The 288,358-nt window shown below is 40.4% G+C and overlaps 4 protein-coding genes across 13 annotated transcripts; 3 read left to right on the forward strand and 1 right to left on the reverse strand.

Annotated features, from left to right (window-relative positions):
• The first annotated feature begins 1,369 nt into the window (after positions 1-1,369).
• Positions 1,370-24,625, forward strand: PDCD4 (programmed cell death 4). 4 transcript variants are annotated; one of them, XM_036898420.2, is made up of 12 exons: positions 1,371-1,498; positions 5,163-5,268; positions 9,822-10,124; positions 11,676-11,770; positions 13,729-13,842; positions 16,310-16,531; positions 18,194-18,291; positions 19,202-19,316; positions 21,661-21,768; positions 22,021-22,131; positions 22,750-22,889; positions 23,934-24,625. In XM_036898420.2, exons 2-12 carry the CDS (start codon positions 5,226-5,228, stop codon positions 23,992-23,994), a joined length of 1,410 nt encoding a protein of 469 aa, XP_036754315.1. In that variant the 5' UTR covers positions 1,371-1,498; positions 5,163-5,225; the 3' UTR covers positions 23,995-24,625. The 4 variants fall into 4 exon arrangements, with proteins under 4 accessions (XP_036754320.1, XP_036754315.1, XP_036754316.1 ...); XM_036898421.2 differs by lacking the exon at positions 1,371-1,498 and adding an exon at positions 1,530-1,875; XM_036898423.2 differs by lacking the exon at positions 1,371-1,498 and adding an exon at positions 1,979-2,000.
• A 1-nt stretch (position 24,626) lies between these two features.
• Positions 24,627-41,063, reverse strand: BBIP1 (BBSome interacting protein 1). 7 transcript variants are annotated; one of them, XM_057506316.1, is made up of 5 exons: positions 40,778-40,884; positions 40,448-40,584; positions 39,804-39,885; positions 26,705-26,774; positions 24,627-26,080 (listed from the first exon to the last, which is right to left on the reverse strand). In XM_057506316.1, exons 4-5 carry the CDS (start codon positions 26,748-26,750, stop codon positions 25,914-25,916), a joined length of 213 nt encoding a protein of 70 aa, XP_057362299.1. In that variant the 5' UTR covers positions 26,751-26,774; positions 39,804-39,885; positions 40,448-40,584; positions 40,778-40,884; the 3' UTR covers positions 24,627-25,913. The 7 variants fall into 7 exon arrangements, with proteins under 7 accessions (XP_057362299.1, XP_057362297.1, XP_057362298.1 ...); XM_057506314.1 differs by having other exon boundaries at positions 39,804-39,900; XM_057506315.1 differs by lacking the exon at positions 40,448-40,584 and having other exon boundaries at positions 39,804-39,900; positions 40,832-40,924.
• A 237-nt stretch (positions 41,064-41,300) lies between these two features.
• On the forward strand, positions 41,301-151,213 carry SHOC2 (SHOC2 leucine rich repeat scaffold protein). Its single transcript, XM_036898757.2, has 9 exons — positions 41,301-41,390; positions 90,314-91,256; positions 121,649-121,786; positions 138,110-138,240; positions 142,428-142,616; positions 145,032-145,154; positions 146,848-146,985; positions 147,307-147,424; positions 149,118-151,213. Exons 2-9 carry the CDS (start codon positions 90,554-90,556, stop codon positions 149,324-149,326), a joined length of 1,749 nt encoding a protein of 582 aa, XP_036754652.1. The 5' UTR covers positions 41,301-41,390; positions 90,314-90,553; the 3' UTR covers positions 149,327-151,213.
• A 26,756-nt stretch (positions 151,214-177,969) lies between these two features.
• ADRA2A (adrenoceptor alpha 2A) lies at positions 177,970-181,661 on the forward strand. Its single transcript, XM_036898930.2, has one exon. The coding sequence runs from the start codon at positions 178,935-178,937 to the stop codon at positions 180,330-180,332; it is 1,398 nt and encodes a 465-aa protein (XP_036754825.1). The 5' UTR covers positions 177,970-178,934; the 3' UTR covers positions 180,333-181,661.
• Positions 181,662-288,358: the final 106,697 nt, after the last annotated feature.

Raw genomic sequence — 288,358 nt, forward strand, 5'->3', positions numbered from 1 at the left:
AAGAAGGCCTATGTGGAGAAGCATGAGTCATGAACAGGATTGCACCAGGCAGAGATGGAAGATAACAGGAAAGGCATTTAAAAATGATATGATAAAGAACCATCAGGATGTGGGGAAGCATAGGGAAGAGTGAGGGGTCCAAGTGGTTATGTGGACTGAGAGTGGTGTGGGGAGACATGGCCACAGAGTCTTGAAGTGACGCTGCGGCACCTTGAATGCCTAGCTGACATAATGATGCTCTAGACTGACAATGGGAAGCTAGTAAAGGTTTTGTGAGTGCGTGTGTGTGCGCGCACGTGCGTGTGTGTGTGTGTGTGTGTGTGTGTGTGTGAGTGCAGAGAAATAACAGCATTAGAGGTGATTGTGTGTGTGTGTGTGTGTGTGAGTGCAGAGAAATAATAGCATTAGAGGTGATTCTCACGCAGAATGACTGGGCAGGCAGAAAGGGGTAAATCAGGGGAAGGAGCTTGCGGGTGGGTGAGTAGAAAGTTTGGTTCCAGACAGACTGACCAACCACTCAGGTGTTGCAGATCAGAGAGTCAGAAAATCCAGCTAGAAATGGTGGCTGGGTCCTGTCCTGAGAGCAGAGATAGCAGACGGTTCTGGTCATTACCTCAGCAGATAGGGAAGTAGGAAGAATGAGAGGAAAGGACCAGGCAAAGAGAACGCAGCCTGGGGGAAAAATTCAGAGAAGAGTGACAGTTTCGGTAAAGAAATTACAGCCACGGTTGAGAACCCCAGTCTCGGAGCTGGAAATGTGTGAGTTGAACCCGTGGCCAGACTGGTCTTGACTAGCAAGGCGACTTCAGAGTTTTTGAGTCTGTCTCCTCATCTGTGAAATGGGAGTGATTTCCATCTCAAAGGGTTGAGAGCATTCGCTGAAATAAAGTTCTTTGAATGGGCTTTGCACACAGTAAGAGCCAAGGAGCGGGCAGGGGCCAGATGGAGAAGCTGGAGAAATGAAATGTCACTCGCCCCTGCCCCACGCGCGCCAGGAGTGTCTGGAAATGGCGGAACGGACCCTCAGGAAGCTCAAAGCTTTTGCTTTAGTTGTGCTTACTCAGCCCTGCGAGAAGAACGGGTGAGCAGGTCAAGGGAGCCTCAGCCTAGCTCGCACCGGAAGGCGCTGCCTTTTCGTCCGCACTTCCAACCCACCGTGCCTCTCCACCTCCCCACCCCCGCACCCTCCAGTCGCGCTCCTACTCTTGCAAGTCGCGGTACCCGAAGCGCACGCGCCCTCCTGAGCGCCTGCCCAGCTTTCCACGTTTCACTTCCCTCCCATTTCCTCCTCAGCGCTAGCTCCACCGCCACGATTGGCCAGCCGACCTCCCCGCCTCAGCCAATAAACGCCGCCCTCTCGCCCCCGTGTTACTGGGTAGAACAAAACAAAAACAGAGCGAGAGCGGCCAGAGGCGCTCCGAGGCATCGGCACGGGCTGAGGAGCGGGTTTGGGTCGGCGTACCAGTGACCTGGGGTAGCAGCAGCGGCGGCCCGAGGGGTCAGTACCGGCGGGGCGGCTCGCACGCTTGGGAAGACTGCGACCTCTCCCTCAGCTCCGGTCTCTTCTCCGAGGCAGCCGCACGTTGGGCGGGGGAGGAGGCGCGGAGGCCGCGGCCCGGTCAGGTCCGGGCTCGGGGGCGGCGGTGAAGCCGCCTCCTCAGAGCCCCGCAGGCCCGGCCGCGCCTCTTCCAACGCCCAGGGCTGCGGGGAGCCGGTCGGCGTTGCCTCCTCCTGGGCCCGGGCACGGAGCACGGCGGCGCGGGCCCGCCCCCCAGGGCCCTTCCCAGCTTAGTGGGGGCACGCGGGGCGCTCGCCGGTCAGGGGCTTTTCCTCATCCCCGCGAAGGCTGCGTCCTTACGTTGACTTGGTTGAAAGGTGTGTTTCTGGCCTGACGGAAGTCCTCTGAGGAAGGCTTGCGTCCTCCCCGCCTCCTTGGCTTCCCGGGGGCCCTACGGAAGATGCGGCCCCAGCCCCGGCCGCTCCGGTCCAGCAGCCCCGGGGCCGGCCAGCCGGGGCCCCGGGGATGCTGCGGGAGGGGCCGCCCGGTGGCGGACACGTGCGGGTGCCCGGCGCCCCGGCCCCGCGCGAAGTTTGCGTCTTCGCGGGCAAAGGGTTGGTGGCTTTTATAGTTTAAATGAAATCTCCCAGAGACAACAAAGACAGGAAGGGAGGCCCCTCTCTGTGAAATGCACGCTGTGCCTGCTGTATTTGTCAGTTCGGTGCTGCGAGGGTGTTGTGTTTTTTTTTTTTTTTTTTGTGGGTTTTTTTGTTCGTTTTTTTGCTGGAGCTTCAAAACTGTAGACACCAGGAGCGCCTGTCTCCCCAGGTCCTTGTGAGAACTAGCTACGTAGCCAGGAACTGTAGTATGTACCATTGACTGAAACGATTAAAAATGCAGCTTCGTGTGGAAAGAACGGTCACCGCCTGTTTTGTATTCTTACTAAGTTTAAGGATTTTGGCATTCTTGCTAATTAAGGTTTTTTTTTTTAGGAAATCACCGCACACTTAAAAAAAAAGGGATCGCCACAGATGCCTTCTAAATTTAACTATTAGTGTTTATGCCCTTTACCTTCCTTCATTATAGGTTTATTAAATTCCTTATTATCTCAGCAGGCATCTTTGAATTGTATTTTGATTGGGTTTTCTGTTGTAACGAGAAGGAAGAATAGTTGCTGTGAGTGCAAAAATAATGACAGGTATTTTCCGTAGTGTTTACTTTTGCATCATTGTGGTTGTATGCTTTTAGCTGGTTTTAAGTTGCTAATTAGCTGTGATTGTAGCTCTGAAATGAATACAAGTAATTTTCTAGTTAACATATGGCCTAAACCTGATTCCAAAAAATGTCAGAGTGATTTGTTTATACGGTGTACTTCAGGAAAGAGATTTTTGTGAAGGTGAGGCTTTACCTTTTAGGGAATGTTTTGGCAGTTGAGTACTTCTGATTGTATATTTCTGTGGAACACATTGGAAAAGTGAAAACAATGTTTCAGCCTTGATTTTGTCCAACTTACATGTTTAGTTTTGCCATCTTATTGAAAATTAATTGTATAGTTCGATATGAAAGATGTGGGGTTTAACCTTTTTGCTTTATATTTTCTTAAGTGTGGGGCAAAAATCTTAACGATTGTTAAGTGAACTGAAAAAAAACTACTATGAAAAGAGTAAAAACAGTATATAACTTTTATCCTTCACTAAGCTCTTGAAACGTCTGTTATCAAGTATGACTTGAGTTCTTGATTGCCTTATCATTGCCTAAAGACTTTTTTTGTTAATGATTACTTCAGAAAAACAAACTTGCTAAGTTATAAATGATAGTTGTTACCTGATAATTTTTTTGCCCAACTTAATGTCTTCTGTATATTATTTTTAAATAAATACAGTTTTTTGTGTTTGGAAAATTAAAATTTTGATAACAACAATAGGAGTCTGTTTTAATAAACATCTATTAACTCTAAAAAAGAATCTACCTGTGTGATATAGTCTTGTATTGAACTTGTGTAAAGCCTGCTGGATTTTGAAGGCCTGTGTTCTAATCCAGGTTCTTCCAGTGAGCAGCTGTCTCTTTTTGGACAGATCACCTACGTTCTCTGAATAGTTTTAGTTGTGTGCAAAGTAGAATTAATTACCTACCTCAATATTATATTGAGAAATACATGAAATTACCTGAGAGGTGCATGTGAAATTCTTTTTGAGTCATAAAAAACTTTATGTACATCAGTTATAATCATTTCATTTCCTTTATTAGCTAGTTTTTTCAGAAAGTATTCCCTCAAAAGATTATACTTGCATCGGGTAGGAAAAAGACTTTTTAATGTGACTCTAGTTTAATTACTCATACACATCATATGTCATTTTCATTTCCCTATAATATGTAATTCATATACTAAAATGAAACAGATAATGCATTTTCAGCTCTTGAGGGCAATAATGTTTAGTTTACAAACTAGTTTTCCTCATATATCTATATGTAAAAACACACACATATTTTTAAGGTTCATTTTCCCCCCAAATCTGGAGCTGGTAAGAATTATATTGAGAAGTGTTTATACAGAATTACATATGATATGACTTTATTTTGAATGGAATTGCAGTGATCTCATCATTTTCTTCTGAAACAATGATAGCATCATCTTAGTAGCCTAAGGATTATGCTGTATTAAGAAGTTTGCAATTTTAGTGTAACATATGTTTATTTTTGTTGTTGAAAATATATTCAGAATCACCTGGTTTTGGTGTTTGTTTTTGAGAACATAAAGCCCTAAGTATTTCTAAGCTACCAAAGTGAAATAGGAAAAATACTTAAGTATTTTGAACCACTAAAAACATTTCCCGCGAGATTCTGAAATCATATTTGGTTACATCTTCTGGGAATAGTTTCCATGAAACATATTTCAATGGCCTTTCTTTCAAATAAGATTGGACTTATCATTAAGTTCTCTAAATAAAAGGCAACTGATTTCATGAAAACTTTCCAGTGTTAATTTTTAAGCCATTTGAAACTGAGGTCTAAAATACTGAGATGCTAGTGTCATTCATTGTATGTATTCCTTTCTAAAATAGGTTAGGATTTAAAAAAAAAGAATGGGTTTTTCAGATTATAAAAATAATATTCTCATTATAGAAAATGCTATTAAAAATTGCTCCCAATCTCATAATCTTCTAACAGTAATTATAAACACCTAGGTGATGAAATGGCAGATATATCTGACTTCAGATATGTTGTGTGAAAAATAACACTATCATGATATTCTTGATAATCAAAACTGTGGTGTTTGCATTTTGTGGTAGTTCTCAAAATTCACTGGTAGCAAACCACTCAATTTTTATGTATATCAGATTAATTATAAGGGCTGGTAGTCCTAAAAAATTTGTAGTGTGTGTTTATACTCTAACTTGAAGTAAATGTGTAACAAATACGTCTTTTAATTCCAAGTAAAAGAGGTGCTTTGACACATCCAGAAATACTGGCTTTTTTTGTGTGTGACACAGATTAAACTTACTGAGAAGATTGAAACCAAATATTAATTAGGGTAAGCTATCTTTGAATGTAAGTTAATTCTTTAAAAAAAATAATCGTGAATTTTTTTTCTTACAGTGTGATTAATTTAAATTACCTTAAGATATCAGTTTGGAAGATGTTGAAATTTTTTTTCCTTTTAAAGAAATAGATCCCAAAGGAAGACTTCCATTTGGTACTTAATCAGTGCAAGTGAAATTAAGGAACAATGGATGTAGAAAATGGGCAGATACTGAATGTAAACCCCATAGGTAAGTAATCATATCTTGAACTTTGAATGCATTATGAGCAAGTTTTAGGCCATACCAAATTTTATGAAAACAAGATAGTAAAACAGCCTTTACTTTAAAAACCATCTTATTTATGCTACAAGAAAAAATAGACATTATTTTTATTATTATTTTTATGGAAATTCTTCACATCCTATTTTTCTACTCATTTTTTTCACATTCCATAATTTTTATTCTCTGCTACTTACAATAAACCATATAGTACAGTATGGAAAAGAATAGTAAACCTGCTCATTAATATTTTCACATGAGCTAGTTAGTGATTTCTATAATATAAACTATTGGTATCTTTGAAGTCTTTCTTAATAATTTATATACTATAAATTTACCAATGGGTATCTTCCCTGATTTTCCATGATACTTCAATACTGCCTTATTATCATAAAAGTGGTTTTGTGGAATAGGTGTCCAAATGCTGAGTAACTTCAGACTTAAGATATATTTATAGCTTTTAGAATAATCTTTGTAGAGAGTTAATTAGGATTTTGAAATATTCTGAATAGTGAGAGCTTTTCATATTGATAGAGTTAATTCTTTGCTTTATAATTTTATTAATATTGGAAAGAGCTCTGTTTCATTTATTTCTAAATTCCTAAATTTATATATATAGTATTGCATTTTTTAATACTACCGCTTCATTTTTTTCAGTGACTTTAATTCACTATTGTATAAAAGTTAGTTTTCTTTCATGTGAACACTTTGAAGTTGAAACTTCTCTGCAATTTTGTATTTACAAACCTAATTTAAAGTGTGCTAGAAAATTATGGTTGAAAAAATTACTATGATAACTGTTTTAGTGCTGCTAAATGTAATAGCTATATGACTACTTGTTTTTTTATGGTTATAAGTGGGTGTCATGCCCCTTCATTGAGGTGAGGGTGGTAATAATATGATTTAAGAATATATTTCACATGTAGGTAATTGCTGCTTTTCTGCACTGTACATTACAATAGCCACTAGCCACATTTGGCTGTTGAGCACTTGATATGTGACTTTCAAAAATTGAGATATATTGTAGGTGCACAGTACATAGCAGATTTCAAGAGATTTACTATGAAAGAAAGATGGTGAAATATCTCAATAACTTTTTTGTATTAATTACATGTTGATATAATGGATTTATTAGGTTAAGTAAAATATATTAAAATTAACTTCTCCTGTTTCTTTTTACTTTTTAATGTGGATAACTAGGAAATTTAAAATTACATATTTTGCCTGCTTTACATTTTTATCTTACAGCAGAGATGTTTCATACTTTTTGTATTCTGACTGTAACTGGTCCTTGTTCTAACCCTGCTCTTGTTGCCTCTGCCCAGTACTACCTTAAAATAAGGGATTTATAGTTTTTGAATACTTGGATGGGCCTAAGGTAGACCTTTGCAATAAATTCTAACTATAGCAAATAGTCCATGTCAGAAACACTGGTGTATTAATTCCAACTTCTACTTTTGTTAGCTCTGTAACTTTGAAGAAGCAGGTTATTTGCTCTGACCTTCAGTTTCCTCATGTATAAAACTGGGGTATAGATATCCGCTCTATAAGTTTATTTTAGGATTAAGGGAGATACAGTATATGTGTATCATGCCCATAGCACATATTAGGCATATGTAACAAATGAAAATGTGCTAATATTGCTAATTCTAATTATGCCACTTAGTAGACCAGTTATTGAAAGTGCAATTGTCTTGTACTATGGTAAGTTAAGCACGATTGGTTACTATTGAGATGTCAGAGAATTCAGAAAGGAATTAGTACACAGTAGAAAATTTTGAAATCCCCACATTCTCTATTCAGGGTTTTTATCTTTTTCATTTCGGTTTTCTTCAAATCAGATGAATAGTAGTTATGAAACCCTCAAACTTAGGTAAGTGTGAATAGCGAAATACAAAAAGAACAATTGATATAAACATGGCTTAAAAATTATAAAGTCTAAGGTATAAAATATATCTAGATATGTACTGCTGCAGACATACAACGTGTATTTGAAGGGATATTAAAATAGTTGAAGAAAAGAAAGTCAATGTGGAAAGTATACTTTATGAATATTTTCATACTCCAAGGACAGTTTAAATAAAGCATTATACTTAGAAGTTCTTTATCTTCTGGATAGGTTTGGTAGTTCATCTTAATAGTAGAATAATGAAAGTAATATGTTACAGGTAGATGTTTAATGTTTTCTTCAACTACTCACTCTTACTTGAAAACTCCTTATAATTTGTCTGATCTCTGGCTTTTCCTTCTTCCTCTTAATCAGCTTTTTTTTCTTTACATTCACTCTTTTGTTCATCATGTCTTTTTAGCTGTCACTTCTGCTGTACTTTAGCTTTGTATTTTCTGTAGTTATGTAGTCACTTGAGATTCAAATGTGGCTTTTAATTCTGGCTACAATCCTTTTTAGATATGTAACTGTTCTGTGAAACATCTTCCATTTGTAAAATGAGGATCAATATCTTCATTATAGAGCTTTGTGAGGATTAGAGATCATGAATATAGAATGCCTAGCATAGAACCTAGTGTCTATAGGTAACAATAGTCATGGTAATGACAAAAGTAATAGTATTCCTACTATGATTACTAATACTACTACTGGTAGTAATCACAGTAGTTTGTTATAGTGATGGTCATGATCATGTCCAAGACTCACCTTTCTGAACCTGGCTTTCTCTTCTAGTTAAGATACTGTTTCACCCTTCAATGTGTTCTGCTTAAAAGCCCTTTATTTTTTCTTTAAAAGTGTCACTTTCTTATTCACGCCCAAGTTATGATTCTTGCCCTTTCTACTTAGTTTGTGACTGAATTACTGCAACGTTTTCTTAGCTGGTCTCCCACTTTTACTTTCTCTTCTAAAATATTCTGTATTCTTCTCTGCCAAACTAGTACCCCAATCACTTACTTACCTATGATATCAAATCTAAGGTCCCACCATTTGTGGGAGCAGTCAGCAATTATTCTGGTGGCATAAGCAGGGCAAGATCATGAAGGACCTTAAGGTACAATGTAATGAGTTTACACTTTATTTTGACCCAATGGGATACCTTCAAAAGGTTTTCAGTGGGGGCATGTTTTGGAAAATCAGTTTCCTTGCAGTTTGGAGAAGGGTTTGAAGACTGAAGGCACTGAGACTACTTAGGACACTAATGGGTAATTTGATTCATTGTTTCTGATTACACAATGTCTTTTCCTAACTTTCATACTTTTTGTTAAGAATTGTAAAGATTTTAACACATCTATGCTTTTTATTGGCTCATTTAAAAAATTCTAGTTCTCAACAAATTAAAACATATTGAAGTTATGCACATAGATTTAACATGTCCTGTTTACATTTAGGAATATTAAAAACCATTTGAGGGATTCAGCTCTGACTTGAGTTAGCCATAATGAACAAAATTTTGGCCTTAGGGGAACTAACTCAGTAGCTTTCTGACTTGTAAATTTTTCAGAGCAAAGCTAAGTGTCTTCAAGTCATTTGATCTCCACAGACACTTAAATTGATAGTGTGAAGGATAGTCTGCCAGGTGCTGAGGATACAAACAAATACAGTATAGTCATGGTTCCTCTTTTGAGGCTAATGACTTATTTAGAAAAGCAAGACTACTATATAAAAAGAAATAACAGTGATTTCTGTGATGTAAATGAGTGGTGTATGAGCACTAGTGTTATTGTGGCTGGAATTAGGAAAATTTTCATATATGAAGTAAGACTTGAGCTATATCCTAAAGGAGTTCGATAAGTGAAAAGAGCAGTGAGGATGACGTTCTGAACAGGGGACTGTTGGGAACTCCATATATGTTGCTGTCATTCGGGGGATAATGTGCATATACAAGTTGGAAGATTTTCAGATGGTAAGTAATATGAGTCAAGTTTGGAGAGATAAATTAGGGCTTTGAAAGCATGTGTTATCTTTGAAAGCAGTAAAGCATCAACAGTTCAGCTCAATAAATATGTGATCACTTATTTGTCAAATGACTTTCAGGGTCTTTGGATTGGTAATATTTCCTAAGTATCTGTAATTAATCATGAGATGTTTATTTAAACAGCCTTAGTTTCCTTAGCTGTATAAATGATGTAATAAATAGCTCTCAAACTTATGGGTAAATGACAAAAGTACTCAGGGGCAGTGCCTGATAAATAATAGTAGACACTCTGTAAATATTAGTTTTTCTCCTTTTTCTCAAGATCCTTAGTTGTTTATTTCTTACTTCCAGTTGCTTAACTCTCTTAGCTCACAAAAGGGTAAAGATTTTATGTTTGGTATTTATGTTAATATAAATCTTATGATCTAAACACATGAAATAACAGGCTTTTAGTAAACTTTGTTCATTAAAGTCCAGTGCCTTAGTTGGGAAAGTAATACTATTTAGTTGTCAGTCATTAGGTTGAACCATATGAAATTGTCAATATGTGACTGTTACCCACAAAAATGTTAATTTCATATGATTAAACCTAATATAACTTGTGACTATAACTAGTATTTAAAATATTTAGAATTTTCTTTCTTCATTTTTCTCTTAAAGATCCTGATAATTTAAGTGACTCTCTCTTTTCTGGTGATGAAGAAAATGCTGGGGCTGAGGAAATAAAAAATGAGATTAATGGAAATTGGATTTCAGCATCCTCCATTAACGAGGCTAGAATTAATGCCAAGGCAAAAAGGCGACTGAGGAAAAACTCATCCCGGGACTCTGGCAGAGGCGATTCAGTCAGTGATAATGGAAGTGAAGCCCTTAGAAGTGGAGTGACTGTACCAACCAGTCCAAAGGGAAGGTTGCTAGATAGACGATCCCGATCTGGGAAAGGAAGGGGATTGCCAAAGAAAGGTTGGTATATACCGTGTCTAAAGAAGCAAACATAAAAACATATTGTCTGGGTTTTATACTACAGTTACCTTGTTCTAGGAATGAAAGCTATTTAAATAGTGATAATGTAAGCTTTTATGGTTTTGTGTATTATTTTTGCATAGTAAAAATCTCAGGACCGTCTCACTTTTTCTTTAAGTTGAGCTTTTTTTCTTGAGGTTGTTTTCTTGAGCAGAACTTTATCTCATTTTCAGCAAAATACACACTGATGTTCACAATTATGAATTGTGCTTATACACTAACTTTGTTTGAAAGGAGTAGGGTCAGAAATTCATCATATCTGATATCTAATGAATCCATGTCCACTGTTAAGAATACATGATAAAACACAAATTTAATTGGTAATATCTGGATCAGAGTTGTAATGATTTCATGGATCTTGTTCTGAGCTCTTTAGCTCTGTTTTGGGCGGTTGAATGGTATGGGCCCTTTCACTGCTACATCTCCATCTCCAGTGCCTGAAGTAGTGACTAGCAATGTAAATACTTAAATATTTATCAAATGAGGGGACTTTCAGTTTCTGTCTGTAGTAGGATTTTGGTGCATTTTGGAGATTTCACCATCTTCCAAGTGCTGGGAGCCTCAATTTGTAGTCTAGGATTCTTGCAAAATGTTTTTATGATTTGTCAAAAATGGTTATTTTTGTTGAATGGCTCTATAACCATTGGATCAAAATGAAACCTAGTTAACAAATTCTGTTTTGCTCTGGTGGCAAGGATTATACTCTAGGTATAAAGTGAAAACCTCCAAAAAGAATATTAGTGATACTGTGAAGTTCTTTAAAAATAGTGTAATATATTAAGTCTTAAAAAAATGCTTCAGTAAGTTTAGAAAAGCAATTTTGAAGGTGGCATTGTTAAACTTCTATAGGTTGGTTTGTATATAGAAGTAGAGAGAAATAATAAGCAGTCTGCTAATGCTTAAGTAGCAGTTGTTTATAACATTGATAGTTGCAATTATAGTTAATGTGTACTTCTATATCTAAAAATTTGGCTTTAAAGTATTGATGTTTTAAACATTTAAATATTTGAAACTGTGCTTCTTTGTTAAGTAATTTCTCCATTGTTGGGTTTTCTATGGCACATCTTACTGGCTCAACATACTTCTTAATGTTTTGGTTCTAAGAAATGTCAAGTAAAAATTAGAGCTCAACTTCAACATCACCTCCCTTTGAGGTTCCTGATATAGCTATTTTTCTGATCTTTTTCATTTGTTTGTTTTTGTTTTTAAAGTATCTGCCTTTTTAGTTTTACCTTTATAAGCTATTTCAACTTGATATTTAGGAAACAGGTTATAAAATATATAATATTGAATCATTACTGAAAACGAAGTGACCTGAATAAAAAGAGTTTAAAATTTGACTCTCAACTGGAAAAAAATTAGCTTAGAAATTAAAATATGGTTTTTCAGCCATTATTTAAATAACATCTGAACTTCCAGAATTATTTCAGATTTCAGTTAAAGTTTATGAACTTTGAAGTCTGCTCTTTTCTCAATTCTAAACATCCTCAGGTGGTGCAGGAGGCAAAGGTGTCTGGGGTACACCTGGACAGGTGTATGATTTGGAGGAGGTAGATGTGAAAGATCCTAACTATGATGATGACCAGGTATGAGTGTTCTACTTTTTTTCTAATATATACTTAAAATGCTTATAAGCTTTTTTGACCTCATGTTTGTTGTTTGCTCATACATTTGTCTAATCGTATTTCCATAGATATCTATATTCTGTATTTGTCAAATGATTATATTGAATATGCCGAGAGTAATGTGTATAACGTATGCATACATTTTTGTGCACACACATTAGTATATATATCTAAGTCATATATATACACACTTAGTTCTTTCATACTGGTAGGTTAATTTTGGACTAGGAAACCAAGTTAACTGATAATAACTTACGCATAGTTTTCACTTGGTTTCTGAAGTGAGTCAGAAGTAGGTCTTTGCAAATTAGGATTATCAAATTGACTATTTTTCAGTAAATTCTATTGAATTATTATTTATTTTTCAGTAAATTCTATTGAAGTAATATTTCTATAGTTTGTTTCTATAGTAATGATAATTGGGATATACTTTGAACATCAGAAAAGTTACAGATAATAAATACCTTTTAAATATTACTGTTCAGGATGGTAACTATATGGTAAATTTTATTTTTGGAACATGAGGATCTTTTCTCTAGGGACAATGTTGAGATGTAAATTTTTAGTAGATTTTATAATGAATTTATATCAATTTTTTAATGGAAAAATATTAACTTACACAAGTAGACTAGTATAATGAACACATTTGTACTCATCTCCCAGCTTTACTAACTTCAGTAATGAATAATTTGTGGCCAGTCTTGTTTGAATCTGTACCTCCAATTTACTCTTCTTCTTGTGTCTCTCCTCTCCCTCAATTCTCGGATTTTTTTTAAATACATTACTAAATGCTCATCACAATAAATGTACTTGCTGTCTGTCAACATACAAAAATATTACAATATTATTGATTATATTTTCTATGCTGTTCTATTACCCCCATTACTAATTTATTTTATAATTTGATGTTGGTACCTCTTTATTGCCTTCACCTATTTCACATATCCTCCCACCCACTTCCCCCTATGGCTGCCATCAGTCTATTCTCTCTTCATGAGTTTATTTCTGTTTTCTTTGTTTTGTTTTTTAGATTTCACATGTAAGTACTCTGGATTATTTTGAAATAAATTACAGACATTTTGACTTATTTTTTTAAAGTACTATCTTTGAGTAAGATAAAGCATAGTGATGAAAATAGGAAATTATCAGTGCATATGTTAATTTTTTATTGTGTATTCACATGTACTTACCTATTTTAGCTAACAGTTGGACATGGAAATATTCCTAAGAGAACATGAAAAATACATTTTAAAGCCAGTAGGATTAGAATTGAAATAGGATATTTGCTAAGTATTCTAATTTTAATATGTAGTCTTTCAAGTATATGTTGTTAGGATGAAACCGGTCACAAGTTGCATACAAACATTTCAGAGCTTTTTTGCAGAGAAGAGGGGATAGAAGATTAATGGCCATTAATCTTAATTCTTTTTGAAATTTCAGTTGAATAGTCCTTTTCCTTAGATTTTTTAATCACCACAATGTTGATTTTTGTTATAGGGATTTTTATAATGATAATACTAATTATGAAGGCTCTCGTTCCAGCTTCATTTTTTTTTTAAAGGTGACGTTTTAATGGAAATAATGTTTGACAGGGAGCCTTCTTAAAGCTTTTTGGTCACTGAAGGATTGTTTTTCTGAGTGATATAAAAAATACTGACAGAAGATGTTGGAGATTGGGAGCAAGCCATGTATCCACTGTGGTTAGTGGTTCTGATCTGTAGTTTTTTTGTATTCAGATTTTGTAAAAGAACAGTGATATAGATTCTGTTTTTATATAATATAAGTGATCAAAGCATGTAGCATGTCTTTTGTTTGCCCTGAGTAGGGATTACTAACTGATTGGAAGATGGAATTATAAAGGAATTTCAGTTTATCTGAATATTTTGTTCTTTAATTTGTAACTCTTCTTCACCTCCCAGGAAAACTGTGTTTATGAAACTGTAGTTTTGCCTTTGGATGAAACGGCATTTGAGAAGACTTTAACACCAATCATACAGGAATATTTTGAGCATGGAGATACTAATGAAGTTGCGGTAGGTTTAAAATTCCAAGTATAACATTTATATTGGGAGAAAACACTATTAAAAGCAAAATATATCCAGAATGATTTTGGCTCACTGAAGAAGTTTAAGTGTTTTCTGTTACACAAATGAATTGCTAACTAAGAAATGGAATAAAATTACATTAATTTAAGCCAGTTTTTACCTGTTTGGTTTCTGATGAGGACTATGTGCCATTTCCTTCCCTGAAAAATGACACAGCATAATATTGTAATAATTTTTATAGTTACGGATTTTTATAATTGATAGTTTAAAAAAACACAATTTTAACAATTTCAAAGCATTTATGGACCTGAAACCTCTTCAGGGATCTCAGTTAAAATGCTTGACTTAGTTCAATTTTTTTGACATTCATTTCAGTGCTCAGGGTTAGAATAAAATTTATTTTTGTACTCTGCCCAAAAAGAAAAGAGAATGTATATTTGTAACAACATGGCTGGGCCAAGAGGGTATTATGCTAAGTGAAAGTAAATCAGATAAAGACAAATGGCACATGATTTCACTTGTATGTGGAATCTAAAAAACAAAACAAATTAACAAACAAAACTGAAGTAATTGCATAAACACAGAGAATAAACTGGTGGTTACCATAGGGGAGAGGGTTGGCAGGGGATGGATGAAAAAGGTGAAGGGAAGAAAAATTAGCAAGAATGTTTGCTATCTTGATAAGGCAGTGATTACATGAGTGTATATTCATGTCTGAATTCATCAAGCTGTACATTAAGGTTTGTATATTTTGTATGTAGTTCAATATAAAAATTAAAAATAATGAAATTTACCATCATTCCATGAGAAGAAGCCAGAGGATTGGAACTATGAAAAAGGCTTATTTCAGCCTCTGAATTTGGAACAAATCTAGGCGTAAAGGGGGAGTGGGAGGCTTAAAGAACACAGATGTAAAGATTTGAAAAACAATATATACAGAAACCAAGAGAACAGATGTGTTTTTGAAGCATAATTTGCATGGGAACATTTACCATGTTATGAATTGTTCATAAAGTATAAAAGTGTGAAATAAAATTATTGCTCTAGGTAGGATTACTGACTTAAAGTAATACAATGGTAATTCTTTAGAAGACTTTTATAATTTACATTCTTTTAACTCAAATGGGACTTTCTTGATTTGTCTGATACCATGAGTTTTGATATCTTTGGGTTTGAATATAAAACAAATATTTTTTCAGTACATATACCATATGGAGGAATTTTTAAGAGATGATTTTTTTGAAGCTGCCCTTTTGAAGCTCAGTCAAGTGAGGGAAATTCTATATAAACAAATTATTAAAATGTAATATGAAACATTCTATTATAGAGGAAGAGTTTAAGTCCTTTGAGGACAAGGACTGATGAAATCTTTTTATCTAACAAGCAGGGGATCATTAGTACACTGTGTATTTATTAACTGAGTAGTACTGTGAACAGAGTGTTAAGGAAGCATAAAATGGAGAGCAGTGGAGGAGATGATTAGGATTTTGCCAGGATAAGATGGTTGAAGGTTTTTTAGGAAGGAGGAATATCATGTTTAAAGGCAAGCACAGTCCAGGAAGATGAAGTGGAATAGGAAGAGACTACTAACAAGGACAGCAGTTAGGAGGCTATGAACATAGTCCTGGCCCCCTTTCAGTAGTATACTATGACTTAAATATTCTGAGAAAACTTTAAGTAAAAAGGAAGGCACTCTAAGTAACTGAGTTAGAATATAGCCTCTACAGTCACAGTGCCTGCATTCCACTTTCTAACTTGGCTTCTCTGACTGTGTGCCCTCAGCAAATACTTAATTTTTCTGTGCTTTGGGTATGATGAGTATGATGATAATATTTCCCTGAATGGGTAGTTTTGAGTATTAAATAAGATAACATAAAATGAAGTGACTGTTACACTGCCTGATAGATAGTAAGTAATTAATAAATATTTGCTGCTATTATATTTTAAATAGAAAATTTTAACTTTATCCTAGCATTTAAAATAATACTCCCATTTCAGAAGAATGGTTTAAGAACTCATTTTAAACTTTATATGAAAGTACATACAAATTTTTCTGTGAAGAGAAAGCTTTGAAAAAAATATATATAATAATATAAAATGAATCTCTCCACAAATGCTCATAAAGCAATATTCCTAGAAATAATATTAATAGATTATAAGATAGTTAACTCCTAACATCAAACTTAACAATATTATGTAGTTTAATGAACTGTTTTAGGTATAATTCATATTCTTGTGTTTAGGGATGTTCTGATAGTTAAAGCTTGGCAAAGTGTATCCATATCTAATTTATATGCAGAGAAAGATGTATTTATCCTATCTCACAAAATATAATTGCTTCTCTGATTATTTCCAAAAGAGTCCATAAGGGTATATGGATACAATCTTCAGTTTTTTCAAAAATAAAGTTATATTGAACTACAGGTAGTGACATACCTTTTTTTTTTTGGAATAGGAAATGCTAAGAGATTTGAATCTTGGTGAAATGAAAAGTGGAGTACCAGTATTGGCAGTGTCCTTGGCATTGGAGGGAAAGGCCAGTCATAGAGAAATGACATCTAAACTTCTTTCTGACCTTTGTGGGACAGTAATGAGCACAAATGATGTAGAAAAATCATTTGATAAATTGTTGAAAGATCTACCTGAGCTGGCATTGGATACTCCTAGAGCACCACAGGTTTGTTCTCTTCCCCAACTACATTTCCATTTATAGAAAGAATACACGCTCCAGAAAATTTTAATAGATGGAAGAGGAAGAAATGGTCCTTATTTCTTACTACACAAAAATAGCCCTCTAACATTGTAGTGTATTTTTCCCGAGCTGCCTTTTTTTTTTTCAAATGTAGTTTTCATCATACTGTAATTTATTTATTTATTTATTTATTAAGGTATCATTGATACACACTCCTATGAAGGCTCCACACGAAAAAACAATGTGGCCACCACATTCACCCATGTCTTTGTGTCTCCCACACACCCTATTGCTGCCACTGCCCAACAGCACAGCAAGATGCCACAGAGCCACCACTTGCCCTCTCTGTGCCACACTTCATCATACTATGATTTTATATCTCCCTTTCCTCCAATGCTCCATATAGTTTTTAGGTTATTTTTTTATGCTGTCTATTTTCAGTTACCTGTGATGAAGCTGTTTTATGAGCTAGGATTTAAAAAAATGTAGGTTGCTATAATTGAGGATTGAATTTTGCTTGGCTAATGTTTATTATAAAAATAATCATAAGACTATATCCCCTTTTGTAGCTTTGTGGGAAAATAACTAGAAAATTCATGACTTAAGCTTCTGCTCTTACTAGATTTAATACATCTGACAATCTGATTTTCTGGTTTGAAATCGAAAACGTGAAATTGTTCTTATTTACTTAAAGTTTTAAATCAAAATAGAAGCCCTTAAAAATTAATTTAGAAGTATAGGTTAATTCTTAAATGTGTTTTCTCTTATATTTTCCTATGATACACAGAAGTCTGTGTAATGTATTGAGCTGTGATTCAAACCTGGACTTTTTCCTTTTTACACTGATACTCATACTTTAAAAAATTATTACATAAGTTCATATTCATTACAGAATTTTTGAAAAATAAAAGCCAAGAGGAAGAAAGGCTAGCAAAAATAACCACTGTTAACTGTTAACATTTTGGTGTTAGATTTTCCATTCTACTTTCTGTGGGCTTCTATCATTGTATGTTTTTTATATACCCTTACATTTTTTGTTTTAATAAAAAATGGAATCACCCTATATGTGCTGTTTTGTAAACTTGATTTTTCTTATGCCATAAAATGGTGAACATATTTCCGTATGGCCACGTAGTGTACCATTTCATATGTATATCATTTAACCACACCTTTATTCTTGGAAATCAAAAGTTGCCAATTTTTATAAGAAATAGTACTGTGAATATACTTTCAGATAAATATTTCTACACAACTTTTTTCTCTGTGAATTCCTTTAATCAGTTTTCTGAAAAAGCCTAGTCCCACTTTTTGTTTTGTTTTCAGAAGAGAGGTTTCTCTCTTGACATTTAAGTCATTGACATAAGAATTTTGATCATATACTATGTTTCAGGCAGTGTGCATAATATTGGGGATCAGTAGTATGCAAAAGAGATGTGGCCCCCTGCTCTGATGGCACTTAACTTGAAGATTAAGCTGTGGGAGCATATGCCAAGCCTAACAGGAGCTAAACAGATACTTTTTGTATATTCCATCATGTCTTAGTGTATGACTGTAGTTCAACCAGTCTTCATTTGTATGTTTAGAAATCATGTTCTATAAAGGTTTATTTTTAATTTTTTTATATAGCTCTTTTTTTTTTCCTTATAGTTGGTGGGCCAATTTATTGCTAGAGCTGTTGGAGATGGAATTTTATGTAATACCTATATTGATAGTTACAGAGGAACTGTAGATTGTGTACAGGCTAGGTAAGTAATTTTCCTACTTAGAATTTCAAAACGGAAAAATTCTACAGTAGTCTATTGAAGTTAACACTTGAATTAATCAGGCATTATAGGCATCTATTTGTCATTTATGTATAGTTTCCACTGTTAAAATAGAGAAAGATTGTTGGCATGATAGAACAGGAAGAGGACAATACTGTGATGCAGAAGTTCTGTGTTTTAGCTGAGAAAAACATTAGCTACCTTTATGTCAAGCCACTCTTCTCTGAGCCTCAATTTATTTATTTATAAAATAAAGGATTGAACTTAAAATGTTCTTTAAGGTCCTTTCAGGTTTTAACATTTTGCCATTATTTAATCTAGTCAGATGGACAATATCAACAAAGGAGCCCCATTTTCACTTTTATATTTGTCTGCTATAGAAATCTTAGGAAATGATATTTGTTGTCACTATTATTTTTTGGTATAACTAATTATAAGCTAAATGTGATATTTAGGAGTTATGCTCTATGATTTTTCATAACTTCCTGGAAACTTAGATTTCAGCTTAGCCATGTCTTAGGTTTACTCAGATGTAGATGTTAGCTTAGTTTTCTAGGAACTACTTCAGGTCATAGTGGAATGGTTGCGCTGGTGGGAAGGCTTGGATCTATGTAAAAAATCACTTCTTGGTATAGATCAGTTATTTTGTAATAACATTAGAATTTGACTGAGAAATGGGAATAATGGAGTATGAGAATTAACAAGAAAAGCAACTCTTTTTGCTCCCAACTTTGTATTTTGAGAAATAGGTTTTTAAAAGACTTGAATTTTAGATTGCTTTTATGTTATGTGAAAGCTTTTAGTGCATATGCAATTTTTTTCAACTTTATCCATAATTTGATCAACATCAAGCACATCCAAGTGTCAGAATCAATTTTTTTTGTTTTGGTAGAGCTGCTCTGGACAAGGCTACTGTGCTCCTGAGTATGTCTAAAGGTGGAAAGCGCAAAGACAGTGTTTGGGGTTCTGGAGGTGGGCAACAGTCTGTTAATCACCTTGTTAAAGAGGTAACTATTGAGTTACTGTATTTAATTTATATGTATTCCTCTAGGAAATAAATTATGCCCTCTAGCTGGTACTTTTGAGGACAGAAATGAAGTTCAGTCTTACCAGCTGCAAATGGAAAATGAACAGTCCTTGTATATTTGGCTTTATATATCCTTTTGCTATAAATTATGTAATAATTATACAATTGTTACTGAATTTTTATGGTTTCTCTAACTTAAAAATGAGACTCATAAGTTACAAGGGTTTCCATGAATAATTATAAGAAGGCTGTGTGTGAACCTCAGAGGAATTCCTGAAGTCTTTTTCTTATATTGCTATTTAAAATTTTACATATACTATTGAAATAAGACTTTCTACTTTGTAGTTGTTCAACAAATATCCATTTTTATATGAGCAATTTGAAACTGGATAGTCTCGGGTTTTATGACTTATGAACACTGCTGGCAGATTTCTATAAGGAAATTCACTACCTGTATGAACGCTTTAAAAGACAAAGTAATTGACTCACTATATTAAAATGCTAGATTTATTCTCAAGGATTTTTTCTTGTAGTAAATTGATAGTCTGTAACAAGAAACAAAAAGAAGTACTTCATCTCCTTATTTTCCGATCTTTAAGAAAATAAGATTTACATGTGCTTCTGATTTTTGAGTATATCTTCATGTGACTATAGTTTTGATATTTAATAAATTTTATAATGCTATGGATCTCTAGTTTGATGTTAAGGAGCTCAAAATATAATTAGAGCTTTGACTATTTTTACTTTTATATATATTAAGGTAGATGAATTGTTTGTAATGTCATAATTATAATCTCTGGTTTTAAAAAAATTATTAGAAAAATTGAGTATAAAAAAAGTCAAGATACCAGGGCATTCTGGCAAGAAAATGAAATAAAAGCCATCTGAATTGGAAAGGAAGAAGTAAAACTACCTTTATTCCCAGATGATGTGATTTGTATACAGAACATCCAAATTAATGCACAAAAAGACAAAACAAAACCCAAACTACTAACTAGTAAATGAATTCAGCAAGGTTGCAAAAGTGGAAGTTTTATACACTGAAAACTGCAAAGCATTGTTGAAAAAATTAAAGACAAGTAGAGAAGATATCCCATGTTTATAGATTGGAAGTCTTAACAGCGTTTAGATGGTAAAACTCCCATGTAAACCATTAATTTAAAAATTAATATTTTGAGAAAGTCCAAAATTATGGTCTGTGAATTATCTTAACAAAAATATGATAAAGATAAAAATAGAAATAAAACTACCAATATGTAAGTTTGAGGTTGACATTAGTTGCATATACATTTACTTTCACATGGAGTGATAAGATGGACAAAGAGGGCTTTTAGAAATGTATACATGTATTTGTAATTTAATCTAAAAAAAGCATGGAACCTGATAGGAAACATTTAAATGTTTTACAAACAAAGTTAAAAAACTAAGTGACATTATTAAATAGAATTAATTTATAAAGTGAAAAGACATTCCAATGCCATGCTTTAAATAATTACAAAAGCATGGTAATAGGAATTATCAGGATGTAGGCTATTGATCAAATTTTATTTCACCTTTTATGAAAATGTTGTAGAAGTTAGAAGATACTTAAATGAGATTATTTATCCAATCAGCCAACATTCATGGAGTATCTAAAGGTGCAGAGGTCACTTTAACAGGCACTGTATAGGGAAGAATATACCTAGTTGAAGTTCTTGTGCTGAAAAACTTTTCCGCCTTTTCTCTGGTGTCATAGATGTTCCTGTACAAAATTTGGTGAGGAAAGTCAAGACCTGCCTTTTTAACTATAATTGGAAGCTGAATTACTGATGAGCATTTCAGATAATGGGTTTTGAATCTTCAGTTGTACAGAAAAGATAAATTATATGGGAATCTTTGCCTTGTTTAGTAAAGCTGTATTATCATCACTCCTTTTTTGGGTCCCAGTGCACAATTAAGGACGTCCTGGTGGAAGTAAATGTGCCACTTTGAAACTTCATTTTGAGACTTTCAGTTAGTGCCCTCTGGTGGTATTTAGATCCCTTGTTCTACATGAAGCACTGGAGCAAGCATTATGGCCACAACTCTGGCCTTGTTCATCTTAAAGTCTATTCGTAGATCTTCATTGATTAACATACAGCGAAGAACTACATTTTCTTCACAATTATGAATTATTAAAAAATTGAGGATTTACTTATGAAAAAATTGTTAGAATGGTGTCATGTCTATATATTCTTAGTTTTGGTGACTTGTTATTTCATCATACAATATGAAATCATTTAGGCATAGCACAGTTTTTTAAAAAACCTGAAATTATAACACATTTTGATTTTTAAATCTAACAGATTGATATGCTGCTTAAAGAGTATTTACTCTCTGGAGACATATCTGAAGCTGAACATTGCCTTAAGGAACTGGAAGTACCTCATTTTCACCATGAGCTTGTATATGAAGTAAGGTTACTTTGACATTCCAAAGAGAATTATTAAGTGTTCCTTTTTGCACCATAGTGACTTAATGGTACTTTGATAACATACATCTTTTTTTCCTTTTTAAAAAATTTTATTGTTAAGGGAGAAAGTTTTAATTTTTGTAATGATTATAGTTACATATAAGAGGAAAGGGTTCTGATGTATTTTAGGAGCAGTTTCTTATATGAATTAATGACCAAAAATTCATTCATGGATTCACTCTTCAATTTTTAGGCCATTGTAATGGTTTTAGAGTCAACTGGAGAAAGTACATTTAGGATGATTTTGGATTTATTAAAATCCCTTTGGAAATCATCTACCATTACTCTAGACCAAATGAAAAGAGTAAGTATAACATTATTTTGAGCAATTTTTAGAGTTAGGCCTTAAATATATGATTGAATAAAGATTAGAAATTGTCAATCAAATTATTTTTTTAGGTATGTTCAGTAGTAGTATACCTTTTTTTTTTTTATGGTAATGTTTGACCCTCTTGCAGCCCTTCTGGAAGTAACACTTTAGTTTTTTTTTTTTAACCTGTATTTTACAAAATGTGATTGTGTTTTTTTCTTCCTCGAGCTCTGTTTTTAAGATATAATTTCTATTTTACATGTGGAAACATAATAAATTATAAAGTAGTTAATATATTCCTATTTAAAACTGTATGCATTAAAATGGTGAGGTTCTCCTTTTAAAAAATGTACTGAATATATATAGATAAGTAGATGGGGAAGAAATGTGTCCAATGTCTGATACATGCCCGAAGCTCTTTTGAGAGAACAGTTTTAAGGAAAACATTCTGTAACAGATGTACCTACTACCTGTACTTTTCAAGGTTCAGATCTGACTTCAGTCTAATTATATGAAAACTTGGCCTTAAATATAGCTTGATAACAGTGGAGTTGTATGGCATTACATATTTTATGTCAGCTAACAGTTCTGTGTATAATTCCATTGTTTTAGGGTTATGAAAGAATTTACAATGAAATTCCGGACATTAATCTGGATGTCCCACGTTCATACTCTGTGCTTGAGCGATTTGTAGAAGAATGTTTTCAGGCTGGAATAATTTCCAAACAACTCAGAGATCTTTGTCCTTCAAGGTACTTTATTTATTACTTCCTCAACATAAAACACTGGTTGAGATGCTTGGGGAGGCTAAGCTAATTTTTTTTCATTCCAGCTTTCTCAGTTAAATAATAGTGACTTCCCTGAAGTCACCCAAGAGTGAAATCACCTATGGAAAAACAAGGGCAAAGCTTATTTTGTCCCCTTGTAAATCTGTACAAGACTACCTCATGAAGCCCCAATTCACTGAAATAAAACTAGTATGTATAGCAGTTCTGTGTACCAGGCTCTAAGTAGTTTAAATATTATTTCAGAGTAGATATTATTACCAATCAGATGAGAAAATTGAGGCTTAGTGAGGTGTAATGTACCTTTTTTAAAGTCACACATGGTAGAGGCCAAAGATGTATCCACATTTTTTGGCTTCAAAGATTTAGGCTAATTCTTGTACTTTACATAGCTTTCTTTTTGCTGCATAGAATGGGTAATTGGGGCTAGTTGGATTTTACCTCACTAGAAAGTGTGTTGTGTGTGTGATTTTTTTTGGAGGAATCCCAAAATAGGATATAGACTGGAATTAACTGGATTCTGATCTGTTTTTCTACATTTGGGTTACGGCTTTTCTAACATCTGAAAAAAAATTTAAACAGGTATTTTGAAAGCTTCTATAGTGCTAATTTGCCTAATTCCAAATCATGTTGGTATTTCTTATTTGGCTCAGTGTTTAGCTTTCAAATAATATTAATGACATAGAAATAAATGTAAAAATTCTAAATAGTGTAATGTTTGTCTTATATTTTAACTTTTTTATATGATTCCATTTGGACAATGAACTTATTTCAGTAATTGAGCTTTTATTTAACTAAAGACTGTTGAGATTAGCAGTTCATTTAATATGTTAGATCCTAGGACATATTGCATGAAAAGAAATTCTTTTTCAAAAGAGAGGCAGGCTGACTTTTTAAAATGACAATAAAATCCTTAAAAACTTAATAACCAAAAAAGTACCAGGTTTTAAATACTAAATTGACTATAGTCAGAATTTCTGTGTTTTCACATTTGTGTTCTTTTCATTACAGAGGAAGAAAACGTTTTGTAAGTGAAGGAGATGGAGGTCGTCTTAAACTGGAGAGCTACTGACTATAAGAACTCTTGCAGTCTAGATGTTATAAAAAAAAATACATGTATCTGAATTGTAAGAGTTGTTAGCACAGGTTTTTTTTTCCTTAAGGCACTTGTTTTGGGTACAAGGCATTTCTGAAATTTTATAATCTTAGTAAGTAAGGGGAATTTTTAAAGGAAGTGTTTTCTTTTTTCTTTTTCTTTTATTGAGGTTTTATAAAGGAGGGACGGAAAAGTAACCACTTAAGTGGAATATTTTGTAAATGCCATGTTTATGACCTAATCATTCCAAGTTTTGCATTGATGTCTGACTGCCACTCCTTTCTTTCAAGGACAGTGTTTTTGTAGTAAAATCACTGGTTTATACAAAGCTTTATTTAGGGGGTTAAAGTTAAGCTGCTAAAACCCCACGTTGGCTGCTGTTGTTGAAATACTGTGCTTTGGGAATAAACAGAAAGCTATTTCTTAAAGAATTTTAAGAAAACGAGTTAGTCATGAGACTCACTAACCTTTCCAGGGAACATACTGATTGGTCTTAAAGACTAGACAGTTAAGTAAATGGTGGCTGGAACATCTATTTTTCTACAAAACTGGAAAAATGAACCTGGTTCTAGATGAACATATGACAAAATAAAACATGTGAAGCAGTGTTGATTATTTGGAATTCATTTATTTTAGGTCTTTTAAAAACTTATGTCACACGGCAGGTTTTAAGTCATAAAAGGGAACGTATGTGAACCTAGTGAATTTAAACTTTGTTTCTCGCAAACTTTTAAATGAAAAATAGAATAGTAAATAAATTCTTTAAATATTGGGAAATTGCATGCACACTTTTATCTGGAGTTTGAAGAAATTTAAAAGATATATATACCTTTCATCATTCTTAAGTCAATTACAAAGTAACGTTTGTTATAAAAAACCATTTTTCAAAGAGTAACATTTACCCAGTGTTTGAGAAAATAGTTAACTACAACAAGTAAGTTATCTAAAGAATGATCACATTTCTAACCTTTTTTTCAGAGCCTGATTACTCAGTAAAGAGGCCTCAAGGTCTATGCTAATTTAAATTTTCTCTTACTGATTACAGCAAACCAACCAAAAATTATATTCAGAATTTACAAACGTGTTCTTAGGAATATACCTATTTCAGGCTTAGGTACAGTCTTTTAGAACTAAAACTCCAAGTTTAATGTTCATATTATCTCATGGACTCTTTCAAATCCATGTTACTTCCCATTTTTAGATTTTACCTTGATTCCTGCAAGGTAAAAGTAGCCAGATTATTCTTGAGTCCTTAAAATCAGTATTGTTAGAAGCTCAAGGAACTACTCAGGGTTTCTTAAAAATCAAATTTAAGAAATGCAGTTTGTCATTACTGGTAGGATCAGTTAGTCTTAAAATATGACATAAAATTCATAAAAATGAATGTTTTAAAATTAGATAATGTAAAAGCTGAACATGTATACAATATTAGAATGTATCAAATTAAGTCTTAAATATGTAAAGATTCTTTGAATATAAAAGTTGCATTTGGTTTTTTGTGCCTAAGAATATTATCTATAAAACTGATAGGAACTGTGAAAAGTAATTTCTAATTCTAAAAACTTGGGTTAAAAAAAAAATTGGGGTTCAGTTTAATTAAGTTCAACACAAACCAGACTCACATATTTCAGTTGGGTATTTTTATATTAACTGATAGGAATGGTGAAAAATAATTTCCAATTCTAAAAACTTGGGGAAAAAAAAATTTTGGGTTCAAAGTTTAATTACTTATGTTCAACACAAACCAGACTGTTTAAATTCACAATACATATTTCAGTCAGGTATTTTTATATTATGAACATTTATCAGTTCTATTAACATATACTATCAGCATACAGATGCAAATTTTCTTGCTATTGTTAATAGGGTGTTTCATAGAAATGGTAAATTATCATTCACTGAGTTATTTGCTGTTGTTTCTTCTCTGCCATTTCTTGTTGGTGAATTGTATCCTGGGCTGCTTGCTGCATCTTCTCCAGTTTTTCCAGAGTCAGAGATTTTAAGGGTAAAAGTTTGGGTTTACATAGCACCATTGTGGTTATATCTTCCACAGACACCTGCCCTAAATTTAAAAAGAAATAAGTTTGAGTAAGATAACCCAGTTTTTTGGTGGTTTGGATTTGCAGCTAGAATGAAAGTCTAAAAACTTAATCCATTGTCAGTGAAAATTTCTTGTTCTATTTACCCCTGCAACATTTCTTCAATATAAAAAAACAAAAGCAATATTTAATACTTCATGAAGACAAGTTTTGAACTTTCTACCTAAGGGTCCAAGTTAATGAGGTACCACAACTTTGTGTGTCAAATGCTTAATTTGAAAAAAATTTGGGAGAAATACAGTCCATAAAAATAAGATGTGAATTTAATGTGATATTCAAGTTACTGAGAGTTTAGACCTTCAGCTTTTCATTGAAAATTTCATACTGTAATCTGCAGTCTTGAGTATAATAGGATTTCTAGGCTTAAGAAACTGGTTCATTTGTCACCCTTTTACTGGAAAAAAAAAATGGATTACTCCTTCACAACCTACTCCTGAAAAAAGTATACTAAAAGTGGACAGTAAATGTGGCACATAGGACATAAAATAGTTTCAGATATTCAGCTATTGAGCCTGCTATGTGACACTGCCTGTAACTTTTTAGATCCCTGTAATATTGTGTGACCTAAGTATCTGTGATTTAGATACCTTGTTTAGGAAGAACTTCCCGGAACATTGACTTGATTTCCGCCATATCTGAATCGTTGGATAGTTTTTCCTTCAATGAGAAATCAATAATCATTTAAGAACAAATTCCCAAAGCATATTGCTTGAGATATTTCCATTGTACTTTAAGAAGTAAAGTTACAATTCTTACAGAAAATGAACTACTTTATACTTGCATAATTTTCCCAGTAATTTTTCCTGTGGGTCTTTTCATTGACACAAGGTTGCGGTAGTTCATATAAACATCTAGGTCTTGTCAACTTTAATCAGTGGAGGTGTTAATTGGAAGGCTGTATGTCTAAGGTTTTTCCCCTTCTAATGAAAATTTGGTAGGGCTTCAGTTTCTAGGCAAAGATAACACCTATCAGCTAAGGAAAAACAAAGGCATTTATGTGCAGCCATCTTGGTTTACCGATAGAATCTCCCCAGAATGGTGGGCGTGATATAATGAGTTACAAGAATTACATAGTTGGTCATTCATATGACCAAATATACATTTCCCAAGTTCATCTGGTCTTCATCCACAGTTCCTGAAAATACTGCAGTCTTAAAAGGTAAAACAGATGTTGTGTCATGTTGAGAGACCTGGACCCCCACCCAAGGACAGTGACAAAAGAATTGAACAATGATAAAAGCCCTTATATTTGGATTTTTACTGACTCGTGGGCTGTAGTCAATGGCCTGGCTGTGTGATCAGGTAAATGGGCAATGGAAACTGGACTTAAATGCCTGTGTGGGGTGCAGCCCTATGGAAATCACTATGGGAATTTTAAGGGATGCGTTAAAGTAGGACATGTCAATGCCCATCAGTAGAACCCCCTTCCAGGATCAGAAGGTGATTGGAACCACCAAGTGGACCTGTTGGTGCATTCCCTCAAGGTGGCCACCTAGGTCCATGAAATGAGTGGACATGGGGGAGCTGCAGCAATGCAGAGATGGGCTGAATCTAGATATATTCCTTTTGCACAGAATGCCAAGAACTTCTGTCAACAAGAGAGAGAAAGACTGCAGCTGCCTATGGGGAAAATTTCCCTGGGTGGAAAGGCCCTGCACATAGCTGGCATGTGGACTACATGGATCAACATTAGTACCCCTGGGGGCTATATAAATAGGTCCTAACTGGAATAGACACTTATTCTGGACTGGGCTTTGCATACCCGGTGGTAGATGCGAATGCTCAAAATACAGTTGAAGGATTGGAACAGAAGATACTGTACCAATTTGGACCACCAAATTACATCTCTTCAGACCAAGGGACACACTTCACAGCCCATGGTGTCCAACAGTGGGCCAAGAGACATCATATCAGATGGACATACCATGTTGCATATCATCCTCAGAGCAATGGTTTAATAGAAAATTAGAATGAGCAGCTGAAAACATTTGCTGTTTAAAACGGGAGATAAAGGCATGAGGGACTGGTTTACATGCCTTCAGGAGTGTGTGCTCACACTTAACATGAGGGGGATTAAGGGAGGGTCCCCACTGGATAGATTTCTCTGTTTTTCTGGGGGTTCTGGGGAAGAGGGTGTGGGGTAGGATGCTGGTGTGACTATACAGTTCTTGCCCACATCACCGCAACTTTCTTTGTTTCTACTGGATGCAGTTGTCCTAGGACCAGGTCTCTAATTGTGGATGCCAGAAACAGGGAAGATTACCAAGTAAGAAACTGTAACCTTACCCTCAAACCTTTATGCCAGAATTCCTAAGGGTCTTCACCCCACCTAGCCAAGTTGGGGCTGACAGTGAGCTCAGCTGTGCTGCCTAGTGGCTAGGACAGCTAGCTAGCTTTGCACCTGTGTAACCTACCTTACATGAGTGGGAGTGGACTGAGGGGGAGACACTTGCTAGACTAGTATTGCTGCCAGCAATATGGACCAGCACAGTAGCTGAACCTAACGTCCCTTCCACAGGGGGAAAGTCTGGGTAAAGATAAATGACAAATGGAAGGAGAAATCATAGTTGAGGGTAAAGGGATGAATAAGTGGGTGATGCAATGAGAGAAATCCAACATTTTGTTAATGCCTCAAGAGAGGCTCAGAGCAAGAGAATAGTCTCTCTTAGCAAGAGCATACAAGATGCCCAGAAGGGTGAAGCTACACCCTTCTGTCTGCAGTGACCACCTCTGGTTTTGGAACCTGACAAGGTTGAAAGACAACCTGCAAGCCAGTTACATTGCTCTGGGAGAGACTCTGGTCATAAGCTTTATAGGACAAATGACTTGTCTCTTTAAATCTGTCTCCTTCCAGCACTGGCTTCTCCATGTTAGGCCTATTTGCATTGGTAAATGCCATACCAGATGTAAGTTCTGTGATGGGTATGATTGTTTTGCTGTAATTAATCTGTGTTTGAAGACCAGGGGATGGACTACAGTGAGTTTTAAAAAAAATACATATTTGGTCATTCATATGATCAAATATGTATTTCCCAGATACATTTGGTCTTCATCCACAGTTCCTGAAAACATTGCAGAATCTTAAAGGTGAAACAGGTGTTTTGTCATGTTAATGGAGACTTTTGGAGCCCTACACAAGGGGGGGCTGGAGGCTGAATCAGCCAATAGCCAATTTAGTTAATCATGACTATGCAATGAAACCCTCACAAAACCCGTGAGAAGAGCTCACTTTTGCTCTGCTCTGCTCGGTTGAAGAGAGCTTATATGCTTGGGGAACCAGAATGCCTCCCTGTGTCACCAAGCCAGGCCCCAAGCTCCACAAGGATAGAAACTCCTTTATTTGGGACCTGGCCCTATGCCTCTTCATCTGGTTGTTGATTTGTATCCTTTATTAAACTGGTAAATATAAGTGTTCTCCTGAGTTCTGTGAGCTGCTCTAGCAAATTAATCGAACCCAAGGGGGAGGTCACGGGAAACTCCAATCTGTAGCTGGTAGGTCTGCGTGGGGTTTGTGACCGGCAGATGGAGTCAGGGGTTGGAGGGCAGTCTTATAGGATGGAGCCTTTAACTTGGAGAATCTGATGCTGTCTCTGGGCAGATAGCATCAGAATTTAGTCAAGTTCTCCAACACCCTGCTGGTGTATGAGAGTTAACTTGGTGTAAATATGTGTGGGAAGACCCCCTCCCACATATTTACCCACATTGCAATCAGGTCCGAGTACCCAAATGAAGTTATACTACTATTACTGCTGTGTATAATATTGCTACTGTTATACATGTACTTAGGGAAAAAATACCATCTCATTTACAGTGGGTGATGCAAAAAACATGACCATTTGGGAGATGGGGTAAAGTAAATAGACAGAGGAGGGGGTAGCAGGTAAGCACTTCCTAATTTTACCACTTCTCTCAATAGCTAACAGATGCTTTTTACTTTAATTCCTTTGTTATAATAACAAAAAGCATCCTAAGGATCAGTTACAGGCTGCAATTTGTAAGGAAGCAGCACAGACAGGTGAAACTGGCTCTTGAAGAACAGAAGCAAGGTATGCTTTCAGGTTACTATTTTCCTCTAATACAGAGATACTGTATGCCAAAGTGCCAGTGAATACCCCCAAAGGAGTATTTTGTTATGAACACCCAGCATATATGCCATCTCTGGCTGATGACATTTATTTCCAGTGTTAAATCCCAGATTACTGCTATGGTTTACATGCCAGGTGCTCTGGATTGTAGTTTGTAGCATGATCCCTTTCCAAACACAGATGCTTCTCCAGACAGTCCCACCCATTTTGTGATATTTCGCCACACTGATGCAACCTTACCATGCATCTTTCACAATTTCACTACCACAGAAGAAAGATTTATTATTTCTAAAGTGGTGATGCTGGCTTGGTGCCTGTTTTTACCACACACTGCAAAATTAGTTATTATTAAGTGAAGCTGCTTCTGGTCTTAGTTATTCCCACTCAGTACTACTACTCTGATATTCTTAGTAAAAGCCTCCTACTCTTCATCCACCATGGCTCTTTTCCCCTGTCTTGTTCAAATTCCTGTTCTGTAACATCTAAGGTTCCCAAAGACCTCTACCTGTGTCTGGAACTTTGTCACCAAAATTTACCTCCACTGCTCTACCCAAAAATGAAGTAGGCGATGGACAAGGAATAAAGCAACACATCACTAACAGGAATCTGAGGGGAAGTGATACGCAATTTCCTTGGAGTGCACAGCTCCTCCTTCCTTCCTGTTATGTAGGTCTGCCAGTGGTACCTAGTGATTTTTCTTTTTTTTTTCCAGGTAATGTTGAAGGCTAATAACATTGCAGACCTCTCATTAGCCTGAATATAGCTGTAGTAAACAACAGTTAGCCTCTCCATTAAAGATCCTTTGGTGCAAATCTGACATCAGAAGCTACTAAAGGCAGATAGCCATTATAATGTTGATAAATGTGAAGAAAATACATAGCAGCCGCGAGTTTTTATACCAACAAATTGCTGAATGGTGGGTGAACAAATACTTAAATCACAACTGTTTTATATACACTCAGAATTTAATCACTATCCTTTGTTTTCTCTTTCACACAAAATTTGGCCCAAGGAAAACAATGAAACTTGGTGCTCTACCAATCTTAGTTCTATTTTACTAAGCTGCCATTGTTACTGAAAGGGTGTGGGGCCAAAGGCCTGGCAGAAATTGGGTTGGGTCTGGTGTGGGGAAGATCAGTGCCGTCACTTGCCTGGGTGGAGTTTCTGCTTTACATGGGTTGGTTCTTGTTCTTAGCCCCCCCTAGGTACTGGCAGGAAAGAAACAGGAAGGGAAGGGCTAAAATAAGCAAGGTGGTGGATAGATGGTCTGTGCAAGAGCAAAGCTACATAGTCTTGATAATCAACTGCCCAGGGAGTCCAGAGTAGGAAGGAGCATTTATTTCCTTCTCCAGAAGGCCTGCTAATAGCCAAAGATGGGTGTTTTGTCTGGTGTAATGTGCCCTAAGGAGTTGTGGCCCTCCTAAGGACATTTTCTTACTGGTAAGGTATGTGAAACACCAGGGACAAAATGGGCCAAAGGAGAAACATACAAGCTATGGTTAAAATCGTGTATCATACAAGTGCAGTGTCATTCAACTCAATAAATATGTCTACAGTGTGCCAGGCACTGTTCACTAATGAACAAAACAGACAAAACCTAAACCATGACCTTTTGGAATTTACTGTCTAGAGTAAGGGAGAGAAACAAATAATAAGATGCTAGAAAGGTAGTATAGGGATTTAGAAGACCCCATTAAGTTGATGGGATGGGCCTTGCAATTTAAGTGGGAAAATCATTATGGCCTCATTAAGAAGGTGGAAATCGAGGTCTCATTTTGATGTGTGTTATATCTTTTGAAATTACAAAAAAGCAAAAAGTATGATAGTATCCACAGTAGAGAAAATATAAGGCAATGGGCATTCTCTGTTTGTGGGTGGGTTTTTTGGTACAGCTTTTTTAGAGGAATATTTTGCTAGTATCTATTAATATTTTGTAGTATCTACTAAAACTAAATATGCACATTTTCTTTGATCCAAACATTCTGCTCCTAGTAAATGAGTCCTAAAGAAAAAAAGCACGAGTCTATAAAGATGTAAGATTAAGAATGTTCATTAAAGCATTGACTGAATAGCAAAATGTTCAGCAATAGGTGAATCCAAATGTTTAGCAATATGTCAAAGGTTGAAGAAATTTTGTAACATCCATGGAATACTATGCTAGATTTTAAAATGATACATATTGTCAAGGCATATTTTAAAAGAAAACAGATTAAGTTGCAGTAGTACAATTCTTATACTAAGAGAACACAAACTTTTAGTGCTTGTGTCAATCAATGTTTGAAGCCTTGGTCTCAATAACTGGAAAATAATCAGCTGCTTCGTTTCTCCCCCATAGTTTCTTTACTTTGTAATTTCCCCAAGAGATAATGGTTTTGATGAATAGTGCATTTCAAAGCCATGACAAAGTAAGCAAATCTGTCAAAGCCATTTGAGCTGAACTTGGAGGGAAACCAAATCTTTGTCATGAAATATTTTACTAAGCTGTAGGAGTAAGAATTCAGACACTTAAGTCTAGGGAGGATTACTACTTTAAATCAATCATACATGTTGATAACATAGTTAATCATAAAATCTCTGGGGTGATTTAGCTTGATAACCAAACTAAATTATGGACTTGGGGCTGGACAAGAGCACTAAAGCGTCATTCTGAAACTTCAGAATATGTATTAGTGATCCTCAAATTTTATGCTTGTACAACCCCAAAGAGATTCTGAAAAGCTAGGTACAATAACCAGGTATCCCTTTACAGGTTTCTAAATTGACATATAAATTTGTTATAATAAGTTTAAATAGTTATAAAAGATGTAATTTCCAGCTTATTGAAAAATTGCCCAGAAATTTTACATCTTTTTTTCTCCCTAGACTATTATCATTACACTTTATTCTAATGTATTTTCATGCATGAACATATTTTAATAATTATTCTACCATACTTTTCTCCCACAAAAATGTTTAGATGAAACTTTTAAATATTCTGGATTGATTTATTACAATTATTAGTGAAAAACTGACCAAAATAAATTGTTACTGATAGAATAATTACTGAACATAAAAATAAAGTTACTGGCAATGGATCTGTTAAATAAGGACAGAACTTTAGAAGGAAACAATGGGTGGTAAAGACTGGAGTAGAAAAGGATGCTCTTTTTGGTGACAAGGAAATTATTCTTTCAGAGTAGAAAATGAATGTAACATAAGAATAATTTGGGATCATATGTGCCTATCCAAACAGATTTTTTTTTCTTTCAACAAACATATTAAATGTCTGTAATTGTGCCAGCTCCAGCTAAATGAGGGAGATAGAATGGATAAGAATCAGTTCCTCTCCTTGAGGATTTTGGGGAAGGTAAAATGGGGAGAAAGACACATACACATAAATAATTATAACTGAGTACAACATACTTTAATAAAAACATGTATTTATTATGCCTTAGGAAACCAAAACCATGAATAGCCTGGCTCAGGATAGGTAACAGTGGCTGGTCTCTGAAAAATTACTAAATGTGACATTGGAAATTAGTCTCAGAAGGATGGATGGTGGTTTACTATGCAGTGAAATGGGTGTATAGCAAGGGGAGGGTGTTCTAGGCAAAGTAAACAATATGCTCAAAGAACAAAGTATTAAAAAAAAAAAGGCCTGGGGGGATGGCTATAGAGTACAGTGTACATACAGTGCACATACTGTGGTGGGATCTCCTAGGTGGAAGCCAGTGTGTGTTCAGCCTTGAATGCCATGCCTTGGAGTTTGGACTTTACATCTTATAGACAGCAGGGAGCTAAGTAAATGGCTCTGAGTGGATATGATACATGATTTTTTTTTCTGGAAACACATATTCTAAGAAGAAAAGGAGAAACAGGAGAGACACTGGAGGCAAGGAGATTAGTAAGGAAGCTATAATTGTTTAGGTAAAATGATGGGGGTATGAACAAAAGCAATGATAAAGTATTAAGAGGAGAAGATACAAGAGATTATATTCAAGGATATAAGACGTTGAGATTCAAGACTCGTGCACCACTTTCCCCTGTCCCCCCAACTCTTGAAGTGATAAGGAAATGATCAAGGATGACTGAGATTTCAAGCTAACATGTTTGAATGGATGTTGCAGGCTGGGAACACAGAGGAAGGACAGGTTAGGAGGGAAGGGTAAAGACCACGAATTAGGTTCAGACCCACTGAAGTAGGAAGGTAAAAAGGACTGGAGACCTAGAGAGTCAATGACACAGTAGTTTAAGCTATAGAAGTACATAAAATCACCCAAGAAGGATATGGAAAGATGGTAGATGGTGGTAGGGTTGGTGGTAAAAAGAGACAAGAGTACAGGGTAGAGGTTGAGAGAGGGATCTTAGATTAGCCATTTAAATAACTTAATTTTCTAAGCCTCAGTTTCATCTGTAAAATAAAGCTTATAATGGTACCAACTTTAGACAGTATATTAAATGACATGACTCACATAAAGCATTTAGACCAGTCCCTAGCACATGGTAAGAGGTCAATGAATGTCAGCGATTCCTACTCTGTTGAACAATTATAACGTTGTCATAAAATTAGATTCTTAGAAAAAACAAGTCTATTGATATGTGTTAGAGTTATAGAGGCTTATTATTAAAACATAATGAAGAGAAACCTACAGGCAAGCAGGGAGGGACACTTTAAAATTTTCCACCCACCCCCTTTACACCCATATTGTCTTAAAAGTTATCTTAAAAGAAAACTAGTTTTCATGCCCAGAAATACTTCAGCTTTCCTTTAGTCTAGCACAGTGGCTCTTAAATTTTTGTTTGCTTAATGATAACAGTAACAGCACAGTGTTTCAGTACAAAACATTTAACTATGTAGACATTTTAAGGGATTTTCTACAGTAATAAAGAACTTCTACGCTAAGAGGTGACTTCATAATTGAATTACCCAATCACCCACTTCCTGTTGCATCCCCTAATACATACATGCATATATTATTAAATCTAACAGACTAGAAACAGCTCTAGGAAGTTATCTTTTCCAAATTACACAGCTGATAAGAGGAGAAACAGTATTTAAAATCACATCTGCCCGACTCCAAAGCCTGACCTCTTCAGTTTTCTCTATGCTGCATCTTTAGGAATGGTCTGCAGACCCCAAATGTATTTAGTATGGAGTTATATATCATATACTGCAGGAATTTAAGAACATTTAAGAAGATGTCAGAGAGACAACAGGACAGTAGACTATGGTGTGTAGAAGCCAAGAAAGTTAAAGATGCTGTTCAGTTTCTACTGAAATGGGAGAAGGAAGATAAAACGTAAGTCAAACAGTAAATCTCAGGATAAAAGTATATTGCAGCACACTGACTAAAGCACTCCCTTTTTTTCCCTCTGTAATGTGGCTCTAACCAATATAGTTTTTTTTTTTTTTCACTCTGACCTTAATTTGAGGATTGAGCATTCAGGCTATCATGCTTGACACCACCTGAAAGAAATTTCTTAGGAAAAAAACTGCTTGTTGTTTATGGATTTTGTTTATAGCATTAGTATTATTTTTAAAATGTGCCACTGAAACTTTCAAATCTCAAGGTTAGTTAGAAATGTGCAACACCATAGAAGCTTACAAGTTTTCTATTTTTTTTTTCACAGATTAGCTTATATGAAACATATTGATGAGACCAAGATCGTGAGTTAAATGAATGGCACTATTAGCTAGCTTTAGATTGTTACCCTACTTTCACCTAGCCTCTGGAAAATGTACATTGTAGTCATATATGGGGAAGACAAGAGAATGGGGATAGATTACTGAAACGCAAAATCCATTCCTAGTAACCAAGCATATATACATATGGATCAGAAATATCAAAACGAAAACACTATGGATGCCAAAGACATATCCTTGTTTCTAAAAATGCTCAAGACAGCATTTGGATATTTTTACAACTGTCCTCCTAGGTCATATACTAAAGTCTCTGCAGTCTAATACTTGATTCTGCTAGGAACCCCAAGGAGCCTTTCTGTGGGTCAATGTGGTAATCCTCCATGTGTGCCTACCACTAGCTTTTTCTCCCCATCAATTTATCTGAACTTACCAGTTTATACTAATCATATAAAACCCCATTTTTAAGGTTTGAAATTGAATGCTTCCAAGTATTTTAGGGTTCCAAGTATTTCAAACAAGCTGTGACAATCGAATCCAATGTATGATTTAACTTACACTGGAGTGTTTTTGTGTTTTCATTTTTTCCTAATCAATATATTTCATGGTTATACTTTAAATCAGTACAGGGCTCTATTGTCGCTCTACTGTTAACTAGCCATATGACATCGAATACATTTCTTAACCAATTGTTAAATTGATATTCTCATAAAAAACATGTTTGGTATCCATCCTGCATTGCAACGTTTAAATGAAAAGTGGATGTAAAGTGCTTAGAAATACTGTGTGACATTATTCCAAGTCTAATTTTCATATCACTATAATAAAAGACTTATTCTAGATTTCCTGTTAAGTATATTCTGACTCCAAAAATCTTCTGAATTCAACACTATGATTCCTGTGAGATGTATATGGTACCTATAAGGTACAGTGATCTATTTAGAGGTGTTTTTCTATTAAATACTGTTTTATTTAATTAATTAATTAATTTATTTAAAAAATTAAAAAAAAATTTTGTTATCATTAATCTACAATTACATGAAGAACATTATGTTTACTAGGCTCTCCCCTACCCCAAATTACTGTTTTATTTTTAAAGAGCATATGAAACCAAATTGTGTTCTTAAATATATTTGAAATAGCAATTTTTTTCTGAAAAAAAAAAAGAAAAAAAACTGTTTCATAACAATTCAAGGTTTAGAAAATGTAGACAGTTTTTAAGTGGGATCAAAGAGTAAAAAACTTTTAAATTGTAATCAAAGCAACAGAGTTTTGGTGTACATAAGAATCTACCTTGAATTTCTGAGGGAGCTGACAAGTGACTTGTTCCCTAACCTAGAGTAGTAAATGCCCCTGAAATATGGAAGAAAGAAAACATTTCTGAAATATTTTGAGATTCTCAACCAAAGTACCAATCACATTTTCACATAAGAAATACAGAGGTCATAAATTGGTGGTTGTTGGTCCTATCCAGTTAAATGTTTTGCTAGTTTGCTAAATGTTTAATAAGTATTTGCAACAATGTTTAAAAATCAGGAGATTTCACATCAAGTCCAAATTTCAGCTCCCCTTGACAAATTTGGCAGTATCAGACTATTCCCAGACCGCAGTTTAGCTAGGGCTGAGAACTGATGTCCTATTCAGATGAGCAGTCCCTACTACTGCCTACTTCTTTCCCTTACCTGCCCAGGCACTATAGGCATTTAACTTCACAACTTCAGTAAAATAGCCACTGCAACATATTATATGTTAAGCTGTCCTATTTTGTCATTAATGGGCATCAAGAAGCAAAAATACAATCGCTGAGAACTGAGGAAGGCAACAGAAGCAGTCCTGTTTATATGCAAAGGACAGTAAAGAATATTTTTCTTTTGTGAATATTGTTCTTTTTAAGTATGTTCAACCTGCCTCATGCAGGTTGTGGACACGTGTGGTAGGAAAGGTAGGAAAAATAACGAAATATTTTATCTGTCTTATCCAAGACTGTGGTAAACTGACAGATGAATTTTCAAATGCATAGATTTCTGAAGGAAACTAAAACAAGAAAAAGTAAAAGACAGAGCCCAAAAAAAAAAGTGTTTTTCAGCAGACACAAAATAGTAATGCTCACTCTCACTCAAGTGGCCACCCACATACAATCAGAATGCTTAATTTGGACTGATAACATTCATCTGGAGATGCCAAATAACATATGTCATATAGTTCCAAAATATAGTAGATTCTATTCTGTTTTGCTATCTGGCATCTGCTGGTAGAAAAATGTTGCAACATGTTCAATCTGGCTAATTAATCCAGACTCATGTGAATAAAATGGGTGGTGTCTAGCTCCTGAAATGTGCCTAGGTCTAAGAACAGGAGCTGTTCTTGGGCGAACTTGGATGATGCCGATGGTTCTGGAATACTCTGCTAGCAGACCCTACTATTAAGTTAGTAGAAAATAAAACATTCTACTCATGCGAAATGCCAGATGGCTAGGAGCTGCCTTGGTATCTGCTTTGATAACATCAAGACTCATCTTGAATTGCAGGGCCCACACAGCTTTCATCAACAGTCCTCAGGGTGCCAGAAGTTGAAACTCATGAAACTATGCTGACATCAGTACACTTTGTTGTAGATTATATTGCATCAGCTCCAAGTGTAGGCAAAATAGCAGTAACACTTTATTAAAGGAAGGCGCTCTTTGTCACCTGTCCAGGGCACTAACATACCTGCACAGACAGGAAGATTAAATGGTAAATTTTTGTAGGACTCCATAGAAGGGAGAGTGTGCTGAAAAGTAGGATGGATTTAACTAGCCACTCATGGCATGGGTAGATGTAGTTGGTTCTGAGAAGGCTTAATCATGATTGGAAAAGTATGAATACTGTGAAATATTTTTGTAAAAAATGTTAAATTCAATTTAATCGTGCCTCTAGACCAACTTCTGATTTACAAGAAATAGAAAAAATGAAACATTCAAAAAGGATTCCTGGTTTGAACTCTTCAAAATGCCAGTGTCACAAGGAATAAAAAAGATGGAAAAGTTCTAGATTAAGGCTAATGAGTGACAACAATCAAATATGATACATGAATGTTGACTGGATCCTGATTTTTTTAGGGGGAGTATGGGGAGATGGTATAAAGGATATTCTTTGGTCAAATGTGAAAATGTACATACATACTAGATTTTAAATACTATAGAATTTTATTTCCTTAGTTGTGATAATAATATTGTGTTTTTGCAGAACTTTTTAATTCTTAGGAAATACATGTTGGAAATTTTAGAGTTATAGATGTCTGCAACCTATTTCCAAATGGTTTGATAAAGTGTATAAGAAGGGATGAAATAAGCATGGCAAAATGTTAACTGTTGGATCTAGGCAAAGAGTATATGAATGTTTATTGTATTTTTCAGCTTTTTTATGTATAAATATTTTTAAAATAAAATATTGGGGGAAGAAAACATGTTGGAAAGTCTTCAGAAGGGAAGTCTTAAGAAAAGACTGAGGAGTAGGGACTGTGCTGAATTTCTGACAAACTGAAGTTCCATAAAACTTTTCTGGCAGTGTCTTTGGCAGGAAACACCCAATTTATTCAATCTTGGAGTATTTACCAAAATAATTATCATATGCAGGATAAAATGATAGGATAGGCAGATGAATCTGATACAAACCATTCTATTTAGGTGTAAACAAAATGGTGAGGCTAAGAACATAAGCAGCTGTTACATAAAATAGCGGTTGTTATCAAGGAGGTACAAATAGCTAAGCTCAGAGGAAATTACTCCTTGCTGAGGAGAATCTGCAAACACATCTCCAAGGAAAACTAGGACATGGATACAGAATCAGAAAAGGCTGGTGCTTCAGTGATTAACCTTGGAAGAAACAAATGGTAGTTGTTTTGGCTGGAGCATGAGTACTAAGGAAGCAGAAAAAAAATTAAGGCTTTAAGGTACGCTTGCACCCTTGTTGACTGGCTGGGTATAAACAGTTTTCAATTTACCTGAAAGTTCTGGACTTTTTTCCTGAAGCTTTAGGCATCCAACCCGGTATTACCAAGATGACTGACAGCTCTTGACCGAAGCCTACAGAAGGAAATGCTGGAGATAATGTGTGACAACGCTTGTAAAGAGCCATAAAGAAGTAATACGGTATTTTTATGAATATTCACAAGCATTAAATTGTTTAATAAACCGTAGACATGCAGGATTAGAACAGTATACCTTCATGCAGAATTGTAGTCAATGCTTACAAATTCCGGAGAGAAGAAACAAAAACAAACAACAAAAGGGAGAAAACTGAGAATGTGAAGATAGGAGGCGGGTAAATAAGACTTAAAGGTGGGGTCGCGGTCATCTTTTTCTTTTATAGGTGGGAGTGGAAAATTATTTCCTCAAGCCCCAAGATTCTCCGTCCTACAACACTAGGGGTGAAACTACTTAATAGGAACTTAGGGGGCGGGGCGAGGAGCTCCACCTTTTAGGAGTTAGGGGCTCCGCCCTGCGACAGGCGCCGGCGCCCCTCCGGTACAGGTTGGTTGCAGCCAACGCGAGAGGGGCCGGTCAAGCGGCCTCGCCCCACTGGGAGCCTCAAAGGGGCTGAGGAAGGGCGGGCCGTCGCCTGCCCAGCCCGGAAAGAAAACCTTACCCGAGCGGAAGAGGCTCCAAGACCCGCTCGCCCCCTTGGCGCTCGGTCTCCGAGGGACCTCCGGACAGGCTGGCCCCACGCGTTGAGGCCGAGGGACACTCACCGCACTTCGCGACTCCACGCGGAATGGGCATTCTCTGGGACATGGGGGGCGCAGGTTATTCCCACCCTTTGGCCATGACCCCCATTAGAAGTGCCAAATGCAACTTCCGGGAAGGAGGACAGGGATTTTCAGAACCCTCAAATGGTCCACCTATGTTAAGTGACCAGACGTCCCAGAAACTTTTTTCTACCCCCCAACCCGGGCAGGTGGTCCGGAGTATGAATTACCTCGTCTAACATGGAATGTCTGGGCACATTTGGTCCCTTTTTGGGCCTACTTACAGATACATCTCCCAGAGAGCTCGGCTGTTGCCCAGGGCAACCGTGAAATTGCGCGAAGGGAAATGCGTCACACCGGAGACCAGAGGCCAGGAAACTCTCGTTGCCATTATCGGTTATGGCTGCCTTAGCTTCAATAGTAACTTCCGATTGAGAGTTGTCGCTCTACCCGGCAGGAGGCTTACTCTGTGGCCTGGCTAGCCATGGGCACCCAGTGGGAGGCTGAGAAGGCGTTGAAGAGCCGAGCAAAAGAAAAGGGCGGAGAAAGGGAAGCTGGCGCCAATGCCTCACTCTGGTTGGGCAGCGTTGAGGGCGCCAGTGCTTCACTCTGATTGGACGGCATAGATTGCCTGGGCTCCACCTGCTTTTCTCCCCACGCGAGTGACGGGCCTGCGCCCGAGGGGTGGGGCGGGGCGGTAGGAGTGAGAGTGTGTGGAGGGGCGGGAGGGGCGGGGCGAGTGGGGGAGGGGCGGGCGGGGGGCGGTGGTTGGGCAGCGTCGTTTCTGAGGAGGAGGAGGAAGGAGGGCGAGCGAGGAGGATGGCGGAGTTGGGGCTCTTGACGGTAACCGGGGGCCGCTGAGGCGGGAGGGTATTTGCTGGTCGTTTCTTCCTGCCTTCCTTCCTGCCCGTCCGGCGGTCGGGCTGGCAGTCAGTAGGGGGAGGCCCCGTGCGCCCTGACAGGCTCGAGCCGGCGGGGCCGGGCGAGGCCCCGGGAGACGGGGCCCTGGGAGGCGCCGCCGCCGCCGCCGCTTTCCTGGGTGCTGTCGCGGGAAGGGCTGGGCCCTCGGAGCCGGCCCTGGTGCGGGGCCCGCTGCGGGCCGCCGAGAGCCAGCCAGCCGGCTCTGACAGCGGCCGGGGCCGGGCCTGCGGTGGCGGCGGCGGAGCGGGTCAGCGCCGCGGCTAGGGCGAGCCGGCGCGAGGGCGCGGGCCGGGGGCGCCTGACGGACAGTCCTCCCCTCGGCGCCCGGGGGCACCAGGCCCGGGCTGCGGGGTTCCCCGTGGGCGTCCGAGGAGGCGTGTAGAGATCGTTGGCGGGGGCCCTGGCGCAGAGGTAGTGATACGGGGTGGGGTCTTTCCTCGCCACCTTCCCAAAGCCCCCACGGTTTCCCAGTCTTCTCTACCTTAGGTGAAGAGTGCTAAGTCGGCTTCGGGTGTGTACCCTTGTGAAGTGAGTTGTGGGTATCCAAGACTGCCCTGTTGGACATGCCTGGTGGCAGTCTCTTTCCGCGGTAGCTTTTCGGGATAGAGGAAAATGGGAAAAGTACTCTAAAGCCCCTCGACTTAGCGGCCGCCCTCTCTCCCCACGCCCTTAGCACACTAGAAGCTTCAGAACAAAACGATTTTCCGCAGCCCCTCATCCATTGTTTTGTACCATCCCCCTCCTCCGCCTCAAGTCTAAGTAGAAGAATAATGACCCCAAACCATTAATTGGCTCCCCCCCAAACACTTTAAATCATTAGAAGGTTTGTGTTACTGTGTTAGTGTGGATTTACGAACAGGTGAAATGAATACTGATTCGGGAGTTGGAGAGAAGACGCGCGCGCGCGTGCGTGCGGGCGTGTGTGTGTGTGTGTGTGTGTGTGTGTGTGTGTGTATGTGTGTGTGCGCGCGCGCGCGCGCGCGTGTGTGTGTGTGTGTGTGTATTTAGGCTTTCAGCCCTTACAGTTGGTGATTTGATTTTCTTGTCTGTTGCTTTGTATCCTAATGGGGGCGATGAGAATAAAAGAGGAAGCAGTGTTTTTCAAGCTACCCAAAGAAATGTTTTCTAAGTCTCTTGGGATGCTGAAGCAAAACTGGGTTGCAGACGTGGACTGTATAGTATTTGCATCCATCATGATAACTACCAACAGTCTGTATCTAAGTTTACACCTGTGCACTTTTTACACTTATTCATAAATGTCAGAAGCCTCTAGTATCTACTCAGAGGAATACTGTATCGAAAACATTTGTTTTGTTATATTTTTCAGAATTCTGGGGTCCGCTGTGTAACGGGGTATTTTTGTATCTACTTGTGTAGCATCAATACTGAAAAATTCTTAAAGACCTCAGTTGACTAGTGTGCAGATCTCTACCTTCACCATTCCACACCATGGCCCTTATATCTCTTTGTTGCTGTGTATTTGAAAAGACTTAGCTGTTGGGTACAATTTGTAGCATTTAGTAAGCTTACATTTATAGTTTGAATTTATGAAGTGTTGATGTTTTTTATGTGACAGTGACAGAAATTTTTAGAAATAAAGTATATAAATGACCATTCCCTGCATATGGAACTTAGACATTATGGTAATTCTTTTAAATACTTGGTTATAAGGTATACTGTAAAACAATTATTTAATTATGAATTTACAATTGAAAAATGGACCACAAATAAAGGCTTTGTCTAAGGTTAGTAACTTTCATATGGCTTAAATGTAATAAAGCTAACATATAAAACCATATTCTTGAAGTGCCAGTTTCAAGGTATGGACCTGGCCTGTCTCTGTAAGTTTACTACTTTTTCCCAAGGTGTTTGTTCAGTTTTTGAAGAAACAGCTAAATTGATTTCAGTCATTTTTTTCTGATCTCTCATTGTTAATGCAATTTTCAAGTGTTTAAAATTTTCTCTTGTTATAAATTGTTGTGGGCAAAAGAGTGATATTAAGAGAAACATTTAGCTTGCGTCTGGATTACTTTTTAGTTTTTAAGCTTCCATGTTCAGAAGGTTGATGAGAGCTGTTTTGGTATTTGCAGCAAGTGAAACTCATATAACTTTTGAACTACAAACCAGTCAGAAATAGGAAACATTTCACTTTTAAAAATGAACATCAAAACTATAAATTCTTTTGTTATATTTGCTGGAATTATGTGTTTAAAATATTATGATTTCTTCAATGACTCGGGACAGGGATTGTCCCATGTTCAGAGAGATATGGACTGAAATTCTATTTGGAATACTAACAATGATGGCTTCTGAATGGCTGCTGGTATATATTTTACCTTGGTTTACCCATTGGATTGTGGGGGAAAGGGTGAATAAAATTGGAATTCTTTGTTATTCAGGCTTTTAAATTGCAGTCATACTTGTTTTGAAAATATGCTGGATTTTCACTATCTATTGTGTAATTTAGTATTTCTGTAAGACTTTTGAACTTTAAACAGTTTAAGTTAATTTTGTATTTTTTCTAGTAAGATATTTAAATATAAAAGTAATATGTTGTGTTTTCTTGACTAAAAAATATACTGTAACCTGTATATGCTGATACAAGAATGAATCTTTTTTGGAGGTTGAAGATAAAATGAAAGAATTTATCTTTAGAATTCAGTTTACTGATTATTCATGTATTATTCATGTAAAGCATAAAACCTAAGCTTATAACAAAAAAAAAAACCCAAAAAAGACCAAAAAAGCCCCCAAAACAATAAAAAAGCAACAACCAAACAAGGTGACCCACAAATCCTTCAGTGAATTCTGCGTTTTATAGCTTTGCCTTAGTAGAAGTGTTCTTGAACTGGTTTGTAAAATATAAATTAGGAGAGAAAATTTAAATATAAAATAACCACTTTGACATTTCCTAATAAGATTAGTAGGGAATTGGTAAATATTTTGTTATAGATGAATCAGATAGAAATTGGCTGTAATTTAGGAGCATAGTGATACATTAAGTACTTTAATGTGGTACTTAAATGAGTACTGGAAATATTAAGTTGGTCACTTTTTGCTTATTGTTAGACTTAACATTTTATACATTAGGCATATGACAACTTAAGGCTAAATCTTTTATAGACTAAAATATATACATGTAGATATGTAAAATTTGCTGTTCCTGTCTTCTGCATTTTATTTTGTTTACTTGTTACACTGTGTCAAAATTATGCCCTATAAATCTTCTGGAAATGTTTTCTTTGTGAATCTGGTAGGTAAAATTTTGTATTTTCCCACCTCTATTTACATTCACTTTTAAAGTCTGGAAAATTTCTGAGTTATCAGGTGATCTATTGTGAGCTTGAATTTGATATGGAGTGTTCTGAAATGAGATTGTCAATCAATGTAGGTTGAAAGGAACATGAACAGATCTGAGAAAACTGATTTATGTTCTAAAATATATAATTGCATTATTTTAAGGTAAGCTAATACTCATTCTGACTTTGGTATTTTCCCCTAGTCCCCAGCTTTTTGCACAGAATCTTTAGTTCAGAAAACCAAATTTCTAACACATGAAAAGAATAGTCTAATTACAGAGGGCTCTTCAGTTTTTGAGGCGTTGTGCTTTTGGAGAAAGTATAAAGTTCCCCATTATCAGATTTAAAAGAACTAATTAGATTTCACACTTTATATCTCATTCCAATTTCTCTAAATATCAGAACTGATTGCAATTAAGTAGTGCATGCTGTAAAAGGTAAGGGTTCCTTTATGGGAAAAAATGTACACATTGCTTGAAGCTAAAACATTACATTACAGACCTTAAAAGGGTATAATTGGTCCCTGTGTGAAATGAAAGTCATTTATGAAGTATTTTGTCATGTCTATCTTCTAATGTATACAGCACTGTGAACACTCAAATTTAAGCACTTTATTTGACCTCAAATACTATTTACAAATCCTACAGTATTAATTTCTCAGTTGACAAAGATAAATCTTTTCTTTGAGTTTTTCTAATATCTTGGAGGTGAAGTGGAAATGACTTGTTTTGATACTGATCATGTCTACAATTTGGAGTTAATCAGTTAATTGTAGGCTTTCTCAGCTTCCAGTTTGAGTTGTACAACATCCCTTCTGCTTTCAAGATGTTCACAGCTTTGCAAATGTTCTTTAAGTTAACTTAAATTTTGTTCTATAAATATTTCTTACTGACTACAGTTACATATTCACTAATGTCATAGACCTACTGAGTGCCATGTATGTCCCACTCTGAGGATACAGAGATAAATACATTTTGTTACCTGCTTTCACCAAGTTCACAATTTGTTGCGTGAACTGGACAAATCAATAGTTAATTGTTTTATAATGTGACAAATGCTTTCATCGCAGTGTACACTGAAGAACTCAGATGAGTTAAGACTCAGACTGCATGTATAACCAGTGATGCTTCTTGGAGGTTAGGACCTACACTAACTCTTGAGGAATAAATAGAGTTGATAGAGGGTAGAAAAAGCACAGAAGTTAAAGATGTTAAGGTCCATTTGGAGAACTGCGGGTGAATAACAATTTGGATTACATGTATGACCTTATATTTTAGGTAATAGAGTAGGCTTCCATTAAAACTTGGTTTTTAGAGGTTGTTATTTCTTATGTGCCTAACTTAATTTGGTCTCGAACTGTGGATCTGCATTACTGTTAGAGAGCTGCTCCAAATTATTATTTGAAACTTTTAACTATTTTTCATTAATATTAATGTAATAAAATATTAATAATATTTTTCATTATTATTAAAGGAGAACATATCAGCCTAATGTGGAATAATTCCCAGGCTTAGAACTTGAGTAATGATAATATGATTCAAAATCACATTCAAATATCTTTTTCTCAGCATTTATATGGCATGTTAAGAGTAACATTCATGAACTTCAGTAGAACTCATGGTTAAGTTTTATTATATAAACATTTAAAATTTACTCTTCTGAGAACATAGAAACAACTTCTTTCCATACTTATTACAAAGTACCACTCTCTTTTAGCTAAGTCAGACTGTATTATCAACAGTTGTATCCTGGTAGAAGTCTTATTTGATTTAAAAGTACTCTGAACTTGAATATTAGATAATTTTTCATACTGTATGATGTAATATTTCTTTGAGGACACAGTGAATGAGGTCTTTTTGCCATCCCAAATCCATTCCCCACAGAGTGCCATAGGTCCATACATAGTTCCCCATTTTTAAAAACATTCTCATACTACTTTTTTTTTTGTAATCATTAATCTACAATTACATGAAGAACATTATGTTTACTAGGGTCCCCCCTTCACCTAGTCCCCCCAACAAACCCCATTACAGTCACTGTCCATCAGCATAGTAAGATGTTGTAGAATCACTACTTGTCTTCTCTGTGTTGCACAGCCCTCCCCATGCCCCCCCTCCACATTATACATGCTAATCGTATTACCCCCTTTCTTTTTCCCTGCCCATATCCCTCCCTTCCCTCCCATTCTCCCCAGTCCCTTTCCCTTTGGTAACTGTTAGTCCATTCTTGTGTTCTGTGATTCTGCTGCTGTTTTGTTTCTTCAGTTTTTCTTTGTTCTTATACTCCACATATGAGTGAAATCATTTGGTATTTGTCTTTCTCCTCCTGGCTTGTTTCACTGAGCATAATACCGTCTAGCTTCATCCATGTTGTTGCAAATGGTAGGATTTGTTTTCTCTCATGCTACTTTTTAAAAATTTTGCTTGATCCTGCTAGGTATTTTTCTCATTGTAGAAATTTGAGACATTTCCTTTAAAATTTTCACATTTTAGCAATTACTTTACAAATGTTATAGCAACTGATTTATTGAAGTTATTTACAAGGGAAAAACTTTCTGGTATCACCATCTCCTTGGACACACCGCGTGCACTGTTCACCCGGCTAACCAAATTGCCCTTCAGACCTTAATACCACATCCTTTGGGAGGCTGTCTGATTCCTTGTTAGAGTGTCCTGTTTTAAGATCCCTTAACACCATAATTTCTCTTTTATAAAACCCATCCTTTTTGTAATGATATGTTTAACATTTGTCTGTTTTGCTAAACTCTGAGCTTCAAGATCAACATCATGTATGTTTGTCATCTTTACTATTGTTTCTCCACTATACAGTGTCTAGACTTCTAATAGAAAATTAGTTTAAGTTAATAGTCTGGAACCCCAAAACAAACAAGCCACTAAAAAGGACAGAGATATCATAGTGCTTTTGCTATTAATACATTTTCTGCTCCTAGAACTCCTCAGGCTTTAATTGAGAGCCTTTTTACTTTCAGAATGTGCAAGTTAATGTCTGGGAACTAAATGTAAAAAGGACTAGAAAGTTGAAAAGAGCAGAGGGGAAGCACTTAAAAAACAGAAGACATCTTTTAAAAATAGCAGTTTAAGGCAACTCATGTTATAATAAACATATTTAGAATCTTTTACGATATTTGTTTTGTATGTAGAACAGTATATGGTGATGCAAGATCATGAAGAAGAGATTAATTGCTGTTTAGTAAATTGTGTTAAAGGTGACATAGAGCCATGGCTTTTTGAAAGGTTTCATCTAAAATGATACAAGTAATTTTTTAAATGTGTTAAGCTTTTGATACTGGAAAGATTTGCTTAATGAGGTGAAACATAGTAGGCATGATAATATTTATTGAGTAAAATTAAGTTGAGGTAAATAATTATCTGAAAGTACTGAATCAGTGAACTATATTATTACTTTATAATTTGTAGATTTTATACCTGTGTTTTTCTTTACTTAGCTATGAAATACATAAAATTGAGTAACATGTTCAACAGTTTTGAATGAAAACGTATCTGTAGCAAATGACAAAATGACATAAGTATTTTTGCCTCTTTTATTCTGTTAAAGAGAGTAAGCTTTATTCTTTTAGCATTCATGGTAACCTAGACTGGAAAAATTAGGTTGGAGGTTATAATTCTTTGCTGGAAGTATGTAGACTCTAACATAATGGGTGACCAGTAATAGATTATATTTAATTCAATTTTGTTTTATATATCTTCTGAGGTAATTCAAAATTTCACTGAAAGGCTTTAGTTCTGGGTCAATTAAATTGCATTTTATCTTAATATTGTAATCTATTGAATTCTATGACTATATAAGGATAGGTAGAAGAGCTGATTATTTCTTGTTACTGAAGCAAATACTGGTTTATCTACCTTTGTGTTAATTACAGTTTTAAATTCATAGAAATGAGATGCTTATATACTACGCAGCTTAAAATAGTAAGGCTTTATGATTTAATCTTGAAGACATTTATTTCTGTACATTGTAAGTAGTGATTTGAAATTCTTAATACTAGAAATATGGCTTAGTTTCAGAACACCCACTAAGCAACTGTGGGAACTCAGCATGCTAAATGGCTTATAGTGCTGCAGTATTTTTTAATTTTCCACACCTCCTGTTATATTATAACTCATAGTAGTACATATAGAACATGAATATTTGGGACAAGAACAAAGTGTATTGAAGTCCAAAAAATATGTGAGACTGTGTCAGTCTTTGTGTTGGGCACTAAGGACATAAAGATGTTCAAATAAAATGATAACTAGTGAGCAATATAAATCAAGTGGTAATGTTTTAGGTTACAAATAAGGCATGAAAAGCAAGAATTGTGTTTGGGGCTTGAGAAAAATGATTTTTTTAAAAGTGAAGTCACTTTTTTTGAAACAAAGAATTTTAAATTCTATTAAAATTGATTACAATTTTTATTTAAAAAGTTTGATAACTCTGATAAAAACATTTCCATCATGCTTGTATACAGGACTAAAAATTTTAATGGAAATACTTTCATTAAACTTTTCCCTCAGAATGTTTTGCAACCCAAACTTTGCACCATTGTGTCAGCCTGTGAGAACCAGATACTGAAACTGACTAGAAGCTATTAATAATAAAATCTGCTAGTTTATATTTATTGTTCAGGAAAGTATGGTTGTAAAGGCATTTGATAAAACACATTTTGCCACCCTATTTTGTTAATTAAAAAGGAAGTGAATTGATCTTCACTGTCATAGACAATGGTGTTAGAATTAGATGTTTGAATATGAGATGTTTGAATATTTTTATGACATGAAAAAGGAAGGACTTAATAAATTTGCTGTAAAAGTAAGCTATATAGTTCATATAGAGTTAATTATGTGAGTAATGCCTTAATGCATGACTACTTATCTCCATTCAAAAATAAAAAAAAACTTACCTGGCCTTTTCTCAACTGGAACTCTATTATATCTACATTTTCATGCATGTATATAAATATATACACACACAGCATGATCATTGATTTAACAATAGTGATGCTGTGGCAAATTTGTGAAGATTTTTGTTTCACCACAGAAAGTTGAAATTAAGTTTAATATATTGAAATTTTGCTATGTTTCATTATATTCAAATTTTTTTTGGAAATTTATCTACAGATGGTAAATTCATGTTCTAAAAATGAAAATTTTTTAAATCATCTTTCCTGACTATATCATTATGCAGTTTTATAACTAATAATGTGATATTTGAGTTACTTCTTAATTAAAATTAAGGAATTAAGCTAAATGTTTTTTTTTTTCTTTGTGGCATGATTTAAATATCACTTGCTACCTGCAAATTACTAAATGATATACATCTTTGTGGTATAAGAATTTTTTACATCAAAGTTTCTGTAAACCATGGGAATCATATTTTGGGATTACAGTCACAAGATAGTAAATGGTACATACCAGTAGGGAATTGATTGGGGTTAATGTATGAAATTAAAAAAGTAATAAAATGTTTTTCTATGTATATTCAATAGTATAAGCTTTTCAAAATTTTGAGTAGCTCTTAATGGGAGAAATTCATTATTTACTTTTAAGTTAAATTGGGCCTGGCTGCTTACTATATTTTGATGTTATAAAAAGATTTTTTGCTTTGGGCTATTTTAAAAAATATAATACACAGATAATGTGATTATATTTTTAAAGCCCAAAATGCATTATGTAAATCTATTTTAACAACTTCCAGGGTAAGTAGATAAAAAAAATAATTAGTTGGGCATATGGTCTTTGTCTAAATAAGTCTCAAAAGGTATAAACACAAGAAAAGCTAGTTGTTTTATAATAGGCAAGATTAACTAAATACAGATTCTTAAATGTTAAGAGACCTTACCTTGAGACCACACACTCTAATCTTGCCATGTATAGTACTTTTATTTTTGTTTATATTTTTTCTGACAGTTTCTGATAGTTTATAGAGTGAGTAATGGAAAGGATTTATAATCAGATAAGATCTAGTGAAGGAATGTCTGGGTTTATATATGCAAAAATGAAGCAGTTAAATGTAATTAACTTAGTTTTTAGCTTAAAAGTACTGAAAATCACTTGTTTTTTGAGTTGAAAATACTTTTATTGAATACTGTAGTCAATTTAGTGCATATAACCTAAGATAGCAATTACATTTTTTTGCTTTACACGGATAATTAGGTAACCAACTTTTTAATTTATTCCACATTTGCTCATGCTAAATGAAGAATATACTTGGGTTGTGTGTGACATGTTTTAAGTTCTTGGAAAAAAAGGCAGTGTGAGCAAGTATTCACAAGTAAATCTTATTTTGGGAATGTTTGTGTGGCATAAGAGCTTTTAAGATAATATTTGGTCTGGATATTCGATGTTTACTATTATGTCTTAGTTATGTTGAGACACTTAAATCTGCCCTACCTCCCCTTGCCTTTTAATATGAGACTGCTGGAGAATCTTGGAATTTATATATATTTAAGGAATCTTGCAGTATATGTGTGTGTGTTGTATAAGAGAGTTATAATCCCAGTTATGGCTTATGTTGTGGGTTAGGTAAACAGGATGTTTCAGTTCTTTGCTCAAAACTTTTGTTTACCTGAAATCAAAATTACATTAAGTCTTAGGCTTTCCCATAAGGAACGCAGATTTCTTGAAAAACTCTCATGTATTTGTACTATATAAAATAAATTAGTCCTCTCTCCATGTCAGTCCAAACTGTTCATCTTGCATTCTTGCCAAAGGGAAAGTTGAATTAATGAATTTGAAGGTGCTATGAGTTGTACACTCTTGACATAATTCTGTTTAACTTGGACTAGTGTAGAGCATTTTATTTTTTGTTCACAAACAGCTAATTCTTTAGCTTCCATGAAAACTACTCTTAAAGTTCACTCATGATGCTTAGGATGTGTTTTTCTTTCTCTTTGGACAATAACATTCCCTTGAGTACGTTAATTTTGAGCACTTTCTTGAACTTTGCCTTCCAATTTGAGGATTCTTTAACTGCTCAACTACAAAAAATATATAGATTTATGTGATTTGGAGGGGAGAGCAGTTTACTTTTGTCCTTTAAACTACTGAAAAGAACAAGGAACACTTCAGATTTTATAAGGAAAGGGAAGTACAGTTGAAACCTTGCTATTTTTAGGTGTTCTTATCAGAATCTGAGTGATTTAGAGTTAATTTTAGGTAGAATATAAGGAAACTACTATATATGCTAGGTATTATTTCTAAGTACCAGCATATAATTGAAAAAGACAGAAGGGTTCCTATTTTCCCATTACTTTAAGTGAGGGAGTCAAATGACTAACCTGACAAATATAATACGGTGTGATAAATGTTCTGATAGGAGAAGTTGTAAGTGGGAACACGCAGGAGTGGGTTTTGAGTAATAAGGTTTCCCAGACCTCTAAGCTGAGATATGAAGAATACAAGGGAGTTAGCTCAGTGAAGAATGTAAAGCCTATATTTCTGGCAGAAGGAAAATAGTTCATTCAAAGTCCTGGGGATAAGATATAGCAGTACCTACTATCGATCTGAAAGAAGTTCCTGTGACCAGAGTGCAAGGCTGGAAATACTAAAGTTGTGGGAGAAGTAAGGAGGGGCCAGATCTTGGAAGGCTTGGTATTACTGCTAAGAATTTTGGATTTTATCCTAAGGGCTATGTTTGTGGGGCCACTCATTCTCCCCCCAAGTGTTTTAAATTGGACAGTAACCTGATTAGATGAGTATTTGAAAGATTACTCTAATCAAAATGCAGTGATTAGGTTGGGAACAGAATGTGGGAGTGGATGTGGTAAGACCAGTTACAAAGCTATTAGAGGAGAGATTTCAGTATATCCTGGAGCACAGTAGTGGCAGTGATAATGAAGAGAGGTTGAATAGTCAGGAGAAATTTTGGGAAAAGAATGGATAGGATTTGGTGATTGTTGGGATTTGAGAGTTGGAGAGATTGGAGTCAGGAAGACTCCAGGATTCCTGACCCTCCCACTCATTTTAGTTGATTTCTTTAAGGGTTATCTCTTTTAAGAAGTCTTTTCTGATTCCCCCATCTCCTCTTTGTGCTTCAGCAGCTCTTACCACACTGTGTTCTTGCCTTTTCCAGTTGTTTGTAACCTTATAGGCAAGGACTGTATTATTGGCTCCTTAGCACCTTGCACAGTGCATGACACTTAGGGTATATCAAATAAAATGTTAACTGAGTGAAAGTATAGTTTTTATATTTATAAAAATTTAAGTACTTTTAGTTGGAGGGCAGAACTGTTTTTCTGAACTGCCAATATCCAAAAACTTGATTTTAACTTCAATATGAATAAGATCACTCCACACACTTTCAAATATCTCTTGTAAAAATAATGTACATTATAATCACAATCTGAAGTCCTGGATATATTTAGTTCTTCTTGGATTATTATGAATTAATTCAAATGGGCTTTAATTATGTTGACCTCCTCTTGTATATTCAGATATTCTTCATAAATAAATTTTTAATTATCTTTATCCTTTGTCAGTTTAAAAGTCAGCATAACCACACTATCATTGTTATGGTTTTTTTGTTGTTTCAGAATGAAAACTTTTTCTCCCTCCCCAGTTATAAAAGGAGCGAATGCTTATTATGTGTATACATTAAAAAAATATTATAGAGAAAAGTGAAAGCCCTCCTAATTCCCAAGGATAAACATTGCTATCATTTGATGGGTGTTCTTCTAGACTTAAGATTTTACATATATTTATGAATGATATGATAAGTTAGAAAAGCCATCAACAGAGGAGATGTTTATGACATGTATAAGAAAAGGTAGTAATAGTCTTCATATGAAGAATCATGATACCTAATATATAACCAAATAACTCTAAAGAAAGGGTGTCCTAAACTTGAATTCCTACAGGAGATAAATGAGTGAACACTGTAGGGAGAATGTTTTAAGGTGGTTGACTTGGAAGCATGTGGAAGGCACAGCTTCTTTTTAGTGCCAGTTGATCTGTCATTAAGGAATGTTGACCTAGTAGTGCCCAAATTTAGATGTTCTTCTCTGGCTTTTTATGTGAAGCCACCAATTATTAAATAGTGGCAAATTAAGAAAGATTAAAACCACAATATGTGTTAAACATAAGGTTGCTATGGTCTGTATTTTGTCTGAATACCACAAACAGTGGAAGAATGGAAAGATTTGTTTACCCTCACTAATCAAGGGAATATTGATTAAAATAGCATTTTTCATACATCAGATTTATGAAAAGAAAAAGATCAATAATTGGAAAGATTAAAAGTGTAAATAGATGCAGTCTCTTTGGAAGATGACAATTTGGAGCTACCAATAAATATTTAAAATGCATATTAGTTTTGACCAAACAGTCCTGCTTTTAAGGATCTGTCCTCCAGAAATACCAGTTACTGTATGTGAAGATTTATGCTCAAGGAAACATTTGTACTGCCCCCCACCTCCAGTTTTTCTTAAGTTAGAAGGAAAAGAAAAAAGGCAAATAGAAACCTAAATATCAGTTGATGTGAGTGACTAGGTAAGTCATAATGTAATCATTTCAGAAGTCATAGTTAGCAATGCAAAAGAATGCAGTATATCTGTATTTTGTACAGAAAGAGTCCATAATTTACTGTTTATTATATGCAAAAATTATAACTATACATACATTTGTACTGTATGCATATGCCATCATTTTAAGTGTCTGTGATACCCCATTGTATGGCACCATAATTTATTGAGATGATTAATGTACATGGGGGTTATTGCCAGTGTTTTGCTATTTAATGCACATTGCTATAAATAAAAACACATTTTTACATATGATTGTGTAGTGTTGTCTCCAAAGATAAATTCCTACTGTATTTTTTAATTTTATCAAATGTACATCACAGTGGTTCAACATTCTTCCTCCCACCCTGCTGCTGTCCACTGCCCTTCCCCTTTGTGACCACTAGTCACTTCTCAGTGTCTCTGAGTCTAATGCTGATTTGTTCCTTCTGTTTTGCTTTGTTTTTATATTCCATGAATAAGTGAAATCATATAGTATTTGACTTTATCTGCCTGGTTTATTTCACTGAGCATAATACCCTCTAGATCCATCCGTGCTGTTGCAAATGGCAGCATTTCTTTTCTTTTTATGGCTGAGTAATATTCCATTGTGTGTATGCAGCACATCTTTTTTATCCAGACATCTGTTGCTGGACACTTAAGTTGCTTCCGTATCTTGGCTATTGCAAACAGTGTGGTGATAAACATAGTGGTGCATATATCTCTTTAAATCAGGGATTTCGTTTTCTTTGGGTAAATTCCTAGGAGTGAAATTACTGGGTCAAATGGTATTTCTATTTTTTAGTTTTTTTGAGCAACCACTATCCTGTTTTCTACAGTGGTTGCACCGGTTTCCAGTCCCACCAGCAGTGTAGGAAGGTTCCCATTTCTCCACACCCTTGCCAGCATTTATTTCTTGTTTTTTGGGTAGTGGCCGTTCTAACTGGTATGAGGTGATATCTCATTGTGGTTTTAATTTGCATTTTCCTGATGATTAGTGATGTGGAGCATCTTTTCATGTGCCTATTGGCCATTTGTATTTCTTCTTTGGAGAAGTGTCTGTTCAGATCCTCTGCCCATTTTTTGATGAGGTTATTTGTTGTTTGGGTGTTGAGGCATATGAGCTCTTTATATATTTTGCATGTTAACCCCGTGTCGAATATGTCATTTACAAATATATTCTTACATACCGTAGGACGCCTTTTTGTTCTATTGATGGTGTCCTTTGCTGTTCAGAAGCTTTTTAGTTTGATGTAGTCTCATTTGTTCATTTTTGCTTTTGTTTCCCTTGCCTGAGGAGATGTGTTCAGGAAAAAGTTGCTCATGTTTATTTTCAGAAGATTTTTGCCTATGTTTTCTTCTATGAGCTTTATGGTTTTGATGACTTACATTCAGGTCTTCGATGCATTTCGAGTTTACTTTTGTATATGAAGTTAAACCATAATCCAGTTTCATTCTCTTACATGTAGCTGTCCAGTTTTGCCAATACCAGTTGTCAAAGAGGCTGTCATTTCCCATTTAATATACATGGCTCCCTTATCATATATTAATTGGCCATATATGTGTGAGTTTATATCTGGGCTTTCTATTCTGTTCCATTGATCTATGGGTCTGTTCTTGTGCCAGTACCAAATTGTTTTGATTACTGTGGCTTTGTAGTAGAGCTTGAAGTTAGGGAGCATAATCCTCCCAGCTTTGTTCTTCCTTCTCAGGATTGCTTTGGCTTTCTTGGGTCTTTTGTGGTTCCATATGAGTTTTAGAACTATTTGTTTTAGTTCGTTAAAGAATGTTGTTGGTATTTTGATAGGAATTGCTTTGAATCTGTAGATTGCTTTAGGCAGGATGTCATTTTGACAATATTAATTCTTCCTATCCATGAACATGGGATGTATTTTCATTTATTGTTGTCTTCTTTAATTTCTCTCATGAGTGTCTTGTAGTTTTCAGGGTATAGGTCTCTCACCTCCTTGGTTAGGTTTATTTCTAGGTATTTTATTCTTTTGGATGCAATTGTAATTGGAGTTTTCCTGATTTCTCATTCTGCTAGTTCATTGTTAGTATATAGGAATGCAACAGATTTCTGTGTATTAATTTTGCATCCTGCAACGTTGCTGGATTTGATTATTCTAATAGGCTTTTGGTGGAATCTTGAGGGTTTTCTATGTACAATATCATGTCATCTGCCAACAGTGGCAGTTTAACTTCTTCCTTACTAGTCTGGATGCTTTTTATGTCTTTGTGTTTTCTGATTGCTATGGCTAGGACCTCCCATACTGTGTTGAATAAAAGTGGTGAAAATGGGCATCCTTATCTTGTTCCTGATCCAAGAGGAAAAATTTTCAGATTTTCACTGTTAAGTATGTTGGCTGTGGGTTTGTCATATATGGCCTTTATTATGTTGAGGTACTTGCCCTCTGTACCCATTTTGTTGAGAGTTTTTATCATGAATGGTTGTTGAATTTTGTTGAATGCTTTTTCAGCATCTATTGAGATCATGTGATTTTTGTCTTTTTTGTTGATTAGGTGTATGATGTTGATGCATTTTTGTATACTGTACCATCCTTGCATCCCTGGAATAAATCCTACTTGATCATGATGGATGTTCTTTGTGATGTATTTTTGGATTTGGTTTGCTAATACTTTGTTGAGTATTTTTGCATCTATGTTCATCAGGGATATTTGTAATTTTCTTCTTTTGTGGTGTCTTTGCCTGGTTTTGGTATTAGAGTGATGCTGGCCTCATAGAATGAGTTAGGAAGTATTCCCTCCTCTCCTACTTTTCAGAATGCTTTAAGAAGGATAGGTACTAGCTCTTCTTTAAAAGCTAGGTAGAATTCAGCTAGGAAGTCCTCTGGACCTGAAACTCTATTTTTTGAGAGTTTTTTGTTTACCAATTCGATTTCATCACTGGTAATTGGTCTGCTTAGATTTTCTGTTTCTCCCTGGGTCAGTCTTAGAAGGTTGTATTTTTCTAGGACGTTGAACATTTCTTCTAAATCGTCCAGTTTATTGGCACTATTTTATATGGTAACACATTAAATATCTGAACTCTCCTAGATACTTTGGGTAAATACATTTATCTCTGAGAGTTTGTTATTCATGACCTTTGTTATGAGTAAAATGTACCTTAGGCATAGTGGAGAACTAACCAGAAAAGTGGCACTGTGTTCAGTCATTCTAGATTCCTTAGGATTTTTAAAGGTCGTTTAAGTAATGATTTTTATCTAGTCAATACACACTTAATGGTGCAAAATCCAAAAGATATAGAAGTATAAAGCACATCTCTCTCCCACTCTGAAATGTCTTTGGCCTAGTTTTTGTATGTAATTTCATAGATATTTTTATACGTATGTAGAAAATAATTTACACGTTTTTTTTCACAAATGATGGCATACTATGCTCTTCTACAGCTGGGTTTTTCTCAGTTAACTATAATAAATCTAATACATAATACTTAATATGTTCTAGGCCCTGTTCTAAGAAGCACTTTTATATTCATTATTAATCTTCCATCACATTCTTGAAAGGTAGGTATATGATTTATACCCTTGTTAGAGAGAAAGAAACTGAAGCACAGAAACTTTAAGTAACATGTTAGTAAGGTGGAGATGAAGATGAACTCCAGCAATCTAGCTACATAGTCTTTATTATTATCCAGTATGCTTTACTAGCTCAGCTTTTTCACACCAGTACACAGTCATTATCCCATTCTTTTAATTCTGCAGTACTTGATTGAATAAACAATAATTTACTTAACTAGGCCCTTGTTACCATTAATTTAGGTCATTTCAATATATTTCTGTTACAAATAGTGTTATAGTAAATATCCTTGTGCCTGTATAATGCCTGTGTCATTTTGAACATATAAGTCTGCCTGTATTTCATGTCATCCTTTCAGATTTGGAGAGGAGGGTGGATCTTGTATTTATACAGTTAAATTTTGTGATCTTTTAGTTTTTTTAATGAATTATTTAGTTCATCTATATTGTGACATTATGCTTATTTCTTCATCTTGTATAATTAAGGGATTAAGAGAAATTGAGCTATGACAATTGAAGTATGCTTAAAGGTATAAGTATACCTCAGTCCATTTCCTCCCAATATTTGTTGCTTATATAACAGCATTGTTGGGGATTGTAACAATTACATTATATTCTGAAGCCATAAACATATGTTTCTTTTTCTTAAGTCTTAGGCAAATAATTAAAAGGATTCTGTCTCAAAACTTCTTTTGCCATAGTTTTTCATTTTACCTTTTGGATGTTTGAACTTTATCAACTAGTATTTTGTTCAAGAGCAGTTCATAAGAACAATATTTCTTGAGTTCTTTCACACTCAATGATATTTAACTGTTGCTTTTATACTTTTAGACTGGGTATAAAGTCTTGAGTCATACTTTTTTCCTTGAAGAATTTATAGTATTGCTTTACTGTTGTTAGCATTAATTCCCATCTCCCCTTCATTTTTATGTAGCAATGATTTTTGCCTACCTTCTCAAAGAATTCTCTTTAAATCCTTTAAGTATGATTATTTTTTCTTAGGCAAAGTTGTGCCTTTTTTTCCTATGATTTCTTGCTCATTTCTGACTCTCCTGTGTCTCAGTGATACCAAATAAAGTCTGTGAAAGCTTCAGATGTTCCAGACAAGGGATTGTTGGGCTTGCCCTTTTGGCGATGCCAAGTACGTGAGAGAACTAAACTATGATAGTTTTGAGATTTAAAGCTGCAAACCTCCCTCACTGAGATCTTCCAGCATCCCTCTTTACCTTCTCTGCAACAATTTTCATGTATGTGGTCTCCTAGTGTCGTTAGGGATGGAGATTTAGTTTCTGTTTCTGTTTCTTTTTTCCTAGTTGTTTTGAGATTTTTAAAGAGGAGAGTGGGCCTCTTCACCTTTACCCAGCCATTTTCAACCCATATAATCATAAGGGCTGTAGGTCCAGTTTTGTCAGAAGTAAGATCATTTAAAAAGTATAAGGAATAAAAATATATGTAGTGAAGGGGCGGAGCCAAGATGGCGGCATGAGTAGAGTAGTGGAAATCTCCTCCCAAAAACATGTATTTTTGAAAATACAACAAATACAACTATTCCTAAAAGAGAGACCAGAAGACACAGGATAACAGCCAGATCACATCTACACCTGCGAGAACCCAGCGCCTCATGAAGGGGGTAAGATACAAGCCCCGGCCCCGCGGGACCCGAGCGCCCCTCCCCCCAGCTCCCGGTGGAAGGAGAGGAGTCGGAGCAGGGAGGGAGAGGGAGCCCAGGACTACTAAACACCCAGCCCCAGCCATCCGCACTGGAGCAGGGATACACAGTGCGTGGTGTGCTGGATGCTAGGGAAAGGGGACGGTAAAACTTGCGAGTAGGTTCCCGCAGCCAGCGCCCCTGGGACAAAGAAAAGCGAGTGCCCCTTGAAAGTCTTAAAGGGACAGGGACCCCACAGCTGGACAGAGGCATCCTGGCAATCAGCTCAGCGGCTGGGAACCCATGGAACTCTGGGCGCCCTAACCCCATGGGCGGCAGAGCAGCTCCAAGGCCCCTCACGGTGATAAACAGCCTCCTGCCGGTTCCCCCTCTGGGGCGGCTCCGCCATAGCGGCAGAGGCTATGCCCACAGCAACCGCGCGCGAGCTTCCTTCACAGCGGCTGGGCAAGAATCAGACCTCATCTGCGTGCAGCTGCCCAGCACAAGCCGCTAGAGGTCGCCGTTCTCCCAGGAGAGGAAGGCCACAAACTAGCAAGAAGGGATGTTCTCCCAGCTGACAGGTGCCAACTACCCAATGACTATCTCTATCGCCATGAAAACGCAGAAGAATTTGATACAGGCCAGATTAACCCAGACAGTCTCCCCTGAAAAAGAATCTCGGGAGACAGACCTAACCAATCTTCCTGAAAAATAATTTTAAAGTAAGGTCATAACCATGCTGATGGACTTGCAGAGAAATATGCAAGAGCTAAGGAGGGAGAATACAGAAATAAAACAATCTCTGGAAGAATTTAAAAGCAGAATGGATGAGGTGCAAGAGGCCATTGATGAACTAGAAACCAGAGAACAGGAACGCATATAAGCTGACGCAGAGAGAGATAAAAGGATCTCCAGGATTGAAACTACATTAAGAGAACTGTGTGACCACTCCAAAAGGAGCAATATCCGCATTATAGGGGTACCAGAAGAAGAAGAGAGAGAAAAAGGTATAGAAAGTGTGTTTGAACAAATAATTGCTGAAAACTTCCCCAAACTGGGGGAGGAAATAGTCGCTCAGACCACAGAAATACACAGAACCCTCAAGAGAAGGTGTTGGGGAACCAACCCAAAGAAGACAACACCAAGACACATAATAATTAAAATGGCAAAGATCAAGGACAAGGACAGAAATTTAAAGGCAGCTAGAGAGAAGAAAAGGTCACCTACAAAGGAAAACCCATCAGGCTATCATCAGACTTCTCAACAGAAACCTTACAGGCCAGAAGAGAATGGCATGACATATTTAATGCAATGAAACAAAAGGGCCTTGAACCAAGGATACTGTATCCAGCACGATTACCATTTAAATATGAAGGAGGGATTAAACAATTCCCAGACAAGCAAAAGTTGAGGGAATTTGCCTCCCACAAACCACCTCTACAGGGTATGTTAGAGGGACTGCTCTAGATGGGAGCACTCCTATGGCTAAATAGATGTCACCAGAGAAGATGAAATCAGAGCAAAGAAAGCAGACCAACCAAATACTAACTAAAGGCAAAAAATAAAATCAACTACCCACAAAAGCAGTCAAAGAAAACACAAAAGAGCACAGAATAAAACACCCAACATATAAAGAATGGAGGAGGAGGAATAAGAAGGGAGAGAAAGAATCATCAGACAGTGTTTATAATAGCTCAATAAGCAAGTTAAGTTAGACAGGAATATATTAAAGAAGCTTACCTTGAACCTTTGGTAACCACAAATCTAAAGCCTGCAATGGCAACAAGTACATATCTTTCAATAATCACCCTAAATGTAAATGGACTGAATGCACCAATTGAAAGACACAGAGTAATAGAATGGATAAAAAAGCAAGACCCATCCATATGCTGCTTACAAGAGACTCACCTCAAACCCAAAGACATGCACAGACTAAAAGTCAAGGGATGGAAAAAGATATTTCATGCAAACAACAGGGAGAAAAAAGCAGGTGTTGCAATACTAGTATCAGACAAAATAGACTTCAAAACAAAGAAAGTCACAAGAGATAAAGAAGGACATTATATAATGATAAGGGGGTCAATCCAACAAGAGGATATAACTTATAAAAATATATACACCCAATACAGAAGCACCAACATGTGAAACAAATACTAACAGAATTAAAGGGGGAAATAGCATGTAATGCATTCATTTTAAGAGACTTCAACACACCACTCACTCCAAAGGACAGATCCACCAGACAGAAAATAAGTAAGGACACAGAGGCACTGAACAACACACTAGAACAGATGGACCTAATAGACATCTGTAGAACTCTACACCCAAAAGCAACAGGATACATGTTCAAGTGCACATGGAACATTCTCCAAAATAGACCACATACTAGGCCACAAAAAGAGCCTCAGTAAACTCAAAAAGGTTGAAATTCTACCAACCAGCTTCTCAGACCACAAAGGTATAAAACTAGAAATAAATTGTACAAAGAAAGCAAAAAGGCTCACAAACACATGCAGGCTTAACAACATGCTCCTAAATATTCAATGGATCAATGACCAAATTAAAATAGAGATCAAGCAATAAATGGAAACAAATGACAACATCAATGCAAAACTCCAACTTCTGTGGGACACAGCAAAAGCAGTCTTAAGAGGGAAGTATATAGCAATCCAAGCATATTTAAAGAAGGAAGAACAATTCCAAATGAATAGTCTAAAGTCACAATTATTGAAATTGGAAAAAGAAGAACACAGGCCTAAAGTCTGCAGAAGGAGGGACATAATAAAGATCAGAAAATAAATAAATAAAATTGAGAAGAATAAAACAATAGAAAAAAATTAATGAAACCAAGACCTGGTTCTTTGAGGAAATAAATAAAATATATAAGCCTCTAGTCAGGCTTATTAAGAGAAAAAGAGAATCTGCACACATTAACAGAATCAGAAACGAGTAAGGAAAAACCATGACGGGCCCCACAGAAATACAAATAATTATTAGAGAATACTATGAAAATCTATATGCTAACAAGCTGGAAAACCTAAAAGAAATGGACAACTTCCTAGAAAAATACAACCTTTCAAGACTGACCAAGGAAGAAACAGAAAATCTAAACAGACCAATTACTGGCAAATAAATTGAATCGGTAATCAAAAAACTACCCAAGAACAAAACCCCCAGACGAGATGAATTTACCTTGGAATTTTATCAGACATACAGAGAAGATATAATACCCATTCTTCTTAAAGTTTTCCAAAAAATAGAAGAGGAGGGAATACTCCCAAATTCTTTCTATGAAGCCAACATCACCCTAGTACCAAAATCAGGTGAAGACCCCACCAAAAAAGAAAATTACAAATCGATATCCCTGATGCATGTAGATGCAAAAATGCTCAACAAAATATTAGCAAACCGAATTCAAAAATACATCAAAAGGATCATACACCATGACCAAGTGGGATTCATCCCAGTTTGCAAGGATGGTACAACATTAGAAAATCCATCAACATCATCCATCACATAAATAAAAAAGGACAAAACCACCTGTTCATCTCCATAGATGCTGAAAAAGCATTTGACAAAATTCAACATTCATTCATGATAAAAACTCTCAACAAAATGGGCATAGAGAACAAGCACCTCAACATAATAAAGGCCATATATAATAAACCTACAGCTAACATCATACTGAATAGAGAGAAGCTGAAAGCTTTTCCTCTGAGATCGGGGACAAGACAGGGATGCCCACTCTCCCCACTGTTATTCAACATAGTACTACTGGAGGTCCTAGCCACGGCAATTAGACAAAACAAAGAAATACAAGGAATCCAGATTGGTAAAGAAGAAGTCAAACTGTCACTATTTGCAGATGACATGATATTGTACATAAAAAACCCTAAAGACTCCACGCCAAAACTACTAGAACTAATATCGGAATTCAGCGAAGTTGCAGGATACAAAATTAACACACAGAAATCTGTGGCTTTCCTATACACCAACAATGAACTAATTGAAAGAGAAATCAGGATAGCAATTCCATTCATAATTGCATAAAAAAAATAATACCTAGGAATAAAGCTAACCAAGGAAGTGAAAGACCTATACCTTGAAAACTATAAGACACTCAAGAGAAATTAAAGAGGACACTAACAAATGGAAACTCATCCCATGCTCCTGGCTAGGAAGAATTAAAATCGTCAAAATGGCCATCCTGCTCAAAGCAATATACAGAGTCAATGCAATCTCTATCAAATTACCAACAGCATTCTTCAACGAACTGGAACAAATAGTTCTAAAATTCATATGGTACTGTCAAAGACCCTGAATAGCCAAAGCAGTCCTGAGAAGGAAGAATAAAGCAGGGGGATCTTGCTTCCCAATTTCAAGCTCTACTACAAAGCCACAGTAATCAAGACAATTTGGTACTGGCACAAGAACAGAGCCACAGACCAGTGGAACAGAATAGAGACTCCAGACATTAACCAAAACGTATATGGTCAATTAATATTTGATAAAGGAGCCATGGAACATACAATGGGGAAATGACAGTCTCTTCAACAGATGGTGCTGGCAAAACTGGACAGCTACATGTAAGAGAATGAAACTGGATCACTGTCTAACCCCATACAGAAGAGTAAATTCGAAATGGATCAAAGACCTGAATGTAAGTCATGAAACCATAAAACTCTTAGGAAAAAACATAGGCAAAAATCTCTTAGACATAAACATGACCAACTTCTTCATAAACATATCTCCCCGGGCAAGGGAAACAAAAGCAAAAATGAATAAATGGGACTATGTCAAGCTGAAAAGGTTCCGTACAGCAAAGGACACCATCAACAGAACAAAAAGGTATCCTACAGTATGGGAGAAGATATTCATAAATGACAGATCTGACAAAGGGTTGACATCCAAGGTATATAAAGAGCTCACGCACCTCAACAAACAAAAAGCAAATAATCCAATTAAAAAATGGGCAGAGTAGCTGAATAGACAGTTCTCCGAAGAAGAAATTCAGATGGCCAACAGACACGTGAAAAGATGCTCCACATCGCTAATCATCAGAGAAATGCAAATTAAAACCACAATGAGATATTACCCCACACCAGTAAGTATGGCCAACATCCAAAAGACAAACAACAACAAATGTTGGTGAGGTTGTGGAGAAAGGGGAACCCTCCTACACTGCTGGTGGGAATGTAAATTAGTTCAACCATTGTAGAAAGCAGTATGGAGATTCCTCAAAATGCTCAAAATAGAAATACCATTTGACCCAGGAATTCCACTTCTAGGAATTTACCCTAAGAATGCAGCAGCCCAGTTTGAAAAAGACAGATGCACCCCTATGTTTATCGCAGCACTATTTATAATAGCCAAGAAATAGAAGCAACCTAAATGTTCATCAGTAGATGAATGGATAAAGAAGATGTGGTACATATACACAATGGAATATTACTCAGCCATAAGAAAAAAACAGATCCTACCACTTGCAACAACATGGATGGAGCTAGAGGGTATTATGCTCAGTGAAATAAGCCAGGTGGAGAGAGACAAGTACCAAATGATTTCACTCATATGTGGAGTATAAGAACAAAGAAAAACTGAAGGAACAAAACAGCAGCACAATCACAGAACCCAAGAATGGACTAACAGTTACCAAAGGGAAAGAGACTGAGAAGATGGGTGGGAAGGGATGGATAAGGGTGGGAAAAAAGAAAGGGAGCATTATGATTAGCATGTGTAAGAGGCAGGGATCATGGAGAGGACTATGCAACACAGAGAAGACAAGTAGTGATTCTACAACATCTTACTACGCTGATGAACAGTGACTGTAATGGGGTTTGTGGGGGGACTTGTTGAAGGGGGGAGCCTAGTACACATGTTCTTCATGTAAGTGTAGATTAATGATAGCAAAAAAAAATATATATGTAGTTTTTTAAAAGCCAAAAATGATACATTTACAGGGGTTCCTTTAAATCAATTTTTTTACATCAGGAAAAGCACAATTTAACATTTGAGTTTGATTATATCACTTAATTTGTGTTTATGAAGCCTTGTATACTACAAAGCTTTAAAATAAGACTAGAGACTAATGCACAATTTAACATTTGAGTTTGATTATATCACTTAATTTGTGTTTATGAAGCCTTGTATACTACAAAGCTTTAAAATAAGACTAGAGACTAATGCATCTAGTTAGGAATTCGTTTTAGAGTGCTCATTAGTTCATTGGTTTCTTTTAGGTGTTGATTCCTTTTTCAATTGAGTTGAAAAGTGAACTTTCATGTTTTAGATGTTAACACTAGAATTTTTTAATTTTAAGTCTTTTGGCATAATGTTAGTTCTGGAATAATATGGTATTGTGAAGGCATCTTGTTTTTCAAGGAAAGTGTCAATTTATTTTTCTAGCTTAATGGCTGTGTTAAAAGAAAGAAGTTTGAAAAATCTTGATAGCTGGTGGGCAAGCATTCTTCTGTTTTCTGATTTGAACATACTGTATTCATTTGACCTAGTTCTGTTTTACCTATTCTTTGTCCATTAGGAAGAGCTGAATTACATCTCAGAGAAAGTAGGTATTTTTTCCACCCCATTCCTTTTATGCAATTGAATATATTACTTTCTTAGCCCCAACTACAAAAGCACATTCTAACAGTCCCAAGAAAATTTTATTGCCTGGTAAATTATTGGAGATTTCAGTTTTAAGTCTTTGTTTCTCCAATTTCTGATCACTGGTGTTTTTAAATCTCAAATTTTTAATTATTTTGTATAATTCTATCAGTGTTCTTATTTGTCTATTGGCAATCTTATGTTTACTCTTAAATATTTGAAACTCTGAGATATTATAGATATTCCTCAGTAAAGGTTCTTCAGTCCAAATAGAGAAATCTTGTATATAAATATCCTTCATCACAGAGTACATTATTATATTAAAAGCACTGATAATTTCTGCTGTAAAGAACATTTTAATTATGTTTGAAATACATGTAGTAAGTACTCAAGAAATACTATCTGCTACTGTTAGTGATGTTTTTGTCAGATTCATATTATGCTATTGAGCAAATATTTTAACTTGCATAAATCTTGGTTATCTTATCTGTTGAATGGAATAACACTACTTGGTGTGCCTACTGAAGAGGGTTATTTTGGAAATGAAATGTTATTATGTGATAGTAGTTTATAAACTCTCAATGTATCTGCACTGAGGTAACAAGTCTTATCCCATTAGAACTGGTCAGGTAAAGGGGAGGAAGTGGAGATCTGCTTTTTGGGAAAGTGTTTAGCTGAGGGCTTAAAGGTGGGTCTGTTCTTCAGTACTGGCAGAAGGAGGTACGTGCAGACACCTAACTTCCTTTCCAGGTCAGTCAGTCCTGATACTGCTTTGGAATGACAGTGATAAGTAATTTTTTAAAGTTTAATTGCAGTGTAGAATCTAAACCTATATCAGTGAAATTTTTCACCTAATTTTTAAATTTAGAAATAATGATAGTCTTATAGGAAGTTGTAAAAAACCCCACTTAGCTTCCTCCAATGTTGGCATCTTAGGTAATTTGTAAACATTATCAAAACCAGGAGTTTGACATTGATACAATACCAGTAAATAGGCTATAGACCTTATTCAGTTTTTATTGCCATTTTTTAGATATTCATTTGGCTTGTCTGCAATTCCATGTATTTTTATCCCATGTTTAGATGCATATAACCACAGTCAAGATACAGATTTCACTACCACAAAGGAATACGCCCCTTCTGCCTTGTACCTGTATCCTGACACTCACTACTCTGTCCTCCATCTATAGAGTTTCATCATTTCAAAAATGTTGTGTAAATGAAATTACAAAGTATATAATCTTTTGAGATTGACTTTTTCACTAAGCATAATACCCTGGAGGTCTGCCCAGGTCGTTGCATGTATCAATAGTTCATTCCTTTGTTACAGAGGAGTATTATATGTGTGAATGTATCAGAGTTTATTTAACCATTCACTCACTAATGTCATGAAGGACATTTGGGTTAATGCCATTTTTTTGCCATTATGAATAAATGTTACAGCCACTAGTGTACAGGTTTTTGTTTGAACATGTTTTCAGTTTTCTGGGGTAAATGCTGAAGAATGATATTGCTGGATCATGCGATGTGTATATGGTTAATTTTTAAGTAACTAAACTAATTTTTCAGAGTGGCTGCCCCAACCTCTGTTTTACCTTCCCATCAGAAATATATGAGCTACCTGTTTTCTCTGTATCCTTGTCTGCATTTAGTATTACCATTTTTATTTAAGGTGCTCCAATAGGTGTGTAATGAAATTCCACTGTGGTTTTAATTTGTATTTCCTAATGGTTAATCATGTTGAACATTTACTAGTGCCATTTGCCATCTATATCTCCTCTTGATGAAATATTTGTGTGTATCTTTTTCCCATTTTCTGTTTGGGAGGTTTTTTTAATGTTGAGTTTTGAGAGTTCTTTATGTGTTTAGATGTCAGACACCCTAGTTGAATATGTGGTTTGCAACTATCTTCTCCCATTGCTCGTCTTTCTACCCACTTAACAGGGTCTTTCATAGGGCAAAATTTAAAAATGTTCACAAAGTACAATTTATCAAAACTTTTTTTCTTGTATAAGTTGTGCTCATGGTGTCATGCCTGTGAAGTCTTCACCTGGCTCTGTCCCAAAGATTTGCTCATTTGTTTACTTCTCAGAGTTTTGTAGATTTACATTTTATATTTAAAGCCATGATTTTGAATTAACTTTTATTGAATTGATTGACTTTTTTATACAGCATGATATTAGGTTGAGGTTCTTTATTCCTTTTTCACTTTTATTTTTTTCTGCCTTTTTTTTAAAACCCCTATGGATGTACAGTTTTTCCAGTACTATCCAGTGAACTTTCATTCTCTGTTAAAATAAAATTCATTGATCTGTCCTATATTCTGAATGGATTTTAGCCATGTGTTATTTTTAATCATCATATATTGGTCAACTGGAAAATACTGCCTTACTGAGTTATGCAGATTTTCGAAATGTTGAGACATTTGTTCTATTGATGCCGGCACCATCTGTCGAAGAGACTGTCATTTACCCATTGTATGTCCATGGCAACTTTATTTATCATATATTAATTGACCATATATGTTTGGGTTAATGTCTGGAGTCTCTATTCTGTTCCACTGGTCTGTGGCTCTGTTCTTGTGCCAGTACCAAATTGTCTTGATTACTGTGGCTTTGTAGTAGAGCTTGAAATTGGGGAGCGAGATCCCCCCCCACTTTATTCTTCCTTCTCAGGACTGCTTTGGCTATTCGGGGTCTTTGACAGTACCATATGAATTTTAGAACTATTTGTTCCAGTTCGTTGAAGAATGCTGTTGGTAATTTGATAGAGATTGCATTGACTCTGTATATTGCTTTGAGCAGGATGGCCATTTTGACGATTTTAATTCTTCCTAGCCAGGAGCATGGGATGAGTTTCCATTTGTTAGTGTCCTCTTTAATTTCTCTTGAGTGTCTTATAGTTTTCAAGGTATAGGTCTTTCACTTCCTTGGTTAGCTTTATTCCTAGGTATTATTTTTTTTATGCAATTATGAATGGAATTGCTATCCTGATTTCTCTTTCAATTAGTTCATTTTTGGTGTATAGGAAAGCCACAGATTTCTGTGTGTTAATTTTGTATCCTGCAACTTCGCTGAATTCCGATATTAGTTCTAGTAGTTTTGGCGTGGAGTCTTTAGGGTTTTTTATGTACAATATCATGTCATCTGCAAATAGTGACAGTTTGACTTCTTCTTTACCAATCTGGATTCCTTGTATTTCTTTGTTTTGTCTAATTGCCGTGGCTAGGACCTCCAGTAGTACTATGTTGAATAACAGTGGGGAGAGTGGGCATCCCTGTCTTGTCCCCGATCTCAGAGGAAAAGCTTTCAGCCTCTCACTGTTCAGTATGGTGTTAGCTATGGGTTTATCATTTATGGCCTTTATTATGTTGAGGTACTTGCCCTCTATGCCCATTTTGTTGAGAGTTTTTATCATGAATGAATGTTGAATTTTGTCGAATGCTTTTTCAGCATCTATGGAGATGATCATGTGGTTTTTGTCCTTCTTTTTGTTGATGTGATGGATGATGTTGATGGATTTTCGAATGTTGTACCATCCTTGCATCCCTGGGATGAATCCCACTTGGTCATGGTGTATGATCCTTTTGATGTATTTTTGTATTTGGTATGCTAATATTTTGTTGAGTATTTTTGCATCTACGTTCATCAGGGATATTGGTCTGTAGTTTTCTTTTTTGGTGGGGTCTTCGCCTGGTTTTGGTATTAGGGTGATGTTGGCTTCATAGAATGAATTTGGGAGTATTCCCTCCTCTTCTATTTTTTGGAAAACTTTAAGGGGAATGGGTATTATGTCTTCTCTGTATGTCTGATAAAATTCCGAGGTGAATCCATCTGGCCTGGGGGTTTTGTTCTTGGGTAGTTTTTTGATTACTGCTTCAATTTTGTTGCTGTTAGTTGGTCTGTTTAGATTCTCTGTTTCTTTCTGGGTCAGTCTTGGAAGGTTGTATTTTTCTAGGAAGTTGTCCATTTCTCCTAGGTTTTCCAGTTTGTTAACATATAGGTTTTCATAGTATTCTCTAATGATTCTTTGTATTTCTGTGGGGTTCATAGTGATTTTTCCTCTCTCGTTTCTGATTCTGTTGATGTGTGTTGACTCTCTTTTTCTCTTAATAAGTCTGGCTAGAGGCTTATCTATTTTGTTTATTTTCTCGAAGAACCAGCTCTTGGTTTCATTGATTTTTTTCTATTGTTTTATTCTTCTCAATTTTATTTATTTCTTCTCGGGTCTTTATTATGTCCCTCCATCTGCTGACCTTAGGCCTCATGTGTTCTTCTTTTTCCAATTTCGATAATTGTGACATTAGACTATTCATTTGGGATTTTTCTTCCTTCTTTAAATATTCCTGGATTGCTGTATACTTTCCTCTTAAGAGTGCTTTTGCTGTGTCCCACAGAAGTTGGGGCTTTGTGTTGTTGTTGTCATTTGTTTCCATATATTGCTGGATCTCCATTTTAATTTGGTCATTGATCCATTGATCATTTAGAAGCATGTTGTTAAGCCTGCATGTGTTTGTGAGCCTTTTTGCTTTCTTTGTACAATTTATTTCTAGTTTTATACCTTTGTGGTCTGAAAAGTTGGTTGGTTGGATTTCAATCTGTTTGAGTTTACTGAGGCTCTTTTTGTGGCCTAGTATGTGGTCCATTCTGGAGAATGTTCCATGTGCACTTGAGAAGAATGTGTATCCTGTTGCTTTTGGATGTAGAGTTCTGTAGATGTCTATTAGGTCCATCTGTTCTAGTGTGTTGTTCAGTGCCTCTGTGTCCTTACTTATTTTCTGTCTGGTGGATCTGTCCTTTGGAGTGAGTGGTGTGTTAAAGTCTCCCAAAATGAATGCATTGCATTCTATTTTGTCCTTTAATTCTGTTAGTATTTGTTTCACATATGCTGGTGCTCCTGTATTGGGTGCATATATATTTATAATGGTTATATCCTCTTGTTGGACTGAGCCCTTTATCATTATGTAGTGTCCTTTTCTATCTCTTGTGACTTTCTTTGCTCTGAAGTCTATTTTGTCTGATACTAGTATTGCAACACCTGCTTTTTTCTCCCTGTTGTTTGCATGAAATATCTTTTTCCATCCCTTGACTTTTAATCTGTGCATGTCTTTGGGTTTGAGGTGAGTCTCTTGTAAGCAGCATATGGATGGGTGTTGCTTTTTTATCCATTCTGTTACTCTGTATTTTTTGAGTGGTGCATTCAGTCCATTTACATTTAGGTTGATTATTGAAAGATATGTACTTATTGCCATTGCAGGCTTTAGATTCATGGTTACCAAAAGTTCAAGGTTACCTTCTTTACTACCTTACTTTCTAACTTAACTGGCTTATTGAGCTATTATAAACACAGTCTGGTGATTATTTCTGTACCTTCTTATTCCTCCTCCTCCATTTTTCATATGTTGGGTGTTTTTTTCTGTGCTCTTTTTAGGAGTGCTCCCATCTAGAGCAGTCCCTCTAAAATACCCTGTCGAGGTGGTTTGTGGGAGGCAAATTCCCTCAACTTTTGCTTGTCTGGGAATTGTTTAATCCCTCCTTCATATTTAAATGGTAATCGTGCTGGATACAGTATCCTTGGTTCAAGGCCGTTTTGTTTCATTGCATTAAATATGTCATGCCATTCTCTTCTGGCCTGTAAGGTTTCTGTTGAGAAGTCTGATGATAGCCTGATGGGTTTTCCTTTGTAGGTGACCTTTTTTCTCTCTCTGGCTGCCTTTAATACTCTGTCCTTGTCCTTGATCTTTGCCATTTTAATTATTATGTATCTTGGTGTTGTCCTCTTTGGGTCACTTCTGTTGGGATTTCTGAGTGCTTCTGTAGTCTGAGCAAGTATTTCCTCCCCCAGTTTGGGGGAGTTCTCAGCAATTATTTCTTCAAAGACACTTTCTATCCCTTTTTCTCTCTCTTCTTCTTCTGGTACCCCTATAATGCAGATATTGTTTCTTTTGGATTGGTCACAACGTTCTCTTAATATTGTTTCATTTCTGGAGTTCCTTTTGTCTCTCTTTGCGTCAGTTTCTATGCGTTCCTGTTCTCTGGTTTCTATTCCATCAATGGCCTCTTGCATCTTATCCATTCTGCTTATAAATCCTTCCAGAGATTGTTTCACTTTTGTAATCTCCCTCCGGATGTCATCCCTTAGCTCTTGTATATTTCTCTGCAGCTCCGTCAGCATGTTTATGATTTTTATTTTGAATTCTTTTTCAGGAAGACTGGTTGGGTCTATTTCCTTCTCAGGGGTTGTGATTTTGGTCTGTATCAAATTCTTTTGCATTTTCATGGCGATAGAGAGAGTTTGCGGAGCTTGCGCAAGTGATGGCTGGGAGAATGTCCATTCTTGGTTTGTGGTTTGTGGCCTTCCTCTCCTGGGAGAACAGCAACCTCTAGCGTCTTGTCTGGCCAGCTGCGCGCAGACGAGGCTTCTGATTCTTGCCTGGCCGCTATGGAGTTTAGCTCTGCGGTTGCTGTGGGTGTGGCCTGCCTCGGGCTGCGGCTCTGATATGGCGGAGCCACTTCGGAGGGGAAATGGCTGGGAGACTGTTTATCTCTGTGAGGGGCCTCCGAGCTGCCCTGCTGTCCAGGGGTTTAGGGTGCCCAGAGTTCCACGGGATGCTCAGCCGCCGGGCTAAGTGTCCCGGGACGCTTCCATCCAGCTGTGGGTTCCCTGTCCCTTTAAGACTTTCAAAAAGTACTCGCTTTTCTTTGTCCCAGGGGCGCCGGCTGCGGGGACCCACTCACAGGTCTTACTGTCCTGTCTCCCTAGTTTCCAGCACCCCACGCACGCATTGTGTCTGCGCTCTGGTGTGGATGGCTAGGGCTGGCTATTTAGCAGTCATGGGCTCCCTCTCCCTCCCCGCTCCGACTCCTCTCCTCCCGCTGGGAGCTGGGGTGAGGGGCGTTCGGGTCCCTCTGGGCCGTGGCTTGTATCTTACCCCCTTCGCAAGGCACTGGGTTCTCTCAGGTGTGGATGTAGTCTCACTGTTGTCCTGTGTCTTCTGGTATCTCCTTTTTAGGAAGAGTTGTCTTTGTTGTATATTCAAAAATATATGTGGTTTTCGGAGGAGATTTCTGCTGCTCTACTCATGCCGCCATCTTGGCTCCCCCTCTCCTTTATTGCATTTTTAACTAGCTTAAAATAATTGTCTAGTCAGTCTAGTGTCTTGGTGTCTTCAGAGACAGTTTCTGTTGGCTTTTCTTTCTGTAATTAGGCCATGTTTTCTGTTCCTTTGTTTTGTAATTTTTTTGTTGAAAATTACATTTGGGTATTTTAAATAATAAATGGAAATTTAAATAATATGGACATTAAAACGCTACAAAAATATCCAAATAATGGATATCTTCAGTAATGAAATGTGGAAGTTAGATTTTGCCACCACCCCAGTGTTTGTTGCTGGTTCTGCTTATTGTCGTGGTTGTAGGTTCAGTGACGTTTTTTAACTACTTCCGTGTGTGGCTACTAAAGTCCTTACTTGTTTAACTTAGTGAAAGTGAATGATCGGGCGGAGATACCTTTTAAATGCCTGGAACCTGTGAGTCTCCCAGTCTTTGTCATAGAACTGTATTCCTTCCACAGTTAGCCAGGCAGGTGACAGCTCTGCCCTAGTTGCTGTGTCCTGCCTGTGCAGTGCCCTCCGCTCAATACTGAGAATGTGGTGCCTTCTTGGTCTTCCTGCACCCACACAGCCCTGGGCATGCAAACCTTAACCTTGCCTGTATTTCCACATTCCCTGTAACTGTTGGAGCCTTTCAAACTCCCTATGCTATCTCATTCTGTTTTTTCTTTTTAAGCTTTTTTGATTAGTTTGTTGTCTATCCCAACTGCTATCCATTACCTCAAGCATCTGGGAAGATAAAAATATTTGCCTACTGGTGTTTTCACAAACATTCCCTTGAGGAAGAGGTCTTTTGCACTGAGCAAGATCTCAGGCAAGTGAAATACAGACAGCATTGCAAGTGGGCTCTTTCTGGGAACCATCAGACAGGTCAATTAGTAAGAAGTTTTGGTGAATAAAGCTTTGAATGAGCTCTAGCTTTGTTCTGCTGGTGGCTGCGAGGCTGCACTAGGAATGTGGGCTATAATTTCTCAAGGCTTCCATGAATCTGGAGAGCAGGGAATGGAACTAAAGCAATTTAAACTGTCACAGAGCTTACTCTGCTGAAATACAGCAATTAAAAAAAATACATCTGGGTCCAAGCTTCTGGTTAATTTTGAGAGTTCTGATAAAGTTTATTCCAGCGGTTTTTAAAATTCTTCGCATTGACATTATGGAGGAGAGAATTTTCAGAGGTACTTACTATGGTATTTTCTCTGATGTAACATTCACTTAGGTTTTGATGTCCTACATTAACAGGCCTGTGTGTTTGGGTGTGCCCTCATCCCCACCCTACTCAGACTAATCCCCTTAATGTGCAACTCTTCACCTTGCTTGGACTCCTAACTCTCCATGCCATACCACTTACCCTTAACCACTTACTCTTCCATGTAGACATCTTTCTCACCCCTCTTAGACTCCACTATTTCACACTGATCCCTCCATACCTCCACTGTGAATGCTCTTCTCACCCCAGTCAGGCTGAAACTCTAAATGGATCAAAGACCAGAATGTAAGTCATGAAACCATTAAACACTTAGAAGATAACATAGGCAAAAAACTTCTGAATATAAACATGAGCAACTTCTTCCTGAATGCATCTCCTCGGGCAAGGGAAACAAAAGCAAGTATGAACACATGGGACTGCATCAAACAAAAAGCTTCTGTATGGCAAAGGACACCATCAGGCATCCTACAATATGGGAGAATATATTGGTAAACAACATAACCAACAAGGGGTTAACATCCAAAATATATAAAGAACACACATGTCTCACCATCCAAAAAGCAAATAACCCGATTGAAAAATGGGTGGAGGATATGAACAGACAATTCTCCAAAGAAGAAATTCAGATGGCCAACAGACACATGAAAAGATGCTCCACATCACTAATCATCAGGGAAATGCAAATTAAAACCACAATGAGATATCACCTCACACCAGTAAGGATGGCCAGCATCCAAAAGACAAAGACAACAAATGCCTGCGAGGATGCAGAGAAAGGGGAACCCTTCTACACTGCTGGTGGGAATGTAAGCTAGTTCAACCATTGTGGAAAGCAATATGGAGGTTCCTCGAAAAACTAAAAATAGAAACATCATTTGACTCAGGAATTCCACTCCTAGGAATTTACACAAAGAATGTAATTTCTCAGATTCAAAAAGACATATGCACCCCTATGTTTATTGTAGCACTATTTACAATAGTTAAGATTTGGAAGCAACCTAAGTGTCCATCAGAAGATGAATGGATAAAGAAGAGGTGGTACATATAAACAATGGAATACTACTCAGCCATACGAAAGAAAGAAATTCTGCAATTTCTAACAACATGGATGGAGCTGGAGGATATTATGCTCAGTGAAATAAGCCAGGAGGAGAAAGACAAGTATCAAATGATTTCCCTCATTTGTGGAGTATAACAATGAAGCAAAACTGAAGGAACAAAACGGCAACAGATTCACAGACTCCAAGAAGGGACTAGCATTTACCAAAGGGGAGGGGTGGGTGAGGGCAGGTCGGTGGGGAGGAAGAAGGGGATTCAGGGGTATTATGATTGGTACACATGATGGGGGTATCAGGGGGAAGACAGTGTATCAGAGAAGGCAAATAGTGATGCTGTGGCATCTTACGACACTGATGGGCAGTGACTGCAATGGGGCATGGGAGGACATGATAACAGGGGTGACTGTAGTAACCACATTGTTTTTTCATGTGAAACCTCCCTAAGGGTGTATACCAGTAAAGGTTCAAGGGTAGCTTCTTTACTATCTAACTGTCTTAACTAAACTCTCTTATTAAGATATTATAGTCACAGTGTGATGATTCTGTATTTCTCCTTCTTCTTCCTCCTTCCTTCCTCTGCTTTCTTTGCTGTGATTTTATTTTCTCTGGTGACATCTGTTTAGCCTTAGGAGTGCTTCTATCTAGAGCAGTCCCTCTAAAATACCCTGTAGAGTGGTTAATGTGGGGCGAATTCCCTCAACTTTTGCTTGTCTGGGAATTGTTTAATCCCTGCTTCATATTTAAATGATAATCGTGCTGGATACAGTATTCTTGGTTCAAGGCCCTTCTGTTTCATTGCATTAAATATATCATGCCATTCTCTTCTGGCCTGTAAGGTTTCTGTTGAGAAGTCTGATGTTAGCCTGATGGGTTTTCCTTTGTAGGTGATCTTTTTTCTCTCTCTGACTGCCTTTTATATTCTGTCCTTGTCTTTGATCTTTGCCATTTTAATTATTATGTGTCTTGGTGGTGTCCTCCTTGGGTCCCTTGTGTTGAAAGATCTGTGGCCTTCCATGGTCTGAGAGAGTATTTCCTTTCCCAGCTTGGGGAAGTTTTCAGCAATTATTTCTTCAAAGACACTTTCTATCCCTTTGTCCTCTCTCTTTATTTTCTGGTACCCCTGTAATGCAAATATTGTTCCGTTTGTATTGGTCACACAGTTCTCTTAATAGTCTTTCCTTCTTAGAGATCCTTTTATCTCTCTCTGCCTCACCGTCTCTGTATTCCGCTTCTCTGATTTCTAATCCATTGACAGTCTCTTGCACCTCGTCCAGTCTGCTCTTAAGACCTTTTATCGATTGTTTCATTTCTGTTATCTCCCTCTGGGCCTCATCCCTTAGTTTTTGCATATTTCTCTGCAGGTCCATCAGCATGGTTATGACTTTTATTTTGAATTCTTTTTCAGGATGATTGGTTATATCTGTCTCACCAGACCCTCTCTCTGGGGTTGTCTGAGTGACTTTTGAATGGACCAGATTTTTCTGCCTTTTCATGGTGATAGAAATTGTCGCAGGCATTTGGCGCATTTGTGAACTGGGAGAACAAATTTCCTTCCTGCCTATTGGTTGTCTTGCCCTTCCCCTCTGTGCTGTTTACCTGCACACTGGGAGCAGTCTCTGGGATAATCTCCTGAGCTGCCATGGGCGGGGCAGCCCTGGGGATAGCCTATTGCCCTGTGGGGGGTCGCAGCCATGCCAGGTGTGTTCTTTTGTGAGAACGGTGCCCCTTCATGCCTTCTGGACTTTGCTCCCGCTTCCGCTGCCTGTGCCGGTTACCAGCACACTGGGGGCAGTCTCTGGGATAATTCCCTGAGCTGCCACGTGCAGGAGGGACCTCAGGATAGCCTAGCACACAGTGGGGGGTGGCAGACACACTGGATGGGTTCTCCAGCGAGAACGGTGTCCCTTCGTGCCTTCCGGAGCTTGCTCTGGCTTCCTCTGTCTGTCCTCTTTAGCTGCGCGATGGGAGGAGACTCTTTGTGGTTGCTGTGGCTGGGGCTGTTCTCTGCCTGCTCCACAGCTGGGGCGGGTCAGCCAGTTTGCTTGCAGCGCTGGCTGGGGGGAATGAATGGCAGGTTGCTTATCACTGTGAGGGCCTTCAGGGCTACTTTACCCTCCCCAGGGGGCTAGGGGGCCCAAAGTTCCTCAAGATTCGCAGCCTGCTTGTCCGAGTGTGCTGGGGCGATTTTATCCAGCTGTTGAGCCCCTGTCCCTTTATAACTTTTAAAAAGCACCCTCTTTTCTTTTTTCCCAGAGGTGCCGTCTGTGTGGACCCACTCACAGTCTCCATTTCGGATTTTTCTTCTCTGTTTCTCTAATATCCAGTACTGTATCTTCTGACCTCTCTTTTAGGAATAGTTGTATTTTCCAAAATATATATGGTTGGTTTTGGGAGGAGATTTCCGCCACCCTACTCATGCTGCCATCTTGAGCCCTCCTCTTCGTAAGATCTATTCTTGAAAATGTTCCATGTGCACTTGAGAACAATGTGTATTCTGTTGCTTTTGGGTGGAGAGTTCTGTAGATGTCTGTCAGGTCCATCTGTTCTAATGTGTTGTTCAGTGCCTTTGTCTTCCTTACTTATTTTCTGTCTGGTTGATCTGTCCTTCGGAGTGAGTGGAGTGTTGAAGTCTCCTAGAGTTAATGAACTTCATTCTATTTCCTCTTTTAATTCTGCTAGTATTTGTTTCACATATGTAGGTGCTCCTGTGTTGGGTGCATATATATTTATAATGGTTATATCGTCTTGTTGGATTGACCCCTTTATCATTATGTAATGTCCTTCTTTGTCTCTTGTGACTTTCTTTGTTTTGCAATCTATTTTGTCTGATACAAGTACTGCAACTCCTGCTTTTTTCTCCCTATTAGTTGCATGAAATATCTTTTTCCATCCCTTCACTTTTAGTCTGTGAATGTCTTTGGGTTTAAAGTGAGTCTGTTGTAGGCAGCATATAGTTGGGTCTTGTTTTTTTATCCATTCAGTGACTCTATGTCTTTTGATTGGTGCATTCAGACCATTTACATTTGGGGTGATTACTGATAGGTATGTCCTTAATTGCCATTGAAGGCTTTAGATTTGTGGTTACCAAAGGTTCAAGCTTAACTTCCTTACTATCTAAGAGTCTTACTTAACTCACTTGGTATGCTACTATAAACACAATATAAAGGTTCTTTTTTTCTCCTCCTTTTTCTTCCTCCTCCATTCTTTATATTAGGTATCATATCTGTACTCTTTGTCTATCCCTGGATTGACTTTGGCGGTGGTTGATTTAATTTTGCATTTACTTAGTAATTAGCTGTTCTACTTTCTTTACTGTGGTTTTATTACCTCTGGTGACAGCTATTAAACCTTAGGAGCACTTCCGTCTATAGCTGTCCCTCCAAAATACACTGTAGAGACAGTTTTGTTGGAGGTAAATTCACTCAGCTTTAAATTGTTTAATCCCTCCTTCAAATTTAAGTGATAATCTTACTGGATAAAGTATTCTTGGTTCGAGGCCCTTCTGCTTCATTGCTTTAAATATATCATGCCACTCCCTTCTGGCCTGTAAGGTTTCTGCTGATAAGTCTGATGATAGCCTGATGGGCTTTCCTTTGTATGTGATCTTTTTTCTCTCTCTGGCTGCTTTTAATAGTCTGTCCTTATCCTTGATCTTTGACGTTTTAATTATATGTCTTGGTGTTGTCTTCTTTGCGGCCCTTGTGTTGGGAGACATGTGTATCTTCATGGCCTGAGAGACTGTCTCCTTCCCAGATTGGTGAAGTTTTCAGCAATTATCTCCTCAAAGACACTTTCTATCCCTTTTTCTCTCTCTTCTTTTTCTGGTACCCCTATAATATGAATATTGTTACTTTTGGATTGGTCACACAGTTCTCTCAATATTGTTTCATTCTTAGATCTCCTTTTTTCTCTCTGTGCCTTGGCTTCTTTGTATTCCTCTGCTCTAATTTCTATTTCATTTATCATCTCCTCCACCATATCTAATCTTCTTTTATAACCTTCCATTGTATATTTCATTTCTGATACTGTGTTCTGTAATGATTAGATCTCCAACCGGAATTCATTCCTTAGTTCTTGAATATTTTTTTGTACCTCCATGAGCATGTTTATGATTTTTATTTTGAAATCTATTTCAGGAAGATTCATGAGGTCGGTTTCATTTGACTCTTTCTCTGGTGTATTTATAATTTTGCTTTGAATCATGTTCCTTTTATGTTTCATATTTGTATGTGGCGCCCTTTAGTGCCCAGAAGCTCTACTCTCTGGAGCTGCTCAGCCCCTGGAGCAATGTCGGGGTTGCAGGGGAGCAATGTTTGTGCCTGGGGGAGGAAAGAGCTGTTTCATGCTTTCCAGCTCCTATGTCTGTCTCCACTGCCAGTACCAGTGGACTGAGTACACAGGTATAAGCCTCTGTGCTTTGCGTTTGTAGCTGCTATAGGTGGGGCTTCCCTCTGGCTGGCCTGATGCCAGGGCATAGTTTGCCATTTTGTGAGCCAGGTGCGAGCTGTCCAAGAGGAAGGTACAGCAGGCTGTGTATCATGGAGGGGGCCTTGGATCTGCGTAGCCTGCCAGGGGCTGGAGCGCCTGAAGATCGTGAAAGTTCCCAATCTGCTGGGCAGAGTGCACCTGGACAATTTTGTCTACCTGTCCTTTCTCCTGAGCAGTAAGCTCTGTGCAATCCTTGCCACTTTAGCAGCCCTCTCACTGTTAAGAAGTCTCTCAGACTGCCTGCCTTTCTTTCTTTTGTCCCAGAGCAGCTGGATATTGATACCTGTTTTCCACAAGTGGCTAGAATCTCAATCTCTTCAGGTATTCCGCCTGTGTTAGCTTTCCAACCCCCCTAATTCTCGAGAGCGCCATGTAAAGTATGTTTGTGCTCCCAGAGCAGATCTCCAGAGCTAGGTGTTCAGCAGCCCCAGGCCTACATCCCTCCCCTCTTCCGTTTATCTTCCTCCCACCTGTGAGCTGGGGTGGGGGAAGGGCTTGGGTCCCGCCGGCCACAGCTTTGGTACGTTACCCTGTTGTGTGACGTTTTTTCTTTTCTCCAGGTGTATCCAGGCTGGCACAGCCCTCTTTCCTGTTGCTCTTTCATGATTAGTTGTAATAATCATATTTTATTATTATATACAGTTTTAGGAGGAAGCCTCTGTCTCACCTCTCATGCCACCATCTTTAATCTCCTTTTTCTAGAGTATGTTTAAATGAAGATTTAACATATAAACTGTAAGACTTCTTTGCTTACAGACTAAAATTTTTTCTTACTTTTGAAAAATTACTTTTAATATTGTATAATGAATTTTTAAATCTTAAGGTTCCCTTGATGTGTTTGGGTTTAGATTATCTAGTTTTATAACCTTATATTAACATTCTTTTGATGTCTTTCATGTTTATGAGAAAAAGAAGAAAAGATTTGGCTCTAGGAAAACTGTTTCTTTAAGAACAAAGTATTCTTTTTAAAGTGTGCATGTTATCAGTGAAATATAAGTAACTTCCTTTATTCAGAAAGTTAGATGTAATTGTAGTCTCTCTTTAATTGAAAGAAAAAGCTTTAGTTGACCTGCAAATTAGACATTTGGGCAACCTTTTCATGTGAGCATGGAGCTTTGTTCAGAGTTTGAAATAAACAATGGGTCCTTCTTCATCCATCTGTTCTTTAAATATTTATCTTCTCCAAAGTACCAGTATCTTCTCATTCTATATGCCATTTGTTAATTCTCTCCTCTCCAACCTTCAGGTACCACTATGCTGTTAACACCAAAGCCAATCCTTATTTCTAGCTCAGACCTTTATGTTTTATTTCAAATCCTATTTTCAGGTACAGACTAGATACCTGGATGTTTTCACTGTAAATTCAGTGTAAGCTTGTCCAAGATTTCACTAATTTTATTCTTTCTGGTTCCCTAACTGAATAATCATGCTTCATGTGTCTGGTTGTTTAATTCAGCAGTTCAGCGTTACTCAGGATCTGTCCTTCTCCTTTTCTCATTCATCTCCAGCTGCTTTGATTCTCTCTTAAAATGTCTCTTGAATTATTCTCATGCTCTCCATGTACCTCTCTGTTTTTAGTGTAAAACAGTGGTTCTCAAGTGCCTCAGGCCTAATTTCCCATCTATGTAGTAAATTATTTTGTAACATCCTCTTTAGTATTCTGAAATTATAGTATTCTACTTTATTTTAGAGGATCATATGATATGTTAATTAAAAGGAGAAATGTACATTTTGTATGTCAATATGTAAATGCTTACACAATGATATTTGTAAAACTGAATGTTACACATTTTCTATATTAAAGTGAAAATGTTCAGGGGTAGTACTAAGCAATATTGAAGAATAAAAGCTTGTACATGTATCTTAAAACTACAAATGTAAACTTTCCATAGGTGTGTTGTATTGGTGTCTCAGATACCAAGATCATTTTGGGTGTCTGATTGTCAGAAATAATGAATAATTCTTCAAGTTCTAAGCTAAACAAAGTAACCTCTGTCTATAATGTAGACATTGTTTTTGCTTACTGAAAAGTGTAAAAAAATTGGAGTTTATTTGTACAATGGAGTTAGTTTCTAGGTGCTCAAAATTATAAATAGGTATTTCACCTAGTTATATATCTGATGGGCATTTGAAGGATATGCTGTATACATGAATAGTTCCTCCTCTCTCCAGACCCTGCCTATTAAATGCCAGTAGTAGTTCCATGAACACTGAGACAACCTGAAGTGAACCTACAAATTCCGAAATACTCTTACTAAAAGTAGTTGGAATTTGCCTTTATCATGTTTGGCATGACTTTATTGTGTAATTTCCAAATTTGACCTGCATTGGAATCACCTGGAAAACTTTTTAAACAAGCAGATTACTGTTTCCTACCACAGACACTTGTTTTGATAGCAGTCTTTGGGTTAGGTCTTAGTATTTCTAAGTTCCCCAAATGGTTCTTAAAGAGCATGTTTGAGAATCAATCACTAGGTTCTTGTAGTAGCCCTCTAATTAGTTTTTATGCCTGTCTTCTGAACCCCTAACCTTTTAAAACATTTCTGAACAGTGTCAGTTAAATTTTAAATGCCTTATGATCATGCCCTCTTCTTCAGGAATCATTTAGTGACTTTTCTTACTTCATTTTGGCAAGTCCCTGAAAGTACCCCCTGGAATATTAGTATTTCAAGAGTACACTGAAAATAACGGTATTGCAGAATAAAGTTCTAATTACTAAATTTGAATACTCAGCCTTTCAAGATTTGACTATCTACATTTTCCACCTTACCTTGGGGCCTCAACTCTAAGCTATAGAAAAGCTGCTGTTGGTTCCTGGTCTGGGCAGTTTCTCATTCCATTTCTTGTGCACAGAATGTCTGCCCATTCCCACAGGATGAATTTGTGAGCCCTCTTCAATTTTCAAGATTCATTCCTGTCATTATCACAGTTCCCTTTACCCCATCCCTATCTTCTCATATTGTTGTTCCCATAGTTTTTATAATTTGTTTCCCTCTCTTTGTAAGGTAATTAAAGGGAAAAATTTCATCTTTTGTTTGGTTTGTTTTTTTAACCTCAAACTAAAGTACCAGACTCATGGTTGCTTACTGCATGCTTGGAAGGTTGATGGGTTTGTACTAGATAATCTCAACAGTTTTTTCTGGTTTTGATGATGATATAAATATGATTGGTAATTTCTTTTACCAAGAGAAAGTACTTTTAAATTTTGATTTATACATTATATAGCTTTTAATCTGAAACAAAACATGACTGTTTTCCATCATAGTGTCTCTGAAGGTGAACTATATTGACAGAACATTGAGATATATAATATTAGTATAATGGACCACATGAATCATATTCACATGGCAGGTTGAAGATGAGTTCGTACACAGTACGTTGAGAAAAACTAATCAGTTATATTTCCTAGGTCTATTTTGACAAGGTGAGAGTTTATTCTCATTAATAATGTACCAGACTATTTTCCAAATTGGGAGATCTATTTTACAATTCTACCTGCAATGAGTTACGGTTCCAGTTTCTCAACATCTTTCTAATAATTGCTGTTATCAGGATACTATATTCTTTTGATTTTGCTTCCTACCTCTCCAGCCTATGCTTTGTCCTCAGAAAGAACCTTTTCTTACCTCATCTGTAAATTTTGTGTTGCCTGGGGCTCAGGTCTTTGTTACAGACGTCCTGAGCCCAGTCCTGAGTTCTCGTCCCCTCTTTTATATTGTTTATGCTGATTGTGGTGTTAACAAATTGTCGATATGCTGATAGCTCTCAAATTTGTTTCTACCTCAAACCTCTTAGGATCCAGGATCCTCCTCCTCAACTTCCCTATCCACATAAAATATGTCACTAAGTTTGTCAAATTTTCCATATCTCTTGAATGTGCCCACTTTCCATCTATTCTGTAATGTTTTAAAAGATACCAACTCTCACCTAGTTGCTGCAGTAGTCATCTATTTGGTCTGCTCCTACTATTTCCTTTAGCAATCCATTCTCTGCACAATCATGTGAGAGATCCGTTTTAAAACAGATCATGTTAACTCTTCTAAAACCATTGTATGGTTTAGAAGAAAGTCTCAGCTCATGAATCCAGAATCCTGCATATAGTCTTGCCCTTTCCTTAACTACAGTCTAATCTCATATCATTCTCCCTTTTACACAATCCTGAAATGTTAGCCTCTGTTTAGTTTCTCTGTCTCACCATGTGTTTGCATATCTCAGTGCATACATTATATGGAATACTTTTTTTAACCTGACTGTAAGCACTTTGAGGGCACAAACCATGGCTGTTTTATTTATTTAGCACTTAGCATGATGCCTAGCACATGTAAGAGTTCAGTAAATATTTGTTAAATGCACAAATGACATAATTATTTCTTTTCCTTAGTCTACGAACTTCCATTTAGTAACTGCTTATGTATGTATGTCTTGTTCATACATAAACCATTTATAAAAATGCTTAAATAAGTTTTTTGTGCATTGCTTTTTTAATATATTGCCAGAATCATGCTACAGAATAGTCCCTAAATCCCCTCCTGTGCTCAAAATAGTTAAACCTCATTTACCTTTTATTTTTCTACAGTAATGTTCATCTTTGATTCTATGATATCTGTCAGCTATGTCACTTATATTTAAATTTTAATGGAATGAATTACAAAAAAATGAAATGGTTTATTTTCAAGGAAAGAAACTGTTGCAGCTATCCTTTTAATTTGACCCTCAAATCCAAGAGCAGTGGTGCATCATCAGCACAACACTACCTATTGGATATTGGCAGGTTATATCTTCAGGATGATGGTAGCATATATGCTAACATTTCAGATATTTTCCTGCATTCCATTCCCACTTAAATTGTTTTTTTGTTTGTTTTTAACTGAAAGCCTGGTTTATGGTAGATTTGGTGAGTATTTTGATCTTTAGTAGCCCAGCTTTGAATGAATTCAAATTATCTTTTTACCTTATCTGGAAGATAGAGGAATGTATGTCTAGTATATGCTTGATTTACTCATCATTTTTTGAATGATCATTTATTAATTATTAAACTATTATTAACTATTTATTAAGTGTATTCTAATGTATGAATACTTGAAAAAAAAACTTTTCTTTCCTTGTAATATTTATGAAATATGTACCTTTCCAATGGAATGGTATCTGTGAACACATAGATTTTTTAATCTGATATTGAACAAGATTGAAAGAAATCTTTTCCCAGCAAATTTGAATTTCTCATTTACTTATTTAAAATTTTTTTTTCAAAAATGTGAATTTTAAACTTTACTAATTAAAATTAATGTTTCTTTATAATCTACATATTGTAGATTTATATTGTCCACTATTTTTAAATTTTTCTTTTGAAATAAATTTAAATTTACATAATATATAAAAATAATACCAGATTTCCCTTGCTTGTATCCTTTGCTTATTTCCAGCAGTCATAACATCTTTCATAACTGTAGTCCAGTTTTCAAAATCAGGAAATTGACATTGGTACAATACTATTAATTAAACTACATAGCCCTTGTTTGAGATTTTACCAGTTTTGTTGTACATTCTTTTTGGGGAGGGTGGGGATTGATAGTCCTAGGCAATTATATCACATGCATAGATTATACCACCACCACAATCAAAGTACAGAACTATTTTATCACTTCAGAGAAGCTCCCGTATGCTACCCCTTTATAGCCATACTCTTAGCCAAACCATAAGCCATTTGTTTTCCATTACTGTAATTTTGTCATATAAGAATATATGAACAGAATCATACAGTATGTAACCTTTTGATATTGATTTATTCACTTAGTATAGTGCCCTTGAGTTCTATCCAAGTTTCTGTGTGCAAGGATAGTTTTCTCTTTTTATTGTTGAATAGTATTCCAGTGTATGGATGTACCACAGTTTATCAGTTCACCCAATAAAAGACATTTGGGTTGTTTCTGGTTTTGAATTATTACAGATAAAGTGGCTGTGAACATTTGTATACATGTTTTTGTACATAAGTTTTAATTTCACAGGATATATATCTAAGGGTGCAGTTGCTGGGCTGCTTATTAAGTGTATGCTTTACTATAAGACACTGTCAAATACCAGGTTGCTGTGCTATTTTACATTCTCCACAGCAGTGAATGAGTGATCCAGTTTTTCTACATTTCACCAGCACTTGGTATCATCTGTATTTTATATTTTAGCTTTTCTAATAGGTTAATGGCCAGTGGTGTTGAACATCTTTGCTTTCCATTTGTGTCTTTGATGGTGTCTCCAGCTCTTTTGCCCATTTTCTAATTGGATTGATTGTTTTCTTACTGCTTAAAGGTGTTCTTTATATATTCTGAGTATATTTTCTTTCAGACTGTAGCTTGTCTTTCTTCCTCCTGAGTAATTCACAATGCAGAAATTTTACTTTTGATGAAGTCCAGTTTATCAATTTATTTTCCCTTTAAGAATTGTACTTTTGGTAAGGAAATTGTAGCTACTTTAGAAACAGCTAAAAGGTAATATGAGTATATTTCAAGAGCAAGGAAAATTTTGTTTGTCTTTACTTCTTACATCCAATTTGAGTAAAAGATAGTTCCTGAAAGGAATGATTCAAAATCTGAAGCAGTGACGGGACAGTGGTTGAAAAACTGTGGCCTGAAGGCCAAATCCAGTTTGAGGCCTGTTTGATAAAGTTTTATTGAAACACAGCTACTCCTATTCATTTACGTATTGTCTACAGTTATTTTCATGCAAAAGTGACAATACCTGCAACAGACCATCTGGCTCATAAAGCCTAAAATACTTAAGATGTGGCTCTCATAGGAAGTTTGCTGAACCCTGACCCAGAAGGTATTGCAGGCCTAAATTATTGCAGTCAACATTCTCATACAATTACGATTTGGATACTTTCTCTGAAATACATCATGGTATAGTAGAAAGAGCATACATGGGCTTTAGAGTCAGACCAACCTGGTTTTGAATTTTTCCTCAATTATTAGTGCCTGCATTTTTCCCATCTGATAGAGGAGCTCTTCTACTTAGGAATTTCTTGAAGTTAAGAGTTTTCATAACTTGGAACATACTAGAGAAAAACTGCATTGACTCAGACCTCTACAAACATATGGCATTGGTAGTTTCTTGTGTTGTCATTTTTTGACTAATGGTAAAATGGACTTGAGACCTAACTTGGTTATAAGTCAAGGCACTTGTTTAATATCTTCTTTAATGTGGTTTTGAGAATGTGAAATAAGGTAAAAAGCCCTTATCAAGTACTCCACATACGTTGTTTATTAGGTGGTAGAGAATAGGGTAGTATTCTGGAGTAGTAAAGATCCCAGCATAAAAACACCATTGCCAGCCTCAACTTAATAATTGATGCAATTTTTTAATGCTTTGTCACTAGATTTTAATCATTTTGAGAAGGGGTAGTGACATATTGTATTACATAACTGGGTGCAAGATTCAAATATTGTTCAAATATTAAAAGTGGCTTAAAAAGATCTATTGAATGGTTTATTTCTAAAAAACATGAAAGATTTCTCTCAGTGTTTTCCTCATAAAAATAAATTGAGCAATGTCACCTATTTCAGATCTGGATGAGACCCAGAACATCAGGCTGTCAAGTTATTTGTTAGTTCTCCTAGACAGAATATATTCTTATGGGATGTGGAAATTTTTTTAGGTAATACATTGTCAAGCCTGGATAGTTAATTCCTTCCAGTAAAGCCTGGTGATAATGTCAAGGTCCAAATTCTATTCTCTTTAAGTAGTTATATTTTTATGAAGTGTGACTGAACTATGTATCAGTAAATCTCATTAGGTACATGAGCTGTAGATGAGTATGTGGGTCAGTTAGTTCAGATCCATCACCATTGCATCAAAGCTCACTTGAACTATAGTATCCACTTCAAATACAGTGGATGGTATTTATAATTATGGAAGTCCCCCCAGACTTCAGTGGGAACTTTAAATTGTTAGTAAGTTTTTTTGTCATTAGTATAGTTTCTTTCCTGACCCACTCCTTTACCCTCAATTTTCATTATTTTAGAATAATATTTAAGAAATACAGTATTACGTATACTACTGTTCAGATTTATATTTGTTCAGATCACATGTTTCAAACTTGATAAGTGTTTGCTGAGACATTTGTTACTAAAACAAACATTAGAAGAAATGTTTCCTAGATCCTTCTCCCTAAAGATTCTGATTCAGTGGTATAGGATAGAGTCTGGGAATTTGTTTTTTTTTTTTTTTTTAAACAAATACCCCAGGTTTACTTAATTTTTTTATAATTAGGGAAGTTTGGGAAACACTGAAAAAGGATATCAATGATTACATCTTTAAAAATGAGTTTGTGTGTTGAAGAAAGTATTTTTAACCCTCCCCAAAAGGCTTTAAAATCTAATTTTTAGTAAGCAGAAACCTTCAATTCCAAAGTATACTTTTTAAGAGGAAAGACTTGTTCTCTAATACTTAACATCTATGTTTTATATACCTTATACATCTCACTTGATCCTTATATAGAAGTTATCCTTTTAAATTCAATACATGCATATCTTGCTAAATAGAAATTGTATTTTCAGAAACTTGGTGTAATGACATTTCTTATGTACAAATTGATAAGCAATGCCTGTATTCTGTCTGCTGTATCTTCCATTATTCACTGTTGTATGGTTTTAATAAATGTGCTTTCATTTTGGTTCACCGGCATTATTTTGTGAATCAGTATCTCAAGTTTTTTCCTAGCTTCTCTCCATTGCAGCTCAGAATAGTTTATCTTTCTGAAGGGGTGGTGAGTATGGGGGAGAGAAAGCTTTTCTGGTGTGCTTGCAAATAATAGCTTGTTTATTTAATAATTTTATATGTCATTAGAGTTCAAACTCTCTAGGTGTGGAATTTATGACCATCAATCTTCTACCCATCTGTTATTCCTGTACTTCTGACCCCCTTTACTTGAGCAGAGTCCCACTTATTTCACTTTTCTTTGGCAAACTAAGCTTATTCCCTGCTTTAGGCCTAATTTACCCATTCATTATATCCCCTGGAATGATTTGCCACCTGTGCTTTACATGTTTGAACTTTTGTATGCAACCTTTCTCAACCATTCTCACCCATGCCAGTTTTCTCAAAAGTGCTGTATAGTACATACCACTCTTCTGAGGATTTAATAATACCTTATCAGTTACTTGTTTGTTGTCTGTAAGTATTTTGGCTAATTAAACTGTAACCTTATATAAGGTAGGGTTTATATCTTCTGTATAGAAAATCTTAGTGCAGTCCTGTGCACTTAGACTATGAAATGCTTTTGGTGGTTTGATAAAATTTCATTAACTTTAAAAAAAAATCTTTTAAGCTAATCAGGCAAGATTGTCATTTTATCTTTAATCTTTACACCCTAGAACCAAATAAAGAGAATTACTTATAAAATTAGTAATAGAGTCACAGAATAAAAATTATATTTTAAAATTTGAAATGCTTAGGGAGGACTGACTCCTTCACAGATGTTTTACTCATCTTTTCGGCCTTTGTGGATCCTTTTGGTCAGTCATTTTACTACTTCACTACTTTATCTACTTTAAAAAACCCTTAAGAGTCCTATATTATTGTAGTTTCTAGAACATAGACATCATTGGAGATTGCTCTTTGTTACTGTTTCTCAAAAGTGGTTCCCAGATCTTCCTGCATCAAAATCGCTTAGAATGCTTTTTAAAATGCAGATTCTTAATGCCCTTTTTCCTGAAATATTTCCTGTTTCTCCATACACTTTTCACTTTGCTCGTTTTGTCCTTTTGCCAGACTGCTCTCCATTTTATCATCATTATCTTTGAAATCCTTCCTGTTACCAAAAGCTAACTGATAATTAGTTGCAGGTAAAACAGTCTTAGTGTAGTGGTTAGGAATGTAGGTCATGGATACACACTACCTACATTGGAATTTAAACTCTGTCACCTTTACAAGATCATAGAGCTAGTTACTTACAAATATTTCTGTGCTGCAGTGTCCCTAGGTATAAAACAGGGGTAACAGTCGATCTCATAGCATTGTTAAATATTAAATGACTTAATATTTGTAAATTCCTTACACTAGTGCTTGTACATAGGGAGCACCCTAGCTTCCTTTATGTATATAGGAAGCACGTTAGCTGCTTTTATGATTTCTCTTGCTTTTCAGCTCAACAAACTTTTTGCACTACAGTAACTTGTATACCTATCTTACCTCTTTCTGTTAATGTAAATTCCTAGAAAGGGCCTGCCTTAATAATTTTTTTAGTTTGTCAGTAGGTGTTCGATAAATATTTACTATAGCAAATCATAGGAAAATAGCAAAATTGTCAGTGAGATTGTTTTTCAGAGCCTGTTTATACTTACTATAAATTATAAACTAATACTCTTTCTGTATTATGTTTCAGGAATTCTAATGAGTCATTGACCAGCACCATTTTACCAGTTGGAATGAGATATCAGAAATGGGCATTGTGCTTTTAGATCCAACATGTAACAGATGGCTGTTACTCCATGGTGATTACTTCTTCAAGCCAACACCTTTTTTGTTTGTGTAGGATCTTTTTGTCTCTTCGTTTTTGAATTCCCGTTGCTATTGTTGGCAAATAAAAGGAGTTCATGTAGTTTTTGCCCAAGCCTGAGTCACCATGAGTAGTAGTTTAGGAAAAGAAAAAGACTCTAAAGAGAAAGATCCCAAAGTACCATCAGCCAAGGAAAGAGAAAAGGAGGCAAAAGCCTCTGGAGGTTTTGGGAAAGAGAGCAAAGAGAAAGAACCTAAGACCAAAGGGAAAGATGCCAAAGATGGAAAGAAGGACTCCAGTGCTGCCCAGCCAGGGGTGGCTTTTTCAGTTGACAATACGATCAAACGGCCAAATCCAGCACCTGGGACTAGAAAAAAATCTAGCAACGCAGAGGTGATTAAAGAGCTCAACAAATGCCGGGAAGAGAATTCAATGCGTTTGGACTTATCCAAGAGGTCTATACACATATTGCCATCATCAATCAAAGAGTTGACTCAATTAACAGAACTTTATTTATATAGCAACAAATTGCAGTCCCTCCCAGCAGAAGTGGGCTGTCTAGTAAATCTCATCACACTGGCTCTAAGTGAAAATTCACTTACCAGTTTGCCTGACTCTCTCGATAACTTGAAGAAGCTGCGGATGCTTGATTTACGGCATAATAAACTGAGAGAAATTCCTTCAGTGGTATATAGGGTAGATTCTCTTACCACTCTTTACCTTCGCTTTAATCGTATAACTACTGTGGAAAAGGACATCAAAAACCTGTCAAAACTCAGCATGCTAAGTATCCGAGAGAACAAAATCAAACAACTACCTGCTGAAATTGGTAAGAGGCCTTGGGTTACTATTATTATTTGTAGTATTTGTTATGCTAAATAATTTTGTTGAGTGCTTCTTAACCATATGGCTATTATATGACACTTGCCTAAAAACAGCTGGTTTCTAAATCCCATCTTCTTTATGCTTTAATTACTCAGTTTAGCAATATTAAATAGTACTTGGTTTGAGATTATTTTATAAACTTAAGAAAGTTAGGATATAGATGTAATGGGGGCCTTTTTTCCTACAAACCTAATCTACTTCCCTTTTTATTGGAGAAAAAGTAGATTTGAAGCAGAAAAAGATTGCCTAGTTTTTAAGTTGTTACCACCGCCTTTTTAAGTATTTACATATATAATTATAGATTTTAAGGCTACATTTTCCCCATTCTCTGAATTTCCATTCTTTACCTGAAAAATGTTTGTTTAAATTCACATCACTTTTCTACCTAACTTACTACAAAAAATTGGCATACCAGGGCCTTTTGAAAAGGCAGTTTCCTAAGAAAATTGAAGGAATTTTTTTCTTTTGAAAGTACTCACGTGTTCATTAAAAGCAATCCAAGAATGCAAAGCCACCTATAAGTAAATGCAACACTGTTAGCATTTTGGTAGACTTCATTTCAGTCTTTGTATATAAAGCTAAATTGTACTGAAACAAGGAAATCTTTTTAAAAGAATGGTAATAGGGTAAAAAATAGGAAATATATATACACCAGCAAGTCAGGAGACAGAAATCAGTTATTTTGGTTTTTTTAATTATGGAAAAAAATTTCATAAATATTTGGAATATAGTAAACCATTGACTTAGCCATTTTGAGAAATTGACAAAGGTATTATTGTCTTTGTGGACCCTTTAAGATTTTAAAAAATTGACATAAAAATTGGTTATGCAACCTTTTGAAAGAAAGTTTTCTTTTTGTACAAAAGGGAAATTTATTCTTAATAAAACAGGTGAGTTAAGTATATTGTTGCCTTGAGCATTGGTCCTATAGTGGGTGATAAAGGAAAGTTTCTGTTTTTAGGCTTTGCAGCTTTGTAGAGAATATATTCCATGGGTATTTAAAAATGTTTATTTAGTTTTGGAAAAGATGCACTTTAAATTTTAGGTATAGCGTTCTACTACATTTAACTAACCAGACATTTAAAATCATAATTTAATTTTGGTTTAATGAAATGTATTTAGGAAATCCATAGTAGATTTTCCTTATGCTTACAAAGTATGACTCACTCATGAGATACTAAAATGTCCCCAGGAATTTGAATGGAAATTCTCCTTTTCGTGTTTTTAGATACGAACGTGGTTGTTGAATTACATTGAACACCATATTCAGTCAAAATTTGACTTATGTGTGTGGCTAATTGTTATAGGCTATTGGAGAAAGAAACGCTGAATTTTTATATAGAAATATAAAATGCTGTTGCCTGTCTTTGTTTTTGTTGTTCTGGGTATGTTTTATACTCCATCTGACAAATTTGGCTTTAATTCATATGAGAGTCTCTCTTTAAGGCTTTTTTCCCCACAGTGATGTTATCAAATTACCTTGGAATTAACATTTCTTAAGCAAGAAATTATTTCATAGGATTTTAAATATAATTTGTTCTTGAGCATATAGATACGGCATTTTTTCTGAAAAGTTAATGTATTTTTAAAAATTGGCGAATTTTAATGAAATGGTTGATAACTTTATGGCTGCCTAACCTTTTGAACTTTTTTCCTAAATTTGTAATTTAAAAAATAACCATTAATTTGTTTTTTAAGGAGCACACTCCCACCATTGGTGACATTATTAAAACTTGTGTTTATAAGTAAGTCTCACTGTACTGCCCCCACAAGGCTAGAGAAGTGTATCCCACTCTCATATATCATGATATAGTGGTCTGGGAGGTTTAGGGCATCTGCACTTTTAAAGAATAAACTGGGTTTTGTATGTGCTGCAGTTGAAAGCTATTGCATTGGATTCTTTTTTTTTTTTTGAGCAGGGAGTATGTTAGCAGCATAATAGATGTAATTCACATACCATGCAATTTTCGTGTTTACTGTGTACAGTTCAGTGCTTTTTGGCATGTTAACAGAGTTGTGCAACCATCACAAACAATTTTAGAACATTTTCATCACTCCAAAAAGAAACTCTACCCTTTAGCAGTTACCTCACCTGTTTTCTCCCAACCACTTGGCCCTAGGTAAACACTAACTGCTTTCTGTTTCTATAGATATGCCTATTCTAGTCATCTCATAAAAAGAATCATACAATGTGTGGTCTTTGGTGACTGGCTTCTTTCACTTAGCATCATGTTTTCAGAATTCATCTAGGTTGTAGCATATATCAGCACGTCCTTCTTTTTGATTGCTGAATAATATTCCATGTTACGAAGATAGCATATTTTATATATCCACTTATCAGTTGTTGGACATTTGGGTTATTGCCACTTTCTGGCTGGCTATTATGAATAAAATTACTATGAACATTTGTATACAACCTTTTGTGTGGATATTGTTTTCATTACTCTTGGGTATCTAGAAGTGGAATTACTGATTCATATGGTAACTCTGTGCTTAACCTTTTGAGGAACTTCTAGATTGTTTTCCTAAGTGGCTGTATACCATTTTACATTCGCACCAACAGTATATGAGGATTCCCATTTCTCTACATCCTCACTATCATTGTGATTATCTGTCTTTTTTTATGACAGCCATTCCATGAATGTGAAGTAGTATCTCATTGTGGTCTTGAGTTTCCCAGTGACTACAGATTTGTTTTTAATTCTTGAAAACTGTCTTTTATTGTAAAGATGGAAATAATTATTTTCTGTGATGCAGATCTCGCTTTACTGTTTTTAATTAAAAAAATAAAACCCAGAGTTCCTTTGGGAATGTTTACAAAATAATGCCCATGCACAAAGATTAAGTAAAATGGAAATATGACATTTTTAAAAGTATTGTACACCTTTAATGTAATAAGCTGAAACCTTTAAAATAATTTACAATTCAAAATACATGCTAATTATCATTTTGTTAAACTTCCATTTGTACATACTAGGTCTACATTATAAATATATATTAAATTCTTATGCATATTAAATGCTTATTCTTCTCTATTGTTTTTAATGAGTATATAACTTCCAGTCATACCATCTAGTTTGTGTTTAGCAGTATATTTGAAGAATGTGAGAAATTAGAATCTTTTGAAATATAGCCTATAGTTTAAATAATATATTTGGAATTTAGCCATTACACAGGGTTGTGCTGTGCTGCAGCCTTTATAGGGAAATTATATTAAAATCAGAGCATCCATTTGTTTAAACATGAATGGCATCTTTATTAATGCCATATGATTTGGTACCATTGATACATATTCACATGGATGAAAACTGGCAGAAAATGAAAGGATACTTTTGAAATGTAAGTATATGAAGAGTCAGAAATAATGTATCAGAGAGTAGCCAAGAGAACTCTTAATTTGGTAATGTTTACTTTTTTCTTCTTTTGTATAATAAAGCATGGGCATACAAAGCAATAGTGTATCTTTTTTGTGTTAAGTAGATAGATGAAAACCTTAGTCATTGCTTTCTTTTATAGATGAGTGTTCCATTCTTCCTGCCCCTACCTCCTTTTACCATTTGTAATCTTGAAAGAGACTCTTCACTATACAGTCAAGAAACCATGTTTTCAGAGGGAAAACAGGAAATAACCATCCCCTCCCCTCACCCTGACTAGTTCTTTTGAGGTTTGTACTTTTATAGAAATTTTTTTGCCTGGGTGGGTTAGAGTGAGGACCATCAGTTTGAATAATTAATCAATTTAGTTCTGGAAACTCTGGACAATAAAGTTCTAAAGGATTTTATTCTTCATGAAGGAAATAGTTGCTCTTTGAAATCAGAAACTAACTCCATCTTTGTCTCTTACTAATATTACTACAATTTATTTTCCTTTATTGAATAATGGGGCAGTTCAGGATTTCTTCTCTTTTTAAAAAATTTCCCCTTCATTCTTTATAAAAACAGTTAAGTTGGAATATTACTTAAAAACCTGTTTCTACATTGTATGTTAAATAAAATGCTATATCATTTATATAGTACATGATTTCATGAAAATTTGTCAAAATACTCTTTTTGTTTAGGGGAATGATCTGATAAACATTTTAAGTGTATGCTTTTGAGAACCCAGATCACTTTCACCCATTTAAAAAACAACTCCCACAGCATTCAGATTTATGAGAAATTAGAATCAGCAAAGTTTTTTTTCCACACATGACTCAGTAATATTTATTGAAAATAAAATCAGTTTCCTAGTATGCTGTAGTACTATGGTATTGTATTTTATGTCAGGTGATATGTATAAAGAAAATTGATACGTAATAAATGAATATATAGAATCAGTATCTACATATAAAGATACAACCCCCTCCAGAAAACAATTTTTTAAAAACTTTAACAATCTTAGAAATTTTAATTCACTCTTATATAATTTTGTATGAATTTTTATAGACAATAAATAGTATGTTTTCAATAAATGTGGCTTGAAGTGAATTTAATGAAGCCCTATACTGTTATCCACTCTTCAACACTAATTCAAATTGTAACCCTTAGCCCCTAAAAGTTTTGCATTTATCCCAGGACTGCCAGGGGTGATACAGTTGATGGTCCAGGTAATATTATTAAATGATCTCATTTGAATGTTTTGTACAAGTGCTAGTGAGTAACTTAGTTTGGCAAGAAAAATAAATCAGGAAAGGGAGTTCATAGTTGTTAATGAATAACTACTTTGAGAAACCTTAGAGACCTAGAAATGATCTGTTTACTAAGTTTATTGTTATCAAATCATTAGCTGTTTGAGTAAACAACAAAAAAACCTGTAAAAGATTTTGTTGCTAAGGAGATAGAGGACAGAAAAAAATAGCAGTTGAGCCATCTTAGAAGAATTTGATAGGATCAGATGATACAAATTGATTTCCCATTTAGATGATACAAATTGATTTCCCACACTGCTGCAGTATGGGGAGAGGGCACTCATTCTACTCTAATGACAGCATGATGCCCATTCAAAAGAGTATAGATAACTGTTGTCCATGTTGCTTAGTTGCAGAAGCGCTTGCTTAGAGGAGTTACTGCAGTCTTTTTAAAAAAAGGAAGAAATAAGCCTGTAGAACAAATTTAAGTAATGTAATAGTATAAATGTTGACCTGACTCCCTAAATCTATTCAAACTTGCTGTGATAGGTATTGCAGCCCTTGTTAATTTTGTAGTTTTACAAATTATTTTAGTAAGGTTTGGTGTGATTTTTATAGAGCTAAACTCTGAATGTTTGAAAAATGTCCCTACAAGTTAGGGAACATGAGTTATTTTTAAAATCTAAGCATCCTTGTGAGTCAAATGATAGTACAGGGAGAGTCACAACTTATGAAACAAAATTAATTTATTTACCAATATTTGATTGCATACTAGATACATTTTAATAGGGCCTTTTCCTATGTTGCTACATTTAATTTACTAAAATTTTGAAAGGATTTTGTGTCTACATTCATCATGGATATTGCTCTGTAATTCCCTTTCTTTTTTCTTAATTGTTTGCCATCAGGGTAATGCTGGCTTCATATCACAGAATGCATTGAAAGGGTTCTAGAAGAATTTATGTAGAATTAGTATTATTTCCTCAAGTGTTTAGAAGAATTTACCAGTTATGCAAGCTGGGTCTGAGATTTTCTTTGTAGAAAGATTTTAAATTACTAATTTGATTGAGTTTCCTATTCTCAGTTGAATTTTGGTTGTTTGAATCTGTCAGAGCATTTGTCTATTTTATATAATTTGTTGAAATTTTTGGCATGAAGTTCATAGTTTTATTCTTTTAATGCCTATGATATATAATCGTGTTCTTTAATTCTTGATATTGGTAATTTGGGTCTTCTCTCTTTGCTAGATCAGTTTGGTTGGAGGTAATTTTTATTGGTCTCATCAAAAAGATTGCTTCTCTTTTTCTATTATATTTCTGTTTTCTTTTTTTGCTTTCTGCTTTTTATTATTTAGTTCCTTATTACTTTAGGTTTAATATATTCTTCTTTACCTGCCTTCTTAAGTTGTTAGGTTGATTTCAGACCTCTTTTTACTGACGTATATAATTCATATAAAATATTATATTGGTTTCAGGTTATAATGTAGTGATTTGAACAGTTATCTGCATTGTTAAATGCTCACCCCAATAAGTGTAATTACTATCTGTCAACAAAGGTATTACAATATTATTGACTATATTCCCTATGCTGTACTTTCATCCCCGTGACTAATTTATAATTGGAATTTTATTCCTCTATTCCCTTCAACTGTTAATTTCCCCTGCCCCTCCACCATCATATCCAGGGCAACCACCAGTCTCTTCACTGTGTCTGTTAGTCTATTTCTGTTTTGTTTTTTTTTAGATTTGCCATATAAATAAAATCACTGTATTTGTCCTTCTCTGCCTGGCTTATTTCACTTAACACAATACCCTCTAGGTCCATCCATGTTGCAAATGGCAAGATTCATTCCCTAAACATTTTTTTTATACCTGAGCATTATTCCACTGTATATATATATATATATATATATATATATATACACCACATCTTCTTTATCCACTCATCTATCAGTGGGCACTTGGGGTGCTTCCGTATCTTGGCTGTAGTAAATAATGCAGCAGTGAACATAGGAGTACATATCTTCTTGAATCAGGATTTAGTTTTCTTCAGGTAAATCCCTGGAAGTTGAATTGCTGGGTCATATGGTATTTCTGTTTTTAGTTTTTTGAGGAACCTCCATACTGCTTTCCACAGTGGCTAGACCAGTTTACATTCCCACCAACAAGGTACGTGGGTTTCCTTTCCTCCACAACCTTGCCAGCACTTGTTATTTCTTGTCTGTTGGATAGCAGCCATTCTGAGTGGTGTGAGGTGATACCTCATTGTGGTTCTGATTTGCATTTTCCTGATGATTAATGATGTGGAGCATGTTTTCATGTGTCTGTTGGCCATTTGTTTGTCTTCTTTGGAAAAATGTCTATTCACATCATCTACCCATTTTTTAAGTGGATAATTTTTCTTTTTGGTGTTGAGTTACTTGAGTTCTTTATATATTTTGGATTTTAGCCCCTTATCAGATATAGTATTTGCAGATATAATCTCCAATATAGTAGGTTTATTTTGTTGGTTTTCTTTTCTGTGCAGATTCTTTTCATTTTGATATAGTTGAACTTGTTTATTTTCCTTTTGTTACCTTTGCCTGAGGAGATGTATCCAGAAAAAATTATTCGTGCTTATTTGATGAGATTTTTGCCTATGTTTTCTTATGAGTTTTATGGTTTCATGTCTTCTATTTAGTTCTTTCATCCAGTTCGAGTATATTTTTCTATATGGTATAAGTGATCTGGTTTCATTCTTTTGCATAAAGCTGTCCAGGTTTCCCAACACTATTTATAAAAGAGACTGTCTTTTCTCCAGTTGCCTCCTTTGTCATATATTGACTATATATGTGTGATTTATTTCTGGGCTCTCCGTTTAGTTCTGTTGATCTATATATCTGTTCTTGTGCTAGTACCATACTGTTTTAATCACTGTAGCTTTATAGTATAGCTTGAAACCAGGGAACATGGTACCCCAGCTTTGTTCTTTCTCAAGATTTGTTTGGCTATTCAGAGTCTTTTGTGATTTCATATAAATTTTAGGATGATAGGATGATTTGCCCTAGTCCATCCAGTGAAAACTACCATTGGTATTTTAATGGGGATTGCATGGAATCTGAAGATTTTGGCCATTTTGACAATGTTAATTCTTCTTATCTGTTAGCATGGAATATTTTTCCATATATTTGTGTCTTCGATTTCTTTCATCAATGTCTTATAGTTTTCAGAGTACAGCTCTTTCATCTCCTTGGTTAGATTTATTCCTAGGTATTTTATTCTTTTCTGATGAAATTATAACTGGAAATGTTTTATTGATTTCTCTTTCTGCTAGTAATCAGTATATAGAAATGCAGCAAATCTCTATATGTTGATTTTGTGTCCTGGAATTTTACTGAATTCATTTATTAGTTCTAATAGTTTTTTGGTGGAGTCTTTAGGGTTTTGTACATATAGCATCATGTCATCTGCAAATAGTGACAGTTTAACTTCTTCCTTACCAATTTGGATGCCTTTCTTCTCTTTTCCACGTCTAATTGCCATGGCTGGGACTTCCAGTTCTAAGTTGAATAAAAGTAGTGAGAGTAGGCATCCTTGTCTTGCTCCTGATCTCAGAGGAAAAGCTTTAAGTTTTTTGCCATTGAGTATGATGTTGACTGTGGATTTGTCATTTATGGACATTTTGACATTTGTCATTTATTATATTGAGGTCCGTTCCCTCTATGCCCATTTTGTTGAGAGATTTTATTGTGAATGTATGTTGAATTTGTCAAATGCTTTTTCAGCATCTATTGAGATGATCATATGGTTTTTCTCTTTCATTTTGTTAATGTGGTGTATCACATTGATTGATTTATGAATATGACACCATCCTGGAATAAATCCTTCTTGGTCATGATGGATGGTTCTTGTGATGTATTTTTGAATTCAGTTTGCTAATATTTTGTTGAGAATTTTTGCATCCAAATTCGTCAGCAGTATTGGTTTGTAATTTTCTTCTTTTGCATTGTCACATCTGGTTTTGGTATTAGAGTGATGCTGGACTCAGAATGAATTTGGAAGTATTCCCACCTCTTCTATTTTTTGGAATACTTTAAGAAGGATGGGTATTAGATCTTCTTTAAATGTTTGGTAGAATTCACCTGTGAAGCCATCTGGTCCTGCACTGTAATTTGTTGGGTGTTTTTTGATTTCCAATTCAATTTCATTACTAGTAATTGCTGTGTTCAGATTTTCTGTTTCTTCCTGGGTCAGTCTTGGAAGATTGTACATTTCTAGGACTTTGTCCATTTCTTTTAGGCTGTCCAATTTATTGGCATATAATTGTTCATAGAATTCTCATAACTCTGAGGTGTCTCTTGTAACTTCTTTTGTCTCTGATTTTATTTATTTGTATCCTCTCTCTTTCTTGTGGCCAAAGCTTTGTCTGTTTTGTTTATCTTCTTAAAGAACCAGCTCTTGGTTTTAATGATTTTTTTTCCTTTTTTTTTTGTCTCTATTTCATTTATTTCTGCTCTGATCTTAATTATATCCCTCCTACTAACTTTGGGCTTTGTTCTTTTTCTAGTTTCTTTAGTTGTAAGGTTAGATTGTTTGAGATTGTTCTTGTTTCTTGAGGTAGGCATATGTTGTTATGAACTTCCCTATTAGAACTGCTTGTGCTGCATTCCACATATTTTGAACCATTGTGATTCTGTTTTCCTTGGTTCCATGTATTGTTTGATTTCCTCTTTGATCTGCTCATTGATTCATTGACTATTTAGAAACATGATGTTTAACCTTCACAGATTTGTGGGGTTTTTTTGTTTGTTTTTTTCTTGTATTGATTTCTAGTTCGTACTGCTATAGTCTGAAAAGATGCTTGATACTATTTCAGTCTTCTTAAAATTATTTAGACTTGCTAAATATGTGATAGAATATGTGATATATCCTGGAGAATGTTCCATGTGCACTTCAGAAGAATGTATATTCTGCTGCTTTTGGGTGGAATGTTCTGTGTATATCTGTTAGGTCCATCTTGCCTAAGGTGTCATTCAGTGCCACCTTTTCCCTGTTTATTTTTTGTCTGGATGGTCTATCCATTGATGTAAGTGGGGGTTAAAGTTCCCTACTATTAACTGTGTTACTGTCAATTTCTCCCTTTTGGTCTGTTAGTATTTGCTTTGTATGTTTAGGTGTACCTGTGCTGGGTGCGTAGATATTTTTAATCAGTATATCCTCTTGTTGGACTAATCACTTTATCATTATGTAATGTCTTTCTTTGTCTATTGTTACTTTCCTGGTTTTGGAGTCTTAATTTATCCAATATAAGTATTGCTACTCGTTTTTTCTTCTGTTTGTATGGAATGTCTTTTTCTGTTTGTTTTTAGTCTATATGTGTCTTTACATCTGAAGTGAGTCTCTTGTAGGCAGTATATAGATGGGTTTTGTTTCTTTGTCCATTCAACCAGCCTCTGTCTTGATTAGAGCATTCAGTCCATTTACATTTAAAGTAATTAATTGATAGATATGCACTTATTGCCATTTTGTGAATTGTTTGCTGGTTTTTGTAGTTCTTTGTTCCTTTCTTTCTCTCTTGCTCTTTGCTGGGTAGAGTATTCTTGGTTGTAGTTTTTTCCCCTTTCAACATTTTGAATATTTCGTGTCACTCCCTTCTGGCCTTTTAAGTTTTTGATAAAAAGTCTGCTGATAGCCGTATGTGGTTTCCATTGTAGGTAACTGCCTGCATTTCTCTTGCTGCTTTTAAGATTCTCTCTTCATCTTTAATATATGCCATTTTAATAACTGTGTGTCTTGGTGTGGGCTTCCTTGGATTCATCTTGTTAGGAAGCTTTCTGTGCTTTCAGGAACTGGATGTTTATTTCCTTCCCCAGGTTGGGGAAGTTTTCAGCTATTATTTCTTCAAATAGACTTTATACTCTTATCTCTTGCTCTTCTCCTCCTGGGACCCTCTTATGAAGATACTGTTTTGTTTAGAGTTGTTGCAGAGCTCTGTTAGCATTTTCTCATTTTTAGAAATTCTTTTTTCTCTCTGTTCCTCATCTTGGTTACTTGGTGACCCTGTCTTCCAGCTCGCTGATCTGTTCCTCTGCATCCCCTAGTCTACTTCATCCCATCTACTGTATTTTTTTCATTTTGGTTATTCTTCAGATATTTTCTCTCTCTTTGTTGGAATCCTCCCTGAAATAATCTGTTCCCCAGCTCAATGAGCATCTTTATGACCATTGTGTTGAATTCTTTATTAGGTAGATTGCATGTCTCCATTTCATTTAGCACTTTTTCTGGTATTTTGTCTTATTCTTTTGCTTGGAACATATTCCTCTGCCACCTTGTTTTTTCTGGCTTTCTGTTTGTTTCTATGTTTTAGATAGCCATGCCTTCTGGTCTTGAAAGTACTTGCTTTTTATATTAGGCATCCTGTGGTGTCCAGAAGCATAAAACTCTTGCTCACCAGAGGCAGATGCTCCTGGGGTGTTTTTGCCAATATTGAAGGTTGGTTCTGTGGTCTTCCTCCTCCTTCCAGCATACCTTTTTTTTTCATTATATAAGCATTTACGGTTATAAATATTTAAGTACTTTTTTGGTAATAGCACACAAATTTTGATATGTTGTGTTTTCATTATTCAGTTCAACGTATTTTCTAACTACCTGTTTTCTCTAACTGGTGTATTAGAAGTAAATTGTTCAATTTCCAAGTATTTGAAAGATGCTTTTATATACTTTTTGCTATTGATTTATAAAATATGGTCTGTTTTGGTAAATGTTCTATATGCAGGTGAAAAGAATGTACATTCTTTTGTTATCAGAAAAAGTCAAGTTGTTAATAATGTTATTCATTTCTTCTATAACCCTATTTTATACTTTTTCTTAAAATAGTGAGAAAAGTGTTGAAATACCCAAGTAGATTTGTCTTTCTTCCAATAGTGCTATTTTTTGCTTCTTATATTTTGAAACTTTGTTATAGTTGTATATATACTTAGTATTTTTTTTTCTGTTGAGGTGCCATATCATTATGAAATGTTGGTCTTTATCTCTGGTAATACTTCTTTTTCTAAAACCTATTTTTTCTGATATTAACATAGTAACTCCAGTTTCCTTGTTGATTGGTGGTTGCGTCGTATGCCTTTTTACATTGTTTCACTTTCATCTTTTTGTATCTTGGTATTTAAAATGGTTTCTTATAGACAGAATATAGTTTGGTCTTATGTATTTTACCCTGTCTTACAGCTTTTACCTTAACTGAAAGATTTAGACCATTTATATTTAATATACGTAACAATATGATTGGGTTTAAATCTATCATTTGCTTTTTTATTTTCTATTTGTGCCATTTGTTACTTATTTCTTTTCCCCCTTTATTTTGGGTTGTCTATTTTTTATAAATTATATTTATCTCAACTCTATTTTTAAATTTTTTTAGTGTCTGCTCTGATATTATAATACAAATCATAACACAGTCTACATTCAAATTATATTGTATCACTTCACAAATATCATAAGAACCTTACAATAAAGTCCTTCTATTTCTCTCATTCTTTGGGTAATTATTGTCATACATTTTTACTTCTTCATATAAGTCCTGTAATAATACATTGCTATTGATTTTGTTTTAAGCTTTATCTTTTTTAAGCTTTTTATTTTGAACAAAATTTAAATTTACAGAAAAGTTGCAAAACCAGTACAGAGGGCTCTTATCTGCCCTTTACACAGCTTCCCCTAATATCAACATCCTATATAACCATTGTACAATGATTAAAATTAAGAAATTAACATGGCACAATACTATTACCTAAAGTACAAATTGTATTCAGATTTCATCAGTTCTTCCACTAATGTCCTTTTTTGTTTCAGAATCCCACATTACATTATGTGTAGGTAGTCTCCTCCAACCTGTGATAGTTGGAAACACTTGAAGTCTTTTCTTTCATGACATTGACTGTGATGTTTTCTCATGACTAGTTTGAGGTTACGGGTTTTGAGCAAGAACCCTACAGAGGTGGTTGTGGTTCCTTTCCCAGTGAATCATATCAAGTGAAACATATCATGCTGATCTGTATTACTGCTGATTTTGAACTTGACCACTTGGTTATGGTGGTTTCTGTTGTGCTGCTCTACTTTAAAGTTGATAATTTCTTCTTTTTACTTAGTAATTATCTTGGAAGTGCTGATTTTAGACTATACCAGTTACCTTGTTTTTCCTTAATCTTTGCTCCATAATTTTAATGTTCATTGGTGAATCTTCCCTGAAACAATTATTACTGTATTCTAATGTCGATTTTTAAAATTTCCTTCATTCCTTTTGCATTTATTAACTGAAATTCTGTAAGAGAAATGTGTCCCTTTTCCCTCATTTGTTTATTCAGTTACTTAATGATATCAATCTGGACTCATTTATTTTATTCTGTGGGTTCCAATTCAAAATTGTTTTTATCATTTTGTTGCTGAATTTGTTCCAGCTTTGGTGACTGTGAACTCTCTTAAGTTCGTTCTTGTGTCTTTTGACATGCCACTCTTCTTTTTTCAGTTATCTTTTAAAAAGATTTAGAAGTACAAAAAAGCCCCTATGATGTATATCTGTGTATATTACCACTTCTAATATTTTTCATTCTTTTTGTAGATCTGTTATTTTCTTTTTGAGCAAATAACTTTAATATATAGTGTAGTGCAGGTATGCTCATAATGAATTATCTACGCTTTTGTTTATCTGAAAACCTTTTGTTTTCATTTTTGAAAGCTGTTTTTGGTATAGAATGCTAGTTTGATAGCTTTTCTTTTCTTTTTTCCAGGATTTAAAGATTTCCCTCCTATCTCTCTGTCCTCTGCCACCCTTCCCCTGCTCCCAGCTTCCCTAGTTTCTGAGTAGAGTTTTATGGTTATGCTTATTTTTATTTCTGTGTTTGTAAAGTCTTTTTTTCTCTGTATATTGAACATTTTTTTCCTTGTGCCTGGTTCCCAGCAATTTGTTTACAGTGTGCTTCTGTTTGGTTTTCTTCATGTTTCTTTTGCTTGGAATTTATGAGTTTCTAGGATCTATGGGTTTATGGTTGTTATCAAAGTTGGAAAGATTTTGACCATTATATCTTGAAACTTTTCTCAGTTTTTCCCCCCTTCTTTGCTTTTCTGTTCTCTGGATTTCTACATGTATATTAGATCTCTTTATACTGTCTTTCAGGTCACTGATATTCTTTTCATTTTTTTGTGTTTCTTTTAGGATGTTTCTGTTGTTATTTTTTCCAACAGCTATATATCATATTCTTAATTTCATGCAATTAAATTTTAATTTTAGATATTGTGGTTTTTACCTCTATACATAGCAGTTGGTATCATTTTCAAGTTTTCTTTTGCCTTCTTAAATATACAAAGCTCATTTTAAAAAGTTTTCTCAATGTCTTTTTTCTAGTTCCATCATCTCTTTTATGTCTGTCCATTCCTATGGAATGATTTTTCTCCTGGTTGTGGGTAATATTTTTCTCTTTGCATGCTTGACAGTTTTTGATTGGATGTCCAGCATTATAGTTTTGACATTGTTGGGTCTTAGATTTTGTTGTATTTCTTAAAATGGTGCTGGACTTTGTTCTGGCATACAGGTAAGTTGCTTGGAATCTTATCTTTTATGGCTGGCTTTTAAGAGCAACCTTTAGTCTAGATCTTTAGTGATATCTTTCTGAGGACTCTCCCTAATAGCACTATATTTTATGAAGTCTTTTCTTTCTGACTGGTAGTAGCTCAGAGTATGCCCAGCCCTTGTAACTGCTGGGAATTGTTTGGTTTGCTGCTTCCTGCTGGTTCTTTGCTTGGCCTTTGGTAATTTGTTTTCACATATATGCAGATAAGTATTAAGGCAAAGACTGAAAGGGACTTTTCTGCAGATTGCACAGATCTATTTCCCTTTCTTTTATCTCTCAATTTCTGCCTTGAAAATTCTAGCTACCTGAACCTTCCCAAACTCCGATCTTTCACCATAACTCAGTAAGACTGTTGGCCTTTCTTCTGTCTTCCTTCTCTGCTTTTTTGATGGCCCAGATCATGCCTCCAGGCAATAACCTGTGGCAATCATAATGCTCATATACTTTCTTTATATCTAAGATCACAGTCATATATGGCTGTTGTCTACTGTTTACAAACTGTTTTCTTATATATTTTGTCCATTTTCTAGTTGCATCATGGCCAGCAATGGAAGTCAATCTAGAAACTTGATTGTAGAGTAGAAGGGAATAATATTGTAAAGACTCTGAAAAGTGTTCAGTTTTATTCTGGTAGGTATTTAAGTTATTGTTGAGTCACTTTGACCTTGTAGAGTCTTGGATTTAGCTCTCTTATGGTGGTTCTATGTGATTATGTCAAGTGTAGGGCATATTTCTTAGTCTTGAGATATGGTTTTTACACCTACAGCCTGGCTTTTTTGTGAATTTGTTTCATGACCCTTCTAACTTGGCAGGACTGAAATAACAAAATCTTATCCACCATAGAATACATCTGTCAAAATGTTTGCTTGGCTCTTTTAGCCTTCTAGCTATCATTTTTCCCCCAGACTCCTTGCAGTCTTCTCTCCCATTGGTGTATTTTTGGAGTCAGTCAAGAATTTGAGGGTATGTATATGCAGATTTTGGGATTCCACTATTTTTGGTTTCTTCCTTTCCAGGGTACCCAACCTTGAATTGCAGCCATTATCATAACCTTGGACCTTGTCCCTCTGGCTTCTCAGGCAAATAGGACTCTGGCTTTCTACTTGAGATTCACTTTCCACAGGCAGTTTTTTTAGCAAATTCATGGTAAAAGCCGTACAAATGTGGATCTCATCCAGTGTGATTCCTATATTATGTATTGTTGTATAACGAATTACTCTAAAACATAGCTCTTAAAACAATACTCATTTATTACTTTACAGTTCCCTTAGTTCAGAATCAGACATAGCTTCACTAGATCTTCTGATTCAGGGTTTCTCACAAGGTGTCTTAGTTCAGGTGTTAGCCAGCGAGGGCTGGGGTGTCATCTGAAGGCTTATCTAGGAAAGGATCCACATCCAAGTTTATGGGATTGTTGTCAGCATTCATTTCCTAGCAGGTTGTGGACTAAGGGCATCAAATTTTTGCTAGCTGTTGGCTGGAGACTGCCCTCAGTTCTTTTATCACATGAACTTCTCCAGCATGGCAGCTTGCTTTAATAAAAGTTTCAAGCTGAGAAGGCAATAAAGAGTGAGTGAGCAAGATGGAAGTTACAGTCTTTTGTAACCTAATCATAAATGTAACATCTCTTCACCTTTGCCATATTCTTTTCATTAGAAGCAAGTCACTAAGTTCAGCCCGCATTCAAGGGGAGTGGTAATTATACAATGTATAGGGTTATATGTGAGGCAGAGTCACTGGCTCCATCTGAGAAATCTGCCTATTCACTCCACTGCTGTTGATTTAGTGTAGGGACTCTTATTATTTCATATGGGCTGATTGCAGTAGCTTGCTAATGTACTATGCTTCCTAATTTTCTATCCCATCCATTCAAATCTATGAGAAAATAATCTTTTTAGAATATCATTCTGATTATAATGCTTTGATCAATAACTTTAAATTATACTCTATTAACCTGTCAGAAAGGTACAGATTCCTTAGTTTGATATTTAAGACTCCAGATCTCCTCCCTCTTCTCCCCTTTTTGCTTTATTTCCCTTCTCATGCCCTGTACTTTAGTCAGGCACATTGTCCCCCTACTTCACATGCTTATTTCCAGCTTCTTTTCCCTGCTTTATTTTTGTTTACAGCAGTTGTCACTTTCTGTCACTTTCTTATTCCCCACTCCATGAACACTAAAATGTAAGCTCCATGAGAATAGAGACTTTGTTTTGTTCACTGCTTAACACAAAAAGTTTATCTTGAATAAATAAGTGAAGGAGATGTTTGCCTTAAAGCTGAAGAATTTTGGCCATGAATGAGCCAAAATAATGGATTTTTAGTAGTGAAATTTCATAAGTGGGGCCCTCTCTAGCCTCCATCAAATCACATGTAGTCTCTACTAATTCTGAATTTTATGAGAACAGGTATTTAGTTTATTATAGTCTCTTTATGTCTTCAGTGTCTAGTATTGTCTCTGGCAAAGAGAACATGCACATAAGAATTTTTTGTCTGACTGACTGAATTAATGCTCCTTTAGCAATAATTTATCCTCTGTTATGTTTTAAGGACATAGTGTATTCAAATGTTTATGTAATAATTTTCCTTTGTTACTGGTTAAACCCCACAGATTTAGTTTTGCTATTTATTTAATCAGTCATTCATTAAGTTTCTATTGTGAACGAACCCATATAAAAATGATTTTTAACATAAGAAAAGTCAAAGATTATTCTAGAATATGATGTGAAAATACAGGAAACTTTTCAGAGAAGTGTCAAATAATGCTTAGGAATTTGGTATTTGAGCATTTTAATTATTTGCAGTTTCTAGAAAGAGCAATTTTTCTCCTCCTAAAATTGCTCTTCTGTTGTTTGATCATTAGTTTTATATCCCAACTACCCTAACTTCTGCAGTGGGAGCCATGTATCCCACTGCTTTTTGCATGTGGAACATTGCTTTTCTGTATTATAAAATGAAAATACAATTTATAATTAAATATAAGTTTAATATATTAGAGAATCTGCGAGACTGTATTGTTCAGAGAAGTAACAGGAAGAATCTCAACATGAGACTGGTCAGTATTGTCACCTTTGAGAAGGGATATGTCCAGCATGCTTCATTGTTGGTTGTAGGGTAATGTCATGCTTAAAAAGTCTGGGATATAGTCTGCAGTCTTTGCCTCCTCTAGAAAGAGGATAAAATGAAAATAAATTTTTCAAAAAGGAATTAGACTTCAGAGAACTTCCATAGAGAAAAACACATTTTACTAAAATATACATCTAATGCAAATTTAATAAATGCTTTTTCTGCTTTTCTGCCATAGTTTGGATTAAGTCATGTCCAATGCAGGAGCTTGGGCCAGAGACTTAAAAAAAAAAAACTTCTATTGATATGTCATAAATGTACAACTCAAAGATTGTTTGCAAGCTGTGTAATCAGTATTCAAGTTAAAAAAGTAGAACATTAGGAGAGGAGGCAAGATGGTGGCGTGAGTAGGACAGCAGAACTCTCCTCCCAAAAACATATATTTTTAATACAACAAAGACAACTATTCCTAAAAGAGAGATCAGGAGCTACATGACAACAGCCAGCCTACATCTACATCTGTGAGAACCCAGCGCCTTGCGAAGGGGGTAAGATACAAGCCATGGCCTGGCGGGATCCAAGCACCCCTCACCCCAGCACCTGGCGGGAGGAGAGGAGTTGGAGTGGGGAGGGAGAGAGAGCCCAGGACTGCTAAATACCCAGCCCTAGCCATCCTCACCAGGAGCGCAGACACTCAGTGCGCCGGGTGCTGGATGCTAGGGAAATGGGACAGTAAAATCTGCGAGTGGGTCCCCACAGCCGGCACCCCTGGGACAAAAGAAAAGCGAGTGCTTCTTGAAAGTCTTGAAGGGACAGGGGCCTCACAGCTGGACAGTAGTGTCCCAGGACACTCAGCCCAGCAGCTGGGAATCCTGGGAAACTCTGGGCGCCCTAACCCCCTGGGCGGCAGCGCAGCTCTGAGGCTACCCCTCACAGTGAAAAACAGCCTCCCGCCTGCTCCGCCTCTGGTGCGGCCCCGCCATAGTGGAGTAGCAGCCTGAGGCCAGCCACGCCCACAGCACCCGCCCGCAGAGCTTCCTTCATAGCAGCCGGGCAAGAATCAGAGACCCCGTCTGTGCGCAGCTGCCCAGCACAAGCCGCTAGGGGTCGCTGTTCTCCCAGGAAAGGAAGGCCAGGAGCAAGTGGAAAGGGTCTTGGTTCTCCCAGCTGACACACGTGCCAACTGCTTAGGACTACCTCTATCGCCATGGAAACGCAGAAGATTTTGATACAGACCAGACTAACCCAGACATCCTCCCCTGAGAGGGAATCTGAGGAGATAGATTTAATCAATCTTCCTGAAAAAGAATTCAAAATAAAGGTCATAACCATGTTGATGGACTTGCAGAGAAATGTGCAAGAGCTAAGGAGGGAGAATACAGAAGTAAAACAATCTCTGAAAGGACTTAAAAGCAGAATGGATGAGATGCAAGAGACTGTCAATGGAATAGAAATCAGAGAACAGGAATGCAGAGAAGCTGACGCAGAGAGAGATAAAAGGATCTCCAGGAATGAAAGAATATCAAGAGAACTGTGTGACCAATCAAAACAGAACAATATCCTCATTATAGGGGTACCAGAAGAAGAAGAGAGAGAAAAAGGGATAGAAAGTGTCTTTGAAGAAATAATTGCTGATAACTCCCCCAACTAGGGGAGGAAATAGCTTCTCAGACCACGGAAGCACACACAACTCCCAACACAAGGGACCCAAGGAGGACAACATCAAGACACATAATAATTAAAATGGCAAAGATCAAAGACAAGCACAGAGTATTAAAGGCAGCCAGAGAGAGAAAAAAGGTTCACCTACAAGGGAAAACCCATCAGGTTATCATCATACTTCTCAACAGAAATCTTACAGGCCAGAAGAGAATGGCATGATATATTTAATGCAATGAAACAGAAGGGCCTTGAACCAAGAATACTGTATCCAGCATGATTATCATTTAAATATGAAGGAGGGATTAAACAATTCCCAGACATGCAAAAGTTGAGGGAATTTGCCTCCCACAAACCACCTCTACAGGGTATTTTAGAGGGACTGCTCTAGATGGAAGCCCTCCTAAGGCTAAACAGATGTCACCAGAGAAAATAAAATCACAGAAAGAAAGTGGAACAATCAAATAATAACTAAAGGCAAAAAATAAAATCAACTACCCACAAAAGAGCAGACACACACACACAAAAAAAACCCAACACCTAACATACAAAGAATGGAGGAGGAGGAATAAGAAGGGAAAGAAAGAAAGAATCATTGGACTGTGTTTATAGTAGCTCAATAAGTGAGTTAAGTTAGACAGTAAGATAGTAAAGAAGCTAACCTTGAACCTTTGGTAACCATGAACCTAAAGCCTGCAATGGTAATAAGTACATATCTTTCAATAATAACCCTAAATGTAAATGGACTGAATGCACCAATTGAAAGACACAGAGTAATAGAATGGATAAAAAAGCAAGACCCATCCATATGCTGCTTACAAGAGACTCACCTCAGACCCAAAGACATGCACAGACTAAAAGTCAAGGGATGGAAAAAGATGTTTCATGCAAACAACAAGGAGAAAAAAGCAGGTGTTGCAATACTAGTATCAGACAAAATAGACTTCAAAACAAAGAAAGTCACAAGAGATAAAGAAGGACATTATATAATGATAAGGGGGTCAATCCAACAAGTGGATATAACTGTTATAAAAATATATGCACCCAATACAGGAGCACCAACATATGTGAAACAAATACTAACAGAATTAAAGGAGGCAATAGAATGCAATACATTTATTTTAGGAGACTTCAACACACCACTCACTCCAAAGGACAGATCCACCAGACAGAAAATAAGTAAGGACACAGAGGCACTGAACAACACACCAGAACAGATGGACCTAATAGACATCTACAGAACCCTACACCCAAAAGCAACAGGATATACGTTCTTCTCAAGTGCACATGGAACATTCTCCAAAATAGACCACATACTAGACCACAAAAACAGCCTCAGTAAATTCAAAAAGATTGAAATTCTACCAACCAACTTCTCAGACTACAAAGGTATAAAAGTAGAAATAAATAGTACAAAGAAAGCAAAAAGGCTCACAAACACATGGAGGCTTAACAACATACTCCTAAATAATCAATGGATCAATGACCAAATCAAAATAGAGATCCAGCAATATATGGAAACAAATGACAACAACACAAAGCCCCAACTTCAGTGGGATGCAGCGAAAGCAGTCTTAAGAGGAAAGTATATAGCAATCCAGGCATATTTAAAGAAGGAAGAACAATCCCAAATGAATAGTGTAAAGACACAATTATTGAAATTGGAAAAGGAACAACAAATGAGGCCCAAAGGCAGCAGAAGGAGAAACATAATAAAGATCAGAGAAGAAATAAATAAAATTGAGAAGAATAAAACAATAGAAAAAAATCAGTGAAACCAAGAGCTGGTTCTTTGAGAAAATAAACAAAATAGATAAACCCCTAGCCAGACTTATAAAAAGAAAAAGAGAATCCACGCACATCAACAGAATCAGAAATGAGAAAGGAAAAATCATGACGGACCTTACAGAAATACAAAGAATTATTAGAGAATACTACAAAAAACTATATACCAACAAGTGGAAAACCTAGAAGAAGTGGACAACTTCCTAGAAAAATGCAACCTTCCAAGACTGACCAAGGAAGAAACAGAAAATCTACACAGACCAATTACCAGCAAAGAAATTGAATCGGTAATCAAAAAACTATCCAAGAGTAAAACTCCCAGGCCAGATCAATTTACCGGGGAGTTTTATCAGACACACAGAGAAGACCTAATACCCATTCTCCTTAAAGTTTTCCAAAAATAGAAGAAAGGGAATACTTCCAGACTCATTCTATGAAGTCTGCATCACTCTAATAAACCAGGCAAAGACCCCACCAAAAAAGAAAATTACAGACCAATATCCCTGATGAGCATAGATGCAAAAATACTCAACAAAATATTAGCAAATCGAATTCAAAAGTATATCAAGAGGATCATAAACCGTAATCAAGTGGGATTCATCTCAGGGATGCAAGGATGGTACAACATTAGAAAATCCATCAACGTCATCCACCACATAAAAAAAAAAAAAAGGAGAAAAATCACATGATCATCTCCATAGATGCTGAAAAAGCATTCAACAAAATTCAACATCCATTCATGATAAAAACTCTCATCAAAATGGGTATAGAGGGCAAGTACCTCAATATAACAAAGGCCATATATGAAAAACCCACAGCCAACATCTTACTGAAGAGCGAGAAGCTGAAAGCATTTCCTCTAAGATGGGGAACAAGACAGGGATGCGCACTCTACCCACTGTTATTTAACATAGTACTTGAGGTCCTAGCCATGGCAATTAGACAACATGAAGAAATACAAGGAATCCAGATCAGTAAAGAAGTCAAACTCACTATTTGCAGATGACATGATATTGTACATAAAAAACCCTAAAGACTCCACTCCAAAAGTACTAGAACCAGTATTTGAATACAGCAAAGTTGCAGGATACAAAATTAATACACAGAAATCTGAGGCTTTCCTATACACTAACAATGAACTAGTAGAAAGAGAAACTAGGAAAGCAATTTCATTCATAATTTCATCAAAAAAAATAAAACACCTAGGAATAAACCTAACCAAGGAAGTGAAAGACCTATACCCCAAAAATTACAAGACATTCTTAAGAGAAATTAAAGAGGACACTCACAAATGGAAACTTATCCCATGCTCTTGGCTAGGAAGAATTAATATTGTCAAAATGGCCATACTGCCCAAAGCAACCTACAGATTTAATGCCATCCCTATCAAATTACCAACAGCATTCTTCAACGAACTGGAACAAATAGTTCTAAAATCCATATGGAACCACCAAAGACCGAATAGCCAAAGCAATCCTGAGAAGGAAGAATAAAGTAGGGGGAATCTCGCTCCCCAACTTCAAGCTCTACTACAAAGCCACAGTAATCAAGACAGTTTTGTACTGGCACAAGAACAGAGTCACAGACCAGTGGAACAGAATAGAGTCTCCAGATGTTAACCCAAACATATATGGTCAATTAATATACGATAAAGGAGCCATGGACATACAATGGCAAAATGACAGTCTCTTCAACAGATGGTGCTGGCAAAACTGGACAGCTACATGTAAGAGAATGAAACTGGGTCATTGCTAACCCCATACACAAAAGTAAATTCAAAATGGATTGAAGACCTGAATGTAAGTTATGAAACCATTAAACTCTTAGAAAAAAAACATAGGCAAAGATCTCTTGGACATAAACATGAGTGACTTCTTCATGAACATATCTCCCCAGGCAAGGGAAACAAAAGCAAAAATGAACACGTGGGTCTATATCAAGCTGAAAAGCTTCTGTACAGCAAAGGACACCATCAATAGGACAAAAAGGTACCCTACAGTATGGGAGAATATATTCATAAATGACAGATCTGATAAAGGCTTGACATTCAAAATACATAAAGAGCTCACGCACCTCAACAAACAAAAAGCAAATAATCCAATTAAAAAATGGGCAGAGTAGCTGAATAGACAGTTCTCCAAAGGAGAAATTCAGATGGCCAGCAGACACATGAAAAGATGCTCCATATCACTAATCATCAGAGAAATGCAAATTAAAACCACAATGAGATATTACCTCACACCAGTAAGGATCGCCACCATCCAAAAGACAAACAACAACAAATGTTGGCAAGGTTGTGGAGAAAGTGGAACCCTCCTACACTGCTGGTGGAAATGTAAATTAGTTCAACCATTGTGGAAAACAGTATGGAGGTTCCTGAAAAAGCAGCTCAAAATAGAAATACCATTTGACCCAGGAATTCCACCTCTTAGGAATTTATCCTAAGAATGCAGCAGCTCAGTTTGAAAAAGACATTTGCACCCCTATGTTTATCACAGCATTATTTATAATAGCCAAGAATTGGAAGCAACCTAAGTGTCTGTCAGTAGATGAATGGATAAAGAAATATTCCATTGTGTATATTTGGTACATTTGCACATGGAATATTATTCAGCTATAAGAAGAAAACAAATCCTACCATTTGCAACAACATGGATGGAGCTAGAGGGTATTATGTTCAGTGAAATAAGCCAGGTGGAGAAAGACAGGTACCAAATGATTTCACTCATATGTGGAATATAAGAACAAAGGAAAAACTGAAGGAACAAAACTGCAGCAGAATCACAGAACCCAAGAAAGGTCTAACAGTTACCAAAGGGAAAAGGACTGGGGAGGATGGGTAGGAAGGGATGGAGAAGGGTGGGGAAGAAGAAAGGGGGCCTTACGATTAGCATGTATAATGTGAGGGGAAGCATGAGGAGGGCTGTGCAACACAGAGAAGACAAGTAGTGCTTTTACAGCATCTTACTACGTTGATGGACAGTGACTAATGAGGTATGTCGGGGACTTGGTGAAGGGGGGAGTCTAGTAAACATAATGTTCCTCATTTAATTGTAGATTAATGATACCAAACCAAACCAAACAAACAAACAAACAAACAAAAGCAGAACATTAAAACACCCAGGAAATCCGTCTTTTAGTCACTATTCCCATCACAGGTAAACTAGCATCCTGGCTTCTACTAACAAACATAAATTTTCCTTGTTTTTATATCAGTGAAATTATAATACATGTATTTTTTATGTTTGACTTCTTCTCCTTGGCATTATTCATCCTGTTGGTGTGTATAGTTAGAGATTGTTCATTCTCATTACTGCATAATAGTCCTTAGTGTAAATATACCACAGTTTATTTTCCCCTCATTCTATTGTTGTTTGGTAGTTTCTAATTGGGGCTAATACAAATAATGCTACTCTGTTACTATAATCCAAATCTTTTGGTAACATATGGACTCATTTCTGTTAAATATATTCCTAGTAAAGGAATTGCTGAACCTGATTTTTTTGCTTCCTTATATTCTTCATAGTATTTCTTCTTGGAATATCTATATTCCAGCCATCTTTTTAAAGTCTAGCTTTCTCTAATGCACCCAGCCAAAATATTACTTCTCTATTTACCCATCATTTTGTGTATGTATATATACCTCCTATTTTATTGCATTCTGCTTTTTTACTTTTATGTAGATATTTAATTTTCCAAAATACTAAGTTTTTTGAGAACACTATCACACTATTAAAGCTACGTTATATCCTGTAAAGCTGTACTTTCAAAATACAGCCACCACTACTACATACCTATTAGAGTGACTAAAATCTGAAACATTGACAACACTGAATGCTAGTAGAAATTCTCATTTGTTACTGGTGGGAGTGAACCATGGCACAGCCACCGTGGAAGACAGTATCAGTTTCTTACAAAGCTATACAGTCTTACCATATAGCCCATCAATCATGCTCATAGTTATTTACCCACATGAGTAGGAAACTGTATATCCATACAGAAAAAACTGCACACAGAATGTTTTTATCTGTTATGTTCATAATTGCTAAAAATTGGAAGCAAGTTGCCGTTCGGTAAGTGAATTATAAACTGTGATACACTTATACAATGGCGTATTGTTCTGTGATAAAAAGAAATGAACTATCAAACCACAAAAAGACATGAAGGAACCCTAAGTGCATATTGCTAAATGAAAGAAGACGATCTCAAAAAGCTACATATTATATGATGACTACATAACATTTATGAAAAAGGCAAAAAAGTAAAAAATAAATATTGCCAGGGGCTCTGGGAAAGGGAAAGAGGGATACATAAGTAGATGAAGCAGAGGGGATTTTTTAGGGCAATGAAACTACTCCATATAATACTGTAATGATGGTTACATGGTATTGTGCATTTATCAAAGTCCATAATAGAACTGGGCAACACAAGGAGTGAGTACTAATGTAAACTATGGACTTTTAGTTGATAACAGTAATTATCAGTATTCGTTTATCACCTGTAATAAATATACCACCTAATGTAAGATTTAACGGTAGAGGAAACTGTAGGGAAGGGAGTATATGAGAACTCTGTACTTTCTGTGCAATTTTTCTGTAAACCTAAAACTGCTGCAGAAACCAACAAAGAAAAAAATTCCACTCTTACTACCTTCACAACTACCTCTTTAGTCAAAGCTGAAGTCCTTACCTACAAGACCCTAAATGAATCTGACTCCTGAATACTTCATCTGGATACCACTTCTTACTTACTTGTTATTCCAGCCACACTGGCCTTCAGCTGTGTTTTGAACTACTTTCTTGCCTTAGAGTCTTTGCTTGCTATTCACTCAGCCTGGAACACCCTTCCCCTAAAGGCTCCCATTCTTTCCTCTCCCATTATTCAAGAGTGTTCTCAAATGCTGCGTTATCAGGGTTACCTTTGCCACATCACACTTATACTCATCTGTGTTTTCTTTTATAGCTTGTAATACTTCCTTATCTTGTTTACATGGTAATTTTCTCTCTTTTTAAATTAAGTTCTATAAAGGCAGAATTTTGTCTTTTTTTCCCTCTGTTGTATCCTCAGCCCCTAGAGTAGTGTTTGGCACATAGTAGGTACTTAATAAATATTTCTAGAATGGGTGCATGAATGAAGTCCATTTTCTGTATGGAAGGTAAATCTATGTGGCAAGTCAAATTTAAGTTCAAAAGATTATTTAGTAAGTATGGAATATGAGTTATAAGATGCATAATAATAATGGCTGATGTCATCAATATGATAGCATGATGCTTTCATTTTCACTAAAAGATGCATGTGCTTCACAAATGGAAATTTCTGTTTACAGGTCAGAAAACGCTCTTCCACAAACAGTGTAGGAGAGACTGCTAGTGTTTTCCTCTTGAATCTTTTTTTTTTCTTTGAATTAAAAAATGTACAAAAACAATAAAAAATCACAAAACGCAAATGTATGAAGTACAAAATAAAACAACTCAAATCCATCCAGAGACAAGTCACAGTTAACACTCTCATTATTGCCCTTTAGAACCATCTGAGATGGATTTGTGTGTTTTGTGGATTTCTAAAAATATTTGGATTATATGTGGTGAAACAAATGTTTGAAAGACTATATAACTATATAAAACTATATAACTGGACAGAATATAGAAATAGTAAATAGTGTGAAAGTATTTCATGAACTGCTTAAGTATTTAATGCCCTATCTCTTGCAGATTGTAACATTGACTCTTGTCTTGGTATAATGTTGTCTAATGTAGAATTTATCATATATTCAGAATTTTTAAATGTTCCTGACAATCTGAACATGAACAAGAGGAACTTTGGCATTTATGAGTATTACTCTAAAGAAGAGAAATCTTAAACTCCTTCCCCTACACATGGTAAAAATGGTTGATTATCTTAAATAGGAAACTTCAGATTAGTTTTGAAAATATTTTAGACTTTCATGGAAACTTCACACTTTAATTTTTTATTGGACTTAAAATTCAAACTTCTTAAGAGAAAATTTTCTTTATGAGTCTTAACATTTATATATGAACTTTTGGGAAAAATCTAAAACTACTCACAGTAATGTATATAATTTAGTTGTGAGTTTATTTTATTTCATGGACGAACAGACCAAAGATTAAAATCATGTTATATTGTGTGTTGTTGCTGTTAAAAAAAATTAAACCACATTTCCTAAGTTCTAAGCATTTTCAAAACCTTTAGGAATGAATAGATTGTGAAAAAGAAGTATTAGTGTTACTAGATGACATTCTTCTTAATGTGTATTAACATGATCTCCTGACTTCAGAGAGTTGTACTGCTGGAGGATAACTTTCTGGAGAGAATATATATATGCACAAAATAATTCAGTTGTTAGGTGGTGATTTACACAAAAGGGATTTAACTTGAGTATATTCTGCTATTTAAAAACATTTTTTAGTTTTAATGTTAGATAGTCCTATGAAAGTTCCTATCCTAAGATGCTGGTGATTAATGTTTCTGTGTTCAGAGTTGTCAAGCCAGCATCCTGAATACTGAAAAAAAACCCACAGGTATATTTGGTTACACAGTATTTTGCTCTGCTTTAACCGAAGAATTAATTGTTAGTATTTAAATATTAAAAGATTTATATGGAAATCTAGATTTCCAACTTTGCTTTAAAGTGTGAAGATTGGACAATATTAAACTTTCTTGTTTCAACACAGCGGTGATTCTTCCCTAGGGGCAATTTTGGCTATGCTACAACAGAGGACATTTGCTAATGTCTAGAGATAGTTTTGACTGTTATGACTTGGTGGTAGGTACTATTGGCATCTAGTGGGTACAGGCCAAGGATGCTTCTTATTACAGGATAGCCTCCTACAGCCAAGACTTACCTGGTCCAAACTATTGTACTGAAGTTAAGAAGTCTTGTAATGACAATAATTGACCTGAATTGAAACATGGTTTTTCCATACAGGTTAAAGTTAGCCATAGTCTTCTTCCAACTTGCTTTATTTACTTGCCTGGACTTTGTACACTTTTGGATTTGTGTGTTTTCCTTTAATGGAAGTTAATTTAGTGATAACTGAAACTACCCCAGGTATTATTTATTAGAAAAGATGATGGCAAATGCAAAAAATGTTTTATTACTTCTGGCATGAAGGATTTTAGAATCCAAATTTTATTTTTCCTGTTATTTTTATTTATTCCTTCAATTAACATAGTGCTATGTACTAAGCTCTGTTGTAGAGATGGAGGAGATAAGCAGGTGCAGACACTTTAAAGATTGTTATGTCTTGGAGAATTGTTCTGTTTATTATTACATAATGCTTCCTATATCCCTGATAATTTCCCTTGATTTGAAGTTGGCTTTGTCTGAATTTAATATACTCTTTTGATTAGCATTAGCATTGTATTTCTCTATCCCTTTACTTTTAATCTTCCTGTGTCTTTATTTAAAATGGGCTTTTGAAGGCAATATATTGTTGGGTCTTGGGTTTTAGTCGGCTCTGACAGTCTCTGTATTTTATTTCCTGCATTTAGATTGTTCACATTTAAATTGTTTATTGATTGGATTCATATAAACTATTTTATATTGTTTTAGTTAAACTTGTTATTTCTTTTTTGTCTTTCACCATATTCCTGTGTTATCTGGTTTTAATGTAGCATTTTGTATTATTTCATTTTCTCCTTAACATATCATTTATATGCCTTTTAACATTTTTTGTTTGTATGCATGTATGTGGTTACCCTGGAGTTTACAGTATGCATTTATAGCTAATACAAGTCCACTTTGAATTAACACTAGGCCACTTCATGAATAGTGCAGATATCTTATAACAGAATATTCCCAATTCCTCCCATCTGTCCCTTATAACATTGCTGTTGTTCATTTAATTTATCCTGAATCTATAGTTACCCAATATATTAGTGCTATTAGTACTTTGAACAAACTGTTATCTGTTAGATCAATTGAGAATAAAAAAACAAAAGATTTTATTTATTCCTGTTCTGATGCTCTTCCTTTCTTTATGTGGATCCAAATTTCTGACATGTATCACTTTCCTTTCTGAAGTATTTCTTTTAATATTTTTTGCAAGACAGTTCTACTGGTGACAAAGTCCCACGATTTTTGTTTGAGAAATTATTTCTTCATTACTTTTAAAGGATAATTTCATTGGATACAGACTTTTAGGTTGGTGTTTTTTTTTTCTCTCCACATTTTAAATATTTCATTCCGTTTTCTTCTTGATTATGTGGTTTCTGAAGAGAAGTCCAGTGTAATGCTTGTTCCTTTATAGAGAAGGTGTTTTTTTTTTTAGCTTCTTAAAATCTTTCTCTTTGTCTTTGATTTTCTACAGTTTGAATATGATATGTCTAGGTGAAAACAGGAGGGGATTTTTCTCCTACCTTCAAACTGAGAACCTGGGGTGGGACTCCTGGAGGTACAGCACAGAATTCCAATTTCTCCACATCCTTGCCAACATTTATTATTTTATGTTTTTTTTTATTGTAGTCATCCTAATGAGTATGAAGTAGTATCTTATTGTGGTTTGATTTACATTTCCCTAATGATGAGTTATGTTGAACATCTTTTCCTGTGTTTATTGACTGTTTGCATATCTTTAGAGAAATACCTATTCAAGTCCTTTGCCCAGTTTTAAATTAGGTTGTTTGTTTTTATGTGTGTTGAATTGTGGGAGTTCTTTATGTATTCTGGATATTAATCCTTTAGCCATATATATGATTTGCAAATATTTTCTGTCATTCTTTGGATACTGTTTTAACTCTTTTGATAGTGTCTTCACACAGCTAAGTTTTTAATCTTGATGAAATTCAATTTATCTTCTCTTTTGTTGCCTAAATTTATCTGTTTTCTCTTTTGTTGCCTAAATTTATAATAAGTGCCTAATAGTGTGCCCCACACCCATTTTTCAGAGTTTTATGCACTTTATTTTTCTCATCTTACTTTTTCAGTATTTCCAGTGTTGGCTTTGAGAAAGGAAAAAAAGGAAAGTCATTGGGGGAACCAGTATATCTGTTATCAACAATAAAGTTTCTGAAGACAGAATAATACTAAGTTGCCAGTACAGCCCTTTCAACCAGTGAGAAGGAGCAATGTACTTTATTTTCTAACCTTTCAGAATACTATTAAGTTGTGAAGCAGTTTTTTATTATAAATCTCAATTTATATATTTATATAACATCAGAACATATGCCTATTTGAGAGCATAAATATTTTGAAATAGAAAGTGACCCTGAAATTGAACTCAAATCTGATAATTTTGTTGAATTTATTTCTAAAAATTAGCTCTTTAAAGTACAGAATATACAAATGTTTTTGTGGTTTAATTGGTTACGTAAATTTTAAAAATACATAATATTGGTTGGTATTCATTTACAATTCAAGTGTTAACTTTATCAGATGTCATTTTGTTGTTGAGGTATAATTGACATATATATTAGTTTCAGGTGTACACAATAATGATTCAGTATTTGTAAAATGTCATTTTCAAATAACAGTTTCATATTTTATGTTTGACTTTTACTTTCTCAAAGTAGAGTATAGAGAATGAAGTTTCTACTTTCAGTATTATTTAATATATTCTTTAATAATTCTCATTAAATTTTTATGTTGGTCAATTTACAGGTGAATTATGTAACCTCATTACGCTGGATGTAGCTCACAATCAACTTGAACACCTCCCAAAGGAGATTGGAAACTGCACACAGATAACCAACCTTGACTTGCAACACAATGAACTGCTAGACCTCCCAGATACTATAGGTATGAGGGGTAGATATTGATAGTCATTTATAGCTACTTGGACATTAAAAAGACTATTTTTGATCCATTTTAATGATAAAAATTAAAAGATTAAAGTTCAGCATTGTCAGAGTATTTAATTTCAAATAACAATAAAATAATAAAATTATTTATAGTAAAAATATCATTTATTTAACAAAATAAAAATTATCACTTTTTATTTCTATTTCCTGGCAAAGAAAATAATTTGGTTTTAGAAAATGAGTTCATTTGGGTTATAAATAGATAGAATATTGTCATAGGTATATATTCTATTATAGCTCTGTGCTCAAATTGCAGAATGGTTATATTTTCTCTTTTTGCTTATTTTAAAATGTTGCATACTGTTTATAGGGTGCAGTCCTTTTGCTAAAGTAGACCACACTGAAAGATAAAACAACTGTTGCTTAGTTTTTGAAACATGGCCAATATAATTTAAGTTTGTTCATCTGTGGTGAGAAGAGATATCTTGAAGTACAAAATAATATTTTGAAGACTTAATCAAACTACAAAATATTGAATTGTACTTACTATATGTTCTATGTTTACATAGTCTTGTTTATTTTTCTAATTGCCCATAAATTTATACAAACAGCAAGGGAATTTTTAAAAAATTGGGCACTTTTTTAGTTATTGATATGGTATAAAGATGCTGTAATGTTTATTTAGAAAAATTACATCTGTATTTAATCTATATAATTTCAGTATGAGTATCTCTCAGATTCTATTAGTAAATCAGATGAGGCCTATAATGATATCTTTCTCCAAAAGAATTTTGTGTTTGCCTCTGTGAGATACTTTAGAGACCACTTTAATCCATCCATGTTCTAAGATTTGAGATTTTTCTGGTTCCCCAGGTGATTCAAAGGCTGGTTGTAGACTAATTGGAATGATGTTTAACTTAGTACTAGGGTGCAGCCCTGTAGGGTCCAAGCTAATACTGATTACTAGACCTGCCCTTTGCGGGTTCTTGGCAGAAACATGCCTTAGTCCATCAGCTGTGTCTTTTAGTTAGGGAAGCACTCTCAAAACAAAATACTCTACAGTGTTTTGTTTATTTCTGGGTTCTCTGAGCTGGTTTCTGTCCTGGTAATTAGTCATTACCTTTTTAGCTCTTGGATTTCTGTGAGTGTTCTTAGTTTTTTTTCAATGGTAGGGTTTTCTTGGACTACCTAGTCTGCTATCAGTACTTGAAACAGAAGCATTGTTGAGGAATTTTTAGTAAGTTATAATAAACTGTCTTAGGTTATATGACAACTATTTCTTTACGAAAAGCAATCTGAGACTTCTTCAGGATATAATAGGTAGCCATTAGAATGTGTATCTTTGTGATTCTTGGCCCAGAGATCTTTGTATCACATTCCTATTTGCAGTGGCAACAGACTAAGTATTTTCTAGTTAACTAGTAACTGTATTGGATTAATCTCTGAAAGCCAAGATGTGTTCACAACATATGGTGAATTGCTCTATTAATATTCATAATAAATATTCGACTGAATTTCCTATATAAATTAAAGAATCAGATTTCTCATTCAGTAAGGACTGAACACAATTATTTCTTGCTTTTATTTCTTTAAAATCTATTGACATGACCAGATGAACAAAGAGAACTGACCCTAGAAGAAAAAGCATAGAAAAGATATATACTGCATATATAAAACATGATCAGGCTGATACAAAAAGGAAGGAACGAGTATTCTTCTTAAAAGTGTCTTTGCCAAATGAAATTTAATGGAAAATGCTGTGTGATACAATGAACACATCCAAAGATCAAAATAGCAATGTGGGGAAGATAAGTGGAAGAAGTCCCCTAGAACCTAGAACAAAAAGACTGGAAGATACAGAATATGTTGGGGGGGGGGAAATGTCTAGGGAGATAGGACTAGAAGTTCTAGAAAGAGAATAGAGGTAATATAGTGAGAAAAGTAACAAAATGTAATTTCATATTATTTCCCTGAACTTTATAAAAATCCACATAAGATTGAAATGGCTTACCAAGAAGAGATAATGAAAAAAGATACATTCTGGTAGAACTTTAAAAATTAGATTTATTTAATTATTTATTAATAACTTTCCTGTTGCCGTAATTGCCTGTCATCTCTCAATTGGCCGAAGTCAGCCTTGTAGTAGTTTTCTCAGAAATGGTTCATTAACAGTAGTTCCCTAGTTCCTATATGTTTGAAACCTTTATACTTGAAGAACAGTTTGGATGGATATAAAAATCACTGGGTCCAACTTATTTTCTTGAACATCTTAGAAGTAAGAAGTAGTTATACTGTTTTTTCCTTGAACGTCTTAGAACTAAGAGGTATACTATTTTCTGAAAAAAAAAATGTATAGAAGTATGAAGCCAGTCCAGTTATTTCCATTGTAAATGATGTAATCTTTCTGCCTGGCCACCCAAAGGGTTGTTTGTTTATTTCTGAAGGTCAAGAACTCTATTTTATTTCTCAGTGTTGATCCTTCAGTGTCCATTTCCCTGGGATACTCTGAGGCAATTCAGCATATAGATTTAATTTCTATTTCAGCATAGTTTTCTTGAATTAGACATTGATATATTTAATTTGAGGTGCTTGTTCTTAACATTGAAATATATGTAAGTTGGCTTATTTTGAACAACTAACTGAAACAGTGAAAGAGAAAAGTGAATAATGCACAATTTTAACATGATCAGTTTTCAGTGAAATGTCACGTAAAGCACTTAAAAAAAGCAACTTTAAAAAATTAAAGTCTTGCTCACTCTTAGAAAAAGATTTTTTACTGCATATCAGACAAGGGAACTGAAATTAGACTCTTGAAATGTTATAAAGTTATGTTCTTATCCCTCTCCTTGATGTTTAATTACTGTGTATTTCTTAGGATATTTTAGATGCCAGACACTTTATTGTTACTGAGCATATCGAGCAAGTTCTAGCCTCAGGGCTTTTGTACTTTGTAGTCTCTCTGCTTAGGTAGGACCCTTGTCTCTTAAATATCCATGTAATTTCCTTTGCTCTTTCAACTGATCAAATGGATATGTTGGACATATCATTAATCAGCCCTGTTCATACTCTTCAATAGTCTAACAATATTTTGTTATTTAATATTTTATACATGTATCTGTATCCTTATCTGGTTAAATAACAGTCAAAAGGGAATGAAGTTAAAGTACTGAAATAGAATAATCTTAGCAAATAGAGAAAGCAAAGGTGGTGTTGGCTGATAAAATCTTCCAGTTAGTAGGGCTAGGGTCAGTGTCCCTTGGATTCACTTCTGACAAAGGATAACTTCTCCATTTATCCTTCTTTCTGTTGGCTTTCTTACTTTAATATTTCTCTCTTCTGTCAGAAGGAATCCTTCTGCATTTTAAGTGTGTTTATTAATATGAAAACATTTGATTTTATTATTAGTCCCTTGTAGTTAAAATGTTATCCGAGAATAACACAAGTGCCTCACTTCTAGTGTATTTCTACATGGTCATATCACAAGTATGCATTGGAAATCAGCGAGAACTAAAACATTAACAAGGAAAACCTATTTATTTTTATATATTTTGATAGTTGTCAGCAAATAGAATTTAGCTGTTATTTCAAGTAATAGCAAAGTGAATAGGCAATATTTGTTGAAATCTTTTATAATATTGTAATTCATTATGTACCATGTTTATTAAAATGATTCTTTGTCTTGCTGCATCCCTCTCTCATCCCCAGTATTTTGATTATATAGCAAAAGAATGAGAGCATTGGGTCTTGGTCTGTTACAAATCTTAACAGTCTTAATTGTCCTAGAGATTGTCCCTCTCATTTATTGGAGAAGAACAATTAGCACAATATAGTTAGTGGCAAACTTAATTGGAATATAGTTCTCCTGATACTTTCTCTCTTTTTTCCTACTCTGATTCTTGAAAAGTATAGCTTAACATGAAAAAACAAAAAAAAAAATACCTGTCCTGGAGAGTTGTGCTGGTCCTGTAATAGCTGCCCTACTCTGTTCCCTGGACCAGAGAAACTCACCCAGATTCAAAATTGAAAATGAACTCTGTCACCTTACAATCATTTTTCCAAAGATCACTTTATGTCTCTTGCCTTATTTTCTTATAAGTAGACTGAGATGTTTTAATCCTTTTTTTCCCCCAAACATGAACACTCCCAGAGTTATCAATCATTCCTTAGCAATAATCACTTCCATTTACTTCCAGGCTGAGTAGTGCCAGGATCACTGACAGCTCATAGGGTATGGAGAAAAGGCAGAAGGAAATGCAGAGGGGGCAGCTGGATACCTTTAAGTGAGAAAGTGCTGAAAAACTTATTTATAGTTTCTCTGATTTAACCATTAGTCTGTTCTGTTGAAGAATAGAAAGTATATTTTCTCTCATGGAAACATTTTCTAATTCAAGAATCAACTAAATCTAAAGAAAATAGTAAGCTTCATTACAGCAGTCATTTTGTTTCAAACTATGAACCTGATATCTTACAGTCTTCTGAGTTCTATGGTAGTTATATGAAATAAGTTGGAGGGATCGGTGGGTGGGGGGGAGGATATTTTATTTTCTATTTCTTCTCAAAATGAGGGAGAGAACTATGCAACAAGACTGCTTCAAGGCTGGAGCACAGAACAATTCACAGAAGTCTTTTTGTTGTACTGGGCTCTGAAAAATGTTACAGTAATTATGGTTATATCGACCAATAGAGTTTTAATAATTAGGTTTTAGGTAACTATAGTACAGCTTACAGATAACTTTACTAGTTTTCTTTTTAATGGTGACATTCTTTTGGGTTTTGACGTTTAAGAATTTTTATATGCTTGCTCTTCACTTTGCTTTCAGTTTTTCAATTCAGTGTTTCTGAAAAAAAAATTGTACCTTTGACATTATTTCATTAGTACCTTGTGTCTTTTGTACTAATTTTTTGTTGCTTTGTTAAAATATGATTGACTATTTGAGTTAGAGTCTCTCTTACTCAAAAGTTACACAGAATTAACCTAAAAATTATATTTGCTGAAATTGAAAGCTTCTAATTTTAGTTCATAGCCATTTGATGTTGCCATATTTAAAAAATCTGACAGCATAAAAAAACAAGCTGTCAGAGCAGAACACAGAGCAGCTTACAAAGTTAAGCACTTAAATGCTAAAAGCCAGAGATTGGCAATGATCAGCCTACACTTTTACACAAAAGCTCAGCAACATTGATTTTATTTCTTAGTCACAATGGCTCAACATTAAAGCAAGCTATGGCTTGATTTCTAGGTTACAGTTTAGTTTGTGGTTAAAACCACTCATTGAAAGAGGTTAGAGTTGAAACCACTGTAGGGGATGAATCACAGTAAATGCCAAACTTCTGATGTAATGTTTTTTTCTGGCAAGAGAGTTTTGATATTCCATACTTAATTTTTTTCACTTCTTTGATTTTGCTGAGAGCAGTGGATTTTGGCAAAATGTGGATCACCCTTTGAACATGTCATGCTCTCAAGAAGTGGTAAGATTTTGCAGATGTGAGTTTCTTCATCAGAATTGCATATTCTCATAGATTACATTTTTACTTAAGAAAGTAAAAGAATATTTTTTTTACATTTAATGAAGCTGGAAAACATGTCTAAGTAAATATTCTTCTAACATAAAATAAAAAGAAATTATAGAAAATGATATTCATTTGTAAAGGAATAAACCCTTAGTTGTCCCAAGTGATGTGTTCTTTCCATGACACATTTACAAAATTAAGATTTCCCTATTTTCTGGTCATGATTGCTATATGGCAATCTACTCCAAACTTGAACCACAACCATTTTATGATGGTCGCGGGTTCTTTAGATCAGGAATTAGGAGAGGACAAAGCAGATGGTTTTTTTCTGCTCCACAATACCTGAGGCCTCAGCTGGGAAGGTTGGTGGTGACTCAAGGGCTGGGAACTGGAGTCATCTGAAGGCCCATTCACTCAGGAGACTGAAACTTGGACTGGGAAGACTTGAAAGCTGGAACTACTGATTTGAAAGCCTTTTGAAGCCTTTTGGAGATGCTTGGCTTCCTCGCAACATGGTGGTCTCAGGGTAGTCAGACTTCTTACAAGATGGCCTTGGACTCAGAGCATGAGTGTCCCAGTGAACAAGGCAGAAGCTGCATCCCCTTTTATACTTGGTCTCAGAAACCATGCAGCATCACTTCAGTTGCATTTTAGTTGTTAAAAGGAAGACTATGGTCAACCCAGATTCAAGGGGAAAGGACAAAGACCCCCATCTCTCAATGGGAAGAGTGTCAAAGGATCTATATGTCTTAAATCCTCCACAGTCTGCCCCTTGGTCAAAATGATTTATAGTACTCTGACATTCAAAATATACCCCCTCCCAAGATGCCCCAGTGTCTCATCCCCCTACGACATCAGGTTCAGGTTTGAGGTTCAGGATCTCATCATCTAAGTTCAGGTGACATTCTTTAACTAGAGTTCCTTAGTAAAGATGCCATTATTTTTCTAACCCACCAAAAAAGGGAGGGAAAGAAAAATTTTAGGAAAGTTGGAGGTACCATTTTTTGTTTAAAAAGCTGCTAACTTTAGTGCTAGATGTCATGTGGCAATTACACTACATCATTTTCATTTTGTAAGTTTCAGAAACCTATTCTGATTTTAAAAGTGTGAAGGAAGTTATTCTATTATTGGAAGAGAAGTTTCAGGAATCTGGTTGTATTTTTGAATTGGTAAGTGTTTAGAATTTGGTTACCATACTAATATTTGTTAACGGAGGAAGCTTTTAGGGTTCAGTAAGAATTAAAAATGGTTAAAATATTATATTTGTCTACTATTCTACTACAAGCCATGATGAATGAGACATGTCAGTTGACACCAAAGTTAATGGGGCTTACTCCTATTAACAAGGCCTTTCCTCTTTGGGTAGAATTCAAAGACCCCTTGGTGAATACTTCAGCCGTTTTCTTACAGAGGAACAGCTTTCTTCCTAAGGAAAGCAGTGGCATGTAGAAAAGAAAGGGATGGTCTTATTTATTTCTAGTTCTTTTTTAAGGTTGACTGCTTCTTTTAGCTTCAATTTCATACAGCAAATTAAAATTTTATCAGAAGATTTTGAAGTTCTTTAGAGTCAGATGTTATCACTGCTTATAGGAAAATTTCGCCTTCACTAGCCTTGTAACTATAGTCGCCATGGGTGTAGAATAGGCAAGGGATAAAATATTAATCTTTTCTTTCCCTCCTTCCCCATTGGAATTTGAATGGCTTCAAAACCACCCATTTTGAAACAGTATAGTAAATGGGCACTGTCCTTAACTTATGGTGGGAGTGAAATATGGCCTTATGGTTCTATCTATAAAAATTTTAAATATCTGTATCTTCTGACACATCAGAAATATTTTACACAAAGATAATATGTAAGGATGTTCATTACAGAATTCCTTCTTAAAAATTAGAAACAAATGCCACCAGTTGGGGAATGATTAAAGAGATAATGGTTTACATATCTTAGATTACTTCACAATGGTTACATAAAATGAGGTATATCACTATTTACTCACAAGAAAATATTTCTATGACCTGTTACAGGAGGAATAGCATATAGAATGATCCCATCTATAAAAAAATCCCTGTATTGTATATATGTAAGTAAATGCATAGAGAAAGGTCTCAGTAGGTACATATTAGACTACCAATCATGGTTATCTGGGGAAGAGACTAAGATGCATTCATATATTTTGTAATTAAAAAGTTATTTGGTGTGGTGGGAGGAATGCAGTGAATTAGAATTGTTCTTTCTCTCTGGCTGATATCTAAAAATGAGCTGTGTAGAAGTTGGGTGTCCCAGAAAAAATTATTGCAAATATTTGTGGGAGAATGAATTTGTATTCAGAGAGACCAGGCGAATCTGATATATAGTTTTAAATCATGTACAGTAAAGTCTATGTTTCATAGACATGCTGTTTTGTAAAATGAGAATTGGTCAAAGCCTTTCCTCTAATCTTACATTTTTGCATCTTGTTCCTAATTGGAAGGAGGACAAATAGTGAAATGTTTTAGCTTCTTTGTTTATTAGTAGTATGAATGAATACCTGCTGTGTGCTTAATACTGAAACAAATTCCATGGGGAGATAGGAATACATAACAAGGTCTCTCACTTAAAGAGTTTTCAGTGTTTTGGGGGAGGTAGCTAATCCAAGAAACAACTAACAACAAAAGACCAAATATAATTAAATGCCAGCTTATAGTAAAAACAATATGTGGCCATGAGTCCAGTTTACAGGGAGAGCAACAAGATCTGATACATTGACCAGGGAAAGCTTCATGAACAAATGTGTTGAACTCAATATGGAATAAAAATGTATTCCATGAGCACAACAGCATGGACAGTCACATAGCTTGGGGGTAAGAATGACCATATCATGCGTCTTTGTCAAAAGGAAACAAGCTAACTGAAACAAGGTCAGTGAAGATCTTAAAAGAATGGTTATTTAATAGAAGCGAGTTGAGTCTGATTCTTTGCCACTTACTGTTTGGTGACTTTAACAAGTAACTTCACATATCTTAATGCTGGAATTCATGCTGCCTCCTCTCAGATGGCTCCTATTGCTGCCTCCTGCGTCTTTCTCTTTGTCTTTTTTTTTGTTTTCTTAATAAGGTTGGCTGTTGAAAACTTCAAGCCACCATGCTGTTTTATTTCCACAATTAAGCTCATTTTCTCACTTTATGAAGAAGATGAGCCTTACAATGTATAGTGTCCAAGTGTCTTAACCTCTATATTAGTATAAACATCTTTGTGATTTAAAATTTTCAGAAAAGGGTGGTATAAAGGTATCAGTTTTAAAATTAAAATGATTTTAGAATTACAGACTTTTTATCAAAAGGATGTTTTTAAATTACAAAACTATAGAAAATTAGAAAAAATATGAAAGAAAAAAATTTTAACCTTCTGTAGTTCTACCATGCAGAAATAACTTGTTTTGATGTTTTCTTTCCACTTTTTGCATGCATGTTTTTTACATTTACAAAATGCAGATTTTGTTATCTTGCTTTTTTAACTTAACATTGTAGCTTAGTCTTTCACATCTTAACATTTTTTTGTAATGTAATTTGTAATTTCAGTAGGTACATGTAAGGTAAATTTTAGCCAAAATAAGCAGGCAAAGAGAGGTAACAAAGGGCCAGGTAGTTTATTTGAGTGCAACTCCCAGGTGATGTTCCGCCGTCTGGGTATTACAGGCCGGGGAAATCACACCCGGTCAGGGAGGTGGGGGCTTATAAGGGGTTAGGAGGGGGAGGAGTGGACAAGCTGTCCTAGGGGGCGTGGAGAGGTATGATTGGCTAAAGGTGACATAATAGACAACTAGAAACTTTTTTTTTCCTTCCAAGAGGGAGGAGGCTGACATCCGGGTCTTAGTTGACACATCAGAAGGATGGAATTCAGGAAGAGCTGTCCCCTTTCCATATAAGGCACAGACCTTAGGGTCTGGTCTGTTCTCCCCCTATGGCATCTCTCTGTTCTGTTTGCATGTCCTTGTTTTTCCCTCCAGCCTAACATTCCAGACTTTTGGTCATAATGGGCGATGACTCGATCTGTCTACTTCTGGCTGACAAGGCGTGTCGTGGGGATTTGAGGCTGGTATTAGGCTGAAGGAGGGGGTTCAGTGGGAAGAGGTGTGTAATGGTGAAGTAACATCTGGTTGATGGAAACCCGGGTCATCTGGGTTAGCTGCTGTTGGAGGAACCTGAGAACACAAGGGGCAACTAAGAGTAAACCACAAACTGTTATTAAGGGGCCCAGTAGGGGCATTAGCCAGGCCATTATGGGGGACTGGAATTCTGGATCAAGTTTACATCTCAGTGACTAGTATTGGGATTTAGTATAGATAAGACTGCATTATTGAAACAATACTTTTCTCTAAAATCACCCTCATTTTTATTAGAAGTAGCCAGATTAAGAAAATAATTAACAGTTGGCTTGATTATTTGCATAAGTGGAGCAAGAAGAGCAATTGATTACATAGGCTCTTTTAAATATGCTTTGCTGGAACTTCTTATAAGGAATTTCAGATTGGACTTTTAAAGGCTTCTTGAGGCCAGAAAGCCAGACCAGACTTGCCATCAGGTTGTGCCTGCAGTACCTGTACATTTGGGTGAATTCCTCTCTTCTCTGAGGTTCGCAAGACATTCTTGAGGTTCCTGCACCTGCCAGGCAGTGACCTTCCTTACTCACCTGGTAAGGCTGCTGGTAACTGTAAGCAAGGTACCAGGCCAGTTCTTTTAAGGGGCTTTGTTGGCTTTATAAAGTCAATCTTAGTTCCTTAAAGCTGTCTGTTCATATCTGAGTTTACACACGTGTCTCTTAGGTATGACGTTCCAGTCAAAGCCTTGGTAATATAACCAGTGTTTTTAATTGGTCCCCTTACAAGGAAAGCAGATTCTTATTGAACTTGTGCAAATAAACATACTGCCATGAAATATAAAAACAGTCACTGAGAGTTTTTAAATTCTGGAGGGATCAGGTAGAGAGAAAGATAAAGTTTCAATTCTGCTTATAAAGGCAGTCATTTACTAAACTGTTGTCAGCTTAGAAAAAGCTTAAAACACTTTATCAACATTTGAAACAAAAAGCCACAAAATCATCTTCCTTAGTTTACTTAATCCTATGTAACTAATACCTGTTCTGCTGAAATCTAGCTCTTCACTAGCTTAAGAGTAATAAAACAGTGACTATAAATAATAAAAGACTTACAAATGACAATGGTTAAAGATTCGATGAGAGCTTACTGTAAGACAGTTGACATAAGGAAATTCTGATATTTCTGTAACACTAAACAATTAGTAACAAAGTTTAGCATTATTCTTTTTGACAGTGCTTTCTAGGTAATTAAGCAGGTAATTATATATCAGATAAATAAGCTAAATTAGCCAAATACTTTCTCCAATGAGAAAAAGTTCCTCTGACATGTTCCAGGGGCCCTCTGGAAAATATCAGAGTTAACTAGAGGTAAAAGTACCTTTTTGAAGTTGTCAGAAGAAAGTTTCTTTGGCACTTGCTTAAATAGGATTATAGGTTGCCATGAAGCAATACTTATCTATTTAACTAGAATGACAACAAAATACCTCAAAGGCAAATAAAGAAGGTTACACAGTTGTTAGCAAACTTTAGCTTTTAGTCTTTTTAATATTAAAATCTTATTTTCTTAAATACTCTGACAACTCATTGAGACTTTAAGCATGAGAAACTGCTTTGATAAAACAATTAGAGAACTTTTTGCAATCTTTCAATATTAGGAGCAGACTAACAGTTAAGAAAACTTTGTCTTTTTAACTGAAAACAAAATTCTAATTTTGCTGTGTACTTGATACCGAGACTCATTTACTTTAATTTTATATAGCATATTAAATTCTTCCACAAACTTTCTACAACCTTTTTACATTTAGATTTTTCTTTCTAAATAAACAGCTATACTTTAGAAAAAAGTTACATTCTTTTAACAAAAGACACATTCTTTAGCATGCAGAAATGTTTTCCTTATTACTGTAAGTAGTTTTAATTAGAACTTAAAACCATTAGGTACCTTACTTTTTAGTGAACACTGAGAAGCAGGCTATTGTAAACTGTTACACTAGCATTCTTCAGATTGACAAATTTATGAACCTTTCATAATATCTGTAACTATGAGCTTTACAGCACAATCTCTCACTAAACATAAAGTATATCTTCTTAACTTAGCAAAACTTTAAGGTTTTAAGTTACTACAAAGATTCTCAGGCTGCAGGTAGGTATACACACTGTAACACACAATTAAGAAGGTGTTCACTTGCCACACTTATTTAGTTCACTCATTCGTAACAACTATGCTAGATTACTTACAAGACCTTTACTGAATATTAGATAAAGCCAAGCCTTTAAGCATTTTATTCTTAAAAGATTTAGCAGATAACATCAACTTAAATGACCTTAGGTAAACTTAGGCAGCTGATAACCACAAGGACATGCCTGCCTCAGCCAAACCCAAATTAGCATTAATGCTTAACATTTTTTATCAGATTTTCTGGAAGTTTTAGAATGCCCAATTTTCACAAGTGCTTGTTTTTAAATCAATTTTTATTAATTCTATCCGAAGGTAGGAAAATATTTTTCATCCATACACCTAGACACACAAACATACAAACTGAGATACAACAACTACAGTCAGAAACACTCCCCACACAAAAACATATACACAGACAGACAAACCGATATAAAGACTTGAGTCACTGATATCCAGTTGCCTTCCCTCTCCTCAGCTTCCTGTCTGTGGCTTCTGGAACCAGAGGGTGGGAGGAGCGTGTACCAGTGTGGGAAGAGGGCGGTGAAGGAGGAAGGAGAGGGGGAGGTGGTGGTGCAGCTACCGGAAGAGGAGAGCAGGACAACGGCATGGTTGAGAATGTAGGACTTTAAGATGGCGGCGATACGTGTGAAGACAAAGGACTTAAAGATGGTGGTGGAGAGAGGGGGAGGGGATCGCGAGCTGAGGGAGGCGGGCGACTGAGGTCTTCTGGCGGATCTGAAAAGGAAGAAGGACTGGGAAGACTAAGAGGCTGACAATCTTTAACTGGAGATCGGACTAGTAGAACCTGAGTCATTGAACACTTAACATAAAGGTTTGGGCAGGAGCGCAAAGTCCAAAAAGCCTGCACATATGGGATTTCACTCTACTCTCTGCACCAGTGGCAATAATTAATCAAGTTGGTGAGGAGGCTAAAATTGAAAGTTCCCGCAGGGAGCCAGCGAGATTGATTGTCCAAAGGATACTGAGGCCTGGCGTCAGAGCAAAGAAAGACTAGCTTCTATTTGCGAACTTCCCGGGACAAATATAGAGTAGCCAAGTTAGAAATGAGACACTGCAACGGGGTCTGAGCCTCCACTTTTGAGGGCTGTTTTCCCATGTCTGTGCCACTTCCCAACTAATCCCGCTGAGAGGAGCACCCAGCGTCCCAAGTGCACCAAGTCAGGGGAGATGTCCTGGGAGCCTGGGGTAGGGACGTCTCCCCCACTGCAGGGCCAGGGGCGGGCCGGATGCCAGCAGACGTCCTGGGGCCTGGGGTAGGGATGTCTCCTGTACCGCAGGGCCAGGGGCAGGCCAGATGTCCGCAGAGGGTGGGCCGAATGCCCAGGGACCGGATGCCCCACCTGGACGTACATACGATTTCTAACGGACCAGGTGAAATGGAGTTAGGGAGGGAAACAGACCGGGGGAAACTGAGGGACTCACCAGAAAATAGTCCATGCAGTGGAGAGCAGGCTGAGGTCCTGGGTCGGGGAAGGAGAGGGTGGGGCCACCAGTGGCTGGTTGGGGCCCCGCGCTCACGCTCCTTCCCGGGATTTTGGCACCAAATGTAAGATAAATTTTAGCCGAAATAAGCAGACAAAGAGAGGCAACAAAGGGCCAGGTAGTTTATATGAGTGCAACTCCCAGGTGATGTTCTGCTGTCTGGGTATTACAGGCCGGGGGAAGTCACACCTGGTCAGGGAGGTGGGGGCTTATAAGGGATTAGGAGGGGGAGGAGTGGACAAGCTGTCCTAGGGGGCGTGGAGAGGTATGATTGGCTAAAGGTGACATAATAGACAACTAGAAACTTTTTTTCCTTCCAAGAGGAAGGACGCTGACATCCGGGTCTTAGCTGGCACATCAGAAGGATGGAATTCAGGAAGAGCTGTCCCCTTTCCATTTAAGGCACGGTTTCCCCCTATGGCATCTCACTGTTCTGTTTGCATGTCCTTGTTTTTCCTTCCTCCAGCCTAACAGTACAGAATACAGCAAAATATAGACATACCACAGAATAAAATCATGTTTTGAACATCTGTTATGTATCAGTCACTGTACTTAGTATCTTACACACATTAGTTTTAACCCTCAGAGTAATCCTATCAGATATTTGCCATTATCCTCACTTTACAGATGAAGAAATAGACTTAACTTGCCCAGAGTGACAGAGATCATAAAAATCCTTTGTTTTTTTCTGTTACATTATGATACCTTCAATTTAAATAATTATTTGCCTATTCTTGCACATACAGGTTGTCCCCATTTTTGGCCATTTAGAAATATGGCTAATTAACATAGTTCATCATAAAGCAGATTATTTTCTGCCAACCCAACTTTTCGGTAATATTTGTTTCATATTCAGTGTCATAGTGCAGTGATAGCAGTAGTAAATATTCTTGCCCTTTCTTTTCTTTTTCTTGTTCATATAGTTTTATTGAATGAGTAAAATGATAAGTAAAAATTGATACATCCAGGAATTTCAAAGAAACAACAAAAACATCCCAAAGTATCAGCCCTTATGCTATTTGGGACACAGCATTTCATACATGGGAAAAAAAACAGTGCACCTGAAGGATGTACAATTGACCAAAGAGAATAAAACCCAGGTTCCTGACTTTACATTTTGATTCCTTCCTGTTCTTGAGAGTCTTCATATTTTATTTTTAATATTACATATACTAGCAAATTCTGCTTCTAAATGGTTGGCAGAATCTTAAGACTCCAAGCTTAAATTAGGAAGTTATATCAATCAGAAATAGTCTATAAGCCCTATTAAAAAAAATAGTAAACTTTTGCCTTATTTCTAATCTCTAGCTTTTTTGGGGCTTTGCAAAGTCATTCAGTCCTCTGCTTTTTTTTTTTTTCGGCTCCAAAATTGACACATCTCACCAGAGTGTCTTCTGAAAGACACCTAGTGAAGCATCCTTAGGTAATTTAGAAAGCACTTTAAAGACAAAATTTATTTGTCTTTGCTAAGTGGTAGTTAACTGTTGTTGCTTTGGAATTCAGTTTTCTGCTTATTGGAATTTTACTTAATCAGAACCGCAAATTCTTGACCCAGTTTCCAAACACTATTATAAGTAAGTAATGTAAATGAGTATGGGATACTTCCGAAATCGCAAGAATTGAAATGGTTGCTAAGTTACTCTGCATTATAGTTGACTAGATTTATGGTATAGAATTATCAGTGTTTTCATTGTAATGACTAATTCTTACCTTGAAAATGTAAAAGGTAAAAATTAGCTCCACTTAGTCATTTCTTATAACTTCAATCACTAATTTTTTTCAGCAGGAGAGGAAGATGCAGTTGAGTGATAACTAAATAAAGGTTATGAAGCATAGTGACTGGCCTCCCAGGGTTTCAAGGCTATAGGCTAATATATGTTTTCTGTTAAGTATTTCAGTAATGTTTTATCTAAGAAAGTTATTCATACAATTTTTTGAAAAATGGTCAAAGCAAAAAGAGACAAACATTGGGAAGTTGCTTAAAATGGAAAGGTATCAAAATATTTGACTCCAAAAAGTTAAGTGTGACACAAGCATCACTTTTATAATTTCTAACATTGATAATACTGTTTAATTTAAAACTAGAGGCTACATTTGACATTTTAACCTGGCCCATCTAAAAATGTTTTAGTATGTTATAATTTGAAGTCAGAAAAGAAATTAACCAGGCATGACAAAGAAATACATTGAACTAATCTCTCATTATTGTTACCTCTTTTTTTTTTTTGTATCAAAATGAACTTATTTTATAATGTATATTGTTTGGGAAATTGATTTAAACCTATTGTGATAGCCGATAACAGTACATTCATCCATCTAGCTTATATGTTGCTTGCCATGTAGTCTGAGTAATAAAACTAGAAAGTGCCTATTTTAATGCTCATATTTCAGTAGTAGCTAATTTGTGCACAAGCTCAATATGCTTAGATAATAACAAAGCCTATAACTTTCACTTTGGTTTGTAATTTTTAAGAAGTTATTTTGGGAAATTTTTTTACCATCAAGTCAACTTTTCAGAGTAATTTTGGAATGTTTATACTTAAAACTCATGGAAAATATTGAACCTCCTGGTCTCACAAAATAGTCATACATCTTTTATTTTAAATAATACCATTTTAGAAACTTGGAAATTTCTACTTCAAAATTACATGGTCATTTTTATGCCATGTTATAACCACTTGTTTTATATTGGATCATTATCACATAGATACAAATGGGATAACTGGTATAAATTTATATACTACTTTGATGTTACTCAATTAAGCTTTATCCAGAGGTTAATTTGTTGTTATAGTATGCCAGTACTTCCTAATCATTCATTTTGAATGAATGACTTACAGCTGCGTATTTCATTATTTCCCTAAGGCAAGTGAGCATGAGAATGGTTTCAATTTTGTCCTGATTAATAGAGTGTAGGGTATAGTTTCTTGGTACTAGAAGTTAAAGATCTTGGTGAAATAGTACCTCACAGTAATTCGTAAGTATCTGATTGATAGCCTAGGACAGTAACAGGTTCATCAAATTTAAAAAAATAACTTTTTTTCTGTTTACAGGAAACCTGTCTAGTTTAAGTCGTCTTGGTTTGAGATATAACAGACTGTCAGCAATACCCAGATCACTGGCAAAATGCAGTGCACTTGAAGAATTAAATTTAGAGAACAATAACATTTCTACTTTACCAGAGGTAAGAAGTGGATTATGGTAAACTCTTGAAACAAGTCTGCAAGATAATGAAGGGAAAACTAGTAAATCTTTAGAGCTAGGTAAATAATTTGATGATTGAGATTTGCTTAAATAGTGTGCTGCAGATATACAGATATCATGAAGATAAAAATCCAGAGTAGAAAGAATAGGCATGATTAAAGGGGCATAATAATTTGTTTTGATTTTAATGTGCAGAAGGGAGAAACCAAGGTGGAAAATCAGTGTGCTACATTCACCTTTAAAAGGCACCATGTAAATCTTTCTCATATCATTTTGGGAACTATGAATAAAAGCTATTAAGGAAAAGCTGCATGGCTGATTTAAAAATTCAACTCCCCAACCCAGTTCAGTTCTAAAAAAGAAAAAAGGCACTGTAGAAAGATGGTGAATGAAAAGAATGAACTAAATGAAACTATTAATCAGATTAATATTAGCTGCAACACTCCTGTGACCTAAATTATTACTCTGCTTATACAGTAATACTAAAGGTAAATACTATTCAGCATATACCAGTCACCAAAATCTGTTATTTTTCAACACATTACTTTTAATTTTGATTTTGTTGGTTCTTTAAGAAAAATTATTTTGTTTCAAGGTTAATTGGGCAAGATGCAATACTCTTCTTTCTAAATTGACTTTCTTAACTTTATTTCCACTCTTGCCTTTCCTTCTTTTGCTACCTACTATTTTAACATACCAAGCAACTTGTGTGTTTGCTTCTGCTTATTCAAGCATAATGTCTTACTGTTGTATTTTAACAAATAAAAGAATGGAATTGTGGACTTACAGATTGATTGAGCTTTGGAAAGTCTTTTTTTTTCCTAACAATTAAAAATGTTTTACATAAATCGCTGTATTAAGTTTAGACTGTTACAAGTTTTTCCAGGTGTGTGTGTATTTGAAATAAGAATAAAGGTGCTTTGGATGAATGTTTTTCAGATTTATGCTTTGATTTATAAAGAATAATTTCGAGTAGGTGAAGCTATAGGGTTTTAATAATGACTTGATAAGGTAAATTTATTCAGTTGAGTTTTTTCTTAGGGATACAGAAATAAAGTAGCACTTACTAATTTGGCTCACTAATTTGGGTGTTTGTGTTTTCAGAAAGCAGTTCGGTCAGAGTACAAAAATGAATTTCCCTGGATTGTAGTTTCTAGGCTGTACCAGTCCGCTAAAACCACTATGACAGTATCTCTCCTGTGGCAAAGAGTACTATTGTTAGTATCAGTGTAAATGGGATAAGGAATAGACTCCATGTATTGTATATATAGCCCTGACAACTAGACTGACTTTCTTTCTGTGGCAGTAATAATTTAGAATGGTCAAAATAGGTGAGGTTCTACTCTTGAGTGTTATCCCCTTTTATAACAGTGATTCATATCCATAATGCAAACAACTAACACATTACTTAGACATTGTTGGGATTCGTTTAGGGTGTGATTTGTGAGTTTAAGTAAGATTGACTGCTTTTACAATGTCAGTATGCCTAAATATAAAGACTGGGAGTATACCAGATTTTACAAAATGTGAAATTAAAAAATTTTTTAATGTATCTAGTCTTATTGTCAGTTAATAATTATTGGTTTAGTATACAGACATTGTGCTAAGTACTTTCACATATAATACTTTGTGACAGAAATAAGTCAGGATTTATTTTTGGTGAGAGAATTATAAAGAGGACAGCTCTCTTCATTCTGGTTGTAGGAGAAGGGATGTGTGCGTGTGTGTGTTTAAATTGACCCATTTTCAGATAGAGAAGCTGTTCAGGAAACCTTTGATTGGCTTTGTCCAGATATGGGAAAACATTAAGTCTTACTTAAAAGTAACCTAAGTGCTTTGGAAACAGCGTATTCCTAATGCAAATATGTAATTATCTGCATTTATAATAAGCACAATAAGGAAAACAATAAAATCCATTAGACAGCACTTACTAGACCTTCATGCTGGGTAAAGCAAGAAAAATCAGGGAAGTGTTTTTCAGTTGGGGTTCATTATAGTGCTGAAATTAGAACTAGCAGATTGTGTGCTTTTCCATTTGAAGACTATCTGAAGATGGACTAGTTTTAATGTAATAGGAAAAGGAATTTAAGCACATATGCTCAAGTGCTCAAGGCATAAGGCTAGGAGTTCTATATGTATTATCCCATTTAAATCCTCACTATAATCCTACTAGTTATTAGGGTATTCTTACCAAATAGGTAAGGAAATAAGACTTAAGTGAAGTTATTATTTTTGGACAGATTTATTGCCTTAAATATTTTCCTGGGAATATTGTAAGAAAGATACTGAGTATCTAATTAGTTCACCAAAATAGGTAAGTAAAAGATCTAAGATGGGAACCCAGGTGTGTCTGACTCTAGAGCAATGATAACAACCCCCAGACTTTTTACAATGTAAACTAAGAATGAAAGGTTGGAGAGGTAGGTGCCTTCTTGTTGCTCATTTTCTAGTATATTTGGATATCACCATTTTTTCAAAGAAAAATGTCAGTTCAATAAAGTCAGCTGCAAGAATAATAAAAATAACATTTTTTTGCCGTGGGACTCAATAAAACTATTTTCAGTTAAGTAGGATGTAGACATTTTCTTGAATTGACTGCCACGTGAAGTTTTCTTACCACTCTTATCTGTGTTTTCTTCTTTCGTCTGTGTACACCAACAGACAGATGTTGAGTGGCTTCTTAGTGTTCAGTATAAAGAACAAGTTTCAGTTCACTGTATAATTAATTACACCTTCAGTTATTTGGTTATTTCATTCCTTCAGCTGGCGTTCCAAATCAACTGACACCTCAGAGACTGTCTTCAGTTTCCTCATGGTGGACAGCTGAAATTTGAACATTATTTGTTTAAAATTGAACACACATCTCACACTGCTTGTTTTCTCTCTGCTTGGGCTTTTACGTCAATCCAGGATGTTATCTTCTACTTCTCTCAATATTTAAATGTTTTGGTTTTTTTTTCATCCTTCAAGATCTAGCTCACTCAGGCTCCTTCCTCCTTTTCCAGTGATTCCAGTATTCTTTTCTTTGAATTTAAATAGAGAAGGGTCTTAAAATTTAAGCACTTGTTAAATGAATAAACTAAAATTCAGAGAAATAACTTGCCAAAATCACAAGCTACTAAGAGTCTAGATTTAAAACTGTTTTATAACCTACACCAGGGTAACATTAATGAGCACGCAAACTACCTGAGAAGCTTGTTAAGATTCCTGTTATGATTCTGTAGGAGTGAGACCCAAGAATCTGCCTTTCTAACAAGCTCCCAGGGGGTACTGATGCTGCTCTTCCTTCAACCAGACTTTGAATAGCAAGAGCCTATTCTATATAATTTATTTCTGATTATATACAGTTATATATCATTTTCTTTTTCCCACCTGTGTGCTTTATTTCTCTAAACATGAGGGCTTATTCTTCTTAATGGCAGAGACTCTTTTAAAAATTCCTAAAACCTAGTACTGTAGTTATATGGTGGGAGGTTGAAGTAAGGAGGTTTGGGGTTATTTGCTAAGTAAATATTGTTTGATATATGTATATTCCCTCAGAATTTTACCATATGGAAAAACAAATGTATTATATCAGAAAGTATTATCATTTTCTGAATTTAATGTTCCTAAAAGGAACCATGATATTATTGAGTAACAGCTAACTGTGTGCCAGGCATTACGTTAATCTTTAGTAATTTAGGGATAGCTACTTAACTAAGACCTGGATAGGACTGGTTACATAGCAAGTGGCAGAGCCAGGACTCAGGCCCAGACTGTTTGATAATGAAGTTTCTGCTCTATAGATGTCTCAAACTGGCCACTCATGAGATACCTCTTACCCGCAGATATGGTTTCTTTACTCAATATAGTGTTTTAAATCAATTGAAGTCAAATAATAAAAATCAGGAGGATTCATATAAGCAAATGAGTCTCTTGTTTCTTGTAAAATCTGGAAATCTGACTACCATCGCTCCACATTCCTGCAAGGCAACAATTAACTAGAGCCAAGTAGTAACTGTCCTCGATAAGGCCTCCTAGGACTGGCCCAACCAGTCTGTGTCGTCTGTTACTTGCAGAACCCTTCGAGTCATTTGTGTTTGGGACTGCTGCTCTATACTTAATAGAATAAGTCTTGTTACAGTTCTAATTCCTATGTTTCTTTAATTTTTCATTTTTTTTTTACAGAGCCTTTTATCAAGTCTTGTGAAACTGAATAGTTTGACCTTAGCTAGAAATTGCTTCCAGTTATATCCAGTAGGTGGTCCATCTCAGTTTTCTACCATCTATTCCCTCAACATGGAACACAATCGAATTAATAAAATTCCATTTGGAATTTTCTCTAGAGCAAAAGTATTAAGTAAGCTGAATATGAAGGTAAGTCTTTATTGGGGGAAAAATGCTGCTTTTACTGTAATTTTAATGATGTTTACTGTTTTCTCTATCAGTGTGGAGAATGGGTACTTGTTTCTTACTGATAAAGTCTAAACTGATAATAAGGATATTCAGAACAATTTATATTAAATAATAAATATCTTAGAATTGTGCAATTTGTCCTGAAATAATCATGAATGTCCATAAACGCATAGTTGTGGGGATAGTCATTGCAGAGCTTTCTGTTATAGTTGGTACCAACTTACTTATAGGGATTTCATTTTCTAAAAATACTATTATCTTCAATGGAAGACTATGAAGCCATTAAAAATAATACAGTAGTCTAGAAGAATTTTAACTACTAGCTGAAATATTCTCAATTTATTAAGTAGAAAAAAGTTAAAGCAAGTAAGACTCTTTCCATACATAGTTTTTAAAAGCTGTTTTTAATGTGTTGAATTATATATTATTTGTAGATGTATATGTATTCATATAACTACTGCTTACCAAAATATAATGTTTATCTATGAATATCAATCAATAAATTATAATATCAGAATTAATATAATTATTTATTTAAAATGTCCTTTTAATATTTCTGTTTTTCTTATTGAGGTATAATTGACATATGACATTATATTAATTACAGGTATATAGCATAATGATTCAACATTTGTATATATTGCTGGATGATCACCAGAGTTAAGTCTAGTTAACATCCTTTGCCATACATAGTTACAGGATATTTTTTTTCTGATGTAAACTTTTAAAATTTACTCTAACAATTTTCAGATATGCAATATAGTATAATTATAGTTGCCATACTGTACATTACATCTCCATGACCTATTTAGACTGAAAATGTGTATCTTTTGACCCCTTTTACCCATTTTACCCAGTCCTGAGTCCCTGCCCCTGGCAACCACTGATCTGTTATCTGTATCTATGAGCTTGCTGTTTGTTTTTAAGATTCCACAAATAAGTGAGACCATATGATACTTGTCTTTCTCTGACGTATTTCACTCAGCATAAAGCCCTCAAGTGCCATCCATGTCACAGATGGGAGGATTTCATTCTCTTTTGTGGATGAATACTATTCCATTTTGTATATATATATATATACCACAATTTCTTTATCCACTAATATGTCATGGATTGCTTCCCTGTGTTGGCTATTAAAAATAATGCTGCAGTGAACATGGAGGTGCAGATATCTTTCTAAGGTAGTTACTTCTGTTTTCTTCAGATAAATACCCAGAAGTGGAATTGCTGGTTCATAAGGTAGTTCTTTTAAAAATTTTTGAGGAACCTCCATAACTGTTTTCCATAGTGGTTACACCAGTTTGCAGTTCCCACCAACAGTGCAGAGTTCTTTTTTCTCCACATCCTTGTCAGCACTTGTTATTTCTTGTCTTTTTGATACTAGCCATTCTGACAGGTGTGAGGTGATACCTCATTGTGGTTTTGATTTGCATTTCCCAGGTGACTAGTGGTGTTGACATCTTTTTATGTACCTGTTGGCCATTTATATAAATTGTACCTGTTGCAATTTCTATTTAGATCCTCTGCCCATTTTTAAATTGGATTGTGTTTTTGCTATTGAGATTTATGGATTCTTTATGTATTTTGTATGTTAACCCCTTTTCAGATACATGATTTGCAAATTTTTTCTCCCAGTGGGTGATCTTCAGTGTCTTTTTTTGATTATTTGTATTCTTTGCAGTAAATGAGTTTCACATTTGTAACAAGGAAAAATAAGTTTATTGCAAAAGGAATAAAGAAATGAAAAATGATTTGTCCATTGATTTCATTTATGTGAAAAAACTTTAGGACCAAAATCACACTGTTTCATCTGTTTTTATGATAAATTCAATGATAAATATTATTTTACCATCTTAGGAATTTTTAAAGTAAAATTGTGGATACTTAGCATTATGGTGATGTAATTTGCTGTCTTATTAAGTAAGACTTCTCTCCTTTATGGCTCCGAATCTCAAAAATTGCTGAGCTTATCTGGTTTCCTTATGGACTGTAATTAGATGTTTCTTCTTCCATTGTATTAATGAGCATCCACATTTTATTCAGTGATATCTGTACATTATTACAAAATATAGAAAACATCATACTTATCATCAGGACCTTTGAAATCTCAAGTTTCAATCTATTAGTGTATTTTACTTTATCTAATACAGATCATCACATAGGGAACAAACTTTCAGTTTAACCTCAAAATGAAAATTAATTACTATAGGAAAAACTTTGGAGGGTTAGAGTTTTTGTTGCTTTTTTTTCTTTCTGTATTTGGGTATCAGAAAAAGGAAATAGGGTTTCAGTTTTAAAATCTCTTTCCATAGAGGGTATACATGGGGCTTTGTTTTTGTGCTTCTCCCTTTGGATGCTGCTTTTTGCTTTTGCCAGGACAATCAGTTGACATCACTTCCCTTGGACTTTGGAACTTGGACCAGTATGGTAGAATTGAATTTAGCCACTAATCAGCTCACAAAGATCCCTGAGGATGTGTCTGGTCTCGTTTCTCTTGAGGTGAGTCTGAAAGAGCATTTATTTAGAACTTCTTAGACCCTCCCACATCTCTCTCACTTAAAACGTTTCTGTTCAAATAAGCAGTTTCTGTTTGAGTGAAGAGCATAATTAGAAATCTTAGAGTCCTCTTAAAACGTACAACTCCATCACAGTTCTGGAAGTGTTGACTTAATCTGGTGTTGGTTCTTCTGAATTACTCTTGTCCACTAAAAGTTGGTAGGTTTGAGTGCTGTAAAGTACCTTTGAAAGAAAAGGTCTCCAAAACTTGGCTTCTTTTAGAACATATTTTTCTCCTTAACTGGTTTAAGAATTCTGCATTGTTGTCTACTAAAATAATTATGGAGTCCTCGGACCTGGTGTTCAGAACCTTTCATGTGATTCTGAGCTACCTTTCCATGCTAATTACCCACCCGCTCTTTATTATTTTACTTACTATAGATTATTTTCTTGTTGGAAATGTGTGCATATTTTTAGCTCTATACATCTAGTCTTACTGTTCCCAATATCTAGAATGCCCTCTCTTTATCCCCTTAACTGTTTCTTCTTTTAAAATTCTTTCCATAATTAAAAATCCATCTTACTGTCATTTCCTCAAAGATGATTTCTCTTGACTTTGAGTACCTAGAATTTTCATCCTTTTGATGAAAAAGCTTACTAATAGTAAATACATATTTTAAAAAATTTTCTCTATATCCATGTTTAAAAAAATCTATTTTCTGTATTATTTTATTTTATTTTATTTAGTAAGGTGGAATTGTTGGTATAATGGTTAAAAGCATGAGCTTTGCAGCCAAACAGGTCTACCTATAATCCACTTTTATCTCTTTTTATTCATGGATTTTTTTAAAGTTCATGGATTCAAGTCCAAGCTTTACTTTCCTCAGCTGCAGAATGGCAATAATTTTCCTCATAAAGTTGTACTTAACTATCTAATGTGATAATGCACCTAATGCATTTAGTACAGTACCCTGCAAATAGTAAACTCAATAAATGGTAGCTGCTATTATTATTTTCTTGGTCTAATTGTACATGTTTATTTTATTATGGGTGGTATAACTTTGGGAGAAATAGGTGGTCATAAAAAATCAGCCAGAGACTTGTGTAGGTCTCTTTATTCAGTGCCCTTTTCACTTTCCCCGTACTTGGTGTTGTCTCTCTGACCCACCCCACTGTAACTTCTCTCAGAACAAGGACTTCTGTCCTCAACCATTTTTTTCCTTCTTCATTTATTGCAGGATGCCTTGCAATGTAAAAAATATTCTGCAGATAATAACTGCTGTGGATTGATATAGGCAGTTTTACAAGTCAATTTTTACCTCTCTTAAATGATGGTTTATAAGGGATTTTGAATAAATAATTGGTTCCCTGTTAGACATTTGTAACTATTCAGTATCAAAATACTGTTAACTATGTGAATCTTAGTCTAAGTAGTGAATTATTTCACTTTTTTTGTAGTTTAAATTCTTTCTTTTTGCTCTCATTAGTTTTGACTTAAATAAAATCTCTATCTTAATATCCAGTAACTGTGGTGATTTTTTTAAGAATACTAAGTTAAATGTTTTATGTTGTATAATTGAACATTACTCTTAATATTCACTGTTTAGAAAATTAGCATTAATAAATTTTAAGTCACAGTGGCAATGCATAATTCCATTTCATAAGTTTTTAAATTTTATCAATAATTTCTCTTTAGGTTCTAATATTATCAAATAATCTTCTAAAGAAACTTCCTCATGGTCTTGGAAACCTCAGGAAATTAAGGGAGTTGGATCTAGAGGAGAACAAATTGGAATCCTTGCCAAATGAAATTGCTTATCTTAAGGATTTACAGGTAAAACTTTATCTTGGTGATTTTATAGTTACATGATAAGTTTTGGGCTGCATTTCAAATAACATTTTTCTTAAGAATTTGATCTGATTCTTGTACCAAATAGATTTTCTTACAGCATTACAGCTGAATTTTATTTTCATGTAAGCTGTCTACTTTTGTCTTCTAACAAATGATACTTTTTGAAAGAAAAACTTAGTGATTCTTATGTCATCCAATCTAATTTCCCTGTTAATTTATCTTACTTGTGGATGTATTATTTTAAGTTTACATAAGTTGTAGGAAATATATATGTAACTGTCTTTTATTTTGTTAATGTTTTAGAAATTAGTCTTGACAAACAACCAGTTGACCACTCTTCCCAGAGGCATTGGTCATCTTACGAATCTCACACATCTAGGCCTTGGAGAGAACCTCCTTACTCATCTTCCTGAGGAAATTGGTATGAATTACTTGGGTTCTTGACTTTTTACTAATTTGCTCTTGTGTGTTCAAGTGATATTTCATATAAATATGACATATCTACTGTTTTTGTCAATTGAGATTCATCAAGCTCAAGATTTTTTTTATAGAACACCAGTAGTTGGTTGGTTGGTTGGTTTTGCTTAGGTTTCCTCATGAAGAGTTAGGGGTAATACTGTATTTGAGAATGTTTTAGCATAGTTGTATTTCCAATAGGTTTAACTTCAGTTTAGAAGCATTATTCATATTTCTTCTAAGTTTAAAAATGATACAGGCTGGGATCAAATTAGTAATGAAAGTTCCTTATGAGATTTAGGATTAATATTAATATTTGTGACTACTTTAGAATTTTAAAGCATTTTCATTTCCATTATTTCATACAGTCAACATGACCACCTTTAATTTTATGCAGTATAAACTTGTAATTGCATTTTACAAAGAGAGTTAATTGATTAAGGTCACATAGTAGTTCTTACATTAGTAATTCCATGTATTATGTTCTACCACGTATACCATGCTGTATCAGAAGCACTATAGATTAGTGGTTAAGAATGGTTTTAGGGTAACACTGACAATTTAAAATATGGCTCTGCTGCTTATTGGCTTTGTGGCTTCGGATAAAGTATGGAAACTCCTTGAGCTTCAAGTTTCATACCTGTAAAGATGATAATAGTAATTTCTCATAGGGTTGCTCTGAATATTAAATAAAATCTTAAATGTAAACAAATCCATTACTTGGTAGCCATTATTTTTATTAGTATTCTACATACTACTATCAAATATTATAAATTTTGAAGTTTAAAAATTGGAGACACAGGAGGCAACTTCACACTTTGATTTCTAGTATTTTACTCAGCTAGTCTCATGCAATTGCTTGAGACATTTGCATAGAAAGTATGAGTACCCTAAAACAATCTAAGACAAATTTTTAAAAGATAACATAAATTGATTTTTGGCTTACTGCCAAATATGTGATAACTCTCATAGTGAAAGATTTATACTGAGTAACAAAAATTTTCCATATGAGAAATGTATTAATTAGAGAGGTCATCACATTGTCTATAACAGGAAAGTGATTATAGGCATAGACTACACAATAACTTACCTTTGGAGTTTCAGAAAAATATGTCTTAATGCCAGGATGTCCCAAACAGAATATCTGGAGATGTAGCATGTGTGCTTTTAAAAAAAACACTCCAGGCTTGGAAAGCAAACATAAAGGAAGACATTCTGATTTAAATTGGTATAGAGTGTGACCTGGACATAGGGTTTTTCAAATCTTCCCAGTTGATTTGAACATGCAGCAAAGTTTGGGATCCACAGTTGTAGAGAGTTTTAAAACAAAGAGAAGAGAGTTAAGAGATAATGTATATGATGCCCAAGATAGTGTCATGCCCAGTTGAACTTTTCTACTAGTAACTAATTTTCTTTTTTTTTTTGAGATACTGAAATATTTTACTGGTATAGTTTGTTATGTAAATATTTAAATTTATGAGATAGCATTATAATAGAAAGCAAAAATGTCTCTACATTATAATCATTTTTAATAAATGGATTTCTACTTCAAGGTGATTTAAACCTATGTTTTAATCTTGGTAAGCAATTTAAAATAGTTTGCTGACTTTAACAGTAACTAATTTTTTAAAAAATAATAATTTATTTTTTTTGAACAGGTACACTGGAGAACCTAGAAGAATTGTATTTGAATGACAACCCCAACCTGCACAGCCTTCCCTTTGAGCTGGCTCTTTGCAGCAAGCTTTCAATCATGAGTATTGAGAACTGTCCACTCAGTCATCTTCCACCTCAGATTGTTGCTGGAGGTCCTTCTTTCATCATTCAGTTCCTAAAGATGCAGGGTCCATATCGTGCCATGGTCTGATACAAATCTGCTGGTCCCACACACTGTTCAAAAATAGACTGCCATTAATGTTTCATGTCTATATCTGTATCTATTTATGTAGATATTGATATATTTGGCAGATTTATAAAGACTGCATATGTGTTTCTGCTAATAGAGGAATCATAGCCATTTAGATTTTTTTTAATTCTGTACAAAAGGCTTATATAAGTTTTCTTTGCTAAACTTGATGGATGTTTTTCTGTTGTGTAATATGATACACCAGTTTGCTTAAAACATTTGCCAACAAATAATGATATTAATAAATTTAAGGGACAGAGGTAGTATAGTGAGATATACTTTCTCTTAGCAAAAATAATGGACAATTTTGTTGCAAGTTTTCATACACATTTTCCCCTTACCAATTGTCAGATTTTTATATTATTATAGGTCCTAAAAGTAGAATTTTTCTTTAACTTATTTTGCAATTTGAGATTTAAATTTTATATGTTGTTTACAGTCAGAGTAAATCACTGGATTTTTTTGTTTGTGTTGATTTGCTCTGTTTTAATCAGTCAGATCTAGAGTTCTCTGCTGAAGAATTTGCATCAGCTGTTTAAATATTAAAAGATACTTGCTTGATGAAAAACTGGCAAAGTGAAAAGATAGAGTCAAAAATTCTAGAATTCCTTTGTTTTCTCTGATCAATTGTAAAGCAAAATATCTGAAGTGAGTCTTTGGGTTAAGGGGAGGGTATTGAGACCTTTTCAAGTATAAATATCATTTCTTAAGTTTGGGGGAACAGAAACTTGTAATGCAAAGAAGTTTTCATACCTAAAAGTTGCAGATCCACAAAAACTTACAGAATAATTTGACAAAAAAAAAAGATACACATAAACATACACATTCTATATATGTATATACAATGCTATATAGATATGTATTTATTATATCATAAACTACAGTAGGTAACTTTAAGGATTTCTCCCTAGCCTTGTACAATGAAATGAATGTTTTTCTTTGAACACTGCAATATATGTATGTTTCAAGGTTATTTAACAGTGTACTAAGGTTTTATATCTTGACTTGCCTTGTACATCTTTCAGTTCTGGAATATCTGCATCTAAGCACAATATCTTCACACTGTGCTGTATTGCTGCTGAACTAAATGCACTTTTCCCCATGTGTGGGGCACTGGCTTCAAACAACTCAGTTCAGTACCATTGGTTTTAATCTCATTTTTCCTTTTTTGGTAGTTGTTAATGCAGTTATGGAAAAGAGGCACATTGCATAGAAGCCATTGGTAGTTCAGTGGAAATTCTGTAAGATGTGCATGTGCTATTTGATACATATATATATATATATATATATATTTTTTTTTTTTGCTTTACTGCTTTTGAGACTAGCAGTATTGTAAATGTGTCTCCCTTATACAGTACTCTTACTTACTTCTGGTGGTGTCAGTCTAAATCAATTTAATTATTGAAGAGGCTCACACAGCAAGTGCTTTCTAAATATCCTAAAAAACCTCCCATAGAATGAATAACTATTACGTATAATTGTGTATTGCTGCTTGGTTTTAATTTTTTTCCATTTAGATGGGCATTGTATTTTAAATAAAACCATTTTTGGAATTAAGGCTATGTAATATTAAGATAGAATTTGGAGGGTTTTTTTTTTTCTTTTCCTGTTACTCCAAATCAGGACTAAGTTTGAGGTTGAACCTACATTCATAATTGGCAATTTTTTAAGGAGCAACTAAGAAATGGAAGGCAGGTGAAGATATAAAACCCTAGAATGCTTAAATGTGCTGTAAAACTATTGTAGATGTCACTGGATTTTACCAAGTAATATCCTTTCTTCTTTTTTTTTCATCTACTGTGGCTTTTCAGTTAAAATTTTGTTTATAAAAGGAATTTGTTTATTACAGCTCTGTTTAGAGCTTGTGTGTATGTGTGGTTTTTAAAAATCTATATCCAGGTGTGTTTATATATTAAGATGGTAGAACTTAGACTTTAAAGGCAGTAAGTAACCTAATGTCTTTTTGGGAAGAAGAAAAAAAGTATGGTTATTGTTCGTAAAAAATGAAAATAGATACGGTTTTTCAAACATTTGGTTCCCCTACTCTCATTCCATTAGTCTGTAACAAATGAAAAGTGATCACAATCTTCCATGTAGAAGTGATGGTACAGGCAAACCATATATAGCTGAGGGGTTACTTAAGAAGCATAAAGCATATGTTCTGTTTATGGCTGCCACCTTGTAAGAGCCCATAATTTCATTTCTTTTTCTAACAAGAAACTAAAATTGGACTCTAGTTGTGATAATCCTTTTGAAATCAAGGTAGCTAATATTTAAGTAGTTTGACTATAATAAGGAATATTATTGAATGACTTAAACTAATACGTCACCTGAAACTGCAGTGGGACTAACTGGCATGTCCAAAAATTTTCCTTTTTTTTTAAAGAAATTAGGTTTAATCTCTCCATGAGGCCCAGTAAATAAGAAAAAGAATATCATAGAATGTTACATTGTAAAAACTTTGCTCTAAACTTCACTTTTTGTTGTTATATGTAGTAGCCAAATGGCAGTGGCAGTGTCAAGCAGATCTTCTTTTGTGGTAGTTAATACTTTTAAAATTCTCTATGATTGTGTCATACAGAAAGAAGGGGGAGATGCTAAATAATTTATGGACCTGATGGATACAAAAGAAAACAGTAGAAGATAGAAACTCTTGGAGGATAAAATACACATAAAATATTTATTTGTACTTATATTAAAGGTGGGTGATGCAAATGGAATGAGCTCTGAAAATGTAATAGCATATATCTAATTTATCTCATTGTAAATTCTGAATCATTTAAAATGGATAAACTGTTATACATCACAATATTTCCAGTCTTTCTCTGGTGACTTTTGGCTTTTTATCTCACAGTTACTGCTAAGCCATGTGTGTTGAGTCTAAATTTCAGCTTGCAGAATTGGTAATTATTTATCAATCAGAATGGGTCTGGTTAAGTGTGTGAAATGGGACTCTTTGGAATGGAAAGGAGCCACTATCAATCATATTGGGCCAACAGCCATACAACAGAACTGTCTTTGGAAAACCAGGATATATGGTTATTCCTGCATGATTAAAATTAGATGAAAGCAAGTGGCACAATCCAAAATAAGCAGAATAATAAATCCCTGAAAATTTCAAATTTAACTAAAAGGAGTAACTTTTGACAAAAGGTTACCTTCTGTCTATACTAGAGGGTAAGATAGTATACCAAATATCTTAGCTAAAACTTTTCTCTTGCTTTATTCTTTTGGTTGGTTTAGCCTTTAAAAGTCAATCTGAGCAATTGGAAAACGTGACAATCTTTGGTTAATTTAGCAAATCTCTGAAAACTTGAATATAGAATAATTGTGATACTGATTTGGATATATAAGGAAGTATCTTGAATGTTGTTATATAAGAAAGTGTTAAAAGAGTGTTTTATAAAATAGATAACAGTACTGTCTTACTGAATAGAATGCCTTTACCTGATAATACAATTCTTAGGACACATTTGTGGGTTTATTTTTAACTTTGAAATATGATATAATACAAGTAAGGTTTATTTTAGATTATTCTCTTTACACACTTGTTAATTGTACCACTGACATTTTACATTCTAAATATAAACTGTTTTGAAAAGAAATACTTGTTTTCAAGACTTCAACTCGATAGTAGCTATAGTGTTTCAGATTAGGGATGTTCTGAAGTTTAGTAGGAGGAATAGTGTCCACCATTGAGAATAGTATAGGTAGGGCTACTTAGGGGAGATTTATTCACATCATAGATTTGTATATTTATTATGACATTTTTTCAGTAGAAGGCAGGCAAGTGTCTTATTCTAACAAAATCAGTATACTATGTAAATTCCTGACAGACGGAAGTAAAGAGACTTGAGTAGGGAGTATTTCCTCCCTTCATTTGCACAGTGGTGCTAGGTGGGTTAATAGGAGATACTGCCAATTATTAAAACCCCATTCTAACAATGGTAGTAACAATTGGATAATATTTTGATGACATGAGCAGTTACTATTAATGATCTGATTTGGAAAATCTAATTACAATCTATATAGATACTTTATCAGTGACCATTATGTTACCTAATATACCTTTTATTGTTACTGGTAGTATTTATGTGGAGAATTTAATCTTCCACTGCTCTAATCAGGCTTAATATACAAATAACATTTACATTAGTCATTTATAGCATTTTCTTTTCGTGATTTTATAGAAATTATCCAATAAGCCTGTCCATCTAGCTTGCACTTAAAATCTAGTGTCTACTAAAGCGAATGTTCTATGTACAGTTTAAATCATTTATATATTTTAATGTTTTTCTTTAATATAAAAGTATTCTAATATATAATTTTTCCTCATTTTTCTTTTCTCACTTTAAATTCATTTTTTTAAAAAATTTTATTTTGGTATCATTAATCTACAGTTACATGAAGGACATTATGTTTACTAGGCTCCCCCCTTCACCAAGTCCCCCCCACATCCCCATTCACAGTCACTGTCCATCAACATAGTAAGATGCTGTAAAATCACTACTTGTCTTCTCTGTGTTGCACAGCCCTCCCCGTGCACCCCACACACTATACATGTTAATCGTAATGCCCCCTTTCTTTTTCCCCACCCTTATCCCTCCCTTCCCACCCCTCCTGCCCAGTCCCTTTCCCTTTGGTAACTGTTAGTCCATTCTTGGGTTCTGTGATTCTGCTGCTATTTTCTTCCTTCAGTTTTCTTTTGTTCTTATACTCCACATATGAGTGAAATCATTTGGTACTTGTCTTTCTCCGCCTGGCTTATTTCACTGAGCATAATACCCTCTAGCTCCATCCATGTTGTTGTGAATGGTAGGATCTGTTTTTTTTTTTATGGCTGAGTAATATTCCATTGTGTACCACATCTTCTTTATCCATTCATCTACTGATGGACATTTAGGTTGCTTCCATATCTTGGCTATTGTAAATACTGCAGTGATAAACATAGGGGTGCATCTGTCTTTTTCAAACTGGAGTGCTGCATTCTTGGGGTAAATTCCTAGAAGTGGAATTCCTGGGTCAAATGGTATTTCTATTTCGAGCATTCTGAGGAACCTCCATACTGCTTTCCACAATGGTTGAACTAATTTACATTCCCACCAGCAGTGTAGGAGGGTTCCCCTTTCTCCACAACCTTGCCAACATTTGTTGTTGTTTGTCTTTTGGATGGTAGCCATCCTTACTGGTGTGAGATGATATATCATCTTTTGGTTATATTTTAATTTGTACATCAGAACTTGTGTTTAATTAGATATAGATAGAACACTAAAAAAATGATAATATCAGAGAACAATATTAAACAGGTTTGACTTTTCTCCTAGTAAAGATTGGGCTTCTGCTGATGTTTAATGGGGCTTGTGCCATGGTAAAATAAATACTTAGCTATTCTGAATTATGATTCAAGGCCAAAAGGGGTCAACAGCCTTCAGAAAAATGTACTTTTAACCTGAATTATATTGTTGATTATTTTAGCTATATAAAAATTACCTACTTTTTCAGTCATTCTGCATTAAGATAGTCAATATAAGTAAATGTTTTGCCATTGAGTCTTTTAAAAAATTTCCAATTCTACATGTAACTGAAGTTGGAGATAAAATCAATCTTTGCAGTGTCATAAAACCACAAATATGTAAAACTGAGAGAAGTGATGCTTCACTACCATTTAATCTTATGAAAACCTTTAAAACAGCAATTGCCATGCATAAGGTATACAAAAATAGGTGCACAAAAAGATGCAAGGAAGTATTTTGTATGGTTAATAATGACCTTCAAGATAGTTATTTATATTGTTTATATTTCCTATTTCTAAAACCCCAATTACAGTGGGGTCTTTTTGTTTTTGTTTTTTTTAATATTAGAATATATAATGAATATATCCCATGATGAAGACTATCCTATTATTTAGACACTGAATTATTAGAGGTAATTCTCCCATTCTGAGCCTTCATGAAGAAAATGCCTTTTGTTTTGTGACATTTCATAAGAAAATCTGCGCTGCTGTTTAAGATATCTTAGTAACTAAAGGTAAAAATTGAATTTTTAGAAGGATTTCTAGAAAAGGAACATCGTGATATTGGCTGCTAATGAACATTATTTGAGTTGTGTTTTTACATGTTTCATGAGAACAAAAGCTATAAGGGTAAAGGAGACCTTATCCAGTGGGAACTATTTTATTGGCTGAAGAAAATTTATCAGGGGAGATAACAAATACTAGTCCTGTGCACAATGTTATTGACTGTTATCTTTCCCCTTAACAGTCTTTGATAATGAATTTTTAAAAGTCACTCTAGCTACAAGAAGACTGGATTGAAGGGAATCAAAACTAGAGGCCAGTGGGTCAGAAGTTGTAGTAATCCAGGTGGGAGATAATGGCTTTGATTGATATTGTAGCAGCGGGGATGGAAAGAAGGAAACATTTAAGGGACCCCTAGGAAGAATATTAGTAAGACTTTGTGATTGATTTGAAAAAGCAACTTAGAAAATCAAAAGTTACCCTCAGGATGTAGCTTAAGCCTCTGGATGTATTTATTAAACTGGAACTTTGCAGGAAGACCAGGTTCTTGTAGTTTGGGTGTAGGGAGAAGATGTGTTACAGTACTTGTGATACATCAAGTGGAGATGTCAGGTAAATCCAGTTCATTGAAGGTTAGGTCTGAAAACAGATGACCTAGAATATTGATGATAATTGAAGCAAGAGTTTCCTATGCAGACCATGCAGAAGAGGATGGAATCCTGTTGAACTCTAACATTTAGCTTTCGTGTAGTTAGAAGAAGCCAAAAGAAATTTGAGGAAGTAGCTGTAGTAAAAATGTAAATAAAAATGGTTTAGGAAACTGAATAGCCATTGAGAGTTCAATTTGCCTGACATTGCAGTGAGTTCTGCTTCGATATCATTTTAGTTTCTGTGCCTATTTTTCTAGGATTCTGTGCTGTCCAAAATGGTTGCCACAAAGCAAACGGTTGCCACTGTTTTATTTAGATTAATTAAAATGAAATAAAAACTTAATTCCTCAGTCCCAATACTTAAGTGCTCAGTAACCGTATGTGGCTGGTGGCTACTGTGTTAGTATTGATAAAGAACATTTCTGTCATCACAGAGAATACTTCTGTCTGGTGATTCTAGTTTATAGCCACTCTTCTCCATAATTACTTTCCAGCCCTGAAGCTGAGATAGAGATTACACTAAGTGCTTGTTCAGGTTGAACCTCTGTGCAGTATTATTTCTCCAAAGAATTGGGTGGAGGGTGCAAAAAGGAATGTTAAGGGCAATTCTTTATGGTCTTCCCATCAATCTTACATGATTGCTTATATTCTTATTTAAAGTTAATACCCTTAAATCTTATTTCTAGAAATGTCACTTAAGAGATTTTACTTTTTTTAATTAAGAAAAATAGGTTTATTAATAATTTTTTATTGCTTGCTTTTGTCCATATTCTAATTATTTAATCAGCTGGTTAATGGTGGTCTTTCTCCCTTCATTTTTGCTATTTATTAACTCGGCTTTGTAGTTGATCTGGCATGGATTAGATTTGAGATAACTGGCCAAGTATATACATTTATTTTTAACTCGTCTTTCAGTTAAAATTCTTTGATTAATGATCTTTGATCAAGACTGGCTTATCTGGTCAAGCTAAACAACTAGATTTTCATGGTCTTAGCCCTCCTAGCAAGAATTAGTCCCAGGAAGGGAATGTCTGTATTTGGTAGGGGCACTGTCTAAAGTGCACACAAAAAAATTCTGACTTGAAAGCAATACCATTATATAATACAAAAATACTTAAATTGAAATGATTATATTATTGGCTCTTTAAAGTCTTCTGCAGATTAAAGTGATTATACTGTCAATTCTTAAACTTTTTTTTTTACTGAGATTTTCAAAACTGGGTAAATTTCTTTAAATTGTAAGTGCACTTATGCCAATGAGTTAGTATATATTGTCAATTTAGTTACCTTTGGAATTTGTCATTGTTAATGTCCAAGCCTTTTAAAAGATTTCACTTGATTGAATAATTACAGTTCAGATTTCCCTTTTGAGATAAGAGAGAGGAATCTGAATGGTTGGCCTTTTTTTTTTTTTTAAGTTTTTTTATGACTAGCCTTGAAAATTAGTTAGAACACAGCAAGTAATTTTAATGTAATTTATTTCTTAGGGAGTTTTAATGTTCATTGTTTAAGCATCTAAATGGCCATGTTTCTTGTGACATAGTAGTACTCAGAATGTTTGGAATTAGTCTTTAATTTCTGAAGTGTAAAGATACATGTGTATGTCAATACATACATGTAAATAAGAGAAAAGCACAATGACAAATGAAGTCAACTGTGTGTTTCAGCTCAGGCAGGTGACCAATTTGTCAAGAAGTTCTATGGTTTTCCTTGATTTGGAGGGTCATGTTTTGTTAAATTTTATTTATCACAGATTCCATGACTTTTAACCAGCACTATTCCTTGGTGTAAAACAATGTTTATCATGTATCTTTTCTTGTCAAACCCATGCTATAGACACAGGAATTTTTGCCCTTGAAGAGGGTACAATCTAATGGATTTCACACCTACTTGAGTAATCTACTTTAAAAATATTGTATTCAGAGTTCAATTTTTCTAACCTCCAAAAGCATCTCCTGTTATCTAGTAAAGGACATCCTGAGGCAATTGAGAACATTGATTACCTTTTAAAAAGTACTGACAGACTGGCTTATAGGCAATAAAATGTTAATATCAAGAGTTACAGATGAGCCTGGGTTTGGAATGATTAGGATTTTCTCCAAAAATGTTTGGTGGCTTCTTTTTCTTTCTGTGGATATCAGCTTAGATGCAAGTAATCTGTACATTTTGGGCTTTGATGTCACTTTCAAAAGAACACCGTGCAGTCAAGAATTCTTTTAAGTAACCCCTCATTTATTCAGATTGCATATGAAAACTAAAAGCAAAAATTTCCAGATTTTCTGCTTTTGTACAGTAATAACTTAGCCTTACTTTTCCCACAGCAGTCATATTCTTTAATTATTGTAGATGAGGTATCTGAGTGTTAAGCTTTACTTTTTTCACTTTATGTACATATACCTACCCACAAATGTACATATACACACACATAGCCTCACACTTCATGGAGATTACATTTCTCCAGCCTTTTTAGCACATGTACTAAATGCCAGCTTTTTAAAATGTGCAATTATAATACAAGTTATTCTTCCAAGGGAAGTCTTTAAAACAAGTTCTAAATTCAAGAGTTTTCTTATACCTAAGTTTCTTGGCAGTCATTTTATAACTTTTTTCCATTATATGCTATTATTTGTCCTAAAGTTAATTTTAAAACAATTTGGATTACCAGGATTCCATGGGCTGTGGATTTTATTGGGGATTGTTAAGGACTTAGGTAACATCTGAACCTTTAAAAACTTGACAACTTGGTAATAATTTTTTCCATTTCTTTGATTTTGATTACATTTAGTTTTTTTAAGGATTAGTTGTTTTAAGTAACTAAGCAACTTCATTTTCCCCTTGTGGTTCCTTTGGTTTTTATGTAAATCTGACTCCATTGTCTTTATTTTAAAGATGAGGAAATATCTAGGGTAATTAAAGTGAGTTATACACTGATGTAGTATCATGTGAACATTGAAATTAGAGCCTGGGTCTGTCTGGTAACTCTACTGCATTGCTTCCCCATCTAAGCCATGTCATCTGAAACTCTCCATTGAAATAAGCTGACCAGGTGAAAGCTGATTAAGTGCAGCCTTAACTGAACAGACTAACCAGGTGAAAGCCAAATCCAAAGTTTTCCTTCATCAAGCATCTACTAATTTGAAAAATCATATTGTAATAACCATACATTTGAACAATTTAGATTGAGTGCCACACTTCCTGTTAAATCAAGTGCAAGATACAAACTATGAAGTGCTAGACTTAAGTCTATAATGTATTATAATTTGTATACTCAACAGCTACTATTTTTGTGTGGATAATCATTAATGTTAACTACAGATGAAATATTTACTAATATTTTGGTATAGACAAAGTCAAGGATCAATGACTTCAGAGTTGGGGGTCCAAAGAAATTATAGAGGCGATCCTGTCTTTCAGGTAGCTATTACCTATTTTAAAGAGAAGCCAATCTAAAGAGCGGTTAAGTTGCTAATGAGCAATACAGTGGAACTGGGGGCTACTCCTACTAAGACTGTGTTCTTTTAACTCTTACGTTGACTTTGCAATATTGTGTGCTTATCTGAGGGCACATCCTCCTTTTCAAAGGTTCAGCTTTGGGGATGGGCGGATGTTTGAAACTGTGTGAGTAGTAATTAAGAAAGGGGCCTCCTGGCCCACCATCCTGATCAGTTTAAATGAATCCAAAGGAATCATGTTGACAGGTGTTGGAACCATATTGCCTTCACTTCCAAGACCATAGAAGCAGTTGACCTACGAGGTATAAATCCAAATTTAAAGTTACCACAGTTGCCTTTTGTGATATGGCTGACAGAGAACTCGGCGGCATTCAGGTTCATTTGTTTTTCAATGTCCTAGACTTGATTAAGAAGAAAAAATGGTGTACATTCATTTGGCAAATGTTTGAGCGCTCACTAATATACCAGGTACTGAATCTAGGTGTAGGATATATTAGTGAACAAAACACCATAGTAAATGAAACTTACATTATAGCAGGGCAAGGCAAATGAAAAGCATAGTAAACAAATTTACTGGTCTACTAAATGCTTGAAAAAGAGCAACACAATTTCCATTTTCTGGTCCAGCATGTAAGGAGCTTGAAAGTTGTCACTCTGTCCTAACAAATAGCTAGATAAAATCAGCAACTCAGATTTGTCAGAAAAGTGAGGTCACGGCAAAGTACTACCCCTCAAATGGGTAAGATGGGTAGATAACAGTCACGATTACCAGAGCAGAAAACCATGAGCTTAAACCTCCATGGAAACTAGTGCTGGGGGTGAAAACAGACTGTGACTGATGAGTTGCAGATGGCTTAGTGTGGACAAGTCTAAGGTAAGAAGTCCCGGCAGCCCAGTCTTTCTCAAGTTTTTAACCTCCAGGAGCCCTACTGTGTTCTCAATAAAGACTGAGAGCAATCTCGTCATGCTTTAAACACGGGGAAGGAAAAAGTCATTTTGAAATAACCCTGAGAGCATTTCTGTTCTTAAGCCCTGCCCTCAAAGCTAAACTGACCCAGGGGAAGAGAAATACCCAACTACAGGCCCCATTAGCTTTTCATGTTGGGGAATGGAAATACCCAACTTTAGCCTTCCTGTCTCAGTGAAGGGGTGGAACTGAGAAGGATTTCTTGGTCATAACCCAGGAGCACAAGCTCACAAAGACTACTTGTAGGACTATAAAATACTTCCACTTGACCCCGCATCTTAGCACTACATCTCCGAAAGCATATCCAATTCGTCATGTCTTGCTTTCAACAAAAATGTTACAAGACTAGTAAAAGGAAAAAAAAATTGCAAAAAGTGTTAGAAGCTGTACTAAATGGAAAACAACAGTTTGAAGAGACAGAACAACAATCAGAGCCAGACAGCATCATAAGGATCCTGAATTACCAAGCCAAGACTTCAGCTCTAAATCTCTTAGATGATAACATAGACAATCTGGATGACCTTGGGTCTACCAAAGATCTTTTAGATACAATATCAGAGATATGATTCATGAAAGGATAAGTAGGACTTCATTAAAATTAAAATTTTCTGTTCTGTAAAAGGCACTGTCAGAGAATGAGAAAACAAGCCATAGACTGGAAGTAAATACTTGCAAAAGACATAGACCTGATAAAGAACTTACCCAAAATATGCAAAGAACTCTTAAAACAACATAAGAAAAAGAACAAACCAATTAAAAATGGTCTAAAGATCTAAACTGACACCTCATCTAAGAGATGTACTGATGGTAGATAAGCATATGAAAAGATGCCCAGCATCATACATCATTAGGGAACTACAAATATAAAACAAGATGTTACTGCACACCTATTAGAATAGCCCAAAGCCAAAACACTGATAACACCAAATGCGGGTAGGAATATGGAGCAATAGAAACTCTCATTAGCAGTGGGAATAAAAAATGGTACACTTTGGAATAGTTTGGCAGTAGCTTACAAAATTAAACATACCTACTGTATGATCATGCTTCTAGGTATTTACCCAAAGGAGCTGAAAACATGTCCACACAAAACCCTGTACTCAGATGTTTATAGCAGATTTATTCATAATTGCTAGAACTTGGAAGCAACCAATATGCCCTTCATTCAGCAGGTGAATGGCTAAATAGTGGTGCCTCCACACAATGAAATACTCTAAGATAAAAATAAATAAGCTATCCATGGAAAGACATGGAGGGACCCTAAATGCGTATTACTAAATGCAGAAGCCAATCTCAAAAGGCTATACATACTGTATGGTTCCAACTGTGTGGCATTCTGGAAAAGGCAAAACTATTGAGACAGTAAAAAGATCAGTGGCTGCCAAGGGCTTTGGGGAGATGAATAGGCAGAGCACAGGGAAATTTTAGGATATTGAAACTATTCTGTATGTTACCTTGATGGTGGATATATGTCAGTATACATTTGCAAAACCCATAGACTATAGAACACCAAGGGTGAACCCTAATATAAACTATGGACCTTGGTGATAGTTACCTATCAATGTTAGTTCATCAATTGTAACAAATGTACTGCTCTGTTGCAGTATACTGATGGTTGGAAAGGCTGTGTGGGCATGTGTATGTGTGTGTAGAGAGGTGATATGTGGGAACTCTGTACTTTCAACTCAATTTTGTGGACCTAAACTGTTCTAAAAAAAAAGTCAGACAAAAAAAAAAAAGATGATGAGCAGAGGGGGAGTGCACAGATTACAAACGAGATTTTTGGTGCATATAGTCATAGTTTGTTGATTTGCACTGCTACATGGCATTCCATCATATGAATAGACCACTATTTAACCATTCTACTGTTGATGGATATGTTTGAATTGTTCCCAGTTTTGAGCATCTATGAATAATTTTTAATGTGTCTTTTGATATGCATATGTATGTGTTTCTGCTGGCTGTCTACCTAAGAAAGGAACTATTAGCTATAGAATATACGTATGTCCAGCTTTAATGATACTGCTGAAAAATTTTCCAAACTTGTTAAATTAACTTACACTTCTATCAGTAAATGTAGAAGAATTCCAGTAGGTCCACATCTTACTTGACTCTTAGTATTATCTCTTTCATTTTAGCCATTCTGGTATGCTTAGAGTGAGTATTTTAAATTTTTGAGAAACCATCTTTCCCAGATTCTCTGGTGGTTCTCTCTTTTGGAGACAAATCAACTCCTGTGCCCTTTCCAAGGAATTATTTGGGATTACCCTGATGCCCTACATGGTAAAAGCAGACTCAAAGCGTCACTTTTTGTGATTTTGCCTTCTTCTATCACTGGCTCTACATATGATTTATAAGCCCTAGAGTGCAGAGCTATTGTGCCATCTCTGAGTTACCCCTGATAACATGCTAACATCCCCAGACACTTGCATATTAAATCGCATCATGCTAGTAGTGAGCTTGGTTATTCCTCTTTAGCACATTAAAAAAAAAAATTTTACTTTGCAGTCAATATTGTCAAAATTGTGCCACTTTTCAAGTTCTTTTAATTTTTTTGAATAATATCTGTTAAAAACTTACCAATTGCCTTCACCAGAATCTAATCTTAAAATGGCCTTTCTGCATTTCTCTACTATGGCTTTCCTATTTTAAAATACTAATTTCTCTTCCTTGCAAGTAACATTCTTCTGACTCATTACATTCTAATGTTGAGAAAACCAGAAAATAAATATTTTGGTGATTTGAGAAAAATATTGTGGGGAATAGAAAATATGTAGTGAAGTCTCATCATCAGCCTGAGGAGATACGAAGGTGTTGGTAGAAAAGACAGAGTTTGTCCAAGGTGGTCTGACCAACCTTGTGTTGCTTCCACTGTTTTCCTTCAGATTTCTGGGTGGCCTCAGTTAATGTTATCTGAGATTTGACTCACATTTTCTAGCCAGGTCTCTGGATAGCTTCCTAGACATTCCCCATGTGGCTCCTTAATGCCCAAGAATTGTGCTCCCTAGCATAATAGACCTTGGGCTGAGATCCATGCTAGAGGATGTGAGAACTGTTCCTCAGGCTCTGCTAGAGTTGTAGAAAATAGGATCCTTAAATATGCATCATTACAAACCATCTTTTACAAAACATCTTTTTTTGGGGAGGTCTCATTCTACTTTCTGGGCTCTCGTGGCCTTTACTTCTCTTCCTGTATATCACTTATGTATAAAAGGGTGGGGAATTTATAACAGTAACTAATAATGATATGTATCATTAATGTATCTGGTAGACACTGTATTATGTTATGGACATACATTATCTCATCTAATTCCTACCACAGGAAATAAGTTCTATTATTATTCCCAGTTTACAGATGATTAAACAGGTTCATAGAAGTTAAGTTACATCTGTGTGGGCACAGATAAAGTAGAGGAAGCTGATTCAAATACAGTTCTATTTGTCTCAAAACTGCTGAGACAGTCTTAAATCTTCAGCTTTCGCTTAGAAACAAAAAATGGGCTTATGAGGAATCACATTTAGGTAATTTGTCTCTCAGCTGTTGTGTGTGTTGTGTATTAATACATGAATATGAATATTATTGCATATAATCTTAGGGGTCCAACGTAGATGTGTTATGTGAAGATCATTGAAATAAAATCCAGTTACCTCAATTTGAGTTGCTTCAGTGCCATTCTCTGCTGCTCTTGTCCTGTTTCAACTTCATCCCCAAATCAGAGATTCAAATATTCATATCAGCACCTTCCCCTATATCTAGAAAGAGAGTCAGCTGGGATGGTGAGCAGGACCCACAGTCTTTGTTAAAACAGCTCTTCTTGTTTCCTAGAAGGCCTTTCTGTTGTCAAAATATGTTACAATATTGCAAAAACCAGCCCATTTGCAGACAAAACTTTTAATAAAAGATTTTTAGTTCAGCAGAAAATACAGCTCAGATTGTATTGTTATATGGTATTTGATGATTTCACTCATTTGTGGAGTATAACAACGAAGCAAAACTGAAGGAACAAAACAGCAGCAGACTCACAGACTCCAAGAAGGGACCAGCAGTTACCAAAGGGGAGGAGTGGGGAGGGAGGGAGAAGGGGATTGACTGGTATTATGATTGGTACATACAGTGTGTGTGGGGGTCACAGGGAAGACAATGTAGCACAGAGAAGACAAGTAGTGATTCTGTGGCATCTTACTGCCCTGATGGACCATGACTTCAGTAGGGTATGGGGGGGACCTGATAATATGGGTGAATGTAGTAACCACAATGTTTTTCATGTGAAACCTTCATGAGAGTGTATATCAATACCTTAATTAAAAAAATGAATAAAAAATGCAGTTAATACATATTGGTGAGGATGTGGTACAACTGGAAGCCACATAAATTGTTGGTGGATGTATAGAATGGTGCAGCTGCTTTGGAAAAGAGTATGGAAGTTCTGCAAAATGTTAAACATAGACTTAATCTATGACCCTGCAGTTCCACTCCTAAATGTATACCCAAGTGAAGTGAAAATATTCATCTACACAAAACCTTGTACATTAATATTCATACATTATTAATAGCTAAAACGTGGAAATAAGTAATCAACTGATGAATCTATAAATAGAATGTGATTTATCCACAAAATGGAATAGTATTTGGCAAAGAAAAGGAAGTACTGAGAAACCTTGAAAACATGCTAAGTGAAAGAAGCCAGTCACAAAAGGCCACAAATTATATGATTCCATTTATATGAAGTGTTCAATATAGGCAAAAACTGTAAAGACAGAAAGTAGATTAGTGGTTGCCTAGGGATGGGAGAATTGAGGAAAATGGAAAGTGATTGCTAATGGACATAGGATTTCTTTTTGGAGTGATGAAAATTTCCAACAATTGATTATGGTGATGCTTGCACATCTCTGTGAATATACTAAAAATTGGGGTAAACGGTATATGAATCTCCTTTGTACTGATATTCTTACAACTTTTTGGTAAGGTTGAAATAATTTTGAACAGTTTTTCTCAAAAATTATTTGGTCATTGCCTGGCATATACACAAAGAATTAGTTTAGCTAGATGAAAGCAAAGCAGTTATAATTTATTTCTTATTAAAAACCAAAATATTTAAAGGCTGAGAAAATAAAAGTCTTTTAATACTTAGACATCTCTTTAAGGCACATCCAGAAAACCCTCACGTTTGCCTCCTTTTTAATGTTACAGTGATGTTTCTTTTGCCTAAGGGTGTTTCTTTTGCCTAAGGGTTTTAAGAATTTCCATTAGTTTAGAAATATTGTGCTGTAATTTTATATCTTCATGCTTTATTCAGCTTCAGTTCAAAGTTTGACTTCCAACAGAACAGGCTGAGAAGTGAAAGAGCAAACATTAAGTGTGAATGAACTTGGTCTGACTCTTTGTAGCCTACAGGTATCATAGTCCTGTGTATCATCAGTAATTTGGTTAGAAGTTGAACAATTTTGTTGATCTCCTCAAAGAACCAGCTTTTGTTTTCATTGATTTTTCTCTATATTTTTCCTGCCTTTTAAAATTGATTACTGCTTGTTATTTTCCCTTTTTCTCTTTTTTGGGGGGTATAATTTACTTGTTTTTATATTATTGATATGAGACCTTCTTTTCTAATCAGCATTATAATGCTATTAATTTTCCCCGAGCACAGCTTTGGTTACAAATAGCAAAATTTGTGTGTAGTATTTGTTTTTTCATTCCACTCAAAATATATTAATTTCCCTTGAAACTCCCTCTCTAACCTATGTGCTACTTAGAAATGTGGTATTTCTAAATATTTGGGGAGATTTTCCATATAATTTTCTGTTACTGATTTCTAGTTTAATTATGTTAAGGTCAGATAATATGCTTTGTGTAATTACAGTTCTTTTAAATTTGTAAGGTTTGTTTATGAACCAGGATATGGTCTACTTTTTAAATTTTTACCGAGAAGTAAATAACATGATTAAATACATCATTAAAAATTGTACAGTCCAGTAGTTTTTAGTGTATTCACAAAGTTGTACACAATCACCACTATCTATTCCAGATCATTTTTTAATCCCCCCTAAAGAAATCCTGTACCCATCAGCAGTCACTCCCCATTCTTTCCTTCTAGCCCCTGGCAATTGATTATTTACTTTCTATTTCTAGGGATTTTCATTTTTGAGACATTTCATATAAATGGAATCACGAAATATGTGGCTTTTTGAGTCTGACTTCTTTCATTGAGCATGTTTTCAAGTTTCATCCATGTTGTAGCGTGTATTAGTGTTTCATTCCTTTTTATGACTGAATAATATTCCATTGTGATGGGGAGACCTCATTTTGTTTATCCATTCACAAGATGAGGGACATTTGAGTTGTTTCTACTTTTTGGATATATTAGTAATGCTTCTATGAACAATTAAGTACAAGTTGTGAGTACATATGTTTTCATTTTTCTTGGGTGTATATATAGAAGTTAAATTACTGGGTCATAGGGCAACTCTACATCTAACATTTTTAGGAATTGTAAACTGTTTTCTAAAGTAGATGCACCATTTATAATCTCACAAGCAAGGTATAAGAGTTCCAATTTCTCCACATTTTTGTCAACACTTGTTATTACCTATTTATTGAGCTACTTTAGTAGGTGTGACTTCATATCTTATTATGGCTTTGATTTGTATTTCCCTAAGGACTGTTGATGTTGACGATCTTTTTACATGCTTATTGGCCACTCGCATATCTTTGAAGAACTATTTACTCGAATCTTCTACCTACTTTAACATTTGGTTATTTGTCTTTTTGTTTGTTGAGTTATAAATGTTCTTTAGGATTCTAGCCAGTGGATGCATCAGATAAACGATTTGCAAAATTTTCTCCGATTTTGCAAGTTGTCTTTTCACTTAATTGATGGTGTCCTTTGAAACACAGAGGTTTTTAATTTTCATGATGTCCAATTTATATAATGGGTTGGGAGGAGATTGCTTGTGCTTTAGGTATCAAATCTAAGAAACCATTGCCTAATCTGAAGTCACAAAGATTTACAACTATGTTTTCATCTAAGTGTATTATAGTTTTAGCTCTTGCATTTATCTTTTTAATCCATTTTGAGTTATTTTTGTATATATTGTGAGGTAGAAGTCCAAATCTATTCTTTTGAAACACGTGGAAATCCAGTTGCCCCAGCACCATGTTTTGAAAAGACTACTATTCTTTCTCCCATTAAGTTGTCTTGGCACCCTTGTGGAAAAGAAAGTCAGTTGTCCATAGATGTGTGAGTTTACTTATGGACTTTTAATTCTATTCCATTGATCTGTAAGTCTATCCTTATGTCAGTACCAGACTGTTTTGATTATTGTAGCTTGTAGCAAGTTTTGAAGTTAGAAACTGTGAGTCCTCCAACTTTTTCTTCCTTTTCAAGATTGTTTCAGTTATTCTGGGTCCCCTGTATTTCTGTATGAACTTTAGGATCAGCTTATCAACTTCTGCTAAAAAGCCAGTTAGAGTTTTAAAAAAGGACTACTTTTAATCTGTAGATCAATTTGGTGAGTATTGTCACCTTACCAATATTAAATCTTCCAACATATGAATATGGGTTGTCTGTTTGATATGGTATATCCTGATAAATGTTCCTTGTGCACTTGAAAAGAGTATGTTTTCTATTCTCTCTGTAATATTCTATATATGTCCATTAGATCAAGTTGGTTGATAGTTCAGGACCTTTATATTTCATTGCTAAGAATGTGGAACTTTCAAATTGTAATTGTGGATTTGTCTATTTCTTCTTTCAATTCTATCAGTTGTTACTAATATATTTTGAAGCTCTTTTATGTGCATACACATTTAGGATTTTAATTTTTCTTGATGCATGTAGTCTTTAACCATTATTTAATATCCCTATTTATCCTGATAACTTTTTATGTTCTTTAGTTGACTTTGGTATTAATTTAGCCTGTAGCTTCTTTTTGGTTAGTGTTTTATTGGATTAGTGTTCTTTTTGATTGCATGGTGTATCTTTTCTAATCTTTTTACTTTTAACCTATCTATGCCATTATATGTAAATTGGATTTCTTGTAGACAGCACCTAGTTGGGTCTTTTTTAATCTATCCACTATAATGATCTCTGTCTTTTATTTGGTAGGTTTAGACCATGTCTATTCAATGTAATTATTTTTATGGTTGGATTTAGGTTTACATTTTATTGTTTTCTGTTTATCACCTGAGTTTTTTTGCTCAATTCTAATTTTGCTTTCTTTTTTCTTTTGGATTATTCAAATACTTTTAAATATTTTATTTTAATTTCTTTATTCTATTCTTTGTTAATACTGGGGTTACTATTTCTTGGAGCTAATATTTTACCATTTCAGATAAAATGAAGAAGGCTTACAACTGTAGAAATTCCTTTATACTGCCTCTATGTTAGAACTGTTTTATATATATTACATTTATATGCATTGAAAGTCCTAGCAAATGTAATTTTCAGCGGACATCAATTATATTTTTAAAGAACTTATGAGGAAAAATAGTGAGTTATATTTACCCAAGTGTTACAGATTGAACTATCCTTCAAAAAAAGATACATGGGAGTCCTAACCCCCAGTACCTCAGGATATGTCCTTATTTGGAGATAGGTTTTACAGGGTTAATTAAGTTAAAATGGGTATTATAGTGGGTACCAGTCCAATATGACTAGTGTCCTTATAAAAAGGGGGCAATTTGGACACAAATACACATACACACAGGGACAATCCCATGTGAAGATGAAGGCAGAGATCAGGGTGATGCATCTATAAGCCAGGGAATGCCAAAGATTGCCGGTAAACCACCAAAAGCTAGGAACAGATCACCTCTCACAGCACTCTGAAGAAGTGAAACTTGCTGACACCTTAGTCTTGGACTTCTAGCCTCCTGAACTGTGAGACAAAAATTTTGTATTGTTTAAGCTACCCAGTGTGTGGTACTTTGTTATGGCAGCCACAGCAAATTAATACACCAGGTATTTCCCATTTCTGTCATTCTTCCTTCATTTCTCAAGTTCTAAGTTTCCTTCTGGTGTCATTGCTCTTCAGACTGAAAAACTTCCTGGAGTGTTCCTATTGATCTGTCTTCAAGTTCACTGAATCCTTCCTCTGTTGACTGTCTTCCACTACAGAACTTGTAATGGGCTGAAAAGAGTGAATCCCCAAAATTCATGTTCATCTAGAACTTTAGAATGTGACCTTATTTGGAAATAGATCTTTGAAGGTGTTACTCATTAAGGCTCTCAAGATGAAATCATCCTGCATTTAGGGTGATCTCTAGATCCAATGGCTGGTGTCTTTACAGGAGGAAGGACAGAGGGTTTGGGACACAGAGAGGCATAGAGGAAAGAAGGCCACGTAAAGATAGAGCCAGAGATCAGAGTGATGTTGCCTTAAGCCAAGGAAGGCCAGGAGCCACCAGGACTTGGAAAAGACAAAGAAGATTTCTGCCCTAAAGCTTTTGGAGGAAGTGTGGCCCTGTTGACACCTTGATTTCAGACGTATAGCCTCTAAGGTTGTGAGAGATTAAATTTTTATTGTTTTAAATCACCATTTGTGGGAATTTGTTATGGCAGCCCTCAGAAACTAACGCAGAGTCCTTCCAGTGAGGGTTTTTTTTTCCCTTCTTTAATTTCAGATTGTGTATTCTTTAGTTGAAAAATCTGCCTCCAGTTCCTTTTTGTAGTTCGTATTTTCCTGCTGGGAACTTGGATCTTTTCTTTCATGAGTATTTGCCTTTACCCCTTGGAACACAGTTACAATAGCTTTAAATTCTTTGTCGGATGACCCTGACACCGCAGACACCTCACCCACGGGGCCAGAGGGTCCCCTCCTCCCGTTCTCTCTGCCTCCTGCCCCTCACTACTGTGTGCTCCCAGGAAGCCCTTTTCTGATGCCTCTGGCCAGCAAGGCGGATTTCTCTCAGAGTTTTAATTACTCATAATCCTGCCACTCAGTTCTGTCTGTCTGAGGGCATCCTTGGGGCAAAGCAGTGAAATAAAAGAACAAGAAAAAGATAATAGGATTTTACCCCCCACCCACTCACCCTTCCAAGCACAAGGGTCCTCCTTTCCCTGTTTGTCTTGACAGAAAAAAAACATCATTTTCCTCAACGTTTTAACCGACCATGCTGCAACCCTGCATCTCCCCAGCTGGAGCCAGTTTAGTGTCAGGGGCAGGAGAGAAAAACAGAGAGGAAAAAAAAAAAGACAAAAGTTGTCAGAGATTCTCTCCACACTTTCCGGCTCACGGGGGACCCTCCTCCTGGGTCTCTGGCCAGAAACATGGAATTTCTCTTTCTGTCTCAAGTCGTTCACACCTGCTGCTCGATTCCACAGCTGGGGCCTTCGCTGGATCAAAGTTGGGAGATAAAAGATGAAAACCGAACAAACAGGATACTCACTCCACGTGGGCTTCTTCCTCAGTTTTGTTTTCTCTTCCCATTCTGTCTGCTACTGTTTGCTTTTTATTAGTTACTTTAATACTTTCTGTATTTGGTCCAGATGTTTTATGTGTGATCTGTGGGACAGAGCGGCTGCAACAGGGCATCAGATAAGGAGTCTTCTTGATGTGGGGAGTGGGTATGTCTTCTTAAATTTCTTTTATCTTTCACTTTGACATGATTGGACAAAGGGACACTTCAATTCCTGAACTTGTAGTGCCATCAGCACTGGAAATATTTGGCCCTTTTAAAAAAGCTCGGTTACTTTGTTTAATTTTTTTTGATATATGAAAGGTCAATGGAAAAGACTCCTCTCAGAGGCTTTCCAGTCAGTGGGTTTGGAAATTGTCTTGTTGACTGTTATTAACATCAGTGTCTAGCACTGAGTCTGGTTTATTGAAGATGACCAATACATATATTTGTGAAATTAAAGCTGTGTTATTTATTCTGGTCAAGGGCTCTGGTTGCATAGAATTGAAACCAACTCAAATAGACTGAAGTAAAACAGAGAAATAGTCCTGTGGACTCTGGAATCTCATGGAATCTGAGAAGGAAGAATACACAAGAGATCTAGCTCAGCCTCAGAGCAATGAAATCTGGAAATCAGAGTGCTGTGCAAACCCAAGGTAGCTTCTTTCTCCTATGCACTTCAGAGGACTGTGTGGGCTCCTTCTATCTATTACTCTGTGCATTTGCTGAATCCTCTTTCTTTTATCCACTGGTAAAGAGAGAGGGAAGTGGAAAGAAATCAGCCTCTCAGTGCAAACGTCGAGCCATTGCATCAACTGTGCCCAACACCAACTCTGCCCCTGGCTTGAACTGAATTTCCTGTATATGAATCAATCCATCTTCTGCTCTCTTTTAGCCAGTTTGAGTTGGGCACTCTATTACAAACAACAGCACCCTGAAACATCCCCCTATTCATGCTAGTTGTCTCAAGATCCATCAGGAAGACTGACTCTCCTGTCTTCCTCCAGGCCCTTGCCACACCTCTGGGGGAAGGCCACACCTGACTCAAAATCAACAGGGGCCACGAATCCTGCTTGTGAGATTCTCCGAAGGCGGTAACCACCAGCTCGCATCCCTCATAAATTTTAGTCCTTATTGGTCCTGTTGGAAGACTCTCCTTACTAAGTTTTCCTTAATTCTGTGAACTTCCTTGATGTTGCTGCCTTTTCTTGGTAGCTAATAATGTAAATAACTAAATTTGCATGTTCTTTACATACTATGAGCAGTTCAGAGACTTCCACCACCATCCTTACTTTCCACAAAAAAATGTAATAAATACTTGTTAAAACATAGTAAAGCCATATTTCCCCACTTTCTTTTTGTTTTTAATTGTTTTTTTCTCTGTTTTTAATTCTTATTTCTCATGTTAATTTATCAGTGTACTATCAACCCTTAAGATGGCAGATCCATTTGCATCTGTCTAAGGAAGATTCAGATTGATGACAGAGAAAGTGTTGCCAAGTAAACAAACAAACGTACCTACTGTATATTGACACCTATTAAATACCAAACACTGCTCTGTATTTTCCATGTGTTCGCTCATTTAGTCTTCATCTGAGTATGCGTGAGGTGCATACAACTGTTTTCCCTGTTGCCACATGAGGAAACAGAGGTCCAGAAAGTTAATACAGTTATTAAGTGACAGAAGCAGGTTTATCTTACTCCAAAGCCTTACTTCCTAATGGCTTCACTCTAATGCCTCCCAGCTCCTGGCAGCCAGCAGTCCCTTTAGGAAGGAAGAGTTTGTGCTTCATTTGTGTCATTAACTAGGGATAAGGGAGAAAAGAAGTAATTTCCAGGGAGCAGTGATAGCCAGACCACCTCTTAAATGGTGTGTGTGTGTGTGTGTGGTTTCAGGCACAACATCTCCATGGTTTCTTTGAGCAAATGTGAAGGGTGAGTCACCTTACCTAATTAGATTAATGGATGTTAGTTTAAGAGCTATTAATGTTGGTGACAAATATTTCCTTTATACCCAAAGGCCAGTGGCTCGAGCTCACCTGTTATGCCTGAGAACAAATGGCTAACACTCGCCATAGTGATTCGAGGTTTGTTTCGCCCTTATGCTTCTAGACAAAGCAGGCAAGATACAATTCACTTCCCAGTGGTGGGCAAGGCACTGTTTGATGAGGCCTGATCTGAAGGGCTGCAGAAGGTGCTGGTAAGGCGTGCGTGCGTGTGTGTGTGTGTGTGTGTGGCTGTCTGCGGTCCCAGTTTGGTGGAGACACAAACAAGTCCTGCAGAGCAGAGCAGCACCAACGTGCCGGATGGGAGCCTAACCTTTCTGTACACCCTGAAGGCAGAGTAGATCTGGCAGAGGCTGCTTTTCTTGGTTTTGGCCAGAGGCCCTTGCAGAGCCAGAAAATACCTGGCTAAATCCTCCAGGCTGGGTAGGATGGTAGGCAGTGATGGGACATATGGGAGGTGGTGAGTGCATCAGCCCCTAAGGACAGCACGCTTGGAGTTGATGCTTTTCCTTTGGCTTACCTTTGCCTCCAATAGCTGTGATTCCAGAGAGCTATAGCACAGGTAAAGTACAAGACTTGTCAGCAGTACAGTGACTTGGCAGATGCTGGTCGTTCCCCTGCAGCATTTGACTCCAACTGTGCACATGGCACAGGTGGCAGGGGGAACACAGTGTCCTCACCTGCTCATCACGTTCAGAGTGTATGTTTAAGTACTGTGTGTGTGAGTGTGTGGCCTGTGTTTGTGAGTGTGTGTGTGTCCACATATCTCTTTGTGAGGGTTGTATCACAGCCTAGGAGGCCAAGCTAATGAGGCAGGTTGTTTTTTCTTAGGTAGTCAAGTCTTTAAAAAAAAGAGAGCTATTAATACCATCTCATACAGAGTTACTCCACTCCCCTTACGTGAAGTCAAGGCACATTTTGGTGTCGCTGACACTTTAATTACAGATGTAGATCCAGGACAAACAGGTAATTTAGCTTAAGAACTTTCATTTATTGGTAAATTGCCTAGCTAGATAGTAATAAATAGAATATAGATATATATAAAGAGAGAATGAGAGAGAGAATGAGACATTACTGTACCTATATCCCTGAACTAGTTAAGATTCGTCAACTAAATCGTGGTTTTGGAATGAAGTAGGAGTGACTTTGCCATATTCTTCTGGGCCTCCTACTTTGTGGATAGCTTGATTGTAAGTAGTATCCATTCACTCTTTAATTCTTTCATTCCTTCATCATACAAATATTTACCAAGTAACTATGCCAGTGTGTCTTATACTTTGGTTTTTATTGGATTAGTCAGATATTTGTTAGAAAAACAAGTAAATACTGAGGTCTTACCCTAGTCCTATTGACTCTCCAAGGGATAGGTTTGAGAAATTTGACTTTTAAAAAGCCTCTTTTAGGTATGCTCTGGGAATACAAAGATGAACAGGACAGTCCTTTCCCCTTACTAAACCATTGTGCAATGAATAGTGAGCTAGAGCAGGAAAGGTTCACCCAAGCTATGGAAGAAATACGTACTGGCACCCATGAGGGGGAGCAGTTGCTTCTCCCAAGGGGAGGCCAGAGACCAGTGGTTCTGGGACTGTTTGAGCAGGGTGTGTCATGTTGACCCTCAGATTGGCCACCGGGAAATGTCTGGCCTTGTGTGGAGTGCGCCTGATGTTCCTCCAACAGAGAAGGCATCAGATAGGGAATAAAGGAACACATGAGGGTCTGTACTGTCCTGCTCTTGTGGCTGCAAATGGCCTGGAAGGACGGGGACAGAGGGACAAACTGCCAGGTTGTCAGTGGTCTCATTCCTGATGAACCTCTTGCACGGTCCCCCTTGTCAGTGTGGCAGAGCACAGAGACCCACAGAAAGGGAGTGAGAAAGCTCACTGAGCTTATAATCAGCAAAATAGAGTACAGAGCTGACCCTGCTACTAATGAGCTGGGCAATCTACTTCTCTCTGAGTCTTATTTTCTCCATTTGTAAAGGTAGGTAAGAATATCTCCATTATAGGGTGATTTTGGGTATGACATAAAATAATACATAGTATGTAAAGTGCTTAGAATTGGGCCTGGCATGGGGTCAGTACTAATGAATAATACTTACTTTTTAGGAGTATCATAATAATGGAACCCCATTTATATTCCTAGAGGTGACCACTTCTTAGGCCATGAAAGCCAACCTCAGTATTTACAGTGGCTCTCAACTGTTTGTTCTGCTCCAGGTCCTTGGAGGGCTGTCCTGCTGTCCTGGGACACTGTCTTGTGACAGTGATTCCCAATCTGGGGCCCATTTTTTTGTAGCTCAGGTCAGCGTGATAAAGTTCCCAGGTCATTTGGACACACCCTTCCTGCCCCCATCATAACACCTGCTCATTACTCCTGCCCCTCGTTGGGATTCATTGCTCGGGGCAGTGAACTGTAAGCAGAGTGTGCTTGTTAGTATCTGCCAAGGAGCTTTGCTGGAACACACCTGCTGCTTGCTACCACGAGCTTGGTGTATCATCATTTCCCTGGTGGGGCATTGGTAAGTGTATTTTACCTTCCCAGGCTATGCTGATATACAGGCCTGGTTAAGAATTATTGCCTGTGTGGATGTCTCTCTGCTCAATGCTGTCACACTCAGCTAGCACAGCACTAAATCTTTTAGCAAAATTAATGGTGTCCATGTAGCTTTTCAAAGCTCAGAGATACTGACTCTATGTGTTAAACTAAGGAGGCAGTGCCTTTGGTGATAAAGTGAATGTGGCAAGAGGAACTCTGCATATAAAGAAGCTCTGTGGATAGCCCTGGATGTTTGGTGCATACTAGGTACTTAACCAAAGGCAGCAGTTAATTTTAATAAATGTTGTGTATTGGCCTCAGAGCTCTTTGAAAGACCCGTTCCCATTTTAGGAGAAAAGACCCAAACCTAGGAATTAAGAAACCGACTAGTTGTTTGGGAAGTATTTAGAAAATGTGACAAGAGGTGTCATACACAGGCACGCAGCAGTGATTCCAAGAAAGAAAAGCACTGTGGCCTCTGTTTTCATTTTCCTTTTTGCTTCTGAAATGAGATACAAAGGAGAGTAGTGTGTCCACACATCAGATGGAGGTGGGCAGCCACAGCCTCCCAGTACTCAGTCTCTAAGTTCTGTAAACAACATGGCAAAACCCAGATTGCCACGGGCTCTGACTTTTGTCTCTCTTAGCATTCATATGTGAGGTTTTGGGCTCCTGACTGCTGTGCAAAAATGAGCATGGCCACATTTCCAATGCTTCTGCCCCCTGCCAAGAGGTTCAGAGCTGAGATTTGAGTAGATGGGAAATGATGGACTCAACAGAGGGAAGGAATTCTAACTTACCAGCTTTCTTAGATTATCCAGGAAAGGGGACTAGAAATGCTCCTCAAAATTAAGACAGGAAGGGGAGGTCATACCACTGGAGCAAAGAGTGGGAGATAAAGGTACTGAAGTCAAAGGAGACATCTGTGAAGTCCTATGAAAAGCACAGACTTTATGATTATCTACATCCAGAGCAGCAGCAGCATTACTGTACCACTGGTGGGGGCTGTAGGTATCACCCGGGGCTGAAGGTAATACCCAACACCCCAGACAGACCTGAGCCTGCAGGTGGATGGGCAGAGAGGCTCTCTGTTCAATGCTTGGAACTTCCAGTGTAGGTGACTACATAAAGTATGTTGGTTTAGTGGATCCTTAAATAAGACAGCTGTTCTGTAGGGCTCAACTCTCTCCTGCTGTCAGTTCCAAACCCGCTGGACCTTACCCTTAAACTGCCTGCTGCTTATTTGAAAAGTGCAGATAGCACTAAAAGAAGCTGGTATCTAGCAAATGTCAAGATCTGTTGTAGAGCATTTTCTGTGCAGAGAAAGACTAGCCAGCTGTTCACTTCACTCCAAGCTATTTCCATCAGAGGGAACATGGAAAGTACTCTCTCTTCTTGTCCAGCACTCTCCTTTTACTGAAAGATGGTGTTTGTGCATCTGAAATAGGGGTGGGTGGGGTGGAGTGAGGGTGGAGTCTAGCTTTCCTGCCTCTGCAAAGCCTCTCACAGCAGGCCAGACCTGGGCAACCATGGAGGCCACGTCCAAACCTACCGGCTCTGCGGGAGCGGTGGGCTGTGCCGCTCTAGGTGGGAAGCCAGTCCTGGGCTCGGATGCCTGACGAGTACTTCCTGGTCTGACTTTATGGGAGGCGCCGCCGCTCCCGCGGTGGGGAGACATCCAAGAGTGTATACTGTAGGAAGACTTCTGAAACGTGGCAAAGTGTAACTTAAAATCTGGGTTCTCCCTTCCTGAGCTTGGATCCTGAGTTCTTTCTTGATCTTGGACCCGAATTTGTCCTGAGAGGAGAAGGCGCTGTGGGCAAAACACCGCAGAGGCGGGAGGAGGCACCAGGAGCAGGCGGGTAGCTTCCCAGCCGTGACGACGAGCCACCAGCAGGTGTCAGTGCGCCCTTGCTCAGTCGCTGATCGCGGCCACCGCCTCTAGGACCACTCCTCACCGTGGTCTGAGGGGGCGCGGTCCGGACCCCGGGCCGCTCTAGTCCCGCAGACCGCTCTACCGTGGCTGCCTTCCCGCAAAGCGGAGCTCTTTAGTCTGGCTGGGCCGGCTCCCCGGGGGGTCCTTACCATTCGGCACCCGGGGTTCGATCCGAACCTGCGTCTTTCTCTCGCACCAGGACCCCGTTCGCCCCGCTGCCAGGAGCACTTGCGGACCAGAGCAGCCCGGCCCAGATCGGGGCTGCTCCGGATGCTATCCGTACCGGTGGCTGCTTCTGATTCTGGTTGGGGGACCCCAACACCCTGTACTCCCAGAACCCAGCTTGATGGGGGCATTCCCGTGTGCCTGCTGCTCTCTGCCCAGCCGCCCGGAGCTGCTCGGCCAATTCCCAGCAGGGGTCGCTTCCCAGTCCCCAGCACTCTCTTTAAACCAACCCCTCGCTCAAGGTACCCGCCTCTCCAAAGGGCACGTCCCGCCCCAGGGGGCAGCGCTCCCCAACGTCCCGCGCAGGGCGCGGGCTTTAGACCCGCGGAGGGGAGGCGCAAGGGGCGGAGGAGGGTCGGCTTCCCACGTGGGGGCTGACGCCGGCTGCTCAGCAACGCCGGCTTGAACCTGGGGCTATAAAACCAGTCCACCGTGGGAGCGGCGGAGCAGCAGCGGCCCTGGCTTCGGTGCAGACGCTCGGCAGCCCGCACGCCGCCGCCCAGACACCCCCAGCATCTTCTTCCCCAGCCCTGCGCTCCTGCCCCACTCACGCTGCACTTGTACCCCTGCGCGGCCGGCCGCGCTCAGCCCAGCAGCTCGCCCGGCTGACGCCCAGGAGACCTCCTGCCTCAGCCGTCGCTCCTACAGGGCCCCCGCCTGCCTGAGGACGGGGTGCCTTCATGCAGCCCCACACCCCTCACCCGCCGTCACCGCCGCCACCCCAGAGCTCCGCGCGCTGCGCTCCAGCCCCAGCCGGGCACGCAACTTTGGAAGTCCCGCGGCGCTCCGAGAGGCGGCAGAATCCGCACCCTGGCTGGGGCCGGCAGGCACCGCTGCGTCTAGGGGAAGCGAGAGAGTCGGTAATCGCTTCGGGGATGTAAGGAGACGGACATAGGACCCCAGTCCCGCATCAGCACCCCTCGGCTGCCTCCTGGGGTGGGGGCGGGCACCGCACACGGTAAGACTTCTTGCTTTCGCTCAGGCTCAAGAGTCAAGATAGAGATATAGATATATTTTAATTTCCTGTCATCCTTCCAAGTCATCAGGCCACCGATGATCTTTTGATCTCCCTTGAAGAAATCTCTTTCCCCATCGGCTGGACCTACTCTCTCCCGCCCCTTAGAAATAAAACTTGTCCGTGCTTAGGATCTGGGAGCGAGAAGGCGCCCACCCCGAGTGCCCGAGGCGCGGGCCGGGCGCCGTTAGCGGGAGCCGGGCCCATGGGCCGCTAGCGGCCCCCAGCTCGGGCCCGGCCTCGCTGCAGCCCCCTCTCCATGTGAGGCGCGGCGGGGCGAGAGGGGCGAGCGGGGCGCGGGAGGAGGAGGAGGACTCACGGCGCCGGGCCGGAAGGCAGCTGGCAGCAGGCCCAGGCGAGCGGGCACCGCGTTCATGTTCCGCCAGGAGCAGCCGCTGGCTGAGGGCAGCTTCGCGCCCATGGGCTCCCTGCAGCCGGACGCGGGCAACGCGAGCTGGAACGGGACTGAGGCGCCGGGGGGCGGCGCCCGGGCCACCCCATACTCCCTGCAGGTGACGCTGACGCTGGTGTGCTTGGCCGGCCTGCTCATGCTGCTCACCGTGTTTGGCAACGTGCTGGTCATCATCGCGGTGTTCACCAGCCGCGCGCTCAAGGCACCCCAGAACCTTTTCCTGGTGTCTCTGGCCTCGGCTGACATCCTGGTGGCCACGCTTGTCATCCCCTTCTCACTGGCCAACGAGGTCATGGGCTACTGGTACTTCGGCAAGGCGTGGTGTGAGATCTACCTGGCGCTCGACGTCCTCTTCTGCACGTCGTCCATTGTGCACCTGTGCGCCATCAGCCTGGACCGCTACTGGTCCATCACGCAGGCCATCGAGTACAACCTGAAGCGCACGCCACGCCGCATCAAGGCCATCATCGTCACCGTGTGGGTCATCTCTGCGGTCATCTCCTTCCCGCCGCTCATCTCCATCGAGAAGAAGGGCGGCGGCGGCAGCCAGCAGCCCGCCGAGCCGCGCTGTGAGATCAACGACCAGAAGTGGTACGTCATCTCGTCGTGCATCGGCTCTTTCTTCGCTCCCTGCCTCATCATGATCCTGGTCTACGTGCGCATCTACCAGATCGCCAAGCGCCGCACCCGCGTGCCGCCCAGCCGCCGGGGTCCAGACGCCTCCGCCGCGCCGCCGGGGGGCGCCGAGCGCAGGCCCAACGGCCTAGGCCCGGAGCGCGGCGTGGGCCCCGTGGGCGCCGAGGCCGAGCCGCTGCCTGTTCAGCTCAATGGTGCCCCCGGGGAGCCCGCGCCGGCAGGGCCGCGTGAAGCCGACGCGCTGGACCTGGAGGAGAGCTCGTCGTCCGAGCACGGGGAGAGGCCGCCGGGGCCCCGTCGAGCTGAGCACGGCCCCCGCGCCAAGGGCAAGGCCCGGGCAAGCCAGGTGAAGCCCGGGGACAGCCTGCCGCGGCGCGGGCCGGGGGCGACAGGGCCCGGGGCGCCTGCGGCAGGGTCCGGGGAGGAGCGCGGCGGGGGCGCCAAGGCGTCGCGCTGGCGCGGGCGGCAGAACCGCGAGAAGCGCTTCACGTTCGTGCTGGCCGTGGTCATCGGCGTGTTCGTGGTGTGCTGGTTCCCCTTCTTCTTCACCTACACGCTCACCGCCGTCGGCTGCTCCGTGCCGCCCACGCTCTTCAAGTTCTTCTTCTGGTTCGGCTACTGCAACAGTTCGCTGAACCCGGTCATCTACACCATCTTCAACCACGACTTCCGCCGCGCCTTCAAGAAAATCCTCTGCCGGGGAGACAGGAAGCGGATCGTGTGAGCGGATCCGTGCCCCGCAGCCAGCGAGGACTGAGGGAGCGTCTAGGCAGGGCCCGCACTCTGAAAGCGGGTCCTGCCTTCTCCGCGTTTCCTGGCCCCGGCGTTGCTCTGCGGCTGCTCTTGCCTACTAGGGAAAAGTACTGCCCGGGAGGGTCACAAGTCCTCCAGTTGTTGAGCCATTTGTGACTTGGGGCGATCTTCCTGGGTTCTTGGGCTGCCCCTAGTCTGTATTTTTCCTTGAAGGTGTTTTCACCTCCCCCGAGACCAGCTTCCACGGCAGTTCAAAGCAAGGACTGGACCCCAGAGGGATGGCTCCCAAAGGGTTAATGGATGGGGATCACCCAGCCCTGGCTAATTGCTCTCCCTCAAGTTTATTTTTAAACAAATGCTCAGGGCAGCCCTGCCCACCCTCCTATCCCCCACTGTAAATATACACTATTTTTGATAGTACACACAGGGGTCCCCAGTGTCGCCTGGCTTTGATGCTGTTGGAGATGCCTTGGCGCCAGACACATTGTCTCTGGTTCAGGCAAGCCCCTCGCAATGCACACCCCTTTCTGGAGTCATTATCTCCCTTTGTGTTCTTTTCACCAGCAACTGGTGACTGTCTCTTGGGCCAGGACCTGCTTTAAGATTTCTTGAGAGGGAAAAGATTTCTGTCCATTTTTTTCCTGTGCCTAACAGCATAATTGCCTTTTGCTATATGTAAATATTACAATGATGGACCAAGACAGAAGTGAGTGAACCTTTCTGCCTTGCAGCCCTGTGTATAAAGCCATTCTCCTCTGAAGCACTCTTTGCCTCAGAAACTCACTTTAAAACTGTCTGTTTTCAGTGGCCCCACCTTCCCTTCCTCTGGGGCCACTGCTTGAAGACTATATCTGTTTCTATCTGGTATGTTTGTGCACGCCTCCCTCCCCAAAAGTGCTGACAGAGAGATCTTTTCGCTCTTGTTTTTAGATAGAGAAGTGGAAATTATGTGGAAGAGGCAAAGCTGATACAATTTGCCCAAGGTAAACAGTCTGAAAAGACAAATGGGCCTGCCAGACTGTACAGTTCCTGCTCCAAGAGCTCTTAGGTATCAAAGTGTTGTCCTTTTTCTCCCTGCTTTCTGGCTGAGATCATGTCACTGATGAACTTTCAAAGTCAAGGGAGGAGGGCGGAGACCTCGTGTTTACATACGAGTTTCTACATGTTTTAGACAGAGACTCTTTAAGGCCTGTGCTCTTCACTAAAGAAAAACTAATGTCAGCACATGTTGCTAATGACAGTGGATTTTTTTTAAATAAAAAGTTTACAGATCAAATGTGAAATAAATATGAATTAAATGGTCCTGTCTGTTATCTGCATTTCCAAAAGCTCTGGGAACATCCGATGATTTGATATATGTTTTTAAAATTAAAAACATATATAAACATTACATATATTGATATTTATATATTTTTAAAATAATATATAAATGTATGTAATGCATTATATATATTTCTAAAATATTTACCTTTAAAAATGCAAGCAGTAACAGCTACTATTTACCAGGTGTTTATTTGCTGGACGCTATGGTGATTCTATTATAAGCTGTGCCTCATTTAATCTCCCCCAAAACCCTATGAGGTAGATATGATTATCATTCCCACTTCACAGGTGAAGAAACTGGGTCTCAGAGGGCAGGTGATTTACTCAAGGTTAATGAAAAGTGGTGGAAATGCATTGTATTCAGCTTTATCTGGTTCTGGGGTCTATACTTTTAAGCGTGTACACACTGCAAAGTGTCTGTGTGCCCTCAAGGTGTGTGTGTGTATATATACATATATACACACACTCCAAAGTCTGGTATATACACAGTGCAGAATATACCCCAAGATATGTATCCACATTTTCCAGTGTGGTAGTTTGCAACATGTGGTATATAGCCCTGAGTGTGGTATATGCACAACGAGTAATATAAACACCTGATAGAATCATATATCGGTTGGTGGCTTACATTGTCTCTGGCCAAAGGCACGGAACCTTCTGTTGCATTTCTGTAATATCAAGTTCCATCCTGCTGTCTAGAAGAGTGTAAGATCCTCACCCTATGGTTATGGTTATGGCACTTTGAAGCTGGATGGGCCTGTAGAGATCCAGGAACCCAGTCCCTCATCTTACAAGAGGAAGTGACTTGCTCAGGGTCCCACAGTGCTGCCTAGTTCAGTTAGGACACAGCTGAAGGGTGTGGAGTAGTTCTGCATGTATGTGTAATCACACGCAGCGCTGATGGAGGAGAGCCACTCATTGGGAAGCTGGTTAGGGGCCATCACAAGTGGCACCTTGTGGTTTGGGGAAGGTGGCCTTGCCCAAAGGCAGCAGCGCATACCTGTGATACACAGGCAGGCCAGCTCTGCATACCCCTCCACCTGCATTTTGCCCCAGGCAGGTCCTCAGCTTCCTTCCGTGTGGTTTGCACACTCTGAGCAGCTCCTGCAGAGTCCCCATATCTTCCTTAACTTGTTTGGTGGGGGTGAGGGTGGAGAGCCCTGAGAAGTGACCTGGGCTCTGGAGGCCAGGGAGAGGAGAGACAATGGCTCTGAGGGATTTTTGTTAGAGGTGGGACATTCCTCCCATCTCCAGCATCATCCCAGTCTACGGACAGGAGGTGACCAGGCACTGTGCCTGGGGGCTTCATAAGGCTGGCTGGCTGGTGTGGTGCTGGGCTTCCATCCCTACCCTCACCCCAGCCTCTCTCTGCCTCCCCACTCCAGCACTCACTGCCCCAAAGGCAAACAGTGCAAGACAATAGGCCAGGCTGGCATGCCCCCAGGAACTGGGCTGTACTACCCAGACACACAGGGGCAGATAAAAACACTGCTCTCTGCTGACTCTGTTCTGCTCTGTCCTGGAGAGTGTTTGCCCTGCCCTCACCCCCAGAGATGCTGCTCCCTGGGAGAGGAGGCAGTGTGGGCAGTGGTGCCACACAGGGCAGGCCTCTGGTGTCGCTCGCCACACCCCACCCCATCCAGCCACAGAGAAGGACAGGGCCTGGGGAAGGGGGCAGGGAGAGAGGGCCGGAGCCCAGGCTCCGATGCTGGGCTTCTGAGTTCAAGGCGGGCGTACTGCTTTTCCTTGGCACAGGGCTCAACCTGTAGTCTGCAAAGGTCTGGGGTGGGGAGGGGATCTGAGGAGGAGAAATGTCCCTCAAAGATAAGGAGAGGAGACCATCCCGTCACAGCTTCCTGTCCACATCTGATCCTGATTATCTGGGCTGGGAGAATCTGTCTTTGAGTCCAAATCTTCTATTTTACATAACTTTGGTTGAGGTATCAATAGCCGCTGGCTTTGGGGTCTGAAGTGTGTTTTGCCAGATGTGGTCCCATGAGCTGCTGTGAGCTGGGGGCAGGCATGGGGCCCCATTTGAGCCTGGGCACAAGCATGCTGTCCTCCCCGAGGCTTCAGTGTCTAAAGGGCTGGAGGAGACCACATGGAAGAAGTAGCTTAGGCTTTCCATTCTCTGTGAGTCTATAATGAAATCAGAGTTTCAGAGACAGAAGTGTCTGCAGACCTCCCCAGCTCCCATTGTGCTGTTGAAGGGCCCGAGACCCTGAAGAGCCACCTGGTTCCATGGCATCCCGGGTCCCTCGAGCCCACTCCACTCCATGACTCTGTCCGATGGTACGGACATCCAAGCTGAATCCTATTTTGCTGTTGGATGTGGCGGGTTGCCACATAAGCCCTACCAACTCTGTGCCAAGTACCACCCCTGTGAGGCAGCTCTTGGCTCTCCATGTGGGCGCCCTGCAGAGCTTAGCACTTGTCCCTGTGGGGACTGGCATGGATTAGAGCCTGCCTTGCACTCTGGACGTGGTAAGCCTGTGTGGGGAGACAGAATGTGCCTGCAGGAAGCATTAGGTAGCCGTATACAACAGAGACAGTGTGCAGGGGGTGGTGGGCGCTGCATCCGCATGAGGGTGATGGGCATCTGTCCATACCATGAGGGTGCAGGAGGGGGAGACCACTTGGCTGGGAGCTCAGGGAATAGGATGTGGGAGCCGGGGTGTCAGGACTCTGGCCAAGGGAGGAGGGGTGAGGTGGGCTCTTGTTCTAGCAGCTGAGCCCTGTGGAAGCAGCGTCAGGCCTGGGTGGTACGGCCAGGCCTAGGGTAGGCCGTAGCTTTCTCTTCTCCAGCTGATCTGGGGAGGGCGTGGTGAGCTCCTTTCCCCTTCTGGAAAGCTACTCCCACACTTCCTAGAGCCACAGGTCCAAGTATTCAGAGCCCTGCCCTCACCAGAGCCAGGGCCCAACATCAGGCCCTGCCTTCAGGCCTCTGCCCTGGGCCCTGCCATCCCCCACAGTGGGCCTGAAAGTCCGGGGTGCAGGAGAGGACGCGTTCCTCAGCGGAGGGTGTGCCTGTCAGGGAAGCCATGTGAAGTCACCCAGCGCAATCCCAAACACCAGGGTTTGTTTGGGAAATATCATTGATTTCCCTGCTTACCAGAAATCCTGGGGTTTTGAGTTAAATACAGAAATGGAAGAGGCCCTTTTAGAAGGAGCCTGGACCTGGGCATTAGGAGACCTGGGCTCTTCACCTGTGCCTTCTACAGTGATGTGGCCTTCGGTAAAGCCTTTTCTGAGCCCTCATTTCTTTACTTATGAAATGAAAAGGGTTGGTCTAGATCAGTGTTGCTTAAAAGTGGGCTCTGTGGAGTTTACTTAACTACAAAATCAGTCTCAATCTCTCTCTCTCACCTGTTTATCATCTATGTATCTACCTGTCTATCATCTATCTGATGAAATGCTGGGTTAAGTGACCTTTCATAGTACCTTTCCTTCAGGGCTTCTCAGAGCCTTGCTTACGCCGGTGAGGTCTGGGATTCTCCAGGAGGCAATGACATGGTGCACTTTGTTCCCTAACTATCTGGACTCTGGAATTTCACTTTCATGGAGCATATCTGTGTTTGTTGGAACACTTCTGGACAGTACTGAGCTAAGGAGTCTCACGGGCTCTTCCATTTTACGATTCTATGAAATTCTAGCTCTGCTCTCTCCTTCCGTCCGTTCCTGCCTTAGGTGACGCACACTGGGTAGGGGCCAAGCCGTATATATACTCTCGTTGGGGGCACCTGGCTCTAAGAGCCATGGGCCTCACTGAAGCTTGGGGTAGACGGGAGAGTTTGGTGTGTTTTCCAAATGTGTCTTTGTGTATGTGTGTGTTTGAATAAGTGTGTGTGTGTACACATGTGTGAATGGGGATGTGTACATGTGTGAAAAGGTATGTGAATGTACACGTGTGTGTACCTGCCTCTGTGTGTGAACAGGTACAGCCTGTTTGCTCACCAGGACCTGGGATGGAAGCCTCATGGGACTTGAGAGTAAACATGGATGTTCTGAAGAAGAGGTCACAAAGGGAATTAAAGGTAGTGTGGTGCTATGTCATTGGTTCTAAGTACAACCAGCCTCTCTCTGCCTTGTGGGTCGGCTCCCCCTCCCCACCCCCAAACTGGAATACCACTCCCCTACTGGGTGATGGGGCTGAGCTAGGAGAAGGGGGTGGAATGGTGGAATGTGGGCATTTCGGACAGGCCGACACTAGTACTCTAGCAGCTGCTTTCTCTAGCTGCCAGGCTGTTCAGTTCTCCATGGAAGGGGCAGTTTGTTTGACCAAGGGGAATTCAGGAGGGTGTGAGAGGCCAGGCTGGAGTGGTCTTTAAGTCTCTCTCCAATCTGTTCAAGGGCAGGAACTTGGGGCCTTTTTGGACTCTGTATCTGAGCAACAAGGTGGTGCAGAGAAGGGGTGAGTGGAAAGAGATTAAAAGGGACTATTCACAAAGTGCCCGCAGGGTTAAGAGAAACCCACAGGGATGGTGAAGTACCTAGTGACGTGCTCAGTGGGAGCTGTCAGCACCCTTGGCTGCAAGGGGTAAGGGGAGGGAGCTGTTAGCAAAACCATTAGCAGGGCAGCTGTGGGAAGGACGCCCGGCAGGGCTGTGGGTAGAGGGCTACCACAGCCATTGCCAAACTGTGCACGGGGCAACAAGAGCTCAGAGAATCCATAGCTTCACCGCTCTTCCTCCTACACCTGGATGTCTGCCTTCGGCCAGAACTCAGGGAACATGGGAAAGGGTGAGGGAGCAACTCCGGGGGGCAGCCTTCCAAGGCTCAGGGCTGAGTGGACAAGAGCAGAGGGGCAAATTGAGAGGATCAAAGCGTAGGACCCAACAGTTGGGAATGGCTGAGGGATCCCATTTTAGGGGCCAGGCTGGAGGGAGGCCAGCTGCCTAGTTCCTTCCGTTTGTCCACCATCCAGCTGCCTGGGCCACTGGGAAGCTGCAGAAGCAAAGCAGGCCCTCTTTCCTCCTGCACTCTTTGGATGTAAGGGCATACATTGGAATTATTATGAGTATGGCAGATTGCACACACACACAAACATGCAGACACAGACACGTACACATACAGACATACACAGACAACAGGCACACCATCCTCCCTGCTAGCTGGCGAGTCAGGTGAGAGAGAGCCCCCGGGAACCATGTGGCTGGCTCTTGGCCAAAGCTGTTCAGGCTATCCTCATGTCTGTGGTTCAGTCTCAGCTCAGGAGGCCAAGAAGCAGACACTGAGCTGCCCAACAGTGATGGCCAGTGAGGCTGGGGCCTGGGGGAGGAGTGGTGGGGACTTGCTCCAGTCAGTGACTCTACCTGTCCTTTAGAAACACTAGGGATTCTGTGGCTCCTTACCCAGCACCTCTGAGCATCCCTTAGCCTTCCTTCTCAGCAGATACACACCTTAAGGATTCTTTTATGCCGTGGCCCCAGAAAAGGTGCTGAGAGTTTTAATGAATGAGAGATTCCTTTCTTCATTCATTCATTTATTCATTCAACAATGCTCTTTTGGAGCTGTCCTCAAACTAATATTGCTGATATTGCTCTGTTTGTGTGCAGTGCTGGAGATAGAATGGTGAACAAAGTAATTAGGGTCTTTATCCCACTGAACTTCTTTTGGTGGGGAGGCAGATTAAGCAGGCACCAGGGAGTGGTAAGCAGGTTGGCAAGGGTGGCACTGGGTGGCTGGGACTGAGTGTGGGGGAATCTGGCCTGGGCTAAGGCATTGGAGCGGGGGCCTGGGGAAGGGAAGCTTGATGAGAGCCGAGGGACAGGCAGGCACAGGCCCAGCCAGGGGACCAGGGATGAGAGGGGGTGGGGAATGCTCCAGCTGCTAAATGAAATCCACTGTGGTGGAACCGCGCGGTGCGAAGGGCGGAAGGAGCGCTCCGAGCCTGGGGGCGCAGGGCCACGTCACACAGCTGCCTGGAAAGATGTGTCTTGAGGACAGTGGGGGGCCACTGGAGAGTTTTTAGGGAGTGGAGGAATATGATCAGATTTTTCTGTTTGAAACAAGTAGTCTAACAGCTGGGTGGAGACTGCAGGTGTGGGGTGTTTGGGAGCAGTAACCCAGAGATGACAGTGGGCTGACTTGGTGCTAATATGACACTTAGGGCAGCCAGGGCCACCCAAAGGCAGAATCAGTCTCTGTACAGATTCAGCTACTGGGACTTGAGGGGCGCCTTTGCCTGTTCGTACACCTCCGCCCCTGGCCTCTGTGAGTCCATCTCTGGAGAGCGGTTCCTCAGCTCAGAGCTTCCTGTGAGTGGTTACGGCCACCAGCCCCCGGAGAGCTGACTCAGTTGGCTTTGTTGGTAGTAGACCTAATTGTCTACGGGACCTGGTCTGACTTGCTTCGCATTTCTGAACCTGAGCTGCCTTATGTATACAGCAGGCCAGGGAGGACAGAGGAGATCACGGCAGACGAGCAGGCTCTCTGCCCTACTGAGCTGCCCCAGGCCGGTGCACCACATGAGAACAAAGGGGAGTCTGCAGACACTCAGCACCCCATGGATTCTGCCTGGAATCAGAAGATACCTGATAAGCCGCAAGTCTGGGGCCCGCCCTGCTCACTGCTGTGTGAGGCTTGTCCAGGCCCCTCGAAGAGAAAAGTCTGTTTGTAAGAAGTTCGGGGACCCTGTGGCAGACACACCTGGCTGCTCTGCCTGCCCCAGGGGCTCTCAGCAGCAGACTCACTGCTCCAGGCAGGCCTTTTCCTGGGACTCCGCACACTTGCTTGTTTGCTCAAAACCCAACCTTAGCATTTTCAACACTTGCTTGCTTGGCAAGAAGCTATTTTTCCCAGGAGTTCCCAGAAAGAGTGTCTAGATATTACTGGAGGGGATGGTTGGTGTTCCTGAGAAGCACTTTAAAGCTAAGGTTTTGGAGTCAGAAAGAACGGATTAGGATTCTGGTTCCATCACATAGCTTGATTTTAACCTTGAACACATGACCAAGCCTCAGTTTCTCCACCTGTAACTTGGAGATTATGGTTTCTACTGTTTTGGTAAGTTGCTGACTCCAGGTCATGCTTGGCAAAGGACAGAGACCCAGTGTGCTAGCCTTTTCCACTCCAGTTTGGGAACTGGGGACTTCTTTTTGTTCATGAAGCTGCTCTGGGCTGAGCGTGGATGGTGGCCAGTTTGGGTGGGGCCAGCATCATGCCCTTCGAGCTGGTGTTTTTCTGTGCTTGGAACAAGGATTTGACCTCGTAAGCTCTTAGCTTTCTCTCTTTTCAACCTGAAACAAAGACCCTGCGCTCTTCAGTAGAGCAAGAGGGTGGGACTGGATGAACTCTGAGATCCACACAAGACCCATCATGGCCACAATGGTGAAGCAGCCCTGAAACTGAGGTCTCCTGACACCTGCGGTCATGCTCTTCACTGCCTTGCTGCAGCCTGGGCTGGTTATACTGTCTCCTGATCATAACACTCTTTTCTTTCTGCCTCCATAACTCTGCTCAAGCTGTTCTCTGTGGGGAATGCCACACTCTTCCCCAGCTGCCTACTGAAATCACACCCAAACTTGAAAGCCAAGCTATACCACAATACTTTTTAATTGTAATAGTGGAAAGAACCTGGTGTTTGGCACCAACTATTACAGGGCTTGAACCTTGGGTCTGAGGCCCTGTGACCTTCCTTCCCTGCCAGTGAATGTGGCACATGCCCAATGGGGTTCATGGTGAGAGGCACCATGACACTGCGGAGAGAGCCCATTTCTATCTATCTATCTATCTATCTATCTATCTATCTATCTATCTATCTATCTATCTATCAATCATCTATCTATCATCATCTATCTATATCTATCTATCTATCTATCTATCTATCATCTATTATCTATCTATCTATCTATCTATCAATCATCTATCTATCATCATCTATCTATATCTATCTATCTATCTATCTATCATCTATCTATCTACCTCTATCATCTATCATCTATCATCTATCTATTGTCTATTTCTATCTATTATCTATCTATCTATCTATCTATCATCTATCTATCTATCTATCTATCTATCTATCATCTATCTATTATCTATCTATCTATCTATCTATCTATCTATCTATCTATCTATCTGTCATCTATCTATATCTATCTATCATCTATCCTCTATTTCTATCTATATCTATCATCTATCTATCTATCTATCTATTATCTATCTATCATCTATCTATCTATCTATCTATCTATCTATCTATCTATCATCTATCATCTATCTATCTATCTATCTATATCATCATCTATCTATCTTCGTCATCATCTATATATCAGTTGTCTAGCTGTGTATTTATCTATCAGTTACCTAGATTTATTTTAGAGAAATGGCTCACACAACTGTGGAGACTGGCAAGTCCACAATCTGCAGGGTAGCCAGCAGGCTGGAGGCTCAGTGAAGAGCTGCCATTTGAGCCCAGAGGTGGTCTACTGGCAGAATTCCCTCATGACTGGGGGAGGTGAAGCCCACCCACATTGTAGAGGGCAATCTGCTTTACTTAGGCTATGGGTTTAAGTGTTAATTTCAACTGAGAAACACCTTCATGGAAACATCTTGAATAATGTTTGACCAAATATCTGGGTACTGTGGCCTAGCCAAGTTGACACATAAAATGAATCATTACAGATGTGTTTAAAACAGAACCTTGATCTAGGAATTTGCCCATACCCGGAAGGTAGTCTTGGCTCACTAGGACTGGCCCTGACTCAGTAGGGAAGGAGCAGAAAGGGGTCAGGACCAATCAGTTCTATGGTTCAGTGCTTCAGAGTCACACTTCCTGTGATTCTTTGGGTGTGCCTGTATTTTGCTCTCTGGGGACTCCACTATTCCGGGGCTCTCCATGGACACTGCCAGCAGGGAGCCTCAGTCAGGTCATCCTGGGCTTGCAATAATAGCCATTTCTTCTGGGTTTTCTTTTAGGTGGCCTGGACCTGGCAGGGTCTGGGCCTCCTCATCCCTCTTGCTGATCTTCGAGTAGCTCTGGGGTATATTCACTGCTCATAGTGTTAGTCCTGAACTGCTCCCCATAAATAAATAGTACAATGTAGTCATCAATCACTGAAAGCAACTAAGTTCAAGGCCCGTATCCCGACTGTCCTTGAACAGGAGCTGTTGCTACCTAGAGAGGTATTTTGTGGCTAAACTTTCCAGGAAATGGGTTTAGAGATTGTTGAAATGAGTGTGTATTTTTGTGTGTTGAGTTTTTGGGATATTCTTCTTGGATCTAGTTGCTAAAATGAAGCCATATGCACTGAGAGCATGGGACACTTGGGCTTCCTGCTTTCCACACTTACATTCTGCCTCTTTCCATGTTCCTATGGATGTTCAGCCTTCAAAACTGTGCAACAGTGACTGGTATGAATCCTCTGAGTGCCAGTAATGCCCTGTAATCAGCTGTGTGTGAAAGTGGGCCCAGTGAAAAATGAATGGGGGGTTTTACACAGCAGTGTGGCCCCTGGGCTCTGCAGACCTGTGTGCCTTATACCTTATCTGATTCAGAGAGAGAGGAATGTCTGGGGACCACATTTCTCTTGTCTTTCCAAGACAACCTGGGGTGTCACCAACTCCCCAAATTCCTCCATTCTTCCCCCACTATGATCTTTCTGGATTGCTGAATTCCATCATGGCAGGGGTTGAATTTCAGATCTTGGTCTTACCATATTATTTGATTTTTGTGTGTTTGCAGGGAGTGTCTATATAAGCCTTCTCTCTCTCTCTAACTAGCCTGAAATTGCCAGGTGGGTCAAGATTTTGTCTTACTTCTACAAACCAATGTCTCTGACTTCTAGCTGGGGTGCCCTGCACATAGAGGGTGTTTGGTATGGCCTTGCTGACCCCAGGCCTTTGTTGTCATGGGGATTGGGGGTAGCCCGTAGGTGTAAGGGAAGAGTGTGAGAACAGAAGTTAGCAGTGGGAGGGAAAATGTAGGTAGGGTGGCTGGAAGGGCGAGAAAGTGGCCAGTGAGAAAAGGAGGCTAAAGCCCAGCTCTTGTCTAGTCTATACATGTGCCCCACTGGCTGGAGCAGGCCCTTAGGAGAGTGAGCCTGGATTTGCGCCTTGCCGTGCAGCTGGAGACATGCAAGCAGAGGCAATCACAGCCCCTTAAAAAGGTGAATTGACTGCTATTCTGGTGCCCTTCCCCTGGGCTAGCCTTCCCCCGGTTGGGGTTTCTGTCCAGCCCATGAAGTGTGAATGACGTGGAAGGGCTAGTGGCCAAAGAGCTGTGGGCAAAGGACTTTCTTTCCCTTGCCTTTCTTGGGCAAAGAGCATAGTAGGCTCTAGAGTTGATCCCTGATCCTCTACTACCTGCAGCCTTATCCTAAGGATCTCATGGATGTGGGAATCTTGAAGATCCCAGCCCTGTTCCCAAAGCAACTGCACTGACATGGGCCTTCGTCCATAATGCCTCTGTCCCAGGATGGCTGCTCCCTGCTCCCTGGGAGCCGCTCCCCACCCATGGGCCCTGCACATCTGCACTTTGCTCGCGTGTTGACCAGGAAGACATTTACAGCTCTCCAGATAAAGGGTCTGCCCCTCCCCCTCCAACCTGAGCTGGCTGGGACTGGTGTGTGTGTGTCTCTTGGATGCTGGATCCCAGATTCATCTGTGTGTGTGTGTATGTGTGTGTGCTGGGAGAGAGAGAGAGAGAGAGAGAGAGAGAGAGAGAGAGAGAGAGAGAGAGGCTGATTTAAGACTGAATAGGAATAGGGGGAAGATACAAGTGGAAAGTCACAGAAAGCACTTCTTGTCTCTCAGCTGCTCCAGCCCCAGCCCTGCAGATGGGGACTGTCCTGGGCACAAGGAAGTTGGGCTGGAGTGAAGTACAGAGGGTCCAGGCACTTGCAGGACTCTCCACTTCCAGCAGCTAGCAGAGAGCTCAGCGGAGAGGGGACCGATGACTAACAGCTCCTCCTTGTTTGCCAAGTGTGTGCATGAAACAGGCAGCTGGCCCGGCTTCTGAGCTGAGCTCCCAGGGCCATGCAGAGGCTGTGGCCCCCTCCTTAACTATCTGCATGATGAGGACCTCCCTTTTCATTGCCTCCACTTTCCCATCTGTAAAATAGGTAACCTACCCCCCACCCCACAGGTGGGTCAAATGAGACCTCGGGAGAGGCAGCACTTTGCAAACTGGAGGGCACCTGCCCCACACTTCAGTGCCGAGAGGTCTGCAGGGGGATGGAGGGACTGGAAAGGCTGCTCTGAGGAAGCCAGAGTCTTGGATCTTTGTCCTTTTGAGCTGGGCCACGAGAAACAGGAGGTCATCAGGGCTATGGGGTGGTGAGTACTGGTGACTGAAGTGGACGGAAAACAGGCAGAAGGCCCATGTTGCCTCTGATTTATCCAGTCTCTCGCCCCTGTGGTCAGAGCTGATTCCTTTCCAGACTACAACAGAAACTACGTGGGCCCCCCGGCCATGCGGGCCTGTAGTTTTATGGAGGTGGTGTTTGGGGAGGTAGGAAGAGAAGCAGCCCTCTGGCACTGTCTCAGTCTTGGCCGCCCCTAAAAATACGATGTGATGCGGCTAATGAGGAAGCACAACAGGCCTGGCTCGGCATGACCTAATATAGCCTGGCATTCAAGCCCGAACCAGGACGTAAATGGAGACTGGTAATTGAAAACACAAGATGTATCTTGGATGGGATGGCGGGGAGACTGCTGTGAACTCTAGGCTGGACAGGCCAGGGGATCTGAGCAGGGGTCCCCGGGGGCGGGTAGGGGTGGAACCCTGCTGAGGGCAGCTGTGGAGCCTCTTGCCCACTCTTTGGCTAGCGGGTCAGCATCAGGTTGACCAGCCCGTTTAGCTCTCATGGGAAGGAGTGGTGGGCTCAGTGCCATCAGGGTCATAAATTCCACCACTCTGACTCTTTGGAGAGCAGCAGAGAGCAGCCTCCCCTGTCCCCCAGGCCTGTGGACACCCAGCTAGCCTGGTGCAGCCCTACATTGAGTCTCTGAGAGACTCTGGCCTGGCTCCCTGCCTCAAGCAGTGGACTGATACCGACCTCCAGTGTGGAAACGTCATGGCGGCACCACCAAAGGCTCCTTCTTCCCTCTTTTTGCTTAGATGAGGTCCTGTGGGTCAGCCGTGAAGGGGAAGGGCTCTGATGGTGCTCTGTGATGACTCACACCCCAGTGTGGGGAGGGGAGGCGGCAGCATGGGAGGGGGACGCAAGGCGGTGGGTGGGCGGCTCACTCCTGGTTCAGACACTGCAGGCACTAAACCCCAGGAGATCCCTCAGTCCCATGAAAGCCCTACCACACCACCCCTACAGCCCTCCCTGCCTCCCCAAACCTGCTTGGACCCTCTGGACTGGCATCCAGGGTGACTCACCCAGGGTCACAGGGCCGCCAGCTGGCAGAGGGAGCACTTGAATCCAGAGCCTCTGACCACAGTTCAGGGCTCCCTGCCGCCACCTGAATTTCTCAGGTTGTCCATGAGCTCTCTCCAGTGATTCTGACCAGGGCCTTTCCCTGGATGGAGGTGGCCACGAAACAGCATGAAGAGGCAGCAGGGGGGGAGATTGGTCACCCTCAGGGGACTAAAGGCTCAGGGCTATGGGATCCCAGGGGGAAAGATGCAATCTCTGCCGCTAGAATTTGACGCTCTGGTTAGAAAACCCGTGGGCTTGCCTGTGGGTGCCTGGCTGAGGGGCCATTCTACACCTACACGCACACATGCAGGGACTGGGAACAATAGGTAAAGGGTGTGGCTTATCAAGATTGGGTTACTTGCACTTCCTGTCAAGAATTTATCCATTTAGCAAATATTTATTGAATAAAATCTTTGTCTTAAACATGTTCTCTCTGTCTGGAACAAGCTCTTCTCTCCTCTATCTCTGCCCTCCCCCTACACCCCAATTCCATCCATTCCTCACAACTCAGCTTAATATATAATATTTACTGAACACTTAGTATCAAGCACTTTGTACTGTGTAACCATGAAATTTGTACGAAACCAATATATCCATTTCCTAGATGAGGAAACAGTGGTGACCTGGTTTGCCCAGGGACACATGGGCCTCAACTGGTAGGCGGGAAGGAAAGTTTTCCCACCTCCCAACTCCCTGCTCCCAAAGTCTCTGTGTTATTTCCTGTTGGAACACGTGACACAGAATCGGGTAACGCCTGGTCTCTGTTTCTTCCGTGAGACCCTTCCCGGAGGGCTGGGATCCTCCCTGCTCCAGCCTTAGTTCTCAGCATTTCAGAGGAGCCTAGTAAATACTGTTGAATGAATACATGAATGAACTCATGGAAGAATGAATGACTTCCTTCAATGGCTGCAGGAGCTGTCTGGCTAAGGTCCTCAGTGAAGGCTTTTGTTTTGTCACTGTGGGGCACCACACACTGGCGGCGTTGACCCACAGGGATCTTGATGTCACGGGATAAACACAGCTCCCCTTTCTGGACTGTGCAACAGTGAGACTGGAGAACAAACTGATTTTTAAGTACCAACACAGACTTGGACTTTTTTGGAGTGGAGCTATTTTCATGAATTCTTAGGATAAAACTGAGATTTGGAGGTAATTTCATGCTTGCAGTAGCTTCTATGGACCAGTCTCAGTCTCAATCCTGGCTATGCACCCACACCCAGCTCCCCCCACCACCAATTTCTCCTCTTGGGGTGGTTTGGTGAAAAAGTTTGAGAAATACCGCTCAGAGGAATGGCTGGAACTCAGGGCATGGGTGACTTTAACTCAGTGTCAGGGAGAGGGGCGGGCATCCTGGGAGGAGCACTGGATGTGCAAAGGCGGGGAGATGGGAGCAGGTTGTGGCCGTCTGCTTGCTCCCTGGAGCTGGGTGAGGAGTCGGTTGGTCACTGTGAATACCTTTGGCTTTGAGCTTATTAATAGCTGTTGAAATAAACGCTTCATAGCCCCATCCTGAAGTACCACTACAGCCTCTTGGAAAACCTCACACTATTTTTAGTCCCTTTAGCTCAAGAAAATGCCATCTCTTTTCCTCCCCACAAGCCAATTCATTGTTGATCTTGCTGGGGTCTTAAAACCCTGTTCTCCTTTTTAGCTCAGTGAGACCAATTGGCAGTGGGGTGGAGTTCTTCTGTCTATTTCTATTTTCATATCTTGTGTCACTTGCTCACATGGGAAAAATCCAGTCATTTCCCCACGTTGGGGCTCTGGGTAACCTGGCTTCGCATGTAGGCACATGATTGCTGTGACTCACACAGAGGTAGACACCAATGAAGGAACATCGGGATGTGTGTAGAGTTTGAGGCACCCGACGCTGGCATGATGGGCTCAGTGCCGGGCTTGTTTATTTCCGGAAGTGTTTCCAAGGGGAGGAGCTGGAACCAGGACCTTGTAGGCCACAAAGAACAAAGAGGGGTGACTTTGCTCCATGCGATTAGTTCACCCTAATTCAGCAGGAGGTGCTGGATGGTCATGGTCTTTCCTTTGCAACTTACAAAATGCTTTTCCTGAGTTGTCTGTTGATATGTCTACTACTATAATAGGGAAATGAATAATATAATATTCTGTGGGAAAACAGAAGATCGAGGGGTGGATTCTGTCTGGAGGCATCAGGGAAGACTTCACAGAGGAAGTGATGTGTTTACTGGGTCTTAAAGGATAAGGAGAGAGAGAGAGAGAGAGAGGTGTTCCAGGCAAAGGGAACAGCATGTGCAAATGTAAGGAGGTATTAAAGGGCATGTGTTGATGAGACTGGGCAGGAAAGTTGGGTCCAGAATTTAAAGGGCCACATGTGCTGCTGTTGGCAGCAGAGAGCTGTTGGTGTCTGTTTTGTAGGAAATTCACTCTGGAAGCTGAGTGGAGGCTAGACCACTCTGGAGTGTGTAGGGTGCTGTGCTGGTCACAGCATATTGGACCCCTGGATAAGATGACTGACCATTTTTTATTTTGAAGGCCTTATGACTACAGACTGGACAGGCGAGGGTGGGAAACTTTAATTTAATCCCCCCAAAAGGAGATAGCACAGATGCCACCCATCCTCTCTCCCATGTCCATGGCAGGCATTGCTAGTCAATCACCACACTGTTTCCTGTTGAGTCTGGTCTTGGCCACAGGTTCCTTCCCAAGGCAGGGCTCCAGGCAGCCACCACCATTTCCTTGAGGTGGCACATTGTCATTCTTGACCCAGGAAATAAAATGTAACATTGACTTTAGTCTAAAGCACACAGCACCAGCTATGGAAAGGTTAATGTAAAAGTTCCTGAGAAGTACTATTCAAAACAAATATAAGGTGTTGGTGGGGAAGAAACAGGCTCATAACCTTGAGAAAGTACTATTTAAAAAAAAGTAGCTTGGGATTAATTTTCCTACAAAGCATCAGAATCACACATAAACCTGTCATTCTCTCTACCACACACTTGGAAACTATAAGCAGCTTTCAAGTGCTGTCACCACAGGTTTTACCATCCAAGTCCCTCTTGCACTTGCAGAAAGAGAAGGGACTTGCAAAGTTTGATGTAAACAAGAAATCATCCTGTTGGGGTTCCCAAGGGGTCAGGGGCAAGGGGCTATATTCCTTATCTGCCCAAGAAGGCCAGCTGTGCCTTTGTCTAGGGAAGAGGTGAGAATACATCTGAGCACTGCCCCCACCCTGTTCCAGTGGAGAATTCCAGAATGACTCCAGGGCTCAAGTTCGTGAAAGATCCGGGCTTTGTGCTCTAGCTGCAGCGAGCTTCCCCGTGGCCTTTGGCAAGCACACGGGACAAGCAAATACCATGCTGGACTTTTGATCCTCCCTTCTCTGTATTTGGCCCTTGCCCAGGGTCTGCTTTGCCTTCTCATGCTTCTCCAGCCCCATCCCAAGAAGCAGAAGGAAAACGATACTGGTTCCTGATGTCCTGAACCCCCAAGTCTCCAGCTCTAGAATAGCCTGCAAGGTGCTGTGAGAAGGGGTTCCACTGCATTCCTCTGTGCAGGCACCCCCTTCCCTTGCTGGGCACTGCAAACATCCACCTGTTTGTTTCCCATTCACCTCAGTGTACAAAGCCCAGTGGTCCTGTTAAGGACCTATCACCTGGCTGAGCTCAGGAACGCAGATACCCACACCTAAAACCAGCCAGCATCTGTGAGGCTGGAGTTCCATGACCCATGGAGGCACGGACCATTGCAAACCCCACTGGGACCCTGCAGGCAGGGATGTGCTGCAGAATAGAAATCCATCCGTTGTCACCATTAGAGCTGTCAGACGTCCATGGGAGGCTCCTTCCAGACCAGGGCAGGGTTCCTGGCCAACCTGGGGCTGAGTCCTTAACCTGTGCCTCAGTTTCCTCCTCTGTAAAATGAGGCTCTAACATTGACTTTGAAGGTTTGGTGGGAGGCTTAAAGGCTGTGTGCTTTGCATACAGCAGGTGCTTAGCACGTGGAACTAAGCTCACCACCTCCAGGGAGCATCCAGGTAAAAGTCACTGGATGTCCAGCTGGACGACTTTCCTAACCTAGTGCAGGACAAGATGCCTGGAGGCACCACTCATTTTTACCAGCCTCAGGGAAGTTACTGTTTCACTGAGAAATAAAATGTGAAGCTTTTGCACATAGAGGAGTCATGCTGTGCAAACCCTTCAGCCCATTGTCACCCTGCAGGCCATGAAATTACAAGCAGATCCTGTAGGACTGGATACTTAATAGTAAATGGAAAAACCTAGATATACACCCATGTTTGTCTGAACCCCTAGCCCACCACACTGATCACTACCCTCTCAGGTGTGGCACCAGTCCTGGCTCTGCTGCTTCCTAACTCGGTGGGGTCTCGGCCCACCTTTCTATTCCTCTCTGTTGCCTCAATTGTAGGATTAAGCTGAAGCTGTGATTGACTAGCAATGCCTGCCGTGGACATGGGAGAGAGGAGGGTGGCATCTGTGCTATCCCCTTTTGGGGGGATTAAATTAAAGTTTCCTATCTCTGCCTGTCCATTCTGTATTCATAAGGCCTTCAAAATAAAAATGGTCAGTCATCTTATCCAGGGGTCCAATATGCTGTGACCAGCACAGCACCCTACACACTCCAGGGTGGTCTAGCCTCCACTCAGCTTCCAGAGTGAACTTCCTACGAAACAGACACTAACAGCCCTGCTGCCAAAAGCAACACAGGTGGCCCTTCAGATTCTGGACCCAACTTTCCTGCCCAGTCTCAACAACGCATGCCCTTTAATACCTCCTTGCGTTTGCACATGCTATTCCTTTGGCCTGGACCACCTCTCTCTCTCTCTTCTTATCCTTTAAGACCTCTGTGAAGTCTTCCCTGATGCCTCTAGACAGAATCTGCCCCTCCATCTGTTTTCCCACAGCTTTCTGTTCATTTCTCTAGTATAGCAGTAGACATATCAACAGATGACTCAAATCTCAGCCAGGCTGTGTCAGCGCTAGCCCATCAGCCTCCATCCTGCAGGCGCCACTGTGTGACTTTGCAGCGTGGCACTGTCCCTGGCTCATGGACGTGTCTGGGTGGTGGTTTACACAGTGACCAACCTGAGAACGAAGGAACTTCCCATTTGTTCCAGCCTGCCAACAGCATGGCTTAAATCACCCTCCTTGTAATGAGAGAAGAGGAGGGAGAAGAGTGGTGATTACACGCGCTTGATAAAGCTTCTCTATTTCACGTTTGGAATAAAAAAGGGAAGGTGGCGATAAAACAGTGCTTGTTCCGTGTAGTTCATGGCATAGCTCACCTGGCTTCACCGGGCAGGGCCTGAGTCTCTAATCCTCCCCTGGTGAGCCCTGGGGGTGGGGAAGGTGGCACTGAGCTGGGCGCTGTAAGGGGGGCAGCACCAGGTGGGGAAGTGGGGCAGAGGTCGGAGGGCCATTGCCCCTGGGGCAGGACTGGATGGCTTCTCAGAGGAGGAGAGGCTGGAGCCTCGGCTTGAGGACAGATGGGAGGTCTGCCAGTGGGGGAGGCGCAGAGCAGCAGGAGAAGGGGCTGCGGCTGGGGGAGCAATGGCTCCTGTGGCCACGCTCTGCGTGAGTGGGGCGCCCTCCTCAGCGGGAGCCCCAACCTGCAGAGGCTGAGCCCCACGCTGTGCTCAGGGCAGGCTGGCCATGGCGGGGCCACACTGCGGAGGGTCCCTTGGCCCGCTGATTTTCCTTTCCGGGGTAGGGGTGGGGAGAGACTGTTGATTTAATGTGTACGTCTGTGTGGCATGTTTTGGGGGTGAGTCTGCTGGGCCCCCTTCATCTGCACATTCAGCTGCTCCCCCTAACTGGGAGAGTGGAGAGGGAGGCACCCCTTCCAGAGCCACTGCCGTAGCCCACAGCCATCCTGGCTGGGAACAGGGCAGGCGGGCTGGGAGGGGCGCTCCGGGGAGGGAAGTGGTGCTCAGGCAGTGGAGCTGAGCGCCCTGCGAGGTCCCCGGATCCGTCCTTCATCTGCCTGATTATGACTGATCGTCCTGAGGCTTCTCCCCTGCTGACCTTGACTGAGGCCACGCCCTGGCACTGCCTGGGAAGGCCAGCCCCCCAAGTGTGCAGGCCTCAGGAGAGGGGCGACACCGACAGTGACAGTCGCTAATGCTCAGTCGGGATATGACTCATGCCGTCTGGGACACTGATATGCCCTCGGAAAGCCACATGAAACGAGTACCAGTCAGGAACAGCGTCTGGCCTGACTCCCGCATTTGCCCTGTTCCCTTAACTTGGGTCTCAAAGCAGCACTGTCTGGTGAATGTAATGAGAGCCACATACTAATTTGACATTGTCTAGTAGCCACATTAAAAATGTAAAAAGAAACAGGTGAAATTAATTTTAATAATACATTTCACTTAATCCAACATATCTAAAGTTATTATCATTTCAAGGTGTAATCAGTTGTCAGTGAGATGTTTATATCCTTTTATCATACTTCGAACTGCAGTGTATTTTGCACTTATAACACATCCTGATTCAAACCAGCCGCATTTGAGTGCTCAGTAGCTGCATGTCATTAGTGGCTATTGTGTTGGATGAGTTCTCAAAGGCTTAGAAAAGTTTTATAGCTTCTCTGTGCCTCAGTTTCCTCATCTGGCAAATGGGGATGATAATAGAACCTAGAGGTAATACATTGAAAGGGCTTAGAACAGCCCCTGGCTAGAAAGCTTTCAGTGTCTCATTCATTGGGTACTGATACACTCAAAGTGTGCTGGAGGTGCAGAGTCGGAAAGGTCGCAGACCCTGGGTGTGAACAAGGTGGGTGACGTGGGGGAAAGCACCCAGGGTGCTGCTCCAGGTCTCCCTGCTTCCGGTGGCCCCATACTCCTAGCACCTTGCCTCTGGCTCCTTTGAGTTTCCACCTGACCATGCGGACTGTCACCTCACACCTTTCAGGTCTGGCTTCTGGGGGCAACTTCCCTTAAACTTGGCTCCTGTGTCCACCTCGGTGGTGGCTCCTGCAATCCTCGTCTCCTGGTCCCTGCCTCTGGTGTCTAGGACTCCCCAAACCTCCACTGGCAACAAGCCTCCAGAGGAAAGGTGTTCGGGGCTTGGGTGCTTCCTGCAGGAGAGACGCCCACGTCCCCTCCAGGCACTGCTTTGCTCGTGGGCTTGGGTCATGTGGTCGGGCTCATGGCTCCAGACGACGAGCAGTTGAGCTCTACATGCGGCTGCAATAAGCCTAAGCCGTGGGTGCCATTCCACAGATGAGGGTGGTGAGGCCCAGGGACTTTGGGTGTCCTGTGCCAGGGCATGGCGGTGAGGGCTGGGCTGCACCCATAAGTCAGCTCTCCCACCTCCTTTTGGCCCTTCTGGGGAGAGAGGCTGAGAGTGTGGGCTGGGACCTCCCGTATGGCACCTCACCATTTGGCCAGTGTCTCTTTTGTGCACGCACAGTCCTCACTAGGTGCTCCAGATGCCTGTGATGTTCAGAGCAGAGGGACCCAGCCTCATTTCTTGCTCTGGGCTGCCTTTAGGGTCATCCACCAGTCAGAAAGCCCTCAGCAACCAGGTCAGAGTTGAGGGGTAATTTTTGTTGGCCCTTGGTGGAGCTGATCAGCTTCCTGGAGAAAGCGAGTTGCCTGTAGGAGCCCAGAAAGGACTGAGGCCCTGGCCCTGCACCCCTCCCTGTGGGCTGCTGGGTCTAGTTGGTGGGGGTGGAGGGCGGGGGTAGAGGTGGGGTGGGGGCAAGGGGTGGGGGTGGGAGTGGAGCACGTCCCTGGCAGGGGCCTTCTCCTGGCTTAGCTGGTTCTGGTTCCTTATCTCCCTGCCCTCCTGCTTCCTTCTCTGGGTCCCAGAATTCATCATTCATTCATCTGTTCATTTATTCGTCTAATATTTATTGAACACCAGTGGTTTGCCAAGCAGGTGGGACGTAATTGTGAGGAAAGTAAGCACAGATCCTGTTCCCATGAGCTTATTATCCAAGAGAGTTAAAGACCAATCAGACAATCACATACACAAATGTGCAATTGCAAATGCAACCAGTGCCCAGGGGGAGGGCGTATGTCATGGGGGGGTCAGGCCTGCTCTGAAGGGACTGGTGTTGGGTGGGGCCCATGGTATTGTTTTGAAAGCTTCCCAGGTGATTGAAGGTGCCAAGAACCACCAATGCAGGAGGCAGAGCATGGGGCGGGGGCGGGCTTCAGATTCACTGCTTGGTACCTGGGTGAACTGATGTGGGGCATTTTGATACGGTCTCATCAAAATGCAAAACTGCTGTTTGTCATTTCCAGGTAACACACCCAGCAGTTATTTTGGACCCTCATTTTTTCGCTTAAATGGTCTGAGCCTCACACTAAGGTCAGTATGAGAGGAGGCTGAGGGAGTGGGGGAGGAGGTCTGTTTTCACGCAGTGCTTGGGGAATCAGACAAAAAGCTGAAAAGATATCAAATTTTTTTAAATTACATTTTTTGAATAGGTAATATTCATGGTTAAAAGAAAAGGTCGAGAGTGCCAACTTTCCCTGCCCACCCTGCAGCTCCTGCCCTCACCTTTAACAGGCAATCACTTTTGTTTCTTTTGTAATTTTTAATTTCCTTTGAAAATTCAAGTAAAAAAATTTATTCCCACCTCCAGATTTTTACAAACAAAGTAGCATATTATAAACACTGTTCTGCACTTGTCCCTAATCCCCACATATCTTGGAGATCTTTCTGGGTCAGTACATAAAGAGCTTCCTCACTGTTCTTATTTTCTTTCAAAGAGGTTCACTGGAGGGGTATATATACCATAATGCCATGATTTACTCAGCCAGTCCCTATCGATGAACGTTTGACTGTTTCCTATCTTTCGCTCTAACAAACTGTGCTGCAGTGAATAACTTTGTAAATATGTCACTTCGCATGTTTGCCAGCCTAGCTGTAGGATTAGTCCCAGAAGTGGGATTATGGGTTAAGGGGTATGTGCATTTGTAATTTTGATAGAAACTGCTAAATCACCCTCCACAACTTGTGGGTGGTTCTCCCACGAATAATGTATAAGGGAGATTGTGTCTCCATGGGTTCTCCAACAGGGCTGATAGTTAAATTTATGGCTTTGGCTAACTTGCTAGATAAACAATATTATCTAAGTGCAGTTTTAATGTGTGTGTTTTTTACTAAGGTTGAGCATTTTTTCATATATTTAAGGGCCATTTATGTTTCCTTTTCTATGACTTTCTACTCACTTCCATTTGTGTTATTGCCCTTTTCTTAGCCATATGTAAGAGTTTGTACAGCTTAGAGAGATTAGCTCTCAATCAGTGATTTGGATTATAAATATTTCCTCCCAGATTTCATTGGTTATCATTTTTTCCCTGAAGAAGTTTTAATTTTATTAGTCACATTGATCTGTTTTTTCTTTTGTGAGTTCTTGACTTTGACTCTCAGAGGCATCTACCCATGGCTGTATAGAAATTATTCTATTTTCTTCCAGTCATTTTATGGTTTCATATTTTTTTAGTTTTAAATCCTTGATCCATTTGGAGTTTATCCTAGTATATGGCATGGGATATGGAGCCGACTTAATTTTTCTCCAGATGGTCACCCAGTTGGCCCCATACCATTTACTGGTTCATCCATATTTTCCTTACTGATCTGAGCTGTCACATTTATCACATACTCAATTCCATACATAGCTGGATCTATTTCTCACATTTTACTCCTACTGGAATATTTGTCTGGGCAGATGCTGTGACACACTGATTTAATTATTGGGGATATATAGCATATTCTTTTAATAGCTCTTCTTTTTCAGGGTTTCCATAGATATTTTGGTTTGTTTATTTTTCTATTTGAACTTTAGAATCTGATTGTCTACTTTTGTACCTTCTGCCCTAAATTCTGTTGCTATTTTATAAACCAGTGATTAGGAGTACAGATTCTGAAATGAGACTGCCGGCATTCCAATCCCGGTTGCCATTTACTCTAAGTTTGGGCAAATTTCTTAATTTGCTTCACTTTCCCCATTGTGTCTTTCAGAAGGTATCATGTTATAACAATATGTGCATAAAGAACTCAGCTAACATTTATTTCATTTACTATGTACTAGGTACAAAAAATAATTATTTCTGATGTTGTTATTCTTATAATCATCACCAAAATATCTCCATGACAAAGGGTGCCTGCATCAAAATCGCCGTATTGTGTCGCCGGTGGGTGACAGAGGGTAGAGGACACTAGCAGCTTGAGTGTAGCCACAAAATTAGCTGGTGTGGACTCATCGCCCTAGCCATGGAAGGCCCTGGGTGGGCTCTTGTCACCAGTGGGAGAGCCTCTTTGAGCCCCTTATGTCCTGAGATTTACTGCACCGCAGCCTCTGGGAACCGAGTGTTGTTGGCTGGGCAGCTGTGGCTCTTCTGTCTCAGCAAACCACCCCCTTCCCTCCTCCCTCTTCTCAGCCCTTCTCCCCAGCAGGGGGCTCTTTGATTAAGGAAGAGAGAGACCTGGGTAATAACAAGAATGATGACAGTAACAACATGTGCCCATACTTCACATCTCTTATCATGAATCCTCCCAAAAACCTAGGTGCAGACGTTGGGAAGGAATTGAAATCAACCTGGCCATTCAACAGGTGTCAGGGGATTCTGGTCAATACACAGGTTCCAGGGATCACTGCTGGGCTGGAATTCCACATCTTCTTCTTGTTAGATGGAGATGGGTGGCAACGAGAATGAGTCTTAGACCAGATTCCACCACATGAAACCCTGCAGGGTAGTGGCTACGAAAGAAGTTCAGGTATTCCTATGAGCTCACAGTGCCTCACGCTCTGTCCTGGGCACTTGGAGAAGCCCCCTGCGTGAAAACACTCCAGGTGGAAGACACGGGGTTTTGATGGCAGGTCCCTGCACCCTCTGGGCAGATCAGGTGGCAGACCCCTCCTTCAAGCAGGGGCTGGGGCCCACAGGACCGAAAGGAATGCTGGTGCCTGCAGTTTCCAAGGCAGCTGGGTTTTCGGGTTCTTGAATCCTATTTGTGCAGAGGCCAGAAAGCTGGACAGTCTTTCCAGCCAGTCGTATGTCCAAAGCCCCTATCATTTCACCCATGACAAGTATGTCTGACCATCATTAGGTTAGGCCACAGACCCTATGGCGCAAGTTCAGATAAGGATATTTGAAGCCCTTGGTAGCACCTACTAGAGCATGGATTCCTGACAGGCAACCACAATTATTTGCCTTAGGGCAATGTTGAAAGTGCATTTATACCCATATCTACATTCACTGCACATTGTTCATACTTAAGTATGAAATAAGCAGTAGATGATACAATAGGGATGTATTTCAACCCTGACTTCACACATGGGGAAATGACATCTCAGGCAGGGAGGTAGGCTGTTCCAGGTCACAGAGCCATGAAGTGAGGTTCCCGGATTGGAACCCAGGCCTCGGCCAGCCCAGTCCTAGGGCTCGCTGCCTTGTGAGCTCTCCTAACAAGCCCCAGAGCTCTTGGCTTCCTCACCCGGGAACTGCTTCAATAATTTCTGGGTGAGGGCTGTGGCTTAGGGTGACTTCAGGTTTTTGCTTCTGGGGTCCCTGGAGGCTGGCCCCAGAGAGACTGAAGGGACCAGTGGATAGGCACCCAGGCCCAGGCCTAGGCCCTGTAGTCAGCGCTGCCACTTCCCACTGTGTGATGTGGGGCAGGTTACTGCACTTCTCTGAGACTCAGGTTTCCTTTCTGAGAAGAGAGCAATAATTTCTAAAGGCAACAGTGTGTGTACAGAGCTTAATTGACTGCCCAGGGCATAGAAGATGTCCAACAGCTTTTGCTGTCATTGCAAAGAATAGAATACCCAACTTGAACTGGTTTAATCCTGAAAGGTGATACTAGCTCGTGTAGCCAGGAAGCCTGCAGGTGTACCCAGGAAGCTGGCAGGTGAGTGGGTTGCAGGACTGGTTGATCCTGGACCTTGGCTATGACCCCAGAGACGTGGGTTCTTCCCAGTTCTCTGTTCTGGTTGCAGAGTGGCTGCCAGTGGCCTCGGGCATCATAGCTGGGCTCCGAGCCCCAGGGAGAGTCTCGGGGACCCCTCCCATTGGGTGGGCTTTGGTCGCATAGGCCCCTGAGCACCAATGACTCAGGGCAGGAGATGGATGTGCTGACTGGTTTAAGCCATCTGGGGCCTACTGCCTGATCTGAGGGTTTCAGTTACCCCAGATCACATGGTGTGTGTGTGTGTGTGTGTGTGTGTGTGTAGAGGGTGGCTGTCCCAGTGTGAACCTGGGTTTGGTTAGGAAGGGAAAAGAAGGTTGGGGGGGGGGTGGGCAGTCCACAAACACCCCTTATTGATACTCTTCTCTTCCCCCTCTACCCCAGCAGGCACAAGGAAAACTCCCTGTGCCATCACTGCTGCCCTGCAGTACACCTGGGGCACCAAGCTTTCCTTCTCTGGCCCACAGATAGCCAGGGGTTGCTCCTGCCTCCTGTTGGTCACTTTCTGGATATTCCCAGCCTGCCCAAATGGCGCATGTGGGAGGTCTCTCCAGGAGGTCTTCCAGGAGCCTCCAGCCCTTAGGAAGCCTCCCCACACCTTGGCATTCAGTTTACTCTGTCCTGGCATGCTTTCTAATTGCTTGTGGTGACTACATCCCAATGGATGAGTAGATGTTCAGGAGCCATTGTCCTGATCATGCCCCTTGACCCCACTCCTAGTCCCTAATGTAGCAGATGGCATGCCAGCCTTGGGTTAAGTCCTTATGTACTAGGATGGAGTATGGAGGGAAGGAAATACTTAGCCTCAGGGCCTTTGCACTTGCTGACCTTGCTGCCTGAAAAGTTCCTTCCAAAGCTGGCTCTTTCACATCCAGTAGATCCTAGTGAACATATCACCACTTTGTGAGGACTACCTTGGTCCCTTTTTTGAAGCTGGGCTTCCTATCATTCTTTATCTCAGCTCTCATGCTTCCTTCACAGAACTTTCCATGATGTGCAAGAGAGATGGGCTTATCTCTCCCAATATAAGAAAGTCGTTCCATGGAGACAGGAGCCATGGCTGTTGTGCTCACCCTCATATTTCCCAGTGCTTAGCACAGGGCCCAGGGCAGATGAGATGATCAATTTAGTTGAGTAAAAGAATGGATGTGTGAGTAAGCAGGTGAATGAATACCTGAGTCTGGAATCCAGCATGAACTTGGGTTTCCATGGGACTAGCTGCCCCTTCTTCTCCCTCCTGTGTCTGCTGTTGGTTTACTGGCTGCTGTGGGGTTCCCAGCTCCAGCGGGGCCAGGAGCCATGCTTTGAGTCATAGCCTGGCTGTACCCAAGCTTGTCAGAACCCTCAGACCATCAGCTTCTGACGGTGTGACAGGGGATGGGGGCTCCCCTCCTCCACTCCCATGCCCCCTGTGAGGCACTGCTTCCTCCCTGTGCTCACCTGGGAGGGGAGGCCAGCCCCACCCCCCTGCTCATCTCCCTCCTCCCCCCAAATGCCCCACCCCCAGCTGCCCTCCACGTACAGATGTCACATTACCTCAGCATAACTCTCTTCCCCCTTTTTTCTTTTGAACCCTTTTTCTTTTGAAGAATTTGCAAACAGGTAGCAGCAAAAAAAAAAAAAAAAAAGAAAGAATAAAGTACAGGAAGGTTCTAGGCACCCTTTCCCTGTTACCTGGCATAACTATAGTACAGTATCAAAGCCAGGAAGCTGCCATTGGTTCAATCTATAGATGAACCCTCTCTTTATGCCCCTTTTCTCTTCTCCCTCAAAAGTCTCCTCTTTGCCTAGTCAGCCCCACTTCCCTGTTGGTGGGAGGCAGGGATGGCGACAGCCACAGCCTGTGCCTAGGGCTCTGTGTGCTGGTGGGTGTGTGACAGGCATATCCGTCATTGAACCTCTGAGGTAAGTGCCCCCTCCTTCCCTTTTCTCAGATGAGGAAACTGAGGCAGAGAGGTTGGGTGTGAGCTCTGTGATCCAGGCCTTGCCATCAAAGTGCACCCGTGTGAAGCCGTGTGGTTGACCCTTCCAGGGGGAGGCCCATCGCTGAGCCCTGTACTCCAGAACCCTCTTCTCCCAAGGAGGTGGGAGGGAAATTGGGCGGGAAGTGGGCTGAATGATTTAGCTGATGGTGAATCTGGGAAAAGGAGCAGGTCAGGGGGAAGGCGTCCTTTCTTCTTGCCTGAGTTCCCATTGTTCTTGGCCATGGGGGAGTTAGGGTGAGGGCAGCCCCGCTCCGCTCACAGTGAGGGCCCAGGACTGTCTGGGACTGGGAGGGGATTTGTCTAGTTTCTGGGTTCAGTATTAGGAGGCCAGGTGCCTGCCGTTCTCAGCTGCATTCCCCGAATCAGCTTTCTCAGCCAGCAAGGCTGGTATTTTAGTCCCCTCCTCCTCACTCCTCTTTCTTCACCATTTGTTAGGAAACTGGCAGGGAAGAGGGGGCGCAGGGTGGCCCGTGGGGTTCTGTGAACATCTGTGAACACCTAGTGGGCTGCCTGAAGGGTGTATTGGCATCATCCCCAAAGCCCCTCAGGGCCGTGAAACCATTTTGGAGGATAGCCCACTACGAGGTGAGAGAAAACGAGGGATTTGGAGTAGGGTTGCCAGTTGAAATATAGGACACCCAGTTAAATTTGAATTTCAGATAAACAATGAATTTTTTTTAGTATAAGTATGTCTCGAATATAGTACAGGCCATACTTACTCTAGAAAATATATTCATTATTTACCTGACATTTACATTTAACTGGTCGGCCTATATTTTTAATTGCCATTTTAGTTCTACTTGGCAACCCTAGTTTGGATAGGCTTTGGATGTTTCTCAAGCATAAACTGGGGAGAGCAGAGAAGATGGGTCCCTAAATATCTTCGAAAGCCTGAAGTTACTGGTAGCACAGCCCTGAGTGGATGGCTTGGGCTTCAAGACTTACCGCTCATGAGCCAGAGGCAGAAAGGTTCCCTGAGCTCCAGCTCTACCTGCTCTGCTTCCAGGACGGTGCCCCTCAGGGTCACTAGATGGAAGCAGTATCTCCAGGTGCTGTGTCCATATGGTTGCCATCTGGTGGCCATTGCTTCCCGTAAAGAGCCCTTGCCCCAGGGGCCTGCCAGCAGGCTTGCACCTCATTGGCCAGAAATATGCATCCCTTCCTAAAGGACCACCACGACTGGCTGGAAGCAATCAGACCCGTTCGGGCTCCGGCTCTCCCGAAGCCTCTTACAGGAGGCAGGTGTGTGCCTGAAGTACTTGGGCTTCTCCAGGGCCTGAGATCGCCTCCTGCTCCACGGAAGGGGGCAGCGTTTCCTGAGAATAGGCTCTAGGCCTCTCTTCTTCGGCCCCTCGTTCCTGACACCTGCAGGTGGGAGTCCTCTCTCTCGAAGGCTGTTTCTCCAGCACCCCTGGGGGTGGTAATTTTAGATCCCAGGTGCAGGGCATTCAAGTGTTCCTCTGTCTCAGGAGCTCAACGCTGCTCTTCCTGTGGCTCCATCTCACCGGGAAAGACCCATGTTCCCCTGCTGTTTCTGTCTTCTTCCTGGGGGCACTTCTTCCCTGGTCTGTAAGGCCCTCTCTGATGGACGTGCTGCTAGTGCATGTCCCAAGAAGCGTCCCCAGGAGCCCTGCACGTAGAAGTCCTGCATCTGTGAGCAGTCCCTGCGGCCCTTTCCAGAGCATCCTCAGACAACCAGCACTAGCACAGCCACCCCTCTCCAGCACCCTCCCTCCGCAGACAGGGTGCCCCGTTCTCCCTGAAGGGGCACAGGGCTTGGTGAAAACACAGGTGCGTGACTGTTAACTGCCTTGACGAATAGTCCCAGCGCCAGGAACCTGGGCCGGCCGGATGTTAGCAGTCTGTAGGCCTATCTCAATGGCTTGGTCAGGTAGTGGGTGGGGCCTGCTGGGGCCAAATGTGAGGGACCCTGTAGAGGAGGCCCTTTAATTGAGGGCATTAGGCAGAGAAAGGTCAGAATGTTCAGGCTAAAGCTGCTTGGGCCTGATCAAGAGCGGAAGAGGCCTGCTGGGAGGTTCCCCCACCCGCACCCCCATTCCTGCACACCCCCGGCCACTGGGCTGAAGGAGCAGTGACTCTGAAGCAGCTTCAGCTGCGTGAGTCTTGGGCTTCCAGAACTCGGCAGCGGTCTTGTGTCCCCTGGTAGAGCTCAGCTGGGAGGCCCCACCCCCCTGGCCTTGGTCCTGCTGACACGGGTGAGGTGGTACTGGGAGGCGCTGCCCGCACCCAGAGAACCCGCTAGAAGACAGACCCGGGAGCCCGTGAGTATTCCTGACAGGCTCCAGCTGGATTCAGTTTGATGAGCATTTAGTCAGAGCCTGTTCTGTGCCAGGCCTGGGGGCAGGGGTATCTCTAATGAGGTACAACTCCCACATTTATTCAGTACTGAATGCCAAGGATTAGGCTGTTTCACGTGCTTTAATCTCTTTTAGCCTCACAACATGCCTGTGAGCCACGAATTCTTATTTTCGTTCTCGTTTTGCAGATGAAGAAACTGAGGTTCTGAGAGGTTCAGTTACCTCACAAATAACACAGGTAGTGAGCAGCAGGGCCAGAATTTGAAGTCAGACCTATTTGCCTGACCCCCAAAACTGTCCTTGGCCTTGAGGGGTTCACTGTCCACACTTGGAGAACAAATGAACCCCTCTCTCCCCCTGCTCCCCTAAAGTGGCGGGAGGACAGGGAGGGCTGTTCTTCTCTGTGTGGAGGCCAAGCGTCTCCACAGATGGTCCAACCATCTAAGCCAGCAGCTGGGCCCAGGCAGTCCCTCCTCACCCTGGGTCTGCCCTCTTGATCCTGTTTCTCTTTTCTCTTATAAGGGGGGGAAGTTGTGGGAGGGCAGGAAATGAGGGTGTAAGGCCAGCAAAGGTTCCCCTTGTCCCCCCAGCTCCTGGGAGGCTGAGCTCAGCGTGGAGGGAGCTCTCAGCCATATGCAAGAGGCAAGGGGCACCCGGCCAGTGGGTCCTCCTGGGGGCGCGTCCAGCCAGTATGGGATGGTGTCCAAGACTTTCCACGGCTGATGACTGACTCGGGGGCAGACCCAGGCTCCTGCTGTGCCAGGCATTAACCCCTTGGTTGCTAGACTGTGGGCAGTCCTGGGGGTGGGGCTGGGGCAGAGGAGACTGGGGAAATGGACTCAACTGGTATACACAGTGTTCAACATGTGAGCAAGTGCTGTAGGTGTCCGAGCGTCCTGGCAACATGGCAGCCCTGGGCTGGGAGGCAGCGGGAGGACAGGCCAGTGTCTGTGGACAGTGTTCTTGGAGGACACAGCTGCTTTTCTGGCCAGCACATGTACTGATTCCTTTTCCCATTTGGCTCCCAAAGGGCCTGGTAATGGAATTGAAGAAATCTGAATGAATTGTCTGATGTGTCATAACTAAGCTTGCAATGTGCCAAGTGTCCCCCAGACGAGGCCCTTGGGCAGCAGGGCTGGAGCGCCAGGACTGCACACTGGAGATCATTCCCTGGGAGAGCAGCCCATGTGAACTGCTCTGAGTTTCTAGAAGAGCTTGGAGGGTTTGGGGAATTGTCACTTGAATTCGTGGCACCCTCCTCGTGGCCTCTGCCTAGCGGGTGGTGGCACTGTTTTGCTGGCCTGACTCTGGTGGCAGATGGATAGCTCAGTCCATACAGCCCACTTCACTTTTTGACTTTCAGGAGGCCCCATATCTTGGTCTTTGTTTACCTTATGGAGCTTTGCAGGTTAATCTCATCTCACTTCCATGAGCATGTTATTTCAAGGGCGTTCGGGGAGCCCTTTATCATGTCTTTTCCTGCCTCAACTCCTTACATCCATTCTTCTCAGGGACAATGCTTCCAACTGTATTAACTATCCTTAATATGTGGTTTTATGTCTTTTACTATGCTAATCAGTGGATGTAAGATTTTTTAATATCTTACCTAAGATGGACTGGACTCTTAAAGTCTGGTGTGCATATTAATGTAGTAGCCAAGAGCTTTTATTGAGCTTGAACTCCATGCCACAATATTCCAAGTTCATTTTCTCCTTAATTTCACAATGACCCTTTAATATTCTTATTAACCCTCACTTTAGAGGTAAGGATACTGAAATTCAGGTGGAGTAAGTATTCCCCACCCCTTACTCAAGTAACAAGTGTAAATGACGATCTAATTTTAGGGACTGGGCTCTCAACCCTCATCGTCTTGCTACTCAGAGTGTGGCCCATAGGCCAGCAGCAGGCAGTCACTCGGGCATTGTGAGAAACGCTGAATCTTAGGCCCCCACCCAGGATTCCAGATGAGTCACATGTGCATTTAAATCAGAGAACCTCCTGTCTAGCCTCGCTGAAAGGAAATGGGGTCTCTTGACTTCTAAATGACACTGCTTTGGGTCACAGTAGTTTGGTGGTCGCAGCCCCACCCTCTCTCGTCTATACTAGTGACATTGTCCTTAGGCTCGTCTTTTTCCTGCGTGAGCCCTTTCCTCAGAAGGCACATTTTGTCAGAATGATGGTGTAATGGTTAATTCTATGTGTCAACTTGATTAGGCCACAGGGCATGGATACTTGGTCAAACATTCTAGATGTCTCTATGAAGGTTTTTAGATGAGATTAGCACTTAAGTCAATAGACTGAGTAAAGCACATAATTCTCCATGATGCCATTGGGCCTCATCCATCAGGTGACAGCTTTAATAAAAAAAACCCTACCTCCTCCCTAACAGAAAAAAGACTGAAGAAGAGAATTTCTGCCAGGAGACTGCCTTCAGACTCCAACCACAGCCTCGCCTCTTCCCTGGGCCTCCAGCCTGCCAGCCTACCCAGCAGGTTTTGGACTTGCTGGCCTCCACAATCATGTGAGCCAATTCCACAAAAATCTGTCGTTCTCTCTCTCTCTCTCCACATACAGTATATCCTGTTGGTTCTGTTTCTTTGGAGAACCCTGACTGATACAGATACCAAAGATCGGTCAGGTAGTGTCATTATTTCCCTGCCCAGTCCCCAGGCTGAACCAGTAATCAAGGCGTGGAGTAGGCGGTGGGAGTTGAAGAGTGAAAGAAAGTTGTTTCCTCCAATATTCTCTTTTAACTGATGCCTGAAATACCACCAGGAGCAACTAATTTGGGGGGTATGTGTATTCTCTAACACTGTCTTGGGAAAAGGCCCCACACCTTCTGCCCTGTAGCTGCATCCCCTGGAGTTCATGGCAGTGCCAAAGAGTGAGTGGCATTAGATTCCCAATATGATAGTCCCCATCTGCCTCCCCATCTTTGATATGTACAACTGACACGTTCCCAGTGGTGAGTGAAATACCAAGGTAGGAAGCCTTAGAGCTGCTCTCTACCCCCCACCCCATCTGGCTGCTGCCCCTGAGAGCCTGAAGGGGAGCCTGTTCAGCAATTCTGAAGGCCCCGGCCAGGCCCAAGCTGCTTGGGTTAACCCGGTCTCCTCTCTGGTCTTAGCTGAGCTTGGCATTCACTCTCAGCCCTGCCCTCCTCCCAACCCCCCAATGACTTGGGAGCCTCAGGCACCAGCAGAGAGGGCAGAGGTGTGAAATCCCTTTCCCAGGAAGCTCTGGCCCTGCTGGGCCTCTGGGCTGCTTAGACACAGGGCCTCAACTAGATGGTTATGCTTGAACTTTGAGGCTAAACATGATACCTTCTTCTCCCTGCTCTTGGGAGTGGGGGTAACAGGACTGGATCTCCTCATACACCCGAGAAGATACCTCTCAGGAGGAGGACTGAGGGGTCTGGGTACTTTCTTTGCTGCTAGATCTCAGAGAACTTCAAGCCATAAAAGCTAAGGGGTCTTGCTCTGGAAGTCATGAGCCACTGATGTATCCCATTTTCCTGCTCTTCTCTGGAGTGAGGTGTCACAGTTTGGGGAAACCTGGCTCTAGATTTCAGTGGAGATGGTGCATGCAGAGGGAGGGCCTGACTGTTTCGCCAAGAGATGGAAATAATGAGGTAAACCTCATCATATAGCTCACGCTATGCTCTGCTCCGCAGAACGTGGACAGTGGCCCAAATCTGGACCTATACGCTGATACGGTCACACTTTACACGCCTTTACTCTGCTGTTTCCTGGTTCTGGAGCCTCCTGGGCACCTGTCTCTGGTGATCAAACTAGAGGATGCTTCCCCCTGTTACTCTGCCTTCTCACCTGAGGCAGCTCTGAAGTCAGAGCAGTGTTCAAACCAGACTAGTTAAGAGGGAGAAGGACCAGGACAAGGGGCAGGCAAGTCAGGCATTCAGCAGTTTGACTATCATGTGCCAGGTTCTGCTTTCTCATTTGTTTTATTTTTGTTTTTTGGTTCTATAAGTTGATATTTTTCATCAGATTTGGAATTTTTTTCTATTTCTCTAAAATATTTTTTGCCCTATCTCATTCTCTTCTGTTTTAGCACCCAAATTATAGATTTGTAAAGCCATAGATACTGTCCTCCTGGTACATGAGGTTCTGCTCATTTTGCTGCAGTCTCTTTCATTCTGTTCTTCAGATCCGTCTTTTTGTTTCCTGAATCTTCTACTATCTCCCATTTGATGTTAAGTCTCTATCGTGAAACATTTATTTCAGCAGTGATAATTTTCAGTTGTATAGTTTATATTTGCTTCTTTTTGTATAGTTTCATTTCTCTTTCTGATGAGATTTCCCATCCATGCATTCATTAAGGTCAGTATTTTCTTTTAATTTCTTGAATTCCAGTGTCTCTTCTGAGTGTGGGGCATGTTAGTGAGGAGTTAGAGATCTCAGCACTCGGACTGGGTCCGGGCCCCAGGGTCCTGCGACAGTATTCCAGCCCTAGTAGCTTGCTTCAGCTTTCAGGCTGTAGTAGTCACTCTCTGACAGGGACTCGATAGTTTCATCCCACACAGGTGTAGCCTAACCCTCAGCCAAGGGCTCCCAGGGGACCTCCACATGGACTTGTGTCCCTACTTTGCAGAGCTTTCTCCTCCGGGGTACCCTCCCCTGCAGATTTTAGCTGCTTCAGCTGCTGGATCTACTCTCTGCATCTTAAGCTCAGCGGACCTGCCATGCTCTGCTTGGATTCAAGTTTGTTGCACCAGAGTTGCGGAATTTTCCCTGGAAAGAGAGTAGAGATGATCACTGGGCTCTTGTGTCCTCTGACTGCGTTTCTTTTTCTATAGCCTGCTGCAGGCTGTAGGGGTGAGCGGGTTCCCTGGTTTTCTTGGTTCCTGTGCCATCACACTTTGCTTCCCAGACCAGCTGATTGGCCACAGGAGCTTTGTGATTGGGGTGGGTAATAGTTATTGAACACCCACTATGTTCCAGGCACTAGGATAAATGCCTTACATACACTTCTCACTTATTCTCAGATCAGTTCCTTAAGGGAGCTGTTCATATGATCTCCACTCTAAAGAAAAGATGGGAGGTTTAGAGAGTGAAATAGCTATGGCCACAACACAAAGGGAAATGGCACAGATAAGACCTGAGCTCAGAACTGTTTGATCTCCTCCCATGCTCGTTTATTCATTGCACTGTCCTCTTTCTACATACCTTTCCTCAGCCAAACCTCTTGTCCATCACTGGCCATTTCCACCCCATAAAGTGCAAAAATGAAATCACTGGAAATGTTCCCTCTGCCACTGATCATATTTCTGCCAATGAACAACTTCGTGTTAATCTGTATCCCAAAGACCTTTCTCTCTGTCCCATGCTCCCTAGACCCTCTCTCCTTTCCCCGCCCTAGCAGCCTTTGATCACGTAGTTTCCAGTACTGTCTGTGTGTATAGTACTGTCCTGGGGAGCTGGGGAGATATGTGAGAACAATTTTGTAATATAAGGGGGCCTTAGAGACACTTAGTCCAGTCACCCACTGTACAGAGGAACAGACTGGCACCCAGACAGGGAGGGCCCTTGCCCAAGGCAAGCCATCAGCTGCCACAGTTCTGGTGCTGGAGCCCCGCTCTTCCGATTTCCAGGGTCTGTCTGTTGAGGTTTAGGAAGCAGATGTCATAGTCAGGCTCATGGAATTAAGGAGAGTTCGATGAGGCACCTATTTGCATAAGAGGGGCAGGTTGAAAGAACACTGACAAGGATGATGAGGGACCTCAGTTTAGTGACGGCAGAAAGCCATGACCACACCTGTGTCCGGAGGATCAGGGGAGGGAGAAGTTAGGGAACCTGCAGAGAGCTTTGGCGAAGGAGAGGGCCACCTGACCGACGCGGGCCCTTGGGCGGAGGACGGCAGCCACTGCCAAGCCACGACCCATCTGAGTAGCTGCTGGGAGAAATCAATGCCTCTCTTCCCTCCCGCCTTCTGGTCTCCTCCATCAGCACCTCCCACTGGCTGAAGCCATCTGGAAACCAGACATCAAGGAAGCCTTGTTGATGCAGCTCATGGCGTTCAGCCTCCCAGGACACAGAGTAGAGCAGAGAAGGGTGGAGGGAGGGACTGCAGGGGCAAATGGAGAGTAGCCAGCCCATCAGGTTAATAGAGCTCCGGCCCCCTCTGCTGCAGGAGATAGACTGTCTCCACTCTTTGCAGGTTCACTGTCCAGGTAGGGGGCAGATGTGGACAAGTGAGCAAAGCCCGAGACCGCAGAGCCAGCGTGGGGCACAGAGGACTGGTCACGCCTGCCCCGGGGAAGCTGCGAGCCCCGGGGAGCTACCTCCCCGCCTGGGGCCTCTGCATCTGTTGGCAGAGAAATGGGATTCTCTCAACTCAGGTGACTTGAACAAGCGTTTGTTGGATGTCTACTATTTGTAAAGGTGAATAGAATTGTCCCTGTCTTTGAGGGATTCAGATTCTGATGAGTGAGGCAGGTACGTGGCCAGCACATCACCTTCCTGCACTGAGATGGGGGCAGGCAGACTTGCTCCCTGATTCAACAGCTGATAAGGTGCAACTTCCTCGCTGGCACTGAGTGTGTGCTGAGCTTGGCTTGGCTTCGAGACAGGAATGTTTCAGACTTCTGCCTTCTGCCCCTGCCATCTCCCGCACTGCCTAATCAAAAGGGGAGTTTTAACATGTGGCTGTTATATGGGTGATCAGGGTCAGGGACTTGCCAGTGTGGATACCTTCCAGTGTGTTCCACTCCTATTGTACAATAGACACTTGCAGGGCTCTGACACCTTTATCTCTGAAAGTGTGAGGAGTGGACATGAGTGACGCAGGAGACCCCTAGGTGTCAGGTGTATGTGTTGGAGGATTGTGGCTCTCTTCCTTTGGGGAGCTGTCTGAGAGGCCACAGGGGTCCTAGCTGCCAGCCCTCTGCATGGGTACTTTGCAAACCCCAAGCCTGAGCTGTAGAATAATGAAAATAGCTGAAGTTAATGGAACCCTTCCAGGTGCCAGGTACTATGTTAAGTGTTTTACAAGCATTATTTAGTTGCATTCTTACCAAAACCTTATCAAGTAGGTACAATGATAAAACTGAACCTGGAAGGATTGAGGGACTTGCCAAAGATCACACAGCTCATACAGTAGAGCCAGAATGCCACTAGCATCACCTGCCTGTGGCATGTCACCTGGGTATGGAGGCGCTGGGAGTGGTGTTGGCCTCCAGTTCTGCATCATTCGCTACTCAATAGGATCTGAACCTCGTGACTGTGCATATGATGGGTTGACTGACCTTTCTGGCTGCTATTGGGGCTCTTTGCTGTTATGCAGAATGTACAGGAAGCCAGAGAAGACCTCTGCAGGGCAACCCAAGACAAACAAGCAAACGAGGTGGAAGGAGTATGGGAACCAAGAACAGTGTGGAACTTGGCTGCTCAAGCTCCCCTCCCCTCCTTCATGAGGCCAGGAGGAAGAATCCGAGGGCAAGCAGATACCTGACCCCAGACACAGTAGATGAGAAGACACTCACCAGTGAAAGCACAGACACTCCTCCCTGCAGCACGGCCCTGTGACTCTTTGCTTTTGCTCTGGCTGTTTTATTAGGAAGCAGGATGTGCTTCAGTCGATGCTCTGGTTCACTTCCTCCTCCCCTGGGTGAGCTGCCCACTGGGAAATGGCAAGTCTGTTGACCAGGGATCCATCCAGGCACTCACAGGATGTGAGGACTCCACAGTTCACGAAACCCTTTCATGTTTCATTTGATCTTCACAATAACCTTCTGTGGAAGGAACTCATCATCCCTGGTTTAGAGAGAAGGAAGCTGAGGCTCAGAGCTATCAAATCATGTTTCCAAAACCACCGATCTAAGAGGGGTCCAGTGGTTTATTTCACAAGCATTCACTGAGTCCTCGCCAGCTCCAGGCCCTGTGTTAGGGGCTTGGGGTTGCAGAGATGAGTAAGCCACAGGCCCAGTCCTGTCATCCAGGGGGCCTGGTCACAGGTGGCAATGTTTCCCAGTCTGCTGCCCATCTTAACAAGCAAACCACTTCCTGGGCACCAACTCTGTGTGAGGCACTCTGGTGCGTGCCTAAGGTGTACCTGCTCATCTACCTCATTCCTGCCCTCCAAGAACTTACAGTTTCCTCAGAGTGTGGGAAGTGTGTGTGCAGTAGTCACCAATGACATTAGGCCATGTCAGTGCGGCTGCAAAAAATTAAAAAATTTAAAAAGAGGCCAGCTGGCTCCAGCTGTGGGTGGTCCTTAGAGGTGACAGAAAGGAGGTGGGATTTAAGCTGTTTTCTGCAGGAAGAACAGTCCATGTTCAGGCAGGGAGGACATAGATCAGCATTTTAAAGGAGGACATCATTACAGCACAGAGGTATGAAAGCAGGAAACTTATCCTGCAGACAGGGAGGCCAGAATGGTGCAGCTGAGGGGAGAATAGGATGTCAGTGTGGGTCTTTGTACAAGAGAAATGAGAGATGTGATCGGCTAAAGAAGGGAGCTCCCAGGCTGGATCCTGTAGCTGGAAGAGAGAAGACTGGAGAGATGGGTGTTGGTGGAGGGTCTTGTCTCTAGGCTCCTGGGTGAAGCATTAGTGTCATCTGCCTTGAAGGCCTTGAAGGCCTTGGCCTCAGCTCAGGCTGTGTTGCCCTGAGATTCCAGCTGACTCCTGCCCATGGGCTTCAGAATATCTGACCTGCTTCGCAGTTGGGGGAAGGACACACAGGGCCTGGGTCAGGCAGCATGCACACATACCCAGGGTTCAGCCAGGCCCCTGCTCAACTCTCAGACCTACCTCCCCCCACACCTCCTGCCACTGCCCACTTCACTCACCGAACCAGTGCCACACTGGCCTTTGGTCTATCCGTTCAGCACACAGATATCTTCCCACCAGAATGAGTGCGAGCCCCATTTTACAGACAAAACTGAGGTGCAGAATATTTAGGGCATTGCTACTCAAAGTGTGGTCTGCAGACCAGTTGCATCGGCATCACCCAAGAGCTTGTTAGAAATGCAGAATTTCAGGCTTGATCCCAGTCCCACTATACCCAAATCCATGCTTTAACAAGCTCCCCAGGTGACTTGTGTGCACTCTCAAGCTTGAGACACACTGGTTTGGGGGATGTGCTTGGTGTTTTCTAGCTAGTGCATGGTAAATGCAGGTAAGGGAACCAGCTAGCCATCATGGAAGAGAGGGGGAGGACTCTGCCCTACAAGCCCCATGCTAGGAGAGTGGGGCCCAGGAAGCGCAGGCACCTGCATCTCTGTGCCGGCCTGTGTTCACTGGCTCTCCAGCAGGCACATCTTCAGCCAGTTTGAGTGGTTGATGGTGACCAAAGCTATTTATTGACTTAGAAAACCACCCAGACTATGTGTCCCGGCTGTGTGTTCCTTCCAGTCGTGGATCACTGAGTGAACACCAGCGGTGGGCTGGGGGTGGGGTCAGGCAGTGTCCACGGTGAGGAAGTCTCACTCCCAGCACACACATGACTGGGGAGCTGGGATAATTCCTGATTTTGGTAGCCACGTGTCTTGGTGCCTCTGTGGATGGCAGGATTGGGCCCCCTTGGCTCTGAGCTTGGTGCCTGCCTGGACCATGAAATGCCCTGTCTCCCTGGTGCTGAACCCTCTGGAAGATCTCACATGGTGCCTGGGTGTGCCAGTGGCAGAACGCAGGTCTTGGAACCCTGTAGGTCCTGGCTCTGTTATCATGCTATGGATAAGGAAGTGACCAGGAAGCTGCCAGGAGAGAGATTGCAGCTCCCTGGGCACATGGCCAGGGCCGGGCATCTGGGAGAGGCAGATTCCTGTGGCCAGTGGCCCCAGTGTGGCCTTGGCTTATCCCCACTGGAATTACCAGACTGTCCTCACCATCTCTCTCTCTCCAGATATTTAGATTTTCTGTGAAAAAGGCACAGCTTCCTCTTCCTCAGTTAAAATCTGGTTATCCATTCAGCTGAGTGAGAAATTTCATATTACAGACTGATTGATTATTCCAACAAATATATTTTGGGTGCCTGCTGAGTACCAAGCACTGGGAATGCAAAGAGTAAGAAAGCAGTTTGCATTTGATTGGGCTCTGGACTAGTTCGGGTACAAAGAAAACAGTAGTGCCTTGTCTTGGATTGCTTGCAGTCGGGGGAGACAGGGTTTCATGCTGGTGTCATATGGGCAATCACAGTGCACGCCGAGCATTCCCGGCCCACGTGGAAGGAGAGGACGGTGCAGGATGGTGGCTTAGAGCCGTGGCCAGGGCTCGGACCTGGATTCTCGTTCTGGCCCCGTCACTGCCCCTTTGAGCCATCTGAGTTAGACACAGGGAGCAGCAGTGCTGGTGGTGAGGATGGAAGGAGGGCACTGCCGTCAACTGAGCTCTTATTAGAAGCCACATGTGCTGAGGCACCGAGATGATAGGAAGCTCGAATCAGGTGGTGCTTAGGGTGTGTGAGGGGGAGGGGTCATTACCATTTGAGGGTCTCATTGGTGAGCTGGGGAGTGAGCTGCCCACGGTCCCAGAGCCCGCTGCTGGCAGGGCTGCCTCCAGCTCCAGGCCTCTTGTTTCCTTCTGCGTAGACTGGGCACTGCCCCATTTTCCCAAGCTGGGCTCATTTTTGTTCTGATATGGAAATGTGGCTGCAGGGGGGCTGAATGTAGCTGAGATAGTCATGCAGGGCCATCGCCAACTCCCTTCCCATAGATCAGTGGAGCCTGGCCCTCCATTTGGCAATGGGCAGAAAAACAAATTAAAACAGAGAAGCTCTCATCTCCTTTTTCCTTCTCGCCCCGCTCTGACAGATTTATTTTGGAAAGCGACAGGAGGCTAATGGAATCACTTAATTTCCCTGATAATAAATTACCCCCAAGTGCAATAATTAAACGTCTCACAACAAACAGTTTCCTTCTGCGCAATCTTCCTCATAGGTTTCTCCTGCTCAGGCAGCCTTCCGCCCCCTTCCGCCTTCCCCCGTCCTGGCCCCTGCTCTGCCCTCAGCTGGCCTGGCCTCTCTGGTGAGTCATTTTTCATTTCCGGGCTTTGGGATCCTGACCAGGTAATAGAAATTGCAGGAGGAACCATAAGATTATGGGAAAGAAAGGAGTGTAATGAGAGCATCAACCAGACTGGAGTTTGAATTCTGACTCTGCCACGTTCCAGCGGCAGGACTTGCAAAAGTCACTTAATTTTCATTCACTTCAGTTTCTTCATTTGCAGATGGAAATTACATTGCTCAGCTTGCACAGTGTTTATGAGGCTTAAGGCAGTGCCTGGCACATAGTAGGCCTTCAGCAAACAGGACCTTCTGTTGTTTTTATATTAATATTGTGAGTCTAAGTCTTTTTCACATTCACTGCCCTGATCTATTGGATGAAGGGAGAGAGACAGAAACAGTGAGCAGTGAAACAGAGACTGGAGAGAGAGAAGGACAAGGGGTGAGCCGAGGCAGGCACCCTGAGACCCCACCGAGCTTTGTCAGAGGGTGCTCAAACCCTTATATAATCATGCGTGCCGCTGCCAAGGGACAGCATGTTTGCCAGTCTTTCTAGCCAGATGTCTGAGGCTTTACAGCCTGCAGAGAGGGGCCAGCTGGAATTTGGAGGCCTGTCTCTGTTCCCTAGCAGCTCAGAAGCCGGGTGTCCGTCTGTGTTAGCAGAAGATTTGGAAGCAATGATGGCACGTTCCCCTATGGTGCATGATTAATGTACAATCGACTGTGGAATGCACAGCTGTTGGGTATTTTCAAGCAAATGACTCCATAAGACCAAGAAAATACATTGGTTTATACATTGCGAGGTTTGGCCTTGGGATTAGTTAGAGATTGCAGGCAGGAGTCAGCCCTGGGGTCCCTAGGGCTTGAGGGATGGGGCAGGGTGTGTGGTGGGTTTTTTCAACACCCATCTCTGAGAACACCCTGTAAAACAGCCTGTGTCTTTATGGCTTCCTCTTGTACAGCCCCACGTGGCCATGTGCATGTCTGGCTGCGGCACTGGGCTCAGCTCAGTCAGGGTCCAAGATGGACCAGGCGTGATCCTGACACCCAGTGCACTTCCTGAAGGGTGTCAGGGGTGTTCACATCTGTTTCTGAGAGGGACAGAAGCAGGGGAAAGTGTCCTAGCTTGGGGGACTGTGGAGAGGTGCTGAAGTCTATTTGGCAAAATAAAGAATGCTTCATGGATGGTGGGCAAGAGGTATTCCATGAATTGAGCCTTTAAAAAATGTTATTTTCAAGGGGAGCCACAAATGTGCTTTCTTGCATGGTCAGCCTACCTCCTTAAGTCTCATGTCCCATCTTTTATAAAGCAGGGATAATAGTTTCTGTTGTACTTGAACACTGAATGAGGTCATACCCATACAGCACACAGTGCATGCTTGACCCATTGTAGGTGCTCAGGTGTGGGCAGCTGCTATCAGGGAGGCCTGGGGACAGGGGAGGGTCTGCCACGGCTCCTCCTTCTCCCTGCCTCCTTCGAGGATGCCGAGTTGTGAGCCCCTTAGCCCCTTAGACTAAGGACCATTTGGGGTGCTCATCCTGCTTGCTTTTGGCCAGTAAAAACACAGTGTCTCTTGGGCTTTGCCCTAGCTCATTTGGGAATGAATTTATTCTGTGTCAAAAGTTGAGCTTCAAGTTCAGGGAATTTACGTGGGAATGTGGACGGTGATCTGATAGCACAAACACAGACCGAGCACTACACTGGCCCTGTCCACGCTCAGGCGGCCTGTGCGGTTAACTGGGTGGTTAGGTGGCATTATTTACTTACCCAGCCCTCTGGAATGTGGCTCAGGTGAGTAACCCGAGAGGCTTGAGTTGGCAAATATCATGGCATAGCAGAATCATGGTAATTTAGAGTTGAAAAGGCCCCAAGAGAGAAGGCAGCTCAAGGGTCTCACTTACAAGCAAGGGACCCGCACTCGGAGTGTAGTGTAAGCCTTGATGATCGGTGTCCTTTAGTAATGCAAGTGCCCGATTTAAGCTTTGATCGTGAAGGCATCTGCTTTGAAGATGGCTGTCTCAGAAAAACTCACTGTCATTTATGCAGCTAGATAGAGAGCTGGGCCCCAGCTCCCACCCCCCAAGCTCCTTTGTCTTAGAGATCTTTGGTTGATTTAGATAACTGACCTGTTGATCAGTGTTTTTCTTTCCTCCCCACTAACCCACCAGCCTCGCTTTAATTCCTGCACTTATGCTTTAAATTCACTAATAAATAATGAATCCTCAAAACATAGGACCCCACCCTTGACTCAAGTAAAAGCAGAACCCCAGATCCATGCTTTCTCTCTCTTCTGGGGCCTCACTGGGGGGGTCTCAGGTGTGCTGGGTATCTTCCAGAACTTGTAAGTAATAAACCTTGTTTTCCAAAGTTTTCTGATGGTTATTTCCAAGGGCATCTTGCAGTCATAATAGGAATCACAAGGGCTGGTTCAGCCACAGCACTGGTTCTGAAAGGAAAATGCAGGCCCAAGTGAGTGCCCCCCATCATTTCTAGCCCACAGCATCCCTACTGATAGGGTGATACCTGCACAAATTAGAGAGGCACCCTTGGTTCCTCTGCAGACACCCAGCATTCTGTTCTTCCCACTGGGCCAGGTTAACTCAGGCATCAAGTGCAGCTACCTGCAACATGTGACCTGCACATCCTTGAAAGGTACAGTGTTCTGTAGCTGTGTGTCCCATAAGCAATAAATATTTGTTGAGAGAATGGATTTATATTTGCTCCTTTGATTTAAACTATTGTTTCCAGAAAGCCCTGTGAAAATGCAAATATGTTTTCTGGGAGAGGCAGCCTGTTAAGCTATTAAGTGTATAACACCGGTTTCTTGAATTAGTCCTGGTTACCTAGCTGGATCCTAAGGAGGCCCAAAGTCATTTTGGTGACCGGATAGGGAAGCTTAGACAGAACTGTAGGGTGGGGTTGTTTCCAGTCAAGGACCTGCCAGGGAGTCCCAGGCTCTGGAAGGAGAATGGCCTACTTTTACATTTTGCCAACCCTGTTGCTAGGGTTTTCGACACACTCAAAGAAGAGGAATTGAAAATTGTGTCCCTTCAGGATCCTTCCAAACGCAGGATTCTAGAAAGGAACTGAAGTAGCCAACTTGCGACATTTTCCCCATTGCCAGTTTGCCGGCTATTGTTATGAAACAATTAAGGAGAAATTGAGAACCACTCTAGCAACCATGTCATAGAAATGTATTCATATACTGTAGGCATTTTAAAGCTTTTTCTATTGTGATAAAATGTACACAATATAAAATTTACTGTGTTAACCACTTTCCTGCATAGAGTTCAGTGGTATTAAGTACATTCACAATGCTGTGCACCTCAACACTATCCCTCTCCACAGCTTTCATCATCCCAAATAGAAATTCTGTGCCTATTAAAAATAACTCCTCATGAAGCCTACCACCCAGTCCCCAGATAACCACCATTCTACCTTTTGTCTGTATGAATTTGCCTATTCTAGTTATCTTGTAAGTAGAATTGAGGTAGACCAGGGACGTGGGACAAGCAACATGATTAGTTTTTCCTGTCTATGATGAGAAATGCCAGGATAGAAATAGTATAGTAAGAACAGGAGGCACCCCATCTTGAGGCTGTTTCCTTTTAAAAAGCAAGGAGTTAGGAGGTGAGATTCCTAACATATCTTATACTATGAATTCACCAACAACTGACCCTGTCTTGAAGCAGAGTGAGCAGTCCTAAATGATACGTTCCCACTGCTTTAGGGTAACCACTGTCTTGGAGAAGACCAGGATTAATAAATTCCTTGTGTTAAGTTTATCTTACAAAATATCTAGAGGACCGACTATGGATGATGACATAATGTCTTTCACCAGGCACAGACATCATCAGATCACACATCAAACCTACACTCTGTTGGCCCTTTACTCCATTCTTGAAATCCTTAAAAAACGTGAAGCCTAAGCCTTTAAGCACGCCTCCTCTCTGAGGCTGCCCACACTCCCCTTTCTCCCAGCGTGTGCTTTGCCTTAAATAAAACCTTGCTGCTCAACCTACTGTGTTTTCTCTTCCCCTTTTCCAAGCCTCTCGGGAGATTAGTAAGAGACTCCTTTTCCGAATGGTAAGCATCTTTGTTACTTTGCTATTTCATTCAGCTTTCTAGACTTAAGCACAAGTCTCACTCTCTCTGTTCTAGTTCAGACAAGCAGGGAAGGGCTTCTGAGAACTCTGAGTTCCCATCACTGGGTGACCGGGACAGGCCTGCAGCTGTATGATCATGCTCTTTAGTAGTCTGCTTAAAAATCTTCTTTCTTTGCCTCTGGGCAGTTCTCAGAATATAATCTCACTCTCTCCGGTGCTCTGCAGCTCCCCCAAATTCTGGGGTGGTAGGGGCTTAGTTCCCACCCCATGCAGATTCAAGCAGACCCTGGACGCCATGTAACCCTCACTTCGGGAGCTGGCAAGGGATTTGCCATTTCCTTCTTTGTGCCATTGCCACTTGCCTTTCCTCCCTCTGTTCTTCCTTGCTCTCTACAGCCTGCATGGCTGCTGTCATCCATTACTACTCTCGCTTTAATGAATTCCTTCCTTATCTACACTTGTCTGATCTGTTTGTGAATTCTTTCTCTATCAGAGCCAAGAACCCTCCCCATTCAGGTTGAGGTTTCACCTAGTGCACAGGGAGAGACCTCCCCAGATGCAGCTGCCTGGCAACAGAATTGCACAATATTTGTCTTTTTATGTCTGGTTTATTTCACTTAGCATAATGTCTTCAAGGTTCATCCATGTGGTAGCATTATATCAGAATTTCCTTCCTTTCTAAGGCTGAGAAATATTCTGCTGTATATATATACACCACATATTGTTTATCCATTCATCATTTGGATTGTTTCTGCCTTTTGGCTATTGTGAATGACGCTGTTATGAGCAAGTATCCATTGCAATCTCTGCTTTTAATTCTTTCGGGTATAACCAGAAGTAGAATTGCTGGGTTATATGGTAGTATATGGTATATTTAACTTTTTGAGAAACTGCTCAACTGTTTACTACAGTGGCTGCACCATTTTAAAGTCCCACTAGCAATGCTCAAGGATTCTAATTTCTCCATATCCTCACTGACACTTGTTATTTTCCATTTTTAATTGGAGTTTCCATTGATAATTGCCATCCCAATGGTCATGTCCATATATTTTTTTAAGTTGTTCTTTCCTTGGTTGGTATTTCCACAAATATCAACAAGAACAAGAGCCAACATGTCCTTTAATTTTTAAAAATTCAAGCTGACTCCAACAAATAAGCAACACATTATGAAGCTGCAGCATGGATGCTGACATTTAGCCAAGTAAGGTCAGCATAAATATAGTTATGTACATGGGCATAAAAATTAGGCACAGATGTTAAGTGGTTCCCAGAAAGAAGAGTACTTTGTCAAATTTTATACAGCCAAAATAAACTAAGTTTTTCTCTTAATTTCTTCCCAGTATCACACTCAACATCTGGAGTGAGAGAGAGAGAGAGAGAGAGAGTGTGTGTGTGCATGTGTGATGGTTTTCCCTGATGCTTGCTCTTAGCCCCATCTCTGCTCCAGTTGGATAAGGCACTTTCTTCCCCAAGGAGTTAATCCTTCAGTTCTGCTTTCTACTCTTCCTTCATCCTCTTGTTTTTGGTACTGGTAGGACAGATACAAATAAAATTCTGGGTCCTGAGGCTTAGAAAGAAGTCTAGCAAAACCACAGAACCACATTCTCACCCTATAGATGTCCACTGACTATCATGTCAGGCCCACGTTAGATATGTTCTTCAGTTTTGATTTTGTGGAATCTGCACAAGGCAAGGAAAATGATCCCTATTTTGCAGGAGAGGAGACTGGTTCTCAGAGAGGCATGGGATTTCCTCAAAGTCCACCAGCTGCTCAATGGCGGAGTAGGATGTCACTGTGGGTCTTCTAACGGAATGCTCTTTTCCTTGTAATACCACCTGTTCCTTCATCACTGAGGTGGTCGCATCAGAGGTGGGCGGACAGTTCACTTCCAAGCCGGCACCACAGGACAGCTGCTTCACACTGTATTTGTCATTCTGCACATATTTGCCTACTGTGTGCTGTCCTTGTGTGCGCAGGCTTCCATGTTGCTGTGAGGGCCATAAATCAGTCTTTGAATGATCTTGTGCTTTTGCCATTTCATAGTTAGCAGACTTACTGTATAAGGAAGGGAATTCTATCTGAGACCTCTAAGAAAGTCTTTTGATTGACATTGCATATTTAGGAGAACAATGCAAGGAAATCCTCCTCAGAGGATCTTAAGTTTTCTCCATTACACAGCTTGTATTGCTGAGATCTTAATGATCTTGATGATGATAACAGTGATGAAGGAGCTACTAGTTATTAAGCTCAAAATCCTGGTTTAGCTGGAGAGACTGTTTTACTAACATTGGCAGCTATTTATTAATTTGTATGTGCACTCAAAAATATTAACTTGGAAGTATGGCTTTAGTGCATTTGCATTATTCCTCAGGGGTGGAGAGAAGTCATCTCCATATCAATGGGTAATTAAGTGGTCAAGGAGGGCTTATCTGTACTTGAGAGGTGAGGGAAGGGCTGGTTTTACTTCTGCTGGAGCAGGAAAGAGAGAAGGGCCCAGACTGCAGTTTGTAAGCAATAAACGGATTTTAAACTTAAAAAAAAAAATTTAACTTGGTACTTACTATGTGCCATATATTAGGGATACGAAGATGGAAGATTGTGAGGATATGACCTCAGTACTTGACCACCTCACTGTCCATGACCACCAGCGAGGGCAGACCTTTCACTAGCACCCAGTGTAAGAAGTGCGTCCATAGAGAGGTGTTCTAAAGGACTGTGGCCACTGGGATGGAATAACAATAACCTCTCCCCACTGAAATCCATGAAGGCTCTACTGAGCAGAAGATACTAGAGTTGGGTATTGAAAGATGAATAGAAGCTTGCATGTAGCAATGGAAGATCAGTTACCGGGTGGTGAGACTGGAAATTTGTTCTGAGATTAGCTTGATAAGATTCAGATAGGGCAGGCTCAGGCATTCAGACTTTTCCCTATTGGTATTAAGGGCCTGTAGAACGAAGGGTTTTAAATGCGCTACTAAAAGCACAGGACTCCTTTCTGCTCCTCCTGCCCTAACCTTTCCCACGTTGCTAGGACAGCTGGTAAATCCCATGTCCCTGAGAATGTGTTCATCATATACATCCTATGAACTATAAAATGACTTCCAAATTACCTACAAGATACTTTTGGTTTTGTTTTTTTGTTTTTTTAATTTCTGAGGGATCTCCTAAATTATGGTCATTTCAAAACTCTTCCCAGCCCTTCACCCTATAAGCCTCCCTGCCAAGTCGTTTATGCCTTTCTCACTGGGCTGTTCTGAAGGATTAATGAGCTCATTGCCAGGACGTGCTTGGCACATAGGACTGCAATAGCTGGGATTTCATGGGGCCAGGCCCCCAACCCAGCAAGCTGGCTGCAGAACCCTGTTCTGAACCATGACACTGTTCTTCCTCCGACAGAAACACCTGTGTACAGCTCAGTGACTCACAATTAGCAGGTAGAGCCTTGAAGTTTGCCAGAAAACATTGAATAGTGGAGAGAGCAGGAATATGGTGTTAGATCTCAGGTTTGAAGCCTGACTTCACAAACTCTGAGTAATTAGACCTTCGGCAAGTCACTGTACCTGCCTTTGCCTTAATTTTCCCATTTCTAATGTGGTGTTAGGACTTACCTTGTGTTTGATTATTGTGATGGGTAGAAAACAGTATGCACATCACAGAACGGGACCTGTTTCAGAGCAGGTATAGTAAATGAATAATAAGAAAGGCAATTAATAATAATAAAATAATGATTATAATTATAATGGCTTATAATGAGTTTCTTTTGTAAAGTAGAGATTGTTTTCCTAACTTCTGACTTTAGAATATTAGGTAGGTAAGTGTTTATGTATTAATGGTTGTTGGCAATGTTGGTAAAACCCTTTTTTTCCCCACAAGAAATCAGAGCACAGGAAACTTGAGCCCATGTGCACAAAGCCCATGCCCTTCGTTTTGTGCGACATGTAAAGCATAAAGAGCGGGAGGTGGTGGTCTTCCCTCTCTGTAGGAGCTGACAATTCCCCTGGCAATGGCTCTCCACCCACCTGCCCCCCCTGCTGTCTTTCCATGCTTGCTTGGAAAGTGTCCGAGAAAAATAAAAGAGTACTTGAGAGTGGTCATAATTCTGGCTAAAGAGAGCTGAGAAGACTTCAGGAGAAGGTGGCCTTAGCCAGGCCCTGAAGGACAGGAGGGACAGGACGAGGTGCTGGGGAGCAGGAACGGTTGAGGGTAGGCAGGGGCCGAGGGAGAATGGCAGGGCGAGGGCAGCAAGGGGGAGCCCTTCACATCTTGGCTGGGGATTGTGGCTCCTAGGGAGGAGGGAAGCAAGCAGCCCAGAAGAGTCCTGGGAGGGAATAAAGAGAGAAAAGGGGCCTTGTGGCTGCGTCACGGAGACCAGCTGTGGCTCTGGAGATGAGTAATGCGGCATTAGTGTGGGGTCAGCTCAGGGGTTTTCAGGATAAACACACAGAGGTGCTTCACGGAGGCCGACAGAACCTGCCCCTAATGCATCCAGGGGACACTAAACACTTTAGTATATCCTCTGATGAATAATTTCTCCAACTCTAACCACATTAAGAACACACGGGGCCAGGGCTGGGTGCTCTGTCTGTCAGATGTCGTTGCCATTTAAGTGAGTGATGCGGAGTGGGCCGACCACAGTGCCTGGGTTTTGTGGATGAGACAAGCAGCCAGGCGCTCTGGCCCCAGAGGTTTTATTTCTTCAGCTCTGTAATCAGATTGGAGGCAGAATGTTTTTCTGTGGCTCCTCCATATAATCTCTCTGTTCTGATACCATGTTCTCTCCTCTGCCATTCTGCTCCCTGTCGGTCCTGAGGGCTGGCATGGTAAACTGCCCCATCTCTCATCCTTCCGGACCCACTGCCCATACAGGATTAGACAGGGGAGATGACCCCACAGTGGCCCATCCTCAATTCTGTGTCCATGGGGACAGGAGGAGGGAAGAGAAGGCATGCTTATTAAATTTCCCAAAGATACAGAGCCAGGAAGCTAAGGTATCCATGACAGAAACAGCAGTCAGCAGGACCCGGCAGGCTGGACGTCAGTGTTAAAGATGAAATGATGGCATTCTGCATGATCACGTGTAAAGTTGGCATTTCGGTTCAGAAGTCCATTAGCTCAGATCAGGAAAAAAGTCCCTGGGCTTTATTTTTTAGGGAAGACTTACCATGGACTAATTGTCTGGCAGAGCTTCTTAAGACGCTGAATGTGATGTAGCTCACAATACAAAATTTACAATGGAAAAAGAACCTCGTATTTATTGTAAAAAAGTGAAAAATTACAAAGAAGTGAGAAAGAGAGTTAGCTGCAGGGGGTGGGGGGATATTAACCCTAGTCCCATCTCATACAATTATCTGTTAACCCACCAGTTTATAACCTATTATTTTCCCCAGGCAAATATACCTGGTGTATATAATATGGTCTAATTTTTGAGGGAACAGTATTTTGAAAACTGGCTTATTTTTATAACTAAATATTATAAACAACTTTCAAAGTGATTAAATATTTTTCTGCAGCACCATCTTCAAGTGTGGCAAGTATTCTATTTCAGAAATTTACCACGATTTCTTTATAGAATTCTATTTTGTACATTTTTTCCCTCAGTTTTTCTCTAACGTAGAGCTTGCTGGGGTGAACAGCCTTAAAATAAACTTTTATATATACTCTTGAGCATTTCTTTAAAATAAAAGTGAAGTTCTAGGACTCAAAGGGTTGTGAACATTTTAAAGGGTTTTATTTTTTTGTTTTTGGTGTGTAAGATCAAACTATACCCTAGGCTGTACCACCAGTGTGTTAAGAGAATTGGTGTTTCCCACATTCTCCCTAGTTCTGGGTATTCTGATTTTAAAATAACTTGCCTGATCGATAAGTGAAATGTGGTATCTCCTTTTAATTTGCATGTTTTGGATTATGAATAGTGTTAAGTACTTTTTCCTCTATATTTGGCCTTTTAAATCTCTTCTTATGAATTGCCTATTTGTGTCTTTTGCTCATTTTTTGATTATTGGCTTAAAAGTTTTTTAATGTTAAGATTATTAGCCCTTTGTCATCTAGGTGGCAAATATTTCTTTTCAGTTTGCTTCTTGCCTCTGATTCAGTGTATGCATGTTTCAGGTTTTTACATTACCAAATCTATCAAAACTATTCAATTTTTAATCCATCAAAAATTTTATTGAATTTTCCTTTGGAGTCATACCTAGAAATATCTCTCCTGACCTAAGATTATACGTTCACCTCTATTTGTCTCCCAATACCTTTTAGGTTTTGTTTTTACATTTAAATCCTCATAGTATAATTACAATTTAGCTTAAACTAATATCCCAATCAAAGGAGATAAATTACCGGGAGGGAGGTTTTGATTCAATATGTGAATGAAATTTCTAATGATTTAGAGCTGGACAAAAAGAGGAGAGAATGGCACTAAGGAAATAAGCTAATCTCATTGCTGGACCTTCCACCATGGCTGAAGAATTACTGGCCAGTGCGTAAGTGCGTAAGTGCTCAGTTGCCATCGCTGGGTGAGTGACGGAACGAGCGAGCTCCGTGGTGCCCTTCAACACCGCTTCTCCGATTCGGCTCAGGGTCAGCTCACTCCATATCCAGAAATCTTTCCAGAATTGGAGACTGTAACTTGGGGTAAAGCAGGCAAGAGGATGGGATAGCATGGAGAGAGCTGATACCAAATCTTCTCAAATCTTGACCTACGCATGTTGAGTAACTAGTTGCAGGGTTTGTCGCAGCTTGCTGGGCACTGGGATGGGAGGGAAGTAAGTAGGTGAGCCAGACCGTAGCCCAGTGGACCTGAAGCAGGCTGGGGAGATGCAGCAGGTCTGCCTGAGGACTGTAGGGGCACACATGTGGTCTTAGAATGGTGAGTGCGGCTACTGCAGGATCTTAAACACAGGCAAGATGTATTTTATGAGTTGAGTTTTAGAAGTCTGCCACAGATGGTTCTCTCCTGAGGGACTCTTCTATGAAGTTCTACACTCAAATAAATTGAACAAATCACCACAGGGATGAGTTTCTTCTACTTTTTCAAACAACTCTGTGATTCAGGGGAGAAGGAAATGTATATCCGGCTAACATTATAAATGAAGGAAATGTGAGTACACATGTGTCTACACACATACCTACATACAAAACTGACATGTGTGCATGTGCATGTACATAGACACCTGTTTGCTGTTTGATTTATTGCTTTTTTGTTTTCTGATAAAGATCTCTGTACTTTCTGGATTACCCCAACCTGGGGTAAAAGTAGGGTGTTGATGATAGAGATAAATAAGAATTTCTCCATCTGTCTCATGTGTTGTATGGAAATGCCAGCCCTTCTCAAAGATCTTGTGAACATGTCTGCCCTCCAGCCCAAGGCACCTGCCGCCTCTGGCCCTCTGCTGTTCCCACCTCGCGGAAGGCCACCAGTGGCAGGTCTGCCCCTCAGTGCTGCAGCGCCTCCTGCTGTCTGTGGTCTGCACTCAGCTCACCAGCAGCACCATGAGGTGGTGGTTATGTCTATGTCAGGGCGCTGCCTCCAGTAGCTACTGGGTCTGGCCAGGGTTCTAGCAGTTTTAATGTCAATGTCATTTTGCCTTCCATTGCCAAGTTCACATGGGTCTTTGGGGACTGGGCTGGGAGATGGTTTGATGAGGGACATATGTAAGACCCTTCCTCATCCTGACACTGGCTTAGATTTGTGAGGGTTTGGTCTACTCCACATCTCTCTTCTCCTTTCTTGGAATCCCTGTTTCTTCAGGCCAAGCTCTCTTGTCCAGATGTGCTCGGAGTCTGGGATGAACACAGTTTACGGGGCATACTTACCCCTTGAGGGTTAATGCAGTAGATTTGCATGTGGGCTCAAGGGCCAGTTGCTTTGCTTTGTACCATTTATCAGTTGCATAATCCTGGGCACATGGCTTCATCTCTTCAGGTCTTAGTACTCATCTATAAAGTGGAGATGATAACAGTACCTTCTTCATAGCATTGCTATGTAGCTTCTCTGAGTTCATATAAATGAAATGATTAAGAGAGTGCCAGGCAGATAGTAAGCATGCAGGTCAAAAAAATGTTAGAATTTATTAACTTCAAGCTCATTCTCTGGCTTCTGAGATTTTGCATGCTTGGAAAGTTCTACTCAACATAGACTGTTCATGGAGTCCAAAGGGTTGAAGGAAGAAAATGGGAAAGCCATTCAAATAGTGGTTATCACAGCATCTGTCCAGGTTTCGAGCTCCTGTTGAGGCCAATGGCCTGGCCAGCCCAACTTTTCTTCCTTCTTTCCTGTGTCCTTCCTCAAACAGTTTTTGAAGGATAGACCTGGTCCATGTGCTCACTGAGCTCTTGTTCTTACAGAGAGAAAATAAGGGGAGAGATAAAGTAAATAATTGGGAAAGGGAGAGAGAAAAGAAAGATTCATAGGGTAAGCAGTGGTGTGGGGTGTACAAGTTCTGGAGTCTGACAGACCTGTCCTTGTCATTTCCCATGTGACCTTAAGTAAATTGCTTAACCATGTTGAATGCAAGATCTGTGTGGTGGGGTTACCAATGATCTGTCTTATGGGGTAGAGGGGAGGATTAAAGGAGAGAACTTACATGGTAGCTAATTTCTTACCTCCCTCTTACCCTTACCCCAGCAAGATGAAACCAGTGTCTTAGGCAACTTAGGAACATAGACCTTGGAAGAATTCAGAAGCCATCAAAAAATCATTTTGAAAAGAGTTTATCTGGCCTCATCCATTCTGTAATGTTTTCTCTTATCAGATTTTTTTTTTTTTTTTTTTTTTTTTGTGTGTGTGTGTGTATGTGTGTCTTAGAAGATAGGACTTGTCTGCGGCAGGTACAAGTGAAATCTACCCATGGTATCTGGATTCAAAGATGGCAGTTTGATGACTTGTGACTGACTTCTCCTCTGACTGCTGCTGCTGTGAAATGATGTGGGCAGTTGATGCATTTTGTCACTTTCCGTCTGTCCTTCTCTCCTCTCCCTCCTTTATTGGTATTTTTTGGAGGTACGGTTAAGTGCATCAACTTTAAAAAAAGTAATTATTAAATCTTTCTTTTCATCAAAATATAGTGGGTTGTGTGTCACGCACACTTCTTGGCGGTGTCTACATCTGGATTTTAGGAACAAGATGAATTTTTCCCCTGGCCCATTTTTTTTTTTCCTTTTGAAAAAGTCCAGCTTCAGCAGCGGCCTAATGGTTACTTTTCAGGGCCTGCCCTGACTTAACCAGCAATGAGATGCTTTTTCCCGTTTGAATTGCTCTGCTGAGATCTGCTGAGCCACACAATGAGCTTTGCCACTTACAAAAAAAGTGTTTGGTTTATTAACTTCTCATCTCCAGAGCCTAAAATGTGAGGCTTCCACATTATGCTGGTTTGTGCCTGCTGGCTGGTGGGGCTGCTGGAAGAATGAGTTGGCGCTCAAGGTGGCTGCTGTGGGTAAGTAACGGCAACCATGTCTGAAGTCAGAACTCACCCTGTGTGAGCAAACAGGGAAGTACGTTAGGTGCATTATTCCAGTTGAGGCTCCCCAGATGACAGCTGCCATTTAATGAGCACTTACAGTGCATCAAGTTGCGCTCAGTGATTCATGGCATTCTCATTTGATCGTCACATCATCTGAAGAGGTATAGCTACCTAGTGAGGGGGCAAGAGAGAGTAACTTGGCTCGGCAATCTTTAGCGACCAAGCTGGTTTTATTGGGTGAGGAAACTGAAAAGAAGTCCTTGGGAAAAATCTTGATAGCTTTACCTCTGGCTGGATCCAGGAGCTCAAATGATATGATCAGACTCTCTCTCCTCACACTACTTCGCCTTCTTTATATTAACTTTGTCCTTAGCAGAAGCTCTCTGAGGTGGCCGAGATGGGACCTGTAGCTCTGACTTGTACCCTACCAGCCTAGAGACCCAGGGAGAAAGAAGTACTTTGGCCCAGTGGCTCTCACACTCACTCAGTGGTCTGCCTTTGGCAGCATGCTCATACCTGGACCAGGGAGGAAGACTAGACTGATGGGCCAGAGCTGGGTCATGTGTCTGCCCCAGGTGCCTGGGGGAAAGGAGTAAGGTCCACCCTGTCCACAGCACATGGACTGGCAGAGGGAAGGGATGGTGCTCCCAAAGAAAGTCAGGGCACTTGCACTCAAAGAAGACAAAACCTCAGACATCTACCATAGACCACAGTTCTATTATTGGGTCCATTTCATAGATGAAGAGTCTGAGGGTCAGAGAATTTATGTAATTTGCTCCAGTATCTCACCACTGGGAGGTGCCAGACCTGGGATTTGAACCTTTACCCTATTTGCTTTCCATTATCTGGCCTATTTTGGGCCTATTCAAATGTGTTACAGTCCCTGTCTCTGGAGCACCTCTTGGGTCTTTCTGCTGGCTTGAATTCCTATAGGGATTTGTGAACAACTTATGCCTATTGTCAAATAAGAAGTAATCCAGTGACACAGGCAGGGGATTAGAAAAGAGCCCTGTGTGTGCTGTGAATTTGATTACTGCGCATGGTAAGTGCGGCCCAAAGCAGCGTGGCATGGTGGGTAGGTGTGGGGCAGGGGTCATCAAGGGCTTCTGCCTTCTGAATACTGCCTCCCGGGGCCTGGGGTCCTTCCCCTTTGGTACAAGGAGCCCCAGCGGTCACATGTGAGTCTGGAGGTGATGTCTCCTCCCGCCACTGGGAAAGGGAGGGTATTGCCATGGCTTCTGCTGCTTCCTTTCTGCGGGCAGAGGGGCTTGGAGACCCCCTGATCTGTCGGTAGGGGGCCTTCTGCTAGGCCCCATTCTCCGGGTTCCTAGGAGAGAAGAGGCAAGTGGGTTGATTCCACTGTCCTCATGACCGGGGCTGGCAGCTCTGTGGAGCTGAAACAAGAGCAGGCGCTTTGGACGTATTAACCGCCATGAAGGAAACTGCAGGCAGCTTTTCTGCGGCCCTGCGGCATTGTATCCGCACGTGCCGTTCAGAAACCTCTGGCTGCCCAGGGGAGGGTTTCAGACGGGCTGTACATGGAGTAGCGTTCAATAACGGCAAGCACGTGGTGAGAAATGTGTTCTCTTCTCAGTTCTCTACCAGTTCTTCTGATCAGCATCTCCCTGATCCGAGGACCAATCAATTCTCTCTCATTTGCTTTCTAGGACTAGCAGGGTGGGCTTCGTGCTGGAGCCTTTGGCCGCCAAGAGTTTCCAGTGAGAATTCCATGGCACCGCTTTTATTTTTATCATATTTATCTTTATGGTTTCCCTCCAGAATGGCAGGTGGCACTAACTTTCTATGTGTGGCAGGAATATACATTTTGGGCACAAAAATACATTTATTTTAGTAAAAGAAGGTGAATGGATTGCAAGAAAACATGCTAAATTATATGTATCTTCTATGTAAGTGAGGGTTCAACCAAATAAAAAGGGGCAGCGGGAGATCTGCATGAAGAGATTTCTTGTAAGGAGCTGGTGCGCATGGCGTGGGGTCTGCCTGGGAGTCTGTAAGCCACAGGCAGGCGGCGAGGGGGCGCGGGCTGACCTCCTGGGCGCGGGCTGAAGCTGCTGTCCACAGGGAGAATTTCTTCTGCTCTGGGAAACCTCAATGCTGCTCTTGAGGTCTTTTAACGGATTGAATTAGGTCCACCTGGATTATCTAGGATAATCTCCCTTACTTAGAGTCAACTGAATATGAACTTTATTCACATCTACAGAATGCCTTCGCAGCACCACCTAGGCAGCGTTTGATTGCGTGACTGAGGGCTGTTGCCTAGCCACGGGGCACTCCATTATGTAAGAGCCCAGGTGACACAGGTTGTGAAGGAGATGAGCAAAGGATGGACAGTTGGCCAAGCAGGTGGGGCAGATGGCGAGGATGTTAGGCCCTGAGTGAGGGGGCTGGGAGCTGAAGGTCTGGGAATAAGCCTTTTTATGTTTGGTGATGGCTATTCTAGCCACCTGGAGGTTGGCAGTAGTGGGTGGGAAATGGGGAGGGGAGAGTAGAACACAGCAGCCTACCTTTTCTAAGGGACCAGCTTCCATTTGCCTCTCTCTCTCTAATTTCATCTGCCCGATTTAACAGTGGTAAGTTTGTTCTTAGAACAAGTCTGCAAAAGGGTCAGGCTCCAGTCATTTAGTGACATGGTGACTGTAATACTTCCAAAGCCTCTCCCTACCCCACTGCCGATGACAGCCCCTTTACCAAAGATTCTGCTATCAGAGTTATTGGTGGGCTTCATCTCTGAAGCTCTGAGATCACCCCATCCAGTGATGGTCACTGAACTGGAAATGTAATTACATGATTATTAATCAAATGTATTTCCTCCAGTTGAAGAAACAATTGAAAAGGTCCATGGGGAACTTTCCCTGCTAAGGCTATTAGAAAAGGATAAGGGAATTGTGCTTAGATCAGAAAATTGACTTCTTGCAAGTCTTTTGGGGATAGGAGGGGAGGGGAGTTGGTTTCACATTTTAAAGACCAGAATTTTCTGTTTCCTTTGGAGGCCATAGTTAATTTTCTGGACTGTGAGCTGGGCCTTCATAGAATGCAGAAGGCTGATCATATTTTCAACACTCGACCCACAGAGTCGTGGTAAGTGCATGTGTCTGCGTTATTCTGAGATTGACATGCCGACAGGTGAAGTGTGGCCGGGAAATCTCTCCTCCGTCACTGCAAATGTACAGTGTTGTCAGGGTAATTGCGCTGAGCTAGTCATCCTCCGGGAGCTGCAGAAACAGGAGTTCCTGCTAAAGGGCTGGAGCACCTTCTAACGTTGGCCAGGGCAAGATGGGAGGGTTTGGGTGTCTTTCATGTTCACTGGTATTTGGGGAGGCAAATCATATTTTGGGGATCCCTAGGGGAAAATTATCTTACTTGAGTCTGTTGAGATGAGAGAAAAGTATATTTCAATTCTCTTTTCTGTGGTCTAAAATGTTCAAGTTTTTGGGTGACATCAGGCCAGATAAATAGGACTCATTTTAAGGGTCAGCCTCAACTGAGTGGGAGGGGCCGCCTGAGGGGAGGCAGGGTGCCAAGCCTTCCCTGGTCTGATGGGAAAGAGCCATGTGACTGTTACTGATGCCGGTTATGGGTGGTGGGTATGGCAGTCAGAGTGGCATGTGGATGGAATGCCAGCTGGTAATGATTAAGCTGTAAAATGGAAAGCTTAATATTTAGATCAAAGTGGAATTTCTCTGTGTTCCTGTTTAGATTGTAAACTACTTGAGGGCAGGGTTTGGGGCTTGTTCATTTACAATACTGGTGATTGGGTTCCTTTGGACAGCCTCTTCTCTTGCCCTATGCATGCTTTAAACTCAGGGGAACTGTCGTGCCCCTCACTGCCTGGAGCCGCCCCCCATCCCGCCAAGGCTGCCCAGTGGCACTGGTGAGGTGATTTTGCTGCATGTCCTGTATGAAGACGGGGAAGGAATCCATTGCTCACCTCAGAGTAGCCCTCTGTCTGAATTGCCTCCGAGTTACTTAGGATTTGGGCTTGGCCACATGGGGTGCTAGCCTGACCTTCATGACTTAACTCCACGGGGGTTTATTTTACTCATCTAACAAGAATTCTGGAGGTGGGCTTCCCACAGGCAGCAGCTCCATCACATTGTCCATTTCCCAGGCTTCATCTACCTTTGTGCTCTACCATCTCTAGGAAGTGGTTTTTATCCTAGTTTATCATCTCATGTTAGCAAGATGCCTGCTTCCCCGCAGGCCTTGGGTCCACATCCCAGAAGGGAAGGAGAAGTAGGGAAAGCACCAGGCACGTGCCAGCAGAGGCAGTCCCTTTATATGAGGAATTTCCCACAGAGTTCTGCGCCCATGCCTCCCTCTCACCAGCCAGAACTGGGTCACCCGACTGCCTCTAGCGGCAAGAGAATCTAAGTGTGTTTCTGGGCTTAAGCGTTTTGGCTCTGTAGCCTGAAGACATTTCCCACACCTCCATCCACATTGGTTCCAGACTCTAGCCTTCTAGGGACCCTTCTCTGCTCCCCCACTACCAACCACTCCAGTACCCCCCACCCTGGGTGGTCCTGGAGGTGCCCTGCTCAGATCTCCTTGCCTGGGAGAGCATAGATGCTGGACAGCCTCAGCTGCCCACCTTTGAAGCCCCCTTGATATTTATGCCAAGACCACACTTCCTTGGGCCCCACCCAGCCCATGACAGCACAGTGGGGACACCAGCATTGGCCACTTCTGCACAGTGGAGAACTTCCCTAGTGGACGTTTGCTTGGAGCCTCTCCACCCACCTGGCTGAGACTTCTCCAGAGCTGCCCTGGAGTCTGAGGCTCTTCCTGCCCCATCTTCCTTTTCCCTTTCTCCTCTCAGGGGTGTTAGACCTGCATCTTGGTCTGAAGGCTCTCTGCTCCCACTCCTGCTTCCTCCCCCCAAATAAACCTCTTGCTTATTGAACGCTGTCTGGGCATCTGTTCTTGGAGGACTGACACTGACATGCCTCCCCTCCAACCTGTTCTGATCCTTTCCCTTATCTGGAGATATGTCACTCTCTGACCTCCAGTGTGCAATGAGAGGGGCATGATTTTCCTTGTCACCCCCTTCTTACCCCTTGACCTCTAGAGAGGGTAGAGCCCAAATGGATTCTGGCTTGAATTTTGGTGAATTATTTCCTTGCCACCAAAATGAATCAGTCACATTCATTGAGAGTGTGTTATGCACTAGGCTGTGTTCTGGGTGCTGGAGGAAATTGGGATTTATCCCTCTGGGTCCCTGCACTGCTGGAGCTCATGGGCTAGTGGATTTAGGGAAGAACCTTATGTTTTCAGTGGTGGGTGGCTCTTCCCGCCTGTGCTGTCCCTGAGCCCTGGGGACTTGTCCAGCAGTTCTGCCTTTTGAGCGTCTCTGCCACCTCCTTGTAAGTTAGAAAAGTAGCGAAGCAGCTGCTGCCCCACCACCCAGCACATCGAAAGTCCAGGTAACACAGGCCTGGCGTCACCATAGCAACCTTAATGCAGCGCAGTGACCCAGCACAAATGCAGGCCTGTGCTCACTGTGGAATGTGAGGGGGCTCTGTCTGCTCCAGACCCCTTGGAGAGAAAGGTGCCTTCTCCCCACGGGTGGCCAACAGTTTTCCCTAACAACATGGAGGAGGAGCCCGTGATGCTACACTCAGAGTGAGGAATGGTGCATCCTGATGTCAGTGCACGATGGTTTTCCATGGCCTGTGCACTGGGTTAATCTGGCCACTTATTTCCACACTCTGGGTCTCACTGGGCTAGCTGAATAAAGCCAGATGGACACTCCAGCCGTGGAAGGAACATGGGACATCTTATATGCAAATACACAGGGACACATGACACCTGCCTTGTGCATAAGTCCTTACCTCTGTCTGTTCTCTCTTTCCACCATGCATGGCCGGGAACGACTTCACCGCAGTGATTGCTGGTGCTGAGGCTACATTTCATGCTCCCTTTGCTGCAAGCTGCCTTCTTCATAGCTTCCAGGTTTTGACCCAAGTGTCATGTCCTCAGAGCGGCCCTCTCCGACTGTCGCAAGTGCCCCCCCTGCCCCCTCGTGACCCTCCCTTGTCTCCTCATAGCCCTTCACCTTTTCTCCGTTTACCTTGCTCAGTGGTCTGCTTGTTTTTGTTCTCCCCTCCCGCTGCTGTGTAACTTCTGTGTCTATCATGTTTTACCTCTTCAGCTTCTAGCAAAGGGCCTGGTGCAAAGTGGGTACTCCCTAAGTACCTGGTGAATGCCTGACTGAATGTTTTTTCCAGGCTTCTGGTGTCCAGTGGTGGCAGCAGCACTGGGAATCCTTAACCAGGGCAGTACAGGGAACACCCCGATCTTGAAGGACCTTTTCTTTCTCTAGAAGCTACTCTCTCTCTCTCTCTCTCTCCACCTGCCATGACATTTAGACGAAGTTTGGCTACAGGCAGGCCATTGGCTCTCACCCGTTGAAGAGATCACTGCCTCTACTCCTGTGGGGCAAGGAATCAGTCATCTGGGGGGGCACGGGAAAGCAATGGAAAGGAGCTGGCTCCACTCTCGATTACGTGTGTGTGCGCGCGTGTATTTATACATCCTATTGCTTTATAAACGAGCCCTCCGGGAGGTCTCAGGTAGGACCAGACAGATGTCTCTATTTAACTCATAATCTGATAACCTGCTGTTGAGTCAAAAATTAAAATAAAAAGTGGAAAGCTCCTCAACCCCTGCCTCTTTCAAACTTCACTGTAGAAGAAGCGAGTCCTGCCAGTTTGGTAGTCGCAGGTGGTGAACGGCTGGTGACTCCTGGGTGCCGATCTCCTTCCTCAGTTGCAATCCTGCGGGAGATAATCAGGGTTACTGATTGCTTGAACGGCTTGTGGCTGGAAGATAATTTATCAATGGCATTGACACCATTCTGTCTGGCTTGATGCTGGTGATGCAACACAGTGGGCCAGCGCCTGGGTTAAATGCTCTGCGGAGGAAGGTTTGGGGAGAGAACAATGGGACTGTCTCCCATTCCTTTGGCCAGAGACTGCAGCTGTAGACTGGCGTTTGTACCAGTCCCAGGAATGCTGGACGCCTTCTGAGTCTGACCATTGCCCTCTCCCTGATTAGAGAGACTGGCATGCAGGCAGGCAGACTACCCGGCGAGCTGGGGAGTCTGGCTGAGACAGGATGGAGCGGGAGGGGATGGCTGTTCCGGCCCCACCTCAGCTAGCCTGCTCGCTGCCCGTCGCCACCCCCCTGGTTGGCCCCAGTTATCATGGTCGGCCCGTGGTGGCCTGGCTCGTAGTTAGGGCTGCTCCCTGCTTCAGGCCGAGCTCTCCAGCGGCTGTGGCTTCACTCTGCGCCCCGCCCACTGCCTGTGGTCCTGGAACAGGCAGGCCTGATGGCTCCTCGCTGAGGCTGATGCGACAAACTCTCAGCGTCTGTCTCCATGGTGTTGTTTCCCAGCTGCTTTGGAGTTATTGGATGGCTCTCTTTTTCTGGCTTTCCTCGTCTCTTCAGCCACCATCATCACATTCCTGCTCTTCCGGCAGCAAAAGACTTTTGATGTCAAACCTACCTCCCCGAAACACGATGAATGGCTGGAGAAGCTGAGCTGTCACCTGATGTCAGGGAGCAGTTTGCTCAAAGTGAGATTTTGCTTGCTCCCAGTGACTGTTCAGATTCCTCCAGCAAGCATTTTTAGAATCACTTAATTCCTCAGAGCGTATCAGAATTCTCCTATTGGGAACAGGGCTGTCTTCTTGATCACATTAAGGCATTTAAAATGTACTTCAGGGATTTGATTTCCCGGCCATCACCCACTTGCTCTCAGCACCAGGGGTGGTCTCCTTTGGCTTGCTGATTTTCAGGGTCAGATTGATTTTCTCTGCAATGTCACTGAATCTCAGCAGTGGTGAAAGTGGGGTAGGCAGGTCTGTACTGCAAAACCTGGGGGAGACTCATGGGCTTGAGCACAAAGGTGAGACCGAAGGGAGAGAAAAGCTTGTGAGATGGAGAAATTACAAATTGCTGCTATGTACAGGTACTTGAGACATAATTCTTATGGTTCTGGGTGTTTCCTGCCAATAAACTGGAGCACAGTGGGTCAAATGTGCAGTGTCAGATGTTGGGTGTCAGAGTTAGGCAGAGGCAGAGAAAATTCCGGGGCAAGATCTCTGAGGTTGGTCTTGTGCAGTGGGATCGTTCAGTCCAGCTTCAAGAAATGGTGTTTTTAGCAGGAAAAAAGGACAAATGCCCTGTTAAACATGTCCAATGTACTAACAAATATTATGATGCTTGGTAATAATAATAAAATTGATGCCATTCATTAATTCCTACTATGCTTCTTGAAGTACTTGGCATATATTATCTCCAGATCACAAAAACCATTCAAGCTGGTGGAATCATCTCCCTTTTATAGATGGGATATACCACACTGAACATATCCAAGGGGCTCTCTTGATTACCCCATTCTTTCTCAGCCTTGCTCATCTGAGCAAATAGCAGCACCCTCTACCCTGTAGAAGCTGCAAATCTGGTTGTCATCCCAGATTCTCTCTCCTTTACCCTGGCCTTCTGCCCATGAACTTGTGTCATTTCTACCTTGGACCTCAAACTTGCACATCTCTCTATTATCACTTTTACCAACCTAGTCCAGATCCAGAAGGTCTTCTGATTTCTTGCCCCTCCACATGGCCTCTCCACACTGCATTGGAACAGTCTTTACAAAACACAAATCACACTGGGTACTTGACCACCTGACATCCTTTAACAGCTCCCATTCCCAGCCTGATCCTTCTGCCCCCATCTTGTTTGGTCTGCTCCTCACCCACTGGGCCCACACCACGCAGGCCTCCTTTCTGGTCCTGGACATGGGTCCCCATGCCGCGTCTTCCTGCGCTCATTTCTCTGCTCCAAGCCCTCTGCCTGTCTGCTTCTCTCACGTTGGCTTCTCTTATCCTTCAGATTTTGTCAGAGGTCTTCTCAGCCTCCCTCCTTATTCTCTACCAGTGCATTCAGTTTACCTCCTCGTCAGCTCAGCATGGAGCTGGAATCTGCCTTTTAACAGGCTCACCTGACCCTGTGACTCTTGTGCAGGTGACCCATACTTTCATGGAAAACGTAAGTGTATTTTTCTTACGTGCGGCTATAGCTCAAGACAAGTATGGGGGAAATGCCCGTAGAAAAGGCCAACTCTTTGGGAAGAGACTAGAAAAGCCAAATAAAATGTGAGACTTCCTATGCCCTTGATAAAATACAGCAGGTGTTGTGAAGACCCCAAAATGGCATTTGGTTGATTTCACTCAGCTATGTGTCTTCTAGACATTTCTCAAAACCCTCATTCTTTGAACCTCAACAGGTGAAAGTACCAGGGCCGCTGATATGTAAAGGTAGTTGTAAGCTAGTTCGGGTAGCAGCTTTGTATTGGGATTAAGTGTTTGATCTTCCAGGTGACAGCTGGGGTGGCGATGCTGTTTGTGGAATGGATGTGTCCTGGTGCGTTTGTCCTGCAGTCTCATTACCTACAGCAGCCCTACACCCAGGAAACCTGAGACTGGAGTGAGGGGTGCTCATGCTCAACTCTGCTGCACAGGCTTCCTGGCTTGGCAACTGGGTTCAGCATTTCTCATTTTCAGTTGACAGATTTGATGGTATCCCAGAGCAATGGATTCTAGAGCGATGCTGATTCTGCCAAGGATTTTGAAAATCCTTACTATTCCTAAGAGACCTGTGCCATTTTTGGAAAGAGGGAAAAAAAACCCAGATTACTAAAGGAAGATTATCACATGAAAAGTGAAATAAACCCTAAGGATGACTTTAGTTCTTTGCTCATTCCAGTTGTTTGGAATCTAGGGAAAGGGAGTTGAGTTTTCTGTACACAGTCCTTATTGATAATTGCCTGTTCTTCAAATGGTTCCATTTTCATCAAGTTTTATGTGTAAGCCTAAGCTTTTCTGGATTTCCCTATTAAAGTACTGAGGAAGAAAGACAATATATTTAAACATGCACATATACACATACTTTTTCAAAATTAAATTTCCTTCTAGTCTAGGAAACTATTATTTTCTCTGCTCCAAACCCTATTCTAAAGAAGAAATTGGTTCAAAAAAGAACCAGCTGACTCTCCTTCCCTCCTATTTTCTCCCCTTTCATTTCTCATTTGTCCTCCTGCAAACCTTTACTGAACATTTACTTTGGCGCTATCTTATCCACACTTGCATATCTTGAATCTAGGATAGTACCTGGTCTAGCATCTGTGCCCTCATTGAGCTTGCAGTTTGGCAAGTGGGGTGAAGATGGGGGAGATAGGCATTAAATAAATAATTCTAAAAATAGTTAGTTGTCATTGTCATAAAGACTGTGAAAAAACACAGGATGCTGTGAGTTATTATAGAGGGTCAGGAAGGCTTCCTCGAGAAGGGCTGATGAGGAGTTGGCCGAGTGAAACTAACCAGTTGGAACATTCAGCACAGTTATTGACAAGCGGCATGTGCAAAGGCTATGGGGCAGGGAAGGACACAGTGCATTTGAGCAAGAAAGAAAGCCAGTATGGCATAGAATGGTAAGAGGTGAGACTGGAGAGATTAGAAGGGGTCAGACTTCTGCAAGCCTCTGTCACCAAAGCCAAATCTGTGTACTTAATTCTAAAAACAGAAGGGAGCCATTGCAGTGTTTATGCAATGGTTTATGTTTTTAAAAGCTCCATCTAATGCTGAAGCTGACTGAAGGGAGTGGAGAGTGAGGAGCAGGAAGACCAGCAAGAGGCCGTAGGAGTTCCCTGGACATGTGATCATGGTGGTTTGAAATGGGTGATAGCACTGAAGTTGGAGATTAAAGAATGTATTGGACAAATATTCAGGAGGTAAATTGTTGATGACTGAGGGAGAAGGGGATGTTGGGATGACTCTAGTTCTTTTTCAAGCACCTAGAACTGCCAATATCTGCGACAGGGAATTGGAGAATGCTGGGGATGGAGGGGGTGGCTGGTTCAGTTCTGTACTTGTGAAGTTGAAGCTGGCTGTGAGTTGTCCAAGTGGGGTCATTGAGAAGGCAGGTGATACGTGGGATTGGTACTCAGAACACAGATCCATCCTAGACAGATATGTTTTTGAAATTTCACCATTTTTTCTTGACTCTGAGTGTCCCTTGCTTAAAGAACATTACCACTTCAACTGCTATGCAGGATTCACAAAAGTGCCAAACACTTGTTCCACCAATGAGGACTTTGAATAATGGGTGCCTGAAACACCTTCAAAGTGGAGGAAGGAGATGAATGATGCCAGGGATGGGCAGGAAAAGCCCTGAGTCAGTTATTCAGAGAGGCTGGTGGGAAAAATCAGTAGAAACCAGCCCATGAAATGCCAGGATTGGAGTCATAAATAGGTGGTGCTGGGAGGGTGGCAAGTCCATGCCTCCGAAGGTCTCCCCAGAGGAAAAACTGCTGGGACTCTAACAGGACTTCAAAGTGACATGAAATCACTATGTAAATTATGAAATGTAGATCATAGTTCTACTTGTTTTGCAACAGTATAAAAAGTACAGCCGTCCTCACCCTATTAAAATTGAAAAGGAAAGCAAAGCAAAGGGAGGGAGAAAAGGAAGACTTTTATTTGGACATTGGAAAGGATCTTTCACTGGCTCAGTCTATCCAACAACCCCATTTTCTTTCAGTTCTCTCTCTTTCTTTCCCCATATCCCCTTCCCCTACCCTCATTTTTCTTCACTCCTTCTGTCACGATTTAACAATTTCAGAAGATTCTGGAAGAATTAGGTGGGAGTCAAATGTTAGAGAAATAGCTGTGTCATGGTGCAAAGTGAGAAATCAAGGTTGGTTTGTGGTGGGGTTACAATGTTAATCTTGTTACAGGCCCATTACTGAGGCAATTCGGCCCCTCCACCCAAAACTACTATGTTGTTTACTTCAAGAATATGGATGCCCAGGTGAGAGGAGTGAGTAGTTAACTGTAAAGGGGAAGGGAGGAGATAGGTGCTCACATGACTCAGTACATAATTCATTTATTTTTCATCAATATCTTTATTATAAAATCATGATACCCCAGTTAGATTCTCAGATCTGTGTTTTCCTGGCTATGTTATCTCGAGTAAGTCACTTTTAATTTTCCTGATCTTCAAGTTTATAACGAAAATGTCTGGTCACAGTGAAAATCCTTATCCTACCTACAGTACAACTTTTCAAAAATAAGGATTAAATAAAATAACATAGGTAAATTCCTTATAAAGGAGTTAGTTATTGTTATTACCCTTAGCATGAACTTAAGGTAGTTTGCAATAAAATGTGTATGAAATAGAACTGTAGAAATATGGGTAAAAACAATGTAACAAAGCAATGTAATGGAATTCTAAGAAGGCAACTGCATGTAGCAGAGATCTGAGGCCAAAGAGAGTTCTCATCAGCACTGAGGTGAACATCCTGGCTGGTGAGACAGAAAGAGAAATTAGCTAATAAAGGATGCTCGGTATCTCATCAGGAACCATCAACTCTACCGTTTTTGTAATCAGAATTACTGCTGATAATTCTACTCCCTACATCTAGTTTAGGGTAGGCTCAGAAGATATTTGGCAAATTGAACAAGTATAAATCAGACATGATCCTTACCTCCAGTCTAGGGGAAAAGAGTTTATTATGAGAATCCTTACAGAAGGGATCAAGTACAACAGAAGGGGCCAGTTTCCAAAAGCTACTTTACCAAAGGAACAGAAATTGTCTTTTTAGGATAGTTTCTTTTATTGACTCCCATTGTTTAGTCAGTCAACAATCATTTTTGGGGCACTGTTGTTTATGGACACTGCCCCAGTTTTATGCAGAGGGAAAGGAAGACTGTAAGGATCCAGCACTTCAACTTCTAGAATTTATCCCAGAAAAATATGCCTTCACAGACACAAAGAGGTATTCACAAAAAAATTTATGGTGGAATTCTTTGTATAGCAAGGAAAATGGGTACAATGCAAAAGTCCATCAATAGGGGAGTGGGTAAATAAACTACGGTACCTCTTTACAGTGGAATATTATGCAGCTGTCAAGATGAACAAGCTAGAGCCATGTGCTTCCTCAAGGAGACATGCTCCTGTCTTATGATACTTAGTGGTAAAACCAAGTTGCAAAACAGCATGTAGGCAATGATTTCATTTTTAGGAAAATTATAACAATAATTTATATATATTTTTATACACAAATTATTGACAGAATACACATCACACTAGAGGTGGTTATCTTGTGCCAGAGATTTGGGGGACATTTCATTGCCTACACTTTGCATTTTTATGAGACTTGAATTTTATAGTGCCTTGTATTACATGTGTTATCAGAGAAAGCAATTAAGATACTAAGCACTGTGTGGGGAGCTGTGGGTGACATGATGTATAAATTACTGTCCCCACCTTTGTAAAGGTCAAAGTCTCATTGGGGGGAAAGCCACTAAGGGAATTACACAACCATGTGAGCTCTGCAATGATAGAACCGTGTACAGGGACCAAGGTGCTGTGGGGAAGGAGTTACTGACCCCAAGTTGGGGCAGAGTGGGTACAGGGGGTTGTAGAGAAGGTGAGCCCAAGCACAGTCTGGAAGGATACGCACAATGTCCATGACCAGACAGCTGTGTCAACAAGTACCAAGTGAAGATTTGAAATGGTCACAAGCATGTCGATAACTTGGGAAGTAGCTCAGTCCCTGGGACATTCTGACTCATAAAGTGCCATTGGAGGCCAGACGGTGCAGGGGACATTTTAAAGACAGATGGCCTAATGGAGGCACAAAGGGTCAACTCAGATTTTCTACAGACCAGTCACATGGTTCTGAGTGTTCCCCTACTTGAAAGAACTTGGCATTAAATCAGAATTTAGTTGGTGATCTAAGGACAAATCTAGACAATCCTAATTAATCCCAAGCTTCCTGTATCTCATCGTTCTTAAATCTTGATTTTATAGTCCAAAGGCAAGACACAGTGTCATCAGAGGCAATATTTATCTAGAGATGAAATCACCAAGATACTTTGATTGATAGCAGGGTGAAGGACAGAACTTCAAGTTTCTTGCTGACAAAAAGAACTTGATGTTTCCCGATATCCTCACGTTCGTTTATCCCAGGAAGGGCTCTGGTGGTGACCTGCCTTCATTTCTCTGGTCTTCAGAGTTGATCTCTGGTGCTGCTTTTACCCGGAAAGCTTCCTGTTAGAGCTTCTTGGCATCCTGACTTGGTGAGACGACGAGGGAACACAGGTGGGGATGGAATGAGTCTAATGTGAGCAGTCTGTTTCCAACCCTATTCTCATGCTAACAAGCTTGAGAGGGAAAAAGAGAGAAATGGGCAAATTGATGGGAACTGATGCAAGGACTACTTGCCTAAAACGAGCTATACCTAACTGAATATTTTCATCCAGTCTCACTGGGAATCCTTGTTTCCTACCAGTTTGTTTCCACTGGCTAACCCCATACATAGCCTCTGAGCTACCACTTGACAGATAAGGTGTGTTTGGAAGGGTGCTCATATTTCGCGTGTTAACCTGCTCCCTCCCCCTGCAATTCTCCTTAAAGGCTCTTCAGAGGCATGTATATAGCTCTCCTGGCCAAAAGTTATAATGTATAATGTACATTAGAAAAGTACACAAATGATAATTATATCACTTGATGAATATGCACAGGAAACACACCTAATCTGTACCCAGATCAAAACATAGAATCTTACCAGCACCCAGGAAGCTGCCCTCATGTTCTCTGCCATTCAGTATCTGTCCCGCTCAACCACAAGTTACCCATTATTCTAACTTCTAGTGCACAGAACAGTTTTGCTTGTTTTTGAACTTTGTAAAAATGGAATTATATTTTTATGTGTTTCTGGTTTATTTGGTTCAACAGCATGTTTATGAGATTCATCTGTGTTGTTGCACTTATTTGTAGTGTGAACATTCTTTCAGTTGTGTATTTTTATGAATATCCATCTTACTACTGATGGATGTTCTGTTTATTTGAAGTTTGGGCTGTTATGTGTAATGCTGTGATGAGCATTTTTGTACATGTGTTTAGGTGAGCATATGTACACATAGCTGCTGGGTATGTTCCTAGGAGTGAAATTGCTGGATTTAGGGCATGCACATGCTTAATTTTAGTGGTTTCTGTTAACTAGTTTTTAATGTGGTTGCGCTAATTCACCCTCCCACCAGAGCAGTGTCTGAGGGTTTCGGTTGCTTCACATTATCTCCACACGTGGCACGGTTTGCCTTTCTCATTTTTACCCATCACAGTGGTATCTGATTGTGGTGTTTTAATTTTGCATTTCCCTAATAACTAATGAAGCCGAGCACCTTTTCATCTACTTTAGCTAATTTGATATCCTCTTTTGTGAAGCACCTATTCAAGTCTTTGGCCAATTGTTTTATCATGTTGTCTTTTACTTAATGATTATGGAAGTTCTTTATATGTTTGGATGAATCTTTCATTAGATACATGTATTGCAAATATATACACAAATGGTCCCTGGCTTATGATGGTCTGATTTACAAATTTTCAACTTCACAATGGTGTGAGAATATGAGTTCAGTAGAAACTGCACTTTGAATTTTGAATTGTGATCTTTTCCTGGGCTAGTGATAATGCAATCTGATCCTGTCCCATGATGCTGGGCACAGCAGCTCCTGGTCAGCCACGTGATCATGAGGGTAAAGAACAAATACTCTTACCACCATGCTGAACCCACGCAGCCGTCCTGTTTTTCACTTTGGTATAGTATTCAATCAATTACAGGAGACATTCAACCCTTTGTTATCAAGTAGGCTTTGTGTTAGATGATTTTTCCCCACTGTCGGCTAATGTAAGTGTTCTGAGCATGTTGAAGGGAGGTAGGCTAAGCAATGATGTGTGGTAGGTTAGGTGTACTACGTCCATTTTTGACTTAATGTTATTTTCAACTTCTGTAGAGTTTGTGTTCAACCCCATGGAAAGTCGAGGAAGATCTGTATCTGTGGCTCTTAAAAAACTCACTTAATGAGGTCCTTTGATGAACAGAAGTTCTTAATTTTAAGGTACTATAATTTATTAGTGTTTAACTTTGTGCCAGTGCTTTTGGTGATCTGCTTAAGAAATGGTTGCCTCATCTAATATAATAGAAATATTCTCCTATGCTTTCTTTTATAAGTCCTCTGGTTTTACCTTGAACATTTAAGTCTACATTTCATCTAAAGTGATGTTTGTGTATGATGTGTGATAGGGGTGAAGGCTTATTTCCCCCCATATAGATGTCCAACTGAAGCAGCATTTGTTGTTGAAAAAGTCATCCTTTTCCACTGCACTGCGTGTACATTTTTGTCAGACCAAAGGACTGGACTATCTTCTGTGTCATCGGTCAGTTTGTCTCTGTGCCAGAGACGGCCTTCATTCCCGAAGCTTTGATGTCAGGTAATGTATGTCTTTTGTTATTCTTCAAGGCTTTTTGTTTGCTCTGCTTTTCTCCATGTAGATTTTGGAATCACTTGTCAATTTCCAAAGGAAAATCTGCTGGGATTTTGGGTGGGATTATATATGACTTGCAGATCAATTTGGAGTTGGACATCTTTATGACATCAACTCTTCCAACTCGTAAACACGACACATCCCTCTGTTTATGTGAGTTGTCTTTCACTTATTTCATAATGGGTTGTAGTTTTCAATGTTGAGGGCTTCTGTTTTGTTAATTTTTAAAATTATTAATTGCATTCTCTCTTTTTGGTCAGTTCTAGGAATTTATCAATTTTATTAATCTTTCAAAGTTCCAACTTTTGGCTTTGTTGCTTGAAGCCATGTATTTTGATAAAATATTTTTCAAGGGTTTTATTTTGAAATAACTGTAAATTTACAGGAAGAATTGCAAAGATAGTACAGAGAGATCCCATATATTTTTTTCTTAGTGTCCCCTAATGTTAGCCTCTTACATAACCATGGTGCATTTTTATTAACTAAAAAATTGACATTGGTATGATACTATTAACTACACGGTAGATCACATCACCCAAGTTTTTCTACAAATCTCCTTTTTTCCTCCTCTTCCTGGATCCAATCCAAGATGTTATAATAGTGTAGTTGGCCTGTCTCTCTAGTCTGCTCTAGTCTGTGACAGTTTCTTGGTTTTCCCTTGTTTTTCATGGCCCAGACACTTTTCATAAGTGCTGGTCAAGTTATTTTGTGGAATGTCTTCAGTTTGGGTTTGTTTGCTATGTTCTCATGATTAGACTAAGGTTATGGATATTAGGGAAGATTACCACAGAGATGATAAGCCCTTCTCATTATATGATACCACAAGTTTCATTTTATCAATATGACATAGTGCTCTTGATGTTGACTTTGAACACTTAATTAAGGCAGTGTCTGCTAGGTTTTTCCACTGTAAAGTTATGCTGTGTGTGTGTGTGTGTGTGTGTGTGTGTGTAGGGAGGGCTTGACATGATTATTTTTACATGTCCCCATATAGAGGCCTGGTTTTGACATGGCGTGTACATTTAGGAGTGGGGGGATGGCAATTGGATGATGTGGCTACTACCGGAGACATTTGTGGTGAATGGAGTGTTTGCTTGGGTGCCCAGCTAGTGTACAACATGACAACTTCATATGCCTTTAAAATTATTCATTGAAAATGATTTATTAGCTACTAAAGCAAAAGGAGGGAAAAATAAAGAAAAGCAGAGAGCAGTTAAGTATTATTTAAGAACAGAGTACTTTTCTGCTTAGAACAAGGAGCCAGTCCTCAAAGGAGCCAATCTGGAAGGTTCATCATCCAGCCACTCAGGGATCTTCCTGGGACACCATCACCTACCTACCCTGCTCACTGGTGTAGCGTGGACTCCGTCTGAGTTGGGAAATGTTTTGCTCATTCGTGGATAGGAGGGAAGGCTCTTTTCTTTTGGCCTCTTCTTTTTACCGTTGGTGGGCCAGCAAGAGTGCCAGTTCTGAAGACAATCTCCATGCTGTGTATATTTTTCAGATTTTTACACAGGGAGCACTTGTGTCATTTTGTTTTTACTTCTGGGCGGTTTGGGTAGTTCCACACTTAGGCACTGGAAGTGAACAGGGGGTTATAATGTTGAGGGCAACTGCCACCAGCAGAGCCATTTGTTTGGCATCTATAAAGTACTGTCACCCATACCCTCCTTACCACAATCCCGTGGGGACCATCTTCCCCCCTCTGACAAGGAAACCAACGGAGGCCTGCCTGTCTGGAATGACTAAGTTTTTAGCTTCACCTTCTCACTCTCTTCCCCTTGAGCTGGCATAGCTCTTGTCTGGCCCACTTATCTGTTGCTCTTTGAAGTCACATTTTGGGTGGAGTTTGTCCGTGTTTGCAATATCTTCCCCTGGATGGTAAGCTCTTGAGGAATGCGGCTCAGTCACTCACCCTATGAACAGATGCTCTGTGGCTACTCTGGGCCAAGGACTAGCTGTTCCTGTTTGGCTGCATGGAACTCCCGTAGCTATGCTTGTTACCCATCTAGAGCCCACTCATCTCTGGCAATTTCACGGATGGACACCGTGCCTCCAACAGCACCTGAATCATTGCTAGTGTGCTCATGCTGGCGGGAACATAGGAGCTTTTTGGCCCAGTGGGTCTATTCCTTGCAATGAATGTTGATGTTGATGATGCAGATAGGATATCAACATCATGAGCCTATCGTGGAGTCACAGAAAGATACACAGTCACTTAATCCACTTTTATCCATTTCTTCTCATATTCTCAAAGTCAAGGTCTTCCCCTTTTCTCTCTCTCTCTCACTGGATTTTTGGCAGAGGGATCCCTCATGTTTTCAACTCTATAATAAAGAGCCTTTATATCAGGGCTCTTTTAAAAGCAAATTAAACCAAACACAGCAAAGTTTTTGAAAAGTATTTTTTTCCTCAATATTTTATTGTTGAACTAAGGATTAAAAAGAAATGATCACTGAGTGGACCTCATTGCATGTACTTGACCCAGTCTTGGAAGATTGCATGTAAACCAAAATTTTGTTCTATTTTAAGTTCACCCTGAAGAGTTGTTATTTAAAGCAACCCTGTAAAAAGAATAATCAGAACCCCCTGAATGTTAGAGTTGGCTTGGACAGCAGACTTTTTTAAAGGAGGGTGGGAACATGACTCTTATAGCCATCCTGGTTTTGTTTCCAGACTGGTGGGGCCTGGGAAATGTAATTTTATTCTTGGGGAGCTTTGGGAATAGTAAAAGAAGAGAAAGATGATCAAAAGTTCTGTAGAGGAATGACAATGGCTTCATTTTTCTCCATGGAGGAGAGGGGGATAGGCCCATCCCCCTCCACTCTACCTGGAAGGGATTCAGGGAAACAGCCTCAGTTCATTCTGGAATGGCTGGAAGGAGAGGGGGGCGGGCAAGGCTTTCACCGTACCCAGTCTCTGGAAAGAGCATCCTTTCCCAGGAGCCCAAGGACACCTTATGAGGAAAGGGGATTTCCACTCTTGCAGGAAAAGTTCCTAAGGGTGTGTTTGGAGAATAGACAAGATCATTTGTTTCAACATCTGGATTGACCACAGGAATCCCATCATTTGCATTCACTGGGGCATCTTGTGTATTGTTATCTTGAGCAGAAACACAGAAAAGTTTGGTTCTAAACCCAACATTCCACAAGGAAATGGAAATTTTGCTGCTCATTTCTGACATAAAAGGTCATCTTGTTGTTTATCTACAAAGCCAGGGGAAATTGGCTGTTGAGTATTTTGCATTTGGGAACACTGGCCCAAATTCAAATAAGTCTGATACTCTCTCCCCTCCCTGCCCTGTTTTTATTTAAAGATGTTCACTCATGAATCACTGGGTGAAAGCTTGAAATACAGCTCCTTTGGTTTCCAAATATGAGGGTCTTAGTTCAAAAGGAGAAACCCAAAGTCCAGGAGGCCCTTGAACTCCCAAGAATGTAGACACTGAGAATGTAGCTGCGTTAGTGCCCCTGGTCTCTGGGTTAAGGATACACTGGACTCTCTCGTACTTGATGACCTCATTAAAAACCTTTGGCAAGATGGGGATCTTAGACCCATCCTCAAGTTTTCAGCAAAGCCTCAGAATAGTTACTCTCCAAGCAGGGCAGTGATGTGATAGGTATGGTCCCATGCAAGATGAAAATGTGGAGCCCCTTGTTTAAACAGTTCAGTTAAATGTATTATAATACAAACTTTTTCCTTTAAAAATATTTTATTACTTATAAAACATAATGGTGTAATTGTGATACATAGTATTGACAATTATAAATACTGAAAAAAGTTTGTTGTCATACAATAAAATACTGTATCAATGTGGTATCTTGATTGACCATAAGAGTTTTTTGGCTTTCTTTTCTGCAAATTTATTCATTCTGAAAGTTCGATTATTAAAATTGATACTTTGAGCAACTTCATATTCAACTGGTGTAATTGAAAGTAATGTCAGTCGTTCATTGCAACTGCACGATCACAAATGATTTTTGATAATTCCTAATTTTGAGAAGGATCCTTCTGCTGATGCAAATGTTGCTGAAGTTGTTTCAGAGTATCTAATTTGCTGTAATAGCATTGAGATACATTTCTAAATAATTATTTTGAAATATAATCCTCAGTATTTCTAAAACCGATGATTCTTGCCTCACCATTTTTCTAAAAAGATTTAACTCTTCATTCAAATCAGTTTTGTATACATTTGAACTTAGTTTCAAAGGCAAGTTTGTATAATGGCATTTAAATGTTTTCTCTGACATTTCCTGTAACTTGTAGCAATTTTGTGAGCAGCTAAAAATGTCTCCACGGTTTGCATATACTTCAAAATGCCTGTTTATGTAGTCCATTGTGCTTCTTCATACAAGGGAAAATTAATTTAAAAATTGTTTTTCTTGCTAATAATTGGCTCATTTAAAGTTTCACATGAAAATGGTGCTCTTTTCTGTTGAATGTGACAACCTTTAAATTCAGCTCCTAGTTCTACACTTGCGAGTATTCGCTTTGCTGTGTTGCAGCAGTTTACAAAACTGGAGATTCTAAACTCTTTGAAGAAACCTAGTAACTCTAGGATATGCTTTATTGCAATGTTCATGTGTACATTTTTATTTTATAAAAATTTGCTGACAGTGTATAGCCTGGTGCTCCACAAAGCAAGCTCACACTTATGCAGATGCAACAGGGCTGGGCTCCAGACGCTGAGAGCAGCCGGCCTCCCATTTGCCGCAGCCGCTGCTGCTCTTCTGCGACTCTCGCTGTCGTGGGCTCAGGTCCTCGCCTTGGCTGTGCCCTCCTGGACTGCCCTGACCTGCCACACCTGAGCTCGCATGCGCTTTGCTGCCTGTTGTGTCCTTTGCTCACATGCCTGCTCCATTGTTTCATCAGACTTCACTTGGAAACACACTCAGAGGTAGTGTTAAGAATTTCAAGATAGCAGCCATAGAGCAGTAAACTAAGCATGGGCTTCTGCTGGGAGAAAGACCCTCCGTGGCTGCACAGGTCACGTGCTCTGCCTTGACATACCCAATATGGCTAATTGAAGGAATGCAGGTTCCTTACCACGTGTGACCTGGCTTAGTTGCTGGTAGATCATTTACACTGCCAGGAAGTTACCCCTCATGTCTAACTCAGCCACAAGGAGGCCGTTTTCTTTCCTTTCTCCCAAGACATTGCTATTCACTTTTTTCAAAGCCTCTCTTTAGTTCACCTAATGAGCAGAGGCTCACCTGAGCACAGACTAGCATCTGTTTTCATATCTGGGAATACTTACTCCTTATATTCCTGGCTTTACTTATAAACCATGAGGTTTTAAAATAAAGGAGGGCTTCTAGCTCACCTAATCCGGTCTGGATCATCATCAGAATCTCCTGCAGCCTTGTAAACATGTTGCATTCCCTGTCCCTATGCCTAGAGAGTCTGATTCCGGACAGCCAGGGTGGGGTCCAGTCATCTGCATTTTAACAAGATTTAGGGATTCTGAGGGACGGCATGGTTTGGGAATATCTGATGATCTTCCTACTTAGAGACTTGTTAAAGCCTCCACAGTTTATCCCCTTCTCTGTCCTGGCCTGACTCTGAAACTCATCTCACTCTTACCACAGTCTGTCTTCCTTTATCTGGTTCAGCAGTCTAAGTCCCATTTGCTGTATTTATCTCTTTAGCCACACTGTTGTAAAATGAAAGAGGCCATTCTCTCTGGACACTCCTTTTATGTTAAATTCCTTCTATAGCTCTGTGAAGTGTCTTTCAACCGGTGTAACAAGGAAGGTACCAGGTTATCAGGCCCTTGCTAAGCTGGCACCATCAAATGGAGCAGGATGTGTGTGTGTGAGCACACTCATATGTATGTATTTGAGTGTGTGTGCACATGGATGCACGCATGAGTGGGCTAGAGTGACAGTGGTGAAGGAAGTATATCAGTGTAGACTCTAAATGCTAGGGTACATCAAACTGGATAAGGGATTTGATCAAAGCCTACAACTCATGATTGGTTCACAAAGATCACCATGGACTAGCTGATCTAATTCATGAATAAGCCTTTTGAGGCATAAAAGACATAGTTTTAACTACTTGTGCCACTTAAGATAGACTTTGTTTTGCTGCAATAATATATAATCTTAGTGACTGTAACTCACATCATATGTCCATTGCATATCTTCTGGGAACTTGGTTCCATGTCTCCTCTTTCTGAGACTCAGCCTGAGGGAGCAGTCCATCCTCAAACCTGCAGTTTTCCTAATAGAGGGAAAGGTATCTTTGGAGCATTGTGCATAGCAAATATAATGCTCTGGCCTGGAATTGACACGTCATTTATGTTTATAACTCATTGGTCAGAACTAGTTACATGGGACATAAAAAGAGAAAATGGGGTCATACAAAAATGAGAACTGTTAAGCACTCTACGGATTCAATTGCTCTTTTGAGATATTTTTTAAAAGGTACAGTGTTATCCAGTAGATAGTAAACATAAAACTTAAAAAGTAGGAGAGTCCAGAAATAGGGGCTCTTAGAAGGACTACATATATTCATGAATAATAGATTCCCACCACTGAAGACTAAGCAGTTCTCCTCAGCTGGAGGAACCACTTTGGGAGGATCTGGCTGAGATGAAAATGTTTCATATTGTTCTCTTTCATTGATTCAGAGGCCTAGGCAATCCTGATTTATTTCCTGTGCATTTTTCTCATCCCTATTCTTTATCTCCTTCCTCCATGTAGATTTTGATGTGAGGATGGAAATTTGTAGGTATGATTATAGGTCATAGAGCTTAAAGGTGGCTGAATGGGAGTTATTTTCCTAGTTTTATAATTTTAGGGAGTCTTAGATCTTAATCACTTACCCCTTAGCCACCTTACCTCCTGGTCTCAATATTTGATTTCTTATTATGCTGTTGCTTCAGACAAAAGGTTCAAATTAAACCATACCCTCATTTTATTAGGACATAGGACTCAGGAAGAACTTTGAAGTTATTACAAATGGGTGAAATATGGTGGGTCCCGACATGGGATTTAGGACAGCCGAATATGAGCAAAGCATTTTATGTTTCAGTTTTAGGAGCTGTGGAAAGTAAAGGGTAGATGTAAAATAACACCACCACTCTGGACATGCTAGCACTTGGAGATGATATTCAACTTCTAGAAAAACAAGTTGATTTTTCATTGACATATTGTGTCTTAAGAATGTATAGAACTCTTAAGAGTTCTCACTTTGGAGTCAGAAAAAAATGGATTCAAAGCCCAGCTGTATTGCTCAGATTTCTCCAGAAAAACAGAACCAACAGGCTATCTATCTATCTATCTATCATCTATCTGTATCATCTATCTATCTATCTATCTATCTATCTATCTATCTATCTATCTATCTATCTATCTATCTATCCATCCATCCACCAATCAATCTTGGGACATCTCAGCTTCCATAATTATGTATCAACTCCTTTTAATAAAGCTCCATATTAGGATTGACTCACATGATTATGGAGCCTGAGATGTTCCAAGATCTACAGACAGCAAGCTGGAGATCTAGGAAAGCCAATGTTGTGAGTTTCAGTCTAAAAGCTCACAGACTTGAGACCCAAGAAGAGCCAGTGTTTCTGAGAACAAAGGCTGGAAAAGACCAAATGACCCAGCTCAAGCAGTCAGGAGAGGGAGTTCCCTTTTACTTGGCCTCTTTGTTCTATCTATGTCTTCAACTGAGAGGCTGAGGCCCACCCACAGTAGGGGAGGGACATTTGCTCTACTCAGTCTACCCATTCAAATGTTGCTCTCATCCTCAAGCACCCTCCCAGATGCACCCAGAATAATGTTTGACTGGGCAGCAGGTGGCCCAGTTAAGTTGATAAATAAAATGATCATGCCAAGTCTGTTTCTTAGGAGCTGTGTGAATTTGAGCAAATTCCTGACATCTTTGCTTCATTTTCCTCCTCTGTAAAGTGGGATAATTAAAATACTGACTCTTAGGGCTGTCTTGTGGTCTGAATGAGAACATATATCAAACTCACAGTGAAAATTTACTGAGTGCTTTGGGTATAGTTGGCATTGTGCTACCATTGCTGTCATCAACACCACCATCACCACCACCACCACCACCACCATCATAATCATCACCATAATCACTATCACCATCATCATCAACACCATCATCATCACCATCACCATCATCTCATCACCACCATCATCACCACAATCATCATAATCATCACCATCATCACCACCAACATCACCATCACCATCATCTCATCACCATCATCATGACCATCACCACCATCATCACCATCACCATCTTCATCACCATCATCACCACCATTACCACCATCACCATCATCATCATCACCACCATCATCATCACCATCATCACCATCACCACCATCACCATCATCACCACCATCACCACCATCACCAGCATCATCACTGCCATCACCACCATCACATAATCACCATCACCATCATCACCACCATCACATAATCACCATCACCATCATCACCACCACCACAATAATCACCATCACCATCACCATCATCATCACCATGATAAACACCACCATCATCTCAACATCACCACCATCACCACCACCACCACCATGACCACCATCACCATCATCACCATCATCACCATCATCACCATCACCACCACCACCACCACCACCACCACCACTACCACCACCACCACCACCACTACCACCATCACCATCATCACCATCACCATCTTCACCACCATCATCATCACCATCATCACCTGCTCTCTTCTCACTCAGGGTGCATTGCGAGAGGCAGGATGAGGGGTCTGTGGATGAGCCTACTCATTCTCTGGTATTATTTTCATGGTTTAGTTGCCACATAAGTTGCTTTATAATTTTTTCCTTTTCTCCATTTTAAATGTTAGTCTCTGTTTCAAGGAGCATCTACATGCTTGTGACTTATTTACACTTAACCCATTATTCTGTAAATATCAATGCCATTTAGAGAAATATGAACTTCCAAGTCTCTTTAGGGAAGGCAGAGCAGAGAGATTTCTGCAGGCAGCAAACTACTTTGCCAAAGGGAGTGTGAGCCCTGAGGCTCGTAATTCAGGAGGTTTCAGAGAGTTCCAAGCCAGGAAAAAATGCCCTTCCCATCTTCATTTCATTTCCTGTTAAGTAAAATGGTATTTATATTTAATATACCTGACAAACTCTATCACTTTTTTAAAATGTCAGGTTTATTAGGGCATAATACATAAAACAAAATTCAGTCTTTTAAAGTTTCCAATTTGATGAGTTTTGACAAATGTATGTAGTCATGTAGCCACCACCACAATAAAAATATAGAACATTTTTATTACCCCCCCCAAAGTTCCCTGTGTTCCTTTACAACCAGTCCCTTTTCCACATTTTGAGCCCCAGACACCACTGATTTGTTTTCTGTCCCTGTAATTTGACCTTTTGGGGAATATAATAAGGAGTTTTTTTGTCTGACTTCTGTCATTTAACTTAATGCCTTTGAGATTCTCCCAAGTTGTTGCTTATATCAGTAGTTTTTTTTATAATTGCTGAGTAATATTCCATTGAAGTGATATTCTAAAGTTTGTTTATTCATTTGCTAAATGAAGGATAGTTGTTCGCAATTTCAGCTATTATAAAAAACTGCTATGAGCATTCACATACAGGTTTTTGCAAAGATCTAGGTTTTCATTTCTCATGGGTAAATACCTAGTAGTGGGATTTCTGGGTTGTGTGGTAAATATATATTGAACTTTATAAGAAATTACCAAATTATTTTCTAAAGTGGCCATGTGCTTTTGCATTCCCACCAGCAATGTATAAGAATTCTAGTTACTCCATACCCTCATTAACACTCAGTGCTATTTATTTTCTATTTGTCCCTTCTGTTATTTCTCCTATTTTCATATATTTATTAACCTTTTCTTATTATCCTCTGGAGTCTAGGGCTCTTATATTAGTTAAGGAGAAATGGCTTCAATATCAGTTAGGTTATGTTTAAGTCCAGTTCCACTAACTGTGAATGTCAGAAAATTCCTGAGCAACTTTGTTTCAATTTCCTCATCTCTACAATGTGGATAGAATAGCACCCTCCCCACCCATAGGGTTCTGTGAGGATTTAAAGAGATAATACATGTACATTATATAACATAGTGCTGAGCTCATAGGAAGTGCTCAAAATATATAAACCGTTTTTCCCAACTTTAAATTACATCATAAACATTATTTCATATATCTGTGTAATCTTTATAACTGTCATTTTTATGGCTGGATAATAGTCTATAATGCAAATACAAACCACTATGACTCACTCACTTCCATTTTGGTTTGACAGGTTATTTCCAGTTTGGGGCCATTCTCAGTAATACTATAACTAAAGTGGGTTTTCTTTTTTCTGTATAATATGCTCTTTGTTTCAATTTACTGATTTCCTTTAGAAAAATCACTGGAATGGTATTTCTGGGTAAAGGATCTGAACCTCGACATGGCTCTTGCTACATTGCCAAGCGTATCTTCTGGAGTCACAGTAGAGAAGAGAGGAAGATGTTACCCTCCACCTCTGCTTCTCAAGGGGCCAGAAGACAGCGGTGCTCATGTCTATCTCCTTGAAAGAGGCACCTTCATTTTGTCTATTCCTCTGTTGAGTGAACTGTTTTGGATGTTGTTATGCATCCTAAGGGCTCATAACTCTTGCCTGTCACCCATTTCAGTGGTTTTGGAAAACTGCAAGTCTTGGTTTCATGTTGGCTGTGCCTCTGCATGGGGTCCTTAAGGGGAAAAGCAGCCTGCTGTTGATCACGGAGGTCTGTTGTGCAGCTCTCTCCTTATTTGGCTCAGCAGGAAGTTCACAGTTTCTGGGAGGGGTTGCTCCTGAGCTTAGAAATTTTCAAGTAGAAGAGAAAGGCAGGCCCAGTGGCCCCTGCCTAAGAGATCTCATTTCTCATGTAGATACCAGGACTTGCGGGGTAAAAAGCAGGGAGGACAGCTCTCCCCTCCCAAGAGGCAGCTCCCCAGGCCTCCTCCTACAGCAGGATCTATCTGTTCCTTTTCTCTGCCTTCTCCTCTCAGGAACCCATTCTTCTAGAGAAAACACACACATGTACACACAAACACACAGTTTTAAATTAGGCCAACAAGTCTGGTTGTGGAGGAGAATTCTGCCATAGACCCAGGTAAGACAGGAAAGTGGCCAAGTCTAAGGAAGTCAGGTGTTTGGTGGAGGTCACAGTGAGCCAGACTCAACTCTGACCCTAGAGCCTTTATGTTCCCTCAGAGGGTGCTTGGGTCCGTAGGGACTGATAATACAATGACAATACCAAGGCCATCCATATGACGTACAACTAACCAGATTCTAAACTGAGAATGTTTTAGGCAGGGAATATTTAAAATCAGAGATACTGTGAGTTAATTATTTAACACCTACATCATTTACGTGCATCCATGATTTCGGGTCTCCTAGTCAGCTCCCTGCTGCCCTGTTGTCTAGCCTGGAGAACCACAGAGGCTTACAGCAAAGGCTTTATCAGGTTCACTCTTAACTCCTGATGGTTTTTCAAATCTCTTATTCCCATGCATCACCAGCCTGGGTTGAGAGTCAGCTTTCTACCTCAGGGTAATTTAAAGTGTTCCTTCCCTTCTGTGTTAGGTACACCTGTTATACACCTGCTTTTTCACACTGGCTTCTTCCAGTGTGTCCTCAAGGACCTGGGGCACTGGCTGTGGGAGGGGATGTCGGGGTGAGGGGAGGGGAGCCTGGAGGGGGGGCGTTTATTGGCTTTGAATCCACCTCAGAGGAGTGAGTGATGGGGTGGGAGTTTCATATTATAGAGAAAGTGATACACTCCAGTAATCCACATTGAATTAAAAATGAATATTCTATAAAGAGAAATCCCAAGCTTATTAATAATCTATAAAGTCACCTGGCCCTACCCTTTGTATTGATGTCTTTTTAGTTCACATCAAAACTGTTGCACAGGAGTCCTATTGTGTGGAAGCCACACGTGTATGTGTGTGCCTCTAAGGAGCCTGGAGCATCATGAATGAGATTCTTTTCAATTGTAGAAACATGTGGGAGTCACAAGTCAGAGCGACTATGCACGAGCTCCCAGTTCCTTTGCGGGGGGTGGGGTGGGGGCAATAACACTGGTGAGGTCCCCATGTTTTTTTTCCATGATGGCTTTTCTCATCCAGGCTCTGGGTGGCTTGTGCTCAGAAAGTGAGAGATGATAAAATGGTTTCAGAGAGAGTACCTTGCCTTGATTTAAATATCGACAGAACTTCCTGGCTACCCAGAAGGGTAAGGAGGGACAAGAAGCCTGTTTCAGGCCACATATTCTTCCCTGCAATGAAGCAACTTTCTTCTATCCATCTGGTTATTTTCCTGGGAAGAAAGTTTCAGGTAGTATAGTGTCGACTTATTTCAGAGGCAGACTAAATACTTAAAGTGTCAGCAAGATGGAGGCATCCCAATGAGAAATACGTGTGTATTTTGTTTTATATCTGCATCTGTACATATCTACATCTATCTTTACACACAAACATATATACCATACAGATGGATTTTAAAGCAAAATGCATGTATACATGATATAGATCTTAAAATGAAGCAAAATGCACATGAATATTGATCTATATCTACATATATACATAAAAGAGAATGACATGGAGTGGCACCTGAGGCCTCAGAGTTTTAATTAGGCCTGAGGAGGTTGGGACCCTGACTACTTTTATGAAACCCAAACCCTGGGATATGTACCAAGACCGCCTGCAGCCTACTTTTCCCTGGAATTACTGAATAGGAGGGAAACAGATCTTTCTGGGAAGGTAGGCCTTTTTCAGATGTACTAGAAGGTCCAGGGTGATGGGTCAAGCAGCCAGGGCCTCCCTGTCCCTCACGGTATGGAGACATGTAGCCTTTTTTGCTGTGACATTGGTCTGCTGAACATCTTCGACTGGGGTCCACCTGGGTGTGACAGTAAGCACGGTGAGCTCAGGATGACTGTGTGTTTTGATGACTTTTGTATTGCCAGGCAATTGGCTCATTTTTAACAATTCCAGAAGTGAGTTCATGTGTGACCTTCAGGAAAAGGTACAGGCTGTGGACTTTGGAGCCAGAGATTCATGGCTAAGGGCTCAGCTCTGATCAGCCGTGTGGCGGTGACAGGTACTTAATCTCTCTGCACGTTAGCTTTCTGTGTGTAAAATGGGGCATAAAATGGACCGCTTCATGGAAGTGTTGCTTCCCCCTGTCCTTCCTTTCTTCTCCCCGTCACTTTCAGTTCTTCCTTCCTGCCTCTTCCTCCACCCTTCCCTCAGGCTTTACCGTGTTCCCACACCCAATCTTGGTGTATTTTGGGGGAAGGATTTGAATGCTCCATTGGAGAAGCACAGATGGAGCTCATGGCTGGGGCTGGCTGGGGCTGGCTTGGGGGTGCTCTCTCTGTATGTGGAAGGGCAGAAGACCTGGCTGTGCGCCCTGCTTCTTATTAACAGAAATAGGAGCGTCCCAGAAGATGTTACACCCCGGATCAGACATTTCAAGGCTTTTGGAAAGGAGCCATTTAACGTTCCCAGATCCTTCTCATTCGCCTCCAGGTGCTTCAGATGATTTTTCCTGCCAGTGGTTGCCCTGCGTGCTGAGGTGCTGAGTGGGGAGGCCTCCAGGAGTGGGTGGGGGAGGTAGGGAGTCCATGGGGACACCCAGCAGGCTCACCTTTAAGGAAATCCCCCCGAGCCCTGGGGAGAGTTTGGATGGGGACGAGGCCCCTCTGCTCGGGGGGCGGGGGGGCATTCCTGCTCCTTTTCTAAGCCTTCAGCTCTGGTTTACCTCTCACCTTTGCTCGGCCTAGCTCCAGTCTGGAAAACACACTGGAAATATGGATCGTGCTGGAATCCCATGAGCATTACCCTGCTTATTCTATGCCAGGGCTAATATGGATATTTTTCTGAAGGAGGCTGGAAGGAGAATGAATGTGTGCTGCCTAAATTAAACTGTTGTGAAAACAAGGTCACTTTATTCTTCAGATTCCTTCAAATTCTTGATCTTTCCTCTAGTTTTCTGGCCTTTGTCCTTCATGGCCCATCTCTTTTCTGGGAACTTTCTCCTGGCTTAGAATCCCAGCCCTGCTCTGAATGAAGAAAAGGGAGGCTGTGCCCAGATCAGTTCGGAGGAGCAGTGCAAAGACCCACCCAGTCCACTGAGACCCAGGGGTGCACGCCAAGGTCCTCAGCAGAGACTCGGTTTCTTAACATGTCTGTCTGAAAATAGCTTCCCTGTCATAAAGTGGGTCCCAAGAGAGCTGTCAAACTGTCCATGGAAACTAACTGAAAGAAAAAAAAAAAACTAATTAAATGAATTATATATATATATATATACACATACTCACTAAAACTTTATATTATTCATATGATCCACTATATGGTTTGAATTTAGCTTGATCAAGCCTTTTGCAAAGGAATCCTTTAACATCAGCCAAGTTCCCAGATCACTCTCAAGCCTTCTCCCACCACCTCTCTCGCCTTGGAGCCTGAGTCAGGCCTGACATAGGATAGGTCTGTCTTGGAAGCCATCCGGGCCCTGCTGCAGGGCTCTGGTGCTGCCCTTTCCCCTGGGCTGATTGGATGCCGCTTGGGCCAGGGTATTGTGGGTTTTGTGGATAAGATCATCCTTTCTTCTCCCTTCTCATTCACTTTTTTTTTTTTTTTGTGAGGGCATCTCTCATATTTATTGATCAAATGGTTGTTAACAACAATAAAATTCTGTATAGGGGGGTCAATGCTCAATGCACAATCATTAATCCACCCCAAGCCTAATTTTCGTCAGTCTCCAATCTTCTGAAGCATAACGAACAAGTTCTTACATGGAGAACAAATTCTTACATAGTGAATAAGTTACATGGTGAACAGTGCAAGGGCAGTCATCACAGAAGCTTTCGGTTTTGTTCATGCATTATGAACTATAAACAGTCAGTTCAAATATGAATATTCATTTGATTTTTAAACTTGATTTATATGTGGATACCACATTTCTCTATTATTATTTTTTTAAATAAAATGCTGAAGTGGTAGGTAGATACGAGATAAAGGTAGAAAACAGTTTAGTGTTGTAAGAGAGCAAATGTAGATGATCAGGTGTGTGCCTGTAGACTATGTGTTAATCCAAGCTAGACCAGGGCAATAAAACATCCACGTATGCAGAAGATTTCTCTCAGAACGGGGGAGGGGGGAGGTTCTAAGCCTCACCTCTGTTGATCCCCAATTTATCACCTGATGGCCCCCTGCGACTGTGCCTGTCTCAGGTTGTTCCTCCCTTGAGGAATCTTACCCGTCTCTGGCTAACCAGTCATCTTCTGGGGCCATACAGGGAAATGTTAAGTTGGTAAGTGAGAGAGAAGCCTTATTGTTTGAAAAGGTTAGCTTTTTACTTCTTTACATATTTATGCCCTGTGGCTTCTATGCCCAGCATTTGTCTTGAGGTATCTTTACCACTTGGAAGAATTATGATACTCGGTAAATTCGATATGAGGCACAAATTCTATTTAAGGGTTGTAATTAGGTAGGAAGAAGAAAAGCTATAGAAGTAGCAGGTGGAAGAAAACCTGGGAAGATTGATTATTTCTTTGACATATCTTCTTGTGGAGTAACTTCAGCATGTATAGGTTTTAAACTACTAATTAAATTGCTCACACACATTAACATAATAGGAGTATAGTTACATAACCAAAGCATACCTGTAATTACCAGCCATCTCCAGTGAAACCAAGAAAACCAGTTAGGAACCTTAGGCATTTGTGAAAACTTATCTATGATATGGTGGATATTGTCCAACTGAACTGAACTTGAACAGTCTGAGAGAAATCAGACAAATTAAAACAACCCATTCCTGGGGAATGTTCACATCCCTTATGTTCTTTTAACAGTAAATAGTCTGTAGTTGTAAGATTTTGGAGCGCTACAATTTGCACTTCTCATAATTCTTGATTGAGTTCCAACAGTATAGATCCAGTCGAATTTGTTGTTTTACTGTATGCACAGGCCAGCTTAGATATCTCCTTCCTCATTCCCATGGCAAGTCCAGGAACTGGTGGGATGAGTGCATCTACAGCTGTAGCAGTGCGTGGATCTTTGTTGGGGTTTTTTGATGATCATCTTCTGGCATGAGTCTTCCCGAGAGTGCTGATGTTGGAAGTTCTTTTTCATATTGTATCTTAGTTCATTTTCGGGGTAGCCAAATTAGGCTTTGATCCTCTGTATAAACACAAACAGACCCTTTGCCTACACTTTTATATGCCCTTTATATCACTGTGTAGAACTCATCCTTCTCATTCACTTTTAAGTGATTTTACTTATTCTTCCATCACTTATCAATTGCTTGTTACATCTCAAAGCCTTGGAGTCCCTTTAGGGTCTTGATTAAAAATGCAGACCCCTGGGTATCAAAAGATGCATCGGGATCTCTAAAGGAGGGCTCAGAGGTCTGTTTTTAACAAGCTCCCCATATAGTGTCTGCACACTAGCAGGGATCAAAGCCAGACCTGCCCTGTGCTAGCTACAAGATCTTGGCCAAGTAAATTGACCTTGTCAAGCCTCAGATGTCTCATCTGTCAATACAGATAATAACACCTGCTCCTCCAAGGATTGCAGCGAAAATAGATGGTGTGTGTTACCTGTCTGGCCTGGTGCATAGTCAGGGTGAGCTGAACATCTCTCCTTTCCTCTGATCTTTCCAATCACCTGCAACCTTGCCCTCCCCATAGGCCATACCTTGGTCCTATTTTCCCAGGACTGAATTAACAGTGGTATCTGCTCAATCAGTTTATTTATGAGATCTTGGCTACTAAGAGTTTATGGTTTAATACCCATTTCCTTGCCTACTGGCAGAGGAAAGGGGACCCTTGAAAATGAAAAAACCTTCAAAATCCATGGGTCTGCTTCCCTGATGTGAAATTCTGGGCACCGTCAGGGGCAGGGGAGAAAGTCACAGCTTTTTGTTACCATGTAGGAAACTGCTAAGTGTGACCCTTCTCCAGCCAGCTTTTGTGACCCAATGAGAACCCTTGTCACTGGGGACTCTGTGCTTGTATTCTCGGCTCTGTGCTGTGCTTCAGCTCCTCATCTTTCTGGTCTCCTTTGCCTGGATTTTTCTCCCCTGAAAAGTGGAACAAAAAAGAAAAAAGGCATCTCCCTTCACATGGGCTGCACTCACTGTTTCCCCAAACAGAACCTGCCCTTGGAGGGCTGCCAAGGAGGTGCCGGAGTCTGACAAGTGCCAGGGGAAATTGATCACAGGGAAGGTAAGATGCCAGGGAATCAATTGCTCTCCCTCCTAGGGAGATGCCCAGACACACGAGCTGTCGGGAAGGGCACGCACAGCTCGTACCACGCTGCTGCTGTGTTTGGGGGGAGGAGGCGGCTGCCTCCCTCAGTCCTCACCGTGTGCCATGTGGCTCTAGTGTTGTGAAGGTACAGCTGTGGTCCCTGAACTCAGGATCCCCAGGCTCACGGAGGAGGCCAGGCACAGAGCTCAGGACACCCTCAGCCGCTCCAGACCTGGTGGGGCTGGGTGCCCCGGCTGGGTGCAGGGGACCCAGAGGGCTGAGCTCACTTCCTCTGCTTAGAGCGGCGTCCTTCAGGAGCCTGACTGGCCATGAGGGTGGCATGGTTCTATTTTTTGAAGCACATTTACATCTTCATCTCACAGAGTGAGTTAATCAAACAGATGTTGCAATGAAACTCTGACTCTATTCTTAACATCAGGGAGGGCTTGTTCTGGCGTCAGGTGTGCTAGGCGGCTGCTAGCACGAGTGGTTTTTACTGTGGCTGCTTCCCATCCCTTTTGCCGAGAGGCTCTCGAACATCATTAGATATGGTGCTTCCAGGTGGGGCGGCCAGGGCACAGGTATTGCCAAGAACAGACTGCTGGGGCTCACTTCCAAATCCTGTGAAAATGCCCTGGTGCCATTGTGGTCCCCCCGCCGAAAACTGCTGCTCTACGAGCAGACTTGGGGAGAGCCTTCCAGCCCTGTCCCAGCTCATCACGCGGATGCTCCTTGTACTCGAGCTCCTGCCACACTGAGCTGCCTGGGCGTGCTATCCTCACTCACGCCTGTGCCCCTGAACTCCTTCCGGCCCCTAGAGTGCTGCTGCTTCCCGCCGGGCCCCAGCCTGGAGGAGGCCGCTCATTTTCAGACCCTTCCGTCTCGGCTCTTACTCTATTCCTGTGTGCGGTGTCCCCGAGGAGGCCTGAGGTGCCCCTGCTCCTGTGCTCCCAGCACACCAGGGCCCACACCTTTCTCACAGCAGTCCCCTTGGGCCCACCCCATGGTTCATGCCTCAGCTTTCCCACCAGACTCTAAACTCCTTGAAGGGCAGGGCAGGGTACCTTGTTACCACTGTTCCTTCACTGCTCCCCACCCAGGCCTGACGCATGGTAGGGCTTGGCATGTGTTTGTTGAATGACTGAAGGATTATGAGGGGACAGAGACAGCACCAGACTGAGAATCGAGGGACACGAGCTCTAGAGTTGACCTGAGGGGACCAAATAGCTGTGTGACCTTGACCCAAACAGCTCCACCTGTGTGAGATAACATTCACAAAATCACATGGAAATGTACAGATAAGAGTTCAAGGTTCCTGAGAGCTGTTTTCATTTCCCGGTAAGCCTGACATTATGGAGAATGGCCAGTGGACATGTTTTCAATCATGATTATAAACATACAAAAGTTGGCCTTATTCCAAATATGAAGTCCTTAAAGCCAGTCATTTAGTTTAATCATCTACATAAATCGAATATATGGTTCTGGAAAAGACACTTAAGGCCTGGATTTTGGTCACAGCTCCACCGCTGTTAGCTGTGTGACTTTCGGAAACGCCTCTCTGACTCAGTTACTAGGAACTCACTCATCGATTGCTTGTCAAGTATAATTGTTCAATGTTCTTGCCTGCCGACCTCACAGGTAGGATTTGAGGACTGAGTGAGATGACAGTTTAAGGGAAATCATGTAAGGGATAAGGTGCTGTAGCCAGAAGGTGGAAACTGTAAGGTGCTGTAGAGGCAGGAGGCCTGTGCAGAGGACACTGGGTGTCCTGCCCTGGGCCCTGGACCAATGGCTGTTTGGCCGTGAGGGTGTTCAGCTGTGCCTTCCTAAGACTGGCCCTCAGAGCAATGGGCACCGCCTCTCAGAGAGCCGATCACCCCGGCTGCCCTCAGCCCACAGGCGGACATGATGGGTGACCCGGGGGCACACAGCAAAGGCCAGCCTCCTCATTGCAGGAGGGGCCAGGCCGTGGTAGAGTTAATGCCCAGTGTCCCTGCACAGCACCGTGTGAAGCCTGAACAGCCCCTTTTATGTGTTTTGCTATCCTAATAATTCTGTTAATTCTTCAGAGAAGACCATCTAATCTCCCTTTATCAAATATCAAAGCCACTGAAAGAACTAGAAAGACAGAAATGTCTAGCTTCCAGACACTTCTTTACAGAGCCACAGTGTCCTGGAGGGTTGCCCCAGGCACTGACGGTGTTTGTGTGAAAAAGAGAGAGGCCGAGTGTGGGGTGTGGGCTCCCTGCGCAGGCCCAGCCTTCCCGTTCTGGTGATGGGGTGGGTAGCCGTGGCCCAGGAAGGGGGAGTGGTTTGCTCGAGGTCATGTGGCTAGTTGGAAGCAGAGTAGGTGTAGAACTCAGCTTCCCTTAATCCAAGGCTAATGCCCTTTCCATTTTTGCCTTTTGACCAGCCAGAGCCCTGCCCAGAAACAATTTCTCTTGGAAGGTTCGCTGAGGGGAACACTTACAGAGGAAAGGACAGGGTTACCGGGATTAACAGGGGACGTTGAGGCACCCAGAGAAAGAAGATCAAGAAGCTCCCACCATCCCTAGGCTTGAAGTCTAGGGTGGAGAATAGGATTATTGAACCCAGTGAGAGCAGAGTATGGCACCACGGTCACCAGCAGGAGCTGAAGTGTGGAGGGAGGCAGCCCCTGCCAGCATTGTGGCCCAAAGCAGGGAGTGGGTAGCTGAAGGAGACCGCAACCCCTCCTGCCACCCTTTGACCTCCCGTCAGTGCTTCCACTGGGCCAGCACCCCCAGAAGACAGGCAGCAAAGCAGCTCTGGTGATGCAGCTCTGGGGGCCAGGGAAGATGGGAAATGTTGCTGAAGAGACGTGACTCAGTCACTCCATCCGTCCTGGGCAGTGGCAGATCATGGGGCAAGACCTCAGCACGTTTCGAGGCAGGCTCCTTGGCCGTTTGTGTACTTGGTGGCAAACTTAGTGGTTGTGAGCATGCTCCATGTTCCCTCAGCCTTAGACCGCGTACTGTCCTGAGGGGGTTGAGGCTTGTCTTTCTGAGGGGTTAGGGGAGAAAAGAATCCTCTGATGGAGCTCAAGAGAATGAGTGACAGGACAGAGAATTCCCTGGGTAGCTCTGTGAGAAATGCTTAGGTTCCACCGTGGACCGACCTCTGCAAAGGTGGCTTGAGTGATCCACGGGTGTGTATCTGAAGGGGGTGGACAGACCTTGAAACTGGATTTTGCTAACAAAACCCTACTCCACTGTGACAGGCAGGGTGCCTGGAATCCTAATTATTTGCAGATCTTGTGGGTCAGTGTTTGCATGCTATCTCTATGAAGAACTTTATTCAAAGCTGGGCTACTCACTGTGGTCTTGCATGTCCTAGGAAGAAAGCTGGCTTTGCAGAAATAATTTTATGATGTATGAAACTCAGTCTTCTCTTGCCCCTGAGGAGCAGAGCCTTTCCTTGGCAGGGGTTCTGCAGGGAATGCCCAGGGGACCAAGCAACACTCCAGTTATTTTTAAGTCAAGCATATTCACACTGATTTCAAGGACGGTGTGATGCTCTTGTTGACTCCGTAAGTACAATCCTGCCTGAGCAGTGACTGAATAGAAGGCTGTGCTCCAAGGAGGGAATGGAGAACATACCCCCTCCATTCCCCGGAACCCTTCTGACAAAAGGAAAGGGAGGCATGTTAAAAAATATGATTTTCTGTTTCACGTGGTCATGCCCAGAACATCTGCCACCACAGACGGCTGGCTGCTTGCCGTTCATGCTCATCCAGGCCAACTCCCTCTGATGGGGGTCCCCCAGGATGTCGTTAGCAAGGCCTCATTTTCCCTCCGAACATCACTGCCTGCAGAGTCTCATGGCGCAGTGGGGAAAGCTGGTGGCACGCAAGCAGATCTCAGGGACTCCTGGGGAAGTCTGGCCTCCCCCGCTCTGCGTTCTTCCACTGGGGCTTTATTGAGCCTTTATAACTTCAAGGTATTCCCAACTTCTGTGGCTGTGCATAAACGAATCAGCCCAGAAGAACTTGGTCTTTAAATTTTCCTCCTCACTGTTAGGAATACCCGTTAGAGAAGCTGAGACACAGGACTCAACTTACACAAGGACTTGGACGAGCCTCTGACTTTTGGCATTTGGAGTAAGGAGACTGCTAGTCAGCTATAACCCTTTTATGTCTCTTTTATTCAACAAATATTTCCTGAGATACTTGTTATATGTAAGGCAATGTATTAGGCACTGAGGGTATGGCTATAAAGGAGGACAAAAATCCTGTCCTCCGTAAGTATAGACATGGAGCTTTTAACTTAAATTGAGTGCATTCTTTTGGTCCATTCATCCCTCCATCCATCCTCCGCCCATCGTCCGTTCCTGTGTTTGCTTCATATTGTCTTGCATGGCCACATGGCTCTATGTGGCTAGAAGGCTATGGGGTAACACTAAACACCATACCATTATCCATAATTCAGCAAACAGGCCAAGCTTGTCTGTGGCCTCTGCTGTGCTGCGAGTGTGGGGACTGTGGTGTCAGAGACCCTGTTAGTAAAACAGGGAGGTGTGGAGTGTAGGGCTTCTGACATGATGGGAAAGAAGTAGAATGTCAGTGGAAAGAGGGAGCATGTCCTGTGGCTCCTGGCTCTTCTCTGGCACCTGCTGGTATTTAAATTTATAATCTTTCACTCATTGAAGCATGCATTCATCCCATAAATGTTGATTAGACACCTACCATGGGCTAAGTGCCAGGGATAAAGAGATGAATGAGATGCAGTCTGTGCCTTCAAAGGGTCACAGGCTGGAGGATTAAAGAAATCCTCAGGAAATCTTGAGCTAGAGGTCAAGATCTGTTCCCGTTTTGCTCCCCAATCTCAACCTATTTGACAGTGTGGAAAAGGGTGCTATTTTTGTCCCCATGACTCTTTTTCCAGAAAGTTGGGCCAGGCTTTCTTCACACCCCTAGGGGTGTCATAGACTGAGGCTTCCAGAAGATACACATTTGGGATTCCTGTGTGGCAGGGTTTGTGGCAATCCAATGTTCATGTGGACTTGGGCTGAGTGTGGAAATCTGGCACAGTATAGCATGGGGTTTTGTTTTTAAGCTGGTATTCTGCAGCTCAGACCACCAGAGCAAAAGCCCAGCTCTCTGCTTACTGGCTGGATGGCCTCAGGCAAAGTGACTTAGAACGTCTTTGTACCTCCATTTCCTCATATGTAAAATGGGACTATTATTATAGTCCCTAAATCATAGGTAAACCTGATCTGTATGGAACTGTGGTGGTAGGTCCATGACTGTGCATTTATCAAAAGGCATAGAATGGCAAACTAAAAAGAATATATTTTATTGTCTGTGAATTTAAAAAATCAGGATGTGTGTGTTGGGGTTGGGGTGGGGTACGGGGACTTGGAATGCAGACTAGAATAAACAATCTAACTGTATTTAAGTGAATCACATAAGCACACTCAGGGGTATGGGAAAGAAAGGAGAAGTAGCCTTGGAACGCAGTGTATGCTTACAGCATCTAGTAGAACAGGCAAAAAGTATCGCACGCACAAGGCTCTAAATGGTAAAATTGTTTCTCACAGGGGTATGGTCAGCAATTCTGAAACTCCCTTATTTATCCTGCTCATGACTCATGGTTTTTCAGTCTGAGGAATCTCTCTTTAATCCCAGTAAATTCCCTCCTGGCATGTCTTTGAATGTAGCCTTTCCTCCATTACCTATTTTTCTTCTTGCTCTTTCTCCTCTGCCCCCTAGCTTCACGTTTATAGTCCCTACCTAATATTTCTCTCTGTGGCCTTCCGAGTAAGTTTAGACTGTCCATTTGTGAATCCCCTCTCCGGCACTCTCTCCCTCCATCTTGCTCACACTTTCTCCTCACTTGCTTCAAAGAAGCCCTGCTTCTTGGCCTCGAGACCTTTGCACATGCTCTTTCCTCTGCCTGGAAGATCCCTCCCCTGGCCCTCTTCTGGCTGGCTTCTGCTCCGTCCTCATTTTCACTCTGGGACTCTGGGGCATTCGCCTCATAGCCAGACACCATTACTCCCATGGCGTTTGTTCAACATCCCCTGTGATCTCCCCGAGGTCATACTCCCTTGGCATTCACTGACATCCCCCCCACTGATTCTTCTCTCCTGCTTGGTAGGAAACTTTTCAGAGGGTGCATCACATGTACCCTATGTTCCCAGCTCCCATCTCAGTGACTGACACATAGTAGGTGCTCAGTAAGTATTTGTTGAATGAAGGGACTAGTGTAGGCAGTTCTGATAAGCATCTACTCAAAATGGAATCTGTCCTTTGGATGGCTGTAGTTTTACTGTCTCCTCAGTTGCCTTTTTCTTTCTTCCCTTCTTCTCTTCTCCTTCCCAACTTCCTCCTCCATCATGGCAGCGCTGGAGAGCCCTGTTAGGCTGGAGGGTGTCTTTATTCCCACCTTAAGCCCAGCAGTGAAACAGCAGGAAGAAGGAAACCGATCCAGTCTCATGGTCTGAGTCCCTGAGTCCCCAGTGAACGTTATGCCCCTGGATTGATTATGCTCTCTGATCTTCTTGTCCTGGTAGCCACAGTACTTCTGGAAAATGATGCTGCCACTGAACGCTGCCGAGTGATCAGGCTTTCCGGAAGCACAGCTTGTGTTTGATTTCCACGTGGCTTGTCTGCATGCATCTCATTCTAGTCTTCAAAGGAGGATGGCACTTACTGGAACATGGCTGAAATCAACCCACAGGGAGTCTTGTGGAGGGAATCATGTGCAGCCCCATGACGTTCTCACCTGCCTCACCTGTCAAACCTGCCTCCCTTCCCCTGAGCTGACATCCTGGCCTTCCCCCCGCTGGTAGCTGGGCCTGTGGGACTGCCATTCACTAGGATGTTGCAGCGGCCAGGCTGATGGCTTGCTTCTGCTCACAGACACCCAGCTCTCATGCCAAGTGGGGAAATTGGCCGGTTTATTTAGCTGTCAGGAGATTTACTCCATATAAATGTCCAACATGGGCTCTGCTTTACCCCAGTGGGCCACTGCACGGGGCTAGCTGGGGCTGGGCAGGAATTCAGCTAACTTCCTTCTCTATGTCTAACCACTCGTTTGGTTCAAATAGAGCTGCTGAGCACCACAAAACCCCCATGAAGACACTTATTAGAAAAACATCCAGGAAATATTGCTAATTCACTTGCAGGAGCAGAGAACTACCGAGCAGTACCAAATGGTGTTGATTAGCAGAGAACAGGAACAAGCATGATCAGGAACCCCCCAGCAGAGAAGCAGGGGCAGACGTTGCCGAGGGCAGCAGGAGAGGCAGACCTGAGGGGAGTGGAGGAATGTTTTCTCAGAGTGACCCCCACACTCCACCTGGCTGGTAGGGTCTGCCAGTGTGGACTCCTCTGAGGTCAGAGCCCGAGGTGAGGGCTGGGTACAAGCAGTTCGTCTGGGACATGATCTCAAATCTCCATGAAGGAGCTGGGGAAGGGAGCCAGGGGCTGAGGAAACCCCATAAAGGATGAGCTAATGAGTGGGGACCACTGTGGGCTGCTGGGGCTCAGTCTGCTGTAGACACTCTGAAAACTGTGTGGGACGCACCTCAGAATTCGTCTTGCCTCCCACATGGAGGGGAGAAAGAGTGGGCGCGTTTATCATGAACTCCTGTCCTCCATTGCTTGGGAGTTGCTCCCGGGCTGTTCACTAGCTGGCCTTACAGCTGCCCCATGCGTGCTTGAGCAAGCTCCCAGGGCAGAGCGCGCCCCTGGGGGGAGACCCAGGAAGCTGGCAGCCCTGCAGCAGATGCGTGAGCTGGGCCAGCCTGCTCTGCCTCCGGTAGCAAAAAGGACTTTGGTTTCTGGTTAACGGCAAAACCCAAACCTCTTCACCTAAAAATAAGATCTGATGGGCCCCCAGTGGGAATGTGATCATCAGGAATCTTTAGACTGTGGAAAATGCCTGTCAGTGGCATTTCCATTTTCTCCCAGGAGTGGCATGGAGTGTGGCAGAGGGACCTTGGGGCTGCCTTGCCAGGCCTGGCAACTCAAAGCCCAGTTCCTGGGAAGGCTCCGTGACCAGCCTGCTCAGTCCTGATGATTTCAGTGCCCACGCTCTACCAACCCCCCTTGGTATTTAGCCATTTATGGTGTCACTGGCATTTATCATTACTTTTTCTTTCCTTGTGCATACCTGGTTTTGCCAGGTGGGAGGCAAGACGCTTCAGGGCCAGGGTCATAACTTACACGACTCTTGGCACTGAGACCTCTGAGCTATTGGCAGATTTCCACAGAGTTCAACAATACTGCAAATACCCTGAAGTGCCACCCGATACTCAGAGGGGAGCCAGGGCATTTATCCACTCTGTTACTGGGCAGTAGGCTTTCCTTCCTGGGAATGGGAGGAGAGAGCACTTGGTCTCTCATGGGAAATCCCTTATCTGGACTCGGGACCCACATCCTCTCTTCCCACTGTGCGATGCGGTTCCCGTGGTGGGGAGGGCAGGGGCATGAGGTGTGTGTTCAGTCAGGAGGCTGATGTCGGCTGCCTTGCTCACCACTGGGCTTTTCTTGGAGCCCAAAGCTGGGATGGCTGCTGGGCTTCAGGACAGGCTGGAGGAAAAGCCTGAAGGGCACCAAGAGGTGGCGCAGCTTTCCTCATGCCGGCTTATTCCTGCTTCTCGCAGGCGGCGCCTCTGCTCCCCTCCGCCCTCTCCACAGCTTGATCCTCTCTGCACGCGGCTGGTGGCTCTACCATTGAAATACCAGCTGAGAAGGGCTGCAGGAGCTGTGCTCCACTCGCAGGGGAGCGTCCGCCCCGCTCATCCCTTCTACCATGGCTGGGGGTGGGCCCTGAGCCCCTTCTCCACAGAGTCAGTGTTTCTGCCCATCCGGGCGCCCCTCTAAGATGTCCATCCAGTAGTCACTGTCCGGAAGGGGCATCTGGGAGGGTCGTCAACCAGCTGGGTTCTGGGCCGTTTTCTTTTCCCTGCTGCTTTTGCTTCCAGTTTCTGGAGTCCTCCCACTGTCTGTTGCCGTTCTGCTTAAAGTCTCGTGGAAACTAAGTATCTTGAGGAAGCAGAGAGAGGATTGAGGGAGGGAGACCCCGATGTCATCTGTGGCTCCTTGGACCACTTGTACGAGGGGGCCTTGTAAGTGACAGAAAATGGGAAGAAGAACGGTGCTCCACTGGCCCAGTGGTTCTCGGTCCTGCCTGGGGTGAGTTTTCTGAAAATTATGATTGTTTTTGGTATAGGTGGGGTTCAGGCCTTAAAACAATTTATAGCTACCCTGGTGATTCTAGTGTGTAGCCAGAGTTGAGAACCCTGGTTTCGCTCCAGTTTGTGCCTGTGGAGAGAGAGCAGGGTCCCAAGCTTAGCTCCAAGGACTGGCTCCCAGAGAGAATGGCTTGTCATTTTGTCTTCGTCACATCCCTTTGTCTTCTGACTCCACACTAAATCCCACGCAGAGTCAGGGCTCTTCTCCCGCCGTGTATTGGCGACACCAGGGGACAGACTGCACTCTACCTCCAGCCCTTCAGGCACTTCTAACGGAGAGCATGCCAGGCAATTTAAGTGGGCTGGAGCAGTTTTGCACCAATGCCAGCTCTGCCCAGAGAACTTCTCTGCTTGAGCAAGCATCTGCGTGCATGGCCACAGGGAGACTTGGGTACATAAATCACCTTGAAGGTATAGATCTTTCCTTTAATTAATACCTTGCTTCTCTGCCCTCCAAGGAGCTGTGGGTGCCTCAGTGGCATTCTGCCTGAGAAATGAGAGAAGAGCAATGCATTGGGAGGCCATCGGGAGAGTGACTTGGTGACCATCTCTGGCTCTGTACCCCACCCTTCATGTTTGAATGGTGGTTGTGGGAATTTTCACTTGGTGGTCAGTGTCCAGGCAGGACATTAGAAAAGCTGACTCAGCGCTTAGGGGAGGGCCTTGCAGACGGCTCAGGACTGGAGTACACAGAAGTTAGCTGGGGTCTCTGGTCATATAAAACTGTGCTTCCAGCCATCCTGAGGCTTAGCTTAGATTATATTTTATGGGAAGACTGAGACGGTTCCATTTTCGGCATTCTTCTCTGAGCCTCATACTTACGGCTCTCTTTTGTTGATTTAAGTACAGGTTGGTAGGTTGTTTCTCCTGTGCAGGAAGCCAAAAGTCCTGCTGAATTGCAGCTTTAATGAAATTTGGGGATGATACTGTTTTACAGACCTCTCTCTGATGTTTGGCATATTGTTCCCTTGGAATATCAGCTCCCAGTCTCAGTGGCTATATTAGTTGGATCCTTATTTCACAAACACAAAAGAAAACAAAAAGCCAGAAGACCATAGCTAACTAGTTTGAAGGAAAAGGGGAGATTTTTATATTTTGTTAAGTGCTAGGTCCATGGGCTTCAGGTATGGCTGTATCTAGCAATCAAATGAAGCCTCAAAGCTCCACTTTCTCTCCACCTCCTGGCTCTACTCTCCTTATCATATTGACTTTATCCTCAGGCAAGCTTTCTTCATTTGTAAGGAGAGCGCAAGCTGGAGTCTCAAGATGGCATATTCAAAGTTCACAGTCCAAAACGAGAAGAGACTGACTTGTCCGGTACCTAATGTCCATTCTCAGGCATGATTCTAATCAGCTCTGCTGGCATGCTGTGCCCATTTTAGGATTAACTACAGAGGTTGGGGAAGGGACACTCGGCTAATCCTGGTACCATGACCACCTCACCTAGAGGCGAGTCCTACCCCAAAGGCATGGAATGCATTCTATTGTCATATGAAAAGGGGAAAGGGATGCTGGAGAGATGAAAGCAATGACTTTCCACCACAGTGGTCATGCATATTGTTCTGTTGGCCTGCATGGTAGTGTTGTGGGCTCTGTTTACACTTCCTCCTACCATTGTGAGGAAGTTATTTAATTGCTTCAGCTGTGTAATTGGCTAAATTGGCTAATGTGCCTCATTGTGTGGCTCCATAACTGCCTGTACGCTCTCTCTTTTCTTTCTCCTGTTCCTCTTCTGGCCCCTGCCCCCACCCTTGCATGAGTCACCACTCACATCTCCAGGACGATACTGCTTTGGGAGGGTTAATTCCTTACTTGGGTCGGAAGAGGATGAGAGCAATTAGCTGGGGCCAGCATCCACCCAGGGCTCCTTGGAGGATTCTGTGTTCTGTGGGAGAAGGATAATCTGGTTAGAAATAACTTAGGAAAGCCAATGGGGTAAGGATGGCTCCTGGGTTTGATGGGAAGGGCATTTCCCATGCCTGCCAGGGCGGTGTGCCCTGAGTACCGCAGCATGAGAAACTCGGCTGGAGGATGTCCTGGGTCTTTGGGATCACTGAGCTATGCACTGTGGTGGGGGAGGGAAGAATAGAAAGCATCATTCTTACTTGCAAAGGCTGCTCAGTCTGCTTGTGGAGACTTGGTATATAGACATGAAGCATTGGTGACTGATGCGAGGTGACACATAGCTATGTCTAAGCTATGCTTTGGGTTAGAACTGAAGAAACAAAGATTGGAGAGGGATGGAATAGTCAGGGAAGGCTTTCTGGGGGCTGGTCTTTGAAGCATGAGTAGGAATTGACAAAGTAGTAGGAAGGGCATGCCAGAGGAAGGCGGTGGTATAAATCACACCACAGGGAGGGAAATGGATGTGTAAGAACAACAAATCTGGCAAGGATGCGAAGGGGAACCCTCCTACACTGCTGGTGGGAATGTAAGCTAGTTCAACCATTGTGGAAAGCAATATGGAGGTTCCTCAAGAAACTAAAAATAGAAATACCATTTGACCTGGGAATTCCACTCCTAGGAATTTACCCAAAGAATGTAATTTCTCAGATTCAAAAAGACATATGCACCTCTATGTTTATTGCAGCACTATTTACAATAACTAAGATATGGAAGCAACCTAAGTGTCCATCAGTAGATGAGTGGATAAAGGAGAGGTGGTACACAGACACAGTGGAATACTACTCACATCCCATCACACCACATCAGTGATCCCAAAGACCCAGGATATCCCCCAACCAAGTTTCTCATGCTGCGATACTCAGGGCACACCACCCTGGCAGGCATGGGAAATGCCTTTCCCATCAAACCCAGGAGCCAGGTTGGAAAGTTTCCTGGTGGGAAGCAGAGAGCATGGAGTAGGGATGGCTGGGTGATAAAGAGCCTAGAATGTGCTGGACTCAGCAAAAATTGTAAGATTACGTTCCCCACTTAGCCGCACTAGAGGCTTTGTCTTTGTTCTGCATTCCTCCAGTCTTGGCTGTCCTTGATCCCATTTGTACCAAATATAGGTAAATTTCCAGTGCTGGTTACTACAGAGTATGGGAAGTGTAGATTCCCCATGACGTTAAAGACCAGGCAGTAGGATGACTTCCTACAGGCTCTGGGATGCCCAGAGTTTATTTCCTAAGAATGGAAGTGAAGAGGCTGGGGCCCAGGTGTATTAGCAGACCATTGTAAGTTGGAAGTTATGTGAGGCATAGGACACAGCAAAAGTGGCTAACAATCTGGAAAGTACCAAGCTCCTATTATGTACTTGGGAGTTTAACAATCACTTACCCAGCCCTTCCTATGTGATGGGTCTTGTTAGGGGTAGGGAAACAAAGGCATTACCCTGTCTGCAAGCAGCTTGCCATCTATTGGTGTCGTTAATGGAGAAGAAATGGGGCACAGTAACAAACATGGGGTTAGTGGTCAAACAGACCTGATTTTTATTTCTGACCCTGCTAATTACTAGCTGTGTGATCTCAGACAAGATGCTAAAATTTCCCTAAACCAAGTTTCTTCATCTGTAAAATGTGACTAACACCTTCCCTGCAGTATAGATAACATGCAAGTAAGCTTCCTGGCTCATCGTAAGCACTAATTGTTGTTACCAAAATGATTCGGGTGGAACTTTTATTCAGCATAGTTCTGGAGTTCCTAGCCATGGCAATCAGAAAACACAAAGAAATAAAAGGCATCCAGATTGGCAAGGAAGAAGTTAAACTGTCCCTGTTTGCAGATGATGTGATATTGTACATAAAAAACCCTAAAGACTCCACTCCAAAACTACTAGACCTAATATCTGAATTCAGCACTGTGGGATACAAAATTAATACACATAAATATGTTGCATTCCTAATCACTAATGATGAATTAGCAGAAAGAGAAATCAGGAAAACAATTCCATTCACAATTGCATCAAAAAGAATAAAATACCTAGGAATAAACCTAACCAAGAAAGTGAAAGACCTATACTCTGAAAACTGCAAGACACTCATGAGAGAAATTAAAGAAGATAGCAATAAATGGAAACACCTCCCATGCTCATGGATAGGAAGAATTAATATTGTCAAAATGGCCATTCTGCCTAAAGCAATCTACAGATTCTGTGCAATTCCTATCAAAATACCAACAGCATTCTTCAATGAACTAGAGAAAATTGTTCTAAAATTCACATAGAACCACAAAATACCTTGAATAGCCAAAGCAATCCTGAGAAGGAAGAATAAAGCTGGGGGAATTATGCTCCCCAACTTCAAGCTCTACTACAAAGCCACAGTAATCAAGACCATTTGGTACTGGCACAAGAACAGAACCATAGACCAATGAAACAGACTACAGAGCCCAGATATAAACCCGCACATATATGGTCAATTAATATATGTTAAAGGAGCCATGGATAGACAATGGGGAAATGACAGCCTCTTCAACAGCTGGTGTTGACAAAACTGGACAGCTACAGGCATGAGAACGAAACTGGATTATTGTTTAACCCCATACACAAAAGTAAACTTGAAATGGATCAAAGACCTGAATGAAAGTCATGAAATCATAAAACTCTTAGAAGACAACATAGGCAAAAATCTCCTGAATATAAACATGAGCAACTTCTTCCTGTATGCATCTCCTCGAGCAAGGGAAAGAAAAGAAAAAATGAACATATAGGACTACATCAAACTAAAAAACATCTGCATGGCAAAGGACACCATCAACAGAACAAAAAGACATCCTACAGTAAGGGAGAATATATTTGTAAATGACATATCCGACAAGGGGTTAACATCCAAAATATATAAAGAACTCACACATCTCACCATCCAAAAAGCAAATAACCTGATTAAAAAATGGGTAGAGGATATGAACAGACAGTTCTCCAAAGAAATTCAGATGGCCAACAGACACATGAAAAGATGCTCCATATCACTAATAATCAGGGAAATGCAAATTAAAACCACAATGAGATATCACCTCACACCAGTAAGGATGGCCAGCATTGAAAAGACTAAGAACAACAAATGCTGGCAAGGATGGGGAGAAAGGGGAACCCTCCTACACTGCTGGTGGGAATGTAAGCTAGTTCAACCATCGTGGAAAGCAGTATGGAGGTTCCTCAAAAAACTAAAAATAGAAATACCATTTGACCTGGGAATTCCACTCCTAGGAATTTACCCAAAGAATATAATTTCTCAGATTCAAAAGGGCATATGCACCTCTATATTTATTGCAGCACTATTTACAATAACTAAGATATGGAAGCAACCTAAGTGTCCATAAGTAGATGAATGGATAAAGAAGAGGTGGTACATATACACAATGGAATACTACTCAGCCATAAAAAAGAAATAAATTCTGCAATTTCCAACAACATAGATGGAGCTGGAGGATATTATGCTCAGTGAAATAAGCCAGGCAGAGAAAGACAAGTGCCAAATGATTTCCCTCATTTATGGAGTATAACAATGAAGCAAAACTAAAGGAACAAAACAGTAGCAGACTCATAGACTCCAAGAAGGAACTAGTGGTTACCAAAGGGGAGGGATGTGGGAGGGCGGGTCATGAGGGAGGGAGAAGGGGTTTGAGGGGTATTATTTTTAGTACACATGGTGTGAGGGGTCATGGGGAAAGCAGTGTAGCACAGAGAAGGCAAATAGTGGCTCTGTGGCATCTTACTACACTGATAGACAATGACTGCAGTGGAGTATGGGTGGGGCCTTGATAATATGGGTAAATGTAGTAACCACATCGTTTTTTTTTCATGTGAAACTTTCATAAGAGGGCATATCAATAATACCTTAATAAAAAATTAGGAAAAAAACCCAAAATGATTTGGATGGAAATCAGATGGCCTCCTTAGCTGAGCTGAAATGACCCATTAATAACATAATGGAACCCTAACCTACTTTCTTGGTCAGTCTTCACAGCTCAGAGCTGTTTTTCATTGGAAATACAAATGTATTTGTTTCCTGGTCAGCTAATAATTATAACATTAGAAGATCTTAAAGGCTGTGATTTGGGCCAATCTCAAATTATAAATTTCAGTGGAGGTTAATGAAGTAAATGCCCATTTCTTTAGCATATTCTCACCAACCATGACTGAACTGTGTCCCAGGTTCTTGGCATTGTTGCCCCTGTTGTGCATTTAATTAATATTTATTGAGTGATTACTAGGTGCTGGGCACTTTTCTAAGTAGTAGATTTTGATCCTCCACAACAGAAAGGTTAAGAAACTCACTAATGTTCAATCTGGCTGACATAGTTGGATATATACCCCGGCAGTAAGATGCTAGAATACAGTTCTCAGCACTACTATGGACTTCCCATTCCCACGGATGTCTGCTCCCAGGTGTTGGCCAACACCAATGTAAAATGGAGACCTTCTTACACAGTTTCACATTTTCACAGGGAATTCTTGAGGGTAAGCATGACCCCACAGAATAAAGTTCCAACTGTGAAATGATAGGCTATTTGGGTTGTTTATAAGCAGCCAAGTTTTTCTCCTGACACCCCCTAGGGGCAACTCTGCAAATAGCAGCTTTGGTACTGCTGGTAGAGAACCCCCAAGAAACCCCAGGATTCCTCTGGGCAAAACAGTAGCCAGCTCCAGGATTACTGGGAAAGTGTCGGGAGTGGTTTATAGTTGAAAGGGTCTTCAGACACAATCTAGCTCAAGCTTCTTTCCAGTACAAAGTTTACTGAGATAGGTCGGGAAGGCTACAGCATTCTCTTCTCTATTTGAACACTCTGACAGCTCACCACAACGGCTATGCTGTCTCTGGACAGCTCCAGTTGTTAGAAAATTCTTTTCCTCTCTTGAATCAAAATCTGCCTCCTCCTAACACCCACCATGTTCCAGCTTTTCTGGTAGAACAAGTTTGTTTCTTCTTTCAGTTGATAAAGTGGTGGGGTGAGCGTGTGTTACTGTTGGCATCTGTTGCAAGGTTGGCAGGAACTCCTTAACTTTCAGACACTCATTTGACTCACTTGCTGCTGGATCTGCAGGTTCTGACCTCTGTACCTCTTTCCAGGGAAGAGATGCTCATTCCTTGGATCCCAAATCCCCTCAGCCTGCTTCTTCAGGGATCTATATTGACTAGTTAACTACTTTCTCATCTTTAACCTCTCCTCCTCAATTGGCTTAATGCAGTCAGCATTAATCTATTTAAGGTTTTCCATCTCAACAACAAAAAACTCTCTACAGTGTCCTCAGTCCACCTCTCATCTTGCCTGGGATTTTCTTCCCTTTCACAGCCAAACTTCTGAACGAGTTATATCCATTCACTTTTCCAATTCTGCACCTTTCAGGCTCTTCTCCACTCACTCTAAGCTGGCGTCATGCTTACCTACTCTCTGTAGTGGTAAAAGACTAGCCAGATGAAGGTCTTTTGTCATTAAATCCTCTAGACAGTTTTCAAGCCCAAACTTATGTGATCTCTGTGTTATGTGACACCATGGACCACTTTTTAAGGTTCATTCTCTTTAAGGTCCAAATTCTCTTCATTTAGCTTTCTTGATACACAGTGCCCAGCAAGTAAGTAAATTACTAAGTCCAAAATTTACTGAGTCTGGCCAAGAAGACTATAGCATTCTTTTCTCTACTTGAATACTCCAACAGACAGCTAGCTCACTAAAGCAGCCATGCTGTTGCTGGACAGCTCCAGTTGTTAGAAAAATTTTTTCTTCTCTTGAATAAAAATCTGCCTCCTTTTCTCATCCGTCAGTATGTTCCAATTTTCCTGATAGAATAAATTTGTTCCTTGTGTGGATTTCCCATCTGTCTCCCCACTACTTTTTAATCACTTTGAACAAAGTACCAAGTACTGGGTTTATTGGGGTTCTTCCTTGAATCTCTTCTGACTTGGAAAATTCATACTCAACCAAGTGCCTTTGATTAACACTTGTGTATGACAACCTCAACATCTCTACATTGAGTTCAGATGTGCCTCTTGAGTTCCAGGTCTGTATGCAACTGTTCACTTAGCATTTCCAGATGAATATTCCCCAAATTCCCCAAACTCTATACAGACAGAATTGAACTTGACATCTTTTTCCTTCAAATTTACTTCTCCTTTGGTGTTTCCAACTTAATATTTGGCAGCACCATCTTACCTATTGTTCAGCCAGAAACTTCAGGGTTATCTTTGACATTCACTCCTTTTTTTCTCCATATAAGCCACATCTTCCTCACCTACATCTTGCTTATCCTGGTGCTTAAACTTTTCTTGAAACCACCATCCTCTCTTTAGTTGCCACCCTTCTGTAATCTATTATATTTCGCCTAGGTTAATGCATCAGCCATTTCCTGTTTTCCCCTTCATTCCTTGCACTGCAGTCAGTGTGACCTTCCTAAAGGCCAAATGTGTTGGCATCACTCCTCTTCTTAAAGCACTTCAATGGTCCCCACATTCCTCTCATGGTGAAGTCCCAGTGTTTAGTGTTTAGTGACCTGAGGTAGTGGTGGGCTGGGTTGTGGGCAGAGGATCTCCATCAAGAGTTCAGTCCACTGTGGTTAGGGAGTCATGCAGATATTAAGAATGGGTATGGTTGGAACGGCATAAATTGGGACTATATAACTGCAAGAGCAATGTAAGGAGTTACACATGGGCAGATCAATAGGCAAGACTCTGGGTGCTGGGGCTGCAGTGACCATTGAGGCAGCACCAGGGACAGCTCCATTGCCCTGGTCCACTTCAGCCACTGCTGCCTTTTTTTTTTTTTTCCTGAGAGCAGTTTCATAACTTTGTTAACCTATCTGGGCTCTTTGATGCTAGGAGGACAGATTGAAGGGTGGGGCTGCTTGGCAGATTGAATTCTGATCCTCAAGTAGGCTGCATTTTTGTCCTTTCAGACCAAAGTTTGAGAGAAGGCAGCCCATGGTTCTGGGTATGTGGTTCGGGGCTCATGTAAGGGAGTGTGAGGAATGATTCCTTCTTGCATCTCATGAGCATCTTTTTGTTTCATGACTCTAATGCTCTCACAGTTTTGATCAGAGCCTTGGCATGGCTCCCTTTTTTCTCCCCTTCAGGAGATTTTCCTGCACATGACTAAAGAAAGTGTGTTGACTATTTCCTACACCACACTGGGCTTCCTCATACTGTTGTGAAATGGTGTGATGATGCGTTACGAGGAGATGCTTGGAATGGTCTACCCAGAGCCCTCTCAGAGACTTGCTCTACCTGGGGAACCCAAGGAAAGGAAATGGAGAAAAATCAGTGAGATGTGCTCTCCACTGGTGCCTTCCTCCAGAGCCTACCATGGGCTCTGTACCTCTCTCCCAAGCTGCTCTTCTCTCAGACGTCAGGGTCCTTCCTCTGGAGGTTTCCCAGGGAGACAGAAACAGGACCAGGGAAAATAAAATTCTTGTTCTAGTCAGCATGAAAAATAAATGAGTTTATTGGAGAAACTGCTGACTGCACAGAACTCAGGGACAGATCCCAGATATTTTAAAGACATTCTAAGGAAAGTAAATTCCAATTTTAACATTTTGTCTTCTAAGCTCAGTCAGGAAACATGTTTCTGCCTCCTTGGGAAAGAAACATTTTTCTTGCTGGCATAGTAATGGTGAGGATATTATTATCCTTTTAGGTGGGCACAAGAAACTGAGAACTGTTTTGGGGGATGGGAATGGCAAACTCATTTTCTCCAAGACCAGACTAATTCCTTTAAGTTGGCAGGCTCTGGTGGTTTGATTTCTTTAAGACTCTTCATGTTCAAGGGAAGTAAAAGGCATTCATTAGATCCACTCAAATATTTGATAATGCACAGGATGGAAAGTGGGTTGGATCCACTTTATTGTGAATCTGTCCTCAGATGAAAGCCCAGTGCTGTGGTGAGAGTCGCTAACAGTTCCCCAGCAGGCAGATGAAGCCAGATTGGAAGAGAAGAAGAACTCAGAAAACTAGCCAAAATCTTTGCAAGGAATCCACTTGGACCTCAATCTTGGATTCTGAGCTACCCTGTGCTATCAAGTGTGAGAACTGGAGAGAAGGGTTTCAAACCCACCATCCACTGGGTGGTGGGGAGGACACACATCTGCTAGTTGCTGAGACACCTGGCCCTGCTGTCCAGCTCCCAGTGGGCCTCCTCTAAAACCCCTCTGAATGCGGAAAACTCACAAGTAGAGGAATCCAAGCAGGGACCTGAGGAATGGCTGGAGAGAGGCCCAGACTTGTACAAAACCTCCATGTTCCATGACATTAGTAGTGGGAATTTTTATAACACAAGGGACATTCACCACCAATGTTCTCTTGACAAACTTCAGCATGGTGGACTGCGTGTTGAGTCAATGCTGGTTGCTTGGGGCCAGCTGCTTGGGTTTTCAAAATTTGGGGAGACCAAGAGATTACTCTGGAAATCTGAAGAGGGAAGTTTGTCATGATTCACAGTATACTCTATTGGTTCCATGCATCTCAAGTTTTTCAAATTTGTATGGAAACTCCTGATATGGAAGTAGATAACCTAGAGGTAAGATTTATGGACTTTGGAGTGAGATGGCTGAGGGTGGAGAACTGTTTTTGCCGCTGCCTAACAGGGTGACACAGGACATTTAACCTGTTTGAGCCCCAGTTATCTGCATATAAAGTGGAGGTATGGCCCACATCAAAGCACTACTGTAAGGATTCAATGACAATGAATATAGGCCACCCAAGATAGTGCTCAGAACATGGCAG

The sequence above is a fragment of the Manis pentadactyla genome, chromosome 8, assembly GCF_030020395.1.
Source record: "Manis pentadactyla isolate mManPen7 chromosome 8, mManPen7.hap1, whole genome shotgun sequence".
NCBI classification, from domain to species: Eukaryota; Metazoa; Chordata; class Mammalia; order Pholidota; family Manidae; genus Manis; species Manis pentadactyla.

Bases quoted from the DNA above. Each gene is read 5' to 3' on its own strand.
- PDCD4 (XM_036898420.2), top strand. From the start codon at position 5,226: ATGGATGTAGAAAATGGGCAGATACTGAATGTAAACCCCATAG. The intron at 16,532-18,193 runs GTTTGTTCTCTT...TTTTCCTTATAG, and splicing joins ATACTCCTAGAGCACCACAG to TTGGTGGGCCAATTTATTGC. The intron at 18,292-19,201 runs GTAAGTAATTTT...TTGTTTTGGTAG, and splicing joins GTAGATTGTGTACAGGCTAG to AGCTGCTCTGGACAAGGCTA.
- SHOC2 (XM_036898757.2), top strand. From the start codon at position 90,554: ATGAGTAGTAGTTTAGGAAAAGAAAAAGACTCTAAAGAGAAAGATCCC. The intron at 121,787-138,109 runs GTATGAGGGGTA...TTCTGTTTACAG, and splicing joins AGACCTCCCAGATACTATAG to GAAACCTGTCTAGTTTAAGT. The intron at 145,155-146,847 runs GTGAGTCTGAAA...ATTTCTCTTTAG, and splicing joins CTGGTCTCGTTTCTCTTGAG to GTTCTAATATTATCAAATAA.
- BBIP1 (XM_036898426.2), bottom strand. From the start codon at position 40,938: ATGGCAACGAGAGTTTCCTGGCCTCTGGTCTCCGGTGTGACGCATTTC. The intron at 40,585-40,831 runs GTAAGTAGGCCC...CCCATGTCCCAG, and splicing joins GCTCTCTGGGAGATGTATCT to AGAATGCCCATTCCGCGTGG. The intron at 26,081-40,447 runs GTAAGGTTTTCT...TTTTAAATTTAG, and splicing joins TTGGAGCCTCTTCCGCTCGG to GGCAGGTGTCTGTGGAAGAT.
- ADRA2A (XM_036898930.2), top strand. From the start codon at position 178,935: ATGTTCCGCCAGGAGCAGCCGCTGGCTGAGGGCAGCTTCGCGCCCATG.